The following is a 288,358-nucleotide window of genomic DNA, read 5'->3' as shown; positions in this document are numbered from 1 at the left end:
ACCATTGTGATAATCTAATCTGACCTCCTGCATAGTACTGTCCATAGAACCTCCCCCAGTCATTTCTTCACTAGCTCATAACTACTCTTTGAACTAGAGTGTCTCTTTTACATTCAGACTGGATATTGTCTTAAAGAATTCAAGTGATGGAAAATTCACAAAATCATATATTCTTAGATTCCAAGTCCATAAAGGACCACTGCGATCATCTAGTCTGACCTCCTGTATAATACAGGCCAGAGCATGTCCTCAAAAAAATTCCCAGAGCAGATCTTTTAAAAAAACATCCAGTCTTGATTTAAAATTGCCAGTGATGAAGAATCCACCACAACCCTTGGTAAATTGTTCCAATGATTAATTACTCTCACTGTTAAAAATATATGCTTTATTTCCAGTCTGAATTTGTCTTGCTTAAATTTCCAGCCATTGGATCGTGTTTTACCTTTCTCTGCTAGATTAAATATTTGTTCCCTATGTAGGTGCTTATAGACCGTAATCAAGTCACCCTTAAATGTCTCTTTATTAAGCTAAATAAATGGAGTTCCTTGATTATAACACTATAAGGCAGGCTTTCTAGTCCTTTAATCATTCTCTTGGCTCTTCTCTTTACTCTCTCCAATTTTTCAACAGCCTTCTTGAATAGTGGACACCAGAACTGAACACAGTATTCCAGTGACAGTCACCCCAGTGCCAAATACAGCGATAAAATAACTTCTCTACTACTACTCAAGATTCCCCTCTTTATGCATACAAAGATTGCATTTGGCCCTTTTGGCCACAGCATCATATTGGAGCTCATGTTCAGCTGATTATCCACTGTGAAGCCCATATCTTTTTCAGAGACATTGCTTCCCAAATAGAGTTCCCCCATCCTGCAAGGGAGGCCTCCATCTGTATTCCTAGAGGTACACCTACATTTAGCTGTTTTAAAATGCATTTTGTTTGCTGGAGCCCAGAGATCCAGATCACTCTGTTATAGTGACCTGTCATCTTCATTATTTACCACTCTTCCAATTTTTGTGTCATCTGCAAACTTTACCAGTGATGATTTTGTTTTCTTCTCTGTCAGAAAAAAACGTTAACTAGCATAGGACCAAGAACCTGCAGGTCTCTAGTAGAAACACCCATTCTGTGATGATTCCCTGTTTACAATTACTTTTGACCAGCTTTTCATCCGTTTAAGGTATGCCATGTTCATTTTATATCATTCTAGTTTTGTGCCTTGTCAAGTGCTTTACAGAAGTCTAAGTATATTACATCAACACAATTATCTTTATCAACCAAGCTTGCAATCTCATAAAAAAAAAGATATCGAGTTAGTTTGATGGGATCTATTTTCCATAAATCCATGTTGATTGGCATTCATTATATTACTTTCCTTTAATTCTTTATTAATTGAGTACCGTATCAGCTGTTCCATTATGTTGCCTGGTGTCAGACTGACAGGCCTATAATTAACCAGGTCATCTTGTTTACCCTTTTAAAATATTGGCACAACATTTGCTTTCTTCCAGTCTCCTGGAACTTCCCCAGTGTTCCAATACTCTAGATAACAGAGCTTGAATTTGTCTTACTTCACCTTCCAGACACTGAATCTTGGTATGTCTTTTCCTGCTAGATGAAAGAACCCTCTGTTACTAGAAATCTCTTCTCCCTATAGAGAAATGTGTGCTTTGAGGGTGCAGGCTGGTAAGATAGGATGACATATTTTCTTGAATTGAGGGCGACATGCCATCTTAACAAAGATATAAAAGCTTACCATGTGGATATCCTTTATTCCCATCCCCCAACAGACCCCGATTTAATGCTGGTGAAAGGTGAAGCCAGTAGACAACTCCTGTGAGTAAAGATTACTTGCAGAAATAAGGACTGTAGTATCAGGTTCCATCTTGTAACCACAGGTCACATATTGTGGATTCTAAAATCTCTCGAATTAATTACATCTCTTTTGGCTGTGTAGTGACAGTCTACGTGATGAAGTGTCTGCCCACATGATCACAGATCCTTTTTTTTTTAATAGACATTTTCAATTTTATCCATTCAGGAATGATTTATTTTATACATTTTCATCCCTTGCTTTCTAAAGCACAAGAAATAGCTTCACCTCAGGCTATATCTGTTTTAGAAAGGTTTACTATAGTCCCAACAAAAGCATCTGATTTTTTTGTATAAATCAACATAAAGGACTAATTTTTGCTGTAGGCTAATTGTGAAATTACATGGACATTTATAAAAAAGAAACAACCCCCAAACTCCTTAGTGGAAAATGGGTGGTCAGGGAGAGAGAAAGAAGGAAGAAATATTTGAGTGAAGGCTGCTGTATCCTAGATCTCTTAATGGAAAGTCCTCCCCCTCCCCCTCCCCGGATTATTTGCTAGGGACATCTGTGGTTACATGGTTAAGAAGTTTGCAGGAAGTCATCCAAGGTGGAAACAGCCTGAATATTAATTTACCCTGAATCTCCCCACAGCTTTGTGTAAAAAATCAAGGAGCTTATTAATGATTAGCAGAAAGCCTCATGCTTCTGTGATTCACACTATAAATTCTGTCCTGAGTCCTTTTCAATGGGACATACCAGCTTGCCATTCACTTCCACCAGCAGCGACTGACTTGAAGTGCCTGAAAGCCCTTACATCTGATCAGCGCTGAGTAGTGGATTGATTTGTCATGGCTTGTCCTTCTCATGGTCAATTGTCTGAGTTGCTATTTTATTTATATTGGATGCTGTTTAAGACATTGGAATGCTGAGCAGCAGACGCAGCCTCTTTTGTGCCAGTCTGTTTGGTCAAGATTTCCAAAAACGGGTGAGGATCCTGAATGCAAATTTAGTCTCCTAAATAAATTGCCAGATTTTCAAAGGCGCTCGCAGCTCCTGTTGACTTACTTCTCTAGGAGTCACTAAGGGCTGGATCCTCAACCTTATTCAGCCACCTAACTTCCTTTGCAATCAGTGGGAGTTAGATGACCACATACCTTGGAGGGTCTGGGTTTTTACGCAGTTCTTTTAAAAATCCAGCGCTTATTTAGGTACCTAAAATATGGATTTAGGAGTCTAATTTTCAGTCCCCATTTTTGAACATTTTAACAATTTAAATCAAGACTGGGTGTGTTTCTAAAAGAGAGGCTATGGCTCAAACAAACATTATAGGTGTGATGCAGGATTAATTGGGTGAGGTTCTATCTAGATCTTAGATGGTCTCCATTCATATAGTATCAAAGCACCTCACAATCTATAATGTATTTAGCCTCACAGCACTCATGTGAGGTAGGGCAGTGCTATGATCATCATTTTACAGATGGGGAACTGAGGCACAAGAGATTAAGTGATTAGTCCAAGGTCACACACAAAGCCTGTGGTGGAGCAGAAACTTGAGCCCAGTCCTCCCAAGTTCTAGGTGAGTGCCCCATCGCTCGATCATCCTTCCTATGATTTATGTTTTGGAGGAGATCAGACTAGATGGTCATAATGGTCCCTTCTGGCTTTAAGGTCTATTAAAATCTTGATTTCTATGTCTACAGGAGGCTCTTAATTTTAACAGCTAGAATTAGAGATAAGCCAAAGACCGTCTAGGACTAAACCCCCCAAAGTTTGATTAGAGATGGACACCCCTAAACCTTCACTCAGAACTGGAGCCGCTTCCTGATATGCATCTTTTCTTATAGTTCAATTAACATTTTATAGCTATGTTTTTAATTTTTGTGCGTATGAGGGATAAAACTGGAAATGGCCCCTAAGAAACCTGAGCTCACGTTTTCTGCTCAGTCTAGCAAGCCTAAGTAGGTCTGAGAAACGTCCAAGCTTCTGAGTGCTTCTCAGAGCTGACACTACCGATCTTCTGAGGTTTACCCATATCAACTCTGATTCAGCCCCAGACTCTTTGGGCAGTGGCCATTTGGCATTCAACTGATTGAGTCAAAAGAGCTGAAAGGGTGGGGGATGGTCAAGAGAAAAATGGGCAGATCTGCTTTTGAAAGGAGGTGGGGCCAGCTACCATTTTTCACCAACATCTGCCAATGCAAACCAATCTGTGTGGTGCTGGGCTGAGTTACACAGGACCCAACTTTTAAAGCATTGCTGGATCAGACCCTAACTCAGCTCTAGTACACTTCATGATCCCTGCAATAGAGCATCTTTTTTTTAACCCAGCTACCATAATACATGGTTGAACGTTATCCACACTGGCTGGCCAACTCCAGTCGAGTCCAGTCACAAGCCTGTTTAAATAGTGCTTTGGCATGATTAAACACTATGGCTTTTTATGCTGTGGAGATAGCCCTTACTATATACATCCAGACTCTTGTTACATGAGGATTACTAAACCAATGTTGGGTCAATACATATTTAAACCAGGAACCTTTTCAAATGCAGATTATTATCTCAAGATAGTGCATCAGCTTCTCTGGAGACATTGTAGCCTATCTTCTCATATGCAGCATCAGGATGCTAATAATTCTTAAGAAAGAGAAGAAAATCTGTTTAGAAAACAAGTTGTTTTGCACCTACCAGAGGGTTTTAGTTGATTTTTTTCAGTATTTGTTGTATTTTTAAAACAAAAGCTTTGCCATTCACCTTCACTACAAAGGACTTGCTTTTATATATCTCCTCACTTATGCCTCACTCTAATCCCTCCCCCTCCACTGTAGGCAATTCCTCTACAGGATAGGAAAGATTGATTTCTATTGCAAAACGAAGGCAGTCAGTGCAGTATGCCTGCCTCTGTGCTCTGAAAGTTCCCGAGCCCTGCATTATTAATAATCCCAAACCAAAACCCACAGTCCTCGCTTAGATGAAACTGCTGGTGAAGTCAACAGAAGTTGCATGCCTCTTCTGAAAGGAGAAGTTAGTCCAACAAGCTTTCTACAACAGAATCATCTTGGTTGGAGGGGATATGGCAATCCTCAGTTATCAGTGGGCCCTGTTTGAGTAGCAGTGCCATCCATGAAGCTGCAGCAAGCTGGACAGGCCCAGGGATTTGGGTGCAGATGCTGTTCCTTCAGTATGCAGCACTTCAGGATGCCTGCCTCAGTCCAGTGGCAGCTACAAGATGCCAGCATGATGACCTTCCATGTGTGCTTAGTGTAGGGCGCTCGCAATCATCCTGTTTAGAGGTATTTGATTGGCATTTGGACAGACTCACCCTACTGTACCTCAGGGTAGCCAGCTCTTAGGTCACCATGCGAGCGATGGTCCTAGGCAACACACATCAGTGGCCTAGGCTTTAGGCCGGGGACTTCTGGGTGCCTCATGCTCATGTTTCCCCATTCGGTTCTCTTCATAGCCCTTAGTTAAGGCTGTAGAGCAGACTCATTAATCTCTAAGGCCTGGTCTACACTGGGGGGATGGGTATCGATCTAAGTTACGCAACTTAAGCTACATGAATAACGTAGCTGAAGTCGACATACTTAGATCTACTCACCACGGTGTCTTCACTGTGGTGAGTCGACGGCTGACACTCCCCCGTCGACTCCGCCTGTGCCTTTCGCACCGGTAGAGTACAGGAGTTGATGGGAGAGTGCTCGGGAGTTGATTTATCATGTCTCTTTATTGACCCCTGCTGGATCGATCCGGTGGGTAGTATAGACATACCCTAAGTGGTCTCGGTGTCCCTAGACGGGACAGAGCACCACACCCAGAAGATGTGTGGGTTACACATCTAGCTGAGCAAGTGCATCCCGAGCTTCAGAGACTTTCTGGGTTCAAATCCCAGATGAGCCCCCACTTGTAACACCAACCGACCCTGGTTGTCAGTGGGCGGGATCAAATCTGGGACCTCTGAAGCTAAATGTACGAGCCTTTACTGCATGAACTAAAAGCCACATGGCCCTTTCATTAATCTCTTTCTAAGTGGTCTCGGTGTCACTTGATGGGACAGAACACCACACCCAAGAGGTGTGTGGGTTACACTTACAGATTTGAAATGTCATGTGGATAAATAAATATTTTCCTCTTCTTCTGGGTATGTCTGCAGCAGGAGTGCTGTCTGCATGCCTTGGGAGGGGAAATCTCCCCTGAGTTTCAGACCAAAACTTTAAAAGTAGGAGATGCAGGGAGAGGCCTTTAGAATCTCATCTTAAGTTCTACACAAGACCCAGATACACGGGAGTGCTTAGTTAGCGCTAACAGTTAGTGCAACATGCCCAGCTTAATATGTTTAATATAAGCGGCTAGTTCTTTTGGATCAGGATTAAACTGTTCAAACCTCAAACTTAAGTGATTTTAGTTCAAAGATTTGGAGGTTTGGTTCATGGCATTATAGATATCAACCAACTGTGAAATTTAGACCTAGTTTTAGATTCTGAAGTTGCCACAGTCCCTGGTTTCTGTTTTAGGCCTGTCTCTAAAATTAACTCATGTCTTCTGGTAACATGGGACAAAACAGCACCTCTAACTTTCCCTCTTAGGTGAGGCCCCCATCAACAGTTATACACGGGTCTCTTGTCTGCCATTTTGTTTTAGTGGCATAGAAATGTGTCCTCTCCTCTGAGTTTCAGAGTAAGCTCCTGTGCAAATATTCATGGCTGTTTTCAGTACAGAGAGGGGGAAAGAAGTGTGTCGGGTGGGGGAGGGAGGCTGGGAATTGGATTCCCAAAGGCTCCATATGGGTTGAGTTTTAGTCTACCATATCAGCCTGCAAGACCACCCACATTCTGGCATGCTAGGTCACTTGAGCAGCATGTTTATTCCCTGAATAAGGAACAAGCTTCGCAGAGCTCTGGCTCCATGCAGGAAGGTACTCTGCTGGGTAATGAATGAGGAGTCCAGTGGGAATGCAGCCTGTAAGGGCCCAATAGCAGACAAGGGCTTCAGAAACAAATGCACTGGTGAGACCAGCACAAGGGGAAGGAGAATCTATGCTGCTCAACTTCCAACCCTCTGAGCTCAGTGGGCAATATTTTTAAAAAGTACCCACCTCATTTGCATATAGCAAACTGGTAAATATGTACCTAAGTATGAGCGGATGCATATCTGGGTTTGCCCACATGCTTTAATTGCTAGATTAGCAATTTTGTCCCCATATGTGCCATGAGGCTCTCTCTGTAAAAGCAACTTGGCCGTTTTCATCCTTGCTTTCAGTTGTGCCACTGAATTTCATTCCTGTAGAGCTTTTGTTTCAAAAATCTATTTTGCTCACCCAGTTAGATTTCCCCCCGAAATTCTCTCAGCTCTGATCTCCTTGTAAAACGGTGGCTTTTTATGGTGAATGTATATATCTAAAAGGTGCTGGTCTATTCGACCTCAGAAGGGCTGTAAGATCAACAGCATTCTCTTCAGGTGAGGAGAAGACCCACAAAGATGCAGAGATCAACTGAATGGAGAAAGTAAACTGAAAGCACAGGGAGAGAAGTGGGATCCGGTATATAACAGCTGCTCATCAGGGGAGCACACCAGGCAGACAACTCTAGGTATCACCTCACTGCTCAGAGAAGCTGCAGAAAGGTATGGGCCTGCTTTATCCTCGTGTTGGAAGGAGTCTCTGAAGTAGGTTTCACCCACAGAAACAACACCAGAACCTGGGAAGTGCCAGAGTGGAGCAGACCCATGGTCCATCTAGTCTAGCAGTCTGTCTCTGGCAGTGGTCAGTACGAGATGCTTCATGTAAGATGTAAGAACCCCACTGCAGGCAGATGTGGGATAACAAAAGGGAGGGTCACAATACAATAAAAACAAGGACCAGCGAAACAGCTGGGGGCAACTAAAGGACAAAAACAGGGATGGGAATGAGGTCACAGTTTGAAATAAGGGCTGAAGAAGGGGACCCTGAGCAAAGCTCCTGATGTTGAAAGGTGGAATTCTCTTTCTCCACTTAATAGGCATAGAACTGGTCAGTGGTGGTTCAAACTCATCCCAGTACCAACAGAAAAATCTCTAGGGGCTAATTCAGTCTCCTGGTTAGTGCTTGGCCTCTTAGCTGCACCCACCAACAATGGTGTAAGTTACAATGATGTGAACACCTGTCCACTAGGAACTGGAGAGCACAAACTGATCTCACAGGCAACGGAACCACCATCCGCTTACAGTCGCTACTGACCCTGGTGGGATTCAATAGGTGACCTCGGGGTGAGAGACTTTGTATCCTGTTACTAATCTCCTGATCCTTCTGTCCAGGGCTCTCTTTCTTGCTCTCTTATTTTTTGAAGGTTTTATGCTGCTCCAGCTGCCAGAACATCTCAATTGCATAGTGTCAGAAGAGCCTGCTCAGGCTGATATTTTATACGCTGTAGGGCGGGTTTAACTCTTCTATTAAAAAATTAAATCCATCTGCATCCAACTCAAAACAGGCTCTGTTCTAAAAGAACAATAAATGTCAATGACTTGAGACATGCATGGCTTTTTATGATGTACGATGACAACTGGTATCACTTATAGAACTTGCATCATAAAGAAACAACAGTGATGTTGCATGTCATCAGACAACGTTAAATGTCAGAAGAAATCAGTTTATCCTTTGTTTTTAGATCCAAGTTTGGTTCAAGTGTCTAAGTGAAATCTAAACATTCTGGTGTTTATCATGCAGCCTTATGCAAAGTGTTGGGGCATATTCTGTTTGTTTGCTTGGTGGTTCACTGGCAAAGATACATTCCTGTTCTTCCGATCTAATTTGTGCCTACTAGAGCTTTCCTGTTGTGAAATATTCCCTTCTTCCTCCACCCTCTCTTTCTCCCCTTTTATTTTTGTGGACCTTAATCCTATGGTGAAATCATGGTTCTGACTGACTGCTAAAAACCCTAAACTAATCAGTGGCTCTATTGGACATGGGATGAGAATCACGAACGTCATGTAATGGAAATAAACCATATGTTTGTTGAAGAGGTTTGGAGACAGTGAGTTATAGATGAGAACACTGTCTCTAGAGTGTTCTAATTTTATATAGCATTAAAAAAAAGACTGCCTGGGCAACTGCACCAGAGCCTTGTGGTTGAAAGAAAACAAATTCTGCCTTTGGATATGAACCTCAAGGTCTTATTTATAGTGATGTAAATTAAAAATAAATGGCATTATTATGATATGGTCCCTCTGCTAAATGTTCTACTTGCATCTATTCTGGGTGCCTTAACATCTATTGGTTAGGTATAATATATATAAAGTTAGACCACATATATATATTTATAAAAAGGATGTAGGATATTTAAATATGTGGGCTAATTATATAGATATATAATATGGAGGATATTTAAAGGATGGAGGATATTTAAATTGATATATATATTCATAAAAAAGGATGGAGGATATTTACACATGTGGGCTAATCGTGAGCTCCTTACTCAGTCTTTACTGAAGCAAAATCCTATTGAAGGCCTTTGCCTGAGTAGGGATGGAGTAATGGATGCATGAGCGATTTGGCCCTATCTTTGTTTGGTTGTTTTTCATTTTTTGCTTTTGTTTATATGAGGATTGTAACAAGAGTAGAACACTCTGTGTGCGTGATAATGCCATCCTTCAGGTGACAGGTCAAATGAGACAGAGACTACTGCTAGGCAAACCTCAGGAGGGTTGTCTCAGTTTGGATCATCGCTCAGAAGTCTGAGCGTGGGGTTTTCAAAGCGCTCAGCACTGGATTGAGTTTGCTCCCATTCAAGTCTATGGGAGCTTTAATGTTGACTGCAGTGGGAGCAAATTCCAACACAGGAACTTACTCTGAAACTCAGAGGAGTGGACACATTCCTTTGCCACTAAAACAAAATGGCAGACAAGAGACCTTGTATAACTGTTGATGGGGGCCTCACCTGAGAGGCAAAGTTAGAGGTGCTGTTTTGTCCCATGTTTTGAAAATCCCACCTGAATGTCTATCTTCATCTTCTGTAAGTGCCTAGATGTCTACAATGTGTGAAACCCAGCCAATGTCTCATAAGAACATCCTTTCTTGTGAGACTTCCACTGCCTCCTACATACAAGTCCTTTTTCAATATATAAACTATTGTGGGTCCCCAAATGACACTTGCCTAGCCTCTGGGGAACTTCAGAACTGGAATCAAATGTTGCATTTGACCCCTTTCTTTATCATGGGGGATGTTAAACCACACAGCAGAGAAAGTTTAGATCCAGAACTGAATTTTGAAGCTGATCTCTATTTGTAAATTGATCTTTGACTCCTGAATCTGAGCATCCCTAAAGCTGGGAAAAGTTCTCCCCTGGATCTTAATTGTAGCTCAGGCTTATCTGTGAGTTCAGCATTTTTTGCTGCAAGGTGGATTCTGGACACGTTAAAAAGTAGTGTGTGCGTGCACATGGCATGTTTCAGTGTTGGGTTTGGGGGAATCAGACCTGAATATTTCAGAAATTTCAAAACAAAGTTTGGTCCAAGTCCAGTCCTAGAAATAAAGGTTCTGGCAAGTTTTTATTTTCTTTTTTAGAACATATTTGTCTTATCTCTGATTAGGGAAGTGGCTAAAATAAATGTGGCAAACTAATTGGAAAGCTTTTTTAAAAAAATTACATGTTGTCCCCCAATTCACTGAATCAGAATAATCCTGGCACATTGTTCGGACATTTAGATTCTCTGACATATTAAAGCGGGGGGGGGGAAGGGGGTGTGAAGCGGGAGGAGCAGAGGAACAGTTATTTTCACAAAGGAATTTTATCAACATATTTTTTCTCCAGTTGAATTTGTGGTTGAATTGTTTAAATTATTCCTGCTCCCAAAGCAAACTGAGTTTGTTATATAAAATAAATTTTAAGGTTGTAAGTCTGCTGGAAAAAAATAGACATATTGTAGCAGTCAAAGTAGGAAAGTTCTTCTGGGAGACTACAAAAGCATCAAAAAGTAAATACAACCTAAAAAAAAAAATTCAGGCTCTCATAAGCAATGGGAGAGACTGAGTTGCATTGCTTATTTGCATGTCAGTAGCCACAATTCTATGCCAGCTTATAGCTATCTCATAGCACCATTGGTGTCTGAGCCGTAGGGAACCATGTGAGAGGTCATCTGAGCATATTTATGGGTTCGCTGATTTCTTTTCAGTGTGCTTTGGAAAATAAAACAGAAGTTGAGAGACGGGAGCTGTGTCCAACACAATGGCTTGTCACTGACTTTTCAGGTCTTCATCGAAAGCATGGTAGCTGGTTTTCCAGCTACACTGCAGAATCTGTGTGCATTAAATGTTGCATTACAGGGGAAGATATGCCCACAGACTCCACAGTGGACTCTAGTACAGTAGAACCTCAGAGTTACGAACTCCAGAGTTACAAAAACTGACCATTTTCAGAGTAGCAGCCGTGTTAGTCTGTATTTGCAAAAAGAAAAGGAGTACTTGTAGCACTTTAGAGACTAACAAATTTATTTGAGCATAAGCTTTCGTGAGCTACAGCTCACTTCATCGGATGCATTGAATGCATTGAATGCATCCAATGAAGTGAGCTGTAGCTCACGAAAGCTTATGCTCGAATAAATTTGTTAGTCTCTAAAGTGCCACAAGTACTCCTTTTCTTTTTGCAAAAACTGACCAGTCAACCACCAACCTCATTTGGGACCAGAAACAGCAGCAGAGACAAAACAAAACAAAAAAAAGCAAATACAGTACAGTGTTCCTGTAAAAAAGAAATTTATTAAACCCTAATAAATTAATTCAAATTCAGCAGTCTCTCGTTGGAGTCTGTTTTTGAAGTTTTTTTAATGAAGCATAGCCACTCTCAGGTCTGTAATCGTGTGACCGGAGAGATTGAAGTGTTCTCCGACTGGTTTTTGAATGTTATAATTCTTGACGTCTGATTTGTGTCCATTTATTCTTTTACATAGAGACTGTCCAGTTTGACCAATGTACATGGCAGAGGGGCATTGCTGGCACATGATGGCATATATCACATTGGTAGATGCGCAGGTGAACGAGCCTCTGATAGTGTGGCTGATGTGATTAGGCCCTATGATGGTGTCCCCTGAATAGATATGTGGATAGAGTTGGCAACGGGCTTTGTTGCAAGGATAGGTTCCTGGTTAGTGGTTCTGTTGTGTGGTGTGTGGTTGCTGGTTAGTATTTGCTTCAGGTTGGGGGACTGTCTGTAAGCAAGGACTGGCCTGTCTCCCAAGATCTGTGAGAGTGATGGGTCGTCCTTCAGGATAGGTTGTAGATCCTTGATGATGCGTTGGAGAGGTTTTAGTTGGGGGCTGAAGGCAATGGCTAGTGGCGTTCTGTTATTTTCTTTGTTGGGCCTGTCCTGTAGTAGGTGACTTCTGGGTACTCTTCTGGCTCTGTCAATCTGTTTCTTCACTTCAGCAGGTGGGTATTGTAGTTATAAGAATGCATGATAGAGATCTTACAGGTGTTTATCTCTGTCTGAGGGGTTGAAGCAAATGTGGTTATATCGTAGAGCTTGGCTGTAGACAATGGATTGTGTGGTGTGATCTGGATGAAAGCTAGAGGCATGTAGGTAGGAATAGCGGTCAGTAGGTTTCCGATATAGGGTGGTGTTTATATGACCATCGCTTATTAGCACTGTAGTGTCCAGGAAGTGGATCTCTTGTGAGAACTGGTCCAGGCTGAGGTTGATGGTGTGATGGAAATTGTTGAAATCATGGAATCATGAAATCAAGGGCTTCTTTTCCATGGGTCCAGATGATGAAGATGCCATCAATGTAGCGCAAGTAGAGTAGGGGCATTAGGGGATGAGAGCTGAGAAAGCGTTGTTCTAAGTCAGCCATAAAAATGTTGGCATACTGTGGGGGCCATGCGGGTACCCATCGCAGTGCCGCTGATTTGAAGGTATACATTGTCCCCAAATGTGAAATAGTTATGGGTGAGGACAAAGTTACAAAGTTCAGCCACCAGGTTAGCCGTGACATTATCAGGGATACTGTTCCTGACGGCTTGTAGTCCATCTTTGTGTGGAATGTTGGTGTAGGGGGCTTCTACATCCATAGTGGCTAGGATGGTGTTTTTAGGAAGATCACCGATGGATTGTAGTTTCCACTGGAAGTCAGTGGTGTCTCGAAGATAGCTGGGAGTGCTGGTAGCGTAGGGCCTGAGAAGGAAGGCTACATAGCCAGACAATCCTGCTGTCAGAGTGCCAATGCCTGAGATGATGGGGCATCCAGGATTTCCAGGTTTATGGATCTTGGGTAGCAGATAGAATACCCCAGGTCGGGGTTCCAGGGGTGTGTGTGCGGATTTGTTCTTGTGCTTTTTCAGGGAGTTTCTTGAGCAAATGCTGTAGTTTCTTTTGGTAACCCTCAGTGGGATCAGAGGTAATGGCTTGTAGAAAGTGGTGTTGAAGAGCTGCCTAGTAGCCTCTTGTTCATATTCCAATTTATTCATGATGACGACAGGACCTCCTTTGTCAGCCTTTTTGATTATGAGGTCAGAGTTGTTTCTGAGGCTGTGGATTGCATTGTGTTCTGCACGGCTGAGGTTATGGGGCAAGTGATGCTGCTTTTTCACAATTTCAGCCCATGCACGTCGGCGGAAGCACTCTATGTAGAAGTCCAGTCTGTTATTTCGAAGTAAAGTTTCAAAGCTGTATTAAGTCAATGTTCAGTTGTAAACTTTTGAAAGAACCACCATAATGTTGCCCAACCTATTGTGTAAGGAAAGAGGGCTTGAAGATCTAAAAAACGAATTGAGCAACTGGAAGATGCTGGGGGAAGGAGCTGCCAGCAAGCTCCTCCTGCCCAATTTTAGCTCGTTGGCCATTGCTGACAGCAGGCAGAGAAATGGAGTGACTTTCGTTCATTACTATGTACCTGCCAAAGTAGATAACCAGAGCTTTCCACCTTAATGATGTGAGTTTTGCTCAGTTATAATCTTTGAGTGATCTTTAAACTTCAGACTAGATGATCATAATGGTCCCTTCTGGCCTTAAAATCTATGAAAACCAGAAACAAAGCGCTTTTCTGGACTGAGATTACGTTTAATTAATTACAGGATTGATATTCTGCCTATTTTCATTCTGGATCACATTTTTTAACATCAAATGCTGACCTTCTTTGGTCTTGGATACAGTTCTGCTGTGCTCAGATGACTGTAAAGCGTGCTTCCCACTGGAATGGTACCTTTTCATATTCACAGGAAATCTGCTTCAGAGCTACAAATAGAACCCAGAACTCTTGACTCTCCCGTCCATGTCTGAAACACAGGTCATTTGTTGGGACACCTGTACAGAACGAAGGGAGGCAGGGGAGGAACAATCTGGGGAAGGATGACAAAGGAAAAGATTAGCTAAGCAAATGTGCACTGAACATCATGTTAAATGTATTGCTGCATGCTATTTGTCTCTCTTGTTTGTTTAGCTTGTTAACCCTTGAAGGAAGAGACTGTATGTAATACAAGCAATAATAAAAATAAATGACGACACATTAACTCTCCTGTTCAGTATTTAGGAAAAGGCCAAGAAGGCTAAATGGGTTTCATCCAGCCTTGCTCCAGACTCATGGGATTAAACCTAGCCCTGAAGTAGGGCTTTTCCCCCTGCAGGCATTACTGTTCATGGTTATACTAGGAATGTGTGAAATAGTTCTGATAATATAAGAATTTAGCTAAACCTTCACACAAAATCCATATCAAACCTCTCTTGAGATTCAAAACATTTTGGTTAACTACTTGGTGTGCTTTTGTACTTCCATGTTCCAGCCTAAATGCCCCAAGTTCTGAAATCTTACAAAAAAGCCAGTTCCCATGAAATTTCCAGCCTGATTTTAGAGGCTTAAGAGGCTTGTTTAGTGGTTGCAGGGCTAGATGCGCCACTGTCTGCTCTGATTAGACCCCCTCAGGTGTTGGGCCTCTTGCCTTTACTTTCCTGGTGTGGAATTCTGCAGTTCTCCCACTTCTAGAATGAGCCCTGGGCTACAGTATCCTGTGTATCAACCATGCATACTCAGCAGATCTGACTAAGTTTTGTATCTGCAGTTTTTCCCTTTGAGACTCTGTGACCAGTGGTGTCTATAGTGACTGGACAGCCTTCTTAAAGCCAAAGTATTGTTCATTTTAATGTTGGGACAAGGCGTTTAGAGAAAAAGGATTTTAAAACAACAAACAGTCCACACACACCTCTGTCTTACCTAAAGGCTTACCCTCCTCCTGATGGTAACCTAAGCCATCCTAATTTCTTCTCACACACCAACAGATGCTGTGTGCCACTCTGGTTCCACCAAACAACTCTGCCCCATTCTTGATAGAGAGAGAGCCATTTTAAACTGTTATAGTCCTTTTGTTCTTCTGCTTCCCTGGGCTTTGGCCTTGCTGGACAAAACCAGTTTTGCAGGTTGGCTGGAGAGGAGATAAATCCTTCAAGATTAACAGTTCAGGCAATATCCCTTAAAGTGTTTGCAGTCAGGTGGCTTATCCTGAGCCATTCTTTGCCCTTCCTGCTTATTTCTCCTTGTAGCCCACTATTAATCCAAAACCAATATAGTCAAACAGTAAACATCCCAATAACCAGGCCAGCATACAGTTCATAGATTAGATCAGCTCCAATTTAGAATCTGCATATAAGTTTCAGATGAGCCTCCAAACACTGGGCGATTCAGCCTTTTGTATCAATTAAGTTTACAGTTCTGTTATGCTTAATTACCTTGCTGAATCAGGGCCTGGGTTTCTCTCCATACAAATCTTGCAGTTCAATTAATCCCTGATGTATCTCCATTGACTTCAGTGGAGCTGAATCCTGGCTGATTTTGCCCTTGGAATCATAAGTTGTTTGATTTTCCTCCATCACTAGCCCATATCTGAACAAAAATAGCTCGAGCTGTTCTCATAATTCAGTATCAACATTTTAAGAAAGAAAAGTCCATCAATGGCTCTGCTAATTGTGCTTACATGTTTGTTTCCACATGATTGTGTCCAGCTGTTTAGCTCAACTCTTGGAATAGTCAGGCCCCATTAACTAATCAGACCTTCAGTGAAAAAAATTGAATCTGATAGCTTCACAGACATAAATGCCCTCTAGCGCAGGGCAGTCACTGTAAGTAGCTGTACTTTAGATGTATGTATATGCTTTGGTAAACATCTTGTGTGGCTGTCCTGAAGAGTTACTTAACTGTAACTTTACTGGCCTCTCATTTCCCCAGTCGGTTAGAGGAAATTTTAATGAAGTTTATTTTTTAAGCAAACAGCATTTTTTCCCCTCGCCCTTGAGCTCTGTACCAAATTAAAGCTACTGTATGTGGGAAACATCATCATGAGACTGCTTTGTTTATTCAGCTTTCCATGGCCTTTTTCCCTTAAATATTAGGAACAGATGATAGTCATCACTGATTCCTGATCAACCTTGTTGCCACATTTTCTGCAGTCTGGATGTATTTTTTTCTTCCCTTCAGCATGATTTAGTCCAATTGCATTTCTTCACAGCTGGAGTAAACTTCACTCACTCTAATGAGCGGTGAGAGCAGGCAACTGGGAGGCAGGACTCCTGGGTTCTATTCCCAACTCTTCATGTGAATTTGTGCAAGTCACGGAGGGTCTCATCTGACTTCTATTCAAATCAGCAGGAGTCTTTCTGTTGTCTCCAAGGGAAGTTGCGTCATGTCTACTGTTTGCCACAATTCACCCATCTGTAAAATGGAGATGACCATGTTTATTTACCTTGCAGGTGCGCGGGGACACCTAATGTTTTGACAGTACTTTGAGGACTGAGATGCTTTGGTCTAACTAGAGCATTGGGCTCAAAATAGGGGTATCAGGGTGAAATTATATAGCCTGCAATATGCAAGAGGCCAGACTCGATGATCTAATAGTCCCTTTTGCCCTTAAACTCTATTATATGAGCCAGATCATGTTATCCTTCCACATAACTCTTATTTTGGGAATTTTGCATTTGCTAAAATGCATTTGCTAAAAGTGCAAATATTATTAGTATCCACCAGCATTATTAGTTTATTTATTAGCAGATGGAGGGAAAATGCTCAATTTAAGGAACCACAAAATTTAAAATTGTGGTTCTGAGCAAATTTGTTTTTGATGTCTCTGTGCCATTAAGGAACAAGGTTGATGAGTTGTTTTGTGGGTTCTTAACTCTGAAATATTCTTCTCAGTCATTTCACCCTCCTCTTCTTGTTGCTTCTAATCTTTTTTAGTGTACACATGCTGGGATTGCCCAAGTGTCAGGAGATGATATATGTGGAGACTGTAAGATTTAAGGGAGAAAAAGAATTCCATGGTACTCTTAAAAAACTCACCAATGTCTTAGCAAAGACACTGTCCTGTGCAGAACTCATGGTAACACCCCAGCACCATGGCACGGTTGGATTTCCAGATCCTGCAGACAATGACTCCTGGCAATATGCTTATTCAAACATGTAGTCAAGCAAATTTGCAGAGGTAACTGTTTGCAAGGTTGGGTCCTCATTTAAAATGTTATTTAATCTGAACATGATGGTAAAAGTGAACCCTAATAGCCGCGTTGTGATGCTCCTATGTGAAGCGAATCCAGTGGTCTTAGCCCTTTTCCCCAGTGGACAAGTATCCACATCATAATAATGGCTCCCCTTAGTTTTTCCCCCATCAATCTTTTTCTGACTATTGTATTTTTTTTAGGTCATCAATCCCCCATCACCTGGACTCTTTAATCAAGGCCAGATGTCTTTCTAAAAGAGAGGCTGTAGTTCAACCACACTTTTTGGGGCTAGATGGGTGACATTTTTAGGTCCGTGTTATACAGACGGTCAGATGCGATGATCATAAAGATCGCTTCTGGCCTTAAGTAAACTATTAATCTAGTAAATCGATCACTATCATATGGAGACACCAAATTATAGCAAAAAGAAAAGGAGTACTTGTGGCACCTTAGAGACCAACAAATTTATTAGAGCATAAGCTTTCGTGAGCTACAGCTCCGATGAAGTGAGCTGTAGCTCACGAAAGCTTATGCTCTAATAAATTTGTTAGTCTCTAAGGTACCACAAGTACTCCTTTTCTTTTTGCGAATACAGACTAACACGGCTGCTACTCTGAAACAAATTATAGCAGAATTTTTTAAAAGAAAAAAATAATTGAGTTTTTGATGAAATTTCCAGTGCTTCCTGGCTAGAAACACTCTGGTAACAATTGCTAGCAGTCTCAACCACTGTCTGGATGTGGCATGGGCATAGTTTGGGGAGGTGCAGTGGGGGTATGACCACAACAGAGGTGAGTTGTGGGGGAGTTATGTGCCACTCCCCCACCCCTGATTTCTGTGAGCGCCTCAGTGCTCTACAGGGCTTGTTCTGTACAGCCTGCTGAGGGGGAGGAGGAGGCTCTGTCCTTCCCATACTGCATCTCCCCACCCCGAGCACATTTCAGCTCCTGGTGGACACCACCTCCTGGGTCCTAGTGCCCACCTGTTTCCTGTACAATGGGGAGTGCCTGCAGGGGAGCAGGGCAAGGGGTGTGGGGGGAGGGGAAGAGACACTGACGAAAGGGGTGGGATGGGGTAAGGAGAAGGGGACGGGGAAAAGGGAGGAGAAGGGGATAGGGCAGCAGACAACGGGGAGAGGGAGGGGGAGAAGATGGGGAAGAGAAGGGGATATGGGAATGGGTGGGAGGAAGCAGGAGCCTGGCATGCAGCATCCCCTTGGCAGCAGAAGCCCCAGCAGGGAGGCAGCCGCAGCAACATCGCTGCACCAGCCCATGCCAGAGTGGCTGCCAGCAGCAGCTGGAGTTCCCCTATTAAGCGTGTAATACCCCCCGAGCACTGGCAGTCCAGGTACCGCTCCAAGTCGGGGGAGAGAGCCAGGGAGTCAAGAGATGGTATGAGATCTGGAAAAGGTACGTGAAAATGGAGGGAAGAAGCAAGTTCACTGAACCTTTTTTTAACTTAAAATAATGTTTAAATTCAGTGTGTGCTCTGGGTAAAAGTCCAGATGAATTTTTATAAATCATATTGTAACAGGGTAAGCTGGCCCTTTAAGGCGGTATAGAGACTCAGCACAGCCCTATTCCTAGTTCAACCCAGACCCAAAACATTCTGGAACTTGTAGTCCAGAGGGACTATGGGAGCTGTAGGCGTCTCTGCAAGGAGTGTTCGGAATAGTGACTTGTATATAAGAGCTCCCTTTTGAACAGTGTGGGTCTATTTTGAAGGAAGTAGGACCAGACATTGATTCTCTGCAAAGAAAGGGCTAAGGAGGGACTTTAGAAGAGCTTGTCAAGGGACCTAGATGGACAACTTGCTACATACCCTTAGGAATGGGTGGTATTTTGGCTAGGAAGCCAGAGAAGGCCATGAATTAAGGGACTGTAGCAGAGCCTAGGAAAAAGCCCTAGAGGAAAGTGAAGTGGGGATATTTTGAGATTACATAAAATGGCTGCTTCATTGTTTAGAGTTTGAGATTATCTACACCTTTGAAGGACCATCGTTGTTATACCGCAAAAAGGGGGGTAAATTGATAGACCCTCAAAGGCGAGCTGCCACTAGAGCTGGTTGAAATGATCTAAATGAAAAGGTTATTTTTGTTTTTGAAAAATAGCCTTTTTGACAACAAAAAAATGTGGAGGGGGGATTTTTTTCTCCTCTCCTCCCATGATTAAAAAAGCCATAGAATTTTTTTATCAAATTTTTTGTTTACTGAAAGTACATTTTTCCAGTAAATAAAAGTCAGTAACCATTTAAATAATGATAAAAAATTATATTAAATTCTCTCTTGAAAACTTTTAAAAAACAATGAACCCTGCAAGATGGAATTAACATGGAAAGAGAAAAGAGATTGGGTGAAGGTCCTGGATTCTTGCTGTGTTTATTTTGAACTTTGGCAGAGTTGAAATTTTTGCTGGAGGGCTAAAATCCATCCCATTAAGGAGGGATATTCTATTATATTTTGTCTGGGTTCTTCTACAATAATAGACTCATAGACTCTAAGGCCAGAAAGGCCTAAGAGCATGATCATCTAGTCTGACCTCCTGCACATTGCAGGCCACAGAACCTCACCCATCCTCTCCTGTAATAGACCCATGACCTCTGGGTGAGTTACTGAAGGCCTCAAATCATGATTTAAAGACTTCAAGTTACAGAGAATCCACCATGGATGCCTCCAGTGAAGGAAAGGTAAGTCATTGTTACACTTATCCAAACCAACTTGCTCATTGCTAGTTTAACCCTTTCATACTGGCCTCAGTGGAAGTTTTGACTAAGGACTCCTGATATTTGAACTGGAATATTAGGCCAAGCCAAAAAACAGAACTTAAGAGGGGATCCAACAATCATCGATTAACTTTGCTACTTGGATTTCAACTCAGCTGTTATTTTTATCCACCTTTTCTGTTGTTGTCTTCAATTCACTTCCGTTGGTGTCTGCAGGTGCAATAAAATTGCGTTTGGGTTTTTTTGCTTCTGGAAACGGAAAGAAAGCAAACTATATGAAACGTGAAAGGATAAAAACTGAGGGCCAACTAAACTATGCAGGGTTTGGTGAGGCTGGGAAAACCTGCATAGGAGCCAAACTCTCTTTTTTTAAAAAAAAAAAAAAAAAAGGTGTATTAATTGTCTGGGCTTGTGAGCCAAGAATTATCTCAGTTACGGGGGAGAAAAGTCTGAAAGTCTTTCTTTTGTCACTTAAAAAGTCCTGCTTCTGGTCCCAGATAATTATACTGTGCCCTCGGAAGCTTGGCATGAAAATTTGTTTGCTTCCTGTTGTCCTGTTTGTCTCCATCTTGCATGTGACTCATTACTGAGGGTTGTTTATGTGTTTGTACATTTGTTGTTTATAGGATTGCCAGACTGTATTCACTGATGTATTAGTGCAGGGTTTCTCCTGAGAAATAGGAGTACGTGATGGATCCATTAGACTACCAGGGAATAAAGGGAGCTGTTAAGGTGGATATGGACATTGTTGAGAAGCTAAATTATTTCTTTGGAACAGTGTACACCACAAAGACATTGGGAAGGTACATCTAAGCAGTCATGGGGTGAGAGGCAAAGTGTTATCCTAGACTAGAAATCATTAGACTCATGCTTCTAATGGATAATAAAAACCAGAAGAGTATATTAGATAGGAGTATAAACCAACCACTAGTCAACAAAGATTAGAAAGGTTTCAGAGTAGCAGCCGTGTTAGTCTGTATTCGCAAAAAGAAAAGGAGTACTTGTGGCACCTTAGAGACTAACAAGTGAGCTGTAGCTCACGAAAGCTTATGCTCAAATAAATTTGTTAGTCTCTAAGGTGCCACAAGTACTCCTTTTCTTTTTGCGAAAGATTAGAAAGAAAATTCTCCTATGGAAGGTTATGCCATAAGTGTCCACTAGAGGGTTTCTTGTACCTTCACCTGAAGCATCTGGTACTTACCATTGTATGAGACAGGATACCATGTTGGATCTGGTATGAAAATTCCTATTTTGCTATGAATTTTTTTTAAGGTGAGTAAACCTGACTCCCTGAAAACTTCCTTCTCCTCCTTCCTTTTCTTCACCTCTATACATTCCTCACAGGTCTGCATGTAGCCTTTGTTCACTCCAGCCCTGCTGAGGTCCCACATATCTATTGCCACTGCTAATTTGCATGCCTGTGCAAACTCTGCCAGCAAGCTGCTGCTCTGGGCATGCAGTGTAGATTCTTGTGTTTATATAAATGCTGTTAATTCCTGGATCCTATGTAGGACAAATGCAGAACAGCTAAAGAGCCCTTTTTTATCTAGGAAGGCTCCATAAATCCATACAGCAGGCACTTGAATGTTATGGGAAAAGAGACCAACTCCTCTTGCTAAGTTTGACTCTGTATCATGGTGACTGAAGGCTTTGCGTCAGGCTCTGTTTTTGTTTTTGCTACCATTGGGCTAGTTGCATTATTTGTTAAACAAACATGTCCCATGTGCCTTTCTGTGCGTGTCTGCATGTCTCTCTCTGCTCCATGTTGTCACTGTATGGATTCCTCATTGCAATTCATACGCCTGTCACTTTTGGGAGTCATTGCCTCCTGCCATGCTGATTAAAAACCAGAAAAAAAAGGGGGGGGAATTGCCATATAAATAAAAAATTATACACTTGTCACATTTGAAAAAGGGACTGATGTTAAAACTGCCAATTTTCAGCACCAGGCTTGTTTCCTGATTACCTCTAGCTAGGAGAAAAGCATCTAATGTCTTGTTTTTTAGTGATTAAGTGGTTAATGATTTAATGAACTAAAAAAAAATCTCATTTGTTGCATCCCTTGGACTTAGAAAAAACCTCAAAGAGCTGATTTTCTGTGTACATCAGTCCAATATTGCTACCTGCTGGGATATGAACACAATCTCTAAATAAATTGCAAGTGGCCTTGGGCAAATGGAAGAGTTTCACTTTGATCTTGCTAGAGAGAATGAAGTCAAATGTTCAATCAATCAATCAAATTCATAACTCCTAGCTACAATCAGCCTGACAACAGCCTATTATTTATTTTTAAAATCACATATTTCATTATTGCAAAACACACTCTCTTGGGGGGAAAAGGACTAAATTATTGATAAGCCTTATATGTGATTGAGTTTGTTGTTTTTGACATGCTTGTCACTAACTATTGTCAGGAAGAATTTACTAAGATGTTGAGTCTGAAAAGTTGGCCGCGAATGTGTGTGGTGCCAGATTTAAACTGGGTAGAGTAAACTTTAATGGCCTCTTTCTTATTGAATTCCTAGTTGGTAAAGACAGCTGAAGGCAAACAAGCTTTCTAGTGTGAAAACAATGCTTTAAAAAGAACCCCCTTTGTTTTAATTGGTACGAAACAGATGATTCAGGCTCTGAAATTATCCATGAGGTGGGGATATGAAACTTTTGATTTATACATTTCTGGAAATAACAATTCTCCGTTTGCTGCATAACTGTATAAATAGAAACGGAAGAACAATTAACCCACACATCTCAAGAATCTGTCTTTATAAGAGTGTCTGTCAAAAGCATCAGAAGAGCTGCAAAGATAAGAATACATCATATAACAATGTGTGGGGAGAGTTACAGTGTGCATTCGTTCGGTTGTACTATTGCGTTAATCAGGGTGTTCCAATGGCAGCTCTGGCTGGATTTAGTAGTGAGGGAATTGCGTGGACACTATATATCTTATAAGTCTCTAAATTATTTTACAGCACCCAAAAGTGTTCTAGGCATCTCAAATCTGTCTAATTGTATTTGTCCCCATGTCCATATTATCCGAGTACCATGGAACAGAAAAAAATGGAGAGTGAAATTCTGACCCCACTGGATATGTCTACATTGAAAAGAAACAAAACCAGAGCAGCAAGTCTCAGAGTCCAGGTCAACTGACGCAAGTTTGCATTACAGCTCTAAAAATAGCACTGGTCTGCAGATGTTCCCACTCCGGCTGGAGTCTAGGCTCTGAAACCTGGTGAGTGGGGAGGGTCTCAGACCCTGGGCTTCAGCTGACGTGGCAACATCTAAACTGCTATTATTAGCCTTGTCGCATGAGCCCAACTCAGTTATCTGGGCTCTGTGACTCGCTGCCATGGGTTGTTCGCTGGTTTGGTTTGGTTTGTTGCTGTGTAGAGGTTCCCATTGAAATTAGTGGGAGTTTTTGCCATTAACTTCAGTGGTGCCAGGGTGTCACCCTGAGTGTTCCCTGTCCCAGTGCTGACTGAGATAAATGAAAAGATTATCAGTGATTTCCTTGGTACTGGATCAGATCCTGAGACCCCAACGCAGCAAAGAGATCCACATACTGGAGCCATATGCTCACATGTAGTCCCCCAATAATACATAGCTCTTATATAACACTTTTCATCAGTAGGTCTCAAAGTGCTCTGCAAAGGGGGCATCACATCATTATCCCCATTAAGAGACGGAGAAACTGAGGTACAGAAAGGTGAAGTGAATAGCCTATGCTCACCCAAAAGGCCAGTAGCAGTCACAGGTATAGAGTGCCACATTCCTGATCTGAGGCGGTGAAAGGAAGTAACAGACAGTAGGGAGGAGACAGGGCAGTAAGGACAGGGATGAGCAATCAGATGATGTGGTCACTTCAGAGACAGATAGAGTTGATACTTCTGGATGTTCAAAAAGAACTGAAGGAAGGATTTAAGTAAAGAGGGCATTAAAGTGATCTGATTGTAAGGCACTCGGACACTTACAATAGATGCTGCATATTGTCAACACAGAACAGCGATCGTGCTCTTGAAACTCTTTATAAACAATGAAACTGCATCCAGCTGAATAATTTTTTGGAAAAATATTTGGCAAGTTTACAGAGTGGCTGAAATGTCTATAAAACTGCATCTGCCCCCCGCCCCTAGCTCTAAATGAAACCTTGCAACATCCTGTGAGGTAGGAAAGCCAATAATATTATCCTTATTTTATAAATGGGGAAATTGAGGGACAGAGACTTAGTAATTTACTTGATTATGCTGAAATGTTTGATTTTTTTTTCATTAGGAAAATTGAAGTGAAATATTTCATTTCAGGTTGGTTTGACACAAATCAAATATCTGTTGAATGAAATGAAATGTTTCGGGTCAGTTTGACAAACAGAAGTGAAATAGTTTGATTCAGGACTATTGATGTATTTCATTTTAATCAATGCCAAAACAAAACATTGTGCCATTTCTGAACCAAAATTTTTCAAAACTTTTTGTTGATATTTCCTCTTTTGATTCAGGATTGTAACAGGCTGCAGGTGGGCCCCTCTAGCTTCTGCCCCTGCTGCGCCCACAAACCAGCCATAGACCTCTGCTTTTGTGCAATCACCTGTGCTCTTTATTTACAGTAGACGTTTCCACCACCTTGTAGCTACAGACAGCGTCAGGCTTACAACCTCAGGGACTGCTAGCTTCTTCAGCCAGCAGGGGAGAGCGGCCTCTAACTCCCCCCCTCGTTCATCGGTTTCCTCTCCCCTTTACTTCCTTCCTGCCAGCCTTTATGTAGCCCCGGCTAACGAGGCAGGCAACTGTTCCCTGTTTGCTACTTGGTCCTGGGCTTACTCAGCCAGCTCCAATTCCCCTTTCCTGACTGGAGCCGGAGGTATGGCTCAGGGTTTCCTAGCACCCTGTCACAAGGATCAACAATGCAGAACTATTGGATTTCCTGCTGGGTAGAAATTTTAAGTAGAACAGAAAATCAGAAGCATAAGGCACTTTTGAGAAATGTACCCTGTGTCTAACAGAGAGACGTGTGAGCTTAGTGGTCAGAATTCCAGACTAGAACCATGAGCTCCTGAATGCTGCCCCTGCCTATCTCATGAATGTGTTCTACTGTACTGAACAAGTCACTGAATCTCTCTGTGCCTCATTTTACCCCTCCATAAAATGAGTATAAAATGCTAACCTAACTAATATGGATGCTGTGTGGATTAGACCCTGATTCTTCCAACACAGAGAGTATGTCTACACTTATCAGGGATCGACGCTATGGCGATCGATGCACCGGGGGTGGATTTAGCGGGTCGAGTGAAGATTTGCTAAATTGACTGCAGATCACTCTCCCATCGACTCCGGTACTCCACTGGAATGAGAAGCATAAGATAAGTTGACAGGAGAGTTTCTCCCGTTGACCTAGCACGGTGTAGACACTGCAGTAAGTCGACCTAAGCTATGTTGACTCCAGCTATGTTATCTATGTAGCTGGAGTTGCGTAACTTAGATCGATTTACTCCCGTAGCATAGACCAGGCCTAAGTCATGTGGGGAATCTTTACATAGCCTGCTAGTGGGTGGGACTATTCATGTGAAAAGCTTCTCAATTAAGGGTTTACAGAGTTGGACCCTAGGTTATTAGAACTTTTCACTGTAGTTTTCCTTTAACTAATTTGAACCCTGTTTGACGGATTACCCCCCACTCTGGGGTGCCACGTGATATACTGGGTACCACTTAGTCTGCCTGTTCCACCAATCTGGGCTCCCTTACACTGCCCTGCTGAGCCATGCCCTCAAGCCTCCTCCAGCATACACACAGGTAGGGACACAGATACTGAGATCAGCTCTGCATGGGAAGACTCAGCTAGAGATTTGCCCAGCACGCAAGTGCTCTCCCCCTCTGGAGAATAAACCCAAAATTGTATTGTCTTGTGCTGCACAGAGAACAGTACAGCGTAAACTAATTAAAATTCGCCTCCTCCCTCAATATGAAGGAAGATATGCAGAGCTTTTTGCCCCCCAGTTATGAATTCCACAAACTGGTTTTAGAATAAACAAAAACAAGTTTATTAACTATAAAAAGTAGATTTTAAGTGATAATAAGGGATGGCAAACAGATCAAAGCAGATTACCCAGCAAATAAAACAAACATGCAAACTAAGCTTAAGACACAAAAGAAACTGGTTACAAGCAGTAATTTCTCACCCTAATGTTGTTTTAGGCATTTATTTCACAGGCCAGACACCTTTCCCAGACTGGGCTCAGCTCTTCATCCCCTCCCCATTTTTGTCTTTATTTCATAAATGTTTCCAGCGGTCATCCGGGCAGGGATTCAGTGAAGAATGACCCAGATTAACTCACTTCCCTGCCTTAAATAGGATTTACATATGGCAGGAATCCTTTGTTTCCGAGTTTGAGCCCCATCCCCTATTAGTGGAAAAATACTAGTAGTCCAAGCTGGAGTCCAGTACCAGGTGACATGATCACGTGACCCATGAGTCTAAGGTTGTTTGCAGCATCCCAGGAAGCTTCTCATGAAGGTGGGAGATTAGCATCTTCAAAGTCCTATTGTTCTCCCTAATAGCCCATCCAGGCTGATTGCATTCTGTTTGGTAGGCGTTCACCAGTTGTAAACACAGTTGTAATAGGTACATAGACAACATTCCCAACTTCAGATACAAAATTGATACATGCATACAAATAGGATAATCATAATCAGTACATTACCTTTCCGATGATACCTCACATGATCCATCTTGCATAAAACATATCTTAGTTATGCCATATTTATATTATAACAATATCTCTGAGAAGAATATGGGACGTAGTGTCACACCCTATACTAACCAACTTTGTTTTAGCAACACTCCCTCACTAGCCAGAACAACTGTATGCCAGGGAGTGTATTATAATGAAAGAGGGATGGATTTTTCCTAGTGTTTGGGTCCTCAGTGGCTGGAAAGTACAATAAGGCTTTTGATCTTGCAAAGTGAATGACTTGTAAATGCTGCAGTTCCGACTGGAATCATTTTCTGCTTCCGTCCAAAGCCAGGTTTCGGATACTTTAAATAACCAGAGGATTTTCAAGTCAGGAAGAAGGTAAAAGGTGACAGTTATGAGGATCACAAATGCCATTGTGCAAAACTTTGAGTGACAGTTCACTTAGCAAGAAATACACAGAGAGAAACCCTCCTAGTTCTGGTTAGTGCAAAGCGAGCTCATTGTCAGAGAAGTGCAGTATGAAAGCCGAAGAGTGCCCAAGCTGTAGCCTGTTGGCTAAGTGCACTGCACACCCTCACTTTGAAGAGGTGTAATTACTAGAGAGGAAGGAAGAGTTTGTGGATAAGTCACCTGAGTGGGACTCAGGCAATAATGGATCAATTCCCACGGGCTTCCTGTGTGATCTCGGGCAACTCCTTTTCTCTCATTTGGAAAATGGATATTATTATTTCTTCCATCTCTTGTCTATCTAGATGGTGAGCTCTTCAGGGAAGAAACTATCTCTTGGCAAGTATATGTACCTAGCACAATGGGGCCCCCATTTCAGATCGGCCTCTAGGTACTATAATAATACAAATAATTTATCTAGATCACATGTCCTAGCAAGCCATGTTCCATATTGATTTAAGTAGGACATTGCTTGTATCAGACCTGGAATCTTTGTGGAATACAACATCTCATTGAATATGATGATGGCTGCAGTCTGCTCTATTTGATGAAAATTAAGTTCACCATTACATGACAACTGCCAATTCAACCCTGGAAAGAACAAAGTTTAGCTGTCCCTGCTGTAGCAACAAGAGGACTTCGGGTGACATAAATAATCAGGATTTATGCATAGAACTGTGGGTGAGTTGGAAAGGTGAATCCAGTCCTCCAGCTAAGGCCTGGGATTGGAATAGTGGTCACAGCCCCTCTGTGCTACTTGCACAAGTCACCAGGGCCACTGGATAATGATCTTGGAGGGATAGGAATACTTAATCAAAGCCCCACTGCACAGAGATCCAACCCTGGGCATAACTGGTACAGAAGCCGACCAGCAGGCCGTCAACACCTGGGTGAATTTCACCCCCAATGATCAGAGAATACTGGAAGAAGAACAGAAAAGCCTCACAAAGCCCTTCCCAGGTTCATCTGTTTGCAGAGTCATCAGAGGCAATGCTGCAGAAATATCCAGCCTATATTGTTGATGGCACTTGGTGCCAACAAACATGGCTGTGATTCAAGACATTCTCTTCCCAGTGTTTGCCTAGCAGCTTGAGCTTGGATTTGTATTATCTGTCAGTTTTGTGTCATGCATGATAGTCATATTTACAGCTAGGCTTGGATCCAGAGCATGAATGCCTATTAAGCCACAAACTAATTCTTGCTTGTTGAAAAGCCCTGAAAATTAAACCCTTCCTGGATTTTACTCCTGAGGCATTATTATACCATATAATTAAACAAACTAATGGTATTTTATTACAAAGGTTTAGTGAGATGAGCAGTGGGACACTTAGTGATTTTGGTATTTGATTTCCATTGTGTTGTTTATTATAGAGGGGAATACAAAATCCATTTATGATACTACTAGATGCCCATCTTTTCTGAGTATAAAGAGAGTTTAAGGTTAGGAAGATTATTTTTATCCCTTTCAGAATGTTACTTGTGACTAAAAAGTTGTTTGGAACAATTCTGATGAAAAAATAAATCTAGGAACCTCCCAATCATAAGAAGAGGATATCACTTACTGCATTTGTCACCTTTCATGTCCAGCTGAGAATGTTTCAAAATTCTTTTTCCTGTCCAAGTTTCCACAGATTTATAAGTTTCATAAGTACACTTTTTTCCTTGGGTTCTCCAGCAAAAAACTCTTGCCTTCACTGGGGCTAAGCTTTTTCATATCATATTGATGATAATACTTACTTGTCCTTCCATGAGTGCAGGAGACTCGACAATTACCTCTCGAGGTCCCTTCCTGTCCTATAATTCTATGGTTGTCCACTGACTAATCTAACATCTTCCCTACAAGTGAATCCCATTTTAGTACCCTGTAGTATCCTAGCTTCATCTTGGAGGTTTTTTTCTTAAATATGGGACATTACTATCTAATACATCGCAAGGATGAGTGAATGATTTGTCAAATATAGTTAGTTATTCATCAGATTTTGTTTCTCATGATTAGATTGTAGTGTTCTCACATTTATTTGTTTGAAATAGTTCACTAAATATTTTCCCTTCATGTGAAAAGATAGTGAACATGTTTTTTGAGAAGATTTGACTTGTGCTATGTTGGTTACTTTCTGTACAGAAGTCACCCAATGAGAGAGAGAGGATTGTCCAGTGGTTAGGGTGCTAGCCTCAGACTTGTAAAACCCAGGTTCAATTTTCTGCTCCCCCACAGACTTTCTGTGTGACCTTGGGTAAGTCGCTTGGGTCTAGATCTTCAAAGGTATTTAGGTGCCTAAGTAGGATCTAAGTCTCAGCTCTCCATCTGTAAAATGGGTCTAATAGCACTTCCATACCTCACTGGGGTATTGTGACGATAAATACATTAAAGATGGCAAGGTGCACAGATCTTACAATAATGGGGGCCATAACAGTACCAGAGACATCTAGATAGGTATTAGAGTAGCACACAGTAAGCGTAGTAAGCGTGTTAGTCTGTATTCGCAAAAAGAAAAGGAGTACTTGTGGCACCTTAGAGACTAACAAATTTATTAGAGCATAAGCTTTCGTGAGCTACAGCTTCAACTTCAACTTCAAGTGAGCTGTAGCTCACGAAAGCTTATGCTCTAATAAATTTGTTAGTCTCTAAGGTGCCACAAGTACTCCTTTTCTTTTTGCTAGATAGGTATTGTTTCTGTTCCCTGACTTGCTATTTTATAGATCTAACCAGCACAGAGCTGATTTGGAATCTTACAACAAAATAGCATGCCAGCTTTAGATTCCCTTTTTTGATGTGTATGGTGTGTGCTAAGAAAGTTCTCGACATTTTCAGTGATTGTGCCAGGGTTGTTAAGAGTCAAATACAAGTATTTGTTTAGTTCAAATGAACAGTCACAAAAAATGTTTCCCACTATATATTCAGTTCTGTTACTGAGAAAGGGCAGGGTGGAGAATGTGGCTCAGCAGAATTTTAATTAGAACATGTTCTGCTTAGAGCTAGTCAAAAAATGTTTTCATGGGGGAAAATGGCAGAAAAAATTATCATAATTTCATGTTTGGTTTGTTTTAACCAGTCTTACTTCCCTTCCAGTTCTATCACAAAGTTACTGTGTAAGCTGGAGCAAGTCATGTAACCTTTCTGTCATCTTATCTCTCTGTAAAATTACCTATAATTACACCCTGGACAGATCTCCTACAAGAATTGAACCCAGGACCTCGGGATCTAATAATTATGAACCAAAAGACCATGTCTGTTAGCACATATGGAGTGAAATCCTGTCCCCATTGTGGTCAAGAGAAGTTTTGCCATTGATGTCAATGGGAGCGGGATTTCAGTGTAGGTTTTATATGCTTAGTTAATGAATGTGTGTAACATGTTTGGATAATACCACTTATTACTGGATGGGGTTGTGTGAAGATTATTATTTCTAAAGCCCTTTCAGATTCTCCAGTGAGAGGTGCTACTTAAATATGAAATATTACTGGCTCCAGCCCATGTTTGCTATGATATTTACTGTTTGTATAACATTCAACATTGAATTAATGCTCTTGAACGCAAGGGACTAGTAGCACTGTTTCTTACCCAGGCAGGTGCTATGCAAGCTTACACTGCTTCTTACCCAGGCAGATTTATGTCTACACTAGGATCTGGGTGTGTTCCTCTGCTCACATACACATACTAATGATAGCTCTCATTGAACTAGTAGGAGTATAAATAGCAGCGAAGCTGAGGTAGCATGGGTAGCAGCAGTGAAGGCACAGTTTAGCCTAAGGGCTTGTCTACACTACCCGCCGGATCGGCAGCCAGTAATCGATCCAGCGGGAGTCAATTTATCGCGTCTAGTATAGATGCGCTAAATCGACCACTGAGCGCTCTCCCATCAACTCCGGTACTCCACCAGAATGAGAAGCACAAGCAGAGTCAACGGGGGAGCGTCAGCTGTCAACTTACTGCAGTGAAGATACCACGGTAAGTAGCACTATGTCGACTTCAGCTACGCTATTCACATAGCTGAAGTTGCATATCTTAGATCGACCCCATCACGGTAGAGTAGAGCCCTTAGCTAGTCCATGTACTCGGCATGGCTTAGCTGTGCTGCTGCTACTGCCACCTGCGCTACCGTAGCTACATTGCTATTTATGCTTGCACTAGCTCAATGAAAGCTAGCGTAAGTATGTGTATGCCAGATGGGAAATCACACCCGTAGCTCATACTGTTGACATAGCCACACACAGTTCTATCAATGCACCTCAGAAGTGACCTGAAAGACCACTGCTAGGCCTTGGGCAAGTAGCATGTCCCCCATTGTTGGCTGGCTACACAATGTGCATTGCTGGGGATGTCCCCACCAAACGGAATCCATTTTTGATGTATGGAAAAATGTGAACTTGGGTCTCCAATCGGTGAATGGAAATGCACAGATATACCCGGCTGTGTAGAATGTCTCAATTCCTTCCTTTATCTTTAGCAACATCCTTGCCAAAGGATTGTCCTGGCCAATTTCCTCAGACCCTTACAATGCAGTTCGTCTGTGTCTTTTGTGCTTTATCAACATGTAATAAGTAGGCAATTATATCTATCTACCTGCAAAGATATACTCATTTTTACATTTTGTTCCCAAAATAACAATATAAAAACTATAAAAAACTAGGTAACTAATCCATATTTAGACAGCTAAATGAAAGAAGTCTGATTTTTCAGAGCTACTGCCCTTTGCAGTTCCCATTGATTTCACATAAGTTTGAAAATTGTGGCCTATATACCTCTGGGATAACTTCTGAGTCTACAATATAACCCAATCAACAATACATTCAAGAGATATTTCCAGAACATTAGAAGCGATAGTTAAAAGATTAACAGGAGCACAAAAGTACAACCGTCAAATCCAAACTAGAGAGAGGCCCAAGTAGCAACGTTTTAGGTCTTGATTCCTTTTCATGTTTGGTGTACCGGTTCAGTCCATCATAATGAGACAATCAAATTGTGACTTTCAGATTGGACCCAAAGTTTGGGGGGGAAGGTGTTGGTTCATTTCCAGGAATGATCAAAAACTGTTTCATCATAAATAGGGCAGTCAATAGCCACCAGATGGAAATGTGACAGTGGTTTCAGTTAATTTCTTAGCGGATAAGTGTCTGGACCTGAAGAAGAACAGCTGCGTGTAGCTCAGACTTGTCTCTTTCGCCAACAGAATTTGGTCCAATAAAATAAATTATCTCACCCACCTTGTCCCTCCAATATCCTGGAACCAACACAGTTACAACAACACTGCAAATGGCAATCTCAGAAGATAGACCAAGGATGGATGGAGACAGAACAACCCTCTTTCCCCTAGCAATAATCCCCAGAGCAAAGTACGTTGGCTGGGCAATATTGTGAACTTGCTGTGCCACTGCCTACGCTTACACCTTTTCTATTAACAAACAAATGATTTTGGTTTCCAGAAGTCAATGGAGTTATTCAGATTTACTCTGGTTTACCTGAGATCAGAATTTGAACTCAGCACTGGTATCCTTTCACCAGCACAAAAGTCACTAAAACACTAAATATATATATAGTCTCTAAAGACAATAGCAAATATGGCAGGTGACCAGCTTGGCTTAACAGAAAAATCTTCGGTGAGCTTAAACACAAAAAGGAAGCTTACAAGAAGTAGAAACTTGGACAGATGACTAGGGAGGAGTATAAAAATATTGCTGAAGCATGCAGGGGTGTAATCAGGAAGGCCAAAGCACAATTGGAGTTGCAGCTAGAAAGGGATGTGAAGAGTAACAAGAAAGGTTTATACATGTATGTTAGCAACAAGAAGAAGGTCAGGGAAAGTGTGGGATCTTTACTGAATGGGGGAGGCAACATAATGACAGATGATGTGGAAAAAGCTGAAGTACCCAATGCTTTTTTTGCCTCTGTCTTCACAGACAAGGTCAGCTCTCAGACTGCTACACTGGACAGCACAATATGGGGAGGAGGTGAGCAGCCCTCAGTGGTGAAAGAGCAGGTTAAGGACTATTTAGAAAAGCTGGACATGCACAAGTCCATGGATCTAATGCATCCGAGGGTGCTGAGGGAGTTGGCTGATGTGATTGCAGAGCCATTGGCCATTATCTTTGAAACTCGTGGTGATCGCGGGAGGTCCCAGACTACTGGAAAAAAGGCAAATATAGTGCCCATCTTTAAAAAAGGGAAGAATGAGAATCCGGGGAACTACAGACAGGTCAGCCTCACCTCAGTCCCTGGAAAAATCATGGAGCAGGCCCTCAAGGAATCCGTTTTGAAGCACTTGGAGGAGAGGAAGGTGATCAGTTATGATCAACATGGATTCATCAAGGGCAAGTCATGGCTGACCAACGAGAAACTGCAGAACTGGAATTAATTTGCAAACTGGACACCATCAAATTAGGCCTGAATAAAGACTGAGAGTGGATGGGTCACTAGAAAAACTATTTTTCCCCATGCTGATACACCTTCTGGTCAACTGTTTGAAATGGGCCACCTTGTTACATTGAACTCATTAGCACTACAAAAGTGATTTTTCCTCCCTTCTTGTCAACTGTTGAGAATAGCCCACTTCCACCTTAATTGAATTGGCTCATTAGCACTGACCCCCCCACACTTGGTAAGGCAACTCCCATCTTTTCATATGCTGTGTATTTATATCTCTCTACTGTATTTTCCACTCCATACATCTGATGAAGTAGGTTTTAGCCCACGGAAGCTTATGCCCAAATAAATGTGTTAATCTCGAAGGTGCCGCAAGGACTCCTCATTGTTTTTGCTGATACAGATTAATATGGCTACCACTCTGAAACCTTTCAATGATATAACTGATGGATATGGGGAAAGCGGTGGACGTGATATATCTTGACTTTAGCAAAGCTTTTGATATGGTGTCCCACAGTATTCTTGCCAGCAAGTTAAAAAAATATGGATTGGATGAATGGACAATAAGGTCAAAAGAAAGCTGGCTGGATCGTCTGGCTCAGCGGGAAGTGATCAACGGCTCGATGTCTCGTTGGCAACCAGTATCAAGCATAGTGCCCCAGGAATCGGTCCTGGGGCCAGTTTTGTTCAACATCTTCATTAATGATCTGGATGATGGGATGGATTGCACCATCAGCAAGTTCACAGATGACACTAAGCTTGGGGGAGAGGTAGATATGCAGGAGGGTAGGGACAGGATCCAGAGTGACCTAGACAATTTGGAGGATTGGGCCAAAAGAAATCTGATGAGGTTCAACAAGGACAAGTGCAGAGTCTTGCACTTAGGACGGAAGAACCCCATGCACTGCTACAGGCTGGAGACCGACTGGCTAAGCAGCAGTTCTGCAGAAAAGGACCTGGGGATTACAGTGGACAAGAAGCTGGATATGAGTCAACAGTGTGCCGTTGTTGCCAAGAAGGCTCACGCATATTGGCCTGCATTAGTAGGAGCATTGCCAGCAAATCGAGGGAAGTGATTATTCCCTTCTATTTGGCACTGGTGAGGCCACATCTGGAGTACTGCATCCAGTTTTGGGCCCTCCACTACAGAAAGGATGTGGACAAATTGGAGAGAGCCCAGCGGAGGGCAACAAAAATTATTAGGGGACTGGGGCACATTATTAGGGGGCTGAGGGAACTGGGCTTATTTAGTCTGCAGAAGAGAAGAGTGAGGGGGGATTTGATAGCAGCCTTCAACTACCTGAAGTGTGGTTCAAAAGAGGACAGAGCTCAGCTGTTCTCACTGGTGGCAGATGACAGAACAAGAAGCAATGGTCTCCAGTTGCAGTGGGGGAGGTCTAGGTTGGATATCAGGAAACACTATTGTACTAGTAGGGTGGTGAAGCACTGGAATGTGTTACCTAGGGAGGTAGTGGAATCTGCATCCTTATAGGTTTTTAAGGCCCGGCTTGACAAAGCCCTGGCTGGGATGATTTAGTTGGTGTTGGTCCTGCTTTGAGCAGGGATTGGACTAGATGAGCTCCTGACATCTCTTCCAACCCTAATCTTCTATGTTTCTGTGATTCTATGATTCTTAGGGTATTGTCCACAATGCAATAAAAAACCCATGACACCAAGCCACAGAGCTCAGCTCAATTGACTTGGGTTTGGACTGCAGGGCTAAAAATAGCAGTGTCAACATTCCGGTTCAGTCTGGAGCCTGGGCTCTAAGACACAATCCCCTTATGAAGTTTTTGAGCCCAGGCTCAGCCTGAGCCCAAATGTGTGCATTGCCATTTTTAGCCCAGCAGCCTGAGCTCTGCAAGCCTGAGTCAGCTGACTCAGGCCAGCCACAGCCGTGCCCTAAGTCTCTTATTGCAGTGTAGACATACTCTTAAGGACTAGAACCCCAGCTTCAAATTGACTTCAGTGGAGCATTGCTGATTTGCATTAGCTGATGCTCAGTTTGCTGTTGATCTTGTAGTTTATACTGACACTTTTTTAGCTCTAGCTCCTTATATTGTGAAGTGCTGTATTCCCATATTTATCCTCTTGGTAGTATAAAATAAATACATCTCCTCTTGCAGATATAAGACTTGGTTATCTATAATTGCATGGGGGGAAGCTGGATTATGCAAATATGATTATTACTCTCTAAGGTTTGTTGTGGTGTTGGTGGCTTTTTTTAAAAAAAAATCGGGCTCATTAACACTCCAGGCAACATGGATTTTTTTATTTTATTTTATCTATTTATTTATTTATTTTGCTGTCCTTTCAACAGAATATGCTGGGGGAAAATTGCTTCCACATCTTTTCTGTCTGGGCTGGGTGCATTTAAAAAAAAAAGAGATTTGAAACTGTTGACCGTTTTCCCAATCCCCTTCTCTCTTTTTTGGTCACAAGCTGTGAGTATCAGCCAGGAGCAAATATACAATATTTTTGTAGTGGTTTCCATAGAAATTAAGGCAGGTTTTTATGCGTCACCTTAATCGCGTATGTTGCAGATCAAGGTCATAAGTCACCATGACAAAAAGGCCAGGAAACCTTAATATTTTTGTTTAAATATGTTAGACAGATTTTTTTTCAGTGTAGAGATAAGACTATGTTAAATATGATTTCATAAATAGAGCCTCTCTCAGTTCCGTTCCTCTTGGGGCTGCTCTCTGATTTGTTCATTGGATAATTATAATGGGTTTTAATTATACCTGTGAGCCAACGTATATCAGAAGTAAATTCCAAAGCACCTTATAGTCAAGATTTTTCAACATACAATAAGCTAAATAAGGCTTTTTGTCCAAAACAACAAAGAAAAACAATTTTCCCCACATTATTAACTTGCAAACACAGCCGTGATAACACAGAAGATTCAGACATATAAGCTCCTAAACATTTTTTTGGAGGGGCAATTAACAAGCACTTAGGAGTTAACCACTTATGAACCACAGAGTGGGCAGGGCTTTCTGTGCTTCTGGTATTTTCCTACTCAACAAGTATTAGGTGGAATGTCCAGCAATCAATTTTGCCTCATTATGGTTCTAAGGCTTTTCATAAGAATATGTGAGCTAAATATTATAATTAATTTAAAACTAAAATGAATATTTTAAAAAGGACAACAAGCAATAATCAGTACTCCAGGGGAAAAAAACAAACAAACAATAACAAAAAGCACCATGAAAAGAAAAGGAGTACTTGTGGCACCTTAGAGACTAACAAATTTATTTGAGCATAAGCTTTTGTGAGCTACAGCTCACTTCTTCGGATGCATGTAGCTCACGAAAGCTTATGTTCAAATAAATTTGTTAGTCTCTAAGGTGCCACAAGTACTCCTTTTCTTTTTGCGAATACAGACTAACATAGCTGCTACTCTGAAACCTGTCATTATAAAAAGCATCATGGTATAGTCTCTTTCTCTGAGTCATCTACATCTGCCCAATAGACTACAATGAACATCTTTAGTTAAAAGAAAAGGAGTACTTGTGGCACCTTAGAGACTAACAAATTTATTAGAGCATAAGCTTTCGTGAGCTACAGCTCACTTCATCGGATGCATTTGGTGGAAAAAACAGAGGGGAGATTTATATACACACACAGAGAACATGAAACAATGGGTTTATCAGACACACTGTAAGGAGAGTGATCACTTAAGATAAGCCATTACCAGCAGCAGGGGGGGGAAGGAGGAAAACCTTTCATGGTGACAAGCAAGGTAGGCTAATTCCAGCAGTTAACAAGAATATCTGAGGAACAGTGGGGGGTGGGGTGGGGGGGGAGAAATAACATGGGGAAATAGTTTTACTTTGTGTAATGACTCATCCATTCCCAGTCTCTATTCAAGCCTAAGTTAATTGTATCCAGTTTGCAAATTAATTCCAATTCAGCAGTCTCTCGTTGGAGTCTGTTTTTGAAGCTTTTTTGTTGAAGGATAGCCACTCTTAGGTCTGTAATCGAGTGACCAGAGAGACTGAAGTGTTCTCCAACTGGTTTTTGAATGTTATAATTCTTGACGTCTGATTTGTGTCCATTCATTCTTTTACATAGAGACTGTCCAGTTTGGCCAATGTACATGGCAGAGGGGCATTGCTGGCACATGATGGCATATATCACATTGGTAGATGCGCAGGTGAACGAGCCTCTGATAGTGTGGCTGATGTGATTAGGCCCTATGATGGTATCCCCTGAATAGATATGTGGACAGAGTTGGCAACGGGCTTTGTTGCAAGGATAGGTTCCTGGGTTAGTGGTTCTGTTGTGTGGTGTGTGGTTGCTGGTGAGTATTTGCTTCAGATTGGGGGGCTGTCTGTAAGCAAGGACTGGCCTGTCTCACAAGATCTGTGAGAGTGATGGGTCGTCCTTCAGGATAGGTTGTAGATCCTTGATGATGCGTTGGAGAGGTTTTAGTGGGAGGCTGAAGGTGATGGCTAGTGGCGTTCTGTTATTTTCTTTGTTGGGCCTGTCCTGTAGTAGGTGACTTCTGGGTACTCTTCTGGCTCTGTCAATCTGTTTCTTCACTTCAGCAGGTGTGTATTGTAGTTGTAGGAATGCATGATAGAGATCTTGTAGGTGTTTGTCTCTGTCTGAGGGGTTGGAGCAAATGCGGTTATATCGTAGAGCTTGGCTGTAGACAATGGATCGAGTGGTATGATCTGGATGAAAGCTAGAGGCATGTAGGTAGGAATAGCGGTCAGTAGGTTTCCGATATAGGGTGGAGTTTATGTGACCATCGCTTATTAGCACCGTAGTGTCCAGGAAGTGGATCTCTTGTGTGGACTGGTCCAGGCTGCGGTTGATGGTGGGATGGAAATTGTTGAAATCCTGGTGGAATTCCTCAAGGGCTTCTTTTCCATGGGTCCAGATGATGAAGATGTCATCAATGTAGCGCAAGTAGAGTAGGGGCATTAGGGGACGAGAGCTGAGGAAGCGTTGTTCTAAGTCAGCCATAAAAATGTTGGCATACTGTGGGGCCATGCGGGTACCCATCGCAGTGCCGCTGATTTGAAGGTATACGTTGTCCCCAAATGTGAAATAGTTATGGGTGAGGACAAAGTCACAAAGTTCAGCCACCAGGTTAGCCATGACATTATCGGGGAAACTGTTCCTGACGGCTTGTAGTCCATCTTTGTGTGGAATGTTGGTGTAGAGGGCTTCTACATCCATAGTGGCTAGGATGGTGTTTTTAGGAAGATCACCAATGGACTGTAGTTTCCTTAGGAAGTCAGTGGTGTCTCGAAGATAGCTGGGAGTGCTGGTAACGTAGGGCCTGAGGAGGGAGTCTACATAGCCAGACAATCCTGCTGTCAGGGTGCCAATGCCTGAGATGATGGGGCGTCCAGGATTTCCAGGTTTATGGATCTTGGGTAGCAGATAGAATACCCCAGGTCGGGGTTCTAGGGGTGTGTCTGTGCGGATTTGTTCTTGTGCTTTTTCAGGGAGTTTCTTGAGCAAATGCTGTAGTTTCTTTTGGTAACTCTCAGTGGGATCAGAGGGTAATGGCTTGTAGAAAGTGGTGTTGGAGAGCTGCCTAGTAGCCTCTTGTTCATACTCCGACCTATTCATGATGACGACAGCACCTCCTTTGTCAGCCTTTTTGATTATGATGTCAGAGTTATTTCTGAGGCTGTGGATGGCACTGTGTTCTGCATGGCTGAGGTTATGGGGTAAGCGATGCTGCTTTTCCACAATTTCAGCTCGTGCACGTCAGCGGAAGCACTCTATGTAGAAGTCCAGGCTGCTGTTTCGACCTTCAGGAGGAGTCCACCCAGAATTTTGTAGTGTTGGTAGGAAGGTCTCTGTGGGTTAATACGTTGGTCAGAGGTGTGTTGGAAATATTCCTTGAGTCGGAGACGTCGAAAATAGGATTCTAGGTCACCACAGAACTGTATCATGTTCGTGGGGGTGGAGGGGCAAAAGGCGAGGCCCCGAGATAGGACAGATTCTTCTGCTGGGCTAAGAGTATAGTTGGATAGATTAACAATATTGCTGGGTGGGTTACGGGAACCATTGTTGTGGCCCCTTGTGGCATGTAGTAGTTTAGATAGCTTAGTGTCCTTTTTCTTTTGTAGAGAAGCAAAGTGTGTGTTGTAAATGGCTTGTCTAGTTTTTGTAAAGTCCAGCCACGAGGAAGTTTGTGTGGAAGGTTGGTTCTTTATGAGAGTATCCAGTTTTGAGAGCTCATTCTTAATCTTTCCCTGTTTGCTGTAGAGGATGTTGATCAGGTGGTTCCGCAGTTTCTTTGAGAGTGTGTGGCACAAGCTGTCAGCATAGTCTGTGTGGTATGTAGATTGTAATGGATTTTTTACCTTCAGTCCTTTCGGTATGATGTCCATCTGTTTGCATTTGGAGAGGAAGATGATGTCTGTCTGTATCTGTACGAGTTTTTTCATGAAGTTGACAGATTTCCACTCTATATGGCTAAATTCAGTGCCTTGCATAATGACAAGTTTCATAGTAGCAGCCGTGTTAGTCTGTATTCGCAAAAAGAAAAGGAGTACTTGTGGCACCTTAGAGACTAACAAATTTATTAGAGCATAAGCTTTCGTGAGCTACAGCTCACTTCATCGGATGCATTTGGTGGAAAAAACAGAGGGGAGATTTATATACACAAACAGAGAACATGAAACAATGGGTTTATCATACACACTGTAAGGAGAGGTTTCATAGTAGCAGCCATGTTAGTCTGTATTCGCAAAAAGAAAAGGAGTACTTATTATTTTATATAAATAATATATATAATAAATTTGTTAGTCTCTAAGGTGCCACAAGTACTCCTTTTCTTTTTGCGAATACAGACTAACACGGCTGCTACTATGAAACCCATCTTTAGTTGGATGCACATTTATCTATTCTGTCTAGAACATGAAAAATGATGAATATTTTATCCATAAATAGTGCTTAGTAAAGTCAGAAAAGCTCAGGAATTCCACACAGACACATGACTCGACAAAACCATTTTGCACAGCCCTGTAAGAATGTTACTTAAAAAGAAATAGGTGCTGTTTTCTATTGGTCCATTGAAGTTGATGAAAATACTCCCACTGGTTTAACTCAGATTGTGATCAGGTCCTGAATTTATGGCTTCTGAATGCAGTTGCACTAATCTGAGAAACGGTAAAATTTTCAAAAGCAGCTAAGTGATTTAGGCTCCTATGACTGTTTTCAAAAGTGACTTGAGCACTCTGATGCTAAGTCTTATGGACAGTCTTTAGTTCCTAATGGCCTATGTCATTTAGCTGCTTTTGAAAATAGTATCCATTCATATAAGATCTTTTCTAAGATTTTTTCCATATAAAAATCCTAAACCTAAGCCTATCTTTGCAGATGTACAATTTCACACTAAATGAAAAGAAGCCTTGGTGTTTGGAAAATGTGATTTTTGGGGGCCCAATCCTGATGTCTTTACACTGTGTCGCTTAGTCTTTAATCAAGCAAACCTCAAGACTTGGTTGCTGCATTTTGGGGCTGTTTGTTTGCTGACTCTTAGGCCACACAGCCAGGAGTAGGTGGGGAGTCCAACAGTATCCTATGGGAACCTAGATGTGTTTGGACGAGCCATGCTTTTCAAACAGAGGAGAGGATGAAGGTTGAGATTGTTTTTAATTTAATTTGAATGGCTTTTCTCAGTTTAATGATGGGTAAAGTTATTCCACTTTAAACTCTCTGGTACTGCATACGATGCTCTACTCATTCCAACATCATCTCTGGGAGGCAAGCACAAAGAGATGCTGCTGTTCATCAGGGGAGTAATAATGGAGTTTAGATTCATAGATTCATAGATACTAAGGTCAGAAGGAACCATTCTGATCATCCAGTCTGACCTCCTGCACAGCGCAGGCCACAGAATCTCACCCACCCACTCCTATGAAAAACCTCACCTATGTCTGAGCTATTGAAGTCCTTAAATCATGGTTTAAAGACTTCAAGGAGCAGAGAAGCCTCCCTCAAGTCAACCATGCCCCATGCTACAGAGGAAGGTGAAAAATTCCTTCCTGACCCCAAATATGGCAATCAGCTAAACCCTGACAGACAGCTGCAGCGGCACAGGAGCTAGCAAACAGAGCTCTAAACAGGGGAGTTTGAGTGGGAGTTCTGTTGGAGGAGAAGGTAGTTGTACTTGGTTTTGTATTTTTAGTATTTGTGTGTGTGTGTAGGGGTTTTGTGCTGGGAGAGCAGCTGAGCCTGATTAGGGGGTGGGGCTTTGTGCTGAGAGAGCAGCTGAGCCCTGCTTAGGGGGTGGGGCTTCTGACTAGGGGCCCTATAAAGGTAGCCAGCCAGTCAGGCAGCAGCACAGACAGCTGCAGTGGCACAGGAGCTAGCAAACAGAGCTGTAAACAGGGGAGTTTGGATTGTGGTGCTTGTTTGGGGTTTGCTTTTGCGGGGTGGGGGTGTGGTCTTTTTGGTGTGGCTTGTGTTTCCCAGATTAACAGGATTTAGGTGGGAAGGAGATGACAGATACAGAGGCAGCTGTGGGAGTGACTCCTGCAGTGAAAGACACATTGAGGATGACTGGATGTGGAAGCTGTGGTATGTACATGATCCTGGAGGGGGGAACCGGTAAGAGTTTTTTCTGCATGAAATGTCAGCTGATAGAGCTGATGGAGGAAAAGATCCGAGGTTTGGAGATGCAGGTGGAAAGTCTGGTTGAGTTTAGGAAGGGGTTTGAGCAGATGATGGAGCAAAGATATGAGGTATCTGAAGGGAAAAGCTCAGACTCACAGATGGAAGCAGGGCTGGGGAATTTTGAGGGGAGACTGGATGAGGAAAGTGGTCAGTGGAAACATGTGACTCAAAGAACCAGGCAGAGAAAAAGACAGGCTAGTGCAGGAGAAATAGAGCTTAGGAACAGGTTTGCAGAGTTGGAAAATGAAGAAGGGGCTCAGCAGGTACTTGTTGAAGGTGGAAGGGTAAGGAAGAAGAGAAGAGAGGCTAGTCCTATAGAAAAAGGGGAAGAGTCAAGGGAGACTACACCAAATATGAGCCCCAGGAGGATACAGGATGGGTTGAAGAGAATTGTAAGGGAAAATAGGAATGGAAAGAACTTGCAGCCAGAGGGAACAGGGGAGAGACTGGAGAATAGCACTGTCACCAGGAAAAGGCAGGTCTATGTGATCGGGGACTCTTTACTGAGAAAAATAGACAAGCCTGTAACTAGAGCTGATCCTGAGAATAGAAGGGTGTGCTGTCTTCCAGGTGCTAAGATACGGGATGTAGACCTGAGGTTGAAAAGGATCCTCAAGGGAGCGGGAAAGAATCCCCTAATTATCCTTCATGTGGGAACAAATGATACAGCTAGATTCTCGCTGGAAAGTATTAAGGGAGACTATGCTAGGCTGGGGAAGACACTTAAGGAAATTGAGGCTCAGGTGATCTTTAGCGGGATCCTTCCTGTTCCTAGAGAAGGGCAACAAAGGTCTGACAAGATTATGACTGTCAACAGATGGCTTAGGCAGTGGTGCTATAAGGAGGGCTTTGGGATGTATGGCCACTGAGAGACATTCACGGACAGAGGTCAGTTCTCTCGGGATGGACTTCATCTGAGTAGGGAAGGAAATAGACTTCTAGGATCGAGGCTGGCACAACTGATAAAGAGAGCTTTAAACTAGGAATTGGGGGGAGATGGATGGGAGATGTCCAGAAAATCTCCACGCCAGATTTTAGCATTGAGAGGGAAGAAGATGAAGTAAGAAAGGATACAGCCGTGGGTAGGAGAATGTATATAAGGAGCAAGGGCGGTGTGGATACTAGTCTAATAGGTTATACTGGCTGTAGAATGACTGTGCCTAATAGGGTACAAAATGTGAGCGAGTCCAAACAGCAAAAATTAAGATGTTTGTACACCAATGTGAGGAGTCTAGGTAACAAAATGGAGGAACTAGAGCTACTGGTGCAGGAAGTGAAACCAGATATTATAGGGATAACAGAAACATGGTGGAATAGTAGTCATGACTGGACTACAGGTATTGAAGGGTATGTGCTGTTTAGGAAAGACAGAAACAAAGGTAAAGGGGGTGGAGAAGCATTGTATATCAATGATGAGGTAGAATGTAAAGAAATAAGAAGCGATGCAATGGATAAGACAGAGTCTGTCTGGGCAAAAATTACATTGGGGAAGAAAACCAGTAAAGCCTCTCCTACGATAGTGCTTGGGGTGTGCTATAGACCTCTGGGATCTAATTTGGATATGGATAGAGCCCTTTTTAATGTCTTTAATAAAGTAAATACTAATGGAAACTGCATGATCATGGGAGACTTTAACTTCTCAGATATAGACTGGAGGACCAGTGCTAGTAATAATAATAGGGCTCAGATTTTCCTAGATGCGATAGCTGATTGATTCCTTCATCAAGTAGTTGCTGAACTGACTAGAGGGGATGCCATTTTAGATTTAATTTTGGTGAGTAGCGAGGACCTCATAGAAGAAATGGTTGTAGGGGACAATCTTGGCTCAAGTGATCATGAGCTATTTCAGTTCAAACTAAATGGAAGGATTAACAAAAATAAATCTGCAACTAGGGTTTTTGATTTCAAAAGGGCTGACTTTCAAAAATTAAGGAAATTAGTTAGGGAAGTGGATTGGACTGAAGAACTTATGGATCTAAAGGTAGAGGAGGCCTGGGATTACTTTAAATCAAAACTGCAGAAGCTATCGGAAGCCTGTATCCCAAAAAAGGGGAAAAAATTCATAGGAAGGAGTTGTAGACCAAGCTGGATGAGCAAGCATCTTAGAGAGGTGATTATGAAGAAGCAGAAAGCATACAGGGAGTGGAAGATGGGAGTGATCAGCAAGGAAAGCTACCTAATTGAGGTCAGAACATGTAGAGATCAAGTGAGACAGGCTAAAAGTCGAGTAGAGTTGGACCTTGCAAAGGGAATTAAAACCAATAGTAAAAGGTTCTATAGCCATATAAATAAGAAGAAAACTAGAAGGAAGAAGTGGGGCCGCTTAACACTGAGGATGGAGTGGAGGTTAAAGATAATCTAGGCATGGCCCAATATCTAAACAAATACTTTGCCTCAGTCTTTAATAAGGCTAAAGAGGATCTTGGGGATAATGGTAGCATGACAAATGGGAAGGAGGATATAGAGGTAGATATTACCATATCAGAGGTAGAAGCGAAACTGAAACAGCTTAATGGGACTAAATCGGGGGGCCCAGATAATCTTCATCCAAGAATATTAAAGGAATTGGCACCTGAAATTGCAAGCCCATTAGCAAGAATTTTTAATGAATCTGTAAACTCAGGAATAATACCGAATGATTGGAGAACTGCTAATATAGTTCCTATTTTTAAGAAAGGAAAAGTGATCCGGGTAACTACAGGCCATTTAGTTTGACATCTGTAGTATGCAAGGTCCTGGAAAAAATTTTGAAGGAGAAATTAGTTAAGGACATTGAAGTCAATGGTAAATGGGACAAAATACAACATGGTTTTACAAAAGGTAGATCGTGCCAAACCAACCTAATCTCCTTTTTTGAAAAGGTAACAGCTTTTTTATATAAAGGAAATGCAGTGGATCTAATTTACCTAGATTTCAGTAAGGCATTTGATACCGTGCCACATGGGGAATTATTAGTTAAATTGGAGAAGATGGGGATCAATATGAACATCAAAAGGTGGATAAGGAATTGGTTAAAGGGGAGACTGCAACGGGTCCTACTGAAAGGCGAACTGTCAGGTTGGAGGGAGGTTACCAGTGGAGTTCCTCAGGGATCGGTTTTGGGACCAATCTTATTTAATCTTTTTGTTACTGACCTTGGCACAAAAAGTGGGAGTGTGCTAATAAAGTTTGCAGATGATACAAAGCTGGGAGGTATTGCCAATTCGGAGAAGGATCGGGATATTATACAGGAGGATCTGGATGACCTTGTAAACTGGAGTAATAGTAATAGGATGAAATTTAATAGTGAGAAGTGTAAGGTTATGCATTTAGGGATTAATAACAAGAATTTTAGTTATAAGTTGGGGACGCATCAATTAGAAGTAACGGAAGAGGAGAAGGACCTTGGAGTATTGGTTGATCATAGGATGACTATGAGCTGCCAATGTGATATGGCTGTGAAAAAAGCTAATGCAGTTTTGGGATGCATCAGGAGAGGCATTTCCAGTATGGATAAGGAGGTTTTAGTACCGTTATACAAGGCACTGGTGAGACCTCACCTAGAATACTGTGTGCAGTTCTGGTCTCCCATGTTTAAAAAGGATGAATTCAAACTGGAGCAGGTGCAGAGAAGAGCTACTAGGATGATCCGAGGAATGGAAAACTTGTCTTATGAAAGGAGACTTAAGGAGCTTGGCTTGTTTAGCCTAACTAAAAGAAGGTTGAGGGGAGATATGATTGCTCTCTATAAATGTATCAGAGGGATAAATATAGGAGAGGGAGAGGAATTATTTCAGCTCAGCACCAATGTGGACACAAGAACAAATGGGTATAAACTGGCCACCAGGAAGTTTAAACTTGAAATCAGACGAAGGTTTTTAACCATCAGAGGAGTGAAGTTTTGGAACAGCCTTCCAAGGGAAGCAGTGGGGGCAAAAGATCTATCTGGTTTTAAGATTCTACTTGACAAGTTTATGGAGGAGATGGTATGATGGGATAATGGGATTTTGGTATGTAATTGATCTTTAAATATTCAGGGTAAATAGACCAAATCCCCTGAGATGGGATATTAGATGGATGGGATCTGAGTTACTATAGAAAATTCTTTCCTGGGTATCTGGCTGGTGAATCTCGCCCATATGCTTGGGGTTTGGCTGATCGCCATATTTGGGGTCGGGAAGGAATTTTCCTCCAGGGCAGATTGGAGAGGCCCTGGAGGTTTTTCACCTTCCTCTGTAGCATGGGGCATGGTTGACTTGAGGGAGGCTTCTCTGCTCCTTGAAGTCTTTGAACCATGATTTAAGGACTTCAGTATCTCAGACATGGGTGAGGTTTTTCATAGGAGTGGGTGGGTGAGATTCTGTGGCCTGCGCTGTGCAGGAGGTCGGACTAGATGATCAGAATGGTCCCTTCTGACCTTAGTATCTATGAATCTGAGCATATGGGCAAGATTCACCAGCCAGATACTACAGAAAATTCTTTCCTGGGTAACTCAGATCCCATCCATCTAATATCCCATCTCAGGGGATTAGGCCTATTTACCCTGAATATTTAAAGATCAATTACTTATCAAAATCCCATTATCCCATTCTACCATCTCCTCCATAAACTTATCGAGTAGAATCTTAAAACCAGATAGATCTTTTGCCCCCACTGCTTCCCTTGGAAGGCTATTCCAAAACTTCACTCCTCTGATGGTTAAAAACCTTCGTCTGATTTCAAGTCTAAACTTCCTGGTGGCCAGTTTATACCCATTTGTTCTTGTGTCCACATTGGTGCTGAGCTGAAATAATTCCTCTCCCTCTCCTATATTTATCCCTCTGATATATTTATAGAGAGCAATCATATCTCCCCTCAACCTTCTTTTAGTTAGGCTAAACAAGCCAAGCTCCTTAAGTCTCCTTTCATAAGACAAATTTTCCATTCCTTGGATCATCCTAGTAGCCCTTCTCTGTACCTGCTCCAGAATTCATCCTTTTTAAACATGGGAGACCAGAACTACACACAGTATTCTAGGTGAGGTCTCACCAGTGCCTTGTATAATGGTACTAAAACCTCCTTATCCATACTGGAAATGCCTCTCCTGATGCATCCCAAAACCGCATTAGCTTTTTTCACAGCCATATCACATTGGCAGCTCATAGTCATCCTATGATCAACCAATACTCCAAGGTCCTTCTCCTCTTCCCTTACTTCTAATTAATGCGTCCCCAGCTTATAACTAAAATTCTTGTTGTTAATCCCTAAATGTATAACCTTACACTTCTCACTATTAAATTTCATCCTATTACTATTACTCCAGTTTACAAGGTCATCCAGATCTTCCTGTATAATATCCCGATCCTTCTCTGAATTGGCAATATCTCCCAGCTTTGTATCATCTGCAAACTTTATTAGCACACTGCCACTTTTTGTGCTAAGATCAGTAATAAAAAGATTGGTCCCAAAACCAATCCCTGAAGAACTCCACTGGTAACCTCCCTCCAACCTGACAGTTCGCCTTTCAGTAGGACCCGTTGCAGTCTCCCCTTTAACCAATTCCTTATCCACCTTTTGATGTTCATATTGATCCCCATCTTCTCCAATTTAACTAATAATTCCCCATGTGGCACGGTATCAAATGCCTTACTGAAATCTGAGTTCAATTTAGAATAATTAGGAGCCAAGGTGTATTACACTGTTTGTTTTTGTAGAGGGCTGTGTGGTAAATGTGAAGTCTAATGAATCACAATTTTTTTGACTTTTGAATTATCATTATGAAGAGTTATCATTGACGTTGCAAATAAGTCTTTTGACCTGTATTTCAAAGGCAAGTCTTCAAATTACTGGCTGCTTTGGTGAACTAAAAACATTCCTTAATTAATCATCCAGGCCTGCACTTTTTGAAAAGCGCACGAATCAATGCTTTCATAATGTGACTGTTAAATGTATCAGTCTATTTGAACAACAAGGCTCCAAGTTCTTTGGTGCTGTATAAAAAAGGAGGTCTTTGAGAGATCTGTTCCAAGTGACACATTAGTTGACACCACCCCGGGCAAGGTAAAAAGTAAATGCTAGCATCCTTTCAAAGTTACGAAGCTTCCTGTTTGTTTATAGAAAAGTTCTTGATTTGTTTTTATCGTTTTTAATTTGGCCAATGACAGACTCATCTGGAAAAAGACAGGAAAATGTTGATTGTGAATGGATGAATGATTAATTGTAAATATAGTTCTCAGGAAGCTGGTAGACAGTGTGTAATCAGCATACTGATTTTAATAAGACACAGGGGAGGTTAGGAACTCTGCAAAAATACAGTGTATGCTCTACTATTCCAGTCATTGTTAGGTATTTTCTCACAGATGTGGTGGAGCAATGTGTTTGTGGTGGCTAGCTGGTAGTCTGTAATATACAAACGTTTCCATCTGTGCTCAGAGCAGCAGTAGTTCTAGGACAGTCGTACCAGATTGGACCTTGTCTCTGTTTCAGCCACGGCAGTTCTATTTGTGTATATTGTGACACACAAAGCTACAACTACTGCTTGGGGCATATAGGTTTTGAGGAATGCAATTGCTTGGAAAGAATGTGTGTGAGGCTCTGTGGTCATTGAGGGGGCCTCTTTTCAGCTTCAGAAAACAAAAGGAGAGCACAATACATCCTTTGTTAATTTCATTGGTGCCCTGTGGGTGCCAACACTATTAAAAATACACATATTTTAGCTGATCAGCTGTTAGGACCTGATCCAAAGTCAGCTGAAGTGAATAGGAGTCTTTTCATTGTCTTCCATGGAGTATGCATCAGGCCTTGAACTGGCTTGGGCGAACTTAAGCTCTGGACAAGCAGAGGGTAACTCTCTGAATTTGGCCTAGTGACCTATGGCCAGATCATGTAGGAAACGAGTACTTTTTTACAAGAGGAGGTTGAGTTGTCTATTGTTGATGCAGTGATAAGGATACCTTAGTTGGCTTTCATTCTGAAGGATGCCCAGACACCTCACTGCAAGTATTTAATATGGCACAGAAATTCAACACTACAGGAAAGTGGAGGTATAAGGACAAGAAATGAAGAATGCCCTAACCAGTTGAAACTTCTGGAGGGATTTAGGCAGGCTCAATGGTGCTGCAGTACAACACAACTTTGTTTGCTCTTGTTAATTATCCAGTCTGTAATTTGTCCAGGATCACCCCATTGTGTCTTTCATGACCACAGCTGTGACCTCAATGTCATGCAGAAACTTAGTGTCTCGTGATACCATGCTGGGTCATTATTTCTGTACCAAACTGTAGGCAAGTATACAACCTACTAATCGCGAACCCCCTTCCTGTGGCTCCCCGTTTTCCTTAGACATCTCAAGTACTGACCGACCTAGCCTGGCTTGTGAGAGCTGGCAAGGAGGGCTGGTCGGAAAAGTTTCATTGGAATGATTTTTCAACGGCAAATGCCCTTTTCGCAAAATTGAAACTTTCTGAAGAAAACATTCTATTTTGCTGAAAATGTTGTTGGAAAAATCAATATGGTGGTTCCCCAGCTGCTCAGAAGCTTCTTGTTGGTTTCACTTTCTGTCAGTGAAACTGAACAAAGCTTTCCTGGAGGGCTGCCCTGGCTAAGTACCCTGCCTCTCTGTCCCCAGAGCTGAGCAGGGAAGCTAAATGGCTGTGCTTCCTGCTTCTCTGACCTCCAGAATGGAAGGCTCTTTAATTGACCAGAACCTTTTAGTCCCACTGCCAAGAAACTGAAAAATTCTCCCAGAGTGAAATTTACCATATAAAAACCCCTCTCATGAAAATGTTCGTTTCTCTGTTTTGTCCCAATTCTGGACCCCCTTATCCCCCAAAATACAAATTTTTTTGCTGGAAGGAACTTGCATTATCCAGCCAGCTCTAATGGCAAGCTAGAGCTGGTCTGACTGCAAACATCTACTTTTACTCTGCCAGAGCGGGAAACAATAATGATATATAATGTGTTTTGCTTACACAGCACCTTCCCAATAAGGCCTATAGTAGCTCTATAGATGTGTAGAATGGAGATGTGTAGACCTTGCTGGTCAATTCAAAGACAGTTCTTTACCTTTTTGGTGTACCCTTTGTTGCAAGATGCCTAGAGGTGTGATACTCAAAAATGCTTACTGTTGATTTAGCTCTGTTCCCACTGACTTCAACAGAAGCAGAGTTAGGCCAACAACGAGTGTTCTTGAAAATCTCATCCCTAGCTAACAGAATGCAATGGCTAGTTTCTTCTTTTGTGGCAACCAGAGCTTTGATCTCCAAACAAACTCTCCTTTTATTATAATATGAGATCAGAAATGCTGATCCACAAAAGTGAAGAGCTAAACTTATCAAAGGAAACTAAACTGGCCTAATTTCTAGATTCCTTCTCTCTTTCTATATGACAATCCAGCCCTCCACTGCCATAGAGGCCAGTATCCATCTGCAAGTGACAGATGAGTATGTCTACAATAACAAGACAGTCTACAACTGTAGCATATAGGATTATAACAAGTAGCTTTCAAACTGCTGTCAACTTTGACAAGCATTCCATTGATATTCAGATACCTCATTCTTATACTGAAAGCATAAATTAAATTAGCAAGAGTCAGTTGCTCTAGTTCTAATGAGAAATATGAGGAAGGACCCACTTTTAATAATGATATATAATCCATAATCATGTCATACTGTGAGCTCCTCAGTGCCCGGACCATGTCTCCCTATAAATATGCACGTGCTTAGCACATTTTGAGGATTATTGTTTTATAATATAATAATGGACAAAATCTGCCCAAGGCTCACACTTGAACATGAGGCTGGAATTTGGAATTGTTGCTGGGATTTTAGTAATAACAAGTGAAATAATATTACACATTTAGATATGAAACATCTACTTCAAGTCTTTACCTGCATTTAGAAGATGTTAATAAGTATTTCTGAAACTCTAATATCCTTCCATTTAAACATTATTAAGAATATTCTCTCTTCCTTTGTTCACTGGAGCTAGACATTTCTGAGCTTTCTCGTCATCTGAGAAGCAACAAACGCACAACAAATTGCACTTGACTAATTTTGTTAAATTCTGCAGGAAAGCAAATGTGAAGTCAAGTCTCTAGTGGCTGGAGTCTTTGGCAAGAAGAATTTATAAGTGGCCTACATATCTATTTGTTCTGATTATTTGCCCTGCTGATAGTAGACGAAGGAAAGAAGAAGCAGAAGATTTGTACTAATTTAGAAAAAGGTTTGAAAATGTTGAGCTTGTAGATCCAAGTATATTAGCTAAATATTATGCAGTGAAAATGAGAACAGGCGTGTATCAGCTTAAGGATTTTGGATCTATATTAAATTCTTTTGTATTTATTAACCCTACTCTCAATGGCTCTTTGTTCAAGTTTCTGTAGTTTGGATTCTCTTGAAACAACTGATCTCTCTTTCAATCTCCTTTATTTTAGTAATCAGTCGAAGAGTGATATTCCCTAATGAAGTTAGAAGAAGCCATAAAGTAAATACATAAAGTTAAGAGTTCACTTATAGGAGATAATATTGTTTGTATTAGACAGACACCAACCAAAATCTGGGCCTCATTGTAGACCTCCCAACAGTCCCAGCATTGGTTTTGCTGTCCCTTTTTGACCTACCAAAACCTCTGTCCTGGTTGAAGCGGCTACTTTCCCTCAGGGCTGGCTGGGCTTGGCTCCCTGCTCCAGGCATTGCAACCTGCTCCCCTTCCCTCGCAGCCCCTCTTCTCCCTGCTCTCCAATTTGCTCCTCAGTGCCAGCCCTCCCTGAGCCTGACATGCTCAGAACAGGGGAGCTGAGCCAAGCCAGCCAGGCCTTCCCACCTTCTTGGGGGCAGCACCTGTCCCACTTTAGCCACCGAGAATGTTGGGTGGTATGTCATTGGTGGATAACGCACAAACACATCATAAAAGCTAGTCCTTGTCCCAATCCTACATATCCAAGACAGACGACAGATGGGAGAAAAGGAAGTTGTATTATCCTTATTTACAAATGGAACCCTGAAGCACAGAGATTAAGAGACTTGCCTAAGGTGCTGCAGGAAATCTGTAGTAAAGCCAGGAATTGAACCCAGGTCTCATGAGTTTCAATCCATTATTTTATCCACACAACAAATCCTCCTTTTACTGGAGCTACAGTTTGCAAACAGATGCATTTTCATTAGGAAGGGGCAAAATATTTGATCCCACTAAAAGTGCACGAGGAGCTTGACTGTGAATAATGTAACTGCTCAGTCGGAGAGACACTGGGGCAAATGCCGCAACCATCCAAAGTGGTCAGGATCATAATTTTTCATCTCATCTGGAAAGTCAACACTGCCAGCTGCACAGTGCCCACCAGCACCCTGCTGGACCATTGTTAATACTGACTCAGAGGGAATGTGCCAGCTACTAAATCATTGACAACACTTCCTGACAACACTCAGCCTAAGAGGTCTTGCATCCAAGTACAGCTTAACCCGTGAGCTCTGATGCAATCACAGTCCAAGGTGGCATAGCAGCATATTGACACCAAATACTGAAGAAAATCCATCCAAATGTGACCTCTGTATGGCTTTTGGAAGTAAGCATTGAGCTTTGAAAAATATTTACTTCAAGATATGGGTCAACGCACAGCTAGCCTCATTAGTACATGCTGGAAATTTAGACCAGTTACTAATGTGATCACTTGTGAGCCTTCCACTTTAGAGGGCCAACCATATTATGAAAAACTGATATATTACCAGACATGGAGAATTCTAAACCTGTGAGGACTTTTGTCTTGTAACTTTAGCTGTATCTGAAACAGTTGGTATACAGAAAAGGCAAAACTGAAACCTCATATCTCAATCTATTGATATTTCACAGGCTTTGGATTCAAAATGACATACTAGAATCCTCACTGCCTAGGCTTTTGGTTCCAACTTGGATCCAAAATGAAAGGTGCTTGTAATTTGGTACCCATTCAGCTGCACTCAAATCTCACAGACAGCTGGTTTCATGAGATTTTGGTCGAAGGTAGTAGAAATCTCGCATGTTTTGCTGTCTGAACACCATGTGTGAGCAACATCTCTCCAGCCTTGCTCTAATTCTGCATCCACATATTTGCTGTGTGGTTTCATTAAAGTAAAACTGAGACATAATCCTAGTGCCTGATATTCTACCTGCCTTGCAGGATGGACTCTATTAAATAACATTCGAGTTCTTGTGAAAAAGAGATGGCCTTGCTCATGAAATGTCAACTTGAGCAGGACTGTGCAGAAAAGCAACAATTTCCTGGTTTTTAGGGTTCCCTGGCTGCTTAATGACTTGCTTTGGTTTGACAACAAGAATTTGGTTTCACAACAAGAATGCAACCTTGGGTCTAGTAAAATATAAGGAAAATGGAGCAAATCAGCAAACACTGGGGATGATTTCAGATGTGGATCTGAGGTCTCTTCTGGTGGCTGCACAGGTAGAAGTTAAAGATTCAATGACGGTTCATGAAAATGAGTAGGTGAGAAGTCTTATCATTCCTACCTTGTCTGAGGGCTCAGTTATGTTAAGTGCTAAGTACCTTCATCCCACTGAACTCAATGGGAATTGAGGGCACTTGACATGTGGCAGGATCAGACTCTGAATGTACAACTGCTGCGCTATTGCCTACACAATCGTGTTATATACAGCAACTCATTGCTTTGCAGAGCGCTTTGGGAAAAGTCAGAGACAGACATCATTAAAAAAATAACAACTATCATAAATTCTCATGTATTTCTTTAGTCCATCTGGAGTTAGGAAATAAAACATTGGACAGGATGATGTTTAGCATTAGCGCTAACAGGTTAGCATGTGCACTCTAAGCTAGGGCTTCCTGAACTTCTAATATTGCTCTGACACTGACTCACTTTGAAGCCTTAATAGCGTTTCTTTAGGTTGCCCATCTGTAAAATGGGCATACATGTACCTGCTTACCTACCTTTATAAGGGTGTTCTGAGGGTATATTAGTTATTATTCATAATACATGTTATGTGAGATTAACAGTGTTATAAAGAGTTAAATATTCTCATTTGATACTTAAGGTCTGATGCTGCAAACTTGACTTGCCGAATTAGTTTTCAGGCCTATGAGTTGCCCTGTTGAAATCAGTGGGTCTTCTCCTTTGAGTGAGAGTTGGTAGAATTAAACCTTGTCAATGCATTTAAAATAAGATTGCTCTCATTGGGTTCCCTGGGAATCTTGCAACTAACTTCAGAGGAAGCAGATGCTGGTCCAAAGTCACAGATAGGGTTGCCAACACTCCAGGATTGTCCTGGAGTCTCCAGGAATTAAAGATTAATCTTCAAAATCTCCAGGAATTCAGCCAACCAAAGCTGGCAACCCTAGTCCCAGACCAAGGCTGTGGGAATTCGAATGATATCTCATAGCTGGCTGTTAAATAAAAAGTACTTTGTTTTTCCAGACTGGCAAGCAGCCTGTTTATAGTGAGAAAGCTTGTGCATGAAAGATGGTTTATTTGGATTTCTATAATGAAAAATGGTAGTCTATGCTAAGTGCTAGGTAGAGCTTTTTCAGAAAAACCTGTCAAAAATTGCAGATTTGGCAAATGTGAAATGTTTCATGAATTCCCATCACTTTTGCCAAACTGTTCATTTAAAACACAATCAAAGTTTTGTTGGGACGTTTTCCAAACAAAAAATGTTGTTGTAAAGGACATTTTTCAAAATTTCCTTTAATTTTATTTTTTAAAATGAAATATTTTGATCTTGTGAGTAAGCGTTTCATTGAATCTATGATATTCTTTTGACTCTTGGATATTGCCAATGAATCCAGAAATCCATTATCCCTCCACACATTTAAAGAACAAAAATAAAATAGCAGTTTGACTCCAAGAGTCAGTGTAATGCTGACAGACCCTGGGCAATGGCAGGTGGGATCGAACCTAGGACCTCCAGAACTTAGTGTATGAACCTCTACTGCATGAGCTAAAAGCCATATGGTTCTTATCTGGGGGTAGAGCAGACTCATTAATCTCTCTCTAAGTGGTCTTCGTGCTCTGTCCCATCTAGTGGCACCACACCTAGGAGGCATGTGGGTTACATCAGCAGAGCTCAGCCAAACAAACAACTCACCTCCCCTGCACATCTGCTCTCCATGAAATCTCACCCTTTATGGTGGCCTGCCCACACAGAGGTAAAACTATAGATATAGGCACATTATGTATATTTGTTGTGTGTATACAGTAATCTAAAGTCTATATCCTCATCGATTTTAGCCAAGCTCAATGCAGTACTAGGGTCTAAGGGTGAAGGTGGCTTTAAGGCACCCCGTGGTCCTTAGAACATGGGGCCATTTGGGTATAAATCCAGTTCCAAGCATAAGTCAGAGGATTGTATGCCCAGTTTCCCACACTCCCAAGGGGCTCTTTCAGTAGCTGGGAACAGCCAGAGGACAGATGTACCCTGGCCACTTCCTTGTTCCTGAAAGAGCAGTCCCTGCCCTGGGGCCATTGCACCACTAGTGATTTCCCTTACTCAGGAGGGAATCCCCATGTAGGTCTTCCAGACAAGCAAAAGGCAACTGCATCACAGGCCAGAATTAGGCTGGCCAGACAGCAAGCCCGAGAAATCGAGATGGGGTGGGGAGTAATAGGCACCTATATAAGACAAAGCCCCAAATATCAGGACTGTCCCTATAAAATCGGGACATCTGGTCACCCTAGCCAGAATACATCCCTAAAGCCCTGCTTTGTTCAATGCACAATTCTTGGATTTAACAAGAAGAGGTTCTAATCTGTATTTATTTAGATATGACCATAGAGGGGAGAAGATGAAAACACTATTGTTCCTGTATCATAAAACTTAACTAAGGAATCTCTGGCTTTGTGCCCCTGCCTCTTCCACCTTCTCCAAACCCCTGCAGTGAGTCTGTATGGCTTTTTTTGGAACGTGGTACAGAAAAAACATTTCCAGTGCTATTTTTATGTTCTTGACTCAGAGGATCAAGGACAGATGTGAATATACTTCTTAAACTTTGTAACCAGCTTTAAACATTAGGCAGCTGGGGAAGAAAGATGCATAAAATATGATGTTATTTCCTGAGCTTTACTTCTGTTTTAATGGGTAAATAGGGAGAATTGGGCTAAAGAATATAGATATTTAATTGTTTGAAGAAATACGACTTTGGGAAGCAAAGGTATCTAGACATTTTTAGATACTATTATAAAAATTTCTCTAATTTTTGTGCACATCTTCATTTCATTATAGAACCCCCCACAGCCAAAATACAGTTAAAACTGGCTTCATTCAAGCCAGAGTTATAATAATATATGATATAGTACAACCTAATGTGACAAGTAGGTCAAGATCTAGCTGTAATTTCAGGAGGTTTTTGTTTTTTTAAAATACTCAGAACAACTGCTCCCTTCTATCAAGAAGCCATTTTCATTGGCTGTTAAAATGTCTTGCGCTGTACAAGGAACATATGGCTTTTTTCCTATCTGGTAAATCTGAACCTCTGTTCAACTCCTCCTCTGTCTCAGGTTGAGCCATTTAAATTTCACCCATGTGCTAAATGATTCGGTGAGTGAAATAGGAAAGTCTTCGAGCTAGTTAGATCTTCACACTGTATTCTTGGTATGATGCCTCCTGATGGGAAGCACTCTAATAAAGCTTCCATTTTCAAGTTGAGATAAAAGCATTACCTATCCGATAGATCTGTATGTAGACACTAATGCCTCTCTGCTTTGTTTTCATATATTATATGCACAACTAACATTAATTGTTGCATTTTTCTTATGTCTTTCCAGTATGTTTTTAATCTCCACGGGCTGTATTGATTTTTTTTTTCTGTGTTGCTTCCGCACTTGCCACCAGGACCTCCTTGTAGATAAGATGGTTCAATTCAGTGTGTGATATTTCTTGGGAAAATGCACTAGAACACTTTTTTTAATGTGTTTTTTTTTTCTCCTCTCCCTTTTGCGACATAGTAAAAGGAAGACACTGGAAAAGAATTCAGCGCTCAAAGCACACCCTTGCAATGCTCTTTCTCTTTCAGAAAACTCTTTTATTCTACTGTTGGGAATGAAGCAATTCTGTTATAGCAAATACAGACTCTTGTTTTATAACAAAAGCTGTTTAAAAGGTTACGCAGATGGTATATGGAGCCGACCTAGTAGCAAGCGCGCGTGTGTGTATATGTTTTATATTGGGAAGAAGGAACTAGATGCTGCTAACTTCATAATCAGCCCTGTTAAGGAATGATCCATCCTCTTTCATTGTTACAGTCTTCCTCAGCTCTAATTTATAGTTGAGGAGGATTCTAGAGGAGAAAAGTTAAGGCAAAATGTTAAACTGTCATAGACTCAGATGTAGGTTAAGGAAGGGTTATCCAAGACCATTCCCATTGTCATGACATCCATTCCTCCAGTTCGATGGATGACAAATAGCAAAAGCAAGTCTTCAAATGGGGTGGGTAAATTCTGTGATTGCAGAGGTATATATTGCAACATTTGTTGTTGTTTTCAAGGGTATAATGAATCCCTTTAAAAAAATGTGTGTGTGTGTGTGTGTGTGTGTGTGTGTGTGTGTGTGTGTGTGTGTGTGTGTGTGTAGGGATGCCTTTTATTGTTCGAGTCTATACAATATAAGATGGGTAACAGCATCACAACACTGCAGAAGGCTATTCCACCACTGGCTCAAGCCGAGGAATTTTTCTGAAAGACGAGTTAAAATATCGTCACTATCACTGTAAAGCGGGGAAGGGGGAGTATGCGGCTTTAGTGCCCAGGCTGGTGATGGCAATTACAGTGATGCATTTCCAGAGCACCACATCCCACCCAGCAATGTGCACTCGTGCATTGACTCTGACACATGCCAAGAGCAAGGCTCAGTTGTCAACCTGTTGTTAAAAATAAAGCTGCAATTTTGTTAACTTTTTTTTTATCAAATCAGAATTATAAAGATTACATCTCTGGGATTTTAAGGGGTCAGTTTAGCTATTCCGAGTGACTTCTGCATTCAGGACCATCATCTTGTGTCAAAGGTCCTAAGGAAAGGCTACCCCATTACTCCACATGCATCTAAGGCACTAGCTGCTGCCCATCCAAGTTCTGTACCACCCCTTCCTCATACAAGAGTTATAAGCCAAGATGAGGAACAGCCTCTGTCCAAACCTTTCAGAACCACAGCCCAAGGCCTAAATTGCCTAATCGTATTGGGGCTGTCAGCATGGGCCTTGCAAACTCCATAACCCCACTTGGACCTCTCCCATTAAGAATGCCAGTGACTAGCATGGATGTTTCCTCATCACACCTCACGTCCTGGCTAAGCCGGTACCATAAAGCTGTAAGGAAACCGTCCAAGCCAATACCAGATGGGTGAATCCCATCCTCCCTAACTACCCCATACAGATTTTCTTGTTTCGGTGCTTGATTGACACATATCCTGGCCGAGTCTGATGGGCAGGCCTTCTGCTGGAGCATCACTCACCACACAATCAAGGCCATGAGAAAGAGCTGCTTAATTGAGCCCAGGTGTCTCTTATTTCTAATGAACAGTACAACCTTGAGGGTTAGAACCAAGTCATTTTCCTACAAATGAATGAGAACCTGTGATGGAGGGAATGTCTCTGCTGACAGCGTATGCAGGAGGGGTATGATCTGTTCCCACAGTGTGTCAATCCTACCATGCCAGAATACCAATAATGTGCCCACATATCCATAAGCTCAGTGGGCAAACTTGGTTGCACCAAGTTAAAATGAGTAACAAGAAATGACAAGACGGACACTGTAACCTCCTGCCCTTTAGTGCGTCAAAACTCACTCCCTTAAAATCTCTGTCACACTTAAAAAACAACAAAAGACACTGATGCTGAAAGAGAAGGGTGGACGTAAGAGCCCCACTTTTGTGATTGCCACCATCCCACAGACTGGATTTTACGGGCTTCCGTACCCAAGGAGACAGCAACTACAGCAGCCCTGCTCCTACAGGAATGAGAGCCATAATCATTTGGTGGTAGGCCCAAGAATCTGATACCTTTCCTCACAACCACTATGAAAAGCTGGTAAGTAAATGCTCATCCCTTTGTATAAAAAGGGGGTTTGATATTGCAGGCTGCCTTGGTAGAAAATCCCACAGTGCCTTACCCAGTCAGCCTGGTCACCCCACTTTTCATTGGGACTGTCTGGGTATCCCTACTGACTTTATTGGAGTACTTTAACCTCAGCAATATGTAATCCTAACTGCACTGTATAACGTCCCCCAATAATCCTCTAGCTGACCTATTTACTGATCCTGCTACAATCTCGCTTACCCGGAGGGCCCCAAAGGCTCTGACTATGGATGGAGCCTTCAGAAATACCAGCCCATGGAGCACACCCGTGGGCAAGGCCCAAACCAATGCCAACAGCTCTAGATTGTAATAAGTCACGAAGGATTCTCTAGCTCCACTGACTCAGAACGTGTCTCTCTACATGTTTCACTCTATGGGCTCTGAGCATGGGTCTGGGAACCTAGCCACTCTGCTACAAAATGTTCATCTAAATCTCGGGAACAAGGTGGCAGAAGAGAAAAGCTTGCAATGGACCAATTCCACCACAAACTGCATGACCCAGCATAGGCCCCAAAATGCCCCAAACTCGGTGAACTCTGCAAGCCCTGCAGTATATGCCTTAAATGACCTTGGAGTGACTGGGCTTGCCACCAGTGCAAATGGAGTTAAGATGCAGGTTCCATAGGGCAATGGAAGTAGGGGCTGGGCCCCGCCTCGCCTGGTCGATTTGTAGGGAAGACAGAGCTGTCTTGTTGTTTGTAATTGATTGGGACAAAGTAACATGACTATCCTGTGCCAGATATAGAAGTGCAAAATCTTGCACCAACTACTTCATCTCTGGGGAATGGGAGACAGACTGTTCATCATCCACACTGGAATTTGGGTGTCACTCCAAAACCCAACCCACTTACTGAGGGATTCATTCCACAATGAGAAAGAGCTCCAGGAAAGTGATGTCCCTGCCATGGCCCTGGTGGATCCAGTTCTCTGGCCAACACTGACCACACCAACTAACCTGCAAATAAATCCACCAAAGCCTTTCCCTCTTGCGGCGGTGTCTGACTGCACCAGCAGATCTGTGGCTGCCAGCCAATCTACTTGCCAGAATGAAACCCTGCTGTAACCTTGTTGGAAGATTAGTCTCCCTGACTGTTGCCCAGTCCACAAGGGAGCTGCATGTTTCATAAGTTACACAGGCTAATGAAGAGCTCAATAGCCTAGAAACAGCACTTACCCTCCAATCGAAAGCCCACTAGGTTTGAAATCAGACACATGAATGGGAAGAAGGCTGAATGATGACTTACTGTCAAACTCTTCCAATGAGTCCCATACATCCTCATAGACTCATAGACTTTAAGGTGAGAAGGGACCATTATGCTCGTCTATTCTGACCTCCTGCACAATGCAGGCCACAGAATCTCACCCGGCCAATCCTGTAACAAACCCCTGATCTATGCCTGAGCTATTGAAGTCCTCAACTCGTGGTTTAAAGACTTCAAGGTGCAGAGAATCCTCCAGCAAGTGAAATGTGCCCCATGCTGCAGAGGAAAGCGAAAACCCCCCAGGGCCTCTGCCAATCTGCCCTGGAGAAAAATTCTTTCCCGACCCCAAATATGGTGATCAGCTAAACCCTGAGCATGTAGGCAAGACTCACAAAACAGACACCCAGGAAAGAATTCTCTGTAGTAACTCAGCTCCACCCTATCTAGCGTCCCATCACAAGCCATTGGGCATATTTATTGCTAATAGTCAAAGATCAAGCATGGACACACCAGAATCAAATGACAAAACGCAGACTGAACAGAGGGCCTGTGTCAGTTGCATAATTCACCAAATTCCCTCCGAGGATAAGCTAAATGATGAATTAAGTGATATTCCTTGCAATCTATTTGGGCTCCTAAGGAAGCAATACACAGGTCGAGAAGGGGCAGTAGTGGCTAGTTAGCCTGGCAAATCACATGGGCTAAGCCCTTGACTGTTTTCAGATTTCTGGCATTACTCCTTGATTCCGTGTTCTGAAACCCACACAGAATCATCCCCATCAATGAGTGCCAGCATCCTTATTTGGGCCATCTCACAACAACAATCTGAGAATGCTAATTTTGTGTCATCCTGGGGCCTTCTCCTGCATTACCTGGGCCAATGGCCGCACGGGGAGGGGGGAGCACACTATCTGACTGCCCTCCCCATGTACTCCTTGTGGGCTGTGCAGAAAACACATGCTGTGCTGCCCGCTGCCCTTGGAGCATTCACGCCAATACCTGCCAACAGCACAAACACATTTACTCACATTCAACTGTGAGCATCACACTGGGCACGGACCTGTATTGGAATCCAGTGACTACCCTCTGCCTGTGAGGTGTTCGCTGGCAGAGTCAGCTGCTCCAGCCACAGATCATGATCTGGGCATTTCCATTGGAAGCTTTAAATCTTCAGCTGCTCTTTAAATGAAATTCTTCATACTAGCCACACTGAGACATGCACCCCAAAAGCGTTACGTGGGCCCTCCTAATTGTATCAATATCCTTGAGGAATGAGGCACTGTTCCCTGCATCCTTTTCAGAAATCGCTAGCACAAATCAGGAATGCAGCACTCCACTTATCCAGATGTTTGGACCCCTGGGACTGGCTTGCCCTCTCTGATTCCTTTCTATTGTCTTCTGCTTTGCTCTGCACAGTCTTGCCTAACAGTAATGGAAATGTAACTATGTATTCACCTCTCCAAGTGTTAGCCTTTAACTTCAGAAGGTGGTGGCTTACCTCAGGCTGTTCTGGAGTCCCCCTCCCTGCTACCTTCCCCTGGAGGCCCAGCCACAGCTCCCCTCAAAGCCTACCTGCTATTGGCCTAAAGCTAAACCCTGGAGAGTGGGGTCACCAGCTGGGTTGAACTTGGGTCCTCCAACAAGCAAACCCCACTCCTGAGCCCGTGCATGGATCCCTGCAGCCTCAGAACCAAAATCACTGCCTCAACTCCGACACCACCTGAGTCCTAACCTCTGTGCCACTGTTAGGGGGAGGGGGAGAGGGGCAACCATCTCAGTCATTCTGGTCAAGCTACCCACTTTCTTCTTCACCAGCCCCCTTTTCCCCCTCCCAAGCATGGTATACACCAACTCAGAGATTCTGGGAGCTGAAGGCAAGCTGATTGCTACCTGAAAAGGTCCCAGCAGCCCTGATTGTGACCCTGACCACACATGAGCCAGAAGGAGCCCTCAGGGCCTCCCCCCCCCGCCTTCAATTACAGCACTGAAGTGATGCCCCCTCATTCCCCAGTGTGCTCTGTGGTGTGAGACTTAGAGGGACTCATGTCCTCACATCACTGCAGGGCAAGCACTCCTCCAAGCAGGCTTGCCAAATAGCTATCTACTCTTAGAGCACCTTGTTCAGTAACAGTCCTGGAGACAGAAGGGGAAATTGGGCCCTGAGGAAATTAGCCTCCACTCACCACCTAGTGCAGGAAGGCTATCACCTAACATGAGACATGCTCCCTCCCCCAGTTGGGTCACAGCCCTATGCTCTCTTTGCTCCTGCTTGGAAGGGCTCTGTGGGGTGTTCTCCTCAGCTGCGGGAGGGGTGGCATCACCTTCTACTCCCAATGCCATCCAACCCATCCAGGGCCAGGAGCCAAATCACCTCCAGCAAAGCAATACCGGCTGGCAGACTTTCAGATCCCATGTCAGGGCTACATCTGTGTCCCTGTCCTCAGCTTCTACTCCCAGGAATCTTCACTCAGCGCCACCGGCTGCCAAATGAAGGCTGGGAGAAGTAATAAGACGCCCCCCCCCCCCCGCGAGGAGGTGGGGGAGGAGAGAGGGAGGAGCAAGCCAAACAGAGCCCCTTCTTACTCAAGCCAGCCAATCAAGGGTTAGGGAAACAGACAGGATCACATCATCAGTCTGTCCCAGCACACATGGAACAAGGGGCAGAAGCTTCTAGCCCCATTCTCACCCCCAATTTCTAGACTGCACCCAGAGGGAGAAGTGAATGAAAGGAGCAGCAACCACCCTGCCCAAGTGAGCAGAGTGGGTATTTCCAGTGTCTAATTATCCATTTCCACCCTGCCCCAATTATATAATTATCCATTTTATAATTAATGTAATGATATTATAAAATCCGTCACCTCCACCGTTTAGTATGGACGCTGGAGTGATGCAGCTGTGCAAGGTGGTTTGTATAAAATACACCCCTCCAGAGAGCCAAAGATGAAGCCAGCTCTGCTCTGAAATGCATCCCAGCTGTTGAAAAGTTTTGCAAAAGGTGAACTATTCTGCAGTTTATTTTGATTTGAGACTGATCCAACTAACACTCAAAGAAACTGTGTAGGAGTCTGACATTTTAACAAGAAAAGAAAAGAAAAGAAAAGAAAAGAAAAGAAAAGAAAGAGAGGGTAAGAGACTATAAAAAGCAAATCAGATCTTCCCAACGAATTTAAAAAAAAATATAAAGGAAAATGTGCCTAGAGCTCTGCTGTGCTGATGCATCTTCCAAGAGATCAGTTTTACCTACACCACAAGCTGCCTTGGTTGAGTTCAATAAGAAAAACTTTGTACAGATTTTTACAGGCCATGGGAGATTTGAAGCTGTAAAATATTGAATGTACAACAGACTGAATATTCACCCACAAGTTTGACAAATATTGACTCTTTTTAGGCAATGAAATCACAAAACTTTGTGATATCATTGACTAAAAGAAAGATCAAATTGGGGTACATTTTCGCTGTCTTGAGGCCCAGCTTCCCCTTTTTCACCAACACAATTTGTCGCTCAAAATTTTGTGTCTGCGCTTTCAAAATGCATTACAGATACAACTGTCCTCTGAGCTTGCCATCAAGCTGGTTGGAGTTACAAGAACAACCTCATGTGCAGCACAAATTACACCTACAAAGAGGGGGCCTCCCTACAGAAATTTTACTTCAATATAAAGTTGCGAAGTACAGCACGTAGTGCATGAGCCAAGACTGAAAGAATTGTACTGACAACAGGGTCAAGCAACACGGATTCTTTGAACGATGGCCATGCACACACATGCAAAAACTGAACAAGTGGTTTGGGATTCAAAATATTCCACTGAGGATATCTCCTAATCTCTGATGTTTTAAGAAAAATTAATGGCAAAATTCTCTCTGATCCTGCAAAGGGATGGTCTGGGCAGTATTCTGTGATTGTTCCACTCCCAGTCTTCTCACGGATGCTAACAGAAGGTGTACATGCACAATGAATGTCAGAATGATGTGTTTGTAATAGGGGAGAATTTAGCTTTAAGTAGTTCAAATAAAGGCCTCATTCATGTCGAACGTGTTGCTTATTACATAGCCTGGTGGTAGTCAGGGATGGAAAAGACATATTTGATTAAGTACATTCTCTTGAAAGTGCAGGATATAGACGTTGATCCTGCAAACTTTATTCACACCAATTGTTCTTACTCATAGGAGGCTTCCTGTGGGAGTAAAAACAAACTCCTAAATTATTCCTTCCTCTGAATTTCCCAATACATCCTATCTTTTTTTTTTCTTTCTCTCCATTGGATTATAGAGGTTGGGACTATCCAGTGTTGTTGTGTTTTGTACAGTACTGAGAATAGAAGGTTGGTTGCCTGTGGTTAACAACTAGTAAATAAGGCTGCGTGTGTGAGATGAGAGAGATTAAATACCAAGTGGCTGTTTGAAAAAAAAATGCCACTGGGGTTTCAGTAGTTAAAATGAGCATTGACATGTATTTAATAGTTATGTAACTATCGGCAATCATTTTCATTTAGCACAGTATCTTATTAGAGTTACCAGAAAAAGTTCAATCAGCCATCATTTTTTTATTTCTAGGGATTTTATTTTTAATCTTTTTTGTTTCATATGAGAAATCTAGGAATCCTGGCTGATGAGAATTTTTTTTTGTAATGGGAAGAAACTAATTATGCTTAACAATAATAGTAAAAGAAACTTCATTTGCATAAAGTATAAGAAAACTTATTGTTAAAGAGGGACCAAATCAGAGTATCAAATTTTTCCTTTATCGGGGAGGTTATCTCTTGAGAAATTTAAGGCCACATTTTATCAAGCCTGTTTCAATCCCTACATCTTGCTTATTCCAGTCAGCTTTTATATATTTCCTATTACCTTTGTGTGGTATCTTCAGATTTGGGGCGTTTAATCTTTATGTGTTGAGGGTGCCTTTTTAATGGTTTTTTCTTTTACAGCTGTATTTTCACTGTATCCCTCTTCATAATAACCCCCCCCCCCCCGCCACTGGTGAATTGAAGTGCACCAAATTCCCTGATAATATAAGAAGGATTTAGAATAAAAACGGGCGTTAGGGGGAAAAAAATCAAACTTCGTGGTAGAAAAGTGTCTGTAATCAGTCATGATAGGATATGCATAAAAAGCCGTCAGAGTATGAATGATAATTCAGAGAGGGAAAAAAGAGTGGTGGAAAGACAGAACGAATGAAAGGATTTCAATTAAAATATACCAATCTTAACTGATTGTATAGCTAGAACATCTTTATGCAATGGTGATGAACACTATAAAAATGCCTGAGAGAGATTCCCAGGGCACAGCAAACAATTTGATTCTAAATGAATTTCAATACAATTATTGTTTTTGGTCTGACAAACGGCTACAACAGAAAGTCACATTTTATAGTACAAGCTAGCAATGTATGAAACGTTGCATTGTACAATATTTATGAACCCTATTTTTGTTTCGAACCTCATAATGGACAGTTGAAACATATAGCAATGAATATAGCCTTGCATCGGTTCTTTGTTCTGGAATTTTATCTGTAAATATAATTACAGCAAAAGAAGAAACCGCATCAGATCTAGGAACATCCCCCTCGCACAGAATAGTTTCACACATTTTAAGTTCAGCAGTTTCAGTTTGTGTAGCCTTGTGCTTTAATGCCCTCTAGTGGTTGGCTGCATTATCATCTGTTGACGGAAGAAAATATTAAGAAATGACAAGCATGTCCAGATGTAGAAAGCAGAGTTAACCTTTGTTGGATAAAGAGACAGGTAGGTTCAGAACCAGCTAAGCATTTAAGCATGTATGTAACTTTAAGCCCAGTTTTTGTCTCAGTGACTTCAATGGGACCACTCACATTTTGCATAAGCTTCAATATAGGTGCTGGAACTGCACCCCCAGGCTTGAAGTGGTTTCCATTATATACAGGGTTTACAGTTCAGTTCAGTGGCTTTCAGCATTCCCACTATAAACATTGTTCCAGGATCTCTGTGCTTCAGTGTAGTATTGGATCAGGGTCTAATTGGGCATCCACATACATCTAAAAAATGGGCCCAAACCATAAATTTAGACCTAAACTCTCCCAAATTATTGTGAAGTTTCAATCTGGATTGGAGCTTCTTGGATAGTCTCTCACTATGTAATAACCCATACAAGCACCCTGGATCTGAACACCAAAGAACTCCATAGCTCAGACCTGTCGCTAATGGATGTCTGTCTATACAACTTCTTTTATTAGAGAACCTATATGTATTATAGAGTGGCTGCATTAGTATCACTTGCTTTCAATATGTGCATTTCAGAGTCTCCCCTTGCAAAACTTTTAAATGCTTTCAGTTTAAAATGTACCTCCCTGCTGTTTTTTCTTTCTACCACTTTTCCAATTCCCCTCCCTCTTTCTATATATATATATATATATATATATATATATATATATATATATATATTGAGTTTCATGAATTGCAGTGCTCACACAAATTTGACTTGATAACCTTAGCTGGAGGACTGGAGATGGGCATGCTATGGACAATTGCTGTGTAAGCTTCCTTCACACATCACTGTCTATGCTTTTAATTCCTGACATGAAGCGCCTTTTCTCCAGCCTAGCCCTGAAGCCTGCTGTCAGTCATGCTGATTTGTACCAAGCTGTATGGTATGTATGTTCTGATGTGGACAAATCTATTTATCTAATTCTAAATTGAAGTCATTAATCACCATGGTATCTAAAGTCTATTTAGGAGTCAAGCTGAGACCATCACATTCAGATCACTTATGACATAAGCTATATTTAAACACTTATCTCAAGACACACAAGCCTTTGTCTTCTGACTTTACTTTGGTTTTAGATTATGGTAGAAGTCAGAACCACCACTATAATTATATCTATCCCTCTCTCTCAGAGATTTCAATAGTTGCCCATCACCATGGAACAGAGGGTATAATATGTGAAGGCTAAAACAACCTAGATCTGATATCAAACTTAGATCTTTTGGGTTGAGTTAGGTATTCTTTGCAATTCCAGAATTTAATGCAATATTCTTCGCAATGCCAGAACTTAGTGCAAGGAATAAATCCTGTCTGTGCTGAGTGTCTTTGAAGGTTTCCATAGCTGTGCGGTACAGCTTCAGAATTTAAGGCTGAGGAGGTTATATAAATGGCACAGATCTATATTACAGGCTAAACGGATCCCACTTTTAATTCTACTGAACTCAGTAGAGTTGCAACTGGGAGGCATTTGGCCCAATATGTTTGGTGTAGCCATTTTGTTGAGCAAACAATCACACAGCTCCCTCCTCCATTTTGTGTCACGGAAGGAACAAAAGGAGCAAAATTAATTGAGCAAATACAGCATCATGCTGTTTATTTTTTGTGACAGCACCTTCCTCTGAGCATCATACATGTGGGGCTGTATGGTTTTAAGGGGCAGAGATGGGAAAGCCTTTCTGTGGCATCATTGCCTTCCAGACCAGTGGGGATTTCCCCTGTAAGCTTGCACTGATCTTGCTGGCCTTATCTCTCATGGATTCCAGGGCTATGTTGCCATTCCTCTTGCAGAACAGAATTGGCCAGGGAGACTTCTGAGAAAGTCATGCTACCATGAGGAATGGGGAGGCAGAGAATCCTGCAAAGCTACTGGTACACTGCACAAATGCCCTTGTTCTCGCTTGGTCATCCAGAGATTTTAGGGCATCCATAGCAACAGGGCAGGGACTGCTTTTGTGTTCTTTGTTTGTACAGTGCCGAGTACAATCAGAGTCAATTCTTGTGTGGGGTCCTTCGGTACAACCACAATAGAAAAAATAAATAACAGAAAGCCATGAGCTCTGCTCACTCAGCAGTGATGCAAACCCTAGTCCTGATGGGATGATTCAGTGGGATACCTTCACTTTTGTCAAGTTTTCCACATCACTTTGGCTCTCCAGGACCTCTCTTGTAGGAAAGCATGAGTTAGCCCATAGCTCTTTGTACATGTGTCCAAACCCAGTATTTACATAGATAATGGTTATTTAAATGAAGGTGGATGTTCTCATTTAACACCTATTTGTGGCTGGATCATAGTCTACAGCCTTCACTTTTCCACTTTGAGTGGATTTAAACATTTTCACCTCAGGAGGCAGGGCTTCAAATCTTGTTTTCAGGTTACAGGTGAAAATATGTTAGTGGTTTTGTCTGATTTCCTACTTGCGTATATCACAAAACTCTGCATGATTTGAAGTCTTTGTCCTAGGGAGTGAAATCTCAGGAGGGGCTACCGTACAGGACGGAGGCAGTGACTGGCAGTGCTCTTCACCTTTCAGGGCAGAGCTCTCTAACAATGAATGGTATCAGAGCTGCATAACAGGAGTGTTAAATGACTGGGCCGAGGTGCACTGGTGGAGCTGGGTGACAGGGCCCAGAACTAAAGTTCAGGGACAATGCAGGACTGAGGTGCCAGTGCCTTCATTTTCACAAGCACTAAACTTGGCAGTCAGTTTTAAGAAGACATTTTGTCTTTGAGAAGGTTGGCACAGACAAGGGCCACCTGACTGGCAATGATTTCTGTCTAAACACCGTATTATATCCATTTAATTGTAACTCTGCACACATGTAGATCTCAATCCTGTACTGTATGAACCCTTAGAAAGAAAAAGTCTCCTTTACATAGTGCATAGTCACTTCTCTTCAGATCTCAGTGTTTCAGGTAGCGCCAATATTTTTGGTTGACACGCTGCGGGAATGTGGCCAGACAGTAGGTTCACCCATTTAATTAATAGACCTGGTGCTAGGAGATGCTGAGCAAGCACATTACTGAGCACCATAATGATGTTAGGGCGAGCTGTGGACATCCAGTGACCCCCTAAGAATCGAACCCTAAGATGCATGCCAGTTCCCATGGTGATGGTGGGTGCAGTAGAAACACAAGGCTGTTGCAGTTGATTGTTGATACGCCGACACACCACTACCACCGACAGTCAAACTATTGTTCAAGACAGCTCTATTAGGCAAAAGAGAACTTCCACTTCATCTGCTCAGGCCAATGGGATCTGTGCTAAGTGTGTATCAGCCTGAATTCCCGCTTGTATAGCTCAGATTTCAATAAGCCCTCAGAGCCTCGTGTCTGTATGGTCTTGTTGCTGATTGCCATTTCATCAAAACTAACTGTTATTTACAGAATGACAGGTGAGTGCTCAAAAAATGGTTTGGAAGTCAGTAACTAAGCCCGGGTTAATGGTTAGCTTTGTGCTAACACAGACTCTGACCCATTCATTGCAGCCAGTCTATGGGAGGGCATTGCTAACCTCTTCTCACACAGTGCAGGACGGAACAACATGGAGCCAGTGAAGAGCGTGTTGTCTCCTGGTGGTGTTCCCTCATCTCTCATTAGCAGCAGCCTCTGCTGCAAGTGACATCACTTTCAAAAGTTAAAGTGAGTGTGAATGCTTTTCAAAAGTGTGCTTGTTAGAAGAGTCAAGCTGAATGACAGTCTAAGCTGGGGAGATATATGGGACTTAAAACACCATATATATATTTGCATATTAGCCAGCATATATGAGCAGACCCCTAGATTTCATTACCACAGAGAAAACAAATTGAGCAATTCACCCATCATCAGAACACTTCCCCCTTTCTGCTGCATGTCCGTGGAGCACTGTTGTCGTAGAAAAAAAATGGTATTTAGCAGACCACCAGTATTCATCACTTCTGCCTTTCTCTTTTCCCTTTCTGCCAGCCAGTGTAGCTGGCCACCTAGTTCTCTGTCTCCAGCATTTCCGCATTAGAAATTGTTTCAAAATGAAATGTTTTAATCGGCCCAAAATGAATTTTTTTTTCAGAATTTCATTCCATAGGGCTTTTTTTTTTTTTTGTAATACTAGACATCTGTTAGTGCAGGAAGCTTGAAATGATATTGGGTTCATTTCACTTTCTTTCACCTCTCCTTCTTGATTCAGCGTTTCTCGTCTAAATGTTTTACAGTAATAAGTTATATTGCCACTGCCCTGGAAGGGAAGTGAGGTAAACTTGCATTTTAAATGAGCAACAGTAGAGAAGTGCAAGCATGTCTGATATTTTGTCATGCAATGTTGACAATGTTGCTTGGTAGCCTTCTGCTAGCTGGTGGGCTTCATCACTGATATTGTTTTATGCACACATGATTTTGCATCCACACCGACCTGTACCCTCACCCTTTGTGCATGGTCACCTTGTGCTCATATGATCTAATTTATTGCATGCCCGGGCGATGGAATTTACATATATGGAATTCTGTCATACTAACAGTGACCACAGCTGTGTGCACCTACAAATTGCATACATGTAAGTGGTCTCCCTGAGAATCAGGCCCATGGTGCATTCTGTGGGCTACACTTTGGCTTCAGATATTTGCACGAAACTCCCACCAAAGTGAATGGGGGCCCCAGACTCACCTCCGAAGCCGTATGATCCCAAGTATCTTTTCATTACAAATATATGGGCCAGATCCTCAGCTGGTGTTGATCAGCATAACTCCATTGACTTAGATGGAGCTACACGGATTTACATTGGTTGAGGTTCTGGATCTATACGTATGTAGCTCCACCTGTGCATGCTGTTTACAGGTTGCATTGGTGTTTCCAGTATAAAAATCATTCTTTTCAAGGGATGTGTGTCTGGGGTGCAAACTTTTGAGCTGAAATGTGCAGTGTAGCTCCACAGAGGTGAGGAATTTTACAATGATGTTTACTATTTACATCTTTGCTTAGAAGCTGCCCTCCATTAATCGCCAACTTCCATTTAACAGACATCCCTTTCCTATGTGCATTTACCATGCAAGCTGCAGGGGAAAGTAATTATGTTTAAAACAAGCCACCCTTAGCTTGAAGCCACAGGGGGAAGTAATTCAATTGAGCAGCAGCCGCAGCTTCTAGATGAAGATGCACAGTGTCTGTCTCTCAAGCAGTAATAAAGGACAGGGTGGGTAGTTACAGACTGGCAAAGAACCACACTTGAGGCTCTGAGTATTATGCACACTAGAGGCAAATTGGGTAGCAAAACTCCCCAAACTGTGCAACAAATGGAGAATTATACAGCTGCCCAACAGGATTTGGGTGTAAGAGGGTTAGGCTACTTTTCTTGCACTATATTATTTAAAGATCCTTTCTTTGCACCTCTCCCCAGATGACATTGTTCTGCCTGTCACTTATACCTTAGTTTAGTGTGTTGGGCCAAATTGTGTCATTGGTTTTACTGAATTCGGGGAGGTGACATGCACAGGGCTGAAGTTAGGATTTAGCCCATGGGGTGTCTTCTTTCCCCATTTAAAATGTTTTTAACTATAATTAAATTGATATTAGGCTCAGATTGATAGAAAAACTGATCAGCTTTGATACCATACAATGTTGCCAATGGTATTATGCATGTATTTCCAGAGTGCGGAAGCCAGATATAGAATATTACAGTAGTATCAAGAGGTTTCATTGAGATCAGACTGCATTGTCCAAGGTGCTATACATACACTTAATAGTAGACAGCCCCTGACCTGAAGAGCTTACTGTCTAAACACACAAAGGATGGGAGAAAGAAAGTATTATTATCCATGTTTTGCATATGGGAAACTGCGGTAAGGAGAAATTAAGTCACTTGGCCAGGATGACACATACTGTCTGTAGAAGTGCCAAGAATTAAATGCAGATCCTGAGTCCCAGTCCAGTGCCTTGACCACAAGACCATCCTTCATCTTTATATATTGTTTTTTGACAAATCTGGACCTTAATGATTACTCTCTCCAGCAGACAGGCAACATTCAAATATCTGAGGCTGGTCATTCACATATCTGCCCTAACATTCCAAATCACTGGGCACCATTGCTTCCCATTTGCATGTCAGGGCTACCGTGGTTTAACCTCAACTAATTTCTCAAATGAAGACTTATGCAAGGAGTCGTATAAGGGCTTGAAAAGGTAGTTATTATGCTTTTATATTAATTCAATTTCTTATTAAATGTAGATTTTTATTGATTGCATTTCAGGGGCCAGATCCTTAACTGCCATAAACCAAGTAGTTCTTTTTGACTTCAGTGAAGCTAGGCAGACTTATAGAAGTAGAGGATCTGGCCCCAAACATTTATGTGCATACTTTTGAATGCACTCCTTCATGACATTATGAAGGCCACGGTTACTCCTGCATTGTGCCTAGTTTGTCTGAATGCAATTCTCAGATGTATTCATAAATAAGAATGTAACCTTTTTTTATTCATTATCCTTTCTTCCAGGGATTTGATAAAGAATTTCCATCCTGTCTACTTTGTTCACATTTCAAGGAGCTGATGGCAATTATTTTATTAGTCATTTTTTTTGTTCAAAACCCAGTTCCTTCTATAGATTTCAAGCTGAAGTGAACCCATGTCAATCAGGAAATATACTATAGATTATACAAGGTCAATCTACAAAACACATTCCATTGCATTGTTCTCTGTGCCATACAAAATATTTGGATTGGGTCAATTGAAACATTTTGTTTTGATTAATTTTGAAATATTTCATATCAATTTGACTTTTTTAATTATAACTTCAGTTTCAAAAGGAAAAGTCATTCATGGTCCTTTCTGGCCTTGAAATCTATTGTGATTATCTGTCTGACCTCCTGTAAAGAAACATTGAACTTTGTGCTTTGAAAGTGTTGAAATGGGTCATTTTGACAATTTCCAAACTTTTTATTTTATTTTATTTTATTTTCAAAACTGGAAGTTCATTGAAACTGACCCTCTCCCACAAAAGTTTCGGTTTCAATGAATTAGCCTTTTCCAACAACAACAAAATTTGTGTCAAAATATTCCCGACCTGCACTGCTTTTGATCAGCTTGAGATTCACCCCAGTGGGGCTGTAATGTATGTGCTGAGGACTTGGTGACAAGTACAAGATAAAAAGATTTACAAAACCATTAGCTTATAGTGTTCCCTCCTACTTGTGGTTCTCCTCTGCTACAGAGAACTGCCTCCTGTTTAATTGCAAAACTTGAAGCCGTCAGAAAATTCTTAATCATCCCATTTGAGCGATTAAGTGAGTCATCAGAAAGAAACCATACTAATTGTCTGGGAATAATAACTTTATTTACAGATTTTTTTAAAGTTTTTTTAAAAAGTATTTATAGAGTAGCCCATGCTTGCAACCCTCTGAGGAGCTAACAAAATACAGTATAACAAAAAAACATGTCTCACAAAAACCTCTCTACGTGGTCCAGTAAATGCCAAAGCTGGTGCAATAACATTATTTTTATTTATTTGGGCCTACTTTAAGGGATGTCAGGAGGGCTTTTAGCTCATGTTCTATGGAGCGTCCCCTTGATGTCCTCTGTGAATGGCTGGGTGCCATATATGATAGCCTGAGGAGAGAGAGACACTCTAGCAGCACTGATGACTTCATGTCTTCGTGGAAGAAATCTCCAGATCACCTGTCTGACTTTAAGCAGTGAATATTCACTTTAAGTGAATATAAATCCACATCCTTCCCCAAAACCCCTTCGCCACTGAAACAGCTAATGGGTGGAAGGCTTTAATGAATACTAAGTTCAGTTACTATTACCCACAGGCTCATCACTGGAATATGCCTCAAATTTTGAAGTGTTTCTCTCTGCAACCACAGGTAGTTCCCATCCCACAAAAGCAAATTCTTAGCTGGAGGCCTGTGGGTTACTGGTTTATTGGTTACAGCTGTAGTCTGATCCTTTAAATCAATGAGAAAGATGGATAAACACCACTTCAAAGGGAGTGAATCCAAGGTAGTGGCGATGAGATGTGTTTGGTCATGCTAGGTTGTAAAGACCAGTGGGTCTGTCTTAGGGTACTGTGAAAAGGCAGTGTGGTTTAGTAGACAAAGCTCTGGCTTGAGACTTGAGGAGACCTGGGTTTTATTCTTGACTTGGCTCCTGGATGATAGCAGGCAAATCACTTCAACCCTCTGTGCTTCAGTTTCCCCATCTGTAAAATGGGGATGATTATACTGACCTCTTCTATAAAGTGCTTTGAGATCTACTGATGGAAAGCTCTATATAAGAGCTAGGTATCCTTATGCACATAGAATATGTACAGCATTGAACACAAGGTTTTGAGAAGCCCATCACTATTGACTTGCTGCTGGACCCCCTCCCTTAATATAATGTTGGTGCTTGTGAAAGTTGCAAGATTGACGGAAAAAAGAGAATTAAGAGTCAGATCATTAGCAAATGTAAATCAACATACCTCTATTGTCTTTAGTGGAGTTGTGCTGATTCCTGTCAGCTGAGGATTTAACCAGAAGTCTACTGCTAATTCACAAGTGCACTTTGGCCTCTGGCAGTGCAAGCTTCCTGTGCCCTTTAAGTATATTTCATCCCAGACCAAGACAGATCACATCGACCTAACTGCAAAAGAATAGTTCATTTTCAAATACTCATTCAACTTTGGCCTCTCTGTTGAGATGCATATTTGCTTTCAAGGGAGGATGACAATGAGCTTTAGGACGGACACTACTGAAAACCAGGGCGCTGGTGATCATAATTTATGCAGGTACACTATATCTCTTAATATCTTCCTTCCAACTACAGTCCCTGTATATTGTAGCTTTTATTTTAATTATTGCATTCCAAATGACTTGTCTTTCAGTCAGCATGACTGAAAGATCTTGAAAAACCCCAGAAGTAATTTATGTGCAATTATCTGATTTTCATTTTTAGCAGTTTGTACTGTTCCAGTTTCTGTCACCTTGGAATATTCTTCGCTGCAGCCTAGATAATTTAACTAATAGGAGGGACACCCATTTTAAAAGGGAGCTTTATAATGACAGGCCCCGCTGAGCCTGCTGACATTGGCCTGGGTAGTTTGAATTATTACAGTGATGCTCAGCATTTTCATTAAGATCCTCTGCATTCTCAGGGGTTTCTGATCTGAAACTTGCCATGCACGGTTTCAGCGAAATAACAATCTTTCCACTCATTGTGGCTATCGGAAAAGTGGATTAAAAAAAAGTGTTCAAGATATTCTGAAGGGTGCAAATTAAGAAGCCTACACACGGTGGTACATAGGCCTTGCTCCAGCTCTCTGCACAGGGGTGAATTACACCCAGCCCAAAATAGAGGGTTCAGGGAAATCGAATCTTCTCCCTTAGGATGCTGAACTGTTTCTGAGCTGCTACTGCATGCTCAGAATGACAACAGCCTCAGCGGTCGCTCTGCTGGCTCCTGCCAAAAGGAGCCACCCACTGAATCCCATTTGCTGCAGGCCCAGTGGCCATGTTCTTGCTCCACTTTCCACCCCAAAATCCTGCCTGCATGTAAGTGAAGAAGAGAGCCTTCAAGGGCCCCCTGAATCCTCTCCACCCAGTAATTCTTCCTTGTGCTCAGCTGAAGATGTTCCTCTCTCTTTAACATTACAAGCTGCAGTAGCACCGGGGGTCCTGCCTCCACTTGGTGGGTTTGCAAGGCACAACCGGGGGCACTACGTGCTTTCTTTCTCCACTGCCCCTCTAGGCCAGCCAGACGCGGTTACAGTTACCCTGCCGGCAGGTGGGGAGAGGAGAATGTAAGGAAAGCTTTGTGAGGTGTTCCACACGGATAGGTGAAGTTCATGCTCTCTCTCTCTTTCTCTCCTTCTCTCCAGCAAGTGGAAATAGTTTAATCAAAGAACGAAGGCTTTGAAGGAGCAGTGAGAGCAACAGGGGCTGGGGTGGGGTGAGGCCCAAGCAAGATGCCTCATTTCCCCAGACACACAACTAAGCAGGGTATCCGTCTGGGTGTACCTAGGCACATGGGCTGGCGAAGGGAGAACAAGAGCTTCTAGGTGAGCAGCTAGCCCCCAGGAATGGCGACTGCCCTGGCAAGACTAACATTACTCTTGCTAAGCTTCATTCTGTTTCCTCACTTAGAGCTGATCTACACCAAAAACGTACATCAGCATAGTGACATCTCTCAGGGGTGTAAAAAATACCTGAGCGATGTCACTGATGTGACTAACCAGCGGTGTCATCAGCACAAGGTCAATGGAAGAATTCTTCTGTTGACCGAGCTACTGGCTCTGGAGGAGGTGGATTAACTACAGCAATGGGAGAGCTGTTCCCGGCGCTGTAGTAAGTTTCTACACTGAAGCACTCCAGCAGTGCCGCAGTAGTGTTTTGAGTGTAGACATACCCTTCTATGGTGCAGCTCTTTCCCTCCCACCTTTTGTTTATCTTGTCTGTTCGACTGTAAGCTCTTCAGAGTAGGGATTGTCTTCCTATGTGCCTATGCCTGGTGAAGGAAGGATGGTTTAGTACTTAGGGCATTAGGCTAGGCCCTGGGTTTGGTTCTCTGCTCTGCTACAAACTTTATGTGTGACCTTGGACATGTCACTTAGCCTCTTAGTGCTTCATTTCCTTATCTGATAAGTGGAGAAACTAGCACTGCCCTACCCAGAGGGGTATAGTGATGCTCTCAGATACTATGTTCATGGGGGCCATATAAATACCTAAGATAGATGTACAGGACCTGAGTCTCAGCTGGGTGCTAGGATAATACAAATCGTGAATGTAATTGAAAGGCTTATCATGTCTTTGATTTTTATGCAACTTCTTCTTTCTGATAGGTTTACAGGTAGATATTTGGTAGCGGTATGCTTTTTCAATAAGCAAACAGTATACATTTAATCAGAACAATTTTTATATTTTTTTAATTAAGAGTGCAGCAGGGCAGCGGGGGGGGTGGACAGTAAAGTCTCTAGGAAGAGGTGTGTGTGTGTTCCCTCTGCAATAGTACACAGAACTGAACACAAAAATGAATGCCTGTCCTTGCGGACAGCAAAGTCCTTAGAGATGGAAACGTGCAATAGGCAGAAAAAAAAAGCATGACAGGTACACAGCGAGATATATCCCAGTTTGCTGGGAGATTTCCCCCCCCCCCATATCTTTTTCCATTCTTCTTGAGTGCAGTGTGGGGAGATGACTCACAAGATTTGATACAGACTGGCTCTGTGGAAAACCCATCCCTAGTTTTGGGTATCTTTTCTCCCAATCTGAAAGTCACAGCCTCAGACTGGGGTGTAAGGAAATGTTCACTTTCTCTCCCACACCCACAACTCCTCGGGTCAACTTTTTTCATGTGTTACTCATAGTTTCTTTAAAACAGTGCTTCCACTGATACACCTCAATGTGATGAAGTTTTTCATGTATTATTAATGTATTCCTTTGTACCATGTTCTGAAAAAAAAAGTTTTGATTTATTCTGCACCTTAAACCCGATGTGACAAAATTGAGAGAAGGCAGCGGGCTGGCTCTTTCTTTCTCCAAGATTTGAAAACTGAACTTAAAAGTCTGGAATTACACTCAGATGCCTTCCGCTCTTGGAACATTAACATTTTTTTTTATTACCTGAACTATTTCCCCTTTCTCCCTTGACTCCCACAGCAGGGACCCTCATTTTATTTCCTGCAGTGTTCCACCCCCGCTTTCAGAGACTTGGATTTGAGGAGCTGCCCTACCGTTTATCAAAGCTTTTCCCTTGGTCATCAGAGAGAGTCTTGTCTGGTTTTGGCTCTATGAAATTGTCTGCTTCTACTTTTTTTTCCTTACTTTTTCTGCATTTTCTTTGTATTGAGTTATCTGTTCAGAGCTGAGTAATCTCACTTGAACTGCTGGGATGGAGATCTTCTTCTCTTGTGTCAAAGACACAGAACCTTTCTCAGCTCAGCTGAGGGTTTGTGATATAGATGTGTTTTTATAGCTACACAAACAAACTGTCTATGAGGAGAGTGTGATGGCAATACCCTTGCAATTAACTGTATTTATCAGGCGTCTTTTGCCACTTCATCTGAATCTCTGCCCACTAACTCATCCCCACTAGGACTAACGACTTCTAACTTTCTAAGCCACTGAGCATCTTTCAGGCAGTAGCTATCTTCAAAGAAATCCAACCACCCACAGAAATGGGTCCTTCCTTCCTCAAACGTGTCATTTCCTCCACAATCACACACGTCTGTGGTGTAACATTTGCAATATTCATTCTAGTTGACAGGGTTAAGGTGCAATATTTTGTCAACCACCCAGGTTAATTAAAGGCAGTGTTGCCTATTGGAGATTTGAGAATGCCCTCTTTCCATAGACGAATAAACTTTGGTGCAGCATTGCTACATAAAGGAAATGTCTTTTAGATCATTTTGAGAAGTTTCTAACATACTAGTTCTGCTCTGTTGAGACCACTATAGCTAGACTCATGGTACTCTTTTGCGCAGGGAGCTGGAGTATATAGTACGAATGCAATTTTATCCATACACATGATGATGTGATGTGGTTCTAAAGTAAATGTTTTGTTGGCACTTTGTGTGAGAAGCTGACAGATTCATCCCAAATATCTTGCCTTCTGCCATATGGTATGACCTCTTTAAGCTCATCTCCAAGGCCCCTACCCTGTTTATGGTTAAGTCCCTCTTAAGGTATGTCTACACTGCAATCTTCACCCAAATCTTTAGGGTGTAATTGAGCGTTCACACTGCACTGTAAACCTGGGTTTACAATTGCTGGACCTGGGTCTTACAGCTGTGCTAACATGCCCATGCTGCAGAATGCAGACCTTCTGACTCAGGTCTGTGGTTGGACCTTCGTCCACACTGCAAACTGACAGCGCTTAGACCCCTGTTACAGTGGGACTAGGGCTCTGAATCACATACGCCCAGCAGAGTCTTCAGACCTACGTCCTGCGGGCTTCCTGACCCAAGTCAGACTGATTTGTGTGTGGACAGAAGGCAGGCTTGGGCTGAAACCTGAGTTAGAGCCCAGGCTTAGTGTGCAATGTAGACGTACCCGTTAAAACCCACTTCTACCGTACTGAGTATAGTGAATCAAGCTGATTTGTATAGAAACAGTGGTTGTTCCTGTTCTTCTAACCTCTGTCTACTTGTCTAACTGTCCTGAGCGTGTGAACTTCACAGAACAGAGACCATGCTTTTTGAGCTATTGTGACACATCAGCCCCAAACAGACCCTACTATAAAAATAACAATGGCCTGCAGAAATGATTTGTGGCTTTGCCTTGCCTGGATCATGTGGTCACCCCACCTGGTGCCAATAGACACCTTTACACGGAACCATGCTGTGATGTTATGAATATATGTGCGCTTGACCTGGGATCATACGGGACCTCATAGACCTTTCCCAGGAATATTTGCTTGAATATAAATTTGATTTTGCTTTGTCTGTGTTTACATTAGAGGTGGTTGGGGAAAAATGAATTTTGAAATTTTTGGATGAACAACAGACAAATTGGTCATGAAAAATGTTTGATCTAGTTCACTCCATTTTGTGGATTCATTTTCTGTGAATCATTTAGCGAACAAGTTTACTGGCAAGAATTTTTGCAGAAATAGTGATTGTTATGTGAACTTTATGAACAAGTCACATAGAATGAGTTTTGGACTCCAAAACGTAAGTGTTTGGATTGGAAACCTGTTACTCTTAGAAACAGTCATCATCAACTCAGGAGACAAAAATGAATACCATGTGATTTCATTACCAACCACAAGTAACCCAGCTCAAATTTCAAATACTGAATGCTTGCAACAAACTGCTCGCGAACAATGTACAGAACATGAAGACATTAAGGTTCACATGTTTGCAAACAGAAAAAGTGGGAAAATCCATTGAATAAATTGCACATTAAAAATTTTGTTCCACTTCTTTGGTGCGCCAGCATAACTCTGCCCATACTATGCTAAAAAATGTGTTTTAACTCATGTGTGATCTTAATTGTTGTATCTATATTTATGAGTTGCCATGATGTATCTGTAGTAATAGAATTATTAACGTTTCTCTTGCTTACAATGGAGCACTAAAACAATCAACGCATGAAACTCACCAGCCTGCAACAGTAGCTGGTTCATTAGTAGTGACCGCCTCAAGGAACGTGAGGAACATTAAGGAATAGGCATTTATCCTTAGCTGGTATTCAATATTCTGTACAAATCCAGCAAGGAAAGGAGGAATGGAATTTGTGAACATTTGATAGGCAAAGACCCTGTTTGAAACAGAGCTATGGTAAAGCATATCTCGGAGGAGTAACCTTAAAGTAACTGATACCATCACAATGCTCTTGGGAAGAAGGGTGCATTTCCAAAGCACTTACTGGGGAGTTAGACTGAGGTTTACAAATAAGTCTAAGGGAGTTAGATGCCCCCCCCAGTGAACTGATATGCTTGCTTGTGTTCAGTAGAATCCCACTTTGTGAGTAGCCCCATTGATTTCAGTGGGACTACTCACAGTAAGGAACTACTCAATGTGAGCAGAGGTGGCACAATCTTAGATTCTGGTGAAAATCCCAACCCTAACCGGGCAATGCTCATGTAATGTTGCAACTACAGTATACTCCCAATTATTCTAGTAGCCTGGGGGGAAACACATTTTATCTGGATAATCAGGAGTTTAGATAAACAAGAGAGCGGGAACCACTCAGCAGCCTCCCCAGCAGTTGGCGGCTCGTCTTCCTTCTTCTCCTTGCAGTCCTGGTCAGGGATCTCTGCTCTATTATCCGAACCTCTGTATTATCTAATGCCCTTCCTTGTCCCCCATGTATCTCATGCTGGGGACAAGGAAGGGATCTAGATAATATGTAGGCTTGGATAATAGAATTACAGATCAATGGGAGTATTCTGTAGCTGAGGAGTTCTTGCAGATTGTGAAACAGGCACATGGGTGGTCTAGATGCTGATTGGAGCACATACCTCCAAGATCTAGGAGGCCAGTTCCGGCACCCAAATTGCACCTTCATAATCAAGGTGAGGAAGGGTTCTATGATTTAGGGAGCTATAGTAAGGAGCTCTGGACAACACAGAGTGTGAACCTTATTCAGATTTAAAACATCAATCAATCAGCCTGGAAGTTCTGCTGGTCATTTGGAGAGAATCAATTGCAATATGATGAGGTAGTGACCATTTAGGAAAATGTCATTGTCTCTAGCATTGCCATTATGCTTGTGGCTCTCAGATGTGTGTCCAGCACACTGAAGTTACATGCACACTATTTTTCAAATTAAAGAGGTCTGTGAATGTTTGATGGACATGTCAAACTGAGGAGCAGAGCTGAAGTTCGGATTAAGCTGTCCTGCTAATTTAAGTCAAGGATACTTTTTTCCATGCCATGATTTTGTTTATTAGGTGAACCAAACCCCCGCACTTAGATAGTTTTAGGATTTCAAAGTCCCTTCATACAAGTTGTAGGAAATAACTTCCAAAACATGCAGGTATTTATACAGAGATCTTTAATAAATCAAAGAGACACTTACAACAAGGAGCATCACTCAGTCTAAATGATTAGTTCTTTACAGTCATTAGGATTGGAGACCAGAGTGTGTGTGGACTTGTCTCTGTATAGATGATTGATGGGATAGGAGAGATCAGAAGCAATATTGTAGACAACAGAGGAGCAGAGAATATTAAAAAAAGCAAAGGGGAAAGATGGAAGCCCTGCTGAAAGATTAAAGAATAGAAAGAAGTACAAATGAGCAAATCAATTCTTGTGTGAAGATTTCTAGGATGTTGTTTAATTCATATTGGTCTGTTTTATATTTGGTTTCCTCACAGTTTCTTTTTATTGATGTTTCTTTTAGCTCCCTCTCTGGGATCGGATTCTAAGATGCCTCCCTGAATGATCCTTTGAGGGGAAGTTACAAAACGGGGGGCGCGAGCCTGCCAATGTTTTCTGACACAAGTCATCCTTGCTCACACAAGCAGTTGTACAGACTTCAATGAGATCATGCCCGTGAGTGGGGACGACTTGGGCGAGTAAAGTTGAGCAGGACCTGGCAGTTGGTTCGGGAGAGTGTGTATGTGTGTGTGAGAGAGAGAGAGAGAGAATATGCCCATAGAAAAGATTTTGCCCTCCTTTAACAATTTACCAGGTCTGTTGGAATCTAGCATCTCATCCCGTAGACAGGATGGCTGGAAAAACAAAGTGGGGGCAGATCTAAGAGGCAGTGTGGCTAGCATTTGCCCCTGCTGAAATAGAAACAAGGGGTCGGAGTGCCCCTGAGGAGCAGTTCATTACTAGCCAACTCTTCGGCTCCTGCTTTCCTCCCAGACTGAAGCCCCCTCTCCCCAAAGATGTCCCCTTGTGCCCAATTGCAATACTTTCTCCTCCCTCACTGCATTGTTTGCCACCACTGTTGGGCCCAGCTCACTTAGCTGTGCAGCCAGCTGGGGGGAGGAAACTATTTCTGCCTTGCTTCCTCAGTGGGGGGCACTATGGGTAGCCTGCAGGGGAGAAGTAAAACTGTGCCTTCCCCTCCCCCCGTTTCCCTACTCAGCCTGAGGCACAAAGCAGCACCATCGTTGGGTGGGTGGATGGGGAGGGGCAAGGGCAAAATAAGTTTGGCGGACAGCCGTGAGGAGCGTGAATGGAGGGGTGAGGAGTAAATGAGTGCATGAGTGTTTGAGGAGGTGGGTTGGGGATGTCAGGAGTACATGAGTGAACGGAGTCTGGGCATGGACATGGGTGTGTGTGTGTGTGTTACAGAGAGCACACCGATGGGTATTAGTGTTGAGGGTGACACCATGAAGGGAGTGAGGGGGAAGGAAGACAAAATTAAATATATCCTTAAAATCAGTTTAATCTAACCTGCAGACACTAAAATACTTTAATCATACCCCTATGGTTATTACAGGGCCAAGGTGTGGCTGGCTTCGTGCCCTAACTGTGCAGTCCCACACTTTAACGTGTTCTGATTTCTTTTAAGTTTCCACCTAACTCTGAGTTTCTTGGGTTTGCTGTAGTAAAGTGGTCGTGATAGGGTTAAGTGGCTTACCCAGAGTATTATGAACCAAGCTCCACCACTCCCCTATATCCTGTTTTGTTTTGTGGGAGACCCCACCTTGTCTAGTTTTTCACTGAAAAACCTGACACCCCCCTCCCCCCAAAAAATTGTTAAACATTTTCAATTTTCAAAAACTGAAAAGTTTACTGGAAACAGTTTTTGAAAACTGAACTTTTTTTAAACCGTAATCAGTTTTTTTCTTGGGATATTTTGACCCAAAAAAACCCCACACTCCAATTTTTCAAAATTTCCTGCAAGCAGTAATTGCCATTTGTCAACTATTTCATGTTTCAATTACTCAGCAGAAGGGATCCCACAACAATTATGAGAACAAAGACCTGAATCTTGTAACTTGTTCCATGTAGATGGACCATTAATGGTGCTCTGCCTGTGGACCAATTGATACAAATGCATCATCTCACCAGTGCTATGCAACCTAAAAGGCTATCCTGCCTCATGTCTTAGCAGTCACAATAAATTAATAATGTATTTGAGGTTAGTGCAATATCCATACCTCCTGAAAGTAGATGTCATCCCAACATCCCACTGAAGATAATGCAATCTCTGTTTAAAATGACTGCACAGAAGCAGTAAGGGAGAAAGGAACTGAGCAAAACCAGTTACTGGTTTTTGGGACGTGCTCTAGAGTTGTAAACGCAAGCCTAGTTCACGCCAGCCTCGAGATGCTAACATAAGTGCCTGGAAATCTGACTTCTTTACAGTTTTGTTTCTTCAGCGGAAAAAAGTCACCACAATGTTTGTTATACTCATCTTCTTTGGGGATTATAAAAATAAAGATGTGGTGGGGTCATCTGTATCACGCCGTGAAGGAAACAGACTCAGATGTTAAAAGAAGCACTAAACAATTGCAACGGAGCCTGATCCTGAAAACCGTGGCTCATCTGAATCCCACTGACTGCACTATTTAAGGTTTCCCAGGTTCCCTGGAATGGAACTTGTATTTTATAAAATATAAAGAGACACAGTATTGTTTAGTGAGTAGGGAAATGGGCTGACGCTTGAGACGTGTGTTCTATTCCTCCTTTTACCACTGACCTACTGCAACCTTGGCTAAGACAACATCACCTCTTTCTGCCTATATTTTTCCTCCCACTTCTTGTCTTTCTTGTCCATTTAGATTGCTAGCTTTTTGGCATAGGGACTGTCTCTCACCAGATGTTTGTACAGGACTGAGCACGATGATCTCAGTTGGGGACTCTAGGTACTACTGCAATACAGTCTTCATCAAGTGTTTGTCTGCTGGGATTTTAAAGGACCTGGTTCTGATCTCACTTGTCCCAGGATAGATCATCAGTAACTCTGTGCAAGTCAAGGCACTGGGCCAAGGAGTAACTAAGGGTTTTCCCTTGTGGACTCAGTATTGGTTTCTGTTCTTTCTCTTCCCTACATTCAGCAGCTTTGCTTATTGTTTTTTTATTTTTATCCTTTTGCCTTGGCCTCTTCCTCCTTCTCTTTTGTCATCATTGTAACTCTCTGCCCAGGCTTGTTGTGGAAAGGCAAATTTTGCACTTTTTTTTTTTAAACCTAACCACCAAGCTTTTTGCACAGCCACTTGTTCTCTAAAACAGGCCGACATTCACCACTAGCGTCAGCTCACATTCACACTGAGGCTGTAGAGGCATTTTCTCTGTCTCACAATTCTCCCTTTGCACTGATCGGGATCAATAGCTGCCTCTGCTGGGGAATTTCTTGGTGTGAAGGAGTTTCCAGAGGGTGCAGAGCAGGCAGAGCTCACTCCTCCTCGCAGCCCTATGCAGAGAAGGATCACCAGGGGTGTGGCCAGTGTACAGTGTGCCCCAGCAATCCCCAGTGGTGGTTGGTCCTTTGGGGACCATTATCAATCAGCAGGCGTTTGTTACAGTAGACACCAGGCTGCTCCAACCTGTACCTGAGGAGTGGCAGAGAAACAGGAAGCCCCAAGTGGCTCCCTGATGGCCTATCCTCTCTGTTATGGCCAGCATAAGATGGTCAGTTACAGCAGAGAATCTGGCCCTGTTCAAATGGGTAGTTCTTATGTATCTAACCCTATTGATTAGCCATTGGCAGAACAGGCCTTAGAGTGGATTTCAAGGGTCGGGGGGCATGATCTGTGTCCACCTAAGACCCTAATTTGGATTAGTCCATTAATCTCTACACACCCTCATTGTCTGGTAGGAATAATTAGTGGGATGCTGTTCTGCAGGCTCTTGATAATTAGAATACAGACACACCTTAGCACAACTTTGGCAGCATAAATGTGTATCGGTTTTGGAATAGTTGGGCAGAATTTGGCTTTCACCTTTCAATAGAACAATGTTACCCTACAGTAATTTCTGTCTACTTTTGATGAATGTGTTCAGCTGTAAAGCAGCACTCCCTCTTTCAGCAGCCGTTTTACTGTTCTATGGCTTTTAGCAGCCGGCTGCAAGAAAGTAAACAGGATTGGATCCCCAAGAATATCCGGAGTTGTTATAGTAAGGAATAAAAAGAACACACAGGAGTTTTGGAAGAGCTCTAAACCCTCATGCTTGGGCATAAGCCAATGAGTAATGGGGGGTTAGGAAGAAACTTTCCCTGTGGCAGGTTATTCTGTGACCACTAGCTATAAAGTTTCTTGCAACTTCTTCTGAAGCATTTGGTATAGGCCACTGTCAAAGGTGGGATACTGGACTGGATGGACCACTGGTCTGGTCTACTGTGTCACTTCCTCGGTTCCTAACTTTTTGAGCTTGGTTCTTTTCTCAGTTGCACCAATTTTAAACCGAAATGAATCATAGATTCATAGATACTAAGGTCAGAAGGGACCACTCTGATCATCTAGTCCGACCTCCTGCACAGCGCAGGCCACAGAATGTCACCCACCCACTCCTATGAAAAACCTCACCCAAGTCTGAGCTATTGAAGTCCTCAAATCATGGTTCAAAACTTCGAGCAGAGAAGCCTCCCTCCAGTCAACCATGCCCCATGCTACAGAGGAAGGCGAAAAAAACCTCCAGGGCCTCTCCAATCTGCCCTGGAGGAAAACTCCCTCCCGACCCCAAACATGGCAATCAGCCAAACCCTGAGCACATGGGCAAGATTCACCAGCCAGATACCCAGGAAAGAATTTTCTATAGTAAATCAGATCCCATCCATCTAATATCCCATCTCAGGGGATTTGGCCTATTTACCCTGAATATTTAAAGATCAATTACTTACCAAAATCCCATTATCCCATCATACCATCTCCTCCATAAACTTATCGAGTAGAATCTTAAAACCAGATAGATCTTTTGCCCCCACTGCTTCCCTTGGAAGGTTATTCCAAAACTTCACTCCTCTGATGGTTAAAAACCTTCGTCTGATTTCAAGTCTAAACTTCCTGGTGGCCAGTTTATACCCATTTGTTCTTGTGTCCACATTGGTGCTGAGCTGAAATAATTCCTCTCCCTCTCCTATATTTATCCCTCTGATATATTTAGAGAGAGCAATCATATCTCCCCTCAACCTTCTTTTAGTTAGGCTAAACAAGCCAAGCTCCTTAAGTCTCCTTTCATAAGACAAGTTTTCCATTCCTCGGATCATCCTAGTAGCCCTTCTCTGTACCTGCTCCAGTTTGAATTCATCCTTTTTAAACATGGGAGACCAGAACTGCACACAGTATTCTAGGTGAGGTCTCACCAGTGCCTTGTATAACGGTACTAAAACCTCCTTATCCATACTGGAAATGCCTCTCCTGATGCATCCCAAAACCGCATTAGCTTTTTTCACAGCCATATCACATTGGCAGCTCATAGTCATCCTATGATCAACCAATACTCCAAGGTCCTTCTCCTCTTCCGTTACTTCTAATTGATGCATCCCCAATTTATAACTAAAATTCTTGTTATTAATCCCTAAATGCATAACCTTACACTTCTCACTATTAAATTTCATCCTATTACTATTACTCCAGTTTACAAGGTCATCCAGATCCTCCTGTATAATATCCCGATCCTTCTCCGAATTGGCGATACCTCCCAGCTTTGTATCATCTGCAAACTTTATTAGCACACTCCCACTTTTTGTGCCAAGGTCAGTAACAAAAAGATTAAATAAGATTGGTCCCAAAACCGATCCCTGAGGAACTCCACTGGTAACCTCCCTCCAACCTGACAGTTCGCCTTTCAGTAGGACCCGTTGCAGTCTCCCCTTTAACCAATTCCTTATCCACCTTCTGATGTTCATATTGATCCCCATCTTCTCCAATTTAACTAATAATTCCCCATGTGGCACGGTATCAAATGCCTTACTGAAATCTAGGTAAATTAGATCCACTGCATTTCCTTTATCTAAAAAATCTGTTACTTTTTCAAAAAAGGAGATTAGGTTGGTTTAGCACGATCTACCTTTTGTAAAACCATGTTGTATTTTGTCCCATTTACCATTGACTTCAATGTCCTTAACTAATTTCTCCTTCAAAATTTTTTCCAGGACCTTGCATACTACAGATGTCAAACTAACTGGCCTGTAGTTACCCGGATCACTTTTTTTTCCTTTCTTAAAAATAGGAACTATATTAGCAATTCTCCAATCATTCGGTACTATTCCTGAGTTTACAGATTCATTAAAAATTCTTGCTAATGGGCTTGCAATTTCAGGTGCCAATTCCTTTAATATTCTTGGATGAAGATTATCTGGGCCCCCCGATTTAGTCCCATTAAGCTGTTTCAGTTTCGCTTCTACCTCTGATATGGTAATATCTACCTCTATATCCTCCTTCCCATTTGTCATGCTACCATTATCCCCAAGATCCTCTTTAGCCTTATTAAAGACTGAGGCAAAGTATTTGTTTAGATATTGGGCCATGCCTAGATTATCTTTAACCTCCGCTCCATCCTCCGTGTTAAGCGGCCCCACTTCTTCCTTCTTAGTTTTCTTCTTATTTATATGGCTATAGAACCTTTTACTATTGGTTTTAATTCCCTTTGCAAGGTCCAACTCTACTCGACTTTTAGCCTCTCTGACTTTATCCCTACATCTTCTGACCTCAATTAGGTAGCTTTCCTTGCTGATCCCTCCCATCTTCCACTTCCTGTATGCTTTCTGCTTCTTCATAATCACCTCTCTAAGATGCTTGCTCATCCAGCTTGGTCTACAACTCCTTCCTATGAATTTTTTCCCCTTTCTTGGGATACAGGCTTCCGATAGCTTCTGCAGTTTTGATTTAAAGTAATCCCAGGCCTCAACTACCTTTAGATCCATAAGTTCTTCAGTCCAATCCACTTCCCTAACTAATTTCCTTAATTTTTGAAAGTCAGCCCTTTTGAAATCAAAAACCCTAGTTGCAGATTTATTTTTGTTAATCCTTCCATTTAGTTTGAACTGAATTAGCTCATGATCACTTGAGCCAAGATTGTCCCCTACAACCATTTCTTCTATGAGGTCCTCGCTACTCACCAAAATTAAATCTAAAATGGCATCCCCTCTAGTCGGTTCAGCAACTACTTGATGAAGGAATCAATCAGCTATCGCATCTAGGAAAATCTGAGCCCTATTATTATTACTAGCACTGGTCCTCCAGTCTATATCTGGGAAGTTAAAGTCTCCCATGATCACGCAGTTTCCATTAGTATTTACTTTATTAAAGACATTAAAAAGGGCTCTATCCATATCCAAATTAGATCCCAGAGGTCTATAGCACACCCCAAGCACTATCGTAGGAGAGGCTTTACTGGTTTTCTTCCCCAATGTAATTTTTGCCCAGACAGACTCTGTCTTATCCATTGCATCGCTTCTTATTTCTTTACATTCTAACTCATCGTTGATATACAATGCTACTCCACCCCCTTTACCTTTGTTTCTGTCTTTCCTAAACAGCACATACCCTTCAATACCTGTAGTCCAGTCATGACTACTATTCCACCATGTTTCTGTTATCCCTATAATATCTGGTTTCACTTCCTGCACCAGTAGCTCTAGTTCCTCCATTTTGTTACCTAGACTCCTCGCATTGGTGTACAAACATCTTAATTTTTGCTGTTTGGCCTCGCTCACATTTTGTACCCTATTAGGCACAGTCATTCTACAGCCAGTATAACTTATTAGACTAGTATTCACACCGCCCTCGCTCCTTATATACATTCTCCTACCCATGGCTGTATCCTTTCTTACTTCATCTTCTTCCCTCTCAATGCTAAAATCTGGCGTGGAGATTTTCTGGACATCTCCCATCCATCTCCCCCCAGTTCCTAGTTTAAAGCTCTCTTTATCAGTTGTGCCAGCCTCGATCCTAGAAGTCTATTTCCTTCCCTACTCAGATGAAGTCCATCCCGAGAGAACTGACCTCTGTCCGTGAATGCCTCCCAGTGGCCATACATCCCAAAGCCCTCCTTATAGCACCACTGCCTAAGCCATCTGTTGACAGTCATAATCTTGTCACACCTTTGTTGCCCTTCTCTAGGAACAGGAAGGATCCCGCTAAAGATCACCTGAGCCTCAATTTCCTTAAGCGTCTTCCCCAGCCTAGCATAGTCTCCCTTGATACTTTCCAGCGAGAATCTGGCTGTATCATTTGTTCCCACATGAAGGATAATTAGGGGATTCTTTCCCGCTCCCTTGAGGATCCTTTTCAACCTCAGGTCTACATCCCGTATCTTAGCACCCGGAAGACAGCACACCCTTCTATTCTCAGGATCAGCTCTAGTTACAGGCCTGTCTATTCTTCTCAATAAAGAGTCCCCGATCACATAGACCTGCCTTTTCCTGGTGACAGTGCTATTCTCCAGTCTCTCCCCTGTTCCCTCTGGCTGCAAGTTCTTTCCATTCCTATTTTCCCTTACAATTCTCTTCAACCCATCCTGTATCCTCCTGGGGCTCATATTTGGTGTAGTCTCCCTTGACTCTTCCCCTTTTTCTATAGGGCTAGCCTCTCTTCTCTTCTTCCTTACCCTTCCACCTTCAGCGACTACCTGCTGAGCCCCTTCTTCATTTTCCAACTCTGCAAACCTGTTCTTAAGCTCTATTTCTCCTGCACTAGCCTGTCTTTTTCTCTGCCTGGTTCTTTGAGTCACATGTTTCCACTGACCACTTTCCTCATCCAGTCTCCCCTCAAAATTCCCCAGCCCTGCTTCCATCTGCGAGTCTGAGCTTTTCCCTTCAGATACCTCATATCTTTGCTCCATCATCTGCTCAAACCCCTTCCTAAACTCAACCAGACTTTCCACCTGCATCTCCAAACCTCGGATCTTTTCCTCCATCAGCTCTATCAGCTGACATTTCATGCAGAAAAAACTCTTACCGGTTCCCCCCTCCAGGATCATGTACATACCACAGCTTCCACATCCAGTCATCCTCAATGTGTCTTTCACTGCAGGAGTCACTCCCACAGCTTCCTCTGTATCTGTCATCGCCTTCCCACCTAAGTCCTGTTAATCTGGGAAACACAAGCCACACCAAAAAGACCACACCCTCCCCCAGCAAAAGCAAACCCCAAACAAGCACCACAAGCCAAACTCCCCTGTTTAGAGCTCTGTTTGCTAGCTGTCTGTGCCGCTGCCTGACTGGCTGGCTACCTTTATAGGGCCCCTAGTCAGAAGCCCCACCCCCTAGGCAGGGCTCAGCTGCTCTCTCAGCACAAAGCCCCACCCCCTAATCAGGCTCAGCTGCTCTCCCAGCACAAAACCCCTACACACACACAAATACAAATACTAAAAATACAAAACCAAGTTCAACTACCTTCTCCTCCAACAGAACTCCCACTCAAACTCCCCTGTTTAGAGCTCTGTTTGCTAGCTCCTGTGCCGTTGCAGCTGTCTGTGCCGCTGCCTGACTGGCTGGCTACCTTTATAGGGAATCCATTGAAGAGTTACTCCTGGCTTACACCTATAAGTGTGAGAAGAATGAGAACCTACACTGTAGCTGGGAGCAAGTCTTCTAGTCCAGGTAGACAGACTCAGCTAGTGAGGCTCAAGCTACCTCTCTAAAAGTAGCAAAATGGACATTCTGGCTCAGGTGGAAGTTTGGGCTCTCCAGCCCACCGGAGCCCCTAGACTTCAGATCCTGAGCACTATCCTGAGCCGGAACATCTACACTGCTCTTTTTAGCGCTCTAACTCGAGTCCTGCTAGTGGTTTGCTCCCCACTGTGGTGTAGACATGCCCTGTGTATCTAACAAATCTTGCATTTCTATTGCCAGCAATCATTCCATTTTTGGCTGTGCTTTTGATCTGACACACAAGAAGCAAAATCATCAGTGAGAATTTGCCGCTGATGTGGATTATTAAACAAAATGCAACCACAACATTTTACATTTCAAACTAAGTGGTGTCTAGGCCTCTCGCTGGCTCTCTGCACCAGGATGAAGTTCTTCCAGGAACTAAAAACTCCAAGATTTGGTATTAAAAGCCAATCCCTTATACTCCCTCTCAGTTTTGAGCCTTCTGTATGGACCGTAACAATAGAGCTGCTGCTTTCCTTTTTTAGTCTGTGTTTTTTAAAGATAGGTAAAGAAATCATGCCCATTTGTAGGGCATTTTATGTTATGATGTTATTGGAGGAAAGCCATGCTGGTGATGGGGAAAAGTGCCAAAGTAATGGAAACATTGGCATTGATCCTGGAAACTGCTATGCTTTTTTGGCAATCCCACTGTGCTCCATAGGACTGCTTATGGGCCCCATGGAAAGACCTCATGCGCATCATCAGGCTTTGGATCTGGTCCCATGTGCATAAAGTTGCTCATAAGGAAATTATTTGTTTTTGAGGAGTCAAGTGTTAAAGGAGTTGATTTTTACTCTAATGATTTGATTTCCTCATTTATTATCATGGTGATTTTTCTTTTTGGTGCTAATAATTAGATCTGTGCTTGGGCCATGTACAATATGTTTAACATTGACTGGGGCAAATATATATAAATCTTGTCAAACTTGGCACAATATCATTTAATGCTTGTTTCTTTTACCAGGTGCCATGAAGAAGCATCCTTGACCACCGAGGAGTTCTCTGTCACGCAGGATTCACTGGTATTGTCTAGGGCTGGTAGAAAATGTTCCATAGAAAAGTTTTTTTCCCCAATGGAAATGGCTATTTTTGACCCAAAAAACTTCCATAAAAATGAAAATAAAATAATGGGGTTATAACCAAAACCCAAAAATTTGGTTTTTGGCAACCAAAACGAAAACATGTCAGCTGAAAACTCAAAAGTGAAAATGAATTTTTTTTTTGTGGGGGAAAAAATGTTTTTGTAGGGACCCACCTCTAATCTTGACCTTGGTGTGGCCCAGCATTTTTTGCTGTACTGTTGCTCTCTCTCAACTCTCATGCTGTCCTGGGCATAGCCTGACACCTCTCAAGGTCAACTTGGAAGCTGTTTCTTCCATTTTATTATTGAACCCTCCTACCTACTCAAAACCCAAATGTCAAGTCATTAATGTGTTTAAGAGAGTGAAGATCACAGAGACCACTACTCCAGTGGCATCAACAAAATAATGTAGCCCTGCATGTGCTATTTATCCTATGTTGGGTCTGCTTGTGCAGACCCTTGTGCCAACTTGCTTCAGTGGGACTCCACACTGGCAAAAAGGGTCTGTGAGACCAAGAGCTAGCAAGACATACCCAAAGCCAGGTTGCTCACACATGCAAAGTAATCAGGCTGATGATCAGTGAGTGTCATGGTTGGTTCCAAATAAACTATCCTCAACTACAAGCAGACCATTAGTTCCCTTTTAAATTTATCTTCATATTAATTTTTCTAAAAACCTCAGCTCTTTATATAAACTATCCCCAACTAAATGTGAATGAGATTCATCCCTGTGCAAAAGGCCAGCATGAGGCTTATGTCCCACTGAAACCTCAAAATAGGGCTTCAGTAGCACATAGGCCTTGTGCTGATGACTTGCACAATGGTGAATTTTGCTGCATGGGACTTGATTGATCAATAAATGCAATATTGGATCTTTGTGTACAGTCTGACATACCCATCACATATAATATATAAATAATATATAACTGTTGGTATGTGTGTGTATATATAGTCAGTCACATCTCCTCAAAGTCATCTGATTTTTCTTTTAGACTGAAAGCATTCCCCCCCAAATATTCTAACCCTTGGGAGGCATTCAGCTATTACACTGCTAGGCCCTGTGTACCTACCTACAGTAGAGAAATAAATCACCTACTGCAGTGTGGTTTATTCTGTACTGGAACCCATAGGCCAGTGGGCAGAACCACCAGCTATGGAAGAATTATAATGAAGATGAGTAACACTTTCACCGGCAGCAGTTTCAATCCCTTTCCTCTAGGCTTTCTGCTATTGATTCGCAAACAAAGGATTCCAAGCAACGACACATCACAAGGAGCAGTGGGTCCCAATTGCCAGAGACATTGCTAACTGGGAGGGGAAAGGACAACCTTTCCCTCTCCCCAGATAGGCACTGCCACAGCCATTTCCCCTCCACGTTTATATCCCACCCCTGATCACCCACGTGTCATGGATACGTCTGGGTCAACCCCTCACACATTAGGACTTTGGACTTTCCACCTTCTCGCACATTTCCAAAAGGTCATTTGTGTGAGTAAACAGCTTTTGGGAGTAGTCAGATGATTTGCATGCATACATGCTTGTGGTTTGCAGGTGCAAATGACTGTGTTGGTAACGCTGCAGTCGTAAATGCAACAGGTGGGATGAGCTCTCAGAGCTACTGGAAAGGATTTACTAATTTTCAGTGTGCTAATAGAAGGGCTTGAATATAGCAGAATTGCACACCATCCTACTGCATGTGTGTGTGTGATGGGAGCAAGTTTCAGAAACCCTGTATAGGGGGACACTATATCTTCCAGTCTATAGCACAGCAGAGCTCCATGTCTGTTCAATGCACTGGGATGAGCCAGGAGGATTGGAGCGGGTGGGAGAGTGGTTCCATTCACAAAACTGATCTGCTGGCCAAAACCTTGCATGGGGAGGAGCACTGCAACATGTCTGAGTTTCCTTCCCATACCTTGTAGCAATGACCATGGTTGGGGATGAGGATTTCATTTTTCAGCCCAATGAGTTACCACACAGAGCTAAGCCTGTTTACCCAGGCCTCATTATTTTTACCCAGTCTAAACTTTCTCTTAAGGTTATTAAAGTGCCCTCGTTTTGACGCAATGGTCAAAACCATATCCATCTTCTCCCATTAGCAGAAAATGCTACCAAGATTGACTTTCAATAGAGCAAAATGTGACACGTGGGCACCCTTGCCACAGATTCATTGACAGGTATAAAACTGGGTGGTGGAGTATTCACAGTGGGCAAAGTTGTCCCCTGTGCAAAGGGTCAGCAGAAGTTCTATAAATTAAGTTTGTTATTGAAGACTCGTGAGATTTAAGTGCTGGCCTTCAGCGCAGGAGTGAAGTTCACCCAAGAGCATGAGCAGCTCATTGAAGTGTTAAACAGCATCCAGGATAATACGTTGAGATGACAATGTACCATAGAGCCTTTTCATGTAGCTTGAGCTACACACAAGGGCACATCTAAATAAAATGCATAGGAAGTAATATCACCCAAATATGATCTACATTTTTGTTGATCAAAGAGGCTGTGGAGAAAAAAATAATTAAAAAGTAAAAGCCTTACGCAATGAGATTTAAAAGAAAACTTTGGAGGCTGACAAGATGCATCTGGCACAACTTCAAAGTACATATAATCAATGTTTGTCAATAGCAGTTTTGCATACTTTAATTTATCTTTCATGGATATAAAGCATGATGTTATTAGGATCCTGTCCATACCTTAATTCTGTTTGAGATTTGATGAATCAGGGGTCTATTAAAATTCAGTGCAAATCAGCTTATTCAAGGACACATTAGCTAAAGCTGAGCAGTATCTAATTCCTTTTATCTTGCTGTCTTCCTAACTAGTTAAAGAATCTTGAATTGTTCTCTCAAACTTCTGTGTGACCACCAACATACGAACACCCCTATTATGTTGTGCGCGTGTGTGTGTGTGTAAATTATATATATATAATTTACACATACACATATATATTACACCAATATAAAATATATTACATCTAAATTGTATATTATACACTCCAAAAATTCCTTGAACATACAGCTTGCAAAATTAAGCCCTCAAAAGTTAAGAAATGCCACAATTAAAGTCGAGTGTGCAACCTTAATTCAGCCCTCTTGTGTGTATACGTAATGATGCAGTCTTTAATTACATGATCACATGCTATTTTTTTCCACAGGATGGCTGCCTTATTCAGTGCACAGGATGGACTGTGCTCATTTAATGAACAGTTTTTCAATATTTTCTTTTCCCCTCATGGTCTCGTTTTTTTATTTACTGCCCATTATTCACTTCCCTGCTCTGAAGACAGAATTATTCATTTCATCATGGGCTTCTATGGCACTCATCACTACAATATCTGAGTCCTTCATGAACCTATGTGAAGTGTATTAATAGGACTCCCTGAGTGACCTTGGGCAGGTCCCTTAACCTCTCTATACAATAATACTTCCCTTCCCCCACCCTTTTCTGTCTTTTTACTTAGATGGCAAGCATTTGGTGCCAAGGTCTTATGTGTCTTTACAATGCCTTGCACATTGGAACTCCTAATCTTGGTAGGTCCTTCTAGGAGCTACCAAAATACAGTTGCCAACTCTTCTGCTGTTTTTATGAATCTCATGGTATTTGGTATTTCTCTTAAAGCTCCTGCTCCTGGAGTCATGTTATTACATGAGACTCTCTGCTTTCATTTTAAAAAGAAGTAAATTCCTAGCTCTCCTGGTTGTGGAGGAAAGCTTGAAAACATAGCCCCTAAAGAATCAAAACCCAGAAGGCAATAAAAAAGAACCTAAAATTTATTATTTTCTCATGATTTTTAAGCCAAATCTCATGGGGTTTTTTGCTTCAGGGTTGTCTCTGACTCATATCTTTGACTGTCTAGAGTTGACAATAATGTTGATAATAATAAATACTACTACTTCTATTTGTTACCCACTAGATTTTTAAACTTTGTAATTTACTGTTTTGACATGTTCCCCAATGATCAAGACAATAATGAACTGGAATGGATTCACCGGTAGCACATATTTGATCAGGATAGTCTGTTGACCAAACATTAAACATTAAACAATATTTGAGGCGTAGTTAATTATTTGCATTGCATGAACTTACTTCTAACCATTGTAGTTTGACTTTACAGAAAAAAAAACATAGTCAACAAATGCAAGATTATTTGTAGAAAAAAATTTAGTTTGTGAGGATGGTTAATGGCGCTGTGTCCCTTTGGGTTCTTCCTCTGACCCTATTGCTGGGGAATGCACCTTTCTGTGTGAGTATCCTTTTAAGGTAGTTACTGCTTGTGCAGTTCTTTGCAGAACCTTTACCTAGCAATTACAAAATAAAGCTATATCTCAGAGCAGTGCTTAATTTGCAATGAAAGAGGTGCCAGGGCTCAAGCAATTTTTTTACATTCATAACTGATGTAGCAAACCCAGAGGTGCTGGGGCTATGAACTGCCAAGCCTCGAGGTGCCGGGGCACAGACCTGGCACTAATTAAGAACTGTCTCAGAGATTGGAAATACTGATTTATCCTAGATTCAGATCCACTGGAATGTCGTGGGAAAGGTGGAAACCTGAGCATTATTGAATAGGCATTCCACCTCGGAAAGCCCCTTGTGGGAGAGGACACCCAAAAGGGACAGAGAAGGAAAATCCAATGCGAAAATAGGGTGAAAGATGGAGCAGAATAAAACAAATGGAGAGAGAGTGTAAAGAGGCAGATGGGGGACACAGAGTCTAGTGAAAAAATAAGTACTGTGGGCCAGATCATCCATTAGTATAAATCAGTGGAGCTCCGTTAAGAATCTGTAAATCACACAGTATTTATTTGACAACGGTCAGGCAGCTGGTGTGCTGAAACCACTACCTATCATACAGACCAATGTTGTCTCATTGTTTCCTTGTATTCCCCCGCCTTTCTGGATCCATCTGTTGACTGTTGTCTTATACTTAAATTGTCAGATCTTTGATGTAGGGACAGTCTTTGTTCTCTGTACAGCGCCTAGCATCATGAGGTCCATGACTGAGGCTGCTAGCTGCTACTGCTATGAAAATAATAAATGATGACATTAACATAGTGCACCCCCTTCTACCTGTCTAGCTCTTGAAGAATGTTCTTCTGTCCCTAATACATAGAACTGATTTCACTATAGCTGGGAGAAAACATATGTATTAATAAAAAGAAAAGGAGTACTTGTGGTACCTTAGAGACTAAAAAATATATTTGAGCATAAGCTTTCGTGAGCTACAGCTCTCTTCATCGGATGCATTCAGTTAGTCTGCGAATACAGACTAATACGGCTGCTACTCTGAAACCTGTCATATGTATTAATAAGTCTCCTGATCAACACACTTTCAGAGTAAGCTTTTTAAACTATCCCCAGTTCCCAATTATCCTTAACAACTGGACCCAAATAATCTAGTTCTGATCCTCCGGTATTATTTATTATCCATATAGAGTCAAGGTATACATGGAGCTGTGCAATACGTGAACAATGCCAGACATTTAATTGTACCCTGCTCAGAAGACCTGAGAGTCTCAAAACAAAACACACACAGAATGTGGTGTGTGGTTCTTAGAGCTAGAAAGTTTCATGGTTCAGATGGGTTTTCTAAAATTTTTGGAGGAGACATTAAACATTAAAGAGACTGGTTGCCTGAATAGAGTTGTGCGTGCATGTGTATTAAACAAAATGTTGGAGTTTGTTTAGGCTAATTCTGTTTCTGAATGTTTGAGTGTTATTAAGTGTGAAGTTAGTACAGTGGCTCTGGACAGCGTGAAGCTTACAGCTCTGCTAATGTTTCCATACAAATACTAACACATCCCAGTCTTTGCTAGGTGGAGATGGCTTCCAAAAGAGGCTAGATTAACAGGTGCTATTTGACCAATTTGTGTGAGGAGGCAAGTACCGACAAAGCCAGTAGGACGTTTCTTTTTCCACAGTCCCACAATGCAAGAAAGGGAAACAATATGTTTATAGCCAATAAAAGGCAATACATGTTACCTCTTGTTAACCTGTGGAACAACCTGCCACTGGATTTATTGAAGCAAAGATTTTTAACGAGTTTTTTTTAACTATATAAGATGTTGGAGCTTTTGCTTGCTTCTATTAAAGTCAATGGAAATATTCCCCCTAACTACAATGAGACCATATTAGGCCCTTAATGAGTCAGAATCTGAACCAGAATTGCAGTTGCTGTGATAAAAATAAGGGCTTTCAGTCTTCATGTTTAATGGAGTAAAATAGGGCTCCTGAAGGAATTTGTCTCTCTGTAATAAAGTATTGCAGTTAGGTGCATATATGTTTTTTGCAATGACCATTGTTGCAGAAAGGATTAGATACTCACCTAAAAGGTTTCAGAGTAGCAGCCGTGTTAGTCTGTATTCGCAAAAAGAAAAGGAGTACTTGTGGCACCTTAGAGACTAACAAATTTATTAGAGCATAAGCTTTCGTTCACCTAAAAGGGTCAGTCATGTGCTCTGGTTTGTTAATTTTGCAGACTTATTCAAAGAGGATGAAATTCGCTTAGCCAGATAAGTGCTTGTGTTGATTTAGTAGGGCTACTCACAGAATAAGGTGCTATTCCCTATGAGTGATGCTAAGCGGGTGATCTGTCTGCCAGATAACAAGAGATGCCAAACAGCAGCTCCTCAACATCAACAGAACCCACAATATTCACATCTCTGACTGTAGGGGGGAAAGGTTAATAGCAAAACATTCAACACAGCTAGAGAACTCCAAATCTTAGTCCAGGGGTCAGCAACCTTTCAGAAGTGGTGTGCCGAGTTTTCGTTTATTCACTCTAATTTAAGGTTTCGTGTGCCAGTAATACATTTTAACGTTTTTAGAAGGTCTCTTTCTATAAGTCTATAATATATAACTAAACTATTGTTGTATGTAAAGTTTAAGAAGCTTCATATTAAATTAAAATGCAGAGCCCCCAAGACTGGTGGCCAGGACCCGGGCAGTGTGAGTGCCACTGAAAATCACTTGCGTGCTGCCTTTGGCCGCATGCCATAGATTGCCTACCCCTGCCCTAGTCTTATCAGAGCTAGAGAGAGACTTTTTCCAGATCTGTTAATCCGATCACTAAAGAAGAATAAAAGATTGGCTTGTAACCTAAGAGAAGTTAAAAATCACTTTTAAAAATATTCCTCTGTTCCTCCAAATATTTCAGCCACGCAGATCTTCTTACAAAAGAGTTTTGGTTTTTTTACTTATTCTTTAATGAAGCTTCCAGTTGATGAGATTTCATCTTTACTGAAATTCATTCTGAAATTCTTGATGTTGATGTGCTTAAATTCAAATCTTTGGAAGAAAAAGAGAGAGGGTTTTTAATGGCTTATGGATCTTTTTGAACTGGCTGGTGAATACATGATCAGTGATTTTCACTATACAACAGAGTTTTATTTAAATAGTGTATTGTTAGGGCTATCCATCCACAGACAACAACGGATACCACACACTTGATCCAATGATGCAGTTGGCAACATACTGGGGGCATCAATACTCTGGTACTTCAGTGTCAGTTTTACAGATTTTGTGAGAACCCAATCAAATCTAAACAAGTCCAGAATGATTATGCTGCTTTAATTCACACCCATTGCAGAAGGTTGGATCCTGTACTAAATCTTGTACAGTTTTTCCTGTTTAGTCCTAAATGTTAGATCAATTAATTAGCTTTGATGGTTTTAATCTGACTTTCCTGTAAATATCGCTGAGGAAAATGGAGTATATATATATATATATATATATATATAAAACCCCTCGCCCTCCAAAATTTCATTAACGTTGCTCAAATGCAAAAGCAATTCTGCTGTCACCGAAAAGCAGCATGGCAGAATATTCAGCAGGCTAGTTTTTAATAAAACATGTTTTTATTCATAATTAATAAAACAAGGTTTTTTGGCTTAGCACTTGGCATGAATCCCAGTGGGAAAAAAAAAAGGCCCGGTTGCTGTGACGTGACCATGACATGATAAACATGTTACAAGAGGACATTTTTGGCTTAATGATTTGTTCCAAAGAAGTTGCACGGAAAGCAGTCTGTCTAAAAAGAAAAAAATAGACTTTACACTCTGCCAAACTCAGTGGAAAAATTAAATTAACTTTTCCTTCCTTTCCATCATCATCCTCTTCATTTTATTTTTTATTATACTTGGGCTTTAGGAGTTTTTAATTCAGCAGTATAATTAATAAAGGGTTACTGTTATAATATTGCAGAAGCCAAACAACATTTCATGCATTAATTCAGTCTAGGCAGTCAGAACTGAACGGAAAAGCACCAAGATTTCAGGATCTGGGTCTAAGGCAAAATTCTCCTGTCTGTTCAATGCAATATGGTCAGAAAAGAAACCAGTTACAAATGTGTAAATCTGTAGTAAATCCATCAAGGGCTGTGGAATTACAACATTGGTGAAACTGAGAGCAGAATTTGGCCGTATTTAAACCTGACATAATTGAACTATATGCAAGTTTTGCTTCAGTGACTAGAGATCCTTTACATTTTTTATTCTATTTATTTATTTTGCTTAGAATTTCCGTAGGAATTCACTGGTTATCACATCACTATTCCGAGAACCTGAGCTTTGCTTTTTTTTTTTTATAATGACTGTCTCACTCAACTTCATACCAAATATTTAGTAGCAGAGAAATTCTCAGAATGAGGTCTGATATCATTAAGGATTTGTTACTTTTGCAAAATTAAAACAAAAGGCTGTGTTATTGAAACACTGAAGTTGTAGAGTTAAGCACATTAAGAGTTAAGACATTGCTTCAGCAAAGTATGCTTTCTCAGCAAAGTACCAAAGCTTGTGTTTTAAGTGCTTTGCCTATTGCAGCGAGGGTTTAAATTAGGGTAACCAGTTAGAAAATGTGAAAAATCGGGATGGGAGTGGGGGGTAATAAGAAAAAGTCCCAAATATCGGGACTATTCCTATAAAATCGGGACATCTGGTCACCCTCGTTTAAATACTTTGCTGTGTTGGGGCTTCAGAAGTCAGTAAATATGAGAGCTGTGTTTGTGCCCTGATTCCATGATGATGGGTGAATTTAGAAAAGTTTAGATAGGAAATTAAGGCCCTGATTTGTGCACTTGTGCACATGGTAGATGTTAATGGGACTTAAGTATGTGCTTAAGGTTAAGCATACGCCTAAGCACTTTGCTGAACTGATGCCTTAATGTTCCAACCTTTCCTCAAAGGAATAGTCCCACTGATTTCAACAGCACTACTCACAGGAGTAAGGCTGACTCAGGTGAGTAATGGATGCAGAATCAAGGCCTTACCTCGGTCCATTTATGTAGACCTTTCAGAAAGTATGAAAACTAAAAAATGCAGGGTTATAATGGAGAATGTTTTGAACCCACCAGCATGCCCACAGTCTTAACCTATGGTATATTTGCTCGTGACGCGTGAATTATTAAGAGATTATTAAGATTTTTAAAATGCTCGGCGAAACCCTCTTTTCAGAGTGTGTCATGCATCCCACTGCAGTGGCTGGGCCACAGGGGATATAAATTTTCTATAGCTAACAACTAAAGGAGCTATTTCTACAGCTTGAGTGCTAGATGCTCATCACTTAGTGCTAGAGGTCCCAGAGTCAGGCTATGTCTACACTACCGCAATAGGTCAACCTAAGTTATGCCACTACAGCTACATGAATAGTGTAGCTGAAGTCGACGTAGCTTAGGTCGACTTACTGCAGTGTCTACACCACACTGGGTCGACGGGAGACACTCTCCCGTCAAATTACCTTACTTCTCTCATTCCCAGTGGAGTGCCCGGGGTCAATTGGAGAGCACTCTGCCGTCGATTTAGCGGGTCTTCACTAGACCCACTAAATCAACCCCCAGTGCATCGATCACCGCGGCGTTGATCCCCCGGAAGTGTAGACAGGTGACAGCTTGTGATGCTGGCTGCCACACTTGTCAACAGAATGCATTGATGAAATAAATCAATGATGCTGGTCTATACATATTCTCCCCATAGTTCTGTGGTATGCACATATGGGCAGCATGCGCTATCGCATCATAAAACAATTCCCCATAAAGAGGAATATGAGTAGTCAAAGCAGCATTGATCATTGGTCCATCAAGGCCAATATCCTGCCACTGCAGCACTGGCCTAAATTTGCTTGATGCTGCAGGAAAGCAAAAAGCCTTCACAATGCCCCTAGCTAATTGTGCAATGTTATAACATAGAGGGAAATACTCCTTTCTGACCCCCTAAGGCAATCAGCTTATGCCCTGAAACAGGAGGGTTGATATCCCTTGTAACTAAAGGGACTTAATGGCTTTGCATAAGCTTTAAGTCTAATGGCATAACCTGCATTCTCAGCACAGATTGCACAATGTCTGATACCCAGCACTTCTGTCAGGGTGATAGAATCTGCTTTTGCAGGCCCATTGAAACTGATTTCGCAGCCCCCTTTTTTGCTCCTGATTCCTGAAACTGAGCCTGTTTTTCATGTAAGCACAAATGCACAAGCTCAACAACTAAGCCAGTTTGAAAACACCCATACTTTCCCAGGAAGCTTCTTGTGGTGCAAATATTAACTTGTGGTGCAAACATTGTCTTGAAATACAGTAGCCAGGAACCCTTGGGTAGGCAGCAAAAGTGGTTACAACAGCATCTCCAATAGCCATGCCTTCAGCTGCCTTCTGGGCCCCAAGGGGTTCCTGTATCAGATGCTAAAATAGGAAAGGGTTTCAACTTAACAGTTCCAAAAATAGAGACATTAAATAAATTCAGTTTCTGTTATTCTGAAACCGGGCACATTCAGCACTTGTCATCTGATCTCCTAAAGCAAACAAAAAAAGATTGCAGCATAAATATCCTATTAGAATATATTTGGTTGTCTTTTCTCCTCAAGACTCTGGGGCTTGTAATGGAATCAAGAGGCAGACAGCATGTGTATTCCTAACTTGGAAAAGGCAGGGGTTGCTGTATTGGGAAAGAGAAACCTAGAACCCACTAACCATGATATAGTCCTTTAAAGTAGACCATTTCCCACTCTAAGGATAATGTGTGTATGTTCCCTGTATGCTCCATGCGAGAACACACCCCACTTCCATTATAATCCAGTTATAACATTGACTGAGTAATGCAATGCCATTGGGAGGTTGGGGCTTTTCCAGCAAAGTTCCTGGAATGCTTGCCGTTCAACATGGTAGTACCCAAGAGTTTGGATGCTTGTTAGACTGTCAGAAATCTGATTCCTTTCTGGTCTGTCAAAAGCCCAGACAAAAGATCCCTTTGAAAGCTGTCAGAGTGGACAAGAGATTCACACTGGACAGGCAGGTGTGGCTATGGTTATAGCTCTTTCAGACTTACTGTCAGTGATGGACAGAAATTGCTCAAGCTCTCTTCCGTGTCTCACAATCTCAATTCTGTATCTATCTGATTGTAATGTGGAACTGCAATGTTTATACTCCAGGTTTATAGTTAGGAAGGAATTTTCCTTGGCAGGGAAGTTTAGGGAATATTCCGCTTTCTCTGAAGCATTAAGTATTGCAGCCAGCTGGCTATATCCCACATGATCATTTCCAGCAACTGCACTGGTCTTTCCCATCTTCTGCCTCTTCCTTTCAAAGATCTTTTGTCATGTTCTGCATAGCAAAGGGCAGCTATCTGAGAGTTCCTTGCCCTTCTACATTTCGTTCTTTCCCCAACCTGCCTCTTTATGAGTGTTATCCAGGGTATTTCTGTGGATTTAATTTATTTATTTTTATTTGAATTTTTATGGCAAGGGTCCAAGGAGAAAATTCTGGCTCCATGCAGAAATAGGCACAATTCTCACAGGGAGTTTTAGAGACAAGAGGCTGAAATATAGTCTCAAAAGCACCCAAGTGACTTAGGCTCATAAGTCCTATGTCCAAAAGAGACTTAGGAGCCTAAACCCACTGACTTCCATTCACAAGACTTAGGCTCTTAAATGCTTTTTGTAAATTTTACCCATTATCATGGTCAGGTAGACATTTTTCTCAAAACAAGAACCATAAGAGTTTTAAAAAGCATTCTGCAGTTATACCAGTGGTTCTCAAACTAGGGCCGCCACTTGTTCAGGGAAAGCCCCTGGCGGGCCGGGCCGGTTTGTTTACCTGCCGCGTCCGCAGGTTTGGCCGATCGTGGCTCCCAGTGGCCGCAATTCGCTGCTCCAGGCCAATGGGGGCTGCAGGAAGCGGCGCAGGCCGAGGGACGTGCTGGCCGCCCTTCCCGCAGCCCCCATTGGCCTGGAGCAGCGAATTGCGGCCACTGGGAGCCACGATCGGCCAAACCTGCGGATGCGGCAGGTAAACAAACCGGCCCGACCCGCCAGGGGCTTTCTCTGAACAAACAAAAAGAAAAGGAGTACTTGTGGCACCTTAGAGACTAACAAATTTATTAGAGCATAAGCTTTCGTGAGCTACAGCTCACTTCATCGGATGCATCCGATGAAGTGAGCTGTAGCTCACGAAAGCTTATGCTCTAATAAATTTGTTAGTCTCTAAGGTGCCACAAGTACTCCTTTTCTTTTTGCGAATACAGACTAACAGGGCTGCTACTCTGAAATCTGAACAAACAGCGGCCCTAGTTTGAGAACCACGGAGTTACACTGTATACAGGTGGACTAACTAAAAAGTCAGTATTTATCTTACTGTGGCTGAGATTGGTTCACTGCAAGGTATAGGAAAATGTCACAACTTACTCCAATGAAGTAACTAGCTCAATTCATGTTTTGTTTTTGTTCATATATTCAGATATTTTAAGGCCAGAGGAGGCCATTATGATGATCTAGGCTGACCTCCTCCATAATATAGGCCATAGAACCTCTCCCGGAAATGTCTTCATCAAGCTCATAATGTCTGTTTGAGCTATAACTTATCTTTTATTAAGACATCCAATTTTGATTTAAAGACTGCAAGTGTTTGTAATGAACCACATCCCCAGGTAAGGTGTTCTAATGATTAACTGTCCTCAGTCTTCAAAATTTGCACCTTATTTCTGGTCCAAATTTGTTTAGTTTCAGATCCAACCATTGGATCTTATTATGCCCTTTTCTGCTAAATAAAAGAGTAGTCTACTATCATAAATCTCTTCCCAATGTAGGAACTTGCAGACCATGATCAACTCACTTCTTAAGCTTCTCTTAGATCAACTAAACAGAGTGATTTCAGAGTAGCAGCCATGTTAGTCTGTATTCGCAAAAAGAAAAGGAGTACCCGTGGCACCTTAGAGACTAACAAATTTATTAGAGCATAAGCTTTCGTGAGCTACAGCTCACTTCATCGGATGCATCCGATGAAGTGAGCTGTAGCTCACGAAAGTTTATGCTCTAATAAATTTGTTAGTCTCTAAGGTGCCACGGGTACTCCTTTTCTTTTTTTGTAAACAGAGTGAGCTTCTTAAGTCTCTCAGTATAAGCTATTTTTCAAGACCTCGACTCATTCTTGCAGCTTTGTTCTGAACCCTTTCAAATGTGTCAACATGATTTCAGAAGTGTTGACACCAAACTGGACACCATATTCCAGTAATGGTCTCACTAATACTGTATTCAGAGGTAATAATACCTCCCTAACACTACTTGACATTCCCCTAACACTACTAGACATTCCCCTGCTTATACGTTCAAGGACAACATTCACCTTCTTAGCTACAGTATTGCACTGGAAGCTCATGTTCAACTGGTTATCTACCATGATTGCTAACTCCTTTTCAGAGTATGACCTACATTCTTTTATTTGTAGACATATGACCTTGCATTTGGCTGTGTTAAAATGTGTGCTGTTCAAACGAGCCCAACTTATTACCAAATGATCCGGGTTGGTTTGTATAACTGACTTATCCCCTTCATTATTTACCATTCCACCAATTTTTATGTTACCTGAAAAGTTTATTATCAATGATTTTATATTTTCTTCCACATCAATTAAGATAATTGGTCCGATTATAAGATAAGCGCTGGTCCGAGAACAGATCCCTTGTGGGACCCTTATAGAAACTCTCCCAATGGATCACAATTCTCTGTTTACGATGGTTGTTTGAGATCTATTACTGATCTAGTTTTTAATCCACTTAATATGGACTGCATTAGTTTTATATAGATCTAATTTTTTATCATAATGTCATGCAGAACTAAGTCAAATGCCTTACAGTAGTCTAAGTATATTACATCAATGCACTTACCTTTATCAACTTGTGATATCATTAAAAAAACGGCATCAAGCTTGTTTGACAAGATCTGTTTTCCAAAAAAATCATGTTGATTAGCTTTAATTCCACTACCATTTTTAGTTCTTTACTGATTGCATCCCATATCAGCCATTCCATGATTTTCCTGAGATTGATGCTTCTAGTTTCCCAGGTCGTCCTATTTACTCTTTCTAAATATTTGCACAACATTGGCATTTTCCAGTCCTCTGGACCTTTGCTAGTGTTTGAAGATTTCTTAAAAATCAACATTGTTACTTCAGAGAGGGCCTTAGCCAGTTCCATTAATACTCTTGGGTGCAAGTTCTCATCCTACAACTTTAAAAATGTTTTACTTCAATACTTGTTTTTTAACATCATCTCTAGTTGTTGATGGAATACAAAGCATTTCATTACCACTATGAAATATTACATTGTTCTGCTTCTTTCCTAACACAGAACAGAAATATTTGTTGAATATTTCTCTCTTTTCTGCATAATGTTATCATCCCTGTAAATCGGAACAAAAATCAGACCTATAAGATTGCTAGGATTTTATTTGTTCCTGATAGATTTAAGCAATTCCTTCTTTATTTGTGCCATTGTGTTTTTTGCATCTGACTCAGGATTGAAAGCTTTTTTCCAGCCATCACCTGAGGATATAGCTACTTTCAACCAGTCCTAGCACCTGGTTTCCCAGTTCTCAGGATACTCCAAAGGAAGGATACCTCTTTCTGAGCACTTGAGAGTGAACACTGGAAAATCAGTGAGTAAATTTGCTTCATGAAAAGGGACTTGCAACAAACAGCCAGATGCTTATTGGCAACTCCTGCTTATAACTGGGGCCATATCCTGCATTCTTTTATCGGACAAAATTGCCATGGGCTTAAATGGGAGTTTTGCCTGCAAAAGGGCTGTAGAGTTTGGGTTTCAAAATATACAGTTCTGGCATTACAAGTTCCTGTCTGTTACATTTAACTAGCTGAATCCTTTTGCTGTCCATGAAGTTAGAACATAGATGATAAACACCTAAAATGAAAAAAATATAAAGTAGCAAACATTGGCAGTGTCTGCCTTTTGTGTTCTAAGTCATTAATGAGCTAATATTTGTCAGTGCTTTGGAGAAATGAAGCCTTGGAGAATTGATATTCTTATTCTTATTGCTGTAAAGTCCAGTCTAAGTTTGGCCATTTTTCATTTCAGCCATTTTTCCAGTGCACTTCTAGCAGGTCCAAATATAGGTGACTCCAGGCTTAGCAAATTAACCAGATACATTTTATCTTAAATATTTTTGTAGGGCTTTTGTTTGATATGAGACTGAAGAATTAAAATTTACAGCGAGGTGCTTCTGACTTCAAGCTTCATCGTTTGTCTTTCTAATGCCCTGATGCAAACAGGATTCACACATTCAGCAAGTTTTTTTCTCTCTTGAGAACACAAAGTATCCGTGGCAGGCTGCAGAAATGATCATGTTTGGTGAAAGAAAACCCAGAATCTATTATTTTTCAACTTCTTTTGTTTGAATCCTGCTTCTGACTTGTTTTATATTTCCACTGAAGAACAAGTGCCCCCTCTGGTGGCCTCGTGAAATATAGCAACATGCCAGGTGCAAGCATATAAAAACACAGGGAGGGCTCAGCCCAAGTCTTTGATACTCACTGTGCATTGCTGTGAATCTTGGAAATTTGGCTGCCCTGCTGATTTCACACAGCAACTCAAGGTACTAATGCAAGAGCAAGAGCTATACCTTAGGGGCTGAGGAGGGTTGCACTTCTGTGCCGTCCAAAGAAGAGAGCTACAGAAAGTTTTGGAGTACTTGTGGCACCTTAGAGACTAACAAATTTATTTGAGCATAAGCTTTCGTGAGCTACAGCTCACTTCATCGGATGCATTCAGAAAGTTTTGTACACAAAGCAAAACAGGCAAAATGTGGCTTTGTGCCAGTAAGCAAGAGAAAATTCCTTTAAGCCAGTATGGTTTGGTGAGTTCTCAAATGTAATGAATGAACCTCAGAAGGTTTGGGTTGGAGAAGCACTTCAAAGGCGAGAAGCCAATTCTCCTTCATTCTGCTAAGGTGGCTGGGTCATTAGAGGTAGCACTGCAGGAGGGGGAAACATAACACAAGATCCTGATGGTAAGAGTAATGGTTAACGCCCTGGTCTGGTCTGGCACTTAAACGTTTTCCCTGCCTCAGTCTCTGAGAAAAGCAAAGCCCTCACCCACATAGCCCTGGTGGCAAAGCCCTAGTGTAAATGGAGTTATATAGAGATGCAGTTTATTTAGCTGGTGGAACTGCTACAAGCTATATTGGCAAAATAATGCTTTTGCTGGAGTAAACTAGATGCCCACTAGGAGGAGGGTTTGCCAGAATCATTATACTGGTATATTTCTCCTGGCAAACCCCTTTCTAGTGTAGAGAAAGCCTTAGCCATGTACTGTACCCCCTTTATGGAAAAGTCCTCTAGAAATCCATATGGCTCTTCAGAAATTAATTCTTTAGTATTAGGAGTAATGTCTGTATTGCAGCAGCACCTAGAGGCCTTAGTCCAGGATCGAGGCTTAAAGTTAAGCATCTGCTTCAAGTCTTTGCTGTCTCCTACGAGGTGCCCCGCAAACAGTGATTTGCAGTCCCAATTGGATAGATAATGCCTTGCATGATGAAATCCGACAAGGTGGGGAATTTGGGTTAAGTGCAGAGAGACATTTCTAACAAATGGGAAGGATTCTTACTTTTGAGGGAAGGGGATTGTAAATGTAGCTTTGCTTTGTACCATTCTTGGCTACTTGCTTGTTTCTTTTTGCTTAGTGTATTTAGCCAACTAGGATTAAATTCCATTTCAGGGTTTTGATTTAGATTCATCTCTAATATGTAGCCCAATACCCAATTTTGTACATTGTCTTACCTTGCAAAGGGTGAGATCAGATGCATTTTGCTTGTACAATTGCCTCTCTATCTCGGCTCTGGCAAGGGACTTGGGGAAACCTATACCTGCCCTAATGCATATATACCTAGTGTACTGCATTTATGGCCCTATAATTGTCATCATCCCAGTCATTGACCTGAAAAAATTGCATGAGTGTGCTACATCCTAGTTGCAAATGATTTGGTTAGATACTCGGATGATTCATTTAATTGCAGCTATATGGAGGCTCTGCTGAGAGGTCTGGGGAACGCTGCTCTGTTAAGGTTCCTGTTGTAGTCAATGGAGTGGGTGGATCTGGAGCATCTCTTCTCCCGGTTTCAAACACCAGAGGGACACAAACACACCCACAGCAAACTAGTTTACGTATTCAAGTTTGTATTCACAGAATGTTGTTTTCTGCATTATTTAACCAGTTCATTGTCTCTCAGGCATAGATAATGAACCAAGTAAATAATGCAAAAAAGCAAAACCGAAACTCTCCAAATCATTCTGTGAATACTAGCTTGAATACATAAACGAGGTTGTTTTGGGCATATTTGTACCCCTACTGTACTGTGAAATAGGGATATCTACTTCTCTGTAGCTCACGAAAGCTTATGCTCTAATAAATTTGTTAGTCTCTAAGGTGCCACAAGTACTCCTTTTCTTTCTGCTTCTCTATACTATTAAGTATTCTGTATACTCGCATCCCATCACAAAATCGTGTATATAATGGAACTGTATGTGTTTTAACACAAGAAGAGGTGGCAGGTTAAAGCCTATTTAGTGTCTCATTGCTAGGGATGTTCGTGCCAGTTTGGATTCAATAAAACACTCTTCAGCCAAACCTTCTCTTAAAACTCAAACACTTCCAAAGCTGGTAAAGGTTTGTTTAGCTTTCTTTCTTCATTATTTGTTGTTGCACATTCAGATGCTGACTGGGATCAAATGAGGAAGGGACAGAGCTCTGCAGGAGAGATTGAACGTGTGGAATTTCCACATGGGAATTTCTGGAAAGCCCAGGCAAACTCCTATCATTGTTGTGAGCCTTCTAGCTCAGATTTTCAGGTCCTGCTGATTCAATTTTCTTTAACTTCACCCATTGATCAACAGGATCTTTGCACTGACTTCAGAGGTTACTGAATCGAGACTCAGGCAAACATCTGAACCAGCTATAATTCTAAGAGGCAATGTTTAGTTAAACAAACAATGCAGAGTCACTTATTAGGGGAACAGGCAGTTTGAATAATTCAGACAAGATTTTCTGAAGTACGCAGGACAATAGTGGGTGGAACTTTTTGGCCAAAAGCCTTTTTTTCTCTGAAAAACGCAGATTGGGTTGACTGAAACATTTCCCAAATTTGTGTTGAATTTGCCAAATTATTTTGGTTGAAAACAAAGCAAAACCAAAAAAATTCAGCACAGTTTTTTTTGAAATTTCCCTTTGATATTATTTGTTTAAAAAATTAAGTGAAAAATGCTCAATATAGAAATGAAAGGTTTCATTTCACCCCAAATAATTTTTTTCCTGACTTTTGGATGAGCTGAAAATTTCAAAAATTCAATTTTTGGTTTGACCAAAACAACCGTGTATGTATGTATATATAGTGATTTTTTTGTACATTTAATTGTTTTAAGGAATTACCAACAAACCAAAAAATCTCTTATTCACTCCAAGCTCTACTCAAGATCCATAATAGTAGCTAGACTTTTACAGCTCAATTCCTATTTAGGCACTTCAATAAAGTGTGTGAATTTTCAAAAGTGTTTTTGAGAACACAGGAGCTAATGCCTCTTGAGTGCTTTGAAAATGTAGCGGCTTCATTCATTAGAATTCTTGGGAAACTGAAACTGCAAATACATTCAAACTAGGCTCTTATTGTGTTTTGGATTCAAAAACTTACCAGTCCAAAAATTTACCATTCTTTGTCTTCTATGCAGCTTTCCAGCCTCTTCTCTTCACTAGTTGACTTGCAGATTGGTAAGTGGTTCTGATTTCTTGCATAAAATGGTCTCCGTACATTATATTGTGATTGTGGACCTGATTCAGCAAGGTACTTGGGACATATCTGAATTCAGATCCTACCTACTTCAGTGGGACTACTCATATGGGTCTGTATTACTTCAGCTGCACTCAATGCAAGTGTGATTTCTGTTGCTTGCATTCTCAGAACACCAATTTAATTGTCATTTTCTGTGACCATTTGAGGTCATAATTTGGCTTCTGTGACCATTTGGCCATATAATTGCATAGGTCTCAGGGTCAAATCTTGCCCTGATTTACACCCTGTACCATCCAATTCATTGGGATTGTATAAGATGTAAAACAGATTGTAGCTTATATGATCAAACTGATATTGTCCACCTCTAACTTCCATGAATCTGTGTTCTATTCATGATAACAGGGTCCTACCCTAAAAGGTTTGGTACAAGCCTAAAATTTTAATTTATAAAACAAAAAGTCACTCATCATAATGTTCTGGGTATACACCTCAGATCCCACAAATTACCATCACTTTAGTTCAATGGCATCACTGCTTGAGAAAATCAGGATATACAGCCTGAGGGCTACTTATATGGCAATAATATATGGACTACCAAATAATTCAGTTGCATAGGGGTTAGCAAAATATTTTAAAACTAATTGCAAAAAATTTAACATGCTCAAGAATTGGTCTTAGGACCACTTTTATTCAATATTTCTGGTAATGTCTTTGGCACAGAAAGAAGCTAATGAAATGGGCTGGTAATATCAAGTTGGGGTCATGGTCAATACAGAGGAGGATCAGAATATTATACAGGGATATCTGGCTGAAATTGAAGCCTGGAATGATAGAAAGCGGGAAGCAGCAGAGGAGGAGAGAGACCTCGGTTTGGGTTGATCATGACGTGACTTTGAGCCATCAATGTGATGCACCTGTGCAAAAGCCAAATGTGGTCCTTGGAAGTATTAGGCAAGGCATTTCAAGTAGAGATATAGAAGTATTAATGCCATTGTACAAGGCATTGGTAAGTCCACATCTGGAATACTATGCATAGTTCTGGTCACCCAAGTTCAGGAAACATAAATGTAAACTGGAACAGGTACAGAGAAGAGCTATTATGATGATCAGGGGAATGGGGAGCCTATTTTATGAGAGGAAACTGGAAGAGCTTGGCTTGTTTAGTTTAGCAAAAAAAAGGCTGAGAAGGGATATGATTGCTCCTTATAAATACATCAGGGAGGTAAATACCAGGGAGGGTTGAAGAGGTATTTAAGCTAATGGGCAGTGTTGGCACAAGAACAAATAGATATAATCTGGCCATGAACAAATTCAGGCTGGAAATTAGAAGAAGGTTTCTAACCATAGAGGGGTGAGGTTCTGGAACAGCCTCCTAATAGGAATTTGGGGGGCAAACAACATACTGGTAATTAGTTTTAAAAGAGAGCTGGACAAATTTATGAGTGTGATTTGTATGACAGGGGTCACTTGTGACGCTGGAGGGCAAGGCTCAGCAGCCCTGGGGCTCACTTCCAGTTAAAGTCTTATGTTCCTACAGCTCATGCTACAGGGTTTCAGTTGGCCACGAGCAGGGATCAGGAAGGGATCCCTTCCCCCTCCCACCACCACCACCATCATCATATTCTGGGAGTTTTTTTATGTTTTCCCTCTGAAGCATCAGCAATAGCCATGGCTGAAGATGGGACACTAGGCAGGGTGGGCCAGATCTCTGAGGTGGCACTGGGCATTCTCTCTTTCACGTGCTTGACTGACTGGTTCTTGCTCACATTCTCAGGGTCTAACTGATCATCATGTGTGGGGTCATGAAGGAGTTTTTCCGTCAAGCAGATTGGCAGTGGTCTGGTGGGGCAGGGGTTTCTTTCTTCTGCAGCATGTAAATGCGGATCACTTGCCAGGATTACCTGGGTATATCTCACTTAATTATTTCTCAAATACTGCAGGGGCCTCAGACACTGGTGTACCTCGGTCCCTCCTATGCTCTTCCTGCAATACATAATAGTCTAGTCTCCTGTGAGCTGTAATAGTTTGGTCTCATTTTGGTTGTTGGATTTAGAGTGCTGGGGCTGGGTGGTGTTGGTGGCCTGCAGTATACAGGAGGTCAGACTAGATGATCTAGTGGTTCCTTCTGGCCTTAAACTCTATGACTCTAATATCATCCCAGAGCAGAAGTGGAAATTAGTGTTGATGGTTGAACTGGCCTGAGCAGAATAATGACATTTAGTGGGAGCTAACCAGATGGCACTATAGCCACTTCTGTCTTCCTGTACCAGTGCCTCTGTTTGGAGCATGATCTTTGTTGTTGGTTGGAAGTTGCAGGAATAACAAACCTATCTAGAAAAACAGGAGGACTTGTGGCACCTTGGAGACTAACAAATTTATTTGAGCATAAGCTTTCGTGGGCTACAGCTCACTTCATCGGATGCATGTGGTGGAAAATGCAGTGGGGAGATTTTATATACACAGAGAACATGAAACAATGGGTGTTACCATACACACTGTAACGAGAGCGATCAGGTAAGGTGAGCTATTACCAGCAGGAGAGCGGGGGGGGGGGACCTTTGTAGTGATAATCAAGATGGGCCATTTCCAGCAGTTGACAAGAACATCTGAGGAACAGTGGGGGGGGGGGGAATAAACATGGGGAAATAGCTTTACTTTGTGCAGTGACACATCCACTCCCAGTCTTTATTCAAGCCTAATTTAATGGTGTCCAGTTTGCAAATTAATTCCAATTCAGCAGTCTCTCGTTGGAGTCTCTTTCTGAATTTTTGTTGTTGTAATATTGCTACTTTTAGGTCTGTAATCGAGTGACCGGAGAGATTGAAGTGTTCTCTGACTGGTTTTTGAATGTTATAATTTTTGACGTCTGATTTGTGTCCATTTATTCTTTTGCATAGAGACTGTCCAGTTTGGCCAATGTACATGGCAGAGGCACATTGCTGGCACATGATGGCATATATCACATTGGTAGATGTGCAGGTGAATGAGCCTTTGATAGTGTGGCTGATATGATCAGGCCCTATGAAACCTATCTAGCTGTATGGTGCTAAGCAGAGCCTATGGGTCCAATAATGCATCCTATACTGGGTGTAAGGCTTTCCACAGTGAATCAACATTAACTCCAATGGGGCTAGTCACTGTATTAAACACTAGGCCGTGCAAGAAGTGTTTTTAGGATTGGTCTCAATAGCAGAACTTCCCCTCCCTCCCCGTCTTCCTTGCCCACCTCAGCCTCTATATTAAACTCAAATTCAGACCCAATTGACACCATGTTGGAATTATTTTAAAGTGTGGTTAATTTAATTATTTTTATTTCTTTTACAATTGCTTTTCAAGGTTGCAGCTACTTCCGTCCAGGATCAGATGTGTAAGGGCCAAAATATCCTGGGTGAAGTCTGGGCTCCATCTGGAGTTTTGCCATTGACTAAAATGGGGCCAGGATTTCACCCCAGGAGAATAGCTTTTTCCATGTTATTTTCAGATGAACTGGAAACAGAAAGTGACAGAAATCTAGCAAGAAAGCCCATCCAAGCTAGATCAATAGCTCAGTTAAGCAGTCCCAAAAGTTTCTGAGAACTTGAGTAAAGTTTGGATACCATGTGGCTACCTTGGTTCTTATTTGCGATAAGCTTTGGCTTTGCCCAGCACTCATCTCAATACCTACAGCCCAGCAAAGTTACCGTGCAGTTCATTGAAGAGACAAGGTGGATGAGGTAATATCTTTTACGGGACCTACTTCTGCTGGTGAGAGAGACAAGCTTTAGAGCTTACACAGGGCTCTTTTTCAGGTCTGAGAAATATACTCAGAGTTTCATAGCTAAATACAAGATGGAACAGATTGTTTAGCATAAACAGTTATCACATGTTTCAAGGGACCATTCAAGATTAAGTGGCCCTGCTAAAACCCCTCCAGTCAGAGGGAGGAAAAGAAGTGTAGGGGAAGGCAACTGTGGGGGTTGTTAGTGGTAATAGATTGTTGTAATAATCCATAAATCCAGTGTCTCTATTCAGTCCATAACTTTAAGTGTCTAGAAAAGTTATGAATTTAGCATGACACTAAACTGGGAGGAGAGGTAGATACGCTGGAGGGTAGGGATAGGATACAGAAGGACCTAGAAAAAGTAGAGGATTGGGCCAAAAGACATCTGATGAGGCTCAACAAGGACAAGTGCAGAGTCCTGCACTTAGGATGGAAGAATCCCATGCACTGCTACAGAGTAGGGACGGAGCAGCTTCGCAGCAGTTCTGCAGAAAAGGACATAGCGGTTACAGTGGATTAGAAGCTGGATATGAGTCAACAATGCGCCCTGGTTGCTAAGAAGGCTAATGACATTTGGGCTGTATAAGTAGGAGCATTGCTGGCAGATTGAGGGATGTGATCACTCTCCTCTATTCGGCATTGGTGAGGCCTCATCTGGAGTACTCTGTCAAGTTTTGGGCCCCATATTACAAGAAGGATGTGGAAAAATTGGAAAGAGTCCAGCAGAAGGCAACCAAAATGATTAGGGGGCTGGAGCACAAGACTTCTGAGGATAGGCTGAGGGAACTGGGATTATTTTAGTCTGCAGAATAGAAGAATGGGGGGGGGGATATGATAGCTGCTTTCAGCTACCTGAAAGGGGGGTCCAAAGGGGATGGATCTAGACTGTTCTCAGTGGTAGCAGATGACAGAACAAGAAGTAATGGTCTCAATTTGCAGTGGGGGAAGTTTAGGTTGGATATTAGGAAAAACTTTTTCAGTAGGAGGGTGGTGAAGCACTGGAATGGGTTACCTAGGGAGCTGGTGGATTTTCCTTCCTTATAGGTTTTGAAGGCCTGGCCTGACAAAGCCTTGGCTGGGATGATTTAGTTGGGGATTGGTCCTGCTTTGAGCAGGGGGTTGGACTAGATGACCTCCTGAGTTCCCTTCCATCCCTTATATTCTATAATCCTATGCCAGGTTCATCTTTTGAAACTGTTGAGCAGGTTTCCTTTGTGGATGAGGATTGATAGGTCAGATATAGAGTGATCAGTTTGTGAAAAGTGTTCACCCACAAATGATGTGTTTTTTGTCTTCTATCATTTTCCTGTGTGAGTTCATTTGAGATTATAGTAATTGTCTGGTTTCACCCACCTACTTGTTATTGGGGCAGTTAGTGCATTGGCTGAGGTACACCATGTGTTATGTTAGGCCTGTGTAGGACCCATGGATCTTGAAAGATGTGGTGGGTGGAGCTATGTCTGCAGTTTTTGCATCTTTTGTTCTGGCAGTGTCTGGTGCCACTTTGAGTTGGTGGGTCCTGGTCTGTGGGGAGCTTGCTTCCGATGATGAGCGTGGCAAGGTTGGGGGGTTGTTTGAAGGCCGAAAGAGGGAGTTCAGGAAAGATTTCTTTCAGGATGGAGTCCCCATTGAGTAGAGGTTATAGTTTTTTGATGAGACCCCATATGGGTTCCAGTGTGGGGTGGTAGGAGAAAACTAGGGGTGTTATTTCTGTATTGAAGTAGGTTCTCTTGCGGTATTTGGGTGGCCTGTTCCATGATGTGATCTAATTCTCTGTGATGGAGTATCCTTGTTTGGTGGAGGCAGTTTTGACTGTGTTAAATTGTATATTCTGGAGTTTCTCGTTGGAGCCTGTTCTGTGGTATCTGATCGCCTGGCTGTAGGTTACAGATTTCTTGGTGCCTTTGGGGTGGTTACTGGATCTAGGAAGGTAGGTGTGGTGATCTGTGGGTTTCTTGTATATTGTTGTCAGAAGCTGATTTTGGAAGTTGATGCTGGTGAGGAAGTATTCAAAAAAGAGTTTAATGGATGGGTGGTGGTTGCTGAAGTTGTGGTGGAAATCTATGAGGGAGTTTGTCGCCTGGAATCCATGTCGCTCAAGTGACAACCCATTTCCACTTGGAACATTAGTCACGGCTTGATCCACTGATCAAAACAGCATGACTGCCAGTGTTGGGACAGCTATTCTCTCAATAACAGAGCCTATTAAGCTAATGAATAAGAGGATATTGATCAGAAATCCACTAATTGATTGACTGGTCTCAGCAATGAAAAAACCTGGAGATGAAAACTGAACAGTTTAAAAAGATCATCTAAACCTCAAAGATGATTTGAAGCTTTAAAATTCAATCTCTGCCTATCAATTATAGTGTGTGTGGGGGGGGGGAGGATTGTACTACACAGAGGAAAGTTATTCTTTGAAAATTTGCATGCAGGATGTCTAATTTAATTTCATGTAATCGTCACATTTCAGTGACAAATGTCAGATCACTGCTTTTTTAAGTGTGTTAAGGTTTCCCGGCACTTACAAAGAACGAGCCCTCTGATTCAATAATATGATTAAATCAGCCAGTGTATCAGACTTTGTGCGTTAATTATGTGCTCAGATAAAAAAAATTGTTACTTTTGCTTTACTAAACCTATGGCTTGTTATGAATAATTAAAAAAATGGAATGGGAACACTTCTTAAATAAGAGATGTGGAAGCCAAATAGTTATTTAATGCTGAGGCAATGATAAAGAGAAAAACAAGTGTTATTTTGATGCAGGAATGTCATGTATCTGAGTGTGGGGGGGAGGGGAGTTATTGTCACATGTAGCTGGGAGAGTGTTGGGTAAATGAGAGATAAGATGGACACTCTAGGGAATCTGTAGCAGTTACTTCAATTTAATGAACTTGTAGTTAAGGCATTGGAGTGGGACCTAGGTGACCTGGGTTCTCCCAGCTCTGCCAGTCTTCTTTGGCGATGTTGGGCAAGTTGCTTAGGGGCAGGTTTTCACAAGTGCCCAGCCAGGAATTCCAAAGTGCTCTGCACTCATGGACAGGGTCAGATTTTGCCAAACAGCTCCAATTGCTCTCAGTGTGGGGAGGATTCTCTGTTGTTCCCAATGGGGACATGAAGCACACTTTTAAAAATCTGGACATAGCTGTAGGGTGCTGAGTCTTTCTGAAAATTGAGGCCTTAATGTCACTGCTCCTCATTTGTCGAATGGGAATGATACTGCCCTATCTCACAGGGGTGTTGGGAGGATTCCTTCTGTAATATCTGGGAGGTGCCCAGACCCTGTGTACTGGCCAACACCAAAGGTCCCCTGTTAAACCCTCTGTCCCCTGGCATGGCTGAATATAGGGACCATGCTTTATATTCAGGGCACATCTATAAATAGTTTATAAAGGGTCAATATGTGATTAGTAAATGGTTAGTCAGTTGTTAATGAGTGGCCATAATGTTTATAAAGGGTTAAATAATGTAGGAGACGATGATATTGCCACTTGTTAAGGTCCTTTTAAAAAGCTTAATAGATGACATTCTGCATTCAGGTTATTGATTTGTACTATGGAACAGGTCAATAGGTGCTTCTAACCTTCTCTATCACAATGTTATACATTATTATTATTTGTAATGTTGTTTTTATTGTGGTAGTGCCTAAGAGCCCTTGTCATGGACCAGGCCCTTGACAGAATGTATCCCTGTGTCCACACCCTACACACTATTGTAATAATCATTGTATAGAGTATGTTTTGTGAGATATCATTTAAAAACACACAATTTGTTGATCAGTAATATCATGGCAAAATGCAAGTAGCAGCATTATATGTGAAACTGTAGAATCATAGGGTTAGAAGGGACTGCAAAGGTTATCTAGTCTACCCCCTCTGCCAAGATTCAGGATTTGTTGTGTCTAAACCATCCAAGACAGATGGCTCACCAGCCTCCTTTTGAAAATGTCCAGTGAAGGAGCTTCCACAACCTTCCTAGGCAGTCTGTTCCATTGTCCTACTGTTCTTACAGTTAGGAAGTTTTTCCTGAGATTGAATCTAAATCTGCTCTGCTGTATTTTGAACCCATTGCCTCTTGTCCTGCCTTCTGTGGCAAGAGACAACTTTTCTCCATCTTTTTGTGACAATCTTTCAAGTATCTGAAGACCACTATCATGTCCCCTTTAATCTCCTCTTTTCCAAACTAAACATACCCAGTTCCTTCAGCCTTTGCTTATATGGCTTGCATTCCATCCTTTTGATCATCTTTGTCAGTTGCCTTTCTATACATTGGTGATCAAAATTGGAGACATTACTCCAGCTGAGGCCTAACCAAGTAGAGCAGTACTATCACCTTCCGTGACTTGCATGCTATGCCTGTGTTAATGCAACATAAAATTGCATTTGCTCTTTTTGCAACTGCATCACATTGCTGACTCATGTTGAGGCTGTGATCCACCACAACTCCCAGATCCTTCTTAGCACGCTGCTGCCAAACCAGTTATCCCCCATTCTGTATTTGTGCATTTGGTTTTTCTTCTGTAAGTGTAGCACCTTACATAGTTACTCTTTGTTTGTGGTAGTTTAACCACTTATGTATTCACCTAATGGTAGTTCCGCCAAGCCTGCATTTCTCTAGTTTACTTATAATGTCAGGGGGGATTGTGTCAAAAGCCTTGCTGAAATCAAGGTATATTATGCCCACCACATTTCCCCTATCCACCAAACAAGTTACCCTGTCAAAGAAGGAAATTAAGCTGGCTTGGCACAATTTGCTCTTGGGAAATCCATGTTGGCTGCTAGTGATCACCCCTTCATCCCCATGTATTCACAAATTGAATGTTTTATACATTGCTCTAATAGTTTCCCGGCTATAATAATGAAGTCAGGCTGTAGGGGCAGGATTTTAGAATTGAATTATAAGAATTAATGTATAATTTGATTTCATCCTGCTAGCCACCCCATTTGAATAGCATCCCTTCCCCTTTATTGTCTACGGTAAACATAAACTGAGATCACGACTAAAAGTATGTTTTCCAGAGAAGTCTAGGGTGTCCAGTTCTTTGGAGACAAAGGGCAAGCTGACATCTCAGCCAATTGTAAATGCTGCTGTCAGGCCATTACTTGCTAAATGGCCATTCTTTGGCAGGAAAGGGGATGGGGCAAAAAGAAATTTTAGCAAAGAAACGGCATGGAGTTCCCTTCCACACCAAGTGCTTGTCACCTTGCTTCCCTATTGGAAAGGGGGACTATCAAAAGAAGGGGCAGACAAACCTTTGCCTCCCTCTCTTTCTGTCCATCAATTCACTGCATGAGAAAGAACAAAGGAAGCAGCCATTAAACAAACAAAGGGGTCCTGAGCTAAGAAATTTGGCCAGCAAGACTGTTGAAAGCATGTGGTGAGAAAAACTCTGCTTTGAATTTAGTTTAAGTTAGGCACTAGTTGTGTTTTGTCTTTATTTTTCTTGTAACCATTTCTGACTTTTATGCCTCCATATGTGTATTCACTTAAAATTCATCTCTTTGTAGTTAATATATGTCTTTTATTGTTTTGTCTAATCCAGTGTTTGAATTGAAGCATTTGGGAAACTCCGTTTGGGGTAACAAGAAGCGTGTGTGGGAGTTCTATTAATAAAATGACAGATTTTATATACGTTTGTATTGTCCAGTAGAGGGCAGTACAGGACATATATTTGTTGGGGGAAATGCAGGATCGGGAGTGTGTTGTGGTCACCCTGCAATATAGCCCAGGCTGGTGAGAGCCAGAGTGTAACTCAATTATGGCTACAGTTGCACGCAGGCACTCAGGCTGTGCTTGCATGCTGGAAGGCTACTTATAAACAGCCTAGGTGGGAACATCTTGGGCCAAGGCATTGTAAGGCGCTCAAGGTTACAGGGCAGGGGTGACTCAGCTACTCATCAGTGTGGATTATACCCTTGGTATGTCACAGGCCTCTATTGTGCTTGGTGCTGTATAAACACAGAACAAAAAGATGGTCCCAGACCCAGTTTGTTGCAGTCCAAGATGTATAAGACAAGAGATGACAGAAGGACGTTGCATCTATTACGCATTTATTAACCCTGCATAGACCTTTTATATATTTCTTTTTATATAAAGTATGTGCTAGGATCTGGCTACTCAGACCTTCGCAGCAATTACTTAAAGACGCCTATTGAAACAAAGTCACCTTTCCTAAAAGATATTTAATAATTAAAGGGGGACGGAGGCTGGGGTAAAGGCAGGGAAGAATCTAACTCGTGCAATATTTTCCCTCCTGCACAATATCAGCTTGAAGGCTGAACTCTGGGCAGACGTTCTTTTTGCTTTCCTTTTTTAACTTCATCACTTTAAACTTTATTTGCTTGCTGAAGACAATGACTTCAGAAGACAAAGGATCCAGCCAGATCCTTATGTTCCTCAACCAGGTGTGCTCTCCTGCAGCACTTTCATAACATGGAGACTCAGCTCCTGAGAAATAATGAGCCAGGAAAAAGGAGTCTGGATTTGACATAATGATAAATGAGGTGAATATTTCCCCCCACCCCCACCCCAAGAAACCAAGATTGGTGCATAGAAAAAAGAAGGGGGGAAAAAAGACGTTTCTATTTTAATATGAAATATAAAACACCCATTGTACAAAAGTGGATTTTTTCGGAAGCAAAGAAGGAGTAAAGATAAAGGCTACAAGCAAATGAATGAGGAGAAGAAACTAAGATAATGCAGTCAATAATCAGTTCAAGGTACTGCATGATCTGCAGGGCCATTGGCCCAGCCCTAGGGGAGTTAAAGTTTCCCTATATGCATTTTAGTCTGCTCATTAGCATACTTTGCCTTTGAAACTCATCAGAGTGGCTCCAACTGGCTACAGTGACACCTGCTGGAGAGATGGGGTGGCCCAAGCTAATCGGTTCTCCATCTGCAAAACATAAGCTGGAAGCGCTGCTGGTTCCAGCAGTGTTTGGGTGCACTCCAGGCTGCTACCTGCGTAATGTGTCAGACCTTGGGAGACAGGCCAGTCCTTGCTTACAGACAGCCCCCTAACCTGAAGCAAATACTCACCAGCGACCACACACCACACAACAAAAACACCAACCCAGGAACCAAACCCTGCTACAAACCCCAGTGCCATCTCTGTCCACATATCTATTCAAGGGACATATCATAGGACCTAACCACATCAGCCACACCATCAAGGGCTCCTTCACCTGCACATCTTCCAATGTGATATATGTCGTCACGTGCCAGCAATGCCCCTCTGCCATGTACATTGGCCAAACTGGACAGTCTCTATGCAAAAGAATAAATGGACACAAAACTGACATCAGGAATTATAACATTCAAAAACCAGTAGGAGAACACTTCAATCTCTCTGGTTACTCAATAACAGACCTAAAAGTGGCAATTCTTCAGCAAAAAAAACTTCAAAAACAGACTCCAACCTGAAGCTGCAGAAGTGGAATTAATTTGCAAACTGGATACCATCAGATTAGGCCTGAATTGAGACTGGGAGTGGTTGGGTCATTACGAAACCTAAACTTAACTTCCCCAATACTAATTTCTCCCTACTATTACTCATACCTTCTTGTCAACTGTCTGTAATGGGCCACTCTCTTATCACTTGAAAAGTTATTTTTCCTCCTTTGGTATCCTGCTGTTAATTGATTTATCTTGTTAGACTGACCTCACACTTGGTAAAGCAACCCCCATCCATTCATGTTTATATGTGATCCTGTATTTTCACTCCATGCATCCGATGACGTGGGTTCTAGCTCACGAAAGCTTATGCCCAAATAAATTTGTTAGTCTCTAAGGTGCCACAAGAACTCCTCGTTGTTCTTCTTTCTTACTGCCCTCTAAGATTGGAACAATTATTATTTGTCCATCAGTAGTGTTTAAAGGCCCTAATTGGGATCAGGGCCCTATTGTAATAAGTGCTTTGTCTACAAATAGTAAGAGACAGTCCTGCTCTGATAAGCTCACAGCTATTTTATAATATCACATAAATAATTGCATTTTTAATACAAGGGGCCACAAAGATATTAAACTTAATTCAATGAGGTTTGTCCAGGATATTGTCATGTGTCACAAGGGGAGGGGCGGGGAAGCAAATGAATAACAGGACCTGAGAAACTGACTGTCTACAGGCACTGCAGGTGTGATTCAGAAAGATATTTAGACATCTAAATCCATTGACTTCAGTGGGAGATGGGCACCTAAGAATCCCACCCTGAGGGTATAAAATAGTGCAATGAAATGTGAAGCAACCACAGAACAGTGGGATCATCCAAATTATATTAACAAAAAGAAAAGGAGTACTTGTGGCACCTTAGAGACTAACAAATTTATTAGAGCATAAGCTTTCGTGAGCTACAGCTCACTTCATCGGATGCATTTGGTGGAAAAAACAGAGGAGAGATTTAAATTTGTTAGTCTCTAAGGTGCCACAAGTACTCCTTTTCTTTTTGCGAATACAGACTAATACGGCTGCTACTCTGAAACCTGCCAAATTATATTGGGGCACTGGAAATTTTCAATGCTGTGAATGGATGGATTCACAATATCCTGGACAAAGTCCCCTCAAGGGCACCACAGCATGAAGTGGCTTCCAATTCTAGCTGCTTAGGGGATCTGCAAGACTTAGCACTGTTGCCTGATCCAGATTTCTGATTCACTCCAGCCCTCTCAAGTGAAGCAGTAAAGGAAAGGTAGCCAGAATGTTGCAATGAACATGTTACTCTGTCTCTGTGTGTGTGTGTGTGTGTGTGTGTGTGTGTGTGTGTGTGTGTGTGTGTGTGCGTGTGTGTGTGCGCGTGCGCGCAGGAGCACCACTTCCATCTATTGGATAGCCTCAGACCAGCTCATTTATGTGTTACTGGCCTTACAAAGCTAACAAAGAATACTTGTACTTTTATAGGATTAGGAAGATCTATATGCGATGCAAACTGCTGTCATGACATCCCAAATGGCCCCAGTGTGCAGCAGAGTGGCAACCCTGAAGAAAGGATATTTTACAACACTATCTTTCCTTTAATATTATTTTCTCCTCTTTCCTTCCATGCTCTTTTAGACAGGACTGATTACTATGAATACAGCGATGAGTATGTTGTACCAAAAGAGAACACCGCCGCCACAGACAGAGAATACCTCACATATCCCGACTGGTTCTACGAATACTTTGGCTACAATGGTATTAAAATAGGTGTTAGCAATGCAACATTTTTAAAGTACATTGGGAGGTGTCAGGGGTAGAAAACCCCAACCCACCATTCCAGTTCTAAGTGTGGCAAATCTTATTGTCTCACTCCCCATCTTACCTTATCTGCCAGCGTCCTCTCAGAATGTCTGAATCAAAGGAATTAGTTAGGAGGGTTTGCCTGCAATGTTCTCCTTTGTATTCCTCTTGTAAGGAGTCCGTGTTTTATCTCTTGCTTTTGCAGAACGGATTCTGATCATGCAGAACATTTCTGATTGCTACTACAAAAAGCCCCAGCTTATTTGTCTATAGACACTGTGAGATGTAATTACTGCTTTCATGGAATGTATGTTCTGTGACCAAATGTAGAGCAAATGTTTTTTCTTAGTCACATGTTATTTTCTATACTTCAGTATAGCGAGAAAGTACCTTGAGCCAGCTTCTTGGCATCACTTCCGATGGTGGATAGCCCCTGGGGACATATATCCAACCAGGTGTAGTTTGAAGTAGAACTGAGGTCTACACCAGAAACTTAAAAAGCTCCCAGATATCCCCAGGGTCAGAGGGTAGAAAGATAGCAACACTTGGTGGTGGGGGCAGCTCAGGAGGGCAGCCCGGGGGCGCCACAGGTGCTGGGGGTGTGTGGCCTAGGGAGCGCTGTGGGTGCTCGGGGGGGGGGAGGTCATGGCTGGGGGGGTGCAGGTATTGGGGGGAGGGTTGCAGCCCAGGGAGTTGCAGATGCCGGGGGAGATACAGCTTGGGGGGGTGTCGCAGCCTGGGGGGGGTGTCACGGGTGGGGGGTGGGGGGGCTGGGGCAGGCTCCTGGAAGCAGCAACCCCAGCTCCTAGCTCCACGCTCCACATGTTGCCTCCGTCTTGCCCCAAGCCCCAGTTCTGCAGTTTCCATTGGCTAGGAACCGCAGCCAATGGGAGCTGCAGGGGCGGTGCCTGCAAGCAGAGGTAGCATGTGGAGCTAGGAGCTGAGGGAGGGGAGTTCCTGTCATCCTTCTGGGAACCCCCACCCCAGGTAAGCACCACCCCGCACCCCAATCCCCAGCCGTGAGTCTCCCCCACACCCAAACTCCTGCTTCTGGGTGCGGGGGGGCCGAGACTGCCCCAGCAGCATCCAGTGCACCTGGCCCAGGGGCAGCCCAAGCTGCTTAGCAGCCCCCGGGCCAGCCATTGCAGAAGTCACAGAGATCACAGAAAGTCACAGAATCCGTGACCTCTGTGACAAACATGGAGCCTTAATAATGATATATGGCATCTGTGCTTAGGAAGACAGCATCAGATTGCTCTGGAAGGGGAACCTGTCAACTTTAGAGCAGGGTCACATTTTGGGGGGCAATCTGACCTGGGGGTCCACCTGAAACCATGTTAATCTCAGAAGAACATGATCCAGAAACTGTCTATTATCTAAACACATGAGATTTGTTGAGATTCTTATGGCAACGTCAAGCTAAGAGCCTGGCAAAAAGTCGATACTGTAGGGTGTAAATAAAAAGTCTCCATGCTCTCCTGGTAGATCCATGCTCGTCCAAGCCTTGCAAGAATAATGGTGAGTGCAAAAGAAACAGAAATCGCTACACCTGCCTCTGCCCTATGCCGTATGCCGGGACTAGGTGTGAGAAAGGTAGGTAGGTGCTGTTTTCATAGTTTCATTATTATTAAAGGGAGGAAAAACGTCTAGCCAAAAAGCTCTAGAAAAATACATTGCCTTTGATTCACTTCTCAACAATCATCGGGTTGTGAAATAATCCAAAGGAACTGGTAAATGTGTGTCAGGTTTTGACTAGAGCTGGTCGACAATTCATTGTTGAAATGTTCTAAAGGAATGTGTTGATTCCATCAAAACTTTCAGAGAAAACCAGGCAGGTAGGTAGGCAGGCTGCCTGGCTTCTTGATAGCTCACCCACCCTCATGACTTCTTGGCAGGGCTTCTTGGCTGCCCAGTTGGCAAGTTGCTGGGGAGCCCAGGTAGCTGGCCAGCTCCTCAGGCTCTCAGGCAGGCAGCTGGTAAGCCACAAAATTCCATTTCAGTTCTTCTGAAATGGATTTTTGGTACCCTTTTCTTCCCATGAAAAATGTCAAGATATTTTGTTGTCGTTGTTGTTTCAATTCAGAATGGAAAAAGAAATCATAGTCTTGAAATTTTTCACAGGAAGGAAAATTCCATTTCTGGACAACTCTAGTTAACAGGCATCAGCACCCAAAGCTATAGCCAAAAATGGTGCAAGAGACTCAGTTGAAAGTACGTCTAGCCTGGCATCGATGGGACTCAGCACCTGTTCAGTGAATACATGTATAAAATGCAAGCTATTAATCTAATCTTGCTTTTCTGTTTTATCGGGCTCCACCACAGTGAAAAACGTGTGTGAAAGGAATAGCTGTCGTCAAGGAGACTGCCTTATAATGCTAACTCCACCTTATTCTCAGTGCGCTTGTAGACATCCCTACAAGCCACCATACTGCAACAAAGGTGAGAATAACAGCAGAAAAAAATCCTACGTGTTTGTATGTTCAGTTAGTGGGCATGGAGCCTGCACTATCTGCTCACCCCAGAGAGGTGGTCTATTCAGGGAGAGTCAATCTGGCAGGATAGTGCTGGGGAAAGCCTATGTTTCCTATTGAATAGTATGTGTTACGCATCCGCTCTCTGCCAGGCCCACCAAGGATGAGTCTGCTGCATCTCCCAGCTAGGGGAGTAAATCCCTTAGGGGAGTCAGTTACCACCGACCGGCTTCTAGCAGAATAATAGTGCTGTTTTATGATTTAAATGTTGACAGTATCTGCAGCTTGCAAACCAAACCCATGTAAAAATGGAGGCGTCTGTCTACAGCGGAGACTCAGATCAAAATTCTCCTGCCAGTGTGCTGAACCCTTCAGAGGGAGGTTCTGTGAAATAGGTATGTCGAGATTTGCCTTTTTTTCCCCAAGGGTGCAGAGAAGGTAATTATTACGCTGCATTTGTCCAAAGCAAGGTTCAAGCCTGCAATCAGATTCACTAGCGCAGCTCCTAGACCAGGAACCCAAGCACATATCCAGGGTAATCCTGGGCTCAGGAAGGTTTCAGAGGACTTCTTTAACCTATCGTCGGTTCTCTGCCCCTCCAAGTGACTAGCAAAAGGACGATCAAGTGTTAGCAACATTAACTCCCCACATTGCTCGGCAGGCACAACCAGTTGTTTGTAAGGTTTCTCAGGGCTTTTATCTTTCCCCCTGTGAGCTTTCCTGTACAATCTCCCTTCCTCTTCAAAAAAAATCTTTCCCAATTTCCTCTCTCTGGCGCCCCCTTCAGGATGTACCCACACATTTTGGGGTTCACCCAGGCCAGTAGGGTGTTTGGTCACTGTCTGCCTTGTAACCCTGGAGTGTTTTGTGACTGTGAAGCTTTGGTTCAGAACTCTGATCCCAACAACCAGAAAGCCCCCCGCACAGGACATCTAGGGTTACAAGACAGATGGTGACCAAACCCCTTACTGGCCTGGGTGAACCACAAATGTCACAAAAGGGTTCCCGGCTCTGATGTTCCCAAAACTGTGCTCCAGCCATTACCCACTTCTAGAAGAGTGTGACTGAATGAGGGTGTAGAGGCACACATTTGTAAGGGTAGGAGGGTGGGAATCGTAAATTCTCTATATATGTATATTAAAGGCTTCAGACCAGCTCCATGCAACAGACAGCCTTGTCATGAGCACTCCTCATTGCCATAATTCCTTCATTAACTTTTAACCCTCTCTTTCCTCTTGCTGGTATGTCCATCCTTCTAGCATGATACCAACTCTCTGATCAGGTCTATCCATCATACGGGCACCCTCTGCCATATACAGCTCAAGTGGCAGGTTGCTACAGGAACAGATTCTGACCAATTGCTGACTTTTTAATAATGGAAGCTCTCCAACGCTACTTTGCTGAGCTGTTTAGAGCATGAGGTCTCAACCTGGGAATGGCAAATAGGTTTCAGGGATTTGCAGTCATTTTCCTTTTCCTTATAGCTAGGTTGGAGTAGGGGGTCCTGAAACTTTTTTCCATTGTAACTTGGTGTCACAGTATTGATATGGTTGAGAATATGGAATAAGGTTCAATTATTCCCACCTCCCTCATCCAAGACTACATTTTGTCCAGTTGCTCGCTGGATCTTGCAACAGGCATGACATTAACCCATGTCATCCTTGGTGGGTGACACATCCACTGTCCAGGAAATGAGTGACAGGCAGGATCTTTTCATATCAGCATTGTCTTCTTGTAGGACCAGAGGACTGTTATGAACAGGATGGCCATGAATACAGAGGGAAAGTGAGTCAAACAAGATCTGGGAAGACATGCCTTCATTGGAATTCTAACCTGCTCTTGGACGAGAGTTATAATGCATTTATGGAGGATGCCGAATATTATGGCATCGGTGACCATAACTTCTGCAGGTAATCTACTGAAGCTACATATGCGGAGGTCTCCTCTCACAAAAAATGTGCAGAACCCCCAATAATTGCAGTGTGAGCAGCTCATATGGATCCATAGGGAAGTACAGGGAATCTCCAGGGGATGTAAAGCTGACATCACCTGCTCTTTGCAACCTGCCTTTGACATAATGAGGGTGACAAGGTGGGTGAGGCAAAACCTTTTATTGGACCAACTTCAGATGGTGACGTACACAGACTTTTCTTCAGCATCTGACATAGTGGACATTCTGGGGCACCCCTCTAAAGAGCTCTGATGCGTCTGTCCTAGAAGAGACCACTCTAATTTGCACTGACCTGGCCCCTAGCTACTCCCAGGATCAGGAGGGTGGAAAAGTGGAAGAGAGTCACCTATGCCACCCATCTCCTCAGGTGTGTTCCTTGTTAAAAATGAAAATAGCTTCTAGGGAAGCTTGGATCTTTACTTGGAGCATTTAGCTGCTCTGTTATGCACCCTTCAGTCCAACGGTTAACCTTTTTTCTTGGAGATTTCCTCACTCTGATTGGTGGATGTTGGAATCTGTTCCCTTCAGGAATCCAGATGGTGATGTAAAACCCTGGTGCTTCATCAAAACAGATAACAAGGTGAAATGGGACTCCTGTGATGTTTCGCCCTGCTCAGTAACAGGTAGAGTGGAGAATAACACTGAACCTGCTCAATGAGGCTCAGAGGTGTTAAGGGCTTTCTCTTTGCCCTTCCCCAGGTTCTTGTCCCGCAGACAGAAAACAGAAGACCAGAAATCCGAAGTGCAGACAATGCAATGTTTATTGGGGAAATCAAGCAAGCATATAAATAGCTCTGTATCCCACAGAGCCTTTCCCCTGTTCCCTTCCAGTTTCTTCGCAGGCATAATTATACCTATAGTGCACACCCTTGATCCCAACCCTTATAATTTATGTTGTGTTCTGTTATGGAGGGTCTTGGGTCTGCGGGCTTCAGAACCATCTCTTTTGTATCCCGTGGGAGGAGTAAGGTGTGAGGTTGTGCTTTGGTCAGGGTCAGGCATTTCTTTGGCTTTTAGTGTTTCTTATAACACCTCCCCCTGCATTCCCCTCGCCTCTCCCAACAGGTTGCTTGACCTTATCTCGGGAAAGCAGTTGAGACAGGTGTGCGCTTCAAGTGTGGGCTTGCATATTAAACTCCCACTCTAACCAACAACACTTTAATTTTATTTCTTATCTCTTTTTACCCCATCTGCTTGTGGGCAAATGTAACACACAGTGTCTTTGTTCACACAAGAATATAAAAATATCAAAAGTCAAATGGGCAAACAAGACCCCAAATTCTATCTCAGGCAAAACTTGCTCCTAAGCTTCCAAGAAGCCCTGACAGCAATCACCACTGCTGAACAGTGCTGTAGATGATCCTCCAAGTGGCTCCTACAGTAAGGATCTGGCAGGATTTCCGATGTTGCTCCCAAACCCAGTTCTCCCTTGTCATAGAGTCATAGAGTCATAGAATATCAGGGTTGGAAGGGACCCCAGAAGGTCATCTAGTCCAACCCCCTGCTCAAAGCAGGACCAAGTCCCAGTTAAATCATCCTAGCCAGGGCTTTCTCAAGCCTGACCTTAAAAACCTCTAAGGAAGGAGATTCTACCACCTCCCTAGGTAACGCATTCCAGTGTTTCACCACCCTCTTAGTGAAAAAGTTTTTCCTAATATCCAATCTAAACCTCCCCCATTGCAACTTGAGACCATTACTCCTCGTTCTGTCATCTGCTACCATTGAGAACAGTCTAGAGCCATCCTCTTTGAAACCTCCTTTCAGGTAGTTGAAAGCAGCTATCAAATCCCCCCTCATTCTTCTCTTCTGCAGACTAAACAATCCCAGCTCCCTCAGCCTCTCCTCATAAGTCATGTGCTCTAGACCCCTAATCATTTTTGTTGCCCTTCGCTGTACTCTTTCCAATTTATCCACATCCTTCTTGTAGTGTGGGGCCCAAAACTGGACACAGTACTCCAGATGAGGCCTCACCAGTGTCGAATAGAGGGGAACGATCACGTCCCTCGATCTGCTCGCTATGCCCCTACTTATACATCCCAAAATGCCATTGGCCTTCTTGGCAACAAGGGCACACTGCTGACTCATATCCAGCTTCTCGTCCACTGTCACCCCTAGGTCCTTTTCCGCAGAACTGCTGCCGAGCCATTCGGTCCCTAGTCTGTAGCGGTGCATTGGATTCTTCCATCCTAAGTGCAGGACCCTGCACTTATCCTTATTGAACCTCATTAGATTTCTTTTGGCCCAATCCTCCAATTTGTCTAGGTCCTTCTGTATCCTATCCCTCCCCTCCAGCCTATCTACCACTCCTCCCAGTTAGTATCATCCGCAAATTTGCTGAGAGTGCAATCCACACCATCCTCCAGATCATTTATGAAGATATTGAACAAAACGGGCCCCAGGACCGACCCCTGGGGCACTCCACTTGACACCGGCTGCCAACTAGACATGGAGCCATTGATCACTACCCGTTGAGCCCGACAATCTAGCCAGCTTTCTACCCACCTTATAGTGCATTCATCCGGCCCATACTTCCTTAACTTGCTGACAAGAATGCTGTGGGAGACCGTGTCAAAAGCTTTGCTAAAGTCAAGAAACAATACATCCACTGCTTTCCCTTCATCCACAGAACCAGTAATCTCATCATAAAAGGCGATTAGATTAGTCAGGCATGACCTTCCCTTGGTGAATCCATGCTGACTGTTCCTGATCACTTTCCTCTCCTCTAAGTGCTTCAGGATTGATTCTTTGAGGACCTGCTCCATGATTTTTCCAGGGACTGAGGTGAGGCTGACCGGCCTGTAGTTCCCAGGATCCTCCTTCTTCCCTTTTTTAAAGATGGGCACTACATTAGCCTTTTTCCAGTCATCCGGGACTTCCCCCGTTCGCCACGAGTTTTCAAAGATAATGGCCAAGGGCTCTGCAATCACAGCCGCCAATTCCTTCAGCACTCTCGGATGCAATTCGTCCGGCCCCATGGACTTGTGCACGTCCAGCTTTTCTAAATAGTCCCTAACCACCTCTATCTCTACAGAGGGCTGGCCATCTCTTCCCCATTTTGTGTTGCCCAGCACAGCAGTCTGGGAGCTGACCTTGTTAGTGAAAACAGAGGCAAAAAAAGCAATGAGTACATTAGCTTTTTCCACATCCTCTGTCACTAGCTTGCCTCCCTCATTCAGTAAGGGGCCCACACTTTCCTTGGCTTTCTTCTTGTTGCCAACATACCTGAAGAAACCCTTCTTGTTACTCTTGACATCTCTTGCTAGCTGCAGCTCCAGGTGCGATTTGGCCCTCCTGATATCTTTCCTACATGCCCGAGCAATATTTTTATACTCTTCCCTGGTCATATGTCCAACCTTCCACTTCTTGTAAGCTTCTTGTAGTATGTCATAACACTTCCAGTCCTATAACTGTGCCAGACATTCCCAAAATGTGTTGCCATGTCCATTCCTGAGATTTATAATCATTATAGCAAGTTCAGTCTCTGCCTGTAGCAAGTTCAGCTCTGCCTGTATGTCTCCCCTGCAGAAAAGACTCCAGCGACTACAGTCACCCCAGCCATTCTTCCTGTAGTGGGTAAGACATTCAATACGTGTGGACAGCCAGAGGCTCAGAGAACACTCAAAAGGATTTATGGTGGGGCCAAGACCATATCTGGCAAACATCCCTGGATGGCATCTCTGCAGAGCAAGTGTCCATGGAGGCCTCCCATGCCAAAGGGACACTTCTGTGGAGGAGCTCTGATTGAACCATGCTGGGTTCTCACTGCTGGACACTGCATTCAGTAAGTACATTACCTGTGTCCTGCTAAGCATGAAAAAAATCACATAGTAGTTATTTGGTTGAAATTTATCCACTGGAAACCATTGCTAACAAACATTTATCCACTGGAAACTGTTGGTAACAAAATGCCAGGTCGAATTTTTTTGCTGGAAAATGTCAATGTTGGCAACACTTTCTGATTTGTGTTTTTAATGGGAAAATTTCAAACAAAGCATTGAGATTGAAAGTGTTAACATTTTTCATTTTGACATTTGAGTGGACATTTTTCCGAGCTTCCCGTTCCATTAAAATGTTTGATAGTTTGATTTTTTTTTCCATTCTGTTCCAGGATAGGGAAAAAAATGTCAAAATAGCAGTATTTCTTGCAGGATGGGATTTCTGTGTTCTGAACAGCTCTAATAGCATTATAGAAATATGTAGTGTTGTAGCCATATGAGTCCCGGTCATTAGAGAGACAAGGTGGGTGAGGTAATATCTTTTATTGGACCAACTCCTGCTGGTGAGAGAGGCACGTTTCTGGGCTTACACAGAGCTCTTCTTTAGGTCTGGGAAACATACTCAGAGTGTCACAAATAAATACAAGGTGAAACAGATTGTTCAGCATATGTAGTTAACACATGTTTCAAGGGACCGTTCAAGGTAATGTAGCCTGTTAACACCTCTACATCCATAGGGAGGAAAGGAAGTGGGTGGGGGTAGGGAGAGGGAGTTGTTAATAGGTTATAGATTGTTGTAATAACTGCTTCTAGAAATGCTGAGTATGTTTCCCAGACCTGAAAAAGAGCTGTGCATAAACTCAAAAGCTTGCCTTTCTCACCAATAGAAGTTGGTCCCATAAAAGATATTACCTCCCCCACCTTGTCTCTCTCATTGAAAGATGGAGTCAGATCCCCAGGTAATGTAAATCAGCATTAACTTTAATGGAACTACACCACTTTGTCAGTTGAAAATAAAATCCTAAAACATTACTTAGGACTTGTATTGAGGGTTGCCAGAGAATGAAGAATGAGACGGTAAAGGAATGTTATTACCATATAGTTATAAAATCACAGAAAATTTAGATTAAAAACATCTATTAAATCATCCAGTCCACTTCCCTCCCACTGCATGAGTGTCCCAGAAGCTCATTAAAATACATGTTGTCCCTTTCACACCTTTGCTGCGGTTGCTCAAAGAGAATCTGACTTCTGCTTCTAATCAAACGCTAGTTAAGTTGAAACAAGGTTATACCGTGTGTACAGTAACCTACAGAAGGGGCTGTGAAGTGAGAGAGAAGGGAAGAGAGCGGATATTTCTACATGGACTATTAGGGAACTCCACTTCGAGAACCAATACATAAATCGACCTTCTTCTCAAATTGGATTAAAGTTCAGAGGCGTCAGTTTCTGCTTGATTTAGCTGTGGTTGGTATTTGTATTAAGATCACATGCTAGTGAGTAACTATGTACAGGAAGTTAAAAGGATATTATAAAAACATGTACTGAGCATCCCCCCCAAAAGGTGTTACCTATGAAATTCTCTCCTCCCTCCTCTTACTTCTGTGTAGTGTAGATAAGGCAGTTGGCTGATGTGTTGGTGTTTTTATCACACCTTGCTGTAGGACTGATTCAAGCCTTCAGTTAATTCCTTAGGGAAATGTTGTCAGTATCTGAAGGAATCCCCTCTCTGAGGGTTTTCAGTATCTGCTGGAGGAAAGGAGGAGGAATGTAGCAAGCTTTCTGGTGGTTGAAAGGAAAGTCATCTGAAGACCTGGGGTTGGGGTCAACCACACAACATGTGGCACCACACACCATGGCATAAGGAAGAAAGCAGCGAGCGCTCTAGAACAGCTATTCTGTGATTTTTGCCTCCTGTTGCTAAACCCCAATTAGCCTCTGCCTGGAATACTATATTTCATTTTCAGAGGAGCATATGCCTCGTGGGTGTGTAGAAATCTCTAGGTAGGGAAAGTTTGGAGACTGGTAAATTACAAAATGCAGGCACTCATTCAAGCATTGCTGACTTGGTCACCATTCTGACTGCCTGCATTCCAAGCAGGCCAGCCATTGGGGTGCAAACAGGGCAATTGCCCAGGGGCCCTGTCAATTTAAAAGGGCCCGGAGGCCCCTGACCCTTTTAAATCACCCAGGCGGGCCACAGGGCTCCTAGGCACACACGACAGCTCCGGGCCCCATGTGCTGGCACAATTGGCCAGCACGGTCAGTCTCAGAAGTGACAGATTTGTCACTTCCGCCGCGGGCCCCCAGCCTCCTTAGGGATGGCCCTAGCCAGGCCGGAATTGCTGTCAGTGAGCCTGATTCTAAGCACCAGAGCTAAAAAGTTCAGCAGGTGATTTGCTTTTTTTTTCTTCTTCTTAGCCTTCACACAGACAACCTGCAAGTGTCCCTTGGAAAGCAAGACGTGGAGAAGACAGAGTACCATGAACAAAAATTTGATGTGGAGAAGATAATTCGGCATGGACATTACAAAGAAAGGAACGATATTCCATTCAATGATATCGGTAAGCTCCCACAGCATTGCAACATGGGTGGTGAACTCTTTGACGAGGCATTGTTGGTTGGACCTTTTCACTGATGAAAATGGAGGTACGGTTTCTATGGGCTGCACCTCTCTATTGGGCTGATCCTGCTCTCACTGAAATCAATGGCAGAACTCCTGCTGACTTCAATAGTGTGAGGACAGGTTCTAGAAAAGATAAAGCCAGTGTGTGATTGTGTACAGTGTAGGCATTCTAGATTTTCAGGATGGTTACATAAACAAGTAGGTACAGAGGGCAGGGTCCAGCAAATGGTACAAATAGTAGATTTCAGGCATTTGCACAGTGCACATTTGTACATTGTAGATTAATTTTAATCCCCTTTCATTTTTATCTATCAATATATTCTTTGTTACCCTGTGTATAGCTTTGCTTAAGCTGAAGCCAGTTCATGGCCATTGTGCTCTAGAAACGAAGTACGTAAAAACAGTGTGTTTGCCCAGTGCTCCATTTCCTGATGGGACTGAGTGCTATATCTCAGGATGGGGAGATACTGAAACAGGTAAGGTATTTGAGGGTTGGCTGATCTCAGTTATATCCATGTTAGAATAGAGTAACTCTCTCAGCAGAGTTGCTCTGCAATTCCCTGGATCAGAATCTAGGCCCTAGTATCTAATATTCAGATTAAGCAACATGTGTTAACCTGTCTAGGTAAAATAAGTATTGGCTTGAACCTTCATCCAGTATCCAAACCTTTCTGGAAAATCTGAAAAAATCCATTAACCTTTTTCTTTGCCACTTGACACTGCGCTTCTTGGCTTCATTCAGAGCCAAAAACAGAAGCAACAATGTACCGTGAATGAGGCTATGCTTTACTTACAGTATTTCCAGACAGGATCAGATACCGGAACTCTTGCAAGTTTTCCACACCCATTAAGCTTTTGATAAGCAGCATCTGAATTTGTTTGCCGCTTCTACAAATCAAACATCCAAATCATTTCAAGTTCAAGCAATTCTACCCAAATCTTTATTACAGCCAGTAACTCTGAGTGGGAATTATGCTTTTTTTAAAAAAGATCATGGCAATTTTCTGAAAAGTGTATTTTCTCATGTTCTGATTGATGTGTTGCTGTAAAGTAACAGAAGGACAATGTGTCATTCAGGATGCGTTAAGTGGCTTAGTACTTTGCAAATGATAGTCTGATATGACACATAGGGCCAAATTCTACCTGTTGATGTAACTCCCATTGAAGTCAACAATAGCAAAGCATGTCCATTTGTTCAGAATGTGCCAATAGAATGTAATGGATATTTTTTTAAAAAATCTAAATTGAACAGTTCTTTTAATTTTTTTAAATTGTTTATTTAGAAAACCAATTACTTTATAAGTGTTCAAACTGGCTCTCTTTCTCTGAACAGAGCTATTATTAGCATTTCAGGAAATCACTGAGACGGCAAAATGTTTCCTGTAACTCTGGAGTAAGGCCAAACTTATAAACCACTCTTAAGTAGCTGCAGATGTAGTTCTTTGAATCGGTGGCCCTCCCCTTTAGATGATATGTCATGTCTTTAGATTCCCATTAGTTATCTCCTTTAAATATTGTAGGATTTTACCTTGCTTATCCGTTTCATTATTTTGTGTGTTGAAAAATATATAGTGGCTTGATTTTCAGAAGTGCTGAGCACCTACAAATCCCGTTGAAGTCAATGGAGGCTGCAAGTGATCAGCACCTTTGAAAATCAGGCCACTGAATGCCACTAGCAAATGTGTAGGTGGAATGACCAAATCTGTAGACCTTCCTCTGCCTCTAGTCAGACAACTCTCCCCATGACTTCAATGTTCTGATCGAAGTTCCCAGGCATAGGCTCTAACTAAATTTGTATAATTTCAGACAGACTTCCCTCCCCCCCATCCAAATTACAAACAAACTCAAATTAAAAACATAACATGAAGTGGGGAAGGTGACTTTCCGCAATTTCTTGGCGCACATCTTGTAGGTGAAGGATCTCGTCAGCTGTTAGATGCCAGAGTAAAGCTGATCTCCAAGACACAGTGCAATGCACGGCGCGCATATGATAACAAACTGGATGAAAGCATGCTTTGTGCAGGAAATCTGCAGACACCAGGAGTTGATACTTGTCAGGTCGGATGCTTTTTCTGTATTTGAACATTAATTTTTCTCTTTAAAAAAAATCACATAAATAGGTTGTGCAGAGTAATGGCTCTGGCAGGGTACTACATATGTTTCTGTTTCTCCTATCAACGCATTAAAACAGCCTTCTTCTTTCTTCATTGTGATTTGAGAGACATAGTCTTAGAATTAATGTCATCACTATCAATGACAGAGAAGGTTTAGAGATTCCGTGGAAAAGTTCAAAAGTTCAGATGCTTACCCAGAACTCTTCTTAATGCACATACCTTCTAATCTTCTCTTCCTCTCTCTCTCTCTCTCTTCTCAAATCTATCATATTCTTCTTTGTCATGAGCACCAGACCTCCAACTTGATCTTCCTCCTCAGATCTCATATTCATAGGGGGAAGTCAGGATTAATTTTACTGTTACTCTGGTGTAAATCTGAAGCCACTCCAGAGCTGAACTATTGTAACACAGCAAAACCTGGCTCAGTATGCCTCTGGAGTTTTTCCATAAACCTTTAAATGAAAAAAGACAAAACTAAAGACGGGCCCAACTCAGTTTTACAGATATTTTGATATACAATCTGAATCTGCCCATATAGTTATGAATCAAGGTTATGACCATAATGCCAAGTGACTTTCATTCATGACTCTGGAAGTGTAATGTGAACTTGTGAGATTTCTGCCAGTTTGAGCCAAAACTTCACAAGAACAGTTTTGTTGTTGAATTTTCACTGTCATTTTAACGGAATCAGGAGAGGTGTCCTAAACCTAATCAGGATCTGAACACCACCTCCGTGGCACATCTGTATAAAAAAAAAATCATTCAAAACCTCAAAATCTTGTGCTTGAGAGAGAAATTTTGTTGTTGGGCAACATTTTGCTTTATTTTAGAATGTTTCTTATTCATAAGAATGGCTCTTATTTTTTTTTCTCCTCAGGGAGATTCTGGAGGTCCTCTAACCTGTGTACAAAATGGTTCCTATTATGTCTATGGAATTGTGAGCTGGGGCGAACAGTGTGGCATAAAAGATAAACCAGGAGTTTATACCCAAGTGACAAGATTCCTTAACTGGATTAAATCAAAAATTCAGCAGGAATCCAGTTCACGCGAGTAAGCGACAGTTTCTGGAAAGGCAAATAGTAAAACTGAAAAATTTAATTTTCTTTATCCCTCCTCCTCCAACTTTATTGATGACACTATGACCATGACAACATATCCAAGATGGTGGTGGCTACAGAGAAAACAGCAATAGCTGCTGCTTCAGACCTCATGCATCAACCACAAATTTCGATCTCCAGCGAACAGTAACAACGTATGTATGTAATATTTAGCTGAAAATAAACTCCCGTAGATTCTCTTAAGGTCTTTTCAGTGACTTACAGGGCCTGATCCAAAGTCCGCTGAAGTCTTTTGGTGGATCAGATAGAAGGAATGAGAGCTGCTCTGCTTTGTCCAAAATCAATTGGACAGTCATTTTCTTATTTTCGTCTGAAATTTTTATCATGTAAAACACTTATTCATATGAGCAGCTTTACACCGCTAAGTATTCCCATTGACGTCAGTGGTACTATGCATATGCATAAAGTTACTCACATACATGTGTTTGCAGGCTCAGGGCCCAATTTGTGTATCTCAGGCTGTCAGCAAAAATATAGAAAATATTTCTATAATGTAAATCTAAATTATTTCAAAATAATTTTGAAAATGTTGATGATTTTTTCTTCTTTGTATCTGATGATAGCTGGATTATTTACTAAACCTAGATTATAATCTCTGAATTGTTAAACTGGAATTCCATTTTACAGATAGAATTGTGTATTTTTGTCCAGTTATTCTACAGTCTTTAAGGAAAATCTGGAAAATATGGGATTGACGTTAATTCGGAGATGGAAGCGTGCCCACTGGTTTATGTGAAGAGTTGGTCTGCAAAGTGTAACAATGTCTCTCTCATTTGGGTATTTTTGGCTCTTTATGGTTGGTTTTAAACCTCATGCCATTGAGATGTTCTATAAACTGCCTGTGACGGGGTTGGTTCCTGTTGGTACCTCCAGGAATTAGCTCAGTCCATGTGGCGCGCCCTCTGCGGGTGATGTTGTGTTTGTCTCTCGCCCTCTGTTGACGTCTGGACCTACTTTGCTCCCTTCTTGCGGCATCTTCTTCAGGACACTGCCATCCAGCACTGTCCACGCTCACCCCCTTCCGGGGAGGGGAGGGGGTTAACAGCAGTCCTTCTGCTTCGCCCCAGCCGCAGTGGCCAACCATGCCCCCAAAGTCTAACCCCTTCTGTCAGGGGTCAGGTGCAGTCCGCTATGGCAGTGTCTAATGGCTGGGTGTAATACAAGGGGGAAGATCCAGGCCCGCCCTCTACTCTGGGTCCCGGCCCAGGGACCCTCTGGCAGCAGCCTCCCTGCCCTCCTTTGCTCCCCTTGTCCACCTCTTCTCCCTGGGCCGCTTCCCTTTTGGCCCCTTTGCACCTTGTGGGCCCTTCTATCAGGGCCTGCAGCCTGGCAGGTACCAGGCTGGAGTTCCCTTCTGCTCCCCCGAGCCTGCGCTACACTGTCCCAAGTGCTGGTCTCCTCACTCAGGAGACAGACCTTCCCCCCTTTGAAGGTCTGGGAGAGACTGACTGCCTCTCGCCTGGGCAGCCTTTATATAGGGCCTAACCTGGCCCTGATTGGCTCTCTAACAGGCCCTCCCTGATTGGCTGCCGCCTTGCGCAGCCGCTCTGGCCTGCTGTAACCCAATCTGGCATGGGAGTGGGGCAGCCACCCCACAACACCGCCCCATAATCCATCAGAAGCAATTCCTATTGTAGTAACTTCTAACCACCTTCAGCGGTTTGCAACACAAGACTCAGGTACTAATTGTGATCTCTGTCAATCAGGGATAACTCCTTTGAAGTCCCTTAAAGAATACAACCCAATTAATCAATGCTAATTTAGCTTCCATCAGCCCTTGCCTTGTGCATAGTCAGCTGCCAAGCCTTATCTTGTGTCCTTTAATGTCAACGTGCCAATAAACCAGGAACCAATCCCTAAAATATCTACAAGCATCATTTATGGAAACAAATGCATTTGATTTATTCAATACAAATGATTTTACATTCTACAAATCAGGGCTTATTCATCTTTAGTACAAAGCTGAGCCTGCCAGTCATCTAGTACTAATTTCATTGACAGCCATAAATAAATACCATACTTTGTATTACATACAATTATAAATCACTTGTCAAAGTATCCACACAAAAATATAAAGATCAATATTAAATTGCAGGGTCTGGGTGGTTTTTTATTTTTTAAAAGAAACTGAAATACACCAAAACTGTTCTTAGATGCCATCTACTGTACTCCTTAGTCAGGAAAGCTACAGGACAAGCTGAAAAAGCTAAATGTTTTCATGTATCCTGCGGTGCTGCCTCAGCTTTCTATTCATTTCTTGAACAGCTGCATCTTCCTCCGCTTGACTTGCAGAATTTCTGAAGCATCAGGGTTGACGTTGACCAGCTGGGATCCTTCTGCCTCTGCCCGCTCCTGCAAAACCAAACCAACTAAGTTGTGGGGAAGAGCCACTACCAGGGTCACATGCTCCTCTGCCATACAGCGGTGTAAGGAATGTAACAAATTAGGGGCCAAATCTGAGAAAGGGGAGAGAGGAAACACGGGAGAATCTCCATCCTCCTGCTCCATGCGTTAAGGGCTTTAATCCCCTGCTCCCTCTAGGACTGCAAAGTGCTGCGTGTTCTTCCCCACATCCAGGTAGATCTCTAAACAGAAATCATCCTGCAGTTATTGCCATTGCACTGCTACAAGCCCACCCCAAGGGGCTTTCAACATAGCTGTCAGAAGGGAGTCAATGGCAGACTAGTTCCTAAAGGCATCTTGCCAAAATTAGGGAAAGGGAAGACCAGCGGAGCCATGCAGGGACTCTGAGCCCTCTGCTCTCCATGAATATACCAAGATCCCTGTGGACCGAAGGCAATCCATAGGACAAAACCCTCTGCGCGTTCCACAGGGGAGCCAAATCCTGTCCACCCTATGGAGTTTCCTAGCCCCGACCTGGACGCTGAACTTCATGGAGAGTGACCTGTGCTCTCCTCCCTAGAGGAGATGCCTCTAGATGAGGGTTGAGGACAGTGATAGGGTTGTGTGGGGAAAGCATGAACGGACACTGCCTTTGTTCTGTGGTTAAATAACGGGGAGACTACAGCCTCTAGGGCCTCTATCTTGTCCCTTGCACAAGCTCTCAATGGGATGACTGCTCAAATCCTGTCTAGGGGGCTGGGTTGTGTCCGAGGTTTTGTGAGAAGTGCGGTTTATTCCACTTACCGTTCCCTGTTCATACTGGGCATAAGTACCCTGAGCTGCCATTCCCTGAGCATATGCCAGCTCCGCAGCTCTTCTTGCCATTTCCACTTTATAAGAGCCTGGGGGAGTCCAGCCAATGCCTTTGATCCAGTTCAAGTCAGACTTGTATTTGACCTGGAAAAATGCAATAGACACCATTGGGTATTATCAGGTATGACTCTAGTTAGACCACATACATTAAAGGTTAGACAGGACACACGCCAGGTGCTACAGGATCGAGGATCAAACACAACTATTTATTCTTAGAAAACAGATGCTCCTTTTTTAATTACAATAGGATTTTTGTAATAATCAAGACTAGTAAGCAGGGAGGGGTCTACAAGGATCACCACGAGTAGCTGATAGCACTTGGAGTGAGTGCTGTAGACATAGCCTACAGAGCAAATATACTTACATCACTCTGGAGTTTGTAGGCCTGTTTAGCATGCTTCAGATTCAGGGGCTCAGGATCACAAGTGTACTGGTGCAGGGGCTGTTTGTAGTTTACATTGCTGACTAGCTGTTGGCTCTTCTTAGCATGGATGAATCTGGGCTGATTAATGTGACTCGTGAACTGTGTCCTGTTTTGGGCAAACTCCTTCTTGTATTGGTTGTCGCTCTGGAGTTTTCCCATCCTGATGAAATGCCTCATTTTGGGATCATCATTTACATTACGGAATCCGATCTGTTGGCCTTTATCCCTCAGGAAGGCCTCTTTGTACCTGAACTACAGATCATTGGAGAAGGAAAATCTCATTTGCACACGTACATTATGATACAACTGCCTTATTAATTGAATTGCCCCCCGCCCCATCAATAGCTCTCTCTTCAGCAGGCACAGGCTCCCCTTTGTGCACTTAAACCAAAAGGAGTCTGACCCACGTGCATCTATATTTTTTGTAACAAAGCCATTAATTATAGTACAACTATGTAACCACAGTAGAATAAACTCTTCCGTTAAAGAAACAGGAAAAAATGTATGAAGCCACCACCATTTCTTGGAGAGCTATATACCTTTTTACTTGAGCTGGCTAGTCCGTTTATAAATGACTCAAGCAATGTCACTTCAGTTTCTTTGCCTATGTGTTGAAAGGGTGACCCAATGTCTTGTGCATTCACACTCAATCTAATAAGTGGCCTAGGTAAGCCCACTATTTTGACTAATCAGTATCTTGTACCCAATTTACAGTACTATATCATTAGAAATCTACCCTCCGTGACTAGGTGCTTCAAAAATACTCCCGTCAAGGACTGTATATTATTAAACGGCATTCCTAGTGGAAAACTTCAAACTCAGTTCTGCACAAACATCTGGCTTGACGACATAACCACCTCACCCAAACTGGCCTCCATGACACACTTTTTTACGTCAGGGTTTAATGGTTTTGTAGGATTGTATTTCGTAAACTGAACACTTCTTACATCACTGGCAATTTCTCTTGAAGCTTTAGCTGTCTGGAATGGAATGGCATCCAACCTAAAATCATAGCCAGCTGCCCTTGTCTGTTCCCAAGCTGCTTTATACATTTTCTGTGTTAAAAAGAGGAGGAGAAAACAGTCAGTTTATTAAATCTATTTTTGTGGTTGCTGTAAAACATGTTTTATTCTAAAGAATTCATTGTCATGATGAATCTGGACACCAATCTCCAAAGATTTGTGATCAGATTCTATGGCACTTCAGGTTTCAGAGTAGCAGCCGTGTTAGTCTGTATTCGCAAAAAGAAAAGGAGTACTTGTGGCACCTTAGAGACTAACAAATTTATTTGAGCATAAGCTTTCGTGAGCTACAGCTCACTTCATCGGATGCAGTGAGCTGTAGCTCACGAAAACTTATGCTCTAATAAATTTGTTAGTCTCTAAGATGCCACAAGTACTCCTTTTCTTATGGCACTTCAGTTTCTTTCCTATTAAACATAATGGTGAAAACTCTCATGTCTAAATACAATCATCAAGATTTCTTTTTGCATTTGCACATGGATTGGTTTTGATTTTATTTAATTTTTATTAGCGACTTGAATGCATCAGCCACATCAATACTGCATCAATATTGCCCTTATTCTGTCTTTTGATGCATCCACTTGTAGTGCCTTGGGTTTTGTGTCTTAAGAATTTCAGTACCAGAGTTTCAGTAACCAGCCATTTCAACCTTTTCTAATGTCCTCTGTTTCAGTACCATGTTACATGTGGTTTTATTAACTCATCTGGAATAACATCTGCCTGTAACACATTGGATATGACTTTGAGGCTGTGAAATGCATTCTCAAAGTGAAAGTGCTCTAATTCTGGTTCTTGTCCAAGTGATATTTATACAATAGCTTTCAGAGTGAATAGGATGTAGTGTCAAATCCTATTTGCCGGCTACATAAACTGCTATATCTGATTTTTTTAAGTCTCAGCTGACACTTCTATTTTTTCCCTTTCTAATTTTATTCACCTGCATCCTCTGAGGCTGTAGTCTAGTTTTTCTGGTGTCTGTTTTACACCTGGGCATGTCACCAATATACATTTCAAGTTCTAAAATACATTAACCTATTTCTTATGTTTTACAAGTGAAGGTGGTATTTGTGCAAGACAGCAGATTGAGCCAGGGGAGGTTCTGAACAGTTACAGGATGGGAGGTGGCAGTAATGTGCCCTAAGTCCTGGTTCAGTCTCCAGACCTCATCTGCCCCTTGCTTCTCTGCTGAGAATTCCAACCGGGAAGTTCACATGTGGAAACCAGATGGTTGTTCTTCACGTGCAGACACTTGTTCACCTAGAATTGAGGCCCCTCAATAGCCTTCAGTCGGCAATAGACTTTTGGTCATTATTAGCGTGGGCTTTATAAGACTACCTGCTGCAATGTGAATCCGATGATCCTTATTCTCTCCCCAACAATGACATCTGCCCTGATGCTGAACTTGTACCCACAATGCCCCTTTATATTTAGAAACTGCTGGGTGCAGGTTGTTTGTGACATCGCAGTCATTTCCTGTCTGTTTTTTTTTAATTTAATCTCTCAAAGCTTTTCGTTGCCACTGTGAGTCTTAATATTACACGGGTCCTTTGATCCCAGGAGTCATTTTTCCTTATCACAGTGTGCAGAGTTTTGTCCTCATTCTCACACATTACATCCATTTGATTCGCAGTTATCTCCACAGCTTTAAAATATCAATGGCTCAGGTATGTCTCTGTTGTCCTCTGGCTTTTTCATTTTCAGCCAGATTCACCAAAGGGCACCTAAACTTCTATATCTATAGGAAAACTTCCTAAAGCCTGTTTTCCTTAATGAAGCAGTCCAGTTTATTACAAAATCTACAGCCTGAAATTAAATGATCTGTCACTTACATCACTGATATGAAGTGCATTCAGGCGGGCTCTGATAAAATCTGGGTGGTCAGGAGGTAGGGTGTATCTGTGCATTGCATCAGAGTCTCCAGACCTGTACAGCCTCTGTGAAATCAAAAAGTATTCAGCGTGACGACTGGTGCTGGCAGCATTGTGGAGGAAAACCAATTGATGCACTACAATGTAACAAAAAGTTAAGGTCCATTACAGTTAAAGGAAACATACGTCACTGCACTGGATGTAGCTGTGCTTAGCATGGATCAAGTCTGGAGAGTCAACCACTGTGGTGAACTTCATACTCTCTGGCTTCTGACGATACTTTGCCTGCAAGTGAAAAAAGCAAGAGGCTTCTATTAAATAGGTTTCAGAGTAGCAGCCATATTAGTCTGTATTCGCAAAAAGAAAAGGAGGACTTGTGGCACCTTAGAGACTAACAAATTTATTTGAGCATAAGCTTTAGTGAGCAATAGGGCACTTCATCCGAGTGAAGTGAGCTGTAGCTCACGAAAGCTTATGCTCAAATAAATTTGTTAGTCTCTAAGGTGCCACAAGTACTCCTTTTCTTTTTTCTATTAAATAGTAATCAATGAGAATTTTGCATATGTGACAACAGGAACAAAATGACCAAAAAAAAAATCACTATCTGGAAACCATGGTGTTAAAAACAATTTTTTTTTCTTTAGTGCCAACCCTTATTTGAATGCTGGCAAATGTGTTTCCAAGGTGCCACTGTAGTGTGCACAAATAAAAGTTTCTTTTCTTTTTGCAAACAGGAGTTTGCTCTAACAAACTCACTTCTTATATACAGATCTCATATACTCTAGTTAGGAATGGTACACAGAGTTTCTGCAGTAATAAATGATGCTGATTAGGCTAAATCAACCTCCTGATAATGTTATGCACAATAACATGCAATTTTAAAAACTGTAGCTCATCCACTTAACATTTCATACTGGTGTTTACTGCATTTATTTGTTTACATATTTTGTTTTTAGACAGGCATGTCCATTGGAATAGAAAATATGCCACAAGTGTCACAAGTGGACTCTCATCTCCCATAATGCTCTTTGGTAACTTACGCTTTGTATAAACAGGCTCCCACATCAAAAGGAAATGATAAGCTACATTCGTAAGTGTCATGTAACCAGGAGCCTTGATGGTAAACAATTCCTACAGACGTGCCCTCCCATGAAAAATGTATCAGTACCTCACTGATGAGCTCTCCAGCCTTCTTTACATTTTCTATCTGTGGAGATCTTAGAGCCAACCAACCAACCCCTTTCATGAAGTTCAGGTCTGATTTATAGCGAGACTGTCAAAAATGAAAATGGTTAGCTTTTCTCAGTTTTGTATCCACAGCTATGACTCCCAGATTCATATTAAACTTTTCGACTTTTTCATTCTCCATGCATATATCACATCATAAAACCAAACTGTTTGCATTTGTTCATTCCACCAGGAATTAAATAATGAATCATATGCAAGTCATGAGAGGAGGCTTCACAAGTGAATTAGCATGATTCAAAGCAGAAATAACCTGTTTGTATGGGACGCAAAAGATTCCTTTTTAAAATAATTATCTGAAGTAAGTTCACCTCAGCAATACTAATTATTGTATCCAATGCATGTTTTCTAATTAGCCTGACTTTGTAAGAGGACAGCAGTTCTCTGCTCTATATGTTTTAGAGCCCCATCTGCAAAGAGAATAGGCTAACAAAACAAATAGGGCCAATTGTTAAAGCAAGTGGCAGATAAACAAAAAACCTTGAGGTTCTCCTCCAGACTCTGCAAGTGACCCATTATGTGACTTTGATCAAATCATTGAACAGTGCCATGCCTCCAGCTCTCCATATTTAAAATGCAGAGAACAGCAATTACTTATTTCAAAGGAGGGTTGCAAATCTATCAAACTTATCTTGGCTTCTCAGGTGACAGATGCTGTATAAGTGCAGAACTTTTATTCTTACTGCATGGTATATGGGACGGTAAAATCTGTTGTCTCGTGTGATAAGCTCCTAGACTATTTGGGTGACAACCCTCGTCAAATCATCTTGATTATTTTTCTAGCTTACTCAAAATGTTTCTAATCACATGGGGCCAAATCCCAAGGTCCTTATCAATTCTTTACTCAGTACCTACCAGAGAAACTCTTATGAACTCCAGAGGCAGTTTACTGTGTAAAGGTTGAAAGGTTTAGACCATGGAAATGTTACTTTTCTGTAATGTAATGCACAGGTTATCATAGTTCCTCTGTATCAGGGCTCTGTGTGCCATTTGGTCCCTGATGTTATTTCGGGGCACAAGAGGGGATTGGATGAAAAGGTAGCAAAGGACTGGTGTAAGGCAGGCAGCCTGCAACAGCCCCCCAAATGCCATTCCAATGGCAGGGAAGAATCAGAGCACAAGGGTACTCCAGCCAGACTCTTGAAACCATTGTATACCTCTGCACCACTACAGAACTCTTCTATACAGGATCCACACACCTCAAGAACTAAAAGGGACTTATTCCCCACTGAGCATCCAGCCCCTCACCAGATAGGACCCTAGAGGCTGCAGAACAACCCAGTCACCATCACCACTGCAGATATGAGGACCAGCTGTCAGATAGAAGGAGCCGCCAACAGGAGTCTCGGTGATACACTGAGGGGGTTGGTAAGCATGGTGAGTCAGGAGGACAGCACTGGAAGGCAGGGGTGGAAGAACTGATGGATTTGGGAAAGGAAGCATAAGGAACTGAGTGAGGTTTTTGGGATGGTAGAAGCGGGAGGCGTATGGAATTGATGGACAGGTTGAGCAGAAACCAAAGAGTATTTTATGAAGAAATATGATATGTTGCTCATTGCAGGGGAACATTTTGAGGGACTCGAAACTTTCAGCAATACACTCCTGACCCAAAAGAAGTTGGCAATGCCTGTTTTTTCCCCAATGTATTCCCTAATGGTTAATGTCTGTGTATAAACTCTGTGCTACTGTCAAAGCAAAGAGGAAAGAAATCTATGGCTCCTCCCTCAACACAAAACTAAGCCCCCTGCTAATCGGGCTAATACGATTTGGATGTTATATTGTAGGTACAGTAAGTAAGACAGCAAGATGCAAGCTCTCCAGAGCTTTGATTGCTGCTCAGACACTCTCATAAATGGACTGTTTACTAATATTTCTTCATCCAGATCAATTGACTCTAACAAATATCCTGTCATTTGACCTCAATAAAATCTGGAGGTCAGCAAACAGTCAGTTCCCTGAAGATGTATCAAGAATTAGATCAACATCACAAGCTACATTCTTACACTGTATCATTCAACCTCTCTTTTCCCATGCAACAAAAATGCAGCCAAAGGAGCTTTATGATGTGTAATTATCAATTAAAGAAAATCTTTGTGGCCAAACTGCCAAAATGTGGCTATTTGCATGCAGGCAAATTTATATACGTAGTCACCTGTGCACACAATTTTTGAGTAGTTTCAGCAGCATATGTGAACAATAGTACGTACATATGCAAAATCATTTGCAAGTGCAAATGGAGCACGGGTTTTGCCTATGTAGAGTTTATCATTTACATAACATAATGGTGTGCAAAAGCTGCATGAAACAAGCCATTTGCATGTGTAAATTTGTACCTACACAATTAGTAGCTGAACTGACTCCTGTTTGAAATTTGGCCATTGATATTACGGTCTCCATTTGCAAAAGAGCCTCCACAACTGACACTTGCAAATTAATCTCTGAATATGCAACCTCCTTCCCAGCGTACATTTATGCCTGGGGAAGATGTGGATCTAATTGTGCATGTGATCAAACATTTTGTAAATGCACGTGCAGGAGTTTGCAGGCGCATTTTCAGAGTGTATGGCATCAACTTGGCATCAAACATCAACAGCTGTTTCTAAACCTGTTTGCAGTTAACAAGAGGTTCTGTCTTTACCTCACTCTGTAGCATGTGGGCTCTCTTTGCCCACTGCATCTTCAAGTCTTCAGGGAGTGCTGTATACACATGGAGTCTTTTCCTATAATCTTGCTCGCTCACTAAGACCTGGGCCTTCCTAGCATGGACTAGATTCACCATGTCCATGGGCAGATGGTACTGAGACCAGATCTCCTGGGTCCCTTTCTTATACTCCTGTTCGCTTTGCAATTTCCCAGCATGGAAGCAGTGTAGCAACCTGGTGTCATCCACAATGCTTCTGGCACCAATGTGCTTTCCTCTTTCCATCACAAAGTTGTGCTTGTATTGACACTGAAAATAAAAGGAAAAGATGCTTAACAAGCATGCTTAACTTCAGATTGTGCATTATTTTAACTCCTGTGAAATTCCTTTTTTAGATATCAATTGTAAGAGGCCAAAAGAGAATGCAAAATCTATCCAAAAGAGAAACATTGTACACACTGTATCCTTCATCTTTACAACCTCCATCCAGTTTTTGTGACCAACTGTTGCTGGACCATAAACTGATTTGAGAGAGAAGTGTAGGGTACAGATCTGAGCACAGGAATAAGCACTAGGAATGAGTAAATTCTATGATTTACTCTGATTTACTATAATTCCCTCTTTGATTGTGCATTTATCCTCTCTGTGAAATGGCAAGGATTATTGTTGTTGTTGTTGTTGTTATTTATATAGCATCAACAGCGTGCAGGGAACTTTTAAAGAGAAGGTCCAGGCCTGGCCTGAAAAGGTTATAATGTAATCTAAATGGAATAATAATACTTATCTACCATGCAGGGGAATTGAGGGGATTAAATTACAGTAGCTAATGTTTATAAAGTGCTTTGAAGATGAAGAGGCAAATTCAGACCTGCGGTAAGTGGACGTAATTTTATTATGGAATTGCAGATCTGAAGCTGCAGTCACAAGCACTATATCATCGCTAAGTATAGCTACTTCGTGAAATGTATACACGTTTAAAGCATTCAGATTTTATTTCCCTAGACATAACAAAATATGCAGCTCAATGCTATGCAATATCAAATCTTTTTATTTCATTTTAATTATAGGTGATTCTTATAATTTGTTTACAAAATCCCTTGTGGGAAACGAAAGGACTTAAAACTGCCTAATGATAAAATAGCACCATGTCCTAATGTGGTCTGAAAATGATAATCCAAACCAGAGAAAATTCTAAAGAGGGACGTATGTATTCCTTGCCTGGGAAGTTACTGAGACATATATTTTCAGGAGAGTCCACTAATTTTCAGCACCCAACTTGAGATGTTTATGACCTAATTTCTGGAGGATCTGAACTCACAGCTTCTTGTGACTTCGGTATGAGTTGTAAGTGCTCTGTACTTCGGAAAGTCAGGCCCAAGGTGGGTGTCCAAAAACAGGGAGACACCCATAATTAGTGGATGCTTTGAAAGTTTGGGGCTGAAGATCTAGATAGATTGGAGAGGGGAAGAATTTCCCTACCTTGCACCATACTTAAAATCACTGGATGTTTCACAGATCTTTGACTGGGTTTGGTTTCTGATTAGCTGTGACTCTTCTTTAAAAAAAAAAAAAATCACACAAAGAATCACATTCATAAGTAATATATTCTGTCTCACACTCGTCTCACATGGTTATGGGGTTGCTTTAATTCTGTAAAATCTGCCTTAGAAATTGTTTTACATGAAGTTAACAGAAATTAGGCAAGATGGAAGGTTGAATCATTCAACTCACATCACTGGCAATTTCTCTGGAGGCCTTGGCAGTCTGAAAAGGGATTGCTTCCATTGTCAGCTTGTAGCCTTGAGCACACAGATTATGCCAAGACTCTCTGTACTTTGCCTACAGTGAGAAAGGCACATGTAGATTTCTCTGTTTCATTTTTAAATGCATGAAAGAACGAACAAAGAAACCCTCTTACGTTTGTTGTACAGTTAGTGAGTCAATTTCTCACTACCAAAGGATTTTTATTGTCTATAGAAGATCTTATTATCTCAAACAAACACATGCAGCTTATTCTTTATGTAGATTTATTTTACTCACATCTGTGTACGTGCTAATGGCCACACATGTACATGCAATCAAATAAGAGAAAACTGAAATAGAATAGATCCAATAGGTCATCTAGTCCTAAACCCCTGCCAGTGCAGAACTGTTCCTCAAGGTAAATCCAAATATGTGTAAGGGCAAAAACAAACACTTACATCACTGAGATTAGCTGCATTTATTCTTGCCCGTGAAAACTCAGGCAGACCTAGGGTTAGTGTGCAGTGATGCAGAATGTCTTCTCCAGCTGCTTTATACAGGCGCTAGGAAAGAGATTCGAGCGTATAATTGCCACTCATTTTCTATAATGTTTAAATAATATAACAACAGTGCACAGCCTTACATATTTTGCTAGAACAAAAGTATAAAAGAAATATATCAAAGCTTACTGCAACTATATAGGTTTGTTGGGAGGAGGGTGTTGTTTTAGAATTAAGTTTGTTTTTGGCTTTTTTGAGTGGAGGGATTGGTTCCAACTATCAAGGAAAATATTTCAGAACTGTTAGTTCTATCAGAAATTCCATGAGCAGATATTAGGTAAGAGGGTCTCAATGAGGGGTGGTTGGATTTTTCCTGAAATTGGCATGTTTGACAGGTCATGGTGAATTTTTCAAAAATGAGAAAGAGGTTCTTGTTCTCAGATAGCATTAGGTGGGCTCTAATGTTGCTTATTCAGTACTATGCAAATGAACCTCCTCAAAAATGTACTAGACTCTACCTTCTTTGCATTTTGTTTGCTTTCAAGCAGAAAAACCTGATTACAGGACTTCATCTCAAATGGAGGCTACCTATGAAGTTTTAAAGGAGAGATCTGATTGACAAAATGATCTAAATGTTTGTCCGGAAATAATAAAATATGATTAACTCTGCCAAAGCACAAATCAATGATGCTTTCTTTCCTTTTGATGTATTATGTTTCTCAGAATGAGGTTCTCTCCCTCCCATTCCTCCTTCCCCAGCTCACTGCATTTTAAAAAGCACATTTTCTGATCCACGTTACTAGAACCTACCTCATTAGCAATCATGTTGCTGAATTTTGCATGAAGGAGGCCAGGAGAGTCTGTCACCGATGTGTACTTGAAGGAATGTGGATGCTGACGATATTTACTCTGAGTTCATACACAAAGAAAAATAAACAAAAGCACTAAATTGTCTTGTCAGATAAGGGACCTGTCTCCCAAATACTAGTGCTTTGGTTTTACTTCTTGTGCTTAAAATGGTGCTTTGTAAAGAATGTTCATCTATTAACCATTAGGCCAGTTTATCAATTGCTCCCATTTATCTGATGCATTCATGTCTCGTTAGTGACAATGAAGAACAGATAGGGAATAGTGTACGGTTTAAATCAGTGTGCTGCCAAACTTAATGTAGAAATTTTATTATTTTACCTCTTCCTGACTATTGAAATCAGTTTCCTTGCCAAAGGCTCAATCCCTAGTTGCTGCAGTTGAACTTTCCACTTTCAAGCCCCTGGAAAAGTTGAGGTTTCACATACTTTGAGGAGGTAAGTGAGAATTATGAACAAACACCAGAGCTCATCACAAAGATCAAAGCACCTGATCTATTCATCGGAGTAGGGCTAGAGATGTGCAGACTCATTTTGCCTAGTTCCAAACGTATTTGAACATGGTCACTGGATTCATCTTTTGCTTTGAAGAAACTAGCAAGGTGAACAGCCAGGAGAGAGCGGAGAAGGAAAAATCAAATGGGAAAATAGGGTGGAAAACAGAATTCTGAGTATGCAGAATGCAAAACACAGAGAAACTGAAAAAGGAGCAGAGTGGGGGCAGGGAACAATTGAATGTATAGGTCACTCCAGTGTGCCGGCCAAGCTTTTGGGGAATGCTACTATGTGTAATAGAGGGCACAGGTTTCCTCTTAGCTGGAAAGACACTTTTTTAATATAAAATAATGTATCTTAAAAATACCAACCACATGCGTTCAGAACACAGGAGGAAAAGATTGTGAAAATAGTTAATGAGGTCTGCAAAACCTTGAACTCCATCAGGTTCACCCATTTGAAATCAGAACATTAATGATGTGATAAAATAAAGGGGGAAGGGAGCCTACCATTAATCCAATGAGTCACTTTGCCAACCCAGTTTAATAGACAGACATCTGGCAAATTCTTGTTTGTAGTGGAGAAATCAAAACCCTCTTTTGTTACCTCACTGATGAGTTCAGAAGCTTTCTTCTTCCCTTCAATCTCTAGGGCCCCTGGAGTAATACAGCCAACTCCTCTCATAAAGTTCATGTCAGACCTGTATAAATTCTGTGGGAAACCAAAGTAAAGTAATTACAAGTTTGTATTTAAGATGCCTTCTCAGCACCCAGGTAGACACAATCTAACATTTTACAGATTATCTGAGTGAGAAGCCTAGGTTATAACAAGACAGCTCAAGTGATCTTAAAGGTGTAAAACTGATCTATAGGGGCATACAGAGATGTCTTTCTGAGGCACAACACTGCTTGTGGTGGTTTAGGCCCTGGATTTGTAAAGAATTGTGTAGCTCTAGATTACATAGTGGACCAAATTTGTCCTTATTAGAATGCCACTGATCATGTAGATTTAGTCTTAGGCTACAGTTTACGGGTCTCTTATGAAACAGACTTTTTAAAACTGCATGCAGCCTTCTTCTGGATATATGCACCAATTACATTCAGATGCATAGCAGGTCAAAGGCCACAGGGCAACAGTTTACACAATCAACAGGGCCTTTAAAATGCCATCTCACTCATTGCAGAATTCCTTCTATTGTAACCCTTTACTGCCCAAGTACAGACTGATACATGCCTCATTCATCAATGTAATCAAGGGAGAACAGTCACTGTTTACTCCACAATTGCTGCTCAAATACATATATCTGTGGATGTAATAATGGTCTGGAATATAACTATCATGTGTCAGACCCAATAGGATAATGGCACTGGGATGACTTTCAATTACCTCACTCTGGAGTTTATAAGCGTTCTTAGCACACTGCAATCTCACATCATCCGTCACAGAGGTGTACTGGTGAAATAGTTTTCTATATTCCTGATCGCTGACCAGTGACTGGGCTTGCCGGGCATGCACTAAGTTTACCATATCCAGTGGCAGATGGAACTGGGTCTTCATATGCTCAAAACCTTTTTTGTATTTTACCTGTTACAAAAATAAATGGATCACTTTATCGACTGAGGTATGACTTAAAATTCCAGCTCTGATTAAAGGGATAATCTTCACATTCCTCCAATTTCCCTTACAAATCATTCTCTTATTTTAATACATTCCCCAGCCCAATTTAAGTATACATGAAATTAGATTATATGGCAGTCAATTTTTGGCCAAAAAAGAGTAGTCCTCAACATTAGTTTTAAATAACTGCAATGTTATCTATATTTGGAATCCTTTTAAGGCTGAATATAATTAAAGCTAAAGAAATAAGTTATTGGTAAAATTGCAAATCTCACAGTTGATTTTTAAAAACTAATTATATTTTTACAAAACACTAACAAAACCTTCAAGATATTTCATGAAAATAAACCTATAGAGCAATACCTGAACCTTTTAGAGAAAACCAGAATCAGCCCAGACCTTCACTCAAAATAATTTTAAAGTTCTAACATACTTGGGTAACCTTTCAGACATTTTTAAAAATATTTTCACAGGAGTCTTTGCACTACTTAGTTCTGGCCAGAAAAAGATGATGAACTAGTAGAAAAATTCAGAGAAATCTTATTCTCAGGAAATTTCTAGATGACTTATGCTGACTCAGGAGGTTCAGATAAACATTCAGAGTCTTTGGTGCTAATCAAAACAATTTAATAAACTTGATGGGTGGTGCAGATGGTTCTTTATACAATAATTATTATTATATTAAAATCTGCTCCAAGCTTCTTTTTAGGTTTTCAGATCACGAGAACTAATATCCATTGTTGGGCTTACAACAAAAAATATGATGTTCTCACCTTGATATAACAAAGCATTCCAGTACAAACCCAATCCAGCAGTCGTTGAAGTTCATGGAAACATTCCTATCTACTTCAATAAGTGCTGGTTTCCTTGAGTGCCCCTAATGAATAAAACTATTAAGCATGTGACTAGCCGTATTGACTTCAATAAGACTACTCATGTGCTTAAACTCATACAAGTGCTTAAGCACTTTGCTGGATCAGGGCCATAGAGTCTGATCCTGAGTGGCACTGGGTAGCCACAGTTCCCATAAGAAGTCAATGAGAGTTGTGGTGCTCAGCACCTTTCAAGACCAGGACAATATACTGAATGTATGACAAAAAAAGCATCCTGAAATTCCATATGTGCATTCAACATATAGGCTCAATAGAGTACAGTGAGTAGAAAATACTCAATGTAAAAGTTAGATCTCCAAATGATATAGTTTAAATCCTTACATGAAAGCTGGTAATTCTTCTTAACCATTTATAATTGTCCCTGGGTGATATATATACACAGAATAACATACTGTATATCTGGAAACAGTTGCATGGAGTAAGAGGCCTGTACAGAGAATACAGTGTAGGGCTATTTTACATTCAGATTAATAATAATGTATTTAATGTAAAACAATAATCATGCAATTACCATAAAGTATTTAGCCAGTGTAAAGGAAGACTTGAGTAATATGCTAAAGAACCTATGCATAGCTAAGTCTGTTTTCCATGGTCATTAGAAAAGTATTTCTACATGTTCATTCCCGGATCCTTGTACTTACATCACTTTGTAGCAAAGCTGCATGCACTGAGTGAGCAATGTTAAGATCATCTTCCAAGCCCTGTGAGCCAATCATCTGTCCTTTCATTTTCTCAAACGCCTCCTTATATTTGTACTGAATGGAAAAAATAACAGAAGTTTGATAATGGCCCAGTAACAAGAGAGGTGAGTTTTTGACCAAAATTGAGCCTTGCTTTTTTTTTTTTAAACAGTAATTGAGCAAATGAACTGAATGAACAAGAACTGCTGAAGCAGTCAAGAAGTCTATTCCTCTTTTCGACACAGTCATAGACGGTTTAAAGAATTCTCTGACGAAGCAGTTGTAAATCTTTGGACTATAAATTCTAGTTACACCTGCTAAGACGTGTTACATTTTGCCAAGAGTTAAGATACGAACCCTGAATAAATCTAAAGTGAATGCTGAGAGAGCCTCGTCAGTACACATCTTTCAGTATCTTGACTTATTTAGAAGAATATACAAATGCAGATATTTAGAAAGCAACATGGATCCCACCACATGCTATCATATGATGGATATGACATTCTTTCCTAATGCATTTCTCTGTATATGACTATATTGGCATAGTCTTTTATATACATAAAGCCTACTATACCTATTTTTTCAGTAAAAAATCTGTTTCAGAGGACTACGTGTTTTAAGAAATTAAAGTTTGGTTCTGAAATCTCTTTTTTACCTATAGATTTCTGCTTCAGATATAGTCTAGGTTGGTAATGACTGAAAGCAGTCAACAACCCTTATGGCTGTTCAGTGTGTATCTGAAATGAGTTGGTCATCTCAGTACAATTCCATATTTGAAAGCCCTCAGTCACCGATGACACCTCATGGGGTCTTAGTCTCAAAAGGGAGGCCAAGAGTTGAATGGAGCATGGGGCAGATCCCTCTCGGCATGTAGGATGGAAATACTGTTTCCATGAACACTGACACACCACTACAGAAACAGTCTGGAGTAGCTGGTATTTTATATTGGACAAAATTAGCAGTAATTTCACTTACATCACTTATGATTTCCCTTGAAGTCTTTGCTGCCTGGAAGGGAATGGCATCCAATTTCAGTTTATATCCACCATCTCTTATCTTGCTCCAGGATTCTTTGTAGTGAGTCTGTTTGGAAATATTGAACAGCATTTAAATTCATTTACTACACAGCAGGTTGACGTTGCACCTTTGTTGTTATAATAGAAGCATCATTGTGTTTGCTTCATTTTATTCAAACAGATGGGGCTGGTATAAATAAAGCTATCAATACAAGACAGATGTACAACAGAACACAAGTCTCAGTAATGGGGCTATAATTCACTTTCTCGGTTGTTCATTTCTAATCTGTCTAGTGGTCTGACTTATAGATTTATAGATTCCAAGGCCAGAAAAGATTATTGTGATCATTTAGTCTGATCTCATGTATAACACAGGCCAGAGAATTTCCCCAAAGTAATTCCTAGAGCATGTATTTTATAAAAATATCCAATCACATTTGATTTCTTATTTTATCAAGAGGATAATCGGGCCATAGAATGATCATATATGAGAGACAGGAAGTACATAGCAGAGTACTGTAAAATTGGCAAAATACTCTAGGGATGTCTTTCACTTTTCTTTTGAAACATTAAAGGCCAGATTCTGATATCCTCACCTCACTGATATTCAAAGCATTTAATTTAGCCTGAAGGATTTCAGGAAGATCTGCTGTTTGTGTATAATGATGCTTTACGTTCTCTCCGTGCTCCTTGTACAGCCTCTGAAATGCAGAAGAATTTCAAATAGAACACTCACTACACATCTGATCACAGGTTCAGATAAAAATGATAAGGCCTGAGTTTATGAAAAGCAACGAATACAGAAAAGCAACAGCAGTCCTAATAAATACAGGCAATTGTATTAATAGAGAGGTCTTGAAGAGTTGGGGCCTGATACTTCTCTCAAGCAGGGTAAACTGGGAGTAACTCAACTGAAGTCACATGGGTATAAAACCAGTGTAAGACCCTAGATTTCTGAATATTAAAAAAACTGTTATCAATTTCATATGTGACTAAAGAGATAGCTAATTATTAACAGGCTATTCATTAAGAACTTGCAACTATGAGGGGTTGAGCCACCTACAATTCCCATTGAAATCACTGGGAGTTGTGGATCCATTGGCACACCTTTTTAAAATGATTGTCAGCCCTGAGTAAATACACATGGAGACAGTCATCTTACCATCCCCTCTTTTATAGAACAAAATGGGACAATTACGGATTATTGAAAGTTTGGGTAGTCAATCCCATAGGATAACACTGCAGTTGTTACTACATGTGCTATCAATACACATATTCTAAATAACTAACTGATACTTGGCATACAATACATGTTTTAGTATATCTAAATCTTTTGTGTGCAGATACAACTTCTGAAAGATTTTTTCACTTTACCTCTCAGTTTCCCCTTGCATTTAGATTTACAATGTAGCTACTGGGAGGACGAGTACAGTTGTACAACATTTTGACTGCTTTTGACCGTTTCATAAATGCAACATCCTCTCACGGACCATCTTCTCTTTCAATCTGCTTGCCTTCCCTATAGAATGTTCTGTCTATTCTAGTGTTTAAGGTGTCCACAGCTTGAGACCCATTAGACTACACCCCTATGCTTCTCAAATACTCTACTCTGCTGCTATTCACTGATATAGAGGGGCCCAATTCTGTAGATGCTCCCGAGTGGAAAGCCAGTGACAGCTCCAAACATGGAGTAACTAACATTGGGCGGATGCCGAGTGGTAACTCATATTTACTCTGCTTTAGTATTAAGGACTTTTAATCTTATTAAGTCTACCACAGGCAAAGGTACTGGAAATCACATTAGCATTTGTGTTACACAAAGGTCTGTCATCTTTTTCTTGATTTTAAAAATACCTATTTTCACAAGTGTTTTTTTTCCTCAATAAAACATTCTCTCTTGGCTGAAACTTGTCTTTGTTGGGTGACTTTACCATTCACTTCCACATTATCTCAGTTAAGTCTACAACAGTTTCAAATAGTCCTGCTATTAAAAATAAAGGCAAAATAGCTTCTATTCTTCCCTTTTAGGTTCCTCCTCCTGGATTTCTCTCTCAGCAGGATGACAGTTTAAAATTATTAATTTATTTTTTCTGTCTTGTCACATCACTTCACATTCCGTTTCTAAAGTATCAACAGAAACTAAAATTTAAAACATCTGGGTTTGAAAATAGTAACCATGGAAATTTTTTTTTTCTTTGCTAGACCTCAAAAGGTCAAAAATTTCTAAATAAGGAAGGCAGGTCAGTCCCACTCCCAAATCATATTCCTGCAAAATATTTTTGTATAGAAAGCCTTCTGTGTGTGGAAGTCCCATTGACTTCAATGGGAGCTCTGTGGGTAAAAGACTTCCATACTAAGTAAAAATCATGCCCTTTGTAAGGTGCACCTCACTAGAACATAGAAGCTTCGTGGTTCCCAGGAATAATCTTAGAGAGAGAAAGAGAAAACCAGTTCTTCAGTCAGGTCATTCAAAGAGGATACCACTCTTATAATCATAATGCATATACATTATAACTTACATCCACAGCCTGGTTATAACTAATTCTAGCCTGGATCATCTCAGGAGTGTCTTTAATACTGGTAAACTTCAAAGCACATGGATGCTGACGGTACTTCTTCTGTTGAGCAGAAAAAGATCAAAGCTGTAAATTTTGTGCTGCTCTTTCATGCTATTTGAAAGGGAAAAATCATAGGTTGCTTGAGATTAGAGTGAATTTGTGAACATAATTATTATTCCTCTTTCCTCGTCTTTATGTCCTAGGTACTTTCAGATTAATATTTGTTTCAATTTAACAATAGCCATTTGCCGATTAATATTAAAGTATTTCTACCTAAATATAAAGGAAACATTTCAAAATCAGCTTATGCCTACTAGAATACTCTGGGACCCACGGTAAGAAAGCATTTTTTAAATGGCTTCAAACACAGTACAATTGATTATATTTTTTATTTATAGTTCCTTTAAGCAAGAAAAGGTACCCACTCAAACTGCACTAAAAATGGCAGCGATTACACTTATTGTTGGAAGTTTTATATTTCCTGCTAACATCATGGCAAATTGAACTAAAATCACAAATACTGGGTTTAATTATTGCTGCATATTTTACAGGTGCTGAGATTAATTCCGCTTATTTGAAAGGGCCCATAGTATCTTCTGAGAGGTCTTGAAATATAAATAATTAAAATGAAGGTTGCATTTTGTCAAGCTTACACTTTGTCCGTATGGCCCAATCCTTAAAGGCCACACATGTGAAGCAGTCAAATCAGCAGCCACTCTTCCTGCATTAGGCTGTACTACTTCCAGCTTCATTCTTATCTCCACGCCACATAGAGTCTGGCTGAGTGAGTGGGGCATTTGTGGCTCTTTTAGAAACTGCTCAGATTTCAATGTCCGAGTCTAAATCCCTATCCCTGTTACATCCCTTAACACAATTTTTAGGCTACAGGGCCAAATCCTTAAGTGATGAACAACCTCTAAGACGTACAGACTTTAAATGGAGATGAAGGTGGTTTTGGAAATCTCAGAATTTGTCCCAAAGTGAAAACACATCTGCAGAATAATTGACTAGAAATTCATTTAATTAAGTGCTGAGAGATATTGCTCTTGGAGATGCTTTTTAATCCCATCTTGCCAGATGCAGTCAGACTTTTAAATATTTAAATATATTTAATATAAACAAACAATATTATTTAGCATTCATAAAAAGGGCCAGATTAACAGTCTTGGAGTTTCAGGTTCTGTATTCGAAGACAGGACAGACACAACATAGGCAGCAGCAATGCAACTTTGCTATAGTATCCTGCCAATGTGGGCCAAACCTCACCTACAGGGACCACTTCAAGGGGTTCAGCCTTCATATCCTACTGAAACACTAGCCTCTCAACTGACAGTGGTGTCCAGTTAGTGACAATGAAATGCGGATTTTTGTGACATCTGCATCATTTAAAAGTTTGTGGGCCAGATTTCCAGCTTGTATAAACAGGCAGAGTTCCACTGGCTTTAGCGGAGCCGACCGAATATGTGGTCAACTGTCTTTAAAAGTCTGTTTTCTCTTACTGCAGAAGATTATATGGAAATATATCAATAATGCCAGCACTTAGAATGCAACACATGCTAAAGGATAACTGAAAAGCTAAATTATTTGGTGCATCTTTATTCTCAATGTGTGGACAGGTGACTCCTCTAGGTTTTACCCAGTGATGAGCTGCCAAAATCTTAACAACCGGTTCCCTCCTCACACCACGAGGGGACTCTTGCCCCATCCAACCCCCCGCATTCCTTGATGCCCCCAGAACCAGGCAGGAGGGTCTTGTGGGCCACCGAAGTGGGTGCCCACCCCGCCCCTAAGAGCCAGAGAGACCTGCCGGGGGGCGAGGTGGGGAGCCCTGGCAGTGCTTACCTGGGGCAGCTCCCAGGAAGCATCCGGCAGGTCCCTCTGGCTCCTAGGGGTGCCAGAGCTGGGGGGGAGCAAGGGGAGCAGCCGCTCCCCCCACTGATCACATCAAAAGTGGCGCCTTAGGCACCGACTCCATGGGTACTCTGGGGCTAGAGCACCCACAGGGAAAATTTGGTGGGTGCTCAGAAGCTCCCCGCCCAGCCCCAGCTCCCCTCCGCCTCCTCCTCTGAATGCGCCGCCCCGCTCTGCTTCTCTCCCCTCTCCCTCCCCCCCCCCCTCAGCTTCCCGCGAATCAGCTGTTCACGTGGGAAGCTGGGGAGGGCTGAGAAGCAGGCAGCGGCTTCGCACTCAGGCCCATGGAGGCGGAGGCGAGCTGGGGCGGGGAGCAATTACCCTGCGCACACCCCCCCCCAACCCCAGTTACCTGCTGCAGCACAGGTGGCTTTCCTCATGGCCCCCAGCTCACCTCCACTCTCTCTCCACCTCTCTGGAATTGGCATCCATGGAATCGGCGCCTAAGGTGCCACTTTTGGCCGGTGGTTAAATTTAGAGCCCTTTTAGAACCGGTTGTCCGGACAACCGGTTCTAAAAGGGCTTCTAAATTTAACAACCAGTTCCAGCGAACCGGCTCCAGCTCACCACTGGTTTTACCCCTGGCTATCTAACATGTTGTAAGTCTTTCTGTTTTCTACTGACGAAGATTTGGTCAACAGGCCTTCCTTCAGAAACCCGCAAACTATTGAACTGATTCTGCCAGTGCCTCCTTTGAAGGACTGCAAAAACAGGCACAAAGGAGCGTCGAGCTCATCTAAAGAGCATTCTTTTTGAGTGGGTAATGTGAAGTCACAGGGATAATAAGGATCAGAATCCACAGAGACAGACAGCTGGATCGAGAGAGATCCACATGGATGTCCATGTCCAATGTGAATATATACGAAAAAGAGAGCAAGAAAGAACGTCTTCAAAAGGAGGCTCTGGTTGCAATAAGTGCATCTTTTCATCATCTCTCCTGTTTTGCTTCATTAGAAAGGTAGGCTAGTAGTTAGCAATTGAGCACTGTTTGACTGCCATTATTATTCATAATATCATTTGTCACCTGCTTTGTTTTTGCAAAGGCTAGATGGACTCCTACTGGTGTGTGTTTGGTATCTGGTTTCCCTCTAATTACCAGTCCTATTCCCTGTTTTGAGGGCTTTCATGTGGTATGCCTTTTTCTTTCCCCTTTGAGTTGAAATTATTTTAATTTTATACAGACATTTTGCACACATTATGCAGCAAGTTCTGTTACATGCTGTCATGAAATCTCACCTCGCTAATGAGTTCTCCTGCCTTCTTAGCCTGCTCCACATTTAATGACCCAGTAGCTATCCATCCAACTCCTTTCATCCAGTTCAAATCTGCTCTGTATTGGTTCTGACAAAGGGGAAAAAATGCCCCATTGTTGGTGCTCATATATTTAAAGTGTCATTAGAGGATTCAGACATATCAGGAATGCCAACTGAGTCAAATTAGTGCGTGCTTTTGTTTTATCCACGTCTGCGTAATTGCAGGTAAAACAAAAAATTACAAAGAGAGACGGCAGTATAACCATCTATTATCAGTTCTGCTATATGCTTTGCAAGGCAGTCTTTTAAAAAGGTTGGCCTGTTCCCTCACTGTCATCTTCAATTCTTACTCTGAATACAAAAAGTGGGTTTGTTTCATCGTATGCAGTATCTTCCTGGATATTCTTTGTTTAAAAGGACACTGCAGAGACAATGAGGATTCTGAGGGTACAGATCTGTTTCAGAGAATTTCTTGTAACACTTAAAATGTCACAATGACAGGAAATGGTCTCAGCTGATATCGTCCAAGGACCTTGAACAGTGAAGGGTGTTTAAATGAACACTTTTCCCCTAACACTGGTGACATTTTTCTACTCACCAATTACAATGAGAGACCAAGCCTCCGCTCCTCACTAACCTATCCCCAAGCAAAAAAATAACCAGTCATCAGTGCTGCAATTTTCAAATGAGCCTAAGGGAGTTAGGCACACAATTCACACAAAATTGAGGCGATTTGGGCACCTAATTCCCTTAAGCGCTTTTGAAAAATCCCAGCCTCACTCATTAAAGAGGCAAGTCTATCTTACAGCAAACACATATCACCTTCCCATAAAGGAGGCAGTGTCTCTAGTGGTTAAAGCAAGAGACCGGACTCTAGACTCTTGGGTTCTGTAATTGATGCTGTCATCATCTTGGGCAAATTACTTAGCCTCTTTCTATCTCAATTTACCTGTTTGCAAAAGGTGAATATTAAACCTCACGGGGGAGTCCTGAGGGTTCATTAATGTCTAAAAGATGCTATGCAAGCACAAAGACTTGACATACCGAACCGGGCGAATAAGTGCTGATTCTAAGGACTCCATTTTCAGATCCAAAAAAACATCTGTCCATGACAAAAAGTTCTATTGATTCAAGTGTTCTTATGAGCTAAATGGATTTTGTTAATATATAAGGTATATTTTTCTGGTCCTAAATGTATAAACCTAGATTTTAATTAATTAGCTATAGAAATTCATTTAAGTCCTAACAGTCTGAAAGAGCTGAATAAAACAGTTATGCAATGTATGAGATTGTGAACTTACATCACTTTGCAAACCATAGGCCTTCTTGGCCCATTCCACTTTCATGTCAGTAGGCAGAGCAGTGAAACAATGCAGGGTTGTCTTATATCCTCTGTCTGTGATCAAATTCTGGGCCCTTTTGGCATGGACAAGGTTTATCATATCCATGGAGACATGAAACTGAGACTTTGTGTCCTCAGATGCCTTCTTATACTCCAGATCACTCTGTAACTTGGACATTTGGAGAGAATGTGCTATCTGTGAGTCTGCTTTCACGTCTTTCACTCCAATCAATTTACCCTTGGTCTTCTCATAACTTTCCTTATACTTTATCTGTGAAGAAAAAATGGATCATAGATACAAAGAGATGCAGCTGAGCTGTAGCCATTTATTAACTGGTAACTTAGCCACTTATCAAATGGTAACTTAGCCACTTAAAGTAAAGACGGCATTTCATTTTTGCCATTATTCAGGTTCTTTTAAAATGCATTTGCCTTTCTGTCTCTGGTAGAAACACTACAGTAGTGAGATCCACATTTGGAAACTAAACTCTCCTCAAAGATTCATAGATTCCAAGGCCGTAAAGGACCATAGAACTTCCCCAAAATAATTCCTACAGCAGATCTTTTAGAAAAGCATGCAGTTTTGACTTAAGAATTACCAGTTTCCCAGGGTAGAGTCGCCCATCCTGCAAATATGGCCTACATTCTTTGTTCCTATTTGTATACATTTACATTTAGTGGTATTAAAACACATATCGTTGGAGCGTCTCACTTACCCATTTAGATCGCTCTGTATGAGTGACCTGTCCCCTTTATTATTTACCACTGCCCCAATCTGTGTTTCATATGCTAACTTTATCAGTTATGACCATATATTTTCTTCCAGGTCATTGACAAAAACATTAAATTGCAAAAGACCAAGAACCAATCCCCGCAGGACCCCACTAGAAACACATCGGATCAATGATGATTCCCAATGACAATTACATTTTGAGATGCCTATGATTTCACAGTAACACAGGAAAGAAAACGGAGCAAGACCTAGTCTCTAAGGCTTGTGAGCTTTCAATACAAGTAATCAACATGTCTTCTTTCCAAAAGGGAATCAGATTGGCTTTAGGCTTATCTAAAAGAGGAAGCTTTTTTCTAATATTACATGTCACAATCTAAAAGATAAAGCATTCAGCCAAAATAATCTTTATTTGTTCGAAAACCAGCTTCTCTTCCAGAAATTTTCTGGCTTATTGGCCAGACCCGTGACTTACATGCATTATTCTGCAGTGCCACTTAGCAAATTTTTGTTCAGTTTCTGGTTCTGAACATTCACCTAAGGGCTAGAAGGGGCTGGGGAAGAGGTTGCATGGTCAGGTTTGTGGTGAAGGTTTATATTTTTCTACAACAAACCATCAGGTTAATTATGGAATACCATCTAATTAGAATCTGTACTCACATCACTTGCCAGATCCCTCTTTGCCTTAGCCGTCAAGAAAGACAGTGCATCAAGATGAAGTTCAAATCCTTTTTCCTTCTGCTTCTCCCAGCTACTCTTGTACAATTTCTAAGGAGATATCAATAACAACACTACTTTATTATGAATAACACAAATAATTTGCATTACAGTAGCATACAGAGATCCATGTAAGATTGGAGCTCCATTACGGTAGGTGCACATAGTCAGAGATAGCCTCTGTCCCAAAGAACTTACAGTTTAAGGGCCTGATTCGGATACCTTTACTCACACTGAGGAATACTTCCTCCACAAATCACCCCATTGATTTGAAAGGAACTATTCATGTGCCACTAAAACTAGTGAGACTACTCACATGAGTAAGTTGAGAAATGTGAAAGGCTTTGAAGGATCGGAGCCTTCAGAGCAGCACTGGGATTGGCCAGATATTCAAGCAAAAGCAAATAATTTGGTTCTGAAGTTTTTCAATTTAAATATTCAGGTCAGCTTATGGGAAATGTCCTTCTATTAACTATAGAGCAATTACTTCCACAGCAGTAAACACCATTTGATAAGTTAAAGGGGTGGTGCCCAGCCCCAACCATACAGCACCTCACTAATATTTGCAGCATTTGCTCTGGCCTGTATGAAGAGAGGTTCATCTTTGCTGATGGTGTAATGATGAAGAAACTGCTCTTTTCCCGACTTGTATGCAACCTGTCCATAGGAAACAAAGCAAACAATGTCAGTGGCATCAGGTTATGTTCAATTTCAATGACAATTGAGTCTATGGAAAGAAACAGGCAAAAATATTTAACGGGAAATTTACTTGATGATTTAGTCTTTAAAGTCAGGGTCCTTTTTCCAAAATCTGAACTGAGATGCTCTCCCATAAAGTGTAAATCAATTCCAGGTTATCCAATTCATTTATTATTAATTGTCAGTGATGTGATATAAAACACATACATTTGATAAAACAATAAACATCCTTTTATTGGGATTCTCTATTTTACCCTGATCTACACTACCTTTCCTCAATTCCCTTGCCTCATTGGTCTTCCTTAGCCAAAGGGGGAGGGATAATGATATATTTATACAGTGCTATTCATCCCAAAGTACTTTATTTCAACAGACATAAAAGCTGATACAAACTAATGTTCTGTACAAAGTTTACACAAGAAATTACTTCATCTATCATGGAAATGCAGCTGCCTCTTCCATGGAATGAGTTAAGTTGTTCAATAGCACACAGCAATGCTACATTTTAGGGCAGGAAATGAAGAAGAAAACAGAATCCTACTAAACCTGCAGGGAGTATTTATGTGAGCTGGATATAATTAATCACATTATAATCTTGCCAGGACTCACATCCCTGCTTTAAATGAAATTGCCAAGGATCTTTAATGGTCTGAAGCAGCAACCATCTCCATTTTAAATATCAGTGCATTTCTAACAGCGCTTACATTCCAGGAGGAGACACTCTGCTTCAGAGCCCATTGAGTTTCTTGTAGATTGGCTAGAAGGTTGTTGAATTCAGAGCTACATTTTGCTTAAAGGCTCAACATTCTGCATCTCATAGAGATTGAGAGGGGGGGAAACAGTTGTGTCTCCCACAAAGTGGCACAGAACCCTAACCCCCGGGCTACCAAACTTGCCTCAAGACACATTCTTTATAGCTATACGGAGGCAGAATAATCTAGTGGATAAGACAAAAGAGAAGAGAGTCAAGAGAGCTATGTGCTTTTCTGATTCACTTTGAAAACCAACTTTTTAAAGAGGTTTGAGCTATATGGATGAAAAAATGAAACTGCCAAGTATTTGTAAGCAGGGTCTAAAAAAGAAAAGGAGTACTTGTGGCACCTTAGAGACTAACAAATTTATTAGAGCATAAGCTTTCGTGAGCTACAGCTCACTTCATCGGATGCATACATTTACATGAACACACCTACTCTCCCAAGATATCCAGCAGATAGAGTTGTGTTGCTCAAAGTGATCAACTTTTGCTGGTATTGGGATGGTGTTCCTAACTTCTGTTTGCCAGAAGCTGAGAATGAGCGACAGGGGATGGATCACTTGATGATTACCTGTTCTGTTAATTCCCCCTGGGGCACTTGGCATTGGCCATTGTCAGAAGATAGGATACTGGGCTAGATGGACCTTTGTCTGACCCAGTATGGTCATTCTTATGTTCTTTAAATCACTTTAGTATTGAGAGCATGGAGGGGGTAGGGGGGGTGAAAAGTAAGGCGGGGGACGGGGTTTGGTGTCCCAGCCAGTAAGTGTGGACTCTCCCTAAGAATCCACCGGTCTGGTTTAACCTGTTCCTCCCCACCGTTCAAAGATAGAGCTAAACAGGCTCCATTAGGAGCCTTTGTTATTTTAAGTGCTTAAATGAGAGCTGAAATCACTTGTGGTGGGACAGCATTTCTGCCCAGCCTGCTAAAAGCTGAAAATCACTAAGAGACTGACCTGCAGAAGTTACAGCAGAGAGGCAGGTGCCAGCAGAAGATAACTGAAAGTCAGCCGGTGGGAGCAGCAAGCGGGAGTGGAATGAGCGGCTGGCAAGGTCGCCAGCAGAGAGAAACCGTGGCTGGCGGGGTGGCCAGCCAAAGCAAGTGCTCAGATGGCAGAGCAAGCAAGGTGCCTTCTTTCCTGGGTGGAAGATGAACTCTCACAGACGCACCTCTGAACCCTGGGTCCCCACTGACCAAGGACAACCAAAGCGAATGGGGTATGGTGAGGGAGCAGAGAGGGGCACAGAAAAGGAACTTTTGGTTGTAGAACTGAGGAACGTGAGGCAGAAGGCACTGCCCCATGCACTCTGGGGTGGGTGTCCTGCTCACAGTTTATGCTTATGAATCCTGCTTGTGGCAATTTTCCCTAATTAATGTTCGGAGACTGCCTGCCTTTCGTTAAAAGTTTCTTTTCAACACTCAGACTCTGTGCTTACACACCAGGGGTGGTGTGTAATTTTCCCAGGTTACTGGGTGGGGGTTCGAGCCAGTTCTGTATTGTATTGTTGAAAAGAAACCCCTAGATATTGAACCCGGCCATGGTTGCTGCTGGCTCCACTGGCAGAAGGGTTACAGATTAATAACACAGATGAACAAAAAAGGAAAGAAGGCAAGGAAAGACCAACCAACCCAGGATGAAGTGTTGCTCACATAATACTTGGACAGCTGCCAGTGTCCTCAGTTCAAGCCACAACGTGTAACATATCTTATTCTCAGCAGTTACCACTCTTACTAAATTAGGTGATCAGTACATTTAACAACAGGTGTCCCTTGTTTTGAAAAATTAAAAACTGGTTGTGGTCCAGCTGTGCCTTCACCATGCCAGGAGTTCACAGATACCAGCTGGCAAGATCATTGCTCTCTTTCTCACATCTAAGGAAGGAAAGGGGAGTGGCAAAAAAAATAGCCACCTTGAGAAAAAGCTTTATTTCCCTAAAAATAGCATAAGCATCTGTGCTCAAAAAGATACAGTCCTAAGTGCACAAGGTATAGTTAAGGATTTGAGGGAGACAGGCAGAATAGTCTAACTGAGGAAAGAAAAACAGCAGAGGTCCATGCCAAATGCAGAAGTTGTAAAGGATTTGGTTTAGTCTCTATCCATCTATCCAGATGATTATATGGCCCTTATCACCACAGTATCTGAAGTCTGAGGCTTTGCATATATCTGTTCCCTATCAGGTTTAAAGGTTTCTAGCTGTGAAGCAGGGGAAAGTTTTAAAAAAAAATAAAAGGTTTAAGAAGTAAAGCTCAAAGTTATTTAAAGCCATGGAAAGATTCAGAACTGAAGCCAATTTCTTTTTCAGTGGTTCCCATCTGTCCCCAAGAATTACCAAGTTAATGATAAAGCATCAGTGAGGACTCACATCACTCTGCAGTTCTTGGCTTTTCTTCGCATGTTTGATCTGGGAACTGTCGGCCACACTGGTGAACTTTAGAGCATCGGCTTTCTGTCTGTATTTTTTCTGATTTAAAAAAAGCATTCAGAAATTGTTATCACATTTATTTTCCCAAGTGAATTCAGTGCTTTTCAAAAGGGGAAGATTGAGAGTTCTGGAAAGTGACATCTTCTTTTTAGAGCACAGGTATCAGCATTGTAATCTTCCACATTCTATCCTCTCTGAACCTGAACTGGTGAGATCACTGCTAGTGCTGAGAGCAGTGCCATATGCATGCCTAATCAATGTTCTCTCTGCTGAGACTGAAAACATGCATACTAGTTAATGCCAGATATTCTGACTGTATGACCTAGACCCCTTTCTTGTTTCACATTGACCAATGACCAACCTTTCCTACCTGTCCTGGATTTGAACCAGTAACAGAGAAGTTAAAAGGCTCTGTATGCCATTACCCATTTCCTGAGCCACCCAATATATGTTACCACCACATTTTACTATATAAACCTTTTCAAACACAAGTTTCTGTTGTTCCTTTTGTAGTTTGTTAGATTATGGAAGAGCTTAATGCTGCTGTACTATTTGACAAAGACCTCAAAGAACAAAGGACATATTTTAGCCCTCGATACAAACTTTTCCCTATATATCATTGTGATAATTCAAGATATTACCCTGGCACTTTTCTCCAATATCAACTGGATGCTACTACAGAGGTTTGTCTTTAGTGGCAGTTGTAGGGGCCCCACACCCAGGCTCCAGGTTTGGGTGTCAGAAGGAGCATTCCATTCCGCCCAGCCCAATGCACTAGTATCTGACAATTAGCCCTGTTGCAGAGGCTTTGTGCAAGGAACCAACGTTTCAACTTGCATGAATAAGACTCTCCTTCTGATCAATACACCATCATATTCGTTAATGGCCTGATCCAAGGTCCACTGAAGCCATAAGAAAGAGTCCTACTGACCTCAGTGGGCCTATTCTGAATTCATCTCAACAATCGAGCCTGGTGTTCCTTTCAGAGCAAACAACAAATTTCTGTCTGCTTTTGAGACAGTATAAGAAAATACATCATAACAATTTCAAGATAACGTACGATGGGGAAACCAGGCAAACTCTTCTTATGTACTTTAATTGACTTTTTATTAATCTAACAATTCAGCAATCAAACCAACCATTCCTTGTTACAGGGGTATATGTGAGAGTGTTTCTATTGCATCACATTTCGGCAGAGAAAGCCACTGTTTGAACTGATAGGTGAACAGATCAGTTCACACTGGGACTTTCCCGGCTTCACACAAAACAGAAGTTAAAAAAGCATACTCCACTTCAAAGAGGTGCTCGTTACTTTGTATTTAGAATTTAGAGGGGACAGAGGCAGATTAAGAACAGTGTGTTTTTGTCACAATTGTATGCAACATAACATAATGCATTCTGCAAGTAAATGACAAAATGCCAGCTTCTGGCAGGAAATTTGAAATATTTAAAATAATATACACTTTTCATCTTAGGAGGTTAGTATCAGGCAGATCAACACAAATTAAATATTTGTGGCAGTGATCATTACTATTGCAAGCCGCAGCAGTAGATGTCAGTCCATCTCTAGCAAGATATTGGATCTGAGCGCTGTTGCTTCTTCCTTTGTTTCTGATATGTATTTTTCATTTTTGGGAGTAAAGGTATCAGAGTATGTGATTTCCAGTAACTCTAACAGGCTTTTTTCCCTTCCTTTTCCTCTAAGTCAAACTTCTCCTAATTGTTTCTTCTTTCTATCCTCCTGCTTTCCTGTCACCAACGCTACAACTAGACTGGAGCTAGAAGGTTGAGAAAGTGTATTCCCATGAGGTTAATGGCAGTGGTAGGCCAGGAATGAACCAAGGAAAAGAAATGAAGAATGCTGCAAGCTAGTGCTGCCACCAAAGACTCAGAGCAAGTTCAGCCCTGACTGGCCATAGAGCAAGGTTGTGAAATCTAATTTTTTATTTTTATCACTTAAAAGTTTGTGTGCCCTGTTTTAGCTCCTCGCTTTACTAAGATTTGAAAAATGGCCTAAACAAAAGAAACAGCAAATCCCATTCTTTCCCAGTGGTAAAGGTGCAGGCAGATGGAGAAGGATAGGAGGGAACAATTATGATTACACAGAGTTCTATCTCTGTGAGAGCCCTGTAACGCGAATTCTGAGTTCTAGGGAAGAAAAGTATAGTTGCATGATGGGCAAATATTTCCCAAACCGCAACCCAAAATCTCCCAAACCGCCTTGCCACACACATGCACCATCCCCATCAGTTCAGACATATCTCAAATTTCCAATATGCTTGAGTCTCCTAGTCCATTCCACATACAGCATTTATACTCCTGGTCAACCAGGCTTCAACCTTCCAGTCAGAAAAACAGCCAGAAGGTGCAGCTCACCTCGCTAACAAGATCCCCTGCTTTTTTGGCTTGTTCTATGTTAACACTCCCTTCTGTCATCCATCCAACTCCTTTCATCCATGTCAGATCTGTCCTGTATTGCAGCTACAGAGGAAAAAAATGTTTTAGACTGAGACACAAGTCTGACAGTTAAAGTATGCACACTTTCCAGTTCTGCATTCGTGAAGAGACATTTTGAAGATGAAAACAGATATATTAGTGCTAAGGAATATTATTAAGTCATTTTGATCATCTAATATATCCTGATAACTCTTCAACCCTCAACCTGCAGTAACATTTAAAATGAGTTTGTCTGGCCTTACCTCACTCTGAAGTCCATAGGCCTTCTTGGCCCATTTTGTCTTCATGTCTTCTGGAACCACTGTGTACTCATGGAGTTTTTGCCTATATTCAAGGTCACTAGCCAAAGCCTGGGCTTTCTTGGCATGCTTCAGGTTTACCATGTCCATGGGCAAATGGAAATGTCTCTTACTCTCCTCAAAACCTTTTTTATAAGCAATCTAGGATATAAAGGAACAATGCATTCACCATTACTTAAAGAGAAACAAGTAAGAAAACAATTGCGTATAAGTACTTTATTTGATATCACTGTATAATCAGGCATTATTTACCCACAAAACCTATATTTAGCCTCGATCAGCATTTGCGATAGAGTGAAATAAACTTGTCTACCCTGCTGCATATTAGGCAAAGACTTGTAGGACTGAGGTTTCAAAAGGGGCCACATTGTAGCCCCAAAATGGGAGCATGGATTTGCACGTTCCACTGGCAATTCCTCTCATGGATCCATAACACAGTCCAGCTCACTTCACTCTGTTCTTTTATCTTGCATCTCTTTGAAAAGTCTATGGGTTTTGTTTGTTTGTTTTTGTTTAGTTTGTTTTTTTAAGACAGGGTTCAAAGTGCTTTCCTCTTCTGAAAACAAGATCAATACCAACAATGCAGTGTTCAAGATCTCCAACTCTAAACTAGTAAAATAGTATAATGATGAAAAACATCTTTTAAGTAAGAGAAATCAATCATTTACCTCACTACTCATCTTGGCCACTTGCAGAGAGTGCAGAAGTCTTGAATCTTTGTTTCCAATTGCTTTGCCTTTTGTCTTTTCATATTCTTCTTTGTATTTAATCTTTGAAGAGGAAAACAATTTACTGTAAATAACAGAAAGAAAAGGAGTACTTGTGGCACCTTGGAGACTAACAAATTTATTAGAGCATAAGCTTTCGTGAGCTACAGCTTATGCTCTAATAAATTTGTTAGTCTCTAAGGTGCCACATGTACTCCTTTTCTTTTTGCGAATACAGACTAACACGGCTGCTACTCTGAAACCTGTAAATAACAGGTCATTCTCCAATTGCCACGAAGATATGCAGTATGTTTAGGGATTGGTCATTTGAGTGCAGGGCCTGGTTGCCAATTCAGAGCTCTCAGATATGCTGAATTCTGAAGGGCAATCAGGTTGGCCTTAGTTGTGTCTTCTTTAACTTATTAGAAAAGCTCAATCTTTCCTCACATGGATATTTTTCTAGATATAAAAGCTTAGAAACAGCTAAATCATTCTTTTGTTTTTGAGAAAAATGTGTTGGACTGAACTCTGATGTTCTTATTCAGGCAAATATGTAATGGGGTTCTAAGCAAAAACTGAACAAGATCTTTGGGATTTGACTCTTTTTAACATAAACAGCTTCTATTCTATTCTGCAGGTTGTTATATTGCCCTCAGCGGTGTAATATCTGAGTGCCTTCCAGTAACTCATTAAGCAATTTGACTAACATCTGTTATATGTGATTCATTCTCTCCCTCAACATCTCCACAGGGGAGAGAATGATGCATGCAGTGTAGCAGTTTGTTTTGGTAGGGTTTTGTTTTTAGGATTCTTTTTAAACATACATGCTGCTATGTATTTATGTTAAAGAAGGTAAATCAAAGAAGAATGCCTTGTACTTGCATTGGAGGTGGTGAGGTTTGTGTTGGTCTAATTAATTCAAATGCTGAATTTTACAACATGGACATGGAGCTACTGCTCTTTTTCTAATTTTATTTCTGTATATACACAAAAAAATAAGCATTTTTCAGAGAGTGGGGCTGGTTGCCTATAGAAATTATTCTGAACAAATTTTCCTAGAGTTCATCAACCATCGAGAAAGATGAATGCATAACAGTAAAATTCAGGGCTAAAAAACAGATGAAACAATATATTTATTTCCCTATGCTATAGCTGATTTCTGTTAGGAATAATTCCTAGTTAATTAAATATAACCTACATCACTGGCAAGATCCCTTGAGGCTTTGGCAGCAAGTAAAGACATAGAATCCAGATTCATTTCAAAGCCCCGACCCTTGGTCTTCTCCCAACCTTCTTTGTACTTAGTCTGAGAATGGAAATACAACAGCATGTCACTAACATCAATATACGTGCCTAAACAGCTAAAGCAACCATGGAAAATTGTGAGGAACAAAACAAAAGTATAAGATACTCTTTGAAATACAATATATTCATTTATTATTACTTTTTGTTAAATAATTGCTTCTGGAAAAGGCCAGATTTAACATTCCTGGAACCTGTGGTCCCCAATTATGCACAGAGCAGGTGGCAGGAATTCTTAAATTGTAAGGGTGGGATTTCTGAAGTGCCTAAAAGAGCCAGGGGCCCAATTTCGATTGAAAGCCAATGGAAGATAGGTGCCCAATTCACTCAACTGCTTTCGAAAATCCCACCCAAAATTCTTTGGAATAGAGGCCATCTTTACCTCTGTGTTTGTACACCACATACCACAAAGGGGCTAATTCTGATTGGGGCCTCTGGGCATGATCATCAAAACAGTAGAGGTAATAACTGTACATCACAGGCACTGTGCATCTTCCCCCATTTTGCCACCAACACGCCTCCACCTTGATTTGGAGGAAGCACAATGGAGTGTGAAATCCCCATTAAGGATTTGCAATATTGCCAGCCCCAAACACTGAAAAAAACACGAGATTGGCTTAAAAGGAATGAGATTTGTAGCAAATAATAAATGTGCAGGGTGGGGGTTAACTGTCTTCTGTCTGATTCCAAGAGTTGTGGCTTTACATAAAGCACCAAATATTGTGATAAATCAGGGGTCGGCAACCTTTCAGAAGTGGTGTGCCGAGTCTTCATTTATTCAATCTAATTTAAGGTTTTGCATGCTAGTAATAAATTTTACAAAAATTTTAAAATTTTAAATTTTAAATTTTAAAAAAACATTTTTAGAAGGTCTCTTTCTATAAGTCCATAATATATAACTAAACTATTGTTGTATGTAAAGTAAATAAGGTTTTTAAAATGTTTAAGAAGCTTCATTTAAAATTAAATTAAAATGCAGAGCCCCCCGGACTGGTGGCCAGGACCCGGGCAGTGTGAGTGCCACTGAAAATCAGCTCGCTTGCCGCCTTTGGCATGCGTGCCATAGTTGCCTATCCCTGTGATAAATCATGAGAGCTGGCAATAGTGGCACTTGATCCAAAGTCGGTTGTAGTCAATGAGAGCCTTTCCCCTGACTTCAGTGGGCTTTGGATCAAGACCTAAATCTTTAGTCTTTGCACTACCCCTGCCAGAAGAGTAATACATCCAATGAGCACCAATTTGGATGGTCAGTTTTGTGGTGTGGACATTTAATCTGCTAGACAAATTCAAGTCATTTCATGAGATCTCAGAATAAATTCCAAGGTTGTGCTTCACATTTTATCCCTACTAATTTGGATAACTTTGTCTCAGATTGTTAAATAAAGGCAGAACAAAGATGCCTAGTTCTTCCTAAACAGTCTCAGCATCCGTGTGTTCATTATTGCTCATATTTGAGGACAATACATAGATCTACATTTGCAAGTCACTTTGCTTACCTCACTGTATAGCTCAGCATTGGCTTTCGCCTTGACTAACTGAGGAACATCCCGTGGTAGAGTGTAATTCATTTTGGTTTTCTCATACTGGGCTCGGTAAGTCAACTGCCACAGACATTGAAACAAATTACCTTCAGTACACCAAATGCAATTCCATTTTACTTGAAGTGTTTATTGTTTGTTTTAATGTGTTAAGTGCCATAATAAAAGTCTGTAATAACTAAATAAAATTGGGAATAATAACAAAAGGCAAATATAACTTTCCCCTAGTTATTCAAAGAAAATTCCCAGTAAATGGTATAATATAAATAGGCCTGTAGGACAAGTCCAATAAAAACAAGTGTTAACAAATCAAATAGTCAGAAACTGAAGTTATATAACTTCTCAAAGTTCAAGAAAGCATTTCATATTTCTTGATCTACTGATGTGGCCACTTGGGCTTTGAAAGCAATTTCATTCACTTTCTATAGTTGTTTTAGTTTTAAACCTACTTATCAACTATGATCAACAAGAAAGAAAACAAATATGCAGTGAGAACATTAGGAAATAAAATATTTTCTTATCACTAATAAACAGAGATGGTCAATGGCAGCAGGACTTACATCACTGAGCTGTTGTGAGTTTATTTTGGCTTGAATAATTTGTGGAGTGCTGGTAACAGAGCTGTACTTCAGTTTGTCTATGCTTTGTCTATAGTTTACCTAATTAAAATGAGAAACAGAAAAGGAAATGCTCAGATTGGTATGTGAAAGGTATGGTAGAGAAGTTTCATTTAGCTGAAATTTGGGGGTAAACCCACCACTTAAATCATGAAAACTGAGGTGTAGAACAATTCCCAAAACCAGGAGCTGTGGATGAGATTAAGTACAGCCAGTAATTAATCCCCAGAAAATTCCCTGTGCTGAGATTATTACTTCTATATTACTTGAAAACGAACTTCCCTCAAACACAGTGTGTGGATTTTATTAATGAGACACAGTTTCAATCGGTTCCTATAAAGCATTTCTATCCAATTAATATTCTGCATCATCTCTTAGGATATGTCTACACTACCACGGTAAATCAACCTAAATTACACAACTCCAGCTACGTGAACACTTGCATAATGACAGGTTTCGGAGTAGCAGCCGTGTTAGTCTGTATTCGCAAAAAGAAAAGGAGTACTTGTGGCACATTAGAGACTAACAAATTTATTTGAGCATAAGCTTTCGTGAGCTACAGCTCACTTCATCGGATGCATTTGTACATCCGATGAAGTGAGCTGTAGCTCATGAAAGCTTATGCTCAAATAAATTTGTTACTCTCTAAGGTGCCACAAGTACTCCTTTTCTTTTTACGTGAACACTGTAACTGGAGTCGACGTAGTTTAGGTCAATTTACTGAGGTGTCTACATCACGCTGTGTCAACAGGAGATGCTCTGCCATTGATTTAGCTAGCAGGTCTTCTCTAGACCAGCTAAATCGACCCCCAGTGTATCGATCACCAGAGCGTCGATCCCGCATAGTGTAAACATAGCCTTAGAATCCCTTTTATTTTGTAATCAGGAACTTACTTCAGTAGTGGTCTGTCCTGCCATATAATTACACAGAACAAATTGTATTCCAATGGGCTCTATTACTACTTATCTTTAACTATTTTTTAAAATGTAATAACTGATAATAAAAGTTTCTTATATGGTAAGAGTTTACTATGGAAGGGAAAATATATATGGTGCAGGGAAAAAAGCATTTCAATGTCAGCCATCAGTAGGATTAGAGCGCACTAAATTCCCAGTATCATAGAATCATAGAATATCAGGGTAGGAAGGGACCTCAGGAGATCATCTAGTCCAACCTCCTGCTCATGTATATGAATACAGTTGCAGCAATAATACATCTATAAAGATAAATATATTAAATCCCCAAACTATGCAAGATAAAATGTCATGGAGAAATTTTCTTTTAAATTTAAATTTTAAATTTGGCACTTCCTGCCAAAGGCCTCAGGGTTACATTGTAGGACAAAATTATTATTCTCTGTAGGCCTTAGTATAAATTGTAGTTAATCACCAAACATTGGAAATTGTATGTTTCTTAAAACTAGTTCTTTAAAGTTGTTTTTTGCCATGAAGTGGAATGTAATTCTAAAGGCATTTAAAGCTATGAATCCATTTTAATAGGATCCTCTTTATCTAAGACACCTGCACATATACACACTTCTGCTACCCACCATGTTAACTCACATTACAAGAAGAAAAGGAGTACTTGTGGCACCTTTCTTTTTGCGAATACAGACTAACACGGCTGCTACTCTGAAACCTGTCACATTACAAGAATTGCATGACTTATCTCACAAAGCCAAAAGTGATCAGTGTACTTAAAAGAGTTCATTCACTCTTTCTATATAGGAATCTAAGGCTCTCTTCAGCAGACAGTTTCTTTTCTTCTTTTTAATTTCTTTCTTTTTTTCTTTAAACTTAACCACATGGACTTATTGCTGATGATGATCTTAGAACTGGGAATGCTGGCTGTGTGGCAATCCACAGAACCCACATCCAAATTGCTCAAGTGAGCTCTAGCCTCTGGACAGGTTAGGCCCAATGCTGTATTTGATTGCAGGTTCTTTCTTTGCAGCATATAAATCAATTTGCCGCAATGCCAGTCATGCACAAGTCCTGCCTGGAGTCATGGCAAACATGTACTAGATAAAATGCTCCAAGCCCAGTCTGCTCTTGGATAAGTGAAACACTGGTGCCTAGAGTCCCTGCCCTTGACATTCTTGCTTCACCTCTTGGGGGATTTACGTCTTCCACATGGCAAGAGGAAGAGAATAGTTAATTCAAATTCTCCTTCTCCCCTCGTCTCCCTAGCCCTTTCCACAGACAAAATTGAACTATTGCTGGAGAAGAAGCAATACAATTCCCGTTAGCAGTTAGAATATTATGTATGAAAGAACCCACAAAAGAGATCAGCTACACCTATTCAGCTAATATTTTGGGGCGGGGAATTTAGTGTTTGGAAAGGTGCCAGAATGACAAACTGTAGACTGAAGTCCTCGACTTATTGAGGTACAGCATGGGCAATAGTAGTGTAAACGTCTCCACACCAATTCATCTTTAGGTTACCAATAATCTGGTCTGAACTGAAATTAGTGACTTGGGCTGGCAGCCTCTGTATCCCATTCCCAATCCTCACAGCCTTCCTGACCCCACTGAGCCTTGTGTTAACAGCTCTTTGCCACCAGGATAAAATCACACACTATGCTTCAGATTTTCTCCTCCAGGGAGATGATGAGCCGTTCAAGAAACAGGATGAAAACCCATACGATTATTTACATCTTTCAAAGGAACCAAATTCCTTGTTGTTTGATATGAAGGAGTGAGTGTAGCTGGGTAATTGTAGTCAACATCGTCGTGCTTGTAATCAGATTTATAGGCTATCTGAAACAGGGAGAAGAAAAAAAAATCAGTCTTTTTTTAAAGCTGTCATTTGTTTGAATAATTATCAGTCAAGAGGAAAGGAGAAACAATAATATTAATATTAAACACAAGAAACAAAGTAAGTTCAATGTCATCAATGACAAAGAAAATGAAATTATTTGCATAGTTTAGCCACTAATTGATTCTTTTTCAACTACACAATTAATCCAATGCCAACAGTGGGAGCATTAACTTAACTTCCACCTATGACACATCTCTTTTATCTTTCTGCTTAGTTCTTGAGTTTCTTACAGATTTGTAAATAATGTACTTGAAGAAATGGTATGTAACAAAATGGCTTCTTGATTAATCCAGTAAATTAACCAGGGTTCAGAAACCTCCATTAAAGATTGTTTTTTCACCTGACCCTACAGGGTGTTGACCAACCTCAACTCCCATTGATGTCCAAGGAAATTGAGGGAGCTCAGAATTTTGCAGGATTGGATACCTAAATGAATAATTTAAACTTCTCCTGCACAATAAAATATGTGTAAACTAGTGCAGAAGGGTTCCCAAAATTTATAGTCTTCTCAGCAAACCCATCCTTAGCACCTCCCAACATAATTCTATCTAAGATTTCTCATCAATTGAAAGCTGGCAATTTTAAAGACAAAAAAAAAAGAAGACATCTACATAACTGAATACTACCGCAGTACCTATTATAATATGAGTGCAAATGACTTACATTGCTTGCCAAGCTGCCAACCTTCATAGCATGCAGAGTGCGCCTGTCCATGCCAATGCCTTCATAATGACCTTTCATTTGATTCTGGTATTTTTCTCTGTATTTAAGCTATACACAAAAGCAAACATTGTCTCAGAAAATGTATTTCATTTCACTATCTGTTACAGCAGAGAGACAGGTACTGAGCATAGGAAAATATAGCCAGTTCAAATGATCTACTAGTGTTGCTACAGTGTGAAAACTCATCGTGTTTATACAACAACTTGGACACCTAAAAAAAAAAAAGTATTGGCACACCTCCCAAGAGACCTTCATTTCAACAGATGTCAACTGTATTCCCAAAATTACCTACATGCCACACAAATTTGGTTCCCTCTCACTTCATTGCTGAAAATTATTTACCTCAGAAATAACGGATCATTAAACTGAGAAAGAGTTATTTATAACAAAGGAATTAATCCCATGGTATTTTAAGATTCCTGCATGAATACTCTTTTGTGTCCTCATTCAGGATAGTCACCCATTTTGCCCTACCTTTGTGCTGATGGAGATCATCTTACTAATGTATTTTAGTTAAAGATGTTTTTAAAATGAGTTATTGCTACACCAATAATAGTAAGCATTAGTTTTACAGATATTTAAATATGTTCTGCTCAATAATTTACATCTCAAAAAATGGCAGGTTTCAGAGTATCAGCCTTGTTAGTCTGTATTCGCAAAAGAAAAGGAGTACTTGTGGCACCTTAGAGACTAACAAATTTATTTGAGCATAAGCTCATGAAAGCTTATGCTCAAATAAATATGTTAGTCTCAACGGTGCCACAAGTATTCCTTTTCTTTTTATCTCAAAAAATGGCTCCTGAGATTATCTGCATATATGTCACTTCAATTAACAAATGGACATAAGTGATGAAGTAAACGAAAGTGTGACAAATAATGTTAATAGTCATTTTTGATTGGCTTAGCAATTACAGTAAGTAATCTCTTTTCCCTATATTAATTATTATTGTTTGTATTATTGTAGTGCCTAGGAGCCATAGTCATGGACCAGACCCCTATTATGCTAAGCGCTGTACAAACACAGAAAAATGACTATTCTATTCAAACTCCCAATGCAGCTTTTACTCAAGGCTTATATGATGAACTGTGATTCCAGCAGCTGCTAAGTTAAACTTCCACTGTACTGCATACAAGGTACTAAGGACTTACATCACTGGTGTATTTTGAGATCTTGCTCACATTCTTGAACTGGGGAGTCTCACAGTAGTTAATACTGTGGCCTTTACTGTTTTCCAGATCCTTCTTGTACTTCACCTTAGAAGCCAAAAAATACAAGGGTGAGATGTAGCAAAATCTGAATTCACTGCATAAAATATCTATGTACATAAGTCATACCTTAAATCCAGATACGCTAACATAAGGATTTTATTATATGGCATACAGTAAAATGTAGATTCCACACTTCTGATTTTACCCTTTCCAATAGTAAGCCCTATAGCCTTGATGATGATTTTGGGGCCTACGTTTTCAAAAAGCGACCAGTGATTTTAGATGTCTCAGCTTTGGATCCCTATTATGAGACATTTTTCAGAAAGTGCTGATTGCTCAGCATCTAAATGATCCCCTGGAGTATGCCTACGTTGCATCTGGGAGTGAGTTTCCCAGCTCAGGCAGCTAGACTCGCACTAGCAGAGCTCGAGCTAGCGTGCTCAAAAAATAGCAGCGTGGATGTTGAGGCTCGGATTCTCAAACCCACCTAGGCTTGAGTGGATGATATCAAGCCTAAAATGCAACATTCCTATTGCTATTTTTACCATGCTAGCTCAAGCTCCACTAATGCGAGTCCATCTTCCTAGGGTGGGAGGCTCACCCCCAGGTGCAATGTAGACATACTCTTAAACACCTCTCAAGTGCGGCCCCCAAAACACAGGCATCCAGAATCACATATCAATTTTGAAAAAGTTATCCTTATTCTCTATAGCTATCTCAGCACAATTCTATGAACAAATTAATACATGCTAATGTTCCTGACAAATAGACTACGTAGTTGCACCCCCAAAGGATGTACACATTATTTCAGTTATGCTGCTACAAAATAGATTTGGAAAGTTTCTTCTAAGAAGATTTACACTTGATATCGCAAGAGTACCCAAATGTAGAAGGTTCTGTCCTAGCACTTCAGTTGACACTGAATTGTTCTGGGTAATTGGAGAATACTCCTGACACACTGCTAATCAGAGAATGGTGGACATGCCTTAACAACTCAGAATAGTTTGAGAATTCCTGTACACCGTTCTCTTACTAGCAGCTTTGTCTTTTTTGCATTATTTGTAAGTGACAGTCTTTTACAGGATGCTGGATTCTGTTCTCTATACGTTAATAGAGATGCACAAGTATAATGGAAATTGGATTTTGGCCCATTCTGCATATATTTTTCAAAGGTTAATTTTTCCAATTATCTGCAGAAAAGCCTTTAAAACACCGTAATATACACTTCTGAATTATCCTAAATTACTTCTGTTTAGAACCCCAGAAAATGAGAAAACACAGCACTAAGAGCTATGCACAGAACTTCCTTAGGTTCGTATATTCTGGTTGGCCAGAATCAGAAATATGCTGCTTTCTCTCTCTCTATAACAGTGATGTCACTTTATAAGTCAAACTGAGATTCCCTGTATGAAAGTGTTAATTAGTACATCCAGTACTGTTACTGAGGGTCTAATTCTTCTCTTTAATTCACATGCAATTTTCCCATTGACTACATCATACGTATATGTGGAGGCAGAAAAGGGCACAGAATTAGAGCTCAGCTGTATATTGGATTTGGATTTCATATTGAAATAGGTAAGCAAATCTTTCCCAAAAAATCTGCAAGTTCTGAAGTATAGAACTTGTATTTAAGCCACATCTAAAGACATACATACATTTCAGGTACATTTGAAATTCAGAAAAATAAAATAATAATACTCAGCATTTATGTAGCACTTTTCATGTATAGAGCTCAAAGCACTTTACAATAGAAGGCAAGTACCATTACCCCCATTTTATAGGTGGGAGAACGCAGGTGAACAGATTCCCAAGGTGACACAGCACGTCAGTGGCAGAGCTAGAAACAGAACTCAGGTCTCCTGACTACAAGTCCAACAATCTATTCACTAAATCACATTGACAACATTTTGGAAAACTTTATCTGAAACAAAATTCTGCATCTCTTGATCTCCTCTGCCTATAATATGTATATTCTTGGTTTCTTTTCCTTAAAAAAAAAAAAAAGAGGCGGAGGAAGGGAAGATGTATTTTGGAGAAAGGCAGGGGGTGCAAGTGGGCCAGTATGGGCCGGTACAGCGTACCGGTAAAAAGTGGCCACCGGTACCGGCCCATATGCAGCTGACGTTAAAGCGCTGTGGTATCAAAGGACCCTGCTTAAAGTGCTGCCGCAGCAAAGGACCCTGCTTAACTCCCCCACCCTGGGCCGCCGACGGGGTGGGGGCAAAAGGAGCAGCTGTCCCTGGGGCCGGCGATTTAAAAGGGTCTGGGGCTCCAGCTGCTGCTACTGTGGCAGTGGTCGGAGCCTTGGACCCTTTAAATTGCTGCTGGAGCCCTGGGCAGAGCGGGTCAGACAGCGCGGATGGGCTGGGTGGGGGACGCTGACTGCCCAGCCCTGCCCCTTCCACCCCAGGCCGGCCCCCATACCGGTAAGTGTTGAATGTTCCTTTCTCCAGGGGTGAAAGTAATTATGTGAAAAAACACTGGCAGTTAAAAGTGTAGTTCAAGAAACAGAAAAGCTATTTTAGTTCATCTGGGGATGGATTCATTTTAAAAAACAAAGAAAGGTGAGGAGAAGATCCTCAGCTTTTGTAACTTCTCAAAGCTCTACTGAAGTCAATGAAGCTATGACAATTTTCATCAGCTGAGGATCTGTCCCTGAATGTTTCTTCCAAGGAATGTCCATATTTTATACCTGTACTACACATTGATTGTTTTCATGTGTGCTAGTCATTAAGGACAACAACTTTTTACTTTCCTAGCCTGAGAAACCAGAATTTACCTGCCAGAGATAAATAGATATAGCTGTATCTAGTATGGGCTGCTCTCCTATCAGTCCATAATTGTATTTGATGCCTTACCTCACTGACAAGCTTGTTGACATTCTGGGCTTGTTTAAGAACTAAGTTGTCTTCGGCTGAAAGAGAATGGAAGTGGGCTGCCCCTTTCATCTTTGAATGATCCTTTTTGTACTTTATCTAAAAAAGGGGAAAATAATCAAAACAAAGATATTTTTGTCATCGTTGTCATTTCCATTCACTTGAACAGCCAGAGAGTAAGACTTTTCCTTAATTTCTATTAGTTTGAATATGCTTTAACAAAAGGGTAAATAAGTTGGAAAGGTAAATTAATTGCAGCCTGTTACTTCTTAAAATCATCTCCAGAGAAAATCACTAGTCACGTAATCCAACTGTTTCATGTGAAACCACTTCACAATTTAGTATTTTTCTACAAAAGTTTTCCCATTGGCTGGACAGCACTTGTTCTTAGTTACTTGAACGGACATCTTCATATTAATAATCACTAGCAGATTCTTGGCTAGCAACTAATTGAGGCTTATACCCTATTCTATTAAAGAATTCAGTTCTCAGTAGTTTAAGTTGGGATGCCAGTCAGAGAATTATAGATGATTACTAAGTACCCACTAGAATTTTTCTTCTACAGAAACCAGCTTATTGAGTGTACAGTACTTTTTATTTTTCACTCTTATGTATTGTTTTTTCTTTAAAGATGGTGATTCCCTCCTGTAAGGTAGTGCTAAGTGATATTTTAAAAAGGGGGGAGGTGAAGGAGGTGCCAATTTAGATTTGGAGTTCTACCTTTGACTTAAATATGGTCAGGATTCTACCCCTGGGTCTGGATGATTATATTTGTGTTTTGCCTAACTTCTGCACACAAATCAATTAATTTTCACATGTACACAGACAGGCTCCTCACCTCATGCAACTGCAAATGCCTAACTTTGAAATTCTACCCCATATGTTATGAAACAAAAGATATTTTAGAGTGTGTTGAAATGTTGTGATTATTTATATTTGATTTTGGAGTCTGTGTTCAATTTCTCAGACTTTAAAAAAAATTAAATTGCCTTATACTACGATATGTTCATCCCCCTTGTACAGCAAAAAGAAAACCATAAAACCAACCCCAATAACAATTTGCCAATTAGGAAATATAATTTTGATTTTTAGCATTCTGGAGACCTGTTACAATGGCATCTTTAATCAGGGAAGGTTAAATATTCATTCTTAAATTGGACATCATTGGATTTATCATTGAAATAGGCCACAGTCACAGGAGGTCTTAGAAAGACAAGGTGGGTGAGATAATATCTTTTATTGGACCCATTTCTGTTGGTGAGAGAGACAACTTTCGAGCCAAACAGAGCTCTTTTTCAGATGTGGGAAAGGAAAGAACTCTGTGTGGCTTGAAAGCTTGTCTCTCTAACCAACAGAAGTTGGTCCAATAAAAGATATTAACTCATCCACCTTGTCTCTCTAATATCCTGGGACCGACACAGCTATAACTACACTGCATAGGAGGTGTTAGTTTTTTATATTCTCCCAGTCATTAGTTCAAGTAATGGGATACTATGGAACCTTTCCCCTCTAAGTTGCCGCTTGTGCCTGGCTTGGGTTGGTATTGACAGAAAGATTTTGCCATCTGTTGGCTTTTTAATGGTCTGCATGAGTTGATGGGCTCAGTCTATTCCCCAGTGGACAGGTGTCCACATCACAAAAATTTCCACCAAGAGGCAGCCTTTTGGGCTGTCATGCTAGACAAAACAAGAAAGGATGGGAATGCGGATAGACACATTTTGTGACTACTAGAGGGACTTCAGAACTGAGTTGAGGTTCACTGGTTGGTGGTGGTATGGAAAAACCTTATGCTGCCACATCTAAGTCTGTACCTCTTCTGGAGATTACAACAAAAAAAAAATCACTATACTGCAGATAAAGAATTCAATCCTCATGATATGCCAATGTCACATCCTATGTTCTCTTGTTTCCGTATCAATTGCTTTGTACTAAAGATACAATACAACATAATCAAAAAACTAGAAACTGTTCAGATCATTCAAGCTATATTTACTCACTATGGGAGTTACTGTAGCAAATCTCACAACTATAACTACTAAGAACATAGTTTGCATTGGTGATAACGGACATCATCAATTCCCCGAGCCATCTAGTCCTCTGCACTGCAGTGAAATGTCATTGTTTAATTTTAGCATTCTGCTTCCAAGTACTACTTCGACAAACTGCTGCTTTTAATTGTTTATATATTGTATTGATTATTCATGTTTTATACTTACATCACTTGCCAGTTCATTTGCTTTCTTGGCATTTTGATAAGCTGGAGTGATCATAGCAGGAAAGCTTCCTTTGCCTCTGTGCTCTTCATATTCATCCATATAATCCTGCAGAAAATTCAGGGTGTTTATTCATTACATATGAGCAAGTGGATTATTAATGACTTTTCTAAGCTCCCCAGTCTCTGTAATTTGCCTGTATAGTTCATTACTTCTATTTATCTGTAAAGTTTGTTCATTTCATACTAGAATATATGTATTTAATCACCCACAATGTAAACTTTCTCTATGGCCTCTTTATTTATGTTGCAATGGAAGCAAGGGTAACTTGGCTACTGTCAAGATGGTATTCCTCCAGTACAGAGAAGATGAATACAACCTCCAAATCTCACCCCAACTCCCGCAGGCCAAAAACTAAAAAAAAAGAAGAATGGGTCTCATGGTTAAGACACTCAGGAGATCTGGTTCAAGTCAGGCTCTGCATCACATGCCCTCTGTGATGCTGTGCAAGTCTCAATGTCTCTGTGACTGTAGTCCTCATGGGTACAGTAATACTTCTCAACTTCACAGGGGTATTTTGAGGATGAATTAATAAATGAATGAGAGGTGCTCAGGTATTATGGTGGCAAATACTTTAAAAAACAAGAAAAGGCCCACTCTTTTTTTATTATTATTATTTATTATTATTATTATTATTCTAGAATTAGTACCATGAAGCAGAATGTGTCTTTAGACAAGATTCTGCCCTCAAAAGCATATGGTTAAATCTCTTTAGCTTTCAGATTGCATGAGAATATCCAGGACGTTATCCCTATGTCAGGACATAATTGAACCATTTCTGGACTAATGCCAGGTTTACAGAAAAAAGGTTGTTTTGAACTTTAAAATCATTTAGCCAAAGGATTATTTATAACTTTTTCATAAACATATTAAGGGTTTGTGAAAAAGAAATTGTTAAATATTTTATTTTAAACAATCTTAGCAAAAGAAAAAACAATTTCCTCATTAGAAACCATATCATGTATGTGCTTATTATTTAACTTTGTACAAATCTTTTGTAGTAATGTGCCAGATCAGGTGAAATGAGGATGTCTGCTATGGCAGGAGTAGTGTAAATGCTACAAATATTCATGGTATTTCTCCTATGACTTCTCACAGCAAAGGAGTTCATTGTAGGTCATGCTATGTCAAATCACATGTCACATGATAAGTTGGGTCACACTACAGTGAAGTCTGTCAATAATATGGTAACAGCATCCTTAGCTATTCTATATCCAAAATGTGCTATAAGCATGTACAGAGAATCCAAAATAACCATGAATAATAACCTGTCACTCTTTTAAAATACTATTCTTCCAGCTGAATTCTAACTTGCTTCTAACTTCTGTTTTTCATAACTTCCTCAAGCAAATTTCTGAAATGTTAATTAATATTAATATTATGATATTAAATGCTAATCAATATTAGGATTTTTAGCATTGCCCACAATAATTATATTTCCTGAAAAATGGAAAAACAGCAAAGATGAATCCATAAAGAACAGGGTTGAAAGAAAGCCTGTTTGTTCCCCTGCCAATGGTACACACTCATTTACATACTCAGACTATGGTATTATCAGGCTGCTCTCTCCTTGAGGTCTTGATGTCTCATATGGGAAAACAAAGCTTACAACAGGAGACAGCAAATCTCATTGCCATTACTAAACTCTAAGCATTCGGCAGTATTAACAATCAGCTGTAGTATGGGTACCTGGGTATCTCTTAGTTGTTGCATACCTGGCTAAAGTGATTTTCTTTTGTGAAAGCATCATCTGTTCCAGTTGCATGGCTGGCTTTTCCCTTCATCTCTTTTTCATATCTTTGATGATACCTCACCTAGCAGAAAGAAAAGAAGATCAAGCCGGATGAGTTTGGCCTGTTACATATATGCCGCATCATAAATCGCATGCAATGTTAATAATAAAGGTTTGCCAAAAACATTTTGCTTCAACCAGTCTTCAGAAGCCAAGTTTTCTACTTGTATTTAATAATATTTTAAGAACATAGGACTTGCTATATCAGTTCAGATCATTAGTTTGCCAAGTATAGCATTCTACAACTGGCAGTGGCTAACATCCGATGTGCCAGAAGATTAAAAATAAACATATAATTCACCTAAGCGCAGAGTTACTATGTAGTGCCTTTCATCCTACCTGATCTCAATGTGCTTTGCACACTCTTCAGCAGGATCATTTGCCCACCAATAATTATTTTTAATAATAAGAAGCTTGATTCTGAGAGGTGCTGATCACTAGCGTGTCCACTAGGCCCAATGGTAGCTTTAGGTGAGCAGCTTTCAAGTTCAGGCCCAAGATTTACAATATCTCTATTGAAGCCAAAATAATGCCTACAAGCTATACTCAAGTTTGCTCTTTATCCTACATAGGCGATTTTTTACACCAATAAGAGTACCTCCACAGATCAAGGGCAGTGTATAAAGTTTCAATGTTTAGCACTCATCTGCCTTTGACTTTAAGACTAAGGCCTGGTCTACGCTGGCGGGGGGGGGGTCGGGGGGGAAGAATCAATCTAAGTTATGCAACTTCAGCTACCTGAATAACGTAGTTGAAGTCTACGTACTTAGATCTACTCACCTCGGTGTCTTCACTGCGGTGAGTCGACTGCTGATGCTCTCCCATCGACTCCACCTGTGTCTCTTGCCCTGGTTGAGTACCGGAGTCGACGGGAGAGCGCTTGGCGGGCAATTTATCTTGTTTTCACTATATGCGATAAATTTACACCCCCCTCCCCCGCTGGATCGATCGCTCCAGAGGTAAATGTAGACATGCCCTAAGGGTCCTTCTTAACTTTCACTGATGAGTTAATAACCAGAAAATTCTCCATCCTGGTTTTAAAGTCATTTCTATGCAGCTAGCACAATATGCTATATGTATTTCCTTTCACTGCCTGTGTAAAAATTGATATTAATGAGTCAGTTTGAACACACATGATTTAATTTAACCTCCTAGGAGGCTGGTAACGTTATCTTCCCTTGAAACTGCTTTGTTAAATCATCACAACTTCCAAAAATCGGGTTGGTACACATTTAACAAATATTGTAATTGTGGCACTGAGGCAAAAGGAGACAAATTATATTCACTAAAGATCCCAGGCTCACGCTGCTCCCTAAAGGGTCAATCCTGAAAGATGCTTAGCACTCCTGAGAGCTGCCATGTGAGTTCAGCTCCAAATGACTTCAGTAGGAATGCAGGGCATTCAGCCTCTCACAAGAGTGCTCGGCACCATGCACGATAATACCCCAAGAGAATGGCAAGGGAGGGGTGTGCCTCTCAGTCAAAGCTCACTCCTGCACCAACATAAAGGGAAGGAGAGGGAATCGGGGATGAACTAGGGCAGGGGCAGAGCTCTGGTAAAACCAATCCTCCTGTAAGAGGGACCTTGTGCCTGTGGTATAAATTAGAGCTCCTCTCTAACTTATACCAAGACCTAGCAGAATGGGGTCAGAGAGCCACAAGTGGCTCCTTATGGCCACTCCCCTCATTCCTCTGTGTCCACATGCAGCTTGGGAGGGCCTTCTGCCCCCAGAGATTAACAGTATTGCTTTCAAAATATAATGGCCTTGTTTTCCCTGGTGTATAACACAGGACCTGTCCATGCAAAAAATAATTACCTGAAATCCTACAGGCCACATTCTCTGCTGATGTAACTCCACTGGCACTGACGGGATTTTGCCAGAAAAAAATTTGGCCCTAAATCTGTTGGATTTTTTTCCTCAAAAGAGATATTGCTTTTGATACTTACGTCACTGGCTAGTTCATTAGCTTTCTTGGCTATCTGATAAGCTGGAGTGATCATAGCAGGAAAGCTGCCTTTCCCTCTCTGCTGTTCATATTCTCCTGTGTATTTCAGCTGTAAAAAAAGCAAGATAATGTACGAACAAGTATATTGCACACATTTATATATGCTACACACAAAAAAGCTACATTAAAAGAACACTACTGAGGTTGCAAAGTCAACCACTCAAAAGTCAGGAAATGTCAGAATTAAGGTTGCCTGTGCAACCTTCATTCACCATCACCCCTCACCCCACACAGCCTTGTATGTATTGTCACTAATTACATGATCAAATACTATTTTTCCCAAAAGACCACTGCCTCATTCTGTACTCAGGACAGGCCTGTTCTGGGGATTATTCAGGATTGAAACAGATTGCCTGTTCTCTCCTGTTACACTTACATCACTCATAAGCCTCCCTCCAGCCTTTGCGTGCAGTAAATCTGGAGTGTCTACGACAGTGGTATAGCTGGAAACCCTGTCTTCATGTCCTCGCTTATATGTCACCTGGGAAGCAGAAGATATAAAGTGCATTTTAAAACTATTTACTAGCAAATATCTGGGTACTTCCTTCCATAAGGCTTGAAAAGGCAACAGAAGAACTGACCTTTGTTTCAGATAATGAATTATTCCCAGTCTTCTGTCCTTAATACAAGTCCCTCAGTTGTAAATACAAAGGCAGGTGTATCTACTACTGACTAAAAGTGACTGTCATTACAGTGTGTTCTGATTTTACCCATCAAACTATGTGCATTAGCTTAATTGTTCTATTATTTCACTCAGCCTGCTCTATCAAGTGCCAAAGGTGTTCATTTTATGGCAGTTAAAGAAAACTGCACTATGGGGGGGAAAAACTATTTTTTCTGGTACTTTATATAGCATTCTCTCTTTATTAATACAGGGAAACAGAAAAAAAAAAAGACTGGTTATGCTGATATCTACAACATAGTAAGCTGTCTACATATTACGGTCCCCATGCAATGCCTATAAAAGTCAATGGAAAGACTCCAAACTCAGTGGGAGCAGCTGGATATGGTCAAGTGTTTGTTTTGGGGGAACAATATTCTTCAATAAAATCACTACAAGAGTCTTCAGTAATGACCCAAACCCCTATTGCTTACAATTATATTATTGCAATGGTTGATGCTATACATGGAAGCCACAACAGTATTTTTCAAATGTTTTGTATGGTTCTTATTTTCACTGGATTTCTTTGGATTGGATTGTTATTTTTCTAACATGGTACATTACGTGCATAGATAAGTTAAAGTAAATTTTTGGTAAATCAATTTACTAGTGTATTGTTATATAATATTACATACTAAAAGGGAAAGAGATGAAAAAGTTGGAATAAGTGGATAAGTAAATGAATAAAAATAAAAAAGAAAAATAAGAGCAAATAATTCACAGGGTATAGAATGGTACAGCAATTAATTGTTTTTAAATTTGATATGGCATGGAATGGTACAGCAATTCATTTTTTTAAAATTTGAGAGGGCCATTATGTCATAAGTGTCCCATATATCTTAGAAAATGCCCATACTGTCACTTGTTATACATGAAAGACAAGGTGGGTCAGGAAACATCTTTTATTGGACCAACTTATGTTGGTGAAAGAGGCAAGTTTCAAGCTCCACTTGTTACATGTGACAGTCTTCCAAGGCTATCTAGTTTGTGTCAATGTATCATATTCAAGATTTTTTCACTTTTACAGGAGTTATTTTACAATTAGTGTTGGTTATGGAATGCACCTTTTAACATGAACTATTTTAAATCCAAGTTTCACTGAACTTCAATAAGTTTGACACACACAAATTGGGACTTACGTCACTGCTTAGCTGAGTGGCTTTCTTAGCTATCTGGTAAGCTGGAGTCATCATGGCTGGAAAGCTTCCCTTGCCTTTCTGTTGTTCATATTCTTCTGTGTATTTCAACTAGACAATTATATAATTTTTATTTTCTTAAAAAAAAATCCTCTGTCCATTAATGTGACACCTCTTTTAACGCTCACATTCTAATTGTTATGGGTTATATTATCCTGATGACTTTTAAAAACCATAATGGACTTAACCAAAGTGGAAATCCCATCAGTTTGGCTACACATGTTTAAAGAGTTTTAAAATAATTGACACATAAAAGAAAATGTATTTCTTAAGTTCAAAATTTACGAACATTTCCTATGTAAAGTGGAAAAAAATCTATTTATAATCTTTTCCTTTAATATTTTTGCGAACAAAATAGTCACTAGTTTAGTAAAGACCACCTTGCGTAGGCACAGATCTTCAATTCTTATACCAAGTTTGATTTTCATTCACTTCAGGTTGATGGAAAGGCAATAGATCCTTGTCTACTCTACAAAAAATAAGATGTGTAATCCACTGTTGGTGCAGCCTATAGTGGTAGCACCACTGGAAGATGTAGAATACATTAGACTCCATCTACAATCAAAGTTACTTAAGATGTTACTGTCATGTAACTGAAGTGTATCTTAACTGCAGAAGTTCAAGGTAGTTCCACTTGAATATAATTTCTAAGCTTGGCAGTAACACTGTTAGGTGACCTTGACACTATATATAGATAGCGCTCACAAGGCTCAACACTGTGTCTCAACACAGCAGTAAATGTATGTCACCTTCTCCTTTTGTAATTTGTTATTGAAAGTTTGGCTATTCTAAACTGAAAAGTCCTCAGAACACTATAACTCATACAAATAAAGCTATTGCAAATGTCAGCCCACATACATCACTGAGAGTCTTCTGTGCCTGAGCTATCTTGACTGTTTCAGGATCTGGGATGGTTCCAGAATACCAGGATTTGTTTTCTTCATATGCAGCTTGGTAGGCTTTCTAAAAAAAGGAAAGATTAAGTCAGCGGAAATGTGTATACTCATTTTGAAACCTGAATAGTTAATATGCCAGGCAGGGAAAAGAAAACCATCATTCATTATGGGTGAAACATACTCCTATGCAGAGGGAAAGCATGATGCCTATGCTCCTCTTCAGTCTCATTTTGAGAACATAGATGGATCTTAAGTGATATGAATTTTGTGCTGACCCTTTCCACATCAAGAATATTTCTGAGCACATTCAATAAGATTTGCTTAAGCAATACGAAATTAGGGCCCATTTCCTGAAACTCCAGTAAAACATTTGCTGAGTAACGCTGAACATCACGCAAACAGCAATAAATTTGCTAGACCAGCATTACTATTAGTGCTAAATCTGTGCTAGATGTTGTGCAGGCAAATCTGAAAACTGAAAATTCAGCAAATTGAAGATTGATATATTTTCTTTTTTGTCAGACTTATTTCATAAGAATTCAGAGTGTGTGAAAAATGCCAGATTGAAAGCTCTGAAAAGTGAAGTCCTCTATTTACCCGCACAGGCAGCATCTATTTTGCCCTGCCAAAAAGGACAGCTTCTTGAGATGACAGTTATTTATAGACTTGTGAGTACTTGGGCTGTCTGCTGAGACTGCCAAGAAGAGTGATAATGGGCTTAGACCATTTCAAAAGCAGCATATTTTAGTTATTACTGACGTGGGATGGATCTGATCCACCAAAATAAGATGAATGGTTCTGTAGGCTAATAAATCACCGAGCTAGCCCTCTACATTTTCTATTACTGTTCCAGTCTCTGCATTAAGGGAGATTTATTTTTTAACACTAGCAAAAATCTTTTGTTTTTAAATAAATAGTTATCTTGAGCAGTCATTTTCTGTTCTCCCTTTATTACTAGCTCACATAGATGAATTTAATCAGGGATTCCTAACTCCCTGCCCAATTTCTTCCTGTCCCTGATCCTGTGTTTGCAACACTCACCTTGAAAATTAATACTGTCACAAATTCAGCATTATGGCTCTACTTCAGGATCAAGTCAGAGGAGAAACTGGGGTAGGCAGAAAAAAACACTAGCAAAACACAATGGGTGAAATCTTGGCCTCAGTGAAGTCAATGGGAGTTTTACCATTGACATTAATGGGGCCAGAATTTCATTCAATATTTGCAGTAAATAGAAAAAGTGGCAAGACAAATGATGGATTATAATAATACTTAGCACTTACACAGCAATTTTCATTTTAGGATTTCTGAAAGTTTTACAGAGATGGGCAAGTCTGATTATACCCATTTTACAGAAGGGGAAACAAAGGCACGGAGAATGTAAGTGACTTGACCAAGCTCATGCATGACTCCATGGCCAAGTCAGGAATAGAATCCAAATCTCCTGACTCTTGCTCTGCTCTTTTTAATGACTAAAATATGCTACTTAGAAAAGCAAGTGAATAGGTTATTAAGGAAATAATAATAAATGGACACTCATGACTGAAATATGGTGAATAAAAGCATAGCAATAATCATCCCATTTAGCATGGGGCAGTAGCTCAAACCAGGCCGATGTTTGGCGGGTTGCATACTAGCTGCTCACATGAATGTGTGTACTTGAAGAATGTCTCTAACCTGACTGACCAGCTGTTGAACTCTATGGGCAGCTTCCATATCTGTAGATGTCACATCCCAGTGAAAAAACGATTTGAATTGTTCCCCCTCTTCTTGATATTTAATCTACAAAAAATAATGGCATCATTATGTATAGGTTTTTCTCACATCATGGATGCATGAGGCTGTCATTTTAAGGTGGGAAAGTGCTGAATGCACCTGGGTACATAGTACTATACAGTAAGTGCAAACTGCAGCGAGAATAATTTTAAACCAGTGCAAGACTTTGTTTACTTCCTAACATAACAAAGCTATGATCAAATGCACACCTCTGCTACTTTGTGTATAGATCTATGTACCAGATCCTCAACTGGTATAGACTGGCATTGAAAGCTATATCAGTTTTCATCAACTGAGGATATAGCCGTATATTTTTAAAGACATACAGATATAGAAAGACACCATTTTATGTTAGGACCTACAAAACAAACACAGGCCTAGACAACCCAAACTCTGCAGCCTTTGAGAAAACATTGCTCACTGCACTCTCTTCTCCCTTTCCACCCCACCAGAGTCCCCTTTACTTGGCCAACTCTACTTTGATCCTTTTGTTTATCACCATCCTCCCTCTGCCAATTGCATACAGGAAGGCCACACAAGCACTACATTCTGTGCCATGCAAGGAACACAGACCTGCCTCCTACCACTGCCTAAGGTATCGGTGGAGAAGGTGGTTAGATTTATCCCTTAGTGCAAACATCTGTTCTCTGATCCACATAGTGGCTTCTGACTAAGATATTCTGCTCACACAGGAGCAGCACACTGGAGTTGAAACCTACCATGAAAATCTGAGAAGAGAATTTGGTTCTTAGTCACCAGTAATATAACGACAACTGAAATCAAGAGAGAAATCTGCACAGAACATACAGTTCAAGTGTTAGTATGAAACATTGGACCTGTGTATCAGTCAGTGGGTAATATTCTACCTCCTTTACCCTGTGCAGCCTCAGTGAAGTCAGTGAGGTTGCACAAATGTAAATTAATGGCAAAATTGAGCTCCATATCTTCACTTTATTACAATTTAGTATTTGTTTTGCAATAGCGGTCTAGAGGCCCCAGCTAAGATCAGGGCATTATCTGTGCTAGGTATTGTACCCGCACATAAGAAACAGCTGCTGCTCCGAAGAGCTTACAATCTAAATAGACAAGACAGAAGAATGCTGAAAATGTGTATCAATATCTCCATTTTACAGGTGAAGAGAAGTAGTAGAGAGAGATTAAGTGACTTGCCTGATGTCTCACAGGAAGTCAGTGACACAGCAATGAATTGCACTCAATTCTTGAGTCCTAGTTTAGTGCCTTAAGAGCAAAACCATCCTTCTTCTCTAATGTAATGTAATGTTCTCAAGTAAAAGCATATTCAGTTTTACCAGTTGAATATGCTTTTTACTTGAGACCATTAACATTTCAACTCAAACATTTTCTTAAGTGAGAATTCTTTTATGCATTTAGCATACATAGTTCTAGACCCAAAACTGCCATATAAGTGAATGGGGACTTTCAGTGAGTAAGCACTGCAGAATCAGGCCAGTAAATATGCTTAGCAACTCCCTCTGTGGAGTTCAAAATTCCATATGTGATTGAAAGGGACAGAAGCTGCTTTAGGTGAGAAAAGAAGGGAAAGTGATCTCTGAACTATAATTTGCCTTGCGTGTATATATACACACCAACACACTGGAAGTAACGGGGTCTCATATCACAGTCTGCAAACAGAAATAGAACCTGCAATAATCCCAGACTCATTCCAGACCAGCTCTGTCACACACAATTTAAAGGAAGTATACTGGTTGTTGTTGTAAGAGCATCTGTGTTATTACAAAAATCTGATGCATAAAAATGGTATGCAAGAAAGATGGGAGAAAAAGTCAATGTATGATGAATGCTGCTAAATGGATGATGCCAGCGTTGTCCAGAAAGCAGAAAAAATATGAACAGTGTGTGCAATAATTTAAATAATACAACTTCCTTCCCTTATTTTACAGAGAATTTTTAGTAGGATGTGAAATCATACATGAACACACTGTTTATGCTTACTATATATAATAATCACAGTAGTTTTTATAGTATCAAAGGGAACTAAAGTCAATAAAGCGACATTAAATATGGAAATGGGCCAGTTACCAGTGGTTATTTGCCATCTTACTATGTACTTTTCTAACGTTAAAGTGACCAGAAATACAAAATTGAAACAAATGTCTTTGGAGGAAAACACCACAAGACAGGAAAGAATGCCATAAAACAAAAAGACTTGGAGCTCCCCCAGTGTTTTTCAAGAGCACAACAGCCTTTGATGCAGGTACAGGTACAAGAAAATCCAATGCGCCCATAAAATTTCAATAAAAATGTTCTCAAAACAAAACCATACAAAACCTCACTTTGTATTTTTTATAAATGTCAGCCAAGTTCATCAGATGCTTGAAAAACCTTCTGAGTACAGATTATAATAAAACTGAAGCTGCTTTGTGGCTTGGTATCAAAGACTTGGGGATTTCAGTCAAGTTTTGCTTGGTGTTTGAACTCAGAATTCAAAGCAAGTGATAGAAAGTTTACGAAAATGTCTTCATGAACCCACATGATGGAAACTATCAAGTTTGCACAGCTTTGTTCAGCATTTCTAGCAATTTTCTGTGAGCACTGCCACTTAGAATATTAGGTAGGTATCCCTTTACACACTGAGCCTGCATTTCTCAATCAAGAAGCTTCCCAATAACATTAATAGATTTGTTGCCCGAGTAAGGACTGTGAGGCCCCAAATGTACAAGAAGTAAGGCTATAATTCTACCTTGGGGGTTCCTAGTGATATTGACAAAATTATTGTTTTGCTCTCTTTCTTTGCAATGTAATTCAATGGCTTTATAATGTAGAGTTTTGTGCAGTGTTGTAGCCATGAAGAGTGATAAGGCAGATGAGGTAACATCTCATCTGTTGGTGAGAGAGACAAGCTTTTGAGCTTATGCAGAACTCTTCTTCAGGTCTAGAATACATGTAATATGTGTTAACTACTTACACTAAACAATCTGTTCCACCCTATATTTAGTTGTGACACCCTGAATACATTTCCCAGACATGAAGAAGAGCGCTGCGTAAGCTCAAAAGCTTGTCTCTCCCACCCTTGTTTCTCCAATGTAGAGTTGAACAGGAACAATATATTATTCCTCTTTTTAAAATGAATACTGAACACGTAGGATACAAATTCACCAGAGATGGAAAAATTTTTCTTGTTGAAAAAAGGAAAAAATATTCCACAAAATTACCTCATCCATCTTGTCTCTCTAATATCCTAGGACCGACACAACTACAGCAACACTACATATAAAATTTTAGACATTTTCCCTCATTTTGTCTAAATTTCAAAATTTTCCAGCCAGCTCCAGCATTCACTGAAATATTTATAACAAATGTTACAAACTGTGTCTTGATATATTTCTAAGGAAAAATTGTAACAAATCTATACATTAGCATAACCAAGCCAGCGATGGGATCAAACTGGGAAATTTGAATCAAGATCTGGATTTCAAACCCCTTAAGTATGGGTGTATTTGATTGTTGTGGCCCATTTTCAAAATTCTGATCCAAACCTGGGTACACACTTTTAATACTCTCAAAGAGACCATGGGAGAGGAGAAGGAGTTTCTGCCTGGACTTTGTGTTTTAGAACATTTCTAGAACAGAACACATGACTACAATGTGTCTTTTTGAAACATAAAATACAGCTGAATATAAAACACACTTGTCCCTAAAGCTTCTTACCTCACTTACTGCTTCTGATTGTTTCTTCACATTTATATTTACTGGTGTCTCATATACGCTTGTGAATGTGTTGTTTTTTGGGTTATGTCTACAAAAGAAAGTGTAATGGGAAATTAGAAACATATGTTATTGACCACCAGAAAGATAGGTTTTCTTTTTAGTTTTATATTTCTTAAAAAGACTGAATGAACCAGTCCCCCTCCCCAACATGACTATTGGGTTACACACAAGTTATTGTTTTACAGAGTAGGTGCCTAAAACTAAATTAATTTTAATGATCATATCATATCAATGCTGTGTTTCTAATAACAAAAGAGAATAATAGAATAAAAAACAACTGTCATCTCTTCCTTTCAAATGACAAATTTGACAGGAATTGATCATTATAAAATAAAAAACTTTGAGAAAAAAATCTCCCTCTAAAATCTGCATTTTACATATTTTTCTGGCTACTAAGTGAATTCACATCTTGTTAACTCTTAATCGCTGATACAGAAATCATAGTATAGTCACTATAGTTTACTTTTCTAAATACTTCAAATGACACTTATTTTGGTGTCTTTTAAGCTACAAGACAACATGACAAATGTGGAAATGTTACATATGAGGTCAGATTCCGATCTCATCTGCCAATGCTGCCCATATTAATCCAGAGTAATTCCACTGAAGCATCATGGAATCATAGAATCATAGAATATTAGGGTTGGAAGAGACCTCAGGAGGTCATCTAGTCCAATCCCCTGCTCAAAGCGGGACCAACCCCAACTAAATCAGTAGAGTTAGTCTGGTTTCACACCACAATATGTGAGACCAGAATCTGACCCAAAAGTACTCTTCTAATGAATTATGGTAACTTAAATTTTATACCATGATTATTTTTTATAAGGAAGGACACTTACGCTTGACAGTAAGGCTTTTTCTGATAGCTGATAAAGTTATTTACAGTTAGCATCATCTTGCAGACTTCACAGTGAAAACAGGCTTTGTGCCATGTCTAGAATTGCAAAAGATAAAAATATAGTGAAAGTTTCTTGTATTTCATATTGTATTATTCTAGTGATTTTTAAACACCAATATTGATCCCTTCTATCCATACAATTAATAAACATTTCCCATTGTGTGAATGGACATGTAGTAAATAATGAATTGTCATTTTGAATTTGTTTGTTGTTTTTAATTTTGTTCCAACTAACTTTTATCATGAAGTTCATCTCAGTTCTGAAATCCAGTATGAATAAAGAATGTACAGTTTTGTAGTGTTTTGGCAGGGGAGTTTTGGCAGTGTCTTCAGTGGAAGCAGGATGAGGCCCTATATTAGTAAGTAAAGTACCAATGCATATGTTTATTAATGTCCAAAATGATCAAAATAGAGAATGTCTACTGACCTGATCTATACAGTTTATCTTCTCAGCAGAGTAAACCCCAAAACCGCATCTAGCACAAAGCTGAACATTCATCTTGAAATCAACAGAGTGAAGAATATATATATATATCTATATATACACAAAAGATTCAAAGACTATGAAGATGACTTTCCAGTCTGTATGTAACACACTCCAGACAGCGCAATCAAGCCCTTTTGCTCTGCAGTCAAGGATCACCATTAAAGTTCTGAATCAAAGTGTCTCACTCTCTTTTGCTGACCTTCTGCTTCAAAGTCAGCTGCTGGCTGGCTTTTAAAGCTGCCAGTTACTAAGAGGGGTTATTTTGGCAACTGGGTAAGTACTTACAGAAGGGGAGCTCTCAGTAACATATTTCTCTAAATAGAAGAGTGAACTCATAGAAAAGAATCATGTTCATGTGAATGATAGAAACTGGTCATTCAGTTTCTAGGCTTTGCAGTTTAACACAAGTTGTCATAACCCCAGGATGGAGCTAACGATATCAAGAGTACCATTATCAAATTAGTAGGCAGCTAGTCACCTCCATGTGGGGTATATGAGCTCACTAGAGTGACCAGACAGCAAGTGTGAAAAATCAGGACAGGGAGTGAGGGGTAATAGGAGCCTATGTAAGAAAAAGCCCCAAATATCAGGACTGTCCCTATAAAATCAGGACATCTGGTCACCCTAGAGCTCACTGCTAGTCTGTGCCTTTAGGAACAGCCCTGTGTAAGATAGCTGTGCCACCTCAGAAGGAGTTCAGGGAAGAAAATTCAACTCAGAGATTCACAATTTCCCCCATGCTCCCCATTTGCTCTTGGGGGTGTGTGTAATCTGCTACATCCCAGACAAGAGCAAATTACTTCCCCTTACCTAGGGTGACCAGATAGCAACTGTGAAAAAATGGGACGGGGGTGGGGGATAATAGGCACCTATATAAGAAAAAGTCCCAAAAAAATGAGACTGTCCCTTTAAAAATGGGACATCTGGTCACCCTACCCTTACCCCAAGTCACCTGCACTTGGTGTGCTGTATGGAGGCAAACCAATACCAAGCTCATTCTCTGCTCCTCTCCCCCTCCTATTGCTTCTGCCGTTGAGATACCAGGAGGCCCCACCTGGGGTTGGGGGAAGCCTTTTATTTCAAAGAATTCCAAGCATTAACAAACCTAACAGGCTATGTAACAAACAGGATACTTGGCCCATCAACCTCAAAAGAGCGGTCACAAAGCAACTATTTAATAATATACTGCATCAGCAGAGCAGTGTAGGTTAGAAAGTGAAAAATGCCTTATCCAAATGAAATTATGGAAGAATGTGAATAGGTTGACTAAAAGAAAAGGAGTACTTGTAGCACCTTAGAGACTAACAAATTTATTGGAGCATAAGCTGTAGCTCACGAAAACTTATGCTCAAATAAATTTTGACTCCTCCTGAGTAAACTACAATCTACTGAATCCCCACCACCACTCTCTTTAGCAGTTAGGTACTATAAGGAAGCCTCCTATCCAAATCCTGATGATACTCAACTTTGCTTAACTTATGACTCTTACTGAATGCTAACAGCATATTGCACTATATAGAAAATGGAGTTGACAAAGTCCCTGCTCTGAAGAGACACAGTAGTAAGCGCTATGGCCCCAATTGTACAAAGACTTACTCATGTGGTTAATTTTAAGCACTGTGACTAGTCCTGTTGACTATGTGCAAGTCTTCACAGGGTTAGGGCCTATGCTTGGTACTGGATATTAACAGGATTGAGCCCTTTGGTCTCAATACTGCTCCCACGGAAGTCAAGGATTGAGAGTTTAGTTCTTATACCCAGAGTATATCAGGTACACAAAAAGGTAAGAGGACAGTACATTTGGGATTGGCTCTGTTGGATCCCTGGATATAATGCAGTAGGATGGTAAAAGGCCATAATCATCTAAGCTGCTGCATGCTGAATATGTTGGAATGATGAGGAAAGTCTACTGCAGCCAAGATAATGGCCCTAGTTACATCACAGCTAGAAAATCTAATCTAATAATATTATTAAATAACTCACTTGAGGTTCTTCCATCCAGGAGAGGAGATGACAATGGCTATTGCAGCAATGGTGTTGATTATATTCATATTATGTATTTTTAATTACTGTGAAAGCAGCCAAAGCCATGGATGGGGTTGAAGTAAACATTATAAGAATAAATAAAAATAAATGTTTTAACTACTGTTAAACAGTGGCTTAGAATTGGAAGAATGAAACAGGACTGAGTCCAGTCTGGTATTTCCAGTTCTTGTCGGAGTTCCTTAGAGAGGTACTGCTCTCTATTTGTTGATTTCATTGTCCTTCCGTTTCGGTGCAAGGCCACCAAGTTTTCACACCTGCATGTTAAAATCAGGGATACAGATTATGCTGTGCATCTAGGATTTTTGACTTAGATATTCAATTTTTAACCATTTAAGGCTTTGATCCTGCAAAGTGGGGTACACCTGCAGATCTATGCATGTCACAAGGGTTTGAATTTACTTTTACCATTATAATTTATTCTGCAGGGTACACATTTTACTTTGTAATCACCTGGAAGTGGGTCCTTTAGTGTAGAAAACCATTCCTTAGCTATGTGAATTTTATCAAATGAAAAAGGATTTGTTTTTGAACAAAAAAGTGCTTATTAGAAACAAAAATTGAGCTGTTCCAAGTAAAACCAAACCTGTTTCCTAGCAACGATGGCCTTGCTTTTAGAAGAGGGTGTTGCCAAGTTTTGTGATTTTATCACAAGTCTTGTGGTATTTGGGGTCTTTCTAAAACCCTAGCTCATGAAGTCATAGGAATATATGAGCTCAGCTTTAAAAAAAATATATATTCCAGCCCTTGGAGGTATGGAGAAAACCTTAAAAATGTAACCTAACTGCAGTGTTGATTTTATTGGGGTCTCACAAATTTTAGAAAAACAAGGTCAGTGAGGTAGTCTTTTATTTGACCTTCTGTTGGTGAGAAAGATAAGCTTTTGAGTTTACACAGAGCTCTTCTTCAAGTCAGGGAAACATTGGCACAAGGTGGAACCGATTGTTTGGCATAAGTAGTTGACTCACGTATCAAGGGACCCATTCAAGGTGAAATGACCTGTTAAGACCCCAGCAGTCATAGGGAGTTAGTCACTTACAAAATGCTTCGTTTTTTGCTAAAGGCCCAGCTATCGCAACCACGAGACTCCGAGCTTTCATTTAAAAAAAAGAAATAGGCTTCTAACTCTCAGGGTTGCAGAGAAGCACTTGAACATATGAAGCAAACGCAGCTCAAAGGATGAAAAGCTAGAAGAGAAATAACGCCCCCCCCCCCCGCCAATTTATTATTTTAAAGACGCCTCATGATGTGTAAGCCAATCTCATGACTTTTAGGGCCAGACTCCGGCTTGCTGAACGTTTGGGCTTGGCCATACCTGTGTTCACACCCTAATTGTTAAGAAACCAGAAGGGAATGAAGAAGAAACTCCCGAGGCCTCTGGCTGGGGTTTTTTTCAACCCAATCCCGCCCAAACCCCTCCTGATTGTTAAGCCAAGCTCAGGATTTTGGGCAGCCGCCGCACAGAGGCTTTTGAAGGCTGGGGGTCGGCAAGAGGGCGAAGGGATTGGAGAAGCTTCCCTTTGCAGGGCTCCCAAGCTGCCGAACAGCGAGAAGGTGCAAATTTCCCCACCAAATTCTGGCCCTGAGGTGCGGCTGTGGGGCGCAGGGCTCCGCATAGGGCTGAGGGGGGGCAGGTTTGGGGAGCTTCGCCTCGCCCCCTCTTGCGCTAGGGGGGCCGTCAGCAGCTTGGTCCCCACCCCGTGCCCCTCGGGGCGGGATAGGGGGCGGCCGCCTGTCATGACCCTCGGGGCGGGATCGGGCCGAGCCGGAAGAGCCGCCGCAGCTGCCAGCCCGGGAACAGGGCGGGGATGGCGGGCGCGGCCCGTGGGTCCTTTCGCTTTCCCCGCACGGTCGCGGACCGCGGCGCTGACGGGAGCAAGAGCGGCCCAGCTGCGGCCCGAGAGCGGGACGGCGCAAGGTCAGTGGGCCCTGCCCAGGCGACCGCCCCCAACTGGCCCGCCTCATTCCCCGCCCGCCCGGCCGGCCCTCTGACCCCGGCTCCGGCCCTGCGCCCCGCCGAGCTGCTCCTCTCCCCGGCACCTGACCCCCCCCCAGCCCGCTTCCCGGCCCTGACCCCCCCCCGGTTCCCGATCCAGCCCCGCCCCCAGCCCGCTTCCCGGCCCTGACCCCGACCCCCCCCGTCCCCGATCCAGCCCCGCCCCCAGCCCGCTTCCCGGCCCTGACCCCCCCCGGTTCCCGATCCAGCCCCGCCCCAGCCCGCTTCCCGGCCCTGACCCCGACCCCCCCCGTTCCCGATCCAGCCCCGCCCCCAGCCCGCTTCCCGGCCCTGACCCCCCCCGGTTCCCGATCCAGCCCCGCCCCCAGCCCGCTTCCCGGCCCTGACCCCGACCCCCCCCGTCCCCGATCCAGCCCCGCCCCCAGCCCGCTTCCCGGCCCTGACCCCCCCCGGTTCCCGATCCAGCCCCGCCCCCAGCCCGCTTCCCGGCCCTGACCCCCCCCGTTCCCGATCCAGCCCCGCCCCCAGCCCGCTTCCCGGCCCTGACCCCGACCCCCCCCGTTCCCGATCCAGCCCCGCCCCCAGCCCGCTTCCCGGCCCTGACCCCCCCCGGTTCCCGATCCAGCCCCGCCCCCAGCCCGCTTCCCGGCCCTGACCCCGACCCCCCCCCGTTCCCGATCCAGCCCCGCCCCCAGCTCGCTTCCCGGCCCTGACCCCGCCCCCCAGCCCTGACCCCCCCCCCGGTACCTGATCCTGATCCCCCACCGCGCCACCTCACCCGCCCCCCGCCCGGTTCCCAGCCCTGACCCCCCCCCGGTACCTGATCCCCCCCCACCCCGTCACCTCACCTGCCCCCAGCCCCCCCAGCCCGGTTCCCAGCCCTGACCCCCCCCGGTACCTGATCCCGCCCCCAGCCCTGACCCCCCCCCCCGGTACCTGATCCCGACTCCCTGCCCCCCCCACCTCACCCGCCCCCCGCCCGTTCCCAGCCCTGACCCCCCCCCGGTACCTGATCCCGCCCCCAGCCCTGACCCCCCCCCGGTATCTGATCCCAACCCCCTGCCCCGCCACCAGCCCGGTTCCCAGCCCTGATCCCCCCCACCGGTACCTGATCCCCCCCACCCCGTCACTTCACCTGCCCCCAGGCCCCCCAGCCCGGTTCCCAGCCCTGACCCCCCCCCCGGTACCTGATCCCAACCCCCTGCCCCGCCACCTCACCCGCCACCAGCCCGGTTCCCAGCCCTGACCCCCCCCCCGGTACCTGATCCCCCCCCCCACCCCGTCACCTCACCTGCCCCCAGCCCCCCCAGCCCGGTTCCCAGCCCTGACCCCCCCCCGGTACCTGATCCCGCCCCCAGCCCTGACCCCCCCCCGGTACCTGATCCCGACTCCCTGCCCCACCACCTCACCCGCCCCCCGCCCGGTTCCCAGCCCTGACCCCCCCCCCCGGTACCTGATCCCGCCCCCAGCCCTGATCCCCCCCCCCGGTACCTGATCCCAACCCCCTGCCCTGCCACCTCACCCGCCACCAGCCCGGTTCCCAGCCCTGACCCCCCCCCCCCCGGTACCTGATCCCGCCCCCAGCCCTGACCCCCCCCCCCCGGTATCTGATCCCAACCCCCTGCCCCGCCACCAGCCCGGTTCCCAGCCCTGATCCCCCCCACCGGTACCTGATCCCCCCACCCCGTCACTTCACCTGCCCCCAGGCCCCCCAGCCCGGTTCCCAGCCCTGACCCCCCCCCCGGTACCTGATCCCAACCCCCTGCCCCGCCACCTCACCCGCCACCAGCCCGGTTCCCAGCCCTGACCCCCCCCCGGTACCTGATCCCCCCCCACCCCGTCACCTCACCTGCCCCCAGCCCCCCCAGCCCGGTTCCCAGCCCTGACCCCCCCCCGGTACCTGATCCCGCCCCCAGCCCTGACCCCCCCCCCGGTACCTGATCCCGACTCCCTGCCCCACCACCTCACCCGGTTCCCAGCCCTGACCCCCCCCCGGTACCTGATCCCGCCCCCAGCCCTGATCCCCCCCCCCAGTACCTGATCCCAACCCCCTGCCCTGCCACCTCACCCGCCACCAGCCCGGTTCCCAGCCCTGACCCCCCCCCCCCGGTACCTGATCCCGCCCCCAGCCCTGACCCCCCCCCCGGTATCTGATCCCAACCCCCTGCCCCGCCACCAGCCCGGTTCCCAGCCCTGATCCCCCCACCGGTACCTGATCCCCCCCACCCCGTCACTTCACCTGCCCCCAGGCCCCCCAGCCCGGTTCCCAGCCCTGACGCCCCCCCCGGTACCTGATTAGGGGTCTAGAGCACATGACTTATGAGGAGAGGCTGAGGGAGCTGGGATTGTTTAGTCTGCAGAAGAGAAGAATGAGGGGGGATTTGATAGCTGCTTTCAACTACCTGAAAGGGGGTTTCAAAGAGGATGGATCTAGACTGTTCTCAATGGTAGCAGATGACAGAACGAGGAGTAATGGTCTCAAGTTGCAATGGGGGAGGTTTAGATTGGATATTAGGAAAAACTTTTTCACTAAGAGGGTGGTGAAACACTAGAATGCGTTACCTAGGGAGGTGGTAGAATCTCCTTCCTTAGAGGTTTTTAAGGTCAGGCTTGACAAAGCCCTGGCTAGGATGATTTAACTGGGACTTGGTCCTGCTTTGAGCAGGGGGTTGGACTAGATGACCTTCTGGGGTCCCTTCCAACCCTGATATTCTACGATTCTATGATTCTATGACTTATGAGGAGAGGCTGAGGGAGCTGGGATTGTTTAGTCTGCAGAAGAGAAGAATGAGGGGGGATTTGATAGCTGCTTTCAACTACCTGAAAGGGGGTTTCAAAGAGGATGGCTCTAGACTGTTCTCAATGGTAGCAGATGACAGAACGAGGAGTAATGGTCTCAAGTTGCAATGGGGGAGGTTTAGATTGGATATTAGGAAAAACTTTTTCACTAAGAGGGTGGTGAAACACTGGAATGCGTTACCTAGGGAGGTGGTAGAATCTCCTTCCTTAGAGGTTTTTAAGGTCAGGCTTGACAAAGCCCTGGCTAGGATGATTTAACTGGGACTTGGTCCTGCTTTGAGCAGGGGGTTGGACTAGATGACCTTCTGGGGTCCCTTCCAACCCTGATATTCTATGATTCTATTCTATGATCCCGCCCCCAGCCCTGACCCCCCCCCCCCGGTACCTGATCCCGCCCCCAGCCCTGACCCCCCCCCCGGTACCTGACCCCGCCCCCCAGCCCTGACCCCCCGGTACCTGATCCCAACCCCCCGCTGCGCCACCTCACCCGCCCCCAGCCCTGACCCCCCCCCGGTACCTGATCCATCCCCACTCCAACCCCTCCCCCGCCCCTCTGCCTCCTCCCACCACATTCCCACCCCTCACACACTCCCACCTCAAACCCCCTCCCATCCCTGTTCCCAGCCCTAACCCCCCCGTACCTGATCCACCCCCTCACCTCACCCAGCCCTCAGACCCCCTCCCACCCCTATTCCCAGCCCTGACCCCCCCTCACCTCAAACCCCCTCCCACCTCTGTTCCCAGCCCTGACCCTCCCCCCAGTACTTGACCCCCCTCACCTCACCTGCCTCTCAAACCCCTTCCCACCCCTGTTACCAGTCCTGACCCTCCCCCAGTACCTGATCCCCCCTCCCTTCCTTCCACTCCTCACCTCACCCTCCCTCAAACCCCCTCCCACCCTTGTTACCAGCCCTGATCCTCCCTCAGTACCTGACCCCCCCTTCCTTCCACTCCTCACCTGACTCTCCCCCCCCAGTACCTGACCCCCCCCTTCCACCCCTCACCTCACTGGCCGGAGCGGGGCCAAGCTGTGTGGTGCAGCCCCGGCTGGAGTGGCCCTGGTGCCCAGGGCTCCCCATAGGGGTGATGGGAGGCAGTTTTGGAGCCCCTCTATCCCCCTTGCCCCCCGTGCCTGATCCTCTGTAACACTGTCCTTCCACCTCTCCCCAATCCTTTCCCCTCTTTCCCCAGTGTCTGCCCCTACTGACTTAACCCCATGTTCTCCCTCCTGTCAGGCCCCTCTAACTCCCTCTGCAATTCTCTCCTCTCCCTTCCTATATCAGACCTCCGCTCTAACCCCACTGCTTCCACCCCCTCCCCGAGTGCTGGATCCTAACCCCTTCATTCCACCTCTCCATGCCTGATCATCTTCCCCGCGCCCTCCCCTTCCCAGCACTTAACCCCACCCTGTAACCATGGTTGCCCCGTTTTTTGTCCTGGCAAATCTGTAAGGGGGCTCTCCGTACACACTGCCGGGTGTCCTGTCTTATGGGCTCAGGATCATCCTGTACTTTGTACTTCAGAGTTGGCAACCCTACCTCTAACCCTCCTTCCGCCACCCCAGCTCCTGGACCCCACATTCCAATGTCTGTCCTTTTTCCCTGTCCCCAAGAATCTGACCCCATCCTCCTCCTTCCCCACTGACCACTAGCAACTCATCCCCTCTAAGCTCCTTTTTCTCCCTGGCCCCAGAGCCTGATCCTGCCCTCCTTCCTATGCACCGCAGAGCTTAACCCTCCTTCCCCCCCATTTCTGGCCATGCTTTCTAACCTCCTGCTTCCCCCTAGCATCTGATCCTCCACTTCCAGTGCCTGAGTCTTCCTCCAATCTTCAATGTTTTATCCCTTTCTTTTCCTCTTCCTTGAGCCCCAGCCTTAGGCCTTGTCTACACCAGAAAGGTGGACTATACTGGTGTAGTTAAAGTGAAACAACACTCCATTTCCCTCCCGTGTGGATGCAGTTCTGTTGGTATAAAGGCACTTTATGCCACTGTCTATTCCTGTACAGGAAAGGGAATAAGCTATATTGCTATAAGATAACTTTATAACTGCCTCCACACTGGTGTAACTATTTTGGTTAAAAAAAACACAGTGAGAGGCTAACAGTTCATTTAGAATCCCGCAATTCCCATAGGTAGTACAAATTATTCCATCCATTTGTGCATTATTTTGCATATATTAATTCTCATTTTCTTTCATGCTTTCATTCACCTATCTGTATTAGGTCCCTTTGAAATTCCTTGTCTTCCCTAAGTAATCTTGTATAATTTGCAAATTCTACCACCTTCAAAGTTCATTTCCTTTTTCAGATCACCGAGAAACATATTAAACATCATCAGACTTAGCCCTAGTCCTTTATGAACTGCAAGTATTCCCAATGAAATCAAATTAGAATCTGCGGAGGCTGAAAACAACTTTCCCTTTTATTTTCAACCTGCGCTGGGGTTGGTCCACAGTATTCAGAGCAACGTCCATACAACCTATCTAATCTGTTTGCATATCCTACGTTCCACTGGTGTCTGATATGACAGTCCATGTTTCTAATCTATCACTTGATGAGTTCAATAGGACATGTATGAGTAAGGACTACTTCAACGAATAATTGTTTGCAGGAATGGGACAAGCATCAACTGTTCTGCTCTCCACTAAATACTGTGATTAAAAAAAACCTTTTCACCTGGTAAATAGTATGTTTTTTTTTTATACAGGGGAAATGATTGCTTTCCGTTACACTGGCTTAATTCTGAAACAACTCCACTGACTTTGTGAAGTTGCTCTGAATTTATATTGGAGTGATGAAAGCAGAATTTGTCCCAAGTGCCATAATTTACCTAGGGGGCTGCTATGAAATCTTAGAGTAATATGCTTTTTAATTTCTGAGCATAATTTTCTTTACTTTTTTAAAAAACACACTAATCTTAGGAAAATATAAAACAAATAATGTATGAAGTAGACAGAAGTAGTGAAATTCAAAATAAAGGCTGATCTACATCCATGAGTCACATCACTGTACTTTTCCCCCAAACACAATTGGATATGTGTATGTGAGAAAAATCGAAATCTTCCATTAGTGTATGTTGTAGCCATGCTGGTTCCAGAATGTTAGAAAGACAAGGTGAATGGAGGTAATATGTCTTATTGGACTGACTTCTTTTGGGGGGAGAGAGAAATTTTTGAACTTGCACAAAGCTCTTCTTCAGGTCTGGGAAACTAGTTAGTTTGAAGTCTGAAGAAGAGCTCTGTGTAAGTTTTGTGTAAGCTTGTTTCTCTCACCAACAGAAGTTGGTCCAATAAAAGATATTACCTCACCCAACTTGTGTCTAGAAAAATCAAAAGCATTCTTTTTGAGTTTTCAGGATATCTTCCAATTGGATTAGGACTACAATGGAATAACATAAATATTTTGGTTTCAGATTTTTAGTGCTGCCTTTCCAACATACTGGTTTTGGTCCACTTTGACTGGATTACAAAGCCTCTTGAAAGCATGGTATGAGGACCTTTCACTAAAAATGTATTTTTATTTTTGATCTTAGCTGCAGTTTATGGACAGATTTTTAGTCACTTTTTAATAACTACAATAAAAAATGTAGCAGTGGTGATGGAATACATGTTGTATCGGATTGATGCAGGATCCAAAAAACTATGGTTACTCCTAGCCTATGAAACATCCCGCAACGTAGCAGACTGATAATTAACCCCAAATGTATTTGGTGTAATGACTGGGGGATTTATTAGGCTTTTTAGTTACAGAAGTGTTTTTAAAAAAATGATAGCACTCCTTGAAGGATACTTGTATTCAAGTTCTCTGTTTTATTCTGTGAGCATAGATGGAAGGAAATCAATCCAGTCCTGTGCCCGCAGAGAAGGATGAAGACCAACATGGAGATCCAGGTGATATGGTGGATGCAAGGCCAGACAGAAGTTTCAGACATTTCTTGGAAAAGTAAGCTTAGTTTTATTATATTTTTACATTTCAGTCTATATGCAATGGAATGAATCCCAGACCATCTATGCCCCAAAAGTGAACAAATACTGCTAGAAAAAATTTTAAATATGCCATCTTAAATCAGGATTTAGAAAATTACATTCCATCAGTTCTGCTTATGAATTTATACACCCCATGTCCATTGAAAGTATTTCTCTATGCAGACAGTGCATGATTGTATGGGAAGGAGAAACAGACCATGATGCTTATTCTTCATTTTTACTGTACTCCCATGATTTCAAAGATGAAAATCTTGGAAATTCCAAATTGGCTTAATTTTAAAAGACTGTATTAATAGTAATTATTTATGATTCTTTTTCAAACACAGGGGCTTACAGTGTTGTTTTTAAATCCATATTTAGCCATCTATATAAGTGGCCTGTCTTTCTTTTTTTCTTTCTTTCTTTCTTTCTTGAACATAGAGTCTGATCAAAGGGTTAAAGCACAAGCCTATGAGTCAGATGATCTGAGTTTTCTTCTTGCCACAGACACAATGTGAGCTTAGGCAAGTCCCTTAATTTTTCTGCCTCCCTTTCCTTATTTCTAAAATGAGTGATTGAGCCTCACAAAACAATCAGCATAAAGCACTTTGAGGTTCTCTGATGGAAGACGCAATAGAAAGGCTAAGTATTATAATCAATTTCCTAAATATTTTGAGTACAGCATTATTATTATTATTATTATTTTATTATTATAACCACAACCTCACATTTTCTGCAGATATAAAATGGAGGATTTAATATTTTTTTAAAGGGTTATTCATTTAAAATGAATTAAACTTGTTTTAACAGTATACTAGCTTGTCTGTTTTAAGGGGAAATAGTCTATTTCCATCCTTATGCTAAATTGCTTACAGTTTACCTCTTGTTAATGAAGACCATTCATTGTGTGTTGAGAAATCATTCGAGCAATCTGACTGGCTACTGTACTAGGCATCTATTCTTTGGGAATACCTTGAATCTACCAGTTGAAACTATATCACTCTTAAAAAATACTTCTGGACGTCTGTTGTACCTTTAAAGTCAGGGTCTCAAAGATAAAGGCCACATACAGTAAGTCAGAGCAGGGCATAGAATCCAAGTCTGCCAGGACCATGCTCTACAAGCTAACATTACAACCCAGTAACACCTCAGAGACATTTCCTGGTGGTTAATTTTGGTTGTATTTAATGGTCCTTGGCTTTGTTCTTGCCATCAACTTTTCCTACCAGGAAGTCAGTACTTTCAAGGAAATAAATGTTATGCACTCAGTTTATTATTGCTAAAGTAAATACGTGGGCACAAAAGGAAAAGGGTTAACTTGGTGCTGTTAACAAGGCACCTCTTTGTTCTAATGTAGAAGGGAACAGAATTGTGACACACTGTAGAAAGTGAATTGCGAACCATGCAGAAGGGGAAAGAACTTTGCAGCTCCTGTTAGCCCCTTTGTGGCTGCAGCTTGGGGATTTGGTTCCATGCCGCCCTAGAGCAGAGAAAGGAAGTAGTTGAAAATCTATGCCAGTCTGGTGTATTTTTCTCAGTGCAGTAAAACTTACAACACAGACCACAGCATAAATTGTTGCGGCCTCATCAGAAATCATTTCCATTCTGTGGCTTTTCCACTGCAAATCTGTGATGCTGTCAGTCCAGTCGCAGGCCTCTGCCTTAGACACATGGCTAAGTGGCCCAGGGTCAGCTATCGAATTGCAACATGGCAACTTTTTTCTTTTCTTTTCTTCCAGTTAGGGGAATTTAATTCTGTATGTTTCATCTCTTTGAAAAGCTTTCTAGATTTATTACCATTTTAGGAAACAATGTGGTTCAAGGAAATAAGCTGATTTGTTAAAAATAACCTGCTTTTTTGTTTTGTTTCATTACCACTAGATGGCAGGCTAATATCGTTTTTGTTTGTTTAAAAAAAATCACCAGAGAGTGATCACTTTGTCATGCAGAAAAAAGAAAAGGAGTACTTGTGGCACCTTAGAGACTAACCAATTTATTAGAGCATAAGCTTTCGTGAGCTATAGCTCACTCCGATGAAGCGAAAGCTTATGCTCTAATAAATTGGTTAGTCTCTAAGGTGCCACAAGTACTCCTTTTCTTTTTGCGAATACAGACTAACACGGCTGCTACTCTGAAATTTGTCATACAGAGAATCACAGTTGTATGAGCAATTGATATGGTTTTTATTTTGCTGAGCAGAAATCACAAGGTACTGCATGGCAAGCTTGATGACAATAAAAGTGTGAAAAGTTAATGGTTAAAAGAAAATTTGGCTGATGATTTGAAAAATATATGTGCATTCTCCATGTGATCTTTGGAAACAAAAATATGTACTGCTTTTTTCTCATCTTCTTTGTGTGATTCTGTAATACTTTTATGTGCCTTTATCTCTTTGTAAAAAATTCTCATTTCTCCACAGGATGCTTTAATATCTTATCTTTCGTGCAGTTAAGCATCACTTGGAATTTCAAAGATGTCACCCAAATAGTAACAAGGCATTTTAAAATTCATGTTGTGTTTTGCTTCCCTCCACATAATTGCTCTGTCCATTGTGTGTCATATGAAAATATGTGTGTGGTGGGTATTGGAGAAGCACAAGAGCCATCATTTCTTTTAAGCATCCAGAGGCCAGAATTCAACACAAAGGGTAAAATTCTGGCCCCATTGAAGTCAGTGAGAGTTTAACCGTTAACTTCAATGGAGCTAGGATTTCATCCACAATATATTTTTAAAAACAACTGAACGCCTCTACAGTGTGGCAGAGTAGAGCTTGCTTTGTTAGCATCCATGATTGTATTTTTAGTGCACTTGGCTAAAGTGAAGCCTCCGTGGGCAGTAGCTGTAAGAATTTGGATACCAGTACAACTATTACTGAATTGTATAGAACTGTTTGTCCTCAGGTTACTTTACCTTTTGCCCACTGCTCTTCTCTATCTCTTTTACACTTGATATTCCCCTTCTCAGGGCATGTCTACACTATAAACTTAACTGTGTGGGGAGAGGAGAGCCCGGAGGGGAGTGGGGGTCAGCTGGGTTCCCGGTGCGGAGATCCATGCCCAGTGTCTGGTTGGCTACCACGTTCCCAGAGGGGAGCCGAGAAGCCCAGTGTGGCTGTCCCATTCCTGGTGGGGAGCGGGAAGCCGAGAGCAATGGGTTAGCCAGGCTTCCGGTGGAGACATCTGCACCCAGAGTCTGGTCAGCTGCCATGCTCCCAATGGGGAGCTGAAAGCCCGGGTGGCAGCCCGAATTGGAGTTAGGAGCCTAGGTGGCAGCCTGGCTAGAAGCCGGGATCCCGGGGGCCAGCCGAGCAGGGAGCCCGAGCAGCAGCCTGAGCTAGGAGCCTGGGTGGCAGCCTGGCTTGGAGTGGAGACAGGGCAGCAAGCCAGCTATTTTTTTGTCAATTTCATGGCTCCAGGGGAATCATGAAATTGACAAGAATGACAGCCAGTAGGTGTAAGTAACCCAGTGCCCTAACTACACCGACATAAGCCCTATGCCTCTGGGGTGGTGGAGTCATTATGTTGGTGTAGCAGGGCACTTACATCTGCAGGAGCAAGGCTGTAGTATGTACGCTGACCTAATTAGGTCGACCTAAGGCATCTTACACTTTAGTGTTGACCAGACCTCAGTTGGAAAGAATTTTCTAGTATATAAATAAGTATATATTTAAGAACTCGTAAGTTACTGTAACAGTGTCCAGGCTTAGACCCCCTCAAGTGCACCCCTTAGGTGACAAGCCTGGCTTCATGCAATTATCTCTGTATGGAGTTAATATGCTTCTACCATCTTAGACAGGATCTCCAGGCTGCAGCCTCCTGTTTCTCAACCATGTTAACAACACAGGCACAATTCAATTTTGGCACCTGTAAGCTTTTCCCTTTGGGAGCCTATGACAGTATACATTTGCTCTGATATATAAATAGCATCTTCGGAACAAATCATTATTTATTCATTCCTCAAAGGTGCAAAGGGTAAAAACAATAAAAGACCCCTAACTTACACCATTCGGTTTTTCTTGAGAGGGAGTTAGCTGAGCTGATTGGGTCTCTGTAATATTGCTACAGTATTTCTATAAAGTCGTTGTTTTTGTCTTCAGTAAGAATCAAAGCAAAAACCTATAACAATTTGAGAGCTCTCATTTTAATTAAATTGAGAACTCTTATTTTAATATACATGAAAGTTGCTTTATCAAAAACATCAATCTGTGTTTTGCTCTTCAGCTCATCAGCGGTTATGACATCCTCAGTTAAATAGAATATACACTCAAATTTTACATGAGCTTTTTTCTGTTTTGCAAACTGAAATTTACATGAAAAAGACTTACAAGTATATAGAACTTTTTCATATTTCCTGTTTCTCTCAGGGCTATAGAGCATCAGGTTATGAAAACCATGGACTGAAATCATAGAATTGTAGGATTGGAAGGGACCTCGAGAGGTCATCTAGTCCAGTCCCCTGCACTCATGGCAGGACTAAGTATTATCTAGACCATCCCTGACAGGTAATCTTTCACCACCCATGTCTCTGTGTATCAAAATTTTTCAAAAGAAAGAGCCAGATCTTTAGCTAGTGCAAAGTCTGCATAGCTTTATTGAAATCAATGTACCCCAATAAACACCAGCTAAGGTTCTACATTAAAATGTCATCAAAAATTCTTTTTTTTTCTTTTCTTTTCTTTTCTTTTCTTTTCTTTTCTTTTCTTTTTGGAAGCGGGGGTTGGGGGTGGGAATTGTGGCATTGATGGCAGGTTTTTTTCTTTTCTTCATGCATTTGCACAAAACCAGAGTCTGCTGCGTGATTCTCATGCTGGAACTAGAATGGTAGGTTGGTAGAGCAATTTGTTCAATGAGACCTCAATCATTTGAAGAATATACGTGTACATGGATTAATAACCAGTTACAATGACAGCTTTGGAGATGTAGGGGGATGGGGAATTTAAGGCTGACGAGATGCTCTTTTGTTGTTCTCTTTCATCCTCCTGGAAGTTATTTTCCACCCACCTTTGATTACCAGCAGTTTCCTTTTATTTGTTTGACAAGATACATCACAGGTAAGGATTTCAGGAGGAATTGTTTCTCAGAATGTGCTCATTTTTGGTTTCCCCTCACATCCACATACATTTTTATAAGTTGCCCACCTTGTATTGTGCAGGCCACTTGAAACACTGAACTTTGGGAAAAGAGCCCCTTCAGTACAGAACAGCATTGCCATATTTACAGAAAAGCAAGTAGGGTAGGGTTGTCAGCATCTGCTTACAAAGCAATTGTGAAATTAGTCACTTCATGAAGTCTAAGTGCTCCTGCCTTGTCCTAGTGTTGAAATCCTAATGATGAGCTGAACGACACCTCATTTGTTTCAGCAACACCTTTGTACGTTTTTTTTTACTGCAGTGTGCAGTTAAACAGTGAGCTTTGAAGCCACAAATATTACAGATTTTTTTAAAAAATTAAACATTTATGTGAAAAGTGTTTCCTGTGTCCTCACAACAGCCAGGATAAAAATTGCCAGGCTGTCAGGCTTCCTGCTCCAGTTAATAGCTGACTGATCTCTCACTATCTGGAACCATAGACTGATTGTGTCCAGATACAATGGTGATGGACACAATGTGGGTAGATGGGCTTCTGGATGGATGTATCAGGAAGATATTTTATCCACATTGTATTGAGAGGAAGGATGGTCTTGTGATTATGGCATTGGATTGGGAACTTGGGAAATCTGGATTCAATTCCCAATTCTGCCTCAGGCTTCCTTTTTGTCCTTTGGCAAGTCACTTACCATCCCTGTGTCTTAGTACCCTAGCTGTCAAATAAAGATAATCATCTTTCCTTTTCACCCATTCTTCCTCTGTCTTGTCTAGTTCAATTGTAAGCTCCCTCAGGTAGGTGCTGTCTTTCTTTGTGTTTCTAGTGTACCAAGCACAATGAGGGCAAGTCTTGTTTGGGGCTTGCAGGTGCTATTATGATATAAACAGTACGTAACAATGATAAAAATCATATGTGCTTTCTGTATGAAGCATTTGGCATTTCATCAGTTTGAGAGAGGATTACTGAAGTAGGTGGTCTTTGCTGGTTATGGCAATTCCTGTGTGAGTAATAAAAGTATACTTTGGAAGATTTTTTTTCTCATATAATACACCAGGAATTTTTCACTTCTAATTAGTCTTTCTTTACCTTTTTTTTGGTGAGAATCTAGAACTCAGTCACTAGAGAACACTTGCAGCCAGGCTGGTGTTGGCTCAGCAGTTCATTAAACCCAATCGGTACTTGTTCTTTTCTCCTGGAGACATTTGCATATGATACATAGTGTAAATGTTCAGCTACCTTGGAACTGTATTTTAGCAATCACAGCAGCAGGTAGGGTTCCCACCTCTGAGGTACAAAAAACCAAGATATCTAGGATGATAAAAACAGGACATCCATAAAATGGAACACTTGACAGTGTATACTGAGCACCCTCACAGATATCTTACAGGACAGTTACTTCCAAAAAGTGATCCTAGGAAAACCTGGATAGGTGACAACCCTAGCAGCAGATCAAGTATCAGGTTTGCTTTTAATTATAGTAATTTGCCTGTTCTTTGCAAGGAAGCCAAGATAATAAAAATAATTCAAAGTTTAGAGGAAAGCAAATCACACATCATTTATTATTTTTTCCATTTTTTTACATAAGCAACCAACAACAAAGAAATGGAAAAATGCAAACAAAATGTAGGTATTAGAATACATAAAAAGTAAATTATATGGGAGCTATTTCTGAGATACAGAGTACTAAGGGTTTGTTGTTCTTTTTTAACTGTCTGTTCACTTGGGTTAAAAGTTTTCAGAAATGCTCTTTGTTATCCTGCTGTGGGGGGTAAGAGTTTGTTAAAAGAAAAAGTTGTGCTATTTCACCTCACTTTCCTTTCCTAAACTCCCGCACCAGAGCACTGATAGAATCATAGTAATGAGATGTTTTCTGCCTGTCAGCAAAGATGGGTCAGGCCTGCATGACCTCAGCAGCTTGCTAGGCCATAGCCATGGGGGTTTGAATGGCCCCACAGAAAAGTCCAGCGTAACCCACTGCTGACATAGGCGAACCTTTGGGCCTGAACGCAGAGCATCCTGCTTCACTGTCCATTATAGCCCTGAGCATGGTGGGCTCTTAACATTACTAAAGAAGATTAAACTTGCTCTTGGATACAAGGGTGAAACTATTTTCAGATGCAGAGTGGAGTGATAGTTGATGATGAGCCAAGGTACTGTACAGTGTCATATCACTCCTTCCTTCTCTGTTGCTGCCTTTGTGGGAGTGTCATGAATGAATTCCCTAAAATAATTCAGACATTGCGTTCCCCCCAGCTAAAGGTCACTCTGATGGCACAGTACTCTTGCCATTTCATATGCAAAGGTATTCTGGAAAAGTATACTTTTTGCTTTGCTTTGTTTAGTTTTATTATTAGTTTGTATTAGTTTTATTAGTATGATGTTGATATAAAAATGTCTCTTTAGTTTATATTAATACCTGTGGTGATAGTGGTATGTAGCGTAATTAGAAATTATTTGTGTATATTATACAGCCTAAGATCCAATCCTGAGGGATCTCAATTAGCACAACTCCGATAGGAGGTTCATACATATAGGACTTGCAGAACGGAACTGTCTCCTGAAAAGTTATCTGTACTCTTTTGTGTTTGTAAAGCCCTTGGTGACTTTTAGGTGCTATATAAATCATATCGTATATCACACAAAAAATACAGGAGTTACCACAAAACAGAGTGTCGTGCAAAGTAGCAGAAATGTAAACGTAGGGTTAGAGAATAGAGCTTGCACTTTATTGGCTCCATTTAATTGTGAATATTACGCTGCAGTGCTATCATGTAAGAGTGTGAATAGAAATTTTCAGAAAACAACGTGCTGTGTATAAAAAAACAGGAGACTGCTGCCTGACTTTTTTAATTTTTTGACTGTTGCTAAATGTTTACACAATATTTGTCAGATACAGCCTGTTATGTCCAATATTTGTACTAACATGTAACTGAATGAGACCCACTATGTTTCCTATAGTGAATAAAACTGCAAAGAAAGAATTAATTTTGAATACTATTGATTGTAACTCAAGTTAATATGTAGTTATAAAAGGACAAGAACAATGTATTTGTTGTTTAGATTTTATAAACTGCCCATCTCCAACTCTAGGTGCATCTACAAGATGGTAAACGTGCCAGAAGTTACACACTAAGGTTCTGATCCTGCAAACAGCTGTACTTGGCAGACCCTGCCATTCCACAGAGAGCCATTGACTTCAGTGGCTTTTCATGTGGAGGGAGCCTTTGTGGAGCAGCTTGCAGGATGAGGCTTAAGCCATTGGATGGCTTAAGAGAATCTAGGCCCTTTGTTGCTTAACTCCCTTTTTGAATTCAGTCTAGCTGGGTAGCAGAAAGTTACTTCCTTTGAAAACTTTTAAGTGGCCTTTGTGCAGTGAGTTACAGTCACAGTGTAGTCCCAAAGTTATCCTAAAAAATGCCACTGGGCCTGGAACTGACTGTCAGTCTTATCAAAGAAGCTGAGAACTGAATGGTCACTATGTCTAATCCTGCAGACTTTTATGCACAAGCCTAACTTTACGGTCACAAATAGCCCCATTGATTTCAGTGGGCCCCCCACAGTAGTAAAGTAAGCATTTGCATAAGTGTTTGCAGTATTGGAGCTTAAGCCTGAAGTACACTTGCCCTCTTTTCTCTCCTTCCCAAATTTGACACTCAAAATTGAGGCACATTGGTGAAGTAGCTTGCAAAGAAGTGCGGCACTGACTGTGCCTTACTTTTTGTTGATAAATGTTCATTTTGAACTCTACTACTATCAGTTTGGAACTTTTCACTATCGTTAAATATTGTTTTTAAACACAGATACACTTCGTCATCAGGAATAATTATTCAGACCTCCTTTTATGTAGTACAGTATTGCTCTCTGACTTGCTGTTCTTGGGTTCAGAATCTCTTGTACAAAGCATCCCCTTGCAATGTCTGTGTCAATCTTAATAGTTGCCAGATTTGTTGCAAACATTTGTTTGAATTCCATTTATCTTCTCTGTGTTTTTAAAGGTTAATTGTTTCTTTGTCATCAGAGGTTGGTTACTTGAATTGTTAAACTACTGGCCAGTTTTTCTTTCAACCATTTCCTAAAGTGGTATAACAAAAAAGATTGACCTCTGTTAAACAAGATGGAACAATTATTAGATTTTATAAATGTTTACAGTTGAATAATACCTAGGGCTTACATCGCATTCTTCAAAGCACTTGAGAAGAACTTAAGATTCATTCCCATTTTACAGATGAGAAACCTGAGAAAAAGAGAGATGAGGTGAATTGTCAAGAACATAGTGACTCAACAGCAGAGATGGGAATGAACCCCAAGCTCCTAATTCCCAGTCCAATGTCTTATCCACAGTACTATCCTGCCAGTTATAGTGATTTCAGTTCCACATTCCAGTGTCTTGACTTCTTACATGAAGGGCCTGACCCTGAATATTTTATGCACAAACTTCGTTGTCAATCCCAATGCCAGTTTTAAAACCTGGTGTTCAAGTCTGGTTCAACCCATGTAGTTGGGGAAGGCACTCACCAAATATGCCTACTCCTTAACCCACCTAATATATCCTTTCTGTTTAAAGACTTATAACACAAAAGATTCTTTGCACAACTAAAATATGGGGCATTTGGACATTCAAGCATGTTCCTTCCACCCCCAAAATGGTATTTCTCTAATACAGAGTTGAGGGGGAAAGGGGACAGCATAATTATCTATTGTGTGTAGGCTGCTCTGAGTGTATGTGCCACTTTACTCAAGTAGATGTATCAAAGAACAAAGTCTCTGCTTCAAAGAATTTATAACCTAAAAAGTACCAGTCAGGTACAAACAAAGAGTGGCTTGTGCCTGTTATTGCAGATAGGCTTCAAGTACAGGTACTTGTAAGACGTGATTTGAAATAGGAGAGAGAAGGGTAACTGGGGATGTTGGATAGATTTGGAAATCTGAAGAGGAGGAAGGAGTAAAAGAGAATGGTTAGGAGTGAATCTTGAGTAGAATGTAGGAATGTCATGAAAACCCTATAATAACAAACCAAAGCATGGCCATAAGAATGCCACAGATAGAAACTGAACACAAAAATTGTATCATTTAAGCTGATGCTTAAAAACAAATATGATACCAGAGACAGCTATTTTTAGAAGTGCTTTGGTAATGAAGTTGTAATATTTCCTCCAGACCACTTTAGAGGTATAGAGCAACACATTTTCCATGCTGAGGAAAGCACCAAAGTCCTTACAAGGTTCTGTTGAGATTTTAAACTAATACTGTTTCCTGCTCACCCATCCAACTTACAATATTGTAACATAATGGGAAATATTCTCAAACACAGATTAGTAGTTGGTAGATAGAGATCAGTAACACATCACTACTATTCATCCATCACTTGCCAGCTCTTAGTAGAAAGGCAAAGACTGAATAGGCCATAGCAGAACTGGCATTTGACACTTAGGAGCATGAGATAATCATGATCAGAAGCATGGGATAGTTTATGCTCTATAAACAGAAGGCTTCAGTTTCTAGAACAGGCAATAAATTCTCTTTTCAATAGAATTTTATGTTCAGTCATACAAATGAATGACTGTCCTTGCAAAGCACATTAAGGCAGCGGTGCCCAAACTTTTCCTGTTGTGCCCCACCCCTTTACCAGTAATGGAATCTGTCCACCCCCCTCCATTACTGCACAGTTGTCTCAGCAGTGGAGCTGGGGCTGAAAGCAAAACTGGGGATGAGGGAGAGCTGGGGCTAGAGGAGGAATTGGCCTGGGGTGGAGAGGGAATGAGGGCAGAGCTGGGCTGGGGCTGGAGCCAGAGCAGGGCTGGAGCTGGGCTGGGGACAGAGCAGGGCTGGGTGGCGCTCTTTTCCCCCTCTCCATGGGGGCTGGCCTGGGCCGCACCGTGCAGGCCCCCCCTCCCCTGAATGTTCCTGTGCGTGCCACAGTTTGGGGACCACTGCATTAAGGGGACATGTCAGTTTAAAAAAAGCACACTGGTCTTAAATTTCTACAGTATTCTTACAAATACCCAAAATGACTACAAATAAAAGAGATCAGAGAATTCTAGTTTGAGCATTTGACAGCACATTGTTCACAGTCAATTTCATATTCTTCCCCCTTTTGTATAGTCAGTCAGGTAATCTGTTTTTTCCCCAGTTGTTTATGTGGGTCTTCCACAGAGGAATAGTGGAGGCAGAACACTTGAAAAATGTGTTTGTAAAACCACCCAGATTGGCAGGACTCTGGAGCCTCTCTGCAATATCTCAAGCTACTTCTAACTCACCTAACTAACTAACCTATCTCTGATCTGAATAGGCTTCAAGTTGACAGTGTATCTTTAGCTATACACATCCATCAATAAATCCCCAAAAGCCCCTAACCTTGGGGGGAGAAGGGACTTTCTAAGCCTCCTCCCTGCTTTTAAAATCAAAGTCTAGTTTACCGCAGAGTGTTACTTTACAATTCATTTTTGATTAAAGGCATCCAATTTCCTCTTTTAAAACAAATTCCCTTTCACACAAGAGTGGACCCTTGCTATCTGTAATTTTGTCTTTATTCTCCTACCTCTCTGTATAGCCACTTCATTGACTGACTATTCTCTTCCAGGGAGAGATGTTGTTTCCTTTATATACAAATCACCATTCAGCCTATTCCTCACAAGGGAAAAAAACTCATGGTTTTCAAAAGATCACAAATGGAAATGGATCATTTTCTTTTTTTTTTTAATCCCTGCTAACTTTCAGCGGTAGTAATTGGATTAGTTTAGCGACAGATTGTGTGGGTGAGATCACATTTTCTTCCTGCCAATACTTACCTTCTCTTCTTGCTGTAGAATTTCCCGGTTTATGTTGCTTTTCCAAGAAGTGGTCTTGCTTACCTGAACAAAGTACTATTACAGACTCTGGCCTCTCTGGCACAATGTTCAATATTGCTGGAAGCTGCAGAGTTAAATCCCTTTTGCAATGTGCTGGATATCTATTCTTATTAATAAGGTCCACCACTCATTGTGTCCAGTTTGTTAATCATGTTGAGACTGCAGTATCTTTTGTGGAAATATACATGGCTACAGTTACAGAGTCTGATCTAATGTCTTACATGCATGGAGCTCCCACAGAGTCAACTGGAGTTCAATGCACACAGGGCTTGTAGAATCAAGCCTACAATATGTATTGTAGTAAATAAATGAGCTAGGGTTACAAAAGGAAACGCTAGAGCACTCAAGGATAACTGTCCATGCACTGAGCTTATTGCACAGCTTGTGGATTCTGAGAATGATAGATGTAGTGCAGTGGAAATGGGGGAAGGGAGCATTGATCTCCAAAGGAAAGAAGCCCTCCAACATGAAGAAAAGAAGATAGTAATACTGAAGGACTCCATTCTCAGCAAAAGAGCTTTTTCCCCTTAAAAGTGGTCTTTAGACATGTTTATCTATTAAATGGTAAAAATGTTTTCTAGCAGTTTAAACCCATGGGCTCAAATACCAAGGTCTTTACTCACTGGAGTAATAATTTGATCCACAGTGAAGCAAGATGGAAATTACTTTATGTCCTCCCTGTGAATCTCTAGTGTCACAAAGTTCAGCAACCGGGTGGTGAACAGGATGAGACAGGCAAGCAGAAATACTAATCTTTTTTTATCAACGTTACGCTCATTTCAAAAATAGTAATCATTATCCCAGGGTAGACACAGAGTAAGTCCAGCTTTGTAAGGTAAGACTCTCGGACACAATACCACTGTCAAGCCTAAGCCAGGACTTAGTGTGCACGTTCTGGTTTTCGCTCTGCCTCTACCTGTGGATAAACTGATGTTGCCAAAGGGGAATTCAGTTTTGTTGGACTCTTGATCTGACCAAAAGGAGGAGGAGGAGTGCAGTGCCTGAGAGGACAGAGTGGGGGACTGGGCTGACTGACCAATGGAGGGTGACCAATAGTGGCGTGATACAGAAGAATTATGGCATAATTTAGATGTAAAAGCTGAGAGACTACAACCATAACATACCACTGATCTTTTAATCCATACAAAGTTGAATAAAAAAAATGAGGAAATTGCAGATTTTTGATTTAAATGATGCAATATGAAAAATAGAAACTGATACTGAGTGTTCCTATTCAATCTTTCTTGTAATGGGAAAATGAGGGGACATCCATTGAAACTGACAGGCAAACAATATAAAAGTAGTAAAAGGAAACACACATTTACACAACTGATAACCTGCCGAATTCCCGACACAATAATTATTGTGACCAGGGAGGTTAGTAAAAACAAACAACAAAAAAGACATTTATATGGCTAATGAGAACATCCTCAGTTAAACAAGTTGAACGATAAAAATGTTTATACATTTATAAAGCTTCCAGTCATAAAACAACTTCTCACTTACTAGTTTTAGGTAGGAACTTCCCCTATGGGCAAATTCTTACATACTTGTCCATTATGTAATTTCTTCTACCTTTTTCTTATATAGTTTGTATTGGGCTCTCTTAGACAGTAGATTTTTATCTTCTGCTGCTAGAAAGACCATTGATCTAGTCCAGTATGTCAATTTGTATTTGCCATTTGGGTATGTGGAGACATAGGGTGATCCAAAAGTTGGAATCAAATAACAGATTCCGTGCTCTCTGAGTTGAAGATCCAGTATGTTATACATACACCACAAGTTTGCTTCCTTAGTGATTTGTCAGGCATTGGCTTGGACTATGACCAGGAGTAATTTGCTAGAATTACTTTGTTGACTGCCAGTAAGTGCACTGTTGGTCTGATCCTGAGAGGTGCTGAGTGGCTGTCTCGTCCCTTCAGTTTCCATTGAAGTCAACAGAACTTGTAGGTCCTGCGCTCTTCTCAGAACCGTGCTTTACATGTCACGCAGGAACAACAGAGAAATGGAATACATTCTTGCGTGCCTGGAGAAGATCTCACACTGTGATAGGAATCAGCTAAAATATTTGATGGGGACTATATAGCTGGGTTTTGGGAAGAGTACAGGTTTTTATATGCAGTTGGGAAGACAGTGGGTTTACTGGATGCCATAGGAAAGTGTGTCAAGGAATGTTCATGGGATGGGTGCATCCTGTAAATTAACAATAATTGTGTGCTGATGCAACTTGAGGATGTTATATTGCATGTAGCAACAGTGCTTCTTTATTTAGGAAACCAGTTAAAATATTTTTTCTGCCAAAACCAAAAGCTGCATAAGCCTGAAACCATCATGCGTTGAGGAAGCTGTATACTGTGCATTTACCTGGATATAAAATTTTTAATGCTCTGCTCTTATTTTGAAATTGCCTTTCCTTGCATCTTTGCCAGATCTTGTGTATTACTGCAGGATCAGATTACAGACGGGAAAGATAATTTTAGAATAAAATAAAAATTGAAGCCCTCCTAGAAAGTCAAATTTAATAGTCCTATATTGTGCAGCTAAATGTGGATAACTCTTTCTGGTACCTCCACTTAGGGCAAAGTTGAATAATTGCCTTGACTGTTCTGATTGCTTCCAAAGCCCACAAACAATCTGAAGGAATGAAAGTATCAAGCAGGCAAATGGCTGACTACCAGAAAGTTTAACTTCAAAATATTAAATGCTTTTGAGAGTCTCCATAACTAGAGACTTTTCAGAAGCTTTAGTAATCTAAAGAGAAGAGTAAGAGGAAATATGATGGAAGTACAGTACCATAATGAATGGTGCAGAGAAGGCCACCTAGGTGCTGGCCCTTATCAGAAGAACAAGAGGACACTTGAAGTTAAAAGACGACCATTTAAAAATGGAAAAGAGATTGCATATAAAAATGACAAATAACATTGAGAAGAGAAGCCTGATCTCTTGCTTACCCTGTCCCTAATACTAGAGCAAGAGGGCACTCAAAGCAAAAAGGCAACCATTTTTAAATTGGGGGGGAAAAAAGAAAATCCATTTTTATAGATAACAATCAACATGAGCTCTCACTGCTGCAGGATATGGTTGAGGCAAATAGCTTGGTAATTTTTTACAACGGCTTAGATATAGGAATAAGAATAGCAATAGTAGTTAGGTTAATTAGGCTAAAATTGCAAGGATAGAGGCCCATCATCCTTGTATGATGAGCCTTTAATTCTTGTATTAAAAAGAAATTTCCCCCTATAATATAGTATTATATTGTTACTTGTGTTGAGGACAGGAGATATGCCTTCCTCTGGGGCATCCAGCAACAGACACTGTTGGAGATAGGATACTGGACTAGATAAACCCAAGAGATCTGCTGATTCAGGTCCTCTGCCCCCTCCCTGACCATCACTACAGATGTTGAATATGATCCAAAGTTCACTGAAGTCACTGGAAAGACTTCCATTGGCCTCAGAGGGGGTTAAATTGGGCCCTTTGTTGACTGTTATCATCTGACTTTTGTTTTATAAGCAGAGCAGAGGCTATAGGTAATTTGCATTGCTGCAGTCCCTGTGTAGGAGACCTTGCTAGAACCAGATGCCTACTGCCAGGGTCCTGCCAACAGACTGATCAGGCCCCATTGCCTCTACCTATAGTAAAATCAGGGCCTGAAATAGCAGCTAACTTTCGATATACTTCCCCCACCTAAAATTAGCTAGAGGAACAACTTTATTGCTGTGGTTTTGTTTGTTTTAAAACTTCACTTACAGTAAAAATTGTGAGTAATCTTCCTGTCATCTCTCTATAGAAAAGGTCCTTTTGACTCTAATGCAACTGAAGTCTTTCATTACTCAGGAGGAAGTACAGTATGTAATTACATGAAAGAAGTATTTTTATTTTTCTAAAATTTTGTTGTATTATAAGAAAATCATAAGAAAAGTGCTGTTCCCAGGTGTAGTGCACTAGCTCAGGTTAAAGATACAGGTGTTTAAACCAAAAAATGAAGTCACATTCACTTTCTATAATAGGCATTTGATACTTCATTGGCAGACAAAGTTTACATATGTCACTAGGTCGTATGTTACTTTTAGGAGTGGGAACATTTTCATCCTGCATTCTTACTCCAGGGTTTGTAGAGCAAAGAGGCCTGTTGGATCTGTCCACTGGCTCCTGCCGGGTCATAAGGTCAACTCAAAACCCTCTGGCTGATTTTGGGGAGCAGCAGTGGATAGCTCCAAAGAAATCCCAATAATTTCTTCCTTGAACTGTTTGCAGTGAAGTAGGCTGGTAGATTGTGACTGGGACCATAGGCTGTATGATTGTAGTTCCAACTGGACTCCCAAACTAAAGGATGAAGATTGTGACATGCAGGGTCAGAGTTTTTGTATGGAGAAATATGGGATGATCTTTACAGGTCTAGCTAGAATATAGAGGACTCTGTAGGTAAAAGAAGAAGAAAAAAGGTAGTGTGGCAGTGATTCTGGAATAAAATAAGGGGCTACAGAACATGTGATTTCTGTCATTCAACATCCCTTCTGGTTTTGTTCTCACAGAAAAAAGAAGAATGGACAGGAACAGCAGCCAGAGGCCCCTGTCAGTAACCAGTGCCGAATTGTTAACCCAACATTCAAGTATAATATGGATTACAAGAAAGTTGGCAAATGTATTATTATAAACAACAGAAATTTTGAGGACCAAACAGGTATTTCTTGTGCTTGTCTCATTCTTTGTTTCCCACCCTCTGCATTAATGTTCTTTACAATGGCTTTAACATCAGTTGATGAACAAGCCCTCTTCCCTGACGCACACACTTTTTTTTTTTTTTTAAGACATGGAACTTTGATAAATGTTTTTCTTGCTTGGGAAATTGCTTTAACCATTTCTCTGCCTACTTCACATTTATCCACTACAGCAATAGTGCTATACAATGTGGTTCATGGCTCAAAGAACTTACCAGCTTGCTTTACCATGTTATCTTCTGCACCCAGCTTCCATGCTATGTTGGTAAAATTTGAACTTTTTCCATGACCTCCATCCTGAATTATAAATTTCCCAAGCTGTCATATGGGTCAATGCTGTCATAGGCTGAAAATCCAAATTGAATCTTCCCAGTACAATCTGGAGATTTCCCCTCCCCGTTACCTGGTTTATGCCGCAGAGTGGGTGTCATGTCTTCACAGAATAAAACCAAATTGCCTTATTAATGCACACAAGAGGGAAGGTGATATTATATAGCATTTGTATTGTGATAGTGCCTAGCAGCCTCCTCCAGATCAGAACCCCTTTTTCCTAAGCACTGTATAAACATAGTAAATGGAAGTACTTGCCTCAAAGAACTTATATCCGTTTCCTTTGTATGGGAGTTGTTGTGGATTTCTGGTCTGTAAGGGAGGGAGGTTGAGGACATCGGACTAAATTAAGGTTGAAACCTTAACTACAGTTTTTCTGACTTCAAAGCATTTTGTGGTTTGTGGTTTTGTTTGTGTTTAAATATAACAAGTTTTGTTTTTTTAAAAAAACTCTCAACCCTCCCATTATTCTTATCTTGGAATGCTGTACACATGAGTTGCACTGCCTAACCACACCAGAGAAAGATGAGGCCACAGGCCCTACTCTGCATGATGCTGAGGATACGAAGCACTTTGCAGGCCCATTTTAACATTGAACCTTGCATTATTTTAAATAAAAGCCAAAAATCCTGCAGGTTGATCTGAAGGTAATGGGGTTATTTGTGAATGTTTGTTTCAAAATCACGTCACCATATTCTTTTCTAAGCTAGGCAGTAAATTATAACCTAGAAAGTCACCCGTGAACATTCAAGTTATTTGCTTTGCTTTGTGTGTAGCCAACTATGGTGTTCTTCATTTTCTGCCAGGTATGCTTACACGCAGTGGCACCGATAAAGACGCTGGAGAGCTTTCTAAATGTTTTAAAAGCTTAGGATTTGAGGTTGTTACATACAACAATCAATGCTGTGATGATATGAAGAAATTACTCAAGCAAGGTAACGGTTCAAGTTCCTTGTGTTGATGTACTTTTCCATATAATAAAAGACATGGTATCAGAACAGACTGAAGCTTTCATGTTTTTCCCCTTAATTCAGAGCTATTTTATTCCCTGGTTTTACTCAGCTGAGAAAGTGGCCTATGCCAGTTGCTCTGCCTGCCCAGATCTTGGGTCTGGTACAGAGTTCAGTCCTGCTCCCTGGATACTCTCCCAATTATCCACAAGTGGTTTATGTCTCCCCTCACCTGCAGTCTGTGGCACTGAAAGATCACTTCCCCAGTTGGAGTTGCATAGAGGGTCCCACTGTACATCTAGTGCTGCAAAGAGATGCTGTTTATAGTTCTTTCATTTATATTAAGTTTAATGTGATTTCCTTTGTGCTGAGAAAATGTTGTTTGATTTGCAGCTGCGGAGGAGAACCACAGTGATGCTGCTTGCTTTGCCTGTATCTTTTTAAGCCATGGGAAAGAGGGCTGCATTTATGGCACAGATGGAACGTTGGGTATCAAGGATCTGACCACATTCTTCAGAGGAGACGAGTGTAAAACTCTGATAGGCAAACCCAAATTATTTTTCATCCAGGTAACAACCTTACAAAGTAGATACTTCTGGGAGGAGAAGTGTTACCAGTTTACAAAGATGTTTGACCAGCAAATCATAGATTGGAGGGTAGCTGACTATAGGTGAAAAGAAAAGGAGTACTTGTGGCACCTTAGAGACTAACAAATTTATTAGAGCATAAGCTTTCGTGAGCTACAGCTCACTTCATCGGATGCATTTGGTGGAAAAAACAGAAGAGAGATTTATATACACACACACACAGAGAACATGAAACAATGGGTTTATCATACACACTGTAAGGAGAGTGATCACTTAAGATAAGCCATCACCAGCAGCAGGGGGGGGAAAGGAGGAAAACCTTTCATGGTGACAAGCAAGGTAGGCTAATTCCAGCAGTTAACAAGAATATCAGAGGAACAGTGGGGGGTGGGGTGGGAGGGAGAAATACCATGGGGAAATAGTTTTACTTTGTGTAATGACTCATCCATTCCCAGTCTCTATTCAAGCCTAAGTTAATTGTATCCAGTTTGCAAATTAATTCCAATTCAGCAGTCTCTCATTGGAGTCTGTTTTTGAAGCTTTTTTGTTAAAGTATAGCCACTCTTAGGTCTGTGATCGAGTGACCAGAGAGATTGAAGTGTTCTCCAACTGGTTTTTGAATGTTATAATTCTTGACGTCTGATTTGTGTCCATTTATTCTTTTACGTAGAGACTGTCCAGTTTGGCCAATGTACATGGCAGAGGGGCATTGCTGGCACATGATGGCATATATCACATTGGTAGATGCGCAGGTGAACGAGCCTCTGATAGTGTGGCTGATGTGATTAGGCCCTATGATGGTATCCCCTGAATAGATATGTGGACAGAGTTGGCAACGGGCTTTGTTGCAAGGATAGGTTCCTGGGTTAGTGGTTCTGTTGTGTGGTGTGTGGTTGCTGGTGAGTATTTGCTTCAGATTGGGGGGCTGTCTGTAAGCAAGGACTGGTCTGTCTCCCAAGATCTGTGAGAGTGATGGGTCGTCCTTCAGGATAGGTTGTAGATCCTTGATGATGCGTTGGAGAGGTTTTAGTTGGGGGCTGAAGGTGATGGCTAGTGGCGTTCTGTTGTTTTCTTTGTTGGGCCTGTCCTGTAGTAGGTGACTTCTAGGTACTCTTCTGGCTCTGTCAATCTGACTATAGGTGTTGTGCATTTGACAATATATCACATGTATATAACACAAATGTGTAAAAATGTACATATTTTCATTGCAAGTCTCTCCTCCCACCTCTTGTATGTTGCTTCTCTTCCTAGATGGTAATACAAGCTCTTCAGGTGGAAGGATTCTCTTCCTGGGTGTGTAGGAAGAGCTGAGCACATTGTAGATGGTACCCAAATACAGATAGCATTACTGTCCAAATTTCTTTGACCATAGGTTGTCCCTATAGACTATTGCATTCTATCGGGAGAAATCTGTGCATGCAATTATTATAGTGCATTATTACATTCTATATACAATTAATAATGTTTTACTGAAACTTGTCAGTGACCTGCTGTGCTGGTGAAAGATGCGCAGTTGACAGCCCAGGGGATTGATGCCCCCTATTTATCTGTTTAGTATGTAGATTTTGGGGTGGCAGCTGTAGTGAAAGTTCCCCTATGCCACTCCACCATCTTCCCTATGTCACTCCACCTGTTGTGGCAGGTAAGAAGTACGGCATTTCAGACTCTTGGCCCTTTACAGATTGCCAGCAAGAGTGTCAGAGTGACACTTGTGATGTGTACAGTTTCCCATTACAAACAACCAATTCCTTGCACATAGTCCCACCAAAGAGCAATCAATTGGTAACAGCTTTCAATCAGAGGTGAGCTTTCATCAAGAGGTGAAAAATACTTGTCTGGAGTTCATTCCAACGTGTCAACTCACCACACAGCATAGCTAAAGGGAAAGAAGGAGGGGAATGGAGGACAATATTAATATTAAAAAAGGGGGGATTTGGGTTTTGTAATTGTATAAATGTTAAACATGTAAAGTACTTGAACTATAGAGGCATGACAGTGAATGACTTTGGTACTAAGGACAACATATAATTCTGTACTTCATTGTTACAAGAAATATAAATGTTACTGTGCAGTGTAACTGTGATAAATAAAGTGGGGGTAGCTCCCATTTATGGACACCCAGCCAGCAAGTTAGCTATAAAATTTCTCTTAGTAGCTGTTCTCTACTTGCTTTACCTGTAAAGGGTTAACAAGCCCACAGGTAAAATAAAAGGAAGTGAGCACCTGACCAAAAGAGCCATTGGGAAGGTAGAACTTTTTAAAATTGGGAAAAAACTTTCCCTTTGCTGCTGTTCTCCGGAGAAGGAGACGGAGCCGCAATGCAATAAGCAGGAATGCTGTGTAAGGCATGAGCCAGGTATGAAAATTCATCAGATCATACCTAGAATTACTTAGTTGAAACCCCGCAAATATGTAAGTAAATTAGGAATGTTTAGTTAGACTAGGGTGATCAGACAGCAAGTGTGAAAAATCGGGATGGGGGTAGGGGGTAATAGGAACCTATATAAGAGAAATACTCAAAAATTATGACTGTCCCTTTAAAATCGGGACATCTGGTCACCCTAAGCTAGATGTGATCAGGTTTATTCTTTATTTTGGCTTGTGGATCTCCTCTGTGGTAACCCCAGATGCTTTTGTTTGTTTGTAACCTTTAAGCTGAACCCCCAAGAAAGCTATTTTGGGTGCTTAATTTTTGTAATTTTTTCTTTTAAAATCTAGCAAAAAACCTAAGTTCCAGATGTATTTTTTTCATTTTTGTTTTTTATAAAATTTACCCTTTTTAAGAACAGGATTGGATTTTTGGTGTCCTAAAAGGTTTGGGCATGTTGTTTGATTAGCTAGTAGCCACACCTAATTTCCTTTGTTTTCTTTCTCAGCTCTTCCCCAAGGGTGGGCGGGGGTGAAAGGGCTTGAGGAATTCCCAAGTGCTCCTTCCTGGGTTCAAAAGGGTTTTTTTGCATTTGGGTGGTGGCAGCATTTACCAAGCCAAGGTGAGAGAAGCTGTAACCTTGGGAGTGTAATACAAGCCTGGAATAGCAAGTATTCATTTTTAAAATCCTTGCAGGCCCTGACTTCCTGCACTCGAGGTGCCAGAGTGGGAATTCAGCCTTGACAGTAATTTATGGACATAATTGATCATCCACTCAAACTAGTAGACTAGCCAAATTGGTCATGGTTTAAAATGTTAGCGAATATATTTTAACTAACCCAGTTCTAAACGGGATTTTGTACTTTGTGTAGATAAGGATATATCATGTTTAAAAATGTATCACTAGTTGTGGTCAACCCTAGACTCCCCCTACGGTTCAGGACGATCAACTAACACACTTTCCAACAAGACTTTCCCTGTCTATACTAGGTGCAAAGTCCTGTTTTAAATTTTCAGTTAAATCACAGTAACCAACAGTTTTTAAAACGTGACCAATTTTCCCATTTTAGACACACTCTTCTTGTCTTTACCATGTTTTCAGGCATGTAGAGGAACTGCATTTGATGATGGGGTAGAGACAGATTCTGGACCTGCAGACAACACAGGGGTAACAGATGCCAATCCCAGATGCAAGATTCCAGTAGAAGCAGATTTTCTGCTTGCATATTCTACAGTGCCAGGTAAGTAATGGGAAAGACAGGCTGACATCTGTATGCAATTGGCTGCATTGGCAATTAGGCATACGTTTTTGCACCTGAACTTTAGAAATTCAGCCCCTAAGTATGGATAAGTAAATGTAAAAGAAATTGAATATTTTGGGACAAAATCATTTGCCTGTTTTAAGTGTATTTTCTTGTAATTTTACTGAGTGACGTTTTATTGTGGAAAGGATAATAAATAGAAGTGCCAGACTAGCTTTCTTTGCCTTTCAGTACTTCACTTACCTCTGTTCTACTCTTCTTTTTTAATAAAAAGTGTTATTAAAGAAAAAATATTCTCTACATCTGTAGTGCTCTGGGAATAGAAATTATTATGGTTTGGTGGCGGTAGGAGTTAAATATAAAGTACACAAAATAAAGACTACAAAGCTGAAAATGAAGTTCTGGCCATGAAAGCTTCTTTAAAGGAACAGAAATAAGTTGCCTTAAAATACATGCTGAAGTACAGTGGACTGAACATGGGCATCAAAGTCAATAACTCCTGAATTCTAGACCAAGCTTTGTTGATGACACACTGTGCAACATTGGGCAAATCATAAACTCCCCAGGTCATAAACTGCCCCATTTACACTGGATCAAAGGGCTGGAGTGTGATAAAGGGGGCTCTGAAAGCTGCAGAGGCAGTCGGGGAAATTCTCTGGCACCGGTAGTCTGGAAGACAGCTGAAAAGCTATGTTCCAAGTCCTGACATAGTGGACATGCGCTGGTAAGGCTGCAGTACACAGCATATCCTCAGATGCACAGCACAGAATTTCACCCCTTAAATCAATTTCCCCATTGGTGAAATTGTAATAGTGATACCTCATATGGGTATTGTGAGGCTTAATTAATTATAGATACTATCTTGATGATGTAGAATGTGCTGTATAAGGGCTAAGAATTATTAGCTTCTTTTCTAAATTGCTTCAAAAGTGGGTCATAACATAAAAACATAAAAATGGCCATAATGGGTCAGATCAGTGGTTCATCTAGCCCAGTATCCTGTCTTCCAACAGCGGCTGGTGCCAGATGCTTCAGAGGAAATGAACAGAACAGGGCAGTTTATCGAGTAATCCATCCTCTGTCCAATCACAGCTTCTGGCATTCAGCCAGATCATTAGGTTGCATCCCTAATATTGTTGGCTAATAACCATTGATGGACCTATCCTCCAGGAACTTATCTAATTCTTTTCTGAACGCAGAGTCCCATTCCCCTCTATGTGCCAATAAGGGAGGAAAGATAATCCATGTGCTTTCTTATCTCTCTCTCCTTGTAGGGTATTTTTCCTGGAGGAACTCAGGGAGAGGCTCATGGTTTGTGCAGTCTTTGTGCTCCATGCTAAATGATCATGGGAAACAACTTGAGATAATGCAGATCCTCACCAGGGTCAACTACATGGTGGCCACAAACTATGAATCGCAGTCGGAAGACCCACGCTTCAGCGAAAAGAAGCAGATACCCTGTGTGGTCTCCATGCTCACTAAAGAACTTTACTTCTGAAAGCATATTCAAATGGTTGATGTTAGGGCACACTTCCCCCCCACCCCAAGGAGATTTTATTGTACACTCAGTCCATATCTCATGATTTGTACTGGCTTCTTATATTTGGAAAAGGTGATGTATCCAATTGCTGAGTCCTAATCAAGGCTTTATAGGAGGAAAAGCAACTCTGGACCAGACCCTCAGCTGATGTAAAGTCCATAACTCCATTTTCGTATATAGAGCTATACTGATTTACACTAGCTGAGGATCTCATCCTCCATACTTAGCAACAGAGAAAGACTGGAAGCTATCCTCCATATTACTTGCTCTGTACGCTCAACTGGATGCTGTTGAATCCTCTGTAGTAACTTTTTTCAATTTTATGTTTCATTTTCTATAGTTTTATTTCTTCCCCTCTCCCCCATCTCAGAAGTTTTGGAAAACAAATCTCTTTTTCTGTCTAATTTTGTCCCTTCCATTTGATTGCTAATATTTTTGATTTCACATTGTTTCTAGTACTACATCACTAAAAATGTGGCAGCCTTTCTACTTACTACTTCATGTTTAATGAGAGCTGTATAATTATACATACAGTAGTTTTAGGAACCAATGTTAGTTAACAGTTAGAAGGCAACACAGGGAGAGTACAGATTGCATTGGGGTGTGACTAATGCAAATTTTGTGGATGATGATTTATTTGTGCTGCTTAATTTCTCATTGATTAAATAGTGGATTTACAAATATTGATATTTAAAATCCAGAGAACAGTTCCCTCTAGCAGCTCAAAATTAGTCTGAGTTGGAGCTAAATAAGTTGGCAGTGTCTCTTTCTAGCTTGCTTTCATTAGAAATCTGGTGATTGTATATACAAGTGTCTTTTTGCAAATCTTCCAATTCTACCTCCTTTTCAAAAAAAAGTGTTCTTGTAAAACGTAGGAACTACTTGAGCTATATCTTTTTCCAAGATGGAAAAACTGCAGTGTATTGACATTCAGATTCTTGCTGAGTAATAGTTATTTCTCTTGACTTGGCGTTATCTTTCTTGCATGCTGTTCAATGCTAAATAACTGGATAGCGAAGATGCATTGTAACTCAACAGTTATACCAAAAAAAATGTTTTGTCAGTCCAGAGAAGTTAAACAGTTCCGGAAAGCAGTATGTAAAACTTTTACATTAAATACTAGCAAAATAAATTCTGGGAATCTTCCATTAAATTACTTCTCCCCAGGAACAACAGCTCTTCCCTGAAATCTTCCTAGGGCAGCACCATTATGCATCACTTCTTATTACAGTTTGTGTCCTTAAAAATCTAACCCATAGTTGGGATCGGGTTTCTGATCTCAGACATAAACCTCTTTCTCTAAGAAAAATAAAGAATAGTGACAGATATACTTGGTTTACAGTGCTCTAAAATTTACTTAATTATAAGTCAAAAACAAGGCAGGTAAATAAAGAGAACATCTATAGAGAGTTAGATAAATAGAAATGTAATGTTAATGTGGCAAAGATTTTCATCCAATTTTCTTATCATACAAGTAGATTTTTACTTTGCAAACTACATATAAAATGTAAAAGCAACCTGAAACAGTGAAATTACTGATTTTTGCATGTAGGTTATTCAGATTAGAAAGTGTCTTGTTCAGAAATAGTTTTAAAAATCAACAAAGGATCAATTAGTAAGTTTTATTTTAGAACATATAATTTTATTGTTGAATAGAAACAATGACATTTTTCAGTAATAAGTGTGATTATTTAAGTTGAGTTTGTCTGTTTGTTTCATTTTGCATACACTGAAAGTACTTCATAGCAAGGTAAACATTAATCAGGTAGTAGAACTGCCTTTAACTACTGTGCTGTCTTTTTTTTTTCCCTTTGGATCTGAGCTAGCAAATGATTGAGTTCCTCTTTAATATGATCTCTCATGAATATTCAGTAGCTATCCCAAAAATGTGAGGTTAACCAATTGTTCACTTAACTGGTAATGGATGAAGTAGTCTTTCTTTTCCTAATCAAAATATACAGTAAGGTTCCTTGAAAATTTCTAAAAATATGCATATTAGTGCCAAATTTGTAAGTTTCAGTATATTTTCTTACTGCTGTGACAGAATGAGGCACTTTTTCTTAAATTAAATCTACATGTCTGTGAATTTCATAAATAAATATTTTATGGAAAACTTGATCAATAAATAATTTAAATTTCCTGCAAACGTCTACTTGAGTGTCATTTCAGGTGGAAATGCAGAATGCAACCTCTCTTCACAAGAGATGATGGGTCTTTTGTGCCCTTGCCTACATGAGCTTTTCCAGCCATGCCATGGAAGTATTTTGGAAGAGTTGGCTGCTCTCCATGGTTTTGATTTGGTGGGCCAGATCATCAGTTGGAATAAAACAACATAGGTCAAGTTATTTTTATGGAGTTATGCTCATTTATACCAACTGAAGATCTGTCCTTTACTCAGCAGACAAACCAGTTTCATGACCTGGTGATTAATCCAGCTAAAAGTTGAATTAATCATTTTATGGAACTAGTTAGCAAGCACTTCTTTTTAAATCCCATTCCCTAGCTTCCTGACACTAGGGACTTGCCTCTGTTTGATCAAGAGAAACACATCCTCCTCTCAACATTTTCAGTGTTTATTTTTTCAGAGTTTTTCACACTCATCATGGCCTGTTAGTAGCTGGTTTACTGAGATTTCACTTGCCTATAGAGTAAAGTTCCCCTATAGAATGTTCTGCTGCCTCAAAGGCTCCTGAATGGGATAAAGTGTGGGGGCAGAGCCACAAAATACTGTGAAACCTCTACAAGCAACCTCTGCTGAACAAGGATTTCTTCTGCATATGCCCTTGGGAACTACAAAAAGGCGCCAAGAGACATGGCCTAGCTTTGAGGGTTTAAAGCTTTTAAAATGATGCTGAGAATTGTGGTAATTTTACTTAACATCCTTTTAAGCAGCAGTTCTTCTCTTTCCTGCTCCAGTTGTGCTCTTGGTTAAGAGTGGTAGAAAATTATATTTAAATAAAAGAGAACTGTGGCAAACTTATTTCAAGCAATATTAGTTACTAGGGGTAAAATTAACTTGTGATGAGGAGGGATGTGCAAGACCCTTTTTACTACCCTTTGTGCATCCCCAACATGCTGTGGAGTTGGTCTCCAGGCCAACCCATTTGGGGCTGGTGAAGGCGGCCAGTTTGGAGTTAGGTTGGGTGAAGATTCTGCATCAGCTGGTTCCATATGAGAGCAACTAAAGCTGCTAGCCATACTTTGCCAACAAAGTGATCTGAAATTAGACACCAGTGAGAACAGTTTGGAAATTCCTGGTGAGTAGAGGAAATGGCAGCTGTCCAGCTAAGGAGGAATGCAACCTAGCTGTGCTGTTCTGAGAGGGGTTGAATCACTCCTCTGTTCTCTGCGGAGAACTGTTAACCTGGCACTCTCAACAGTAGTGAGACTGCTTTGCAGCTAAACCAAGTGGAGCTGGGAAAGGATGATGCAACCAAATTCCTTTCTCATTTAGGCCCTGATCCAAAGGTCATTGAAGTCAATGCCTTTGCTTCAAGCCATAATATAAACACATTAATTGCTTTATTTCCCCCAACCCCTTCAAAGAAAGACTGTAAGAACTTGGTATTTTCCTCTAGGGGAAATCCAGGTTTGAGAAGAAACCCAGAGACAAGTTATTTGGGCAGGAGATGGGACAATTTCCTGAATTAAAATCTATGTGTTACACTCCTCTGAAAACCCCTTCATGTATATTTATTGTGATATTTCAGGGGCTGCATGTATGGTTCTCTTTGTGGGAGGTTGTTATCCTTTCTGCTCTATTCAGGTACTTATGTGTCTCCCACGTCCATAGCATTAGAGAGCATAGCAAGAGTATGTGCTGCTTAAGAAAGAAAGAAGCTCAGCCCCAATCATCTTTCACTCCAATTCCAGCAAATACAATATACAGATCAAAGATCAAACCTACAGTGTGTGCAGATAATGTCAGAGAGGAGGTCGACTTTGGAAAATTATCCAAAAGAAAAGGGTTTTATGGAGGAATCTGAAGAAAGAGAGAGGCTTCTTGACTTATAGGAAAAACACTGTTCCAAGTATAGGCACCAATTTCTGTGTCTAGATGGAGTATTACTTGAAATTATTTCTGCAAATATTCTTTTTTGAATAATTTCTACAAGCTCAAATAGTCTCCCACTAGTGGAATTCTCAGCTCACCATCTATGTTCCACATTCTAGCTCCTTCACTCTGTCTGAATAGTGCAAAGTAGCTAGTCAGGAGAAAAAAATCTGACCCAGTATCTTTGACTGAGTCGTAATGAGCCAGAGAACATTTTGGTAGAGATATTCCATTTAACAGGTCCTTTTGGTGACCTATATGACATGGGTTGTTGAACAACCTGGTTCTAAGAGGGCAGGTATCAGAGTGACAAAACTCATTATAACTAGCACCCCTGTTGGATATCTCAGCAGAGAAGCCAATGAATGGGCATGAGACACCTCTGAGGTGGTGTCTCCATGCCAGGTTGAAAGTGCATTGACAGGGTAGTGTGGGGAAGGCTGCACCATCTTTCAAGGGCTGTACATTCAGTTCTAAATTTTTATATCAGACTCCTAAATGTTTGTTGGATTGTAAAATAATGTTATCTACAAAGAATGATAGAGTAAGCAAAATATCAGGCTTGTGCTGAGGAAACATATAGACCAACGGGAAAACTGAAACAAGAAAACAAAGTTGTCATTGTTTTACTCCTGTCTAGGAGACATTTATGGTTAAATCCAGCATGCTTTTTTTTTAATTAATCAATGTATATTAATCTCCTGGATTTCCCCTTTTTAAACAATTTGTCATTCAACTAAGCTGCTCTGGTAAAATGTAGCATATGGTGGAAGGTTGGGAATTTCCTTGTGTGTCATATTTCACATTGTTTGTGTTTTGCCAACTGGTATAAGTAGGTAGTAACAGGGCAGGGCAGCAACACAGAATAGTGAGGTTGGGAGACCGATACAGTGGATCTGTGACCATATAAAGGTGCATGTTTCTAAGATCATCTACACAGTAGCCACCTGTTGCCTGTAAGTACCAAAACAGCTTGTTTGTCGTTCACAGTGTTATGTCTGAAGTTTAAGATTAACCTCCATCTTAATTGATTTGCCGGACTTAATTTGCGTTTTTAAAGGCTGAAAGAAATCAAATCTCTTAATACAAAAGCCTGAGGAAGCACAATCATAAAATTGCCATTGTCTATCCTGAATGAGATCTTCTCTGTTTAAAAAGGTTCCGCCTCCACCCTAATGAAAGAAAATGATTAATCTCAATGATTAAACTGTGGTTTACAAAATATCAGTTGAGTTAACGTGGATGACTAAGAGCCCGATTGTAATTTAGTTTCTTTTGTCTTTCTACCCATGTAGCTTGACCTTTACTCAAATTTAGACGAGTCTTTTTTCCTGCTCCCTTTGTAGACTCCTGCAATGTTGCTTTTGTGACTGTTACAGCATTCTGAAAACTTTGTTAATCAGGCTTTAAAGATCTTTCCTGTGCCGTCCATTGAAACAAAAGGGGCGTCAGAGTGATATTAAAACTAAGAGGTAGAATGCAAGTGGCTATGCATTTTTTTTCAATGCTCCAACATTTTTATTTGTAGTTTTAAAGGACAATGGATGAAAATCGTATTCAGTACACTTGATAACAGATATTCCACCACAGCATTTAACTACAAAACCGCCTCTCACAAGGCAAAAACACAAGGGTTTCCAAAAAGAAAAAAAAAGTACAAATTCTCTCTCAAGGTCTCTAATGGCATTAGATTTGCAGTGGTTTGTCTTCCCACCTGAAACAGCAGCCACCTGAGTCAACTACTTCCATCTCTATCCTGGAATATGGCTGGGGTCACCCAAAAAGTTAAATGTCAGGAGACGGAGGCCAGAAAATAAAGAACAATCTCTTACCACCCTCTTCTCTGTCATACATAGTGTCTGATGAAATTGGAGTAAAAGAAGCCACCTGAATCCCTCAGTCTGGAAGGGAACCTGGCTAAGCACTAGAGGAGGAAATTGCAACACTTTCAGATTTTCCTGGCAACGGGAGGCATTACAACTACTTGTGTGGGACTAGTTAGTTATTGCTGCTATAACTGATAGCCAGGTCAAATCAAAGTTGTTATAAGAAGCAGACCTGACTTTACAAGTAAGTGGCTCTTTTAGAGCTATTGAGAATTGCTTCCCAAATGAAAGAACAGAACGGTATCTAACTGAGAGTGTCACCTACAAAAGGTAAACAAATGAAAGAGACCAAATTTGTTTTTCAATAAATGTGGAAGTAATTGCACTCCCATGCACTGCTACAGACTAGGGACCCAGTGGCTACGCAGCACTTCTGCAGAAAAGGACCTAGGGATTACAGTGGACAAGAAGCTGTATACGAGTCTACAGTGTGCCCTTCTTGCCAAGAAGGCTAATAGCATTTTGGGCTGTATAAGTAGGAACATTGCCAGCAGATCAAGGGACATGATCATTCCCCTCTATTTGGCATTGGTGAGACCTCATCTGAAGTACAGTGTCCAGTTTTGGGCCCCACAGTACAAGAAGGATGTGGAAAAATTGGAAAGAGTCCAGCGGAGGGCAACAAAAATTATTAGGGGGCTGGAGCACATGATTTATGAGGAGAGACTGAGGGAACTGGGATTATTTAGTCTGCAGAAGAGAAGGATGAGGGGGGATTTGATAGCTGCTTTCAACTACCTGAAAGGGGGTTCCAAAGAGGATGGATCTAAAGACTGTTCTCAGTGGTAGCAGATGACAGAACAAGGAATAATGGTCTCAAGTTGCAGTGGGGGAGGTTTAGGTTGGACATTAGGAAAAACTTTTTCACTAAGAGTGTGGTGAACCACTGGAATGGGTTACCTAGGGAGGTGATGGAATCTCCTTCCTTAGAGGTTTTTAAGGTCAGGACTTAGTTGGGGATTGGTCCTGCTTTGAGCAGGGGGTTGGACTAGATGACCTCCTGAGTTCCCTTCCAAACCTGATATTCTATGATTCTATGATTAATTGTAACATAATGCAAAGGCATCCAGCACATGGAGCGTGGTGACATACACACAATAAAGTAACCAGTTGGCACAAGTTTGTGGCTCTCAGCCCAAACTGCAAAGAAATAGCTAGAAGACAAAGCTGTGATTGTGATGATGAAGAAATGGAGTTCTTGGTTGGGTAAAAGTGTTGAAAGGCACAATACCTAAAGCAACAACAAAAATACAGCAAATAGAGTATTAATCTAAAATCACTTCCTACCACCAAACTCCTTCCGGGTTCAGTTCCACATTAGGATTCTGATTTAGGTCTGTTCCCACTAAAAACTTATGCTTTAAATATTGTTAGAAATACACATCAAAGCACCTCTGAAAAATTCTACCCTACTATTAGACAGGTTCTCTTTCCATCTCTGTTACTCACTGGTTATATAACATTGGGCAGATCACTTAACCTCTCTTGGTCACAGTGTAATCTCAATTACACCAATGAAAATATGGAGTAATTCCAATGAAAAGGAGTTACTCTGAATCTATACCAAGATAACGGAGAACAGATGTTCTCCCTCAAATACCCAGTCTATAAAATACATATCTACCTTTGTTGTGTGTCATGGGCCCAGATCTTTCTAACTTCCATTGAAAATCATTCTGTTTTTCAGTGCCAATCACACTGGGCACTGCCAGAAACAAATAATCATAATAAACATTGTTTCATGGTTACAGTTGCTGTTTATTTGTGAAAGGAACAGAAAGTAAAATTCTTTGGGCAGGTTTCCTTGGTGTCAAGCGAATCCCCTTGTCCTATATAAAAAGATATTTGTGATCATTTTTGGGAAAGTTTGTGATGTGTTTTCTTTACTAAGTGCTAGATTCTGGCAGTGGAGTTCCTTGCCAACAAAGGCACTGCTCAGCTCATGTCAGGGTGAAAGAATCTAGCCCTAAATCTCTGCTTGTTTTGATTTTCTAGGTTGAAGCAATTGGAATGGCTTTCAAATCTACAAAAAACTCCACAGGTATGAATCAAAATCTACTGAGATTTGTCAAATGAAAAGTTGCTCCAGCTTTCAAATTATTACAGTTCTTATGTAACATCCCCACCAATGAGGTGCTGGGCATCTCACAGAGAAGGAATGAGGCAAGTCTCTTTCCTAAAGACATTTCAATGGATAACATAGAATACATGGGAAAGGAATGCAGCATACAAAAAAGTGAGAGGTTAAATTGGCATATACCAAATGTTAATGCCATAATTCCACCCCCTGTGGCTTCTCCCAGTAACCACATGCTCTTAACGCAGCCTTCTCCCCTAAAAAAACAGCATCTTTTCCTGTCAGACTTGGTTTGAACTGAGTTTGAGATGGATACAGTGTAAAGCAGTGGTCCCCAAACTTTTTATGTTGGACCCCCTTACCTCTATCTGCACCCACCTCACTCCCTCCCTGCCTCCGAGAACTGCAATCGGGAGCTGGGGCCATGGTCAGGGCTGGGGCCAAAGCTGCAGCTGTGGTTGGAGCCAGGGACCAAGACTGGACTGAAGCCATGGCTGGGCCAGGACCTGAGGCTGCAGTTGCGGCCCCAGGTTGGGGCAGGGCCGGATATAGGCCTGGGACCGGGTGTGGGAGTGGAGTTGCTGCCAGGCCAGGGAGCCACTTCTGGGCCGTGGTCAGGGCCAGCAGCCATGTGCGGGAGCAGGGCTGGGAGCCGGGGCCGTGGCTGGGAGTGGGGGCAGAGCAGAGCTGAGGCAGGCACTCCCTCCCCGCCCTCCTGGGAGCTGGCCTGGACTCCACCGCCCCTCACCCCGAATGTTCCTTCATGCCCCCCAGTTTGGGGACCAGTAGTGTAAAGGAACTAAACCAAACAAGTAGGGGACACATTTGGTAGTTCCAAGACATTCATGTCTTTTCTTAAGGCCATGGCAAAACTCCCATTGACTTCAGTGTGTAAATCTATCTATCTATTTAGATAGGTCCAAGATGGGGTTTGCTGTGGGTGAAGGCATGGCCTTTATAGGTTCTCCAGTTGCCTCCACATAGTCCTTGCGCACCTTCAAAATAAATCTACATCTTAAAGGCTGGCTTCCAAGTTATAAAGAGTTAAGACTAGAACTTGCTTATCTACAGCCCATTTGGAGGAATTGCAAAGCACATTAAATAGGAAGGAGTTAGATTTTGATTAGTCAATTCCACCCAGTGATCACAAACTGAACTAGCTTGCCATGGTGTGCTGCGTCATGAGTCTATGGCATTTGGATTTGTTTTGCCCCAGAGGCATTAGCTTGCATTTTCCCCATTTTACTTTCTGTCCATGTAGCTCCTCTTGTTAGATCCTGCCTTGCACAAAGTATTTTCTGTCATCTCTGGCGTTTGTAACTCTTCCAAATTGAATGCCATCTGCTAATTTCATTAGTGTGCTATTTACTCCCTCTTGCAAATCACTGATAAAGAAGTTAAATTAGTCCAGACCTAACACAGACCCTTGCACCTTCTCAATGCAATACACTGTCAGTTATCACTACCCTGTGTTTACAATTTTGGGGTAGTCGGCAGCAATAAAATCAACATAAATGGGAATGTGATTGGACCTTGCACTTTATAGCTGTTATTTGTGCTTGTCTTCTCACTGAACAGGCTTCATGGCCTCTTAAGCATGGAAGCCAAGTGCTCAGGAACACTTTGCAAGCAGGCCTATGTAGGAGATTAATTAACAACAAATGGAGTGATGGTGCCATTCGTTTCTCTTTGTTTGGTAGGAAATCAAGTCAATCTTTTTCAGGATGATGAAGTCTGCAAGCATGGTGACTTTATCAAATCCCCACCTCCTCAGCTTTTCACTACACAGGTACAATAAACCCAAATTAGTCATCCTCCAGCAATCCCTTAACAAGCCTCTGTTATTTCTGCTGTTCTGAGTTTTATCGAGAGGCAAACTGACTTTCCTTTCTGCAGAGTTCTTGGAAAAAGCGATGTTTCACCTTGTGCAAGTCTAGCAAGAGATGCTACACCCTGAAGTACCTTAAAGGCCAACAGATAAAGGGTTTCATTGCAATTGACCAGTAGGTATCTGAAGTTCATCACTTTTTCTTTTAAACCACACATCAGCAGTCTGAAATGAGATCACAGATTTATCCTTTTGCTGCTGATTTAGGCCATGCAAGTCAATGGAAAGACTCCCACTGACTTCAATAGGCTTTGGATGAGCTTGAGAGTATTGTATTATTTGATAGACTTAATGGGATTTATATATACAAAAAACAAGCTACAACTGTGTAAAGGATCCAGGTATTATATCAATTGCACACACTGCTAAAACAAATGCTTCTATTACCTACAGTCATAGGTCTCTTATCTTCTCCAAGGACAACATCAAGTACTCCTACATACAAAGCGATTCTGCCACACTGATGCTGAAGAGTACCTTTCTCCACACTGGGACTTTACACAGAAGGATCTATTCAGCTTCTGGAGGGCTTTCAGAAACTGGTCCAAGGCTGGTGCATTTCATCTGGATACACACTCTAGGCCTGATCCTACACTCCTTGTGCACTCCAGATACCTACATAGTCCTAGCAGGGCCTAATTTTGTCACTTAGACAGTGGCCCCGGTGGGGAGCTCAGGGAGGGATTATGTGGGCGATAGCACAGGCTGCCCTGCCTCTTCCCACCCACACTGGGAAAGCATGTGACCATGGCAGTGCATGAAGGGATTAGTCACTGCACAGCACTGGGCACACTTTTTTGGGCAGGCTACAGCAAAGGTTGGGAGGTTCATTGGGCATTCTCCCCGGCCCTTGGTTGTATGTACATGAACCAATCACACTCTAGCCCGGGGTGTTTGGGATATATAAGAAATGCAGGATTGGGCCCAGAAACAATAAAGCTTCTCCAATGTTTTTTTCACCTTGGGCCTGATCCAAAGCCCACTGAAGTGCACAAGAGTCTTTACATTGGCTTCAAAGAACTGTGGATGGGCCCTTCCCCCACCCCCACAGGCCTCATATTTCTGTTGTGCTTCTTCCGTTATAAGAAAGCAAACAGTGCAGTTCTCTTTAAGCAATTCTTTATGCCTGAAAACTTTGCAGCTGGCTGAATCAAAAGTGTTATTTTGAATGATGTAACAACAGTCTAATTCCACCCAGAAAGCTGGGGATTTTTTTCTTTTAGGAATATAAAAGTAGCTTTTTTCACCTCTAGTTGATGAATATTTTTTGTTTCTTTTAAAATTTTCTGATTAAAAAAAAGGGGGAGGCCAGAAGGAAGGAAGGAAGAAGTTGTAGCAGTTTCAGGTTCCAAAAACTGAATTTTTTCCCATTTTCAAAAAACAAACATTGTGGGAGAGTTTCCATTGAAAACCCAGGACATTTTTATTTTATGTATTTATTGATTTTTGCATAACCTTTCTGTGGAAAGAGCTTACATTTCTGAGCCAGCTCTATTGTTAACTTTGGTTGTGTTTTAAAAAAATGCTGTAAACATTACAACAGTGCCTACCACAGTGGGGGCCCATTCTTGGCTGGCCCTGAGGAACCACCATAGTAAACATGATTCATTAATCTCAGAGGAAGAGTTATTGAAGCAATAGCACAGAAATGATCCAGCAAGCCTTTGATCCTCATGGCTTTTATGGATGATCATTTCACAGTGTGCATCAATGTATGGGATAAGCCTTATATAAGTAAATGTTTCATATGCATGTCCAACAGGATTTCAAATATAGAGATTGGCATAAGTAATTATGAGAAGATGACAGCAGTAAGGAAGATGTTCAAATGTCACCCCGAGGAAGTGATATCCATCAACACTAATAGCAGGGATTACTACCTCATTGGGAAGGACAGGTACTTGTGGCAAGGGTGGGGGGGATGGCAGAGGGCATAGCCACCAGAACAAGTGGCTCTTGGGATCCATGGGGAAAGAAATTCTTAGCCCTGCTTACAGAGAATCAACTGTAGGGGACAAGCCTGCCCTAGGGGAAATAGGGCAGGATCATTCTCTGCAGTCCAGAGGGAGAATAGACTGTAGGGGAATGATTCAGGAGTTGACCCCTAGCTGCAGGGTTCCCACACATGTCTCCACTGTACCTAGAACCTACTCCTACTCCACAGGTGGAAAACAGAGAAAGAACCCGTGGAACTCTTTGTCAGAGGATGTTGTGAAGGCCAAGACTATAACAGGGTTCAGAAAAAGAACTAGATAAGTTCATGGAGGATAAGTCCATCAATGGCTATTAGCCAGGATGGGCAGGGATAGAGTCCCTAGCCTCTGTTTGCCAGAAGCTGGGAATAGGCGACAGGGGATGGATCACTTGATGACTATCTGTTCTGTTCATTCCCTCTGGGGGCACCTGGCATTGGCCACTGTTGGAAGACAGGATACTGGGCTAGATGGACCTTATGTTCTGATGTTCTTAAAGAACAGGAATTAATGCTGCTTCAGCAGCCAATAGAAATTTGGTCAGGAGGGAGCATGCTTTGTAGAGGGGCTCCCAGCTGCTTTGCCCCAGCTTTTCTCCCTTTTCTTCCCCTCCTGCTGCTGTGTCAATGAGAGTGTTTTTCAAGTACTGCAGGATGGTACCCTGTACTCATAACCGAAGCAGAAAGAACATGCCTAAACCCAAAGAGAAAAAACACCAAATACCTAGTTATCATTCAAGCATGCATTCATGCGGTGCATTGTTCCCTTAAGTCATCTAGTGGGAAAAGTTCCAGAGCCCATCAAATTAGTCCTACTTGTGAACAAAATGCAGCGTCTCCTTCTTAGTTGTCTTACAGTGCGACCATGGTGTGGAGCCTGAGAAGCACCTCACAGGAATTCTCCACAAATGCCAGAAGTGAGCTTTTAGAGACCATCTTTCCACTGTGTAATCCCACTGGCCTTTATTAGCTAATGCTTTGTGTAATGGGCTGTAGTCAGATGCTCCTATGCGTAGACCAAACTTGGTTTTGAATGGGCGGCCTACAGAAACAGAAGCCTCCTCACAGAACCAATCTTTCAGGGGACGTTTTGGCCAGAGGGTCTGCATAGTTTTTGGATCTGCTGGCCACACTCCTACCATTCCCTAAGGCCACCACACTACAGCAGAGTGAGCTCCCCTAAGGCAGTGCTCTACCATCATCAGGAAGAGGCAGCTTTTACCTGCTTGACCTTTTTGGGGCCTGACCCAAAGCCCAACGTAGTCAATGGAAAGACTCCCATTGACGTCAGTGGATGTAGGTTTAGGTTATTAGGAAGACAGAGATGCACCATTTATTTTTTCTTGTGCATGATAATAATGAACTTTTCGTTTCCTCATTCCAACCCACAGGGAACAAGTTGAGGACTGGTTCACTTCCCTGTCTTCAGCCCGCATGGAGGCAAAAGAAGATGGATGCTCTGCTCAGGTGACGTTATAGTACCAAAAAAGTCAGCTGTTACATGCACAAATCAGCCTCTTTAAAAAGAGCGGTTTGTAATTTCATTAGTAACTTGTGAAGAGAGGGAATCTATACATTGAAATTTGCTGATTTAGACCCTAAGTATATTAAATGCACATTCCCTATAACACCAGTTTCCTAATGAATAAGAGATTCCTTTGTGGTGAAATCCACCCCTGTGCAGAGGACCCACACAATGCCTGCTCACCACTTAAGGCCCACTTAAATGCTAAAAAATCTCTTGTTCATTAGGAAACATGTACTTGTAGAAGTAAAGTACACAGGACTTAAAGAGTACATGGGCCTTATGCAGGGGTGAATTTCACCCTTCATCTCTCAGAATGACAGTGTATCCCTAATTCTCATTTCTTGAGCCTTGGAGCTAAAACTCTGCATCACTGGGAACCACATGGGCTTCTAAGAGCAGATTTTTGTCCATGGACTCATCTGTCCTCATACTGCTGTCACTGAATTCCTAGAACCAGAATCCTGCAGCTCAGAGAAGCAAAGGTCGGACCATCTCTTCGCCACCATCCTTCGATGAAATAGTTGTGAGCACCCATGAGGAGATTCTGAGTGACTACAACAAAACTGAAGTAAGGGGCTTTTGTTAATGAGTCTGCTGCTAGTGCTACATATGACCCTTGGTTTGTATAATTGAACCTGTCAGTGAAAAGGAAGTTCTCCTGAGCTCAGGGCAGCATGCACTCAGGCAAGTGGCGTGACAGGAACATTTTGCTTTCTTTTGGGATTAGAAAGCAGAAGTTAAGGCTTGAATGTGAGGGAATTCCGATAAAAGGCTCATGCTGTCTGGCCTATCTGCATTTAAGAAAGGTGGGGGGTTTAGGATAGTGATGGCCTCAGCTGGAAACCTCACCGGCCATTTCAGCAAATGGGCCAAGGATGATGGGCCTGGAGACTGAATGACCCTCCCATCCCTAAAGGAGGTCCCCGCACATCAGGGTTGGCACATCTTACCAAAGCCAAGTGCAGGATGCTTCCCCTGCTGCCACCTGTGAAGTTCCTGATTGGTGGTTAGGATTTAAGGTCTGAAGAGAGAATCAAAGGCACAAATGGGAGGTAGGAGTCTGACTTCTATTGACCTCCTATGGGAGTGGGGCACCTAACTCTTCTTTGTCAATCCCGCTTCCCCCTCAATATTTAAATAAAAAGGAAAAAAAGTACTGCTGCATTCCAGGTGTGCCTGTAGACTTGTCTAGAGAAAGCAAATGAATAGCAGCCGGGAAAGCAGTGCTTAGTATAGTCACAAAGTACCACACAAACAGGCAGCGTAACAAAGGTCCAGAGGGAGCATAACAAAGACCGTGCTCTGTTACCAACTGACCGCACCAAGAAAACACCTGCAATACCTCTGCACAGGTTGTCAATGTTTTCCCTTTGGTGTGCAGGTGGAAGATCCCACAGACGACAAGAAAAGGCCTCACTCAGATCCTGGCTCTCGTGGTCTCCCTGAACAGCAGCCTTGCCGCAGCTCACCAATGCATCTTCTTCCTAGTCTGGTGAGCATAGCTATCAGGGCCTGGAACGCCTCTTAGATATATAAAGGTTGCAGGGATGCTCATTAACCTAGGGCACTAGAGAGTTGACAGCAGCGCAGCTGCACCGATGCAGCTGTGCCGCTGTAAGTTCTCTCATGTAGCTGCTCTGAGCCAACAGGAGAGAGCTCTCCCATTGGCTTAACTACTCCAGCCCCACAAGCTATGTTGAGGGTAGATGCTCTCTTGCCAACATAATGTTGTCCACCCAGGTGCTTATGTCAGTGTCTCTTACATCACTCAGTGAGGTATTTAAGCTGCAGTGTGTACCTAGCTTTATTGTCATACCTCATCTACCCTGAATATCTGTATGAATGGTGACTCAACCAGCCTCCCTAGCAAGTCTAACTGGCTCCGACTGTTAACCGTTTCTAACTGGCTGTAATTATTTCTTATGTAGCTCTAACAGTTGCTCCTTCCCCTTCTGAGAGCATGACTGAGAATTCCCTCACAGTGATTTTAATGGAGCTACAACACTTTACACAAGCCGAAGCTCTGCCCTTGCTAACGTATTTGTAGACTGTGCCCATGTTCTTCCTGAATTGTCTTTCAAGCATCTCTCAGGGGTTGCCTACACACAAAAATTGCACTGGTTTAACTCAAATTGATTAAAAACTTCTTTAGTTAAACTGGGTGCCCAGCTCTGCATGAATACTCTTGAATCAGCATAAACCTGGCTTAGCTTACACCGGTAACTGATTTCAGCCAGGCTTAAAATAGGAGTGTTCACACATAGATAGTTGCACCAGTTTAACTAAACCAGATGAAAATTACACCACTCATTAAACCTGTGCTATTTTGTGTGTAGACCAGACCTTTGGCTCACCCACTTCTCTTTTACCTGCTAATCCTTCTCAGGTTTGTATTGCCTTGGAGCAAAATGCTGGGCCCTTGTTGTGCAACAGGCAGCATAGAAGTCCCTTTCTTCGGGTGCCAGTTCTGGGCTGACTGACTAGGAGGACTTTGGACGGGAGAGGTGGGTCACACAGGGACTTCACACGACCTTCAGTTTGGATTGGGGGAGTATGGCAGGGAGCTCTGTTTTCTGTTCGAGACTATGCGAAAAGTACAATTAATAGCCTTGCCCAACAGCTAACAAAGAATAGCACTCATCATGGTTTATTTGATAATAAGAGGTAATAAATTTCTTAGTACAATATTATCAGCTCCAGATCATTCCTGCACGTATTGCTACTCGGATAGCTGTCTCCTGGCTTGCACCTTTGTGTTTATTTCCTTTTTTAGAAGTCTGACTCTACATTTACTGGTATTAGATTGTAGTGAATAACTAGTTACTCACTATTGTAGGCCCTGATCATGCAAACTCTTCCTCAGGTAATTAATCCTGACTCTCACAAATAGACATGACTGAGTCTACTTGTGTAAGGACTCATTCACCTGAGTGAGGATCTGCAGGATCTAGTCCCTAATCTATCCAAGTCACTCCACACTTTGAGGCCAGGGACCCATCTCTTTGTTGTCCCTCTGGTTCCCATAATAGCTAATTCCAAGTTGAATTTACATACTCTAAATAATAAATATGTTAAAAGGAACCCTGGTCCTGACTCCCATTCCCCGCTACTAACTCCTTGGATTAAGCTATTTATTAAGATTTTATTACTTGTATTGCAGTAGCAACTAAAGGCCCCACTCAGGATGTGGGCCTTACTGTGCGAGGCACTGCCAACACACATAATAAAAAGGACTCCAAAGGGCTTATATTCTTGGCAGAACTCCTGATAGGCACTCCAGGTGGGGGAACACCACTGATCACTATTCAGCCAGTTTCACATCCCACTTTGTGCTATTTTTAATCTGTGTGGTATTTATTCAATTTCTTCCTAGTTTTATGATGTGCCACTACGATCTGGATTCAACAAGGTACTCAAGTCATGCCTAGCTTTAAGCATATAAACACTCTCACTGAAGTTAATGACGCTACTCAAGTGCTTAAAATTAGGTGTGTGCTTAAGCACGTGGCTGAATCAGGGCCTATATCAAATGCCTTTTGAAATCCAGCACTGCTGCAGTATATCCTCTGCATTCCATTTTTCTCCTGAATCTGTGATAATGGCAAATAAGATTCATAGATTCATAGATAATAAGGTCAGAAGGGACCATTCTGATCATCTAGTCCGACCTCCTGGCACAGCGCAGGCCACAGAATCTCACCCACCCACTCCTATGAAAAACCTCACCCATGTCTGAGCTATTGAAGTCCTTAAATCATGGTTTAAAGACTTCAAGGAGCAGAGAAGCCTCCCTCAAGTCAACCATGCCCCATGCTACAGAGGAAGGCGAAAAACCCAGGGCCTCTCCAATCTGCCCTGGAGGAAAATTCCTTCCCGACCCCAAATATGGCAATCAGCTAAACCCTGAGCATATGGGCAAGATTCACCAGCCAAATAATACAGAAAATTCTTTCCTGGCTAACTCAGATCCCATCCATCTAATATCCCATCTCAGGGGATTTGGCCTATTTACCCTGAATATTTAAAGATCAATTACTTACCAAAATCCCATTATCCCATCATACAATCTCCTCCATAAACTTATCAAGTAGAATCTTAAAACCAGATAGATCTTTTGCCCCCACTGCTTCCCTTGGAAGGCTATTCCAAAACTTCACTCCTCTGATGGTTAAAAACCTTTGTCTGATTTCAAGTCTAAACTTCCTGGTGGCCAGTTTATAACCATTTGTTCTTGTGTCCACATTGGTGCTTAGCTGAAATAATTCCTCTCCCTCTCCTGTATTTATCCCTCTGATATATTTATAGAGAGCAATCATATCTCCCCTCAACCTTCTTTTAGTTAGGCTAAACAAGCCACGCTCCTTAAGTCTCCTTTCATAAGACAAGTTTTCCATTCCTCGGATCATCCTAGTAGCCCTTCTCTGTACCTGCTCCAGTTTGAATTCATCCTTTTTAAACATGGGAGACCAGAACTGCACACAGTATTCTAGGTGAGGTCTCACCAGTGCCTTGTATAATGGTACTAAAACCTCCTTATCCATACTGGAAATGCCTCTCCTGATGCATCCCAAAACCGCATTAGCTTTTTTCACAGCCATATCACATTGGCAGCTCATAGTCATCCTATGATCAACCAATACTCCAAGGTCCTTCTCCTCTTCTGTTACTTCTAATTGATGCGTCCCCAACTTATAACTAAAATTCTTGTTATTAATCCCTAAATGCATAACCTTACACTTCTCACTATTAAATTTCATCCTATTACTATTACTCCAGTTTACAAGGTCATCCAGATCCTCCTGTATAATATCCCGATTCTTCTCCGAATTGGCAATACCTCCCAGCTTTGTATCATCTGCAGACTTTATTAGCACACTCCCACTTTTTGTGCCAAGGTCAGTAATAAAAAGATTAAATAAGATTGGTCCCAAAACCGATCCCTGAGGAACTCCACTGGTAACCTCCCTCCAACCTGACAGTTCGCCTTTCAGTAGGACCCGTTGCAGTCTCCCCTTTAACCAATTCCTTATCCACCTTTTGATGTTCATATTGATCCCCATCTTCTCCAATTTAACTAATAATTCCCCATGTGGCACGGTATCAAATGCCTTACTGAAATCTAGGTAAATTAGATCCACTGCATTTCCTTTATCTAAAAAAGCTGTTACCTTTTCAAAAAAGGAGATTAGGTTGGTTTGGCACGATCTACCTTTTGTAAAACCATGTTGTATTTTGTCCCATTTACCATTGACTTCAATGTCCTTAACTAATTTCTCCTTCAAAATTTTTTCCAGGACCTTGCATACTACAGATGGCAAACTAATTGGCCTGTAGTTACCCGGATCACTTTTTTTTCCTTTCTTAAAAATAGGAACTATATTAACAATTCTCCAATCATTTGGTACTACTCCTGAGTTTACAGATTCATTAAAAATTCTTGCTAGTGGGCTTGCAATTTCAGGTGCCAATTCCTTTAATATTCTTGGATGAAGATTATCTAGGCCCCCCCAATTTAGTCCCATTAAGCTGTTTCAGTTTCGCTTCTACCTCAGATATGGTAATATCTACCTCTATATTCTCATTCCCATTTGTCATGCTACCATTATCCCTAAGATCCTCTTTAACCTTATTAAAGACTGAAGCAAAGTATTTGTTTAGATATTGGGCCATGCCTAGATTATCTTTAACCTCCACTCCATCCTCAGTGTTAAGCGGCCCCACTTCTTCTTTCTTAGTTTTCTTCTTATTTATATGGCTATAGAACCTTTTACTATTGGTTTTAATTCCCTTTGCAAGGTCCAACTCTACTCGACTTTTAGCCTGTCTCACTTTATCCCTACATGTTCTGACCTCAATTAGGTAGCTTTCCTTGCTGATCACTCCCATCTTTCACTCCCTGTATGCTTTCTGCTTCTTCTTAATCACCTCTCTAAGATGCTTGCTCATTCAGCTTGGTCTACAACTCCTGCCTATGAATTTTTTCCCCTTTCTTGGGATACAGGCTTCTGATAGCTTCTGCAGCTTTGATTTAAAGTAATCCCAGGCCTCCTCTACCTTTAGATCCATATCTGAATCTGTGATAATGGCAAATAAGATTATTCCATTTGTTTGGCAAGAGAGAATTTAAATACACATGTGTTGTTTAATTTAGGGCTCAATCCTGGAAGGTAAGGAGTAGAGCTAGGAAGGAAATAGTTTTCCCATCCCAGAAAAATTTGAGATTTCAAAAGAGATTCAAATTGTTAAGCATCTGAATAACTTTGAGGATTTGGGCCCCAGTGTGCACAAGTGACACAACATCCATACAGGATCATGTGTAAATTTTTGACCATTAGATCTGATTTTTGAACACAACAGCTATTTTTGCATATGCAGTCGTTTGCAAAGACAGTCAATGGTGGGTACAAACATTGCATCCACAAATCAGCTATTTAGATATCTATAGTAAATGATATTAATACTCACAGCTTTGCACCTGCAGTGATTGAGTGTATAACTGAGTGCAAAGACAGAAGCCTTGTTTAGAAGTCAGATGTATGGTGTTATTATTTCCACCTTTGAGGAGCAAGTCTTCCCACAATCCTTCCCAATGGATTTTTCCCAAGTAAATGGAAAGAAGATGTCAGATGTAGATAATTTAATGTCCTATTAAACATGGAAGCATTTTTTTAAACAGAATAACAATTCTGAAAAGACCAGCCAACATCAGCTGCTGTTAGATTCAGAGGAGAACACAGGAGAGAAGGGGGAAGAATATTATGCTTCTCCAAGCAGTGTTCTAGCACAGGTAAGCCACATCAGGTAGGTTTCTCTGTTGATCCTGCTCCAAGAGAATATTCAGTTGTCCAAACCCAATGGTAGCAAGGTTGCTTGAGAACCTAACTCCCAAATCATTGGCTAGTAGGAATCGTAGAATATCAGGGTTGGAAGGGACCTCAGGAGGTCATCTAGTCCTACACCCTGCTCAAAGCAGGACCAATCCCCAATTTTTGCCCCAGATCCCCAAATGGCCCCCTCAAGGATTGAACTCACAATCCTGGGTTTAGCAGGCCAATGCTCAAACCACTGAGCTATCGCTCCCCCCAGTTATGTTAAAATTGAAGAGAAGAACAATGTAGTGCACACTGGTTTGGGAAGGAATGCATCTGAGCTTGGATTAGCAGGGTACTTTGGTTAATTGATGTTTGGCTGAGCTGCATTAGCCACAATACAGCACAAATGGACACTACATAAAGAAGCCGAGGGGACTTCTTGGTGGATGAAGAGAGAAAATGTTTACCTCCCACATTGTTTTTCATTTTCAACAGCTGGAAAGTGAGCTATCCAAGTCTGATCCCCCAGTTCAATCACACAACCCAATGGCGAAGGAAGATCATCTCAGCAGGAAGTTGTACATGTTGATGAAACCTCTGTAGGTAGCACTTTCTTTTAGTATTTAAAAATCAATACAATGTAACGATATGGTCAGAGCTGCATTCCTGCTGTCTACATGAGGAAATCTACAGAACGCACCCTGTTTGGGAGAGGCTTTTTTGGGGCTATGGGCAGAGGTGAAAGTAAGCTGGTATGCCCCAGTACAGCGTACCGGCAAGAGCCGGTGCACCGTACCGGGACCAGCTTTCCCAGACGGCAATTTAAAGCCCTGGGGTAGTGGCAGAGGGTCTCCAGAGGGGATTTAAAGGGCCCTGAAGCTCCAGCCACTGCTACAGCCTCGGCCCTTTAAATCCCTGCCAGATCCCTGGTGCCAGAGCCCTAGAGTAGCAGCAGGGGGGTCCGGCGGGGATTTAAAGGGCCGGGGCGGTAGCAGCGGCTGGAGCCCAGGGCCCTTTCAATTCCCGACGGAGCCCGGCCACCGCTGCCCCAGGGCTCGGGCAGCAGGGCTCAGGTGGGAATTTAAAGGACTCGGGGCTCTGGCAGCCACGACTACAGCGGAGCCCCAGGACCTTTAAAGCTCTGCCAGAGCCCAGAGCCCCAGGGTAGCGGTGGCAGCTGGGAGCCCCCAGGGCTCCTCAGTGATTTAAAGGGTCCGGGGCTCCACTACGGTAGCTCAGGGGTGATTTAAAGGGCCCTGGGCTGCCAGCCTCCACTACCGCAGCTGGAACCTGGCCCTTTAAATCTTGATTTAAAGGGCCCTGGGATTTAAGGCCCTGCCTCTTCTGGTTGAGACCACACCTCTTCCACTTTAAGCCACACCCCCTACTCAGGACTCCAGCGTACTGGTAAATCCTTTAACTTACTTTCACCCCTGGCTATGGGGGAGAGTTTACTAGAGTGAAAATCAAATTCACTTCAGAAATTTATATATTATGACATCCTGACAGGCTTACACAGAATAAAATGTGGCACTGTAAGAAGTTGACTGATGTTTTTTCTGGGCTAAACAATGTAACGTCTGCAGCCATGTACATTCACAGACACCCAAGCCAGACACTCATTAGAGCAGGCAATGTTGTGCAGTTATTAAAAAAAAGAACTGTTTCCTGGTATCCCACTGCCTCATTGGGTAATCTTGGACAAGTCACCTCTCTGTACCTCAATTTTCCTACCTATAAAACAGGTTTAATATTACTTACTTCTACTTCATAGATGTTTGCTTGATGTTTGCAATATGCATCAGTATTGTCACATGAAAGACAGTACAGAAGTGCAGAGTATTAATCCAGGGTCACATAGAAACTTCACAGCTTTCACTATGCACCAGAGGGTGGCCACTAAGAACTTCAGTGACAACAGCATAGAAGTCAGATCCTCCAGTTCCAAAATATTAGGCCCCTAACTCTTGAGTTATAGGAGAATTTCCATTGGCTGTTCTCATTAATACTTGTGACACACAGATGAACAATTCTGATTCTCTCCAATGTAAGACAGTAGTCTGTACACACGCATATACACCAGTTCATTACAATATTATTTAATTGCACATTTTATATTAATATTATATATGGAACTGGGAATAGAACTCAAGACCTTGCACTCCAGATCACAAGTCTGTCCCATTTGGGTTAAAGGATCTCTCCATTAAATGTTGGTACTAATTGGTACTCTTTGCAGGCCTCCAGCCACTAGAAGGCGCAACAAATAATCTGACAAGCATTTGAGCAGGTCTGACACATTATGTCCAATAGAGGTCAATGATGCATTCTCCCACGAGCCAGTATATTGCAGTGCCAACAATCTCTACTTCCTTTCCTTGTTAATCCAAGTTGCTTGGAATAGTTTTCATTTTTAATAAATATTCTTTCAATATAGAAAGTGTTTTGGTTTTTATGCTCCATTTTTAGGAGGCCAGTTTAGTTCATTTAGCTGTAATTTTGGCCATTGGATTTGCTACAAGAACTTCTTGTTCTTTGCCTCACTGACATCTATTTGACACAACTTCAAACACAACAAGAGTAACCGTGACTTGACATGCCAGCCCTGTGCATTTTTTATTATCATTCTTATTCATTAGGTTGCCTGAAGAGAAACTCCAGCCCACATGCAGAAGTGATGAATTCCTGACCCTTCCCAGAAGCCAAGAAAATAGCATAGATTTAAGAAACTGCGAGACAGATGAAAACCAACAACAGCTCATTCAAAGCAAGACCAATAAGCAGCTAACCAAAGAAAGAAAGCCAAATGCATCATCACTATCAGTGGTTCAGTTATCTATAATAATCAAGTAAGGATGTTTTGGGCTGAAATATGTAATAGAATGCTCTTTAAAAGTAATCACATAAGACCCAGATCTTTGAGATAGCTATTATGGACTTAAATAGCAGCATTCCTCCTTGTTCTAGTCAATATCACACAAGCCAGAAATGGATGAATGTAAGAATTGTGAGCTTTGAATTTGTGATGGCCAGGTCTTAAAAACCAAACACACAGCATAACACCTGTTAAGAATAGGTGCTGTTGCTCTTTAGGGTCTGTTTTGGGCTGAGGAACGGGATTAAAGCCCTGATCGTGTTTGGAAAGAGTTTACTAGTGGTGTATTTATTTATTAATATGCACAATTAGAAGTTTTCTATCTGCTTCCTTGTCTCTTGCAAGTGAAGAGTGTGATTTCTAGCACAAAACAGCAGTAAAAGCATTAGAAGGTGTTTAGACATTGAAATCAATGGGAGTTAAGCATCTAAATGCCTTTCAAGATCAGAGCCAGAAGAGTCTGCCTATTAAACCCCCTATTTTACCTATCTCATCCAAGGAGAAAGGTGGTACTGTGTTAGTAATAAATAACAGCCACACCTTCCCCATCATCTAGACCAGAAGTGGGCAAACTACAGCCCGCGGGACCCTCCTGCCCAGCCCCTGAGCTCCTGGCCGGGGAGGCTAGCTCCTGGCCCCTCTCCTGCTGTTCCCCCTCCCCTGCAGCCTCAGCTCACTGCGCAACTGGTGCAATGCTCTGGGCGATGGGGCTGTAAGCTCTTGCCGGGCAGCGCAGCTGCAGAGCCACGGCCTGACTTGATGTTCTGTGCTGCACCATGGCGTGGCTGGCTCCAGCTGGGCGGCACGGCTGCCAGTCCTGGTGCTCTGGATGGCGTGGCTGTAATGCCACCAGCCACTGGTGCTCCAGGCAGCACGGTAAGGGGGCAGGGAGCAGGAGGGGTTGGATAGAGGGCAGAGGAGTTCGGGGTGATGGTCAGGGGTGTGGATGGGGGTTGGAGCAGTCAGAGGGCGGGGAACAAGGGGGTTGAATGGGGGCAGGAGTCCCAGGGGGGCAGTAAGGAAGGAGAAGGGAGGTTGGATGGGGTGAGGGGGCAGTCAGGGGCAGGGGTTCCTGGGGCGGTCAGGGAACAGGGAACAGTGGGGGTTGGATGGGGCAGGAGTCATGGGAGCCATCATGGGGCGAGAAGCAGGGGGTGAGAAGCAGGGGGAGGTCGGATAGGGGGCGGAGGCTGGGCCACGCCTGGCTGTTTGGGGAGGCACAGCCTCCCCTAATGGGCCCTCCATACAATTTCGGAAACCCGATATGGTCCTCAGGCCAAAACGTTTGTGTGCCCCTGATCTAGACCTTGGGCAAGCTTCTTAATGGTGAGATCTCATGGAGCAGAATATTCTCCAAGAGAAATGGTGACAAATCCAGCATCTGCAATATTTAACAGTAGGCTAGATAATGCCCTGAAGGACAGACTATAGGAAACAATAATGAACTTTCACAAGGGTAAGGAAGGAAGGCACAGATTAGATGACCTGAATGATGTTTTCCATCTCTACTTACTATCATTAGTGAGTATGTGTTTCAGTTGTCTGATTGGTAGAGTCTGACTTGTCTACAACATCCTCTCTTACAGCAAAGTCACAGATGACAGCCAATTACAAGAGGTGGATATTTGCATCCCTCATGCTGATGTCACCAGTAATTTAACGCTTATTGAAGCAACAGGACAAATATGGTAGGGCCTTTAAGTCTGATGGTGGTGGGTACTTGTCCAGATATAAATGCCTATCAAGCACTATATAAGAGCTAGGTATTTCTTGTGTGTCAGGCAGGGGGTAGTAACCATTGGGAAAGCATTAGCCTAAAGGCTATTCTTCTAATATCAGCATGAATGGCATAATTGTCAGTTGTCCATTATGCATATGGTAAATTAACTTGTGTTTATGTGACTCTCAGTGGAACAGGGACAGGGAGGGGCTACTAGGATGATCAGAGGAATGGAAAACCTACCTTACAAGAGGAGACTTGAGGAGCTTGGCTTAGTTAGCCTAACCAAAAGAAGACTGAGGGGAGATATGATCATTCTCTATAAATACATCAGAGGGATAAATACCAGAGAGGGAGCGGAGTTATTTAAGTTAAGTGCCAAAGCTAACACAAGAACAACTGGATATAAATTGGCCATCAACAAGTGTAGGCTTGAAATTAGATGAAGGTTTCTAACCATCAGAGGAGTGAAGTTCTGGAACAGCCTTCAAAGGGAAGCAGTGGGGGCAAAAAAAACTTAACTTGTTTCAAGACTGAGCTTGATAAGTTTGTGGAGGAGATAGTGTGATGAGATTGCCTACAATGGCATGTGGCCCATCTGCAACTGCTAGCAGCAAAAATCCCCAGCGTCTGAAGATGGGGCAGGCTTTGATTTACTACAGAGAATTTTTCCCAGGTATCTGGCTGGTGGATCTTGCCCATGGGTTCAGGGTCTAATTAATTGCCATATTTGGGCCCAGGAAGGAATTTTCCCCTGGATCAGATTGGCAGAGACCTGGGGGAGTTTCACCTTCCTCGGTAGGTCACTTGCTGGTTTGAACTAGAGTAAATGGTAGATTCTTTGAAACCTGAAGTATTTAAAACATGATTTGAGGATTTCTGTAACCTCTGGCTGAGTTGCTAGTCTATTACAGGAGGGGGGTGGGTGAGGTTCTATATCTTGTGATGTGCAAGAGGTGAGACTAGTTTATCACCATGGTCCAATTCTGTCCTTAAAGTCTATAAGTCCATTTGGCCAGGGGGTGCATGTCTTGTTAAATATCAATAAGTAACAGCTTTTCTATCAAAAATCTCCCAGCATTTTGTATGGTTGGACAAATTATTAGCCCCATGTTATGGATGGGGAAGCTTTAACCTAGGAAAATTCAGTGGTATGCAGAAAGTGTCCGATTCTGACCCCAGTCTACCACTATTCAAGAGGCAGTTCTGTGGGAAGATGTGATAATATTTTGGGGTGGGGGAGTGTGTTTTGATTGTTCAAAGCATCAGAAAGATTATGGGCTCGTATTTGGAGCAAGGGCCTAGGAGGCAGGACTCTTGGATTCTACTCCCAGATGAATCGCTAATTCGCTCTGTGTCTTAAAGCAAAATCACTTCAGCTCTTTGCACTGCAGGTTAATATTACTATGCACAGATGAGCAAAGCTATCTCACGTGGCTGTGGTGTGGTTTAAATAAGGAGTGTTGGCAGAGAGCCTAGGGTTAAATGCAGACTCTAAGTGCAAAGTGCTAGTGAGTTGTTTCAGACAGGCTGACCTGAGTGGGAGTCCCAGCATAACGGCAGCCAGGTATTCTCTAACCATTTTCAGCACTGGGAATAGTCCAGACATGGTCACTCTTGGATGTTGGGGGCTGGAGGGTATCAGTTCTCCCAGCAGCGTTGCAGGGTAAGTAGGCAGTGTGGAAGTCAGTCCTCTCTCTAGATCTTCAGTATCAATAAAGTAGGAGAGAGGAAAGAGGAGCAGGGTTAAGGACAGACTGCGTTGAAGATTAGTTCAGTATTTCATCCTTGTCCCCTGCTGTGTCGCCTCTTGCTCTTTCACTGATGCTCAGCAGTAAGACTGGCTCTCGCCACGGCTTTGATGTACCACACTTATCAGCTGTACTGTGTGTCTGGAGGAAATAACTTTTTCAGCCACTATCAGCGAGAGCAGGAAACACCACAAAAGAATCAGAGATGGGGCCCAGCTGCAAAACTTGGATCTGGACCTAAATATCCAGGGCAACCCTAGTGGGAATTCATACTGAAAGGATTTGGCTGGTTTCAGCTGGCAATGGTTTTGGAACAGAGCATCAGATCGAGGGGTCAACAGGCTTCCAGGCTGCTAATCCTCCAGGAGAAGTCAGGAGAGATCAGCAGCAAAGAGAGGCCAGCTGAAGGATTCTAAGGGAGTTGACTGAAATTGCCACAAGGGTAGTTGGAGGCAGAGTTTTGATGCATCCCTTTACAGGGACAGCCACAAAGCTCTGATCCTGCTGTTCAGATGCCGAGTTTTAGTTCAGTCTGGGCTGCAAAGATGGCCTGGAAAGAGCCTCTCAGGTAAATGAAGAGCTAACTTCTCTGCCTCAGAGGCAGTGTAGTTACATCAGCAGAGTGTTTGTCCCTGCACTGTTCAGAACCAAACAGGGTAAATCCCCTCCCTGCCTGGTGACCCTACCCAAGCCAGACCTCTTCGATTAAGGGAGGACAATGCTGCATGACCCGTAATCAGATTCCCGCTGGAAGCACCAGTTGGAATGGATGAAGCCGTTTGGTTAAAACCAAGAATCAGACCAAAAAGCAATTATCCCTTTTAATCTCTATACCGCTTCCCATTTTGGTTCAGGGCCATGCAGCACAGTTGGAGTGAAACAGTTCAGTCATTTGTGTTTGGACAGTGGGCCCAAACAATCCCATTCATGTTTTTTGTCTCTTCTTTCTCCTCCCTAGTGTCTCTCACTGGAAGGGTCCCAGCCGCTTAGGCTGTATATTTCACCATGGGGATCACATAGTGGCTGTGAATGACCTGCGCACACAGAGCATGGATGAGGTTTCCTTGTTTATCAGCAGATCCATGAGAAAGAAGGTAAGCCCTAACGGTGATTGGGAAAAGAGACATAGCTTTGGGGGTCAGATTATGATCTCACAAGGGCTTCTGCCAATCCAAGCCTTAGAGTTTCAGGAGCTCACTCCTGTCCTGAGGAACTATGGACAGTAGCTGAGACTAGCTGTGTTCCCTCACATCTCTTGGTCCCTAGCAATATCTAAATGGATATTGATCACCATCATATGACTGGGGGATTAGCCCTGGGGGCAGGGTTCCAAAGGTTGTGACTAGGGCCAGGAAGAGATCCAAATGCATGACACAGTAGTGCTGGCAAGAAATCATTACACCTTTCATAAAAGGCAGACACCCACTGAGAGTTAACCATTTCTTGGCAGTCTATTCATGACACCCACTCCATCATATAAATGTGCATCTGTGTAGTTAAGAAAAGCAGTACTTGTGGCACCTTAGAGACTAACAAATTTATTAGAGCATAAGCTTTTGTGAGCTACAGCTCACTTCATCGGATGCATTTGGTGGAAAAAACAGAGGAGAGATTTATATACACACACAGAGAACATGAAACAATGGGTTTATCATACATATTGTAAGGAGAGTGATCACTTAAGATAAGCCATCACCAGCAGCGGGGGGGAGGGGGGGGGAGGAGGAAAACCTTTCATGGTGACAAGCAAGGTAGGCTAATTCCAGCAGTTAACAAGAATATCAGAGGAACAGTGGGGGGTGGGTGCGGGGGAGAAATAACATGGGGAAATAGTTTTACTTTGTGTAATGACTCATCCATTCCCAGTCTCTATTCAAGCCTAAGTTAATTGTATCCAGTTTGCAAATTAATTCCAATTCAGCAGTCTCTCGTTGGAATCTGGTTTTGAAACTTTTTTGTTGAAGGATAGCCACTCTTAGGTCTGTAATCGAGTGACCAGAGAGATTGAAATGTTCTCCAACTGGTTTTTGAATGTTATAATTCTTGACGTCTGATTTGTGTCCATTCATTCTTTTACATAGAGACTGTCCAGTTTGGCCAATGTACATGGCAGAGGGGCATTGCTGGCACATGATGGCATATATCACATTGGTAGATGCGCAGGTGAACGAGCCTCTGATAGTGTGGCTGATGTGATTAGGCCCTATGATGGTGTCCCCTGAATAGATATGTGGACAGAGTTGGCAACGGGCTTTGTTGCAAGGATAGGTTCCTGGGTTAGTGGTTCTGTTGTGTGGTGTGTGGTTGCTGGTGAGTATTTGCTTCAGACTGGGGGGCTGTCTGTAAGCAAGGACTGGCCTGTCTCCCAAGATCTGTGAGAGTGATGGGTCATCCTTCAGGATGGGTTGTAGATCCTTGATGATGCGTTGGAGAGGTTTTAGTTGGGGGCTGAAGGTGATGGCTAGTGGCGTTTTGTTATTTTCTTTGTTGGGCCTGTCCTGTAGTAGGTGACTTCTGGGTACTCTTCTGGCTCTGTCAATCTGTTTCTTCACTTCAGCAGGTGGGTATTGTAGTTGTAGGAATGCCTGATAGAGATCTTGTAGGTGTTTGTCTCTGTCTGAGGGGTTGGAGCAAATGCGGTTATATCGTAGCACTTGGCTGTAGACAATGGATCGAGTGGTATGATCTGGATGAAAGCTAGAGGCATGTAGGTAGGAATAGCGGTCAGTAGGTTTCCGATATAGGGTGGTGTTTATGTGACCATCGCTTATTAGCACCGTAGTGTCCAGGAAGTGGATCTCTTGTGTGGACTGGTCCTGGCTGAGGTTGATGGTGGGATGGAAATTGTTGAAATCAAGGTTGCAGAACAGTTTAGCTCATAACCTTGGGTTTTCACGCACTGATAACTGCCCAAAAGTCACACTTGGGACTGATGTTTTCCACGCACGCTCTGTCCCAAATAGGGAATTTCTTTGGGGGGGGGGAAATCAGCACAAACTCCTTTTTGCCATTTTTGAGCTCTGCAAGGGTTTATACCCACCGTTTACCCCAGTGCCTGGCAAACAGATAGCTCAAAATCACTCAACTTTGGAACTTGAATGCCGAGGGCTATTTATGTGCCAAAAGTCTATTGAATGGGTTTTTTTAATTGGATGGATGCTAATAAAGTTTTAAGCGACGGAAAAATCATTTCTGATCAGGAGCCTCAGGCAGGGACAGAGGCTGCTGCTGAGACCATTTGAACACAAAACCCACCCCAACCACTGCTGTCTTAGCTCCAGGCACAGGAGGTAATCACCAGTAGCATCAACATCAAAATCCCACTGTGTACCGATTTGCAATAACACCCCAGACTCCCATGGAATGGAAGGGCCAGAGTGTCAACACTGTGATTCTTGAGATGCTGAGCAGTTATAAATCTCATGCAGTCCGTCAATGGATGTGACAGGTGCTCAGCATCTTTTGATTTCAAGCCTTTAGGCTGTTAGCTTCTCGGATTAAGGAAATGCCTGTTTATTGTGTATGTAGGAGGTTGCTTGAAGTATTCAATCCATAGGATGTTTTACTCACACTCAGAATGTTGGGAACAGAACCTAGGAGTCCTGACTCCCTTTCTCTAACCGCTGGGTGTAACTCCCTTTTCAACACTCATCACCTTCTGGTAGAGGGCTGGAAGTCTGAGCAGGCCCTCACAGTACATAGCACCAATATACGTTGGGTCCCATGTGGAGAGCTACATTTCTCTCAGCTAAGCAGCAATCTTGGCACTCATGATCTCCGCACCCCCCCCCGCCCATACGGATCTGCTGAGGTCACCCAATGCCAGTGTAGCCTGAGCAATAGAAAGCCTGTCTCCGATATCAAAAGACAATCCAAATAACACTGTTAATAGATGAGGGTATTTAGATGGGGAGGGGTTGTGGGGAGGCTTAGTGGAGCAGTGATAGTTTATCAGATGTGGATTTACTGAGCTATAACAAGGTGAACCTTGTGTATGTGTTTTGGTTTGTTTTTTTAAAGGTGAAACTTACTATCCGTCGGATCCCAGATTCAGACATTTTCCATATTAAAGGATGTTCATGTTCCTAGGTAAGTGCCACCATTTTAATGGCACCTGTTAATGCAAAAGAGGTTGTTTCTTCCCACCCTAGGCGTAATGTAATTCACTGTACTCAAAGCAATGCACGTTTATTCTACCCCAGGCAAGGCTTGACTTCATGTAGGGAGAAAAAAAATTATGTTTTTATTAATCACATTTATTGCAGTAGTGCATAGGGACCCGATTGTGCAGGGATTGTACAAACAGTTGTATAGTCCCTGCCCCAAAGTGCTTAAATAGATGTGCAGACAAAGGGTAGGGGAACGGGATATAATATGTGATAAAGAAATAGTGCTTTCATATTCAGTACCACACAATCCTTTCAAACAGTCTTCCCCATTCAGAGTTGTCGCTGTTATGTGCGGCTCTATGAAGAGTAAGAACTGACTGTTTTTATTCCTGATTTGCAATGGTCTCCACACAAAAGTATCTCTCTTCTTGATATGGAAACCTCTGTAGCAGTGCCCTCTAATGCGTACTAAAAGCCGACCTTGTCTTATGCTGTAGGGACTTCTGCCTACCAAAACAAGTGTAATCATGTTTTGCTGTAACATATAGAGATTCAAAAGAGTCTTATAACAAAGCAGGGAACACCTTGCTTGCCATAGCCTCCTTGAGAGTAGGTCAAATTTATTATGCCAACTAGATCATCATATAGGGACATATTCACCATTGGTATTAGCAGGTGCAATCAGCAGCAGTAGATTTGTCTAAGCTTCAGCTAGTATGTCTGGATTCTAGCAGAACAGGATGGGCCAAAACTTACCACAGGTGTAAGAAGCAGCTATAACTCATATCAAAGTTGGTCTGGTTGCCCCCTGTTTACTCCAACAGTGAGTTTACCCACAAGTTTAGCATGTACACTTTGAAATTCCATGTGAACCTTCCCCCAAACCCAAGATTTTGCTCACTCAAGATGGCAACAGTATCAGTGAAGCCAATCATAAGGATTAATAACGTTTATACAATGAATTCACTTCATTTCCGCTCAGAAGGTCAATTTCTGAAGGTTTTCAAGCCTCTCTCTCTTCTGTTTTGTAGATAAGTGGTTGCCCTGTGCATATTCCTGAAGATGGAAGGATCATTATTTAATATTTCTATTTAGAAGGCATCAGTTGTGACACTGAAGGTAGAAGGAAAAAGAAGAACATCTGCCTGAAGAACTTCCATTCATTCAAAGTGGTGGTGGGGCCATTTCTCTTTAAATTGTCTTTTTTGAGCAACATCACTGGTGCCACAACAAAGCCGTTACTTGATTGGAGGACTGTTTTTTTCATGGCTAAGATGGCTTCAGATGTGATTCAAATTGGAATCACTTTCTACCAAATTGGGATTGGAGTCTTCTTTGGTTTTGCAGACAAACCAGCCTTTAGGACAATCTTCCAGCCTTGAAAATGGCCACCATGCCATTGAATTGCAGTACAAAGAACTAACTTCCTTTTCCTAACTAGGGAGGAACAAAGGAGGTAGAAATGGTGTTAGAAGTAATTTCCTGCCACTTCTTGGAGCAAATGTTCATGAAGGGAGGCATTAATAGGTATAAAATCTGTCTGCAATTGTCTTTGGAAAAACACTATTGCAGAGAAGTTTGCATATATCCGTTGAAGCAGAAAATGAACCATGCAATCTGCATCTCTCTGTTATGGCTCTCACTATTATGGCAATAGTGTTGTTCCTATGGCAAAATGAAGTTTTGGTAGATTTTTCTAGCACTGCATGTTCATTTGTATTTCAGAAAATTTGGGATTCATTTCCTACTTTTGCAAGTCAGAACCAAGTTGTTACCAAGTGATTGTCAGCTGCTGCTTGCTTTTATGTCAGATTGTGTACAGCATAGATGTTACACGGTGTGATTTTATTTTTGATGCAGATTGTATTCTATCTATAAAACACAGAGATGAGAGCCATGTGATGAAATAAAGAGACATGAACTATGTTCCACAGGGATGTGATGCAATTTAACACGTTCCTATGACTGCATCACCTGCCCAAAATTATCTCAGCTGGACTTGCTCTATCATTCCAAACCTTTCTTGGGCTTCAAACACCCCCTGCATTTAAACAAAAAATGGACTTGCCACAGAAGTATTGCTTTCTTCCCCCAATTATACTTGCCCAAAGCCTTGCATGGGCAATATACAACCTAGGTCCAATAACAACTTTTCTAAACCTACAAGCATCATGGCTTAAATATTCAACATCTCATGGTCCTTCTGGGCTAGGAACAGCAGCTTTATACTAATGAGAATGGGAGATACCCAACTCCCATTATGACCCAACACTCCCCTCTAGCAATGGAAGGCCCAAAGGCAATGACTTTAGACTTGTGCTATTCTTAGGTCTAGAGGTGTTTTTTTAGATCACTTTTAGGTGTTTTACCTTTAATTTTAAAGTTCTCTGAGCTGTGTGTAGCTGAACCACATGGTCCTTCTCTTTGTATCTAAGTGTTATATAAAATATAATATATTGTATGAGTGATGTATGTGCCTTTGTAGCCATTACGTTCTACTGTGTGGTTATCCTAGCCAGCCTGGTGTAAGTTTAGCGCTACCTTGGGTGTTTTTTTTAAAGTAGCGAACTTCTGATGCAATGCTTAAGGCCACATGACGCCAGAAACTGAGGTAGTTATCAGCAGATGCTCTGCTGACTGGTTAAAGAAGGCTGCCTGCCTAAAGCCATGGCAATCCTGCAGGAATGTCAATACCTGCTCATATTGCTGATACCTTAAGCTAACCGGCTCGGTGCCTGGGGCCAGTAACTGCCATAATATCTAGCAACACTCTAGGTGTGTCAGCATCTGCAAAACTGGGCTCACCAGCTAGGGCAGCAAGTAAGAAGGGAGGTTGGAGCATTAATTGTTATGATCAGTTAAAACATTAACAGGCTGCACATTTATTGTACTGTGATTTCCTGTAATCTAATGCAATAGGTGCCTGTAAGAGGGAGAATAACTAACAGTTAATTTCCATGTTTCCATGGCACACACTTTCATTATTGGCCACTTTTCCTTTTTTTAAATCTCAGATATTAACTGTGACCTTTGTATCTCTCCACAATTGTTATGGTAAAGTCACTGGTGGGGGCAGGGGAGAATCCACAATTAGTCAGAGAGAAGAGGAGCTCATCAGAGGTCGATTGTGGGAAGGGACTTCTCCAAACTGACAAACTTGTCTTGTGAAAGGTGGGACAAAATCTAACAGGTATAAAACAGACTGTGGCTCATAATTTTTCTTGGCATTTCCCGTGCCGTGAGACACATCAGCTGGGAACACCTCCTAATGGCTTGTCCCAGAGGACACAGAGGTCTTGATTAGTTGGCCAGATGTGGGCCTGTGCACCAGACACAGTAACATGAGCCCAGCCATTGCAAAGAGTCTCTGCTAACTAGCTAAGCCCAATCCCCTATGTAGTTACTGATCCAATGGTACAGTATATAGCCAAGATTTTGTAAAGTGATTAGAGATTTTTAGGGTCCAACTTGTTACCTTAAAGGGGCAGGTGCTCAGCACTTCCGGAAAAATCAGGCCTATGAAGGTGTTTCAAGCTGGGCACACAAAAGCCACTAGTCACTTTTTACATATCTTGGCCTGTATGACTATCCCATACATTGAGGAGCTGGGAGCAAGAGGCACTAGGAGCGGAGAGAGAGAAGGCGTACTGCTGGAGGACTGAGGAGTACAAGCATTATCAGACACCAGGAGATCCTGTAATGAGGCTAAAGAAGGGGTTGGGAGGAGGCCATGGGGAAGTAGTCCAGGGAGCTGTAGCTGTTGTGCAGCTGTTCCAGGAGGCACTCTAGACAGCTGTAGTCCACAGGGCCCTGGGCTGGAACCTGGAGGAGAGGGCAGGCCCAGGTTCCCCCCAAACCTCCCAACTCCTGATCAGAAATAGGAGCAGTTGACCTGAACTGTGGGTTCCACCAGAGGGGAAGGTCTCTGAGCTGTTCTCTGACCCATGTGGTGGATCAGCAGAGACTGTGGGGATTGTTCTCCTTCCTTTTCCCCATGCTGGCCAGCGATGAGGTTATCTGAGTGAAGAGCAGATTTGAGCCATGAAAGTGGCCAAACTGAGGGCTGCCGTGAATCTCTGAGGTGAGCAAATTTGCCAATAAGCGCAGGACCCACCAAGGTAGAAGAGGAACTGTCACACCATGGACACCTGTCCTACAGCTCTATAACCCCAGCAGTCCCTTACTAAAGGACAGACTGCATTTCCCAATTGTCAAATCCCAAAGTCAAAGGAAGCTGGACAAGCAATTGGGCCAGATCCTCATCCCATTTCTGCACCCAAATCGCTGGAAGGGGACTTAGAATTGCCCTATGGGAAGATCTGAGGTTCCTATGTCCTAAGGAACTCCCCTGGTTGTGTAAAGCTGCCACAGTCAGATTTACACTACATGTTCCCTCAGTTTCAGGACAGGAAGGAATGGAACAGAGTGGTGGCTGCAGCATGCCACTCCAGAGAGTATTGTCCAGTGCTTAGTGCACTAGCCTCAGACTTGGGTTCAATTTGCTGCTCTGCCACAGACTTCCTGTGTCCCCTTGGGCAAGACACTAAGGCTAGATCCTCAACAGCTGATTAAGCTACTTTGCCTCCTGATCTCAGTTGCACTGACTGTGACCTCAGTACAACTAAGTTCTCTATGATCATATCCCACTGTATGAAACAAAAAGGGGTGTCTCTCCCTGAGTTTCAGTCTATCATGCCCAGACAAGACAGGAGCGAGAGAGATTCACCAGTGGCTCTCTCCTGCAGTGGTGAAAAATGGACACACCCACCTGATTCTGATGGATGCTCAGGAAGAAAGTGACTTTACTCTCCCTTCTCCCTATTAACCCGAACAATGAGCCCTGGGAAAATTGTATTCATGGCTGAAAATTAGATGACGCATCCACTTCTGTGCATGGGAGTGAGTCACCCTGGTTAAGTGACTCATCCCACTTATAGGCAGTTGTACCACTAGACTAAGAAATTAATCGCACCACAATGGGTCCTGCCACTGCTTCAAACCCACTGTTGACCCAAGTACGGTCAGTTAAACTTAGCCAGGCCTTTGCATGTGCCTCTACTGTCAGCAGAGGGGATGCAGAGCCAGGATCTGAAGCCCAGTCTCCTGAGTCCTCCTTCACCATGAGCCCATTGTTAAGGCTACGATTTAGTCAGGGGTATATTTAGGAAAAGTCATGGACAGGTCACAGGCAATAAACCAAAATTCATGGGCCGTGACCTGTCCATGACTTTTACTAAAATACCTTAAATCTTGGGGGGAGGGATTGAGGGGGGGACACTGTGGGTGTTTGTGGGGGCTGATTCTGGGGGGGCGGGGACATTGGTGGGGCAGTGCCTGGGGCCAGCTGCTTGGGAGGCCCTGGGGTCAGCGACACTGGTCCCTGCAGAAGTCACAGAAAGTCACGGAATCCGTGACTTCCACGACAGACATGGAGCCCTACCCATTGTCCTTCTACTTTCTGCTGAATAGTTTTCCCCAGGGAATAGCAGCCACCCCACATGTGCAGCACTAGTTGCCTGAATCCCCCTTTTGCACATGCTCCCTTTTGGCCAGAGGATCGCTATAAGGAACTTGTAACTTGTGAGGAAGTTCCTAGAAACGGCACTGGAATTTCAAATGCTGCCTTTGGACCTTAATTCCCGTCTAAATTATTGCAACACTTCAAGAAAAGAAGAGGTTGGCTGAGATTAATGAGAATCTACATGTACTTTCATTTAACAGAAAATGAGAGAAAGCCCATTTCTGCATTCTCCAGTTATAAAGACAGTCATCAGCCTAGGGTTATTCATTATGCTTTATGACTTCATGGCTCAAATCCTCCAGTTAGAAATCACATGAAGGTCAGATCCTCAGCTGGTGTAAATCTACCATGAAGTCAGTAGATCAATGCCAGTTTATACCAGCTGCAGATCTGGCCTCTGTTCTCTCAGTGCTAAAGTGGCTGGATGATTCTTAGAGTTAAGTACAGTTAAAGTCACTCTTCTCTTTTAAAGTCACTCTTCTGTTTTAAGTCATATTGGTAGAAGCTAAGACGAGTAAGCAGTTGGTTTTAGTGCTTAAACACCCGAGTCAATATGGACATGAACCTCAGATTTGAAAAGTCTATTTTTTGTATTACAGTAGGGCCCAGAATTCTGTTATCGAGCAGGACCCTACTGTGCAAGGTGCTGTACAAATAAAGAACAAAAACATGGCCCCTGCCCCAGGAAGCTTACAAGCTAAGTAGCAGCTATTCATTTCTGACTGTTCTTGACCAAAAACTATGAATCACCTGGCTATGGAGTGGCATTTTGGCCTGGAGAAGTCTGTGGAGCAAGAGGAAAACCTTAGATTGCCCCTCTGAATCCAGCTTGTTTCCTCAGTCTCTGCCATAGTGGGACAGACGGGGTTGACAGGGGCAGTGGAGCTAGATAATGCAGTCAGGCAAGTGAGTCCAGCTGCTCACACATCCACAATGCACAGCAGTGCGATTTCCCCATTGGGACTAGTGAGACAATGGCCATTTGGAGATGCATGTAATTCAGGAGTACTGGAGACAGAAGCGAGCATGTGTCAGTTAGCCAGGCTAAAGCAAGCACGGACTGAACCGAAAGCATATTGTGTCGGCAGTTCAAGCAGTGAACCCGGATGCATTTCCAAAGCAGCAGGTGAGACAAGAACCACAACTTTGGAAATGCAACACAGATGTCAAAACACCGAAAGCATCATCAGTGATTGCTGCCATCCCGTTACTGTGGACTTCAAGAGCAACACGTCTGTTTTCCTTCCATACGTTAGTTTACATAACCTGTTTTCCTTTTCCTATTTGCACCTGGGATTCATTGTTTCAGTGTGTGTTGTATGTTCCCCCTCTAGTGGCTGGTTCACAGGACAGACTCCTGCTGCTAATCGTGTAAGTCTTTTAGCTTAAGTGACAGAGACCCATGCTTGTAGTGTGGGCACCCCTGGATTCTGTCCCCATTGATCACCCACAGGAAGGGAGGTTGTTACACAGAGTTTACTCAAAATATTTGTCACCCTGTGTTTTCAAACGTGCCCTTGAAGCTACTAAGAGACACCATGAAGGATCATGGAGCCCCCACCATTTGACCCACCTTTATTTTCTTTTAGCTACAAAGTCCATCTCATTCTTTGTAGCTGCCACTTTGCTTCAGAGCAAACGTTCCTATGTGGTCTTTTGTAAAAAGAAGAAGAGTGAGTGCAAGCCTCCCACAATAGCAAATCATTGCTAAGGTGTGAAAATCAGGAAGGAAAGACATTTGAGTTGACATTTGAAGGGCTGCATTAAATAAGAGGAAAAATGAAGGCATAGCCTGTGGAACTGGAATAATTTGTTGTAAATTCATTTTCTCTGTATTTGAAAAATGAGCTGACTGTTTCTAGCAATAGACAAGTGGCAGCACTTGCTTGCAGAGATCATCTGAAGCATCAAAATAATTCAGTGTAAATCTGCCCAGCTGCTCTTGCACTAAAATGCTGCAGTCAACAGTCCCTGGTAGCAGCTCCCTGAGTAAGGGCCTTACGTCCATTTCCAAAAAGTTAAAATAAAGAATTGGTTGCTGAGGAAGATCTATGATTCTATGGAGAAGCTAGGAATAGCCCAGGAATGTTCTGGAATCACATCACTGAGATATAAGAACAATGGAACAGAAAGTGCCTATGGAGGCCGTAGGGTTTAAAAAAAAAATCATCCTACAGAGGCTATTAGGCACCATGTAGCCCATGAGTGCTGGAGTAGAACATTTCTTGGCCTGTACCCCATTTCTGGGCATGAACCCCCTGATAGCTACTTGAGTCATGCTATGGGACCAGATTTATTGTGCTGAGAGCTCTAGCAAACACAGGGCTGCGTCACAAGGTGACTCACACACCCACATAAGGGAGTAAGTGCATCATTGGTCTGTATATGGGGTGCAAGGAAGGGAGAGCAATTGTCACAGGGCTGCTAGCACCCCTCCCCACACAGGTGGGCAGGAGCAGGCAGAGCTTTGGCTCCACCCCATTAACAGCCTGGTCAGAACAGCTATCCTGGTATGGAGGAGGCCGTAGACTACATCCCCTTAAGGTTTCCTCATGGGGCAGCATAAATATGGGCTGCCACCTATACAGGGCTTGTGTCAAGGTCATGACTGAGCCAATTGAGTGTGCGGGGAGAAAACTGAAATGGATTTCCTCTCCATACATATCTTGGGGGCATAATCTGTGCCATATTCCTGCACCGCAGAGAGGCCTAATTTCAAAGTGCTGAGCCAGCTCCCATTGGCTTTCAAGTGTTTTTAAGCCAAGTACTCTTACAGTGCTTTATAAACAACTCACAGCCTCATCCGGTCCACTGAAGCCAATGGAAAGATTCCTATGGACTACAACAGGCTTAGGATCAGACTTCTTGCTTAAGATGAACAGGGTGGGAACAGACTGGGCTGACAACAGTGAAAGGCACCATACCAGAAAACAAGGTGCTCCAAACATCTGCTAACTTGGATTGAAAAGTCAATGAGCATTCTGTTCCATTGCTCTGTATACCTTGAAATTTAACTAATTGCTTCAACATTTCAGTGCAATGCTGAACCCTTTAAAATCCTCATGTTCTTTAGAAAGGGCTGCTGTCAGACTCATTACAGATGCTCATAGAGTACTTGGTTTCTTTTTCTGGACTCTCTTCTCTGCACTTCAGCTGCTTTTTAAAACACATCTGCCTTTGGACTGGGCTCTGGTTTGCATGTAACACTCTACTGGTACAATAAGTACTGCTCAGAAGATTTAAGAAAAATGAGCCAGCAATAGAAAGAAGCAACTTAGTTTTGATTGTTCGCTGGCTATGTTCATTTAGGAGCTCAGCATACGTGCTGCAGTCACCCAAGTTGTTCCAGGGTCCTTTTGATTTCATTCGGGAATGAGCGAGAGCACTGCTGCAGGTTGATGTATGACACAGGTGAGATAAATCAAGGGACGAATGGCTATAGCAGAAATAGATCGGATAGCAGCTGTCTGTTTATTTGGCTGTGTGCTGGCTTTGAATGCATTTGGTGTGTAAATCAGGGACTGTTAACATATTCAGCAGTATTTCACAAGCCTGCCACATTCAGTGCCCACGCAAAGCTAATAATAGTAAGAGTCATCGAAAAACCTTGGGCAGTCAGTCTTCCCAAAGCAGATGTTTCACTGCAGATTCCCCTTTGGTTCTAGTGGTAGGCTGTAGCATATTTTACAGATACCTTGCTTTTGCCCAGAGCACTCTCAGTTCATGGTGATTGACAATAGGTTTAGAAACACAATCAACATACTTAATGGAAAATAAATGCAAGGCGGGTAGAAAGCAGACAATCACCTGTAGACCCATCCATATGCTTTACATGTTTAAGGGCCTGAGGTGCGGAGAACTCACAGCTCCCATAGGCGTCAGATTTCAGAATAGCAGCCATGTTAGTCTGTATCTGCAAAAAGAAAAAGGAGGACATGTGGCACCTTAGAGACTAACAAATTTATTTGAGCATAAGCTTTCATGAGCTACAGCTCATTCCATCAGATGCATTCAGTGGAAAATACAGTGGGGAGATTTATATACACAGAGAGTCAGACCCAACTCATCCTAAATAAAAGAAGTAACACCAAAGAAGGGCAGGTTGCTGAAGGAAATAGCTCCAGAGGTGGGAGCTTTAAAGACTGGACCAGGTCAATGTCTGAGGAGATGCAACTGGAAAAGAAGGTATTGAATTTGGGAGCATCTGGATATAGGCTGGGGCCTGCCTTTGGACTTTTTGGAGAGTAAAAAGGCTTTGATACCCACTGGGCTCACAGAGCATGGAGATTTGTGGGGAAATGAGAGCACAAGTAAATGAGTGCAGATGGGGGGTGGTAAAATAGACATGGATAGGGGCTGCGTGGAAACTTCATTTGTATCCATGCCTGAACTGTTAAAAGCACTCACACTAGCCAAGACACAGCTGCAGACATCTATGGGCTCCTTTGCAAAATTACTGTAGACCAGAACATTCCTCTTCTCCTTAGTGCTCATCACCAGGCTATCCAGTGGCCACATGCCTGTAGTTAGACCACCAGTAATCATCTCATTGTTACCCTGTGCGCTCCCCTGCCCCCATCCTCTACAGTATGTTTTCTCTCATCAGCAACTTATTTACATTATAAGCTTGTCACCAGGGAAATGCTTTGGTGGGCCAAGATGACATGACCACCACAGAAGTGGAGGCGGAAAAGGAAGCCAGAGAACTTAGCAATTCTTAAGAGAGGATGTCCATAAAATACAAAACATTTCTGGTGATTTTCAAGCCTCACCCACCCCTTGTTACATTGAAACGAACACACAAACTTAAAGACCGACCCATCCTCTAATGCATTACATCATTATGGGCAGCCCCACCCATGTCTATTTTACCCCCATTTGCACTCATTTACTTGTGCTCTCATTTCCCCACAAATCTCCATCTCTGTGAGCCCAGTGAGTATCAAAGCCTTTTTACTCTCCAAAATATCCAAAATCTTTATACAAAGGCAGGCCCCAGCCTATATCCAGATGCTCCCAAATTCAATACCTTCTTTTCCAGTTGCGTCTCCTCAGACACTGATCTGGTCCAGTCTTTAAAGCTCCCATCTCTGGAGCTATTTCCTTCAGCAACCTGCCCTTCTTTGGCATTACCTCTTTTATTTAGGATGAGCTGGGTCTGACTTACATAGGTCCCAAACCCTCCCACTCCCAGAAACCTTGGAGGGAACCAGTGGTTGATTAGAGTCATAGAATAGCAGGGTTGGAAGGGACCTCAGGAGGTCATCTAGTCCAACCCCCTGCTCAAAGCAGGACCAATCCCCAATTTTTGCCCCAGATCCCTAAATGGTCCCCTTAAGGATTAAACTCACATCCTGGGTTTAGCAGGCCAATGCTCAAACCACTGAGCTATCCCTGCCTTAGCTGGACCACATCCTAGTTCTAGTTTTCAGGGCAGTCCACCATCTATAGCTGATTGGGTTTGTTTTTCCCCTCCAGCCATGTGACAGTTTATTCCGTTACAAAGCTCTGTGGGGGTAGGGATTGTGTTTTCATTACAATCAGCATGATAGGGGACATTATCTCTGATGGCGGCCTCTAGACACTACAAAATACAGTAGTAACTCTCAATTAGATTCTGTTGGCTCTGCCTCAGCTAAACTGCAGGGCTATTTCAGTGACAGCACTTAGAGAAAACCTGCCTATGACTTTGAGGAAGCCCAAGGCTGTCCAGGCCTCATAGGTGCTGGAACTAGGGGTGCAGCCGCACCCCCGGTTTGACATAGGAGGAGTGCTGGGCAGAGACGGGCTCCATCTTACGAAGAGAGGGAAGAACATCTTTGCCAGCAGGCTGGCTAACCTAGTGAGGAGGGCTTTAAACTAGGTTCACCGGGGGAAGGAGACCAAAGCCCTGAGGTAAGTGGGAAAGCGGGATACCGGGAGGAAGCACAGGCAGGAATGTCTGAGAGGGGAGGGCTCCTGCCTCATACTGGGAATGAGGGGCGATCAACAGGTTATCTCAAGTGCTTATATACAAATGCACAAAGCCTTGGAAACAAGCAGGGAGAACTGGAGGTCCTGGTGATGTCAAGGAATTATGACGTGATTGGAATAACAGAGACTTGGTGGGATAACTCACATGACTGGAGTACAGTCATGGATGGTTATAAACTGTTCAGGAAGGACAGGCAGGGCAGAAAAGGTGGGGGAGTAGCACTGTATGTAAGGGAGCAGTATGACTGCTCAGAGCTCCGGTATGAAACTGCGGAAAAACCTGAGTGTCTCTGGATTAAGTTTAGAAGTGTGTGCAACAAGAGTGATGTCATGGTGGGAGTCTGCTATAGACCACCGGACCAGGGGGATGAGGTGGATGAGGCTTTCTTCCGGCAACTCACGGAAGCTACTAGATCGCATGCCCTGATTCTCATGGGTGACTTTAATTTTCCTGATATCTGCTGGGAGAGCAATACAGCGGTGCATAGACAATCCAGGAAGTTTTTGGAAAGCGTAGGGGACAATTTCCTGGTGCAAGTGCTAGGGGAGCCAACTAGGGGGAGCGCTTTTCTTGACCTGCTGCTCACAAACCGGGTAGAATTAGTGGGGGAAGCAAAAGTGGATGGGAATCTGGGAGGCAGTGACCATGAGTTGGTTGAGTTCAGGATCCTGACGCAGGGAAGAAAGGTAAGCAGCAGGATACGGACCCTGGACTTCAGGAAAGCAGACTTTGACTCCCTCAGGGAACAGATGGCCAGGATCCCCTGGGGGACTAACATGAAAGGGAAGGGAGTCCAGGAGAGCTGGCTGTATTTCAAGGAATCCCTGTTGAGGTTACAGGGACAAACCATCCCGATGAGTCGAAAGAATAGTAAATATGGCAGGCGACCAGCTTGGCTTAATGGTGAAATCCTAGCGGATCTTAAACATAAAAAAGAAGCTTACAAGAAGTGGAAGGTTGGACATATGACCAGGGAAGAGTATAAAAATATTGCTCGGGCATGTAGGAAAGATATCAGGAGGGCCAAATCGCACCTGGAGCTGCAGCTAGCAAGAGATGTCAAGAGTAACAAGAAGGGTTTCTTCAGGTATGTTGGCAACAAGAAGAAAGCCAAGGAAAGTGTGGGCCCCTTACTGAATGAGGGAGGCAAGCTAGTGACAGAGGATGTGGAAAAAGCTAATGTACTCAATGCTTTTTTTGCCTCTGTTTTCACTAACAAGGTCAGCTCCCAGACTGCTGTGCTGGGCAACACAAAATGGGGAAGAGATGGCCAGCCCTCTGTAGAGATAGAGGTGGTTAGGGACTATTTAGAAAAGCTGGACGTGCACAAGTCCATGGGGCCGGACGAATTGCATCCGAGAGTGCTGAAGGAATTGGCGGCTGTGATTGCAGAGCCCTTGGCCATTATCTTTGAAAACTCGTGGCGAACGGGGGAAGTCCCGGATGACTGGAAAAAGGCTAATGTAGTGCCCATCTTTAAAAAAGGGAAGAAGGAGGATCCTGGGAACTACAGGCCGGTCAGCCTCACCTCAGTCCCTGGAAAAATCATGGAGCAGGTCCTCAAAGAATCAATCCTGAAGCACTTAGAGGAGAGGAAAGTGATCAGGAACAGTCAGCATGGATTCACCAAGGGAAGGTCATGCCTGACTAATCTAATCGCCTTTTATGATGAGATTACTGGTTCTGTGGATGAAGGGAAAGCAGTGGATGTATTGTTTCTTGACTTTAGCAAAGCTTTTGACACGGTCTCCCACTGCATTCTTGTCAGCAAGTTAAGGAAGTATGGGCTGGATGAATGCACTATAAGGTGGGTAGAAAGCTGGCTAGATTGTCGGGCTCAACGGGTAGTGATCAATGGCTCCATGTCTAGTTGGCAGCCGGTGTCAAGTGGAGTGCCCCAGGGGTCGGTCCTGGGGCCCGTTTTGTTCAATATCTTCATAAATGATCTGGAAGATGGTGTGGATTGCACTCTCAGCAAATTTGCGGATGATACTAAACTGGGAGGAGTGGTAGATACGCTGGAGGGGAGGGATAGGATACAGAAGGACCTAGACAAATTGGAGGATTGGGCCAAAAGAAATCTAATGAGGTTCAATAAGGATAAGTGCAGGGTCCTGCACTTAGGATGGAAGAATCCAATGCACCGCTACAGACTAGGGACCGAATGGCTCGGCAGCAGTTCTGCGGAAAAGGACCTAGGGGTGACAGTGGACGAGAAGCTGGATATGAGTCAGCAGTGTGCCCTTGTTGCCAAGAAGGCCAATGGCATTTTGGGATGTATAAGTAGGGGCATAGCGAGCAGATCGAGGGACGTGATCGTTCCCCTCTATTCGACACTGGTGAGGCCTCATCTGGAGTACTGTGTCCAGTTTTGGGCCCCACACTACAGGAAGGATGTGGATAAATTGGAAAGAGTACAACGAAGGGCAACAAAAATGATTAGGGGTCTAGAGCACATGACTTATGAGGAGAGGCTGAGGGAGCTGGGATTGTTTAGTCTGCAGAAGAGAAGAATGAGGGGGGATTTGATAGCTGCTTTCAACTACCTGAAAGGGGGTTTCAAAGAGGATGGCTCTAGACTGTTCTCAATGGTAGCAGATGACAGAACGAGGAGTAATGGTCTCAAGTTGCAATGGGGGAGGTTTAGATTGGATATTAGGAAAAACTTTTTCACTAAGAGGGTGGTGAAACACTGGAATGCGTTACCTAGGGAGGTGGTAGAATCTCCTTCCTTAGAGGTTTTTAAGGTCAGGCTTGACAAAGCCCTGGCTGGGATGATTTAACTGGGACTTGGTCCTGCTTTGAGCAGGGGGTTGGACTAGATGACCTTCTGGGGTCCCTTCCAACCCTGATATTCTATGATTCTATGATTCTATAGTAATAACAACCCAAATACATGGTTTCTGCCTTCAGCACCCCAGAGCCACTGCCATGCCTTGGTGAGTTCTGTGCATGTGCTTGACAGCCCAGCTCAGTGGAATATTCTTTCACCCCGCCGCTGAGGCAGTTTCCTCTTTGTGTTTAACAAAGCAATATTTTTCAGTACATTGCAGTGCACTTTCGGTTTCCTACACGCAACATCGCTCTCTCTAGTTGTGCTCCAGGCACTCATTGTAAAGAAGGCAGAGCAGATGGGAATTGACTTGGAGACTAGCCTTACCCTAGCACATCTTAGAGGAGCAGATGAGTGTTTGCAAACAGGGCTTTATTTATTTATTGCAGACTGTATGGATTTTTTTCAGGGAGGGTAATGCTCTGAAGGATTGCCTGAATGTACTGCAAGAGACAAAGAGTCATATAAATTTCCACTGTTGCTTTTGGCCAGAAGAATGGCCTCCCAGATGAAACATGGCAGGTGCACTCTGTCCCTTAGCCAGTGTAAATCAGCAAGGCTTTGATACCAACTCAGGATCTAGCCCAGCAGGCTATTTCCTGGGGAACCATGCCTCAGCGAGTATCATCTCAAAAGCAAGGTGTGACCAATTCATGTTAATGCAAGACGTTGCATGGGAAGGGTCGCTGCATTGAGTCTGCTGGGGGAACTGCTCCTTGGAAAGCACCTGCTAGGAGATGACAAGGGAGGGGTGCGATTTAAAAATGAGAACGATTAAATTGTACTTCCCACAACTCAGCTCCTCTAAATCTCTGTTTTCGCTGCGTGCAGACAGGCAGGTGGGCGGCTAGGAAGGATGGGAAGCGGCAGGAGTCCATGTGTGCTGAACCTAATTGCCAGCTAAAGCCTCACTCAACCCATGAGGCAGGCACTTCATGCGCACTTCAAGCACCCCACTGGCACTGAACACCTGCCCTGAATTATCCCCCGCTCCAGATTACTAGGAAATGGCATATCCCAGGGAAAGCAGTCCAGAGAAATCAAACGTGGTCCACACTGATCCACGGAAATACTGTAACCAACTGGATTCTGACTTTAGAAGGCTTTTATGAGTCAGATCAGCTGATTTAGGGACCAGTTGTGATACCCTTACTCTGCAAGTTGTCTCACTGATTTCAATGGGAGTTAGGCACCTATACAATTTTGAAAATCACCTGGGATGCCTAGCTACCTAAATACCTTTAAAAATCTGGCCCTCAGAGCATTCTGCTGAAATCAATAGCAGCGGAGGATATTTAGTGTCTTTGAGGACGGGGCTCCATGGCAGGGCAATAGCCAATTTAGCATTGGACTATGCCCCAGTCTCGGTTCCCCCTAAATGGAGTTCTTAAAAACTACATCCAGACGCTTGCAAGAGAAATAACGCCCCTTCTTGGGGCCTAGTTTATTGAAACAACATCAAAACAGGAAGTTTTGCCTGCTCTAGTGCTGCAAGACTAGACATTGATACTACAATGAGCTGTGTGAACAGCCAAGGGGAACAGAAAGCACCTGCTAGATTGACCCTGTTCTGAGTGACACTGCTTTTGGAAAAAAGAAAAGGAGTACTTGTGGCACCTTAGAGACTAACAAATTTATTAGAGCATAAGCTTTCGTGAGCTACAGCTCACTTCATCGGATGCATTTGGTGGAAAAAACAGAGTAGAGATTTATATACACACACACAGAGAACATGAAACAATGGGTTTATCATACACACTGTAAGGAGAGTGATCACTTAAGATAAGCCATCACCAACAGCAGGGGGGGGAAGGAGGAAAACCTTTCATGGTGACAAGCAGGTAGGCTAATTCCAGCAGTTAACAAGAATATCAGAGGAACAGTGGGGGGTGGGGTGGGAGGGAGAAATACCATGGGGAAATAGTTTTACTTTGTGTAATGACTCATCCATTCCCAGTCTCTATTCAAGCCTAAGTTAATTGTATCCAGTTTGCAAATTAATTCCAATTCAGCAGTCTCTCGTTGGAGTCTGTTTTTGAAGCTTTTTTGTTGAAGTATAGCCACTCTTAGGTCTGTGATCGAGTGACCAGAGAGATTGAAGTGTTCTCCAACTGGTTTTTGAATGTTATAATTCTTGACGTCTGATTTGTGTCCATTCATTCTTTTACGTAGAGACTGTCCAGTTTGGCCAATGTACATGGCAGAGGGGCATTGCTGGCACATGATGGCATATATCACATTGGTAGATGCGCAGGTGAAGGAGCCTCTGATAGTGTGGCTGATGTGATTAGGCCCTATGATGGTATCCCCTGAATAGATATGTGGACAGAGTTGGCAACGGGCTTTGTTGCAAGGATAGGTTCCTGGGTTAGTGGTTCTGTTGTGTGGTGTGTGGTTGCTGGTGAGTATTTGCTTCAGATTGGGGGGCTGTCTGTAAGCAAGGACTGGTCTATCTCCCAAGATCTGAGAGAGTGATGGCTCGTCCTTCAGGATAGGTTGTAGATCCTTGATGATGCGTTGGAGGGGTTTTAGTTGGGGGCTGAAGGTGATGGCTAGTGGCGTTCTGTTGTTTTCTTTGTTGGGCCTGTCCTGTAGTAGGTGACTTCTGGGTACTCTTCTGGCTCTGTCAATCTGTTTCTTCACTTCAGCAGGTGGGTACTGTAGTTGTAGGAATGCATGATAGAGATCTTGTAGGTGTTTGTCTCTGTCTGAGGGGTTGGAGCAAATGCGGTTATATCGTAGCGCTTGGCTGTAGACAATGGATCGAGTGGTATGATCTGGATGAAAGCTAGAGGCATGTAGGTAGGAATAGCGGTCAGTAGGTTTCCGATATAGGGTGGTGTTTATGTGACCATCGCTTATTAGCACCGTAGTGTCCAGGAAGTGGATCTCTTGTGTGGACTGGTCCAGGCTGAGGTTGATGGTGGGATGGAAATTGTTGAAATCATGGTGGAATTCCTCAAGAGCTTCTTTTCCATGGGTCCAGATGATGAAGATGTCATCAATGTAGCGCAAGTAGAGTAGGGGCATTAGGGACTGCTTTTGGACTTTACCTTTCCTAAAAGAGAGCTCAAGAGGTCTTTCCAAAATCCCAGGTTCTGCTGATGTTTCTATTTCCTCCTCCTCCTCCCTTTGTGATGTAATGGTTATGTAAGCAGGGCCGGATTAACTTTTTGTGGTGCCCCTCCCGCCCCTGCCCACGTAGAGCGGGTACCTACCTGGTTCTAGCCCATTCTCTTTGTCTTTCTCTGCAGCGAGCTGCCCTTCCTCCTGCAGCAGGAGGACAGGTTCTCTTCCAGCCATGGGTGGGTGTTAGGAGCGGGAGGAGCGGAGGCTAATGGGGTTACTCCTACAACCAGCCTTTTAGTTTCCAGTCAGCACTGCTAAGCGGACACCCAGATCCCATTTTATACTGGAGTTTCCAGTCTAAAACTGGATACCTCGCAACAGGGCTGCCAGAGAAGCCGGGGGGGAGCAATCATTTTTAAGCGGGGGTCGGGGGGAGGAAGCAAGTGGTGGCTGGGCTAGGGAGTGGAGAGGAGCTAGTGGGCAGGGCCATGTCTGCTGTACTGCGCAGGTAGGTTGGAGGCTGTGGGGATCAGCCTACACAGTATCCCCAGCCCAGGTAACGTGGCAGCCAGGGGTGGATTTAGAGTTAGTGGGGTGTGGGTGTGGACTGGTGTTGTGGGGGTGCTCACAGTAGGGGTTTGAGGGGGTATGCCCCAATTCCAGCCCCTTCCCCAAGGTCCCGCCCCCACCTCTTCTCCCGCTCCCCCGAGCGGTGAGTGTGCTGAGGCTCTGCTCTTCTGCTGCCGGCAAACAGCTGATTGGCGGCAGGGAGGGGGAGGGGCAGAACGCAGCACGCTGCAGGAAGAGCGGTGAGCTTGGCTGCCAGCGGAGCCGGCACTGCTGCAGCAGGAGCCCCAGGAGCCGGCAGCATCAAGCTTCTGCTCCCACAGGAGGGAGCGGGGGGCGGAGAAGAGCAGGCCGGGTGGGACCCCTTTGGACTGTGGGCCAGGCGCCATGGTAAATCCGGTCCTGTCACCAACAAAAGAAATCAAACCCATCACCTGGGAGGCAATGAATTAGTCACCGGTGTGACTAAGCCCAATTCTCTTAAAGGGCCATCCCAACCTAGGACGGGTTCTTTAAGAGCAGTCTAAGGCGCCGATCCGAGGTTTGTATGAATAAGAGCTGTAGCAGTGGGCTCGATTTTATTCTGGGCTTTGCTACTGATTCATGCTGTGACGCTGGATAACGCCCTTCATTTCTCTGCCTCTGCATTTCCCCATCTGTACAATGAGTTAATAATGCAAAATCTCTCTTTGTAAAGCCCTTTGATGTCTATGCATTAAAAGAGCTAAGTACTAACTTGTGGATCCCCTGCACTGGAATAATTTTCTCTTTTGCATCCTTACCATCCATGCTGCACATAGGGAAAAACCAAGTTCAATCCAAAAGCCAAAAACCTTAGGGTTTTTTTTAATTATTTGTTTTACATAAGTGCCTATTAGAAACTAGCACAAATAAGCTTCTATCAGCTCCATGATACTGCAGCATATGCAGATGTGACAGAGTGGAAAAGCATCTTTGCTGCCAAAGTACTCACCAGAGACTCGATAACAAGGTGCCATTGTGTAACATTGGGTAAAGGTTCAGAGAATAATAGGCGGTAGAAACAGAAAAGGCATTTTAGGTCACCTAGCCCAGCGGTTCTCAACTAGGGGCCCGGAGCCCCCTGTGGAGGGCCATGAGCAGGTTTCCTGGGGTCCACCAGAATAATAAACCAGAGAGCAGGGCCAGCATTAGACTCCCTGGAGCTCAGGACAGAAAATCGAAGCCCAAGTCGTGTGGGGCTGAAGGCAAGCCTAAGCAACTCAGCTTTCCAGGGCGTCCTGTGGCGTGGGAGCACAAGCAGTTGCCCTGCTTGCTACCCTGTAATGCCAGCCCTGGCTTTTAATCTACTGGATATGAAGAAAAACAGTTTTTGTGGCACAGGTGGGCCATGGAGCCTTTTATAGCATGCTGGGGTGGGGGCTCAGAAAGAAAAAGGTTAAGAACTCCTGACCTAGCCCATCCTTTTGCCATTGCAGGATCGCTCCTAATGCCAGTCTTTCTTCAGTGAAATACTTACAAACCTCTCAAGCATTACGGTGTCAATCCTTGTCATTGAAAAATGGTTCCACCCTAACAGCAATTACAGCTAATCCTTCTTGAAAGGACTGATGGTGTTGTGGTAAGGCACTGGTCGGAGATTGAGGGTTCAGTCCTTGATTCTGTCAGACTCCCTATATGAGTAATCTCTCTGTGCCTCAGCACCCTATCCTTAAAATGGAGATGAGGATACTTCTTTCTCCTCATTTATTTTATTTATACTTCAGCTCCAAAAAGAGATTTTTGGCAATTAGCTGCAGAGACAGTTTGAACGGTTGAAGTGTTTGAAAAAATCTCAATGTATACAGTATCTTTCAAAAATATACAGCACTAACCACTACTATAACCTACTGAGATTCACTAAAAACACAGTGATAGATGGAAAGGACAGATACGGCTAGATGTAAATGGGATGCTTTGCCCCATTATAATGAAGTTTCTGCTCATATCGGAGCACTTTCCTAAACAAATGAAACTATTGCTTGTTGTTATTTTATGGCCAGATTTTTCACAAGTACTGAGCACCCAGCAGTTCCCATTCATCTGCCTCTGAGCATGTTTCATGCCACTGTTTTTATATAGAGAGTTGTCTTTAAGTTATCCCTTCCCAGAATCCTTTGCAATGGCTACTGTGGAAAGTGCTGGAGCACAGACCCGTGTGAACAACCCGGCTTCCATAGCTTACAGCAACAAACAGAAAGCCTTTGTTTGACTCAGCAGAATGAGATTATTCTTGTCTCTTTTCCCTTTCCAAACAATGTTGCTTTTAGTTCATTTATCTGCTTATCAGAGAGTGATATGTGAACAGAGCACTGAGTCCTGATGGGAGGTACAGAGTGATTCCTTAGAGTGGTTGGCTTTGAAAAGCAGTCTAGGCAAGTGATCAATCCAGTGTTAAGGTCCCCTATCTCTTTGCTCTGACTCTTGTCACCACCAGACAAACTGGAAAAGCATCTGATAACAAGGCCATTGGGCTTTACAGCAATTTTTTATTCCAAGATCTGACAACTATTTGGTGACTCATAGATACATAGAGTTTAAGGCCAAAAAGGACTGATAGATCATCTAGTCTGACCTCCTGTATAACACAGGCCATAGAATTTCACCCAGTCCACCCCTACATCGAGCCTAAACACTTGGGTTTGACTAAAGCAGTGGTCACCAACCGATCGATCGCGATCGACTGGTTGATCCTGGAGACTCTCCCAGTTGATTGCGATCTCCGGCTGCTAAAAGTCTCTGGTGCAGCGGGGTTGGTGCTAAGGCAGGTTTGCTCCCTACCTGTACCAGCCCTGTACTGCTCCTGGAAGCAGCCAGCACGCCCCTGTGGCACCAGAGGAAGCGGGGAGCAAGGATCTCCGTACGCTGCACCCCCGCAGCTCCCGTTGGCTGGGAATGGGGAACTGCGGCCAATTGGAGCTGTGGGGGCAGTGTCTGCAGCGAGGAGCAGCGCGCGGAGCTACTTCCCCCCCCCCCCCCCCAGGGGCTGCAGGGGCGGACTGGTCCCTTCCAGGAGCGGCGTGGGGCCGGGGAATGCAAGGAGCCTGCCTTAGCCCTGCTGCACCGCCGACCAGGAGCCACCCGAGGTAAGTGCACCCCAACCCCCAGTCCCCTACCACAGCCAGCACCCCATACGCCCTCCTGCACCCCAAACCCCTGCCCCAGCCCTGAGCCCCCTCCTGCACCAAAACTTCCTCCTAGAGTCCACACCCTGCACCCAAACATTCTGCCCCAGCCCAAAGCTCACTCCTGCACCCAAACTCCCTCCCAGAGCTTGCATCCTTCATCCCCCCCTGCACCTCAACCCCCTGCCCCAGGCTCAGCCCAGATGGCCCCCTCCCACACTCCGAACAGCTCGGCCCCAGCCCAGAGGCTGCACCCCCTCCTGAACCCCAACCCCCTGCCACAGCCCGCTGAAAGTGAGTGAGGGTAGAGGACAGCAAACGACAGAGAGAAGGGGTGATGGAGTCAGCAGGCCAGGGCCTTGGGGAAGGGTAGATCCTGGGTTGCACTTAAATTCAAAAAGTGATCTTGTGCATAAAAAGGATGGAGACCATTGGCTAAACCATCTTCCAGACAGGCATCCAGTCCGGATTTTTAGACACAAAGAGATGGAGAGTTCACCACTTCCCTTGTCAGTTTACTCCAACGGTTCATCACTTGCACTGTTAAAAACTAGAGCCTTATTTCTCATGGGAGTGTGTATGGCTCCAGCTTCCAGCTGTTGGCTCTTGTTCTGCCTTTCTTCCTTAAAGATTCCATTAGTACCCACTATCTTCTCCTTGTGAAGGTACTTAGACACCTAGACAAAGTCACCTCTTCAGCTTCTCTTTGATAAGATGAAGCTTTATGTCTCTCTCGTTAAGGCATTTTTTCCAGCCCTCAAATTACTTTTGGGGTTCTTCTCTGTACTGTATAATCTGGAGTAATTCCAGTCAAATCAATGGAATTACTTTGATCTTGCTGTAATGTAACAACAATCCAAATCTGTCCCCTAGTATTTAAAAAGTTGATTTCTACTTTGAAAAGTGGCAATATAAAAATGGCACCTTCTTATTCAACAGTAGAGTTGGTTGGGAATTTTTTGACAAATTGTTTTTGTCTAAAAGATACTGATTGGTCCTTCCAAACCAAAACTTTGAGAAACAATTTCCTGACTTGAAAAAAGGTCAAGATAACAGTTTCAAATTGTCAAAATGTTTTGTTTTGACAATGTCAGTTTTCCGGTTTGAAACAACTTTTTTGTTTCAAAATTTAAGCTAACTAGATTGATTTCATCGTTGACCTTTCTTTAATCTTTTTACAAATGTTTCATAATTACCAACACAAAACGTTTCAATTGGCCTGAAATGCACAAAAATTCCGTTTTTTGGTTTGTAAATATTTTCAAGATTTTTTACTTTTCATCCCAATTTAAGAGGGGAAAAACTTTCAGATCCTCAAATATATTCACAGAATGGGAAAACTGTTTCCTGCCCAGCTTTATTTAAAAGGGCTGTTGTCTCTGTGTATTTAGAGTCAGAGCTCCAGGCTTGAGTAACAGAACTACATAATGCTACTTCTGTAAAGCGACAGCAGCTAAGGGAGTGAACGCAATTCTATTCCTTCATGTGCAACAATGGAGTTATTCCCTAGAGTATGTCTACACTGCAATTAAACACCCGCAGCTAGCCCATATCAGCTGACTCTGGACTGCAGGGCTTGGGCTGCGGGATGGTCAAGCTTAGGCTGGAGCCCAGGCTCTGGGGCTCTCAGGATGTGAATGTTTACACCGCAATATTACAGCCCCGCAGCCCGATCCCTGCAAGCCTGAGTCAGCTGACCTGGGCTAGCCACGGATTTTAATTGCAGTGTAGACATACCTTAAGTTTCAATTAGTTAAGCCTGTGCAACTTCTTTGAAGGCAAGTTTGGTACTTAGTTGGCAGAACTTCCCAACCACTAACCAGAGTAAAATCCTTCCTGTTATTTTATTTCAATCCACAGGTTCTCCAGCCATCTCATTCTATGGCCCATTCTGCATGAAAGTCTTCAGATCCTCAAGGGTATTTAGGCACCTAACTTGGCACCTACATTCCTGCTACTTGTTCCATTGAGGACAAGATCCTCAGGAGGTGCCCTGTGGAATCAAGTATAGCTTGATGTGAGGTTGCAAAGATAGAATTCGGCACAAAAATAAGTTTTATCATACATTTATGCACATCAGGTTTGCTCTGTTGTGATCAGCAACCTTTCCATGGGAACAATCTAGAAAAGAGAATGGTAGAGGTTGGGTCTTACTACAAATCTTTCCACAATACTCTTGTTAAATGACTTTCCACAGCTGCTTATATGTCCTGCCTCATAATCTAAGAATCCACTTCCTGTTATTAATCGTCTCTCTCTTTACAATAGGGTGAATAAAAAGACTAATTTCTTCCTGAGCCTGGCCTCTCAACCGTCATTTTTTCCACCAGAATAAGGCCAAGTAAAAGGGGAAAATGGAATACAAAGGTAGATGAAATGTTGAAGAGTTGAGGGCCATATTTGAAAAAGGGTTGGCAGAAGTGCAAATATAAACCAGAAATATAGAGGAATGAGTGCAGACAGAGGGCACCCACAGGACACTATGCAAGTAAAAACAGACCTGGATACATATTGACAAGAGAGGAATCCAATACAGAAATGCTTTATAGATTGAAGAAAATATCAGCATCTGTTCCAAATCAGAACAGAATTAACTGGCTGAAAACCACAAGTGGATCACGCCAGCTAATGCCTATGTCAACGAGTGTTTTCCAAGATATATCATTTTTGTGGTTAGTTTCAAAGAGCCTTTTAAAATCCTTTATTCTGCGCAACGTAAGCCATTCGATACCCAGAGGGAGTAAATTCTAATAGCATGCAGTACACTAAAGAGCCAGTGTGAGGCAAAAGGTGTTGTGAATACGCTATTTATAATGAAAGTTACTTCTAACATTTGGTTTCTTATTAAACACAGTAAATTATAAGCAACTGAATTACAAGGCTATAATGTCACCAAGTGTGCACTCCTGGGACATCTGTCCATGAGAACAGAATTATGGAAGTACACTTGTGAATTAGGCTTTGTCTTTCAGTGTGATTACCACACTGTACATATGCTGTGTACAGGAGCAGTTTTTGCTTACAATTAATTTTGTTCGCCTACCCTTTGGTACAAAATTCTCTCATTGTTTGCTACAGAAAGTCTTGTCTGATCA

General features: G+C 42.1%; 4 protein-coding genes and 2 long non-coding RNA genes across 9 annotated transcripts; 3 read left to right on the top strand and 3 right to left on the bottom strand.

The window, feature by feature from the left end:
* Positions 1 to 96,287: 96,287 nt before the first annotated feature.
* Positions 96,288 to 138,564, top strand: HABP2 (hyaluronan binding protein 2). The gene is made up of 13 exons (XM_043519101.1): positions 96,288 to 96,356; positions 111,102 to 111,141; positions 123,971 to 124,102; positions 125,621 to 125,728; positions 126,458 to 126,574; positions 126,882 to 127,001; positions 128,345 to 128,516; positions 129,086 to 129,180; positions 132,083 to 132,338; positions 134,695 to 134,837; positions 135,241 to 135,375; positions 136,812 to 136,957; positions 137,891 to 138,564. The coding sequence occupies exons 1-13, from the start codon at positions 96,288 to 96,290 to the stop codon at positions 138,065 to 138,067; spliced, it is 1,710 nt and encodes a 569-aa protein (XP_043375036.1). The 3' UTR covers positions 138,068 to 138,564.
* LOC122461077 lies at positions 118,614 to 123,320 on the bottom strand. Its single transcript, XR_006282793.1, has 3 exons — positions 123,310 to 123,320; positions 120,737 to 120,747; positions 118,614 to 118,746 (listed from the first exon to the last, which is right to left on the bottom strand). It is a non-coding gene; the product is annotated as an uncharacterized LOC122461077 (long non-coding RNA).
* Positions 138,565 to 140,010: 1,446 nt separating the features above from the next.
* LOC119858699 (nebulin related anchoring protein) lies at positions 140,011 to 199,306 on the bottom strand. Of its 2 annotated transcripts, XM_038409899.2 has the most exons (42): positions 198,971 to 199,300; positions 198,485 to 198,579; positions 197,586 to 197,673; positions 193,797 to 193,901; positions 192,082 to 192,186; positions 191,167 to 191,274; positions 189,743 to 189,847; positions 189,308 to 189,415; positions 187,283 to 187,381; positions 185,511 to 185,615; positions 183,277 to 183,393; positions 180,359 to 180,463; positions 179,150 to 179,257; positions 178,321 to 178,425; positions 175,609 to 175,707; positions 175,007 to 175,111; positions 173,407 to 173,514; positions 172,170 to 172,271; positions 171,445 to 171,642; positions 171,122 to 171,226; positions 168,686 to 168,784; positions 165,421 to 165,525; positions 164,812 to 164,919; positions 163,381 to 163,692; positions 162,063 to 162,167; positions 158,877 to 158,975; positions 156,954 to 157,058; positions 156,317 to 156,424; positions 155,303 to 155,416; positions 153,538 to 153,735; positions 152,758 to 152,862; positions 151,601 to 151,699; positions 150,749 to 150,853; positions 150,279 to 150,386; positions 148,545 to 148,856; positions 145,830 to 145,934; positions 144,848 to 144,946; positions 144,623 to 144,727; positions 142,719 to 142,826; positions 141,712 to 142,023; positions 141,279 to 141,431; positions 140,011 to 140,483 (listed from the first exon to the last, which is right to left on the bottom strand). In XM_038409899.2, exons 1-42 carry the CDS (start codon positions 199,040 to 199,042, stop codon positions 140,382 to 140,384), a joined length of 5,208 nt encoding a protein of 1,735 aa, XP_038265827.2. In that variant the 5' UTR covers positions 199,043 to 199,300; the 3' UTR covers positions 140,011 to 140,381. The 2 variants fall into 2 exon arrangements, with proteins under 2 accessions (XP_038265827.2, XP_038265830.2); XM_038409902.2 differs by lacking the exon at positions 162,063 to 162,167 and having other exon boundaries at positions 140,021 to 140,483; positions 198,971 to 199,306.
* Positions 199,307 to 202,792: 3,486 nt separating this feature from the next.
* CASP7 (caspase 7) lies at positions 202,793 to 235,630 on the top strand. Of its 2 annotated transcripts, XM_038409905.2 has the most exons (8): positions 202,803 to 202,991; positions 209,242 to 209,315; positions 209,656 to 209,771; positions 226,262 to 226,410; positions 227,584 to 227,712; positions 228,121 to 228,296; positions 231,785 to 231,923; positions 233,219 to 235,630. In XM_038409905.2, exons 2-8 carry the CDS (start codon positions 209,313 to 209,315, stop codon positions 233,440 to 233,442), a joined length of 936 nt encoding a protein of 311 aa, XP_038265833.1. In that variant the 5' UTR covers positions 202,803 to 202,991; positions 209,242 to 209,312; the 3' UTR covers positions 233,443 to 235,630. The 2 variants fall into 2 exon arrangements, with proteins under 2 accessions (XP_038265835.1, XP_038265833.1); XM_038409907.2 differs by lacking the exon at positions 209,242 to 209,315 and having other exon boundaries at positions 202,793 to 202,991.
* Positions 213,268 to 233,000, bottom strand: LOC122460995. Its single transcript, XR_006282679.1, has 3 exons — positions 232,991 to 233,000; positions 221,887 to 221,894; positions 213,268 to 213,394 (listed from the first exon to the last, which is right to left on the bottom strand). It is a non-coding gene; the product is annotated as an uncharacterized LOC122460995 (long non-coding RNA).
* A 127-nt stretch (positions 235,631 to 235,757) lies between the features above and the next one.
* On the top strand, positions 235,758 to 266,617 carry PLEKHS1 (pleckstrin homology domain containing S1). 2 transcript variants are annotated; one of them, XM_038410805.2, is made up of 15 exons: positions 235,758 to 238,494; positions 241,420 to 241,465; positions 243,202 to 243,290; positions 243,398 to 243,504; positions 245,152 to 245,286; positions 246,753 to 246,828; positions 247,341 to 247,457; positions 248,271 to 248,381; positions 253,566 to 253,676; positions 254,197 to 254,300; positions 256,341 to 256,550; positions 258,163 to 258,264; positions 261,006 to 261,141; positions 264,068 to 264,136; positions 265,188 to 266,617. In XM_038410805.2, the coding sequence occupies exons 2-14, from the start codon at positions 241,435 to 241,437 to the stop codon at positions 264,134 to 264,136; spliced, it is 1,398 nt and encodes a 465-aa protein (XP_038266733.1). In that variant the 5' UTR covers positions 235,758 to 238,494; positions 241,420 to 241,434; the 3' UTR covers positions 265,188 to 266,617. The 2 variants fall into 2 exon arrangements, with proteins under 2 accessions (XP_038266733.1, XP_043374587.1); XM_043518652.1 differs by lacking the exon at positions 241,420 to 241,465.
* Positions 266,618 to 288,358: the final 21,741 nt, after the last annotated feature.

This window comes from Dermochelys coriacea, chromosome 7 (genome assembly GCF_009764565.3).
Source record: "Dermochelys coriacea isolate rDerCor1 chromosome 7, rDerCor1.pri.v4, whole genome shotgun sequence".
NCBI classification, from domain to species: domain Eukaryota; kingdom Metazoa; phylum Chordata; order Testudines; family Dermochelyidae; genus Dermochelys; species Dermochelys coriacea.
This window is presented reverse-complemented; position numbering and strand designations above follow the sequence as displayed.

Coding starts and splice junctions, on each gene's coding strand:
- HABP2 (XM_043519101.1), top strand. CDS start 96,288: ATGGTTAATGGCGCTGTGTCCCTTTGGGTTCTTCCTCTGACCCTATTG. Junction 134,838..135,240: donor TATTCCATTCAATGATATCG/GTAAGCTCCCAC, acceptor CCCTGTGTATAG/CTTTGCTTAAGCTGAAGCCA. Junction 135,376..136,811: donor ATGGGGAGATACTGAAACAG/GTAAGGTATTTG, acceptor CACATCTTGTAG/GTGAAGGATCTCGTCAGCTG.
- LOC119858699 (XM_038409899.2), bottom strand. CDS start 199,042: ATGAATGTTCAGCTTTGTGCTAGATGCGGTTTTGGGGTTTACTCTGCT. Junction 173,515..175,006: donor ATGCTGAGCTATACAGTGAG/GTAAGCAAAGTG, acceptor TTCCATTCTCAG/ACTAAGTACAAAGAAGGTTG. Junction 165,526..168,685: donor GCCAAGAACTGCAGAGTGAT/GTGAGTCCTCAC, acceptor TCCTATGGACAG/GTTGCATACAAGTCGGGAAA.
- CASP7 (XM_038409905.2), top strand. Junction 226,411..227,583: donor AAATTTTGAGGACCAAACAG/GTATTTCTTGTG, acceptor ATTTTCTGCCAG/GTATGCTTACACGCAGTGGC. Junction 227,713..228,120: donor GAAGAAATTACTCAAGCAAG/GTAACGGTTCAA, acceptor TTTGATTTGCAG/CTGCGGAGGAGAACCACAGT.
- PLEKHS1 (XM_038410805.2), top strand. CDS start 241,435: ATGGCTTTCAAATCTACAAAAAACTCCACAG. Junction 245,287..246,752: donor TACCTCATTGGGAAGGACAG/GTACTTGTGGCA, acceptor TCCAACCCACAG/GGAACAAGTTGAGGACTGGT. Junction 253,677..254,196: donor CAAGCAGTGTTCTAGCACAG/GTAAGCCACATC, acceptor CATTTTCAACAG/CTGGAAAGTGAGCTATCCAA.